Here is a 282,184-nt window from a genome sequence, read left to right on the forward strand (position 1 = left end):
ACCCCACAGATCCCATTCCCAGCCCCACAGACTGACCCACAGATCCCATTCCCACCCCACAGATCCCATTCCCAGCCCCACAGATTGACCCACAGATCCCATTCCCACCCCACAGATCCCATTCCCAGCCCCATAGACTGACCCACGGATCCCATTCCCACCCCACAGATCCCATTCCCAGCCCCATAGACTGACCCATAGATCCCAGCTCCATACATCCCATGCCCACCCCACAGATCCCATTCCCACCCCACAGATCCCATTTCCCTCGGGAAGGGAAAATCTTGGGAATTCTGGAGGGAAGAATCCAATGGATTCGGGGGGGCAGGAAGGGGAAATCCCAGGAATTCCAAGGGGATGCCTCCCGTGGATCAGGCGCTCAGGAAGGGGAAATCTCGGGAATTCCGGAGGGATAAATCCCATGGATTCGGGGGTCAGGAAGGGGAAATCCCAGGAATTTGGAGGGATAAATCCAATGGATTTGGGGCTCGGGAAGGGGAAATCCCGGGAATTCCGGAGGGATAAATCCCACGGATTCAGGGCTCAGGAAGGGGAAATCCTGGGAATTCCAGAGGGGTAAATCCCATGGATTCGGGGCTCAGGAAGGGGAAATCCCGGGAATTCCAGAGGGGTAAATCCCACGGATTCAGGGCTCAGGAAGGGGAAATCCCGGGAATTCCAGAGGGGTAAATCCCACGGATTCAGGGCTCAGGAAGGGGAAATCCCGGGAATTCCAGAGGGGTAAATCCCACGGATTCAGGGCTCAGGAAGGGGAAATCCCGGGAATTCCAGAGGGGTAAATCCCACGGATTCAGGGCTCAGGAAGGGGAAATCCCGGGAATTCCAGAGGGGTAAATCCCACGGATTCAGGGCTCAGGAAAGGGAAATCCCGGGAATTCCGGAGGGGCCGGGCCTTACCGCAGGTGCCGCGTGCGGACGTGGCGCTTGATGCCCACCACGGAGCGCAGCTCTTTGCCGCAGCCGGGCCACAGGCACTTGAACACCACCGAGTTCTGCGGGGGACGCCCGCGTCACCCTCGCCCGGCACCGCCGAGCCCTCCCGCGGCCTGCGCCCATTCCCTCATTCCCGCGGCCTGCGCCCATTCCCTCATTCCCGCGGCCTGCGCCCATTCCCTCATTCCCGCGGGCGTTCCCTCATTCCTTCCCGCGGGCGTTCGTTCATTCATTCCCTCATTCCCGCGGGCGTTCCCTCATTCCCGCTTTCGTTCATTCATTCCTTCCTTCCCGCTGGCCTTCACTCATTCATTCATTCCCGCGCTTCTTCATTCATTCCTTCCCGCGGGCGTTCCCTCATTCCCGCGCTTCTTCATTCATTCCTTCCCGCGGGCGTTCATTCATTCCCGCCTTCGTTCATTCATTCATTCCTGCATGCATTCCCGCATTCCCGCCTTCATCCATCCCTTCCCGCCTTCATCCCTTCCCACGTGTATTCATCCCTTCCCACGTTCGTTCCCTCATTCCCGCCTTCATTCCCTCATTCCCGCCCTCGTTCCCTCATTCCCGCCCTCGTTCCCTCATTCCCGCCCTCGTTCCCTCATTCCCGCCCTCGTTCCCTCATTCCCGCCCTCGTTCCCTCATTCCCGCCCTCGTTCCCTCATTCCCACGTCCATTCATTCCTTCCCGCATCCATTCCCTCATTCCCGCGTCCATTCCCTCATTCCCGTGCTCATTCATTCATTCCCGCCTTCATTCCCATATTCCTTCCTTCATTCCCACGTTCCTTCCTTCATTCCCGCGCTCATTCCCACGTCCCTTCATTCCCGCGTCCCTTCCCGTGTTCGTTCCTTCCCACGTTCCTTCCCTCATTCCCGTGTTCCTTCCTTCTCACGTTCCTTCATTCCTGCATTCCTTCCCTCATTCCCACGTTCCTTCCCGTGTTCCTTCATTCCCTCATTCCTTCCCACGTTCATTCCTCCCCACACTCATTCCTTCCTTCCTGCGCTCATTCCTTCCCACATTCCTTCCCGTGTTCCTTCATTCCCGTGTTCCTTCATTCCCGTGTTCCTTCATTCCCTCATTCCTTCCCGCGTTCATCCCTTCCCGCGTTCCTTCCCTCCCGCATTCCTTCCTTCCCGCGTTCATTCATTCCCTCATCCCTTCCCGCCTTCATTCCTTCCCTCATTCCCTCGTTCATTCCTGCATTCCTTCCTTCCCACGTTCCCTCCCGCGTTCATTCCTTCATTCCCACATTCATTCCCACGTTCATTCCCTCATTCCCGCGTTCCTTCCCTCTTTCCCACGTTCATTCCTTCCCGCGTTCATTCCCTCATTCCCGCCTTCATTCCCTCATTCCCGCCTTCATTCTTTCCCGTGTTCATTCCCGCCTTCATTCCCTCCTTCCCGCCTTCATTCCCTCCTTCCCGCATCCCCACCTTCCTCCTGCGCGGAGCCGGCTCGTCCCTCGGGAAGGGCTCGCAGTCGGTGTCGAAGCCGTCGTCGGCCGCGGGCGAGCTGCGGGCGGTGCCCGAGGGGCGCGGCGGGGACGGGGCGGCGCTGCCGGCGCTGCCGCGGCCGCTGCTGCTGCTGCCGCTGTCCGACACGTCCCCGCTCTCCTTCCACGCCTCGCACGCGGCCCGCGGCGCTGCGCCCGGGGGACACGGGGATGCCACCGTCACCTCGGGGACGGCCGGACAACGTCCCCAGGGTGCGGGGAATGGACACGGGGACATGGGGACACTGCCACCGTCACCTCGGGGATGGCCGGACAATGTCCCCAAGGGTGTGCGGAGGGGACACGGGGACATGGGGACACTGCCACCGTCACCTCGGGGACGGCCGGACAACGTCCCCAGGGTGCGGGGAATGGACACGGGGACATGGGGACACTGCCACCGTCACCTTGGGGATGATCCCGTCCCCAGGCTGGAAAAGCCACAGGGATCCTCCTAAAAGCCCGGCCAAGGCCCTTCCTTCCTTTCCCTAAATTCCTTCCCTTCCCTAAATTCCTTCCCTTCCCTAAATCCCTTCCCTTCCCTGAATCCCTTCCCTTCCCTGAATCCCTTCCCTAAATCTCTTCCCTAAATCTCTTCCCTAAATCTCTTCCCTAAATCCCTTCCCTAAATCCCTTCCCTTCTTCCTTTGCCTTCCTTTCTTCTTCCTTTTCCTGCCCTTTCTTCCCTTTTCCTCCCCTTCCCTCTTCTTTCCTCCCTTTTCCTCCCGTTTTCCTCATTTTTCCTGCTCTTCCCTCCCCTTCTCCTGCCTTTCCCTCCCCTCTCCTCCTTTTCCTCCCCTTTCCTCTCCTCTCCACCTCTTCCCTCCCCTTCCCTCCCTTTCCCCCTTTTCCTCCTCTTCTTCATCTTTCTTCCCTAAGTCCCTTCCCTAAATCCCTTCCCTTCGGATATAAAAAGCTCGGGATGAGCAGAGCAAAGCCAGAGGCTCCCTGGAAACACCCGGATCCCATCCCAGCTAAATTCCAGAATTCCAGCAGGAAAAACCCGCGGGGGGGGGGAAAATCTGGGAATCCTTGAGCTTTTCCCAAGGGATCGGGAATCAAATCCACCCTCCCCCCTCCTCGCTCCCGTTTCCCCCCCCGCCCCTTCTTTCCTCTGAAACCCAGGTTTGCTTGGAATTTTGGGGAATTCCAACAAATCCCAACCGTTATCCCGAGAATTCGATGCCACTCCCTGTCTACGCTGCTTTTCCGCCCGGTTATCCGCGGCTTATCCCGTTTGTGCCGTTCCCGGTGGCACGGGACGGAATTCCCACGGCTCCCGGGGTTATTTTTATCCATCCCGGGAACCTCTGACTCCTCGGGAATGAGGCTGCCGCTAAAAAAAGGAATGACCGGGAATTGCCCCCTGCCCTGGGATGGCCGTGGATGGTTGGATTTCGGGAATAATTCCTGCCTGGAAAGGGTGTTCCAGCCCTCCAAAGGCTCCCCAGGGAAAGGTTTGGAGGCCCCATTCCCAGAGGGATCGAAAATCCCTGTGGATGTGGCACTTGGGGACATGGATTTGGAATTCCCTGACAGGAGCCAGGTGGGATCGGGATTTCTCCCAGGAAAAGAGGGAATGGCCCCAAGTTGTTCCAGGAGAGGCTCAGGTTGGATTTTGGGAACAATTCCCGCCTGGAGAGGAGGGTCAGGCAGTGGAAGGGGGAGTCCCCATCCCCGGAGTGTCCAAGGAATTCCTGGATGTGGCACTCGGAGCTGGGGACAAGGTGGGGCTCGATGACCTCGGAGGGCTTTTCCAACCTCGGGAATTCCGGGATTCAGCCAGGAGCCCTTCCCGAGCTCCTCCAGCTCCTCAGGGACACAAATCTCACTCCTGCCATTCCCACTCCTGCCAATCCCACTCCTGCCATTCCCACTCCTGCCATTCCCACTCCTGCCATTCCCACTCCCGCCATTCCCACTCCTGCCATTCCCACTCCTGCCAATCCCACTCCCGCCATTCCCACTCCCGCCATTCCCACTCCCGCCATTCCCATTCCCGCCATTCCCTCTCCTTCCATTCCCTCTCCCGCCATTCCCTCTCCTTCCATTCCCTCTCCTTCCATTCCCTCTCCTTCCATTCCCACTCCTGCCATTCCCACACCGCTGTGATTGAGGCACCTGGAGTCAGCTTGGAGGTGACTCCGAGGTGGGTGGGATGCGGGAATGCCGGAGGGATCGGGATCGGGATCATTGGGAAGGGCTGGATCCATGGGATGAGGTGGGTGGGATGTGGGAATGCCGGAGGGATCGGGATCATCGGGAAGGGCTGGATCCATGGGATGTGGGAATGCCGGAGGGATCGGGATCATCGGGAAGGGCTGGATCCATGGGATGAGGGCGATGGTGTGAAGGTCCCCAAGGCCGAGTGCCGGCTCCTGGATTTGTGTCACCACGGAATGCTCCAGGATGGAAAACTGGGAAAGGTTTGGAGCTGGGAAAGGGGCTCAGCCTGGAGAAAAGGAGGCTCCAGAGGGAATTTTCCCCCTCTGGAATTCCCTGAGCAGCCAGGTGGGATCGGGATCTCTCCCGGGAAAAGAGGGAACAGCCCCAAGTTATTCCAGGGGAGGCTCAGGCTGGATTTTAAAAACAATTCCCACCTGGAAAGGATTTTTCCAGCCCTCCAAAGGCTGCCCGGGGAGGTTTGGAATCCCCATTCCCAGAGGGATCAAAGATCCCTGTGGAAGCGGCACTGGGACACCCAGAAACGCCGGGAATGCTCGGACTCGATCCCGGAGGCTTTTCCCACCCTCGGCCATTCCGGGACCGGACAATCCCGCTGCCGCTCCCTGACCCTCCCCACATTCCCTGCGCCAACGGGAGCGGCGCATTCCCGGCTCCCGGGAATCTGGGATTCCCTCGGAAGGACACTCACGGGGGAGGCCGCCGCCGTCGCCGCCGGGAGGGCTCCGCACCGCGGGGCTGCACGAGAGGCTCGTCAGCACCATGGCCGCCACCATCTCGTCCATCTCCACCGCCGCGTCGGCTTTCCTGCTCCGGCAGAGGGAGAAAACATCGGGAATTCCCATGGAAAAAGCGGAGGAACCACCCGGAGAACCCCCCGTGGATGTACGCCCCCCCCTCCAGGGTGGGAAGGGAAAAGGCATCCGAGATCCCCGCCATCCCGACAGGAAGCGCCCTGCGGATAATCCCCGGGAAAGGCGGGGATATCCCTGGAATCGCCGCCTGGAAAAGGCGCCAACCTCTTGGGAACGTCGATGCTGCTGGACACGGATCTCTGGAGCGCCTCGGCGGGGCCGGGATTCATGGAATCGGGCAGGGACGGAGGCTGGAGCGCGTCCGGCAGCCTCCAGCACGCCGGGAATCCCTGGCTCGGCTCATCCAGGGCGGTGAGGAGGACCTGGGAAGGGCAGGAGAAGTTTGGGATGAGGTTCTGGATCCCACGGGATCGGGATCCCTCATCCTCGTTTTCCTTCCTGTCCTGGAGGGTTTGGAGTTCGGATTCCTAAGGAGCGGCCAGGGTTCATCCCCCCCCCCCCAAAAAAAATCTGCTCTTCCCAGCCCCAGCAATCCCGAATTTCCCGAGCCTCCAAGAGTTGGGATTTCGGCTGGACTTTTCCCCGATGGATTTGGCTGCTCTGGGTTTGTTCCCAGGGATCGCCCACACCCAGCTCCTCCAGGCACCCTTCCTTTCGGGAATCTGCTCCTTCCCAGATTCCCAAATCCCTCCGGAATGGGCGCTTTTCCATCAGCACCACCCCGAGCCTATTCCCATTCATGGAAAAATATCCCCTGGATATTCGCAGCACCGGGAACGTCCCTCCGGGGAATTGCGGGATCTGGGATCCGGGGAATCGGCACAAGGATCAATCCTTCCCGAAAACCGGGATCGGGACTTTTCCACGGAGCACGAGGAGCTGGGATCTCCTCCGGCTGTGCTGGGAGGGGAGGACACCCCATCCCTGTTTCAGTGCCATTCCCAGCAGCTGGAAAAACGCTCCCGCGTGGAATGAAACAGCCCTCAGTGCCCGGTGGGCAACAAAAACCGGGAAGAGGCGGAAAAACGAGCAGGGAACGTTTCACACTTCATCTCCCCAGCTCTGCCCGGAAAAGGCTTCGCAGGGAAGCAGCCGGGATTTGGGAATGCTGTTCCCTGTCCCAGGGCTCTCCCGAGCCTCGGTCGGGATTCCGGGACACGGGAACGGCGAATCCAGAGGGGCTGGGGGAGCTCCCTCAGGGCACCACGGCCCCCAGATCCGCAGCTCCCGGGGCAGCTCCGTGCGGCTTCCCTCGGGATTCCAATGCGGGATACGGAGACACGGGAGGAGTCCGTGGCAGGGAATTCCATTGGGAATCTGGTGACGCTCCCAAACCATCGTCCTCAGCACGACGGAGGGAAACCTCGAGCCACCCACGTCGCGTCCGTGCTCTTTTTTCCGGAGAAGATCCCGCTTTTGGCCGGGATTCGGGATATTTCCAGAGGAAACGGACCTCTGCCTCAGTTCGGCGTGATCCAAACCCACGGGATCCCCAGGAATTCAGGAGAATCCCAGGAATTCCCCCACCCTTGGAGCACACCCCACCACCCAAGGAGGTACCTGCTGCCCACGGAGCTGCCGGAGGCCGGGATTCGGGAACGCGGGGGCTCGGCCGCTCTCCTCCAGAGCCCGGGAGCAGGATCCATCCTCGTGTGGGGCGGGCGCCCGGCCCAGCTCGGGAATCTGGGAAGCCGCCAGGATCCCGTCGGGAGCGGCGACGCGGGTGCCGAGCAGGGAGCGCTTCCCGAGGCGCCGCGACAGCACGGTGGCCATGGCGGAGACGCTGCGGAGACACCGGGATGGCACCGGGAGCTGGCACGGGGACGGCGGAGCCGCAGCTGCCGCCGCCACCCCGCAGCTCATCTTTGGGAACGGCTTCTGGAGCTCTCCGGGATAAATCGGGATGAGCCAGCCCAAAGGAAAAGCCGTCAGCGTCCGGAGCTCACGAGCCACCGGCGACATTCCCAAGGGCGCCACGGCCATTCCCAACTGTCCCACCCTGGTGCTGCTCAGCCTTGACCTCCAGACCTCGTTCCCGGGGCAGTCCTGGAATTCCCAGCCCTTCCTCAGCTGCATCCCAACGCTCCCATTTTCAGGAGCTCTCCGAATTCTGGGAGAGGTCTCTCCGAGCCCCCGCAGCCAACAAAACAGGAGCTTCCTCCCGATTCCTTTGGAAAGGAACGATTTGGAGCATTTTTATCCCAAAACTGGAACTATTTTTGCCCCTCCGGGCGTGTCGGGCGAGAAGGAATTCCCAAAGAAAGCCAGGGGAGCTGCCCGGAGTTCCTCGGAGCCGCATCCATCGCGCTCCCAAGGCCATCCAGGATTTACGAGCGGTTTTATGGATAACCGTCCTGCCCCGAATCCCGCCGGGCCCGGGTAGAACATTAACAGCTCGGAGGAGCCGCAAAGGACGGGGCAGGAGGAGGAGGAGGAGGAAGGGGACGGGGGCGCTCGGAGAGAGGCGGGACAGGGGACATCGGCACGGGGACATCGCCGCCGCCGCCCTCGGCTCCTTCCCTCTGGAGCGGGATCAAAGCGGAGCCGCTCTCCCGGCCGCTTCCCGCTCACCTCGCCAGGTGAGGAGTTCTCTGGGATGTTCCTGAGCCCGCTGGGGTTGTTTTTTCCAAGGGGGTTTTTCCTGTTTTCTGGAGATCCCCCAAGAAGGGCTTGGCGGGGACGGGGGGGGGTGGACACGGCGGTTCGCCTCAAAGCCCGCAACGAAGCCTCTCCAGCCCTGCTGACCGCGCTCCTTCCGGCCTTGGAGGATCCCAGGATTTGGGATCCGAACTGCGGGATCTCGGCAAGAGGGAAAACGGCGCCGAGGCTGCTCACGCCGCCTCCAAACCCCTCCTGGCCGGCGGCCAGCGGGGCAGCGCCGAAGCTGCTTCTCATTTCCTTCGGGGTTTCGTTTTCCCTTCCCTCGCCTTCCCCCTCCGGCCCGCGGAGGGAGCGGGAAGGGGCAGAGAGAGAGAGAGAGAGAGAGAACGGGAGAGGGGGAAGGAAAACCCTTCCCGAAGCCAATTTTTGGAACCGCATCTGCTTCCAGCAGACCTTTGAACGCCCGATCCCATTCCGGAGCCGAGGGGGACACGGCCGTGCCAAGAAATCCCTGTTCCCGCTCGTGTTCCCCCCCCCCAAAAAAAACCCCCCCAAAGCGAGGAGAGGAGCGGGAGCCCTCCCAGCTGTTCCCAATCACGCGCCGCAGGGGTCAGAGCCGGCGCGGATCCCAAATTATTCCTTGCTCCGATGCCGGGCGTGGATTTTTGGCCGGCGCTTTTCCAAGAACGTCAGCCCTCGAGCCCGGCCGCCGGCGGAGGTTTGGGAAAGAGCGCGCGGAAAACGAGGAATGGTTGGTTCAAGGGAGAAGCGGGGAATGGTTCCCGGTGCTCATCCCAGCTCCTGGGTGGTTTTTTTGGGAAGAAGGCAGCTCCTGCAGCAGTGGTGCTGGGCAAGCACACGCCGTTTTCCCTGGTTTTTTTAGGGAAAAATGCTGGAATAGTCCCTCGAATCCAGCCTCAGTCCCGCCACGGATCAAGGACCCGAACCACCACGGCCAGGCTGTGACAGAGCCCAAACTTTTCCTGTCTCCCAGCCCACGGTTTCCAGAAATCCTCTCTCTCCTTATCCCAAAAATACCCCGGATCCCTTTGCAAACCACGGGCACGAGGGGGTCTCCGCAGGCAGCGCTCCGCCGAGTTCGGGCCCTTTTTAATAAAGGCTCCGACCCCAAAGCTGAACCGAGCGAGACCCAAAGCCCACAAAACAGGCGCTTCCCAGAGTTTCCTCCTAATTCCGCCTGGATTGCGCCCCTGGATGTGTCACTGTGGGGAAAGGCTTCACCCGCGCCAACACCAGGCCGCTCCAAGCGGGGAATGATCCCAGAGGGAAACACTTTCGGAGGACGCGTTCCAGCCCCCCCCCCCCCCAAAAAAAATCCCGTTTGTGGGGCCGGCGAGGGCAGCCAGGAAGGAAAGGGAGGGAGTCGGGCGCTTTCTGGGAGCGGTGCCGGCAGCGGCACGGATCCACGGATCCATGGATTGTGCGTGTTCCCGGCCGCGGGGCACGTGGGGAACGCGGCAGCGCCGGAGGCACGGGAGGAGGAGGAGGAGAAGGAGGAGGAGGAGAAGGAGGAGGAGGAGGAGGAGGAGAAGGAGGAGTGTGCCCGGGCCTGCCGCGGAGGGCGGCACCGGGCAGGGCACGTGTGCGCGGGGCGGGGGACACGGAGGGAGGGAGGGAGGGAGGGAGGGAAGGAGGGAGGGGGACACAGGGACCGAGCGAACCGGGGGGCGGGACACGGAGCGGGATGGGGGGGCACGGGTGGGGTGGGTACGGACAGCGAGGGGGGGTGGGCATGGAGCGGGATTGGGGGGCACCGGCAGCCGGTGAGTGCGGGCACAGCCGGCGGGAGGGGGTGGCAGGGGCTGGGATTGCGGTGGGAATGCCGCGGGGAGCACGGACACCGGGCAGGCCCCACGGAGGACGCGGGGAAGGGGGCTGCGCGCCCCGGGAGCGGGCAGGGAGCGGCGGAAAGGCAGAGCCGGCTGCTGCCCAGCCCGGCGGGGTTCGGGGGTGTCCCGGCTGGGGTCCCGCTTACCTCCGGCACGGCTGCCGCCCGGCGCTGGCTGTTTTGGAACGCCCGTCCCCGTTCCCGGCTGGAGCCCCGCCGGGCCGGGCGGGGCGGGGCGGAGCCGCGGCCGGGCGGGAACCGCCGCTCCCGCGCGCGCGGCTTTTTTTTATTATTATTATTTCCCCCCCCCCCGATTTTTTGTTTTTGTTTCCCCCCCCCCCCTCCCCTCCCCTCTTCTCCCTTCCTTCTCAGCCGCCGGCTGTAGAGGGAGAGAGGGAGGGAAGGAAGGAGGATGAAGAGGAAAGGGAGGAAGCCGGGCGGGGGGGATGCCGCTACTCACAGCGCCCGGGGAGCCCCGCTCGGAGCCTCGCCTCGCCGCCGGCCGGGTTAAAGCTCCCGGGGCCGGGCTGGTGTAAACAACCTCCCCACATGCTCGGCCCCTTCCTGCGCATTGGCTCCGCCGATGCCTTTCCGTGCAACGCCCCCGCCGCCCGGCCCCGGCCGCGGCCCCGCCGCGCTCCGCCGGCCCGGCCCGGGGATGCCGGCGCTGCCCGCGGGGGAAGGGGAGCGGCCCAGGGGCTGCGGGCCCCTCGTTCTCCCCCTCGTTCTCCCCCTGCTTCTCCCCCTCGTTCTCCCCCTGCTTCTTTCCCCCTCTGCTTCTTTCCCTCGTTCTCCCCCTGCTTCTCCTCCTCGTTCTCCCCCTGCTTCTTTCCCCCTCTGCTTCTTTCCCTCGTTCTCCCCCTGCTTCTTTCCCCCCCTGCTTCTTTCCCCCTCTGCTTCTTTCCCCCCCTGCTTCTTTCGCTGCTTCCCCGCGGCTCTCCCGCCCAGCCGGCCCCGGGGATGAGGCTCCGCAGCCCGCGGGGCTCCGGGCTTTACCCGAGCGAGGGCTGGCGGCTCTCGGGTGTCTTTTTGTCGCTTTTTTGTCGCTTTTTTGTCGCTTTTTTGGCTGTTTTGCGCTTGTAAAGCGCGGGTTTGGCGCTATTTTAAGTTTGGTCCCTTGGGGCTTTTTGCCTCCGAAGGGCTGGGATTTCCCTCGCACCCCTTTCCCAAGGAATGGGGATTTTCCTTTACTCCCTTCCCGAGGGATTGGGATCCTCCTCACCCCTTTCCCAAGGAATGGGGCTCCTCCTCCACCCCTTTCCAGAGGGATTGGGATCCTCCTCACCCCTTTCCCAAGGAATGGGGCTCCTCTTCCACCCCTTTCCCAAGGGATTGGGATCCTCCTCACCCCTTTCCCAAGGAATGGGGCTCCTCCTCCACCCCTTTCCCAAGGGATTGGGATCCTCCTCACCCCTTTCCCAAGGAATGGGGCTCCTCCTCCACCCCTTTCCCAAGGGATTGGGATCCCCCTCGCCCCTTTCCCAAGGAATGGGGCTCCTCCTCCACCCCTTTCCCAAGGGATTGGGATCCCCCTCGCCCCTTTCCCAAGGAATGGGGCTCCTCCTCCACCCCTTTCCCAAGGGATTGGGATCCCCCTCACCCCTTTCCCAAGGAATGGGGCTCCTCCTCCACCCCTTTCCCAAGGGATTGGGATCCTCCTCACCCCTTTCCCAAGGAATGGGGCTCCTCCTCCACCCCTTCCCAAGGGATTGGGATCCCCCTCACCCCTTTCCCAAGGAATGGGGCTCCTCCTCCACCCCTTTCCCAAGGGATTGGGATCCTCCTCACCCCTTTCCCAAGGAATGGGGCTCCTCCTCCACCCCTTTCCCAAGGGATTGGGATCCCCCTCACCCCTTTCCCAAGGAATGGGGCTTCTCCTGCACCCCTTTCCCGAGGGATTGGGATCCCCCTCACCCCTTTCCCAAGGAATGGGGCTCCTCCTCCACACTTCCCAAGGGATTGGGATCCCCCTCACCCCTTTCCCAAGGAATGGGGCTTCTCCTGCACCCCTTTCCCGAGGGATTGGGATCCCCCTCACCCCTTTCCCAAGGAATGGGGCTCCTCCTCCACACTTCCCAAGGGATTGGGATCCCCCTCACCCCTTTCCCAAGGATTTGGGCTCCTCCCGCACCCCCTTTCCCCACCACCCCTCTCTCCTTATCTGTTTTTCAGTAAGTGAGGCTTAAATTAACGCCCCTTTTTGGGGTTTATTTCAGTTTGGGGCATTGTTTCCCCCCCCACCCCCCTTTGAAACCCTGGGCTTTTTGTCGCCATGACAAAAATCCCTAATTTTGGTGTTTGTCCCTTTATAGCGCGTTAAGGCAGAGCTGATGTACAAACACTGGGCCCATGCCAGCCTCTAAAAATGTTTATTTTTACCAGCAACGAATTTACACGGCCCCAGGTAGGATTTTATTCCCGCTGTCCGAGGTGAAACGCTGCGACAAGAAGGGGTTTTCACCCGGTCGTGGTAGAAAAGATGAAACCTGATGTGATTTCCCAACAAAATATCTGTGGTTTTGGGTTGGTTTTGTTTTTTTTTTTTTTTTTTAATTTGTAAAAAACAAATACCTTCTCCAAAGCAACCAAACAGGAGCCAAAATCTTCAGTTTCCAGAAACGCTCCTGAATTTCCTCCCAAGCTCCTCAGGCTTGGGTTTGTAAGTCAGCTCATTACGTGTTAAAATGAAAATTAAAATGAAAAGCGAGTTATTACATACGCAGAGGGCGGGTGCCTGTGAAATCCATCGCCTGGAGATCTCACCTTGGGAGGAGGCTTGTTCTGCTGGCACACCTGAGCAAGGACATTTCAGAACAGCTGCGACGGGCTCTGACACCCTCACATCCCATGGCCACCCCTCACCTTCCTCCATGATCTCCCCTCATGGCCACCCTTGTCTTCATCCATGATCTCCCCTCATGGCCACCCCTCATCTCCTCCATGATCTCCCCTCATGGCCACCCTCGTCTCCTCCACAATCTCCCCTCATGGCCGCCCTCATCTCCTCCATGATCTCCCTCATGGCCGCCCCTCATCTCCTCCATGATCTCCCCTCATGGCCGCCCCTCATCTCCTCCATGATCTCCCCTCATGGCCGCCCCTCATCTCCTCCATGATCTCCCCTCATGGCCGCCCCTCGTCTCCTCCATGATCTCCCCTCATGGCCGCCCCTCATCTCCTCCATGATCTCCCCTCATGGCCGCCCCTCATCTCCTCCATGATCTCCCCTCATGGCCGCCCTCGTCTTCCTCCATGATCTCCCCTCATGGCCGCCCCTTGTCTTCATCCATGATCTCCCCTCATGGCCGTCCCTCACCTTCCTCCATGATCTCCCCTCATGGCCGCCCCTCATCTCCTCCATGATCTCCCTCATGGCCGTCCCTCACCTTCCTCCATGATCTCCCCTCACGGCCACCCCTCGTCTTCCTCCATGATCTCCCCTCATGGCCACCCTTGTCTTCATCCATGATCTCCCCTCATGGCCGCCCCTCATCTCCTCCATGATCTCCCCTCATGGCCGCCCCTCATCTCCTCCATGATCTCCCTCATGGCCGCCCTCATCTCCTCCATGATCTCCCTCATGGCCGCCCCTCACCTTCCTCCATGATCTCCCCTCACGGCCGCCCCTCGTCTTCCTCCATGATCTCCCCTCACGGCCGCCCCTCGTCTTCCTCCATGATCTCCCCTCACGGCCGCCCCTCGTCTTCCTCCATGATCTCCCCTCATGGCCGCCCTCATCTCCTCCATGATCTCCCTCATGGCTGCCCTTTGTCTTCCTCCATGATCTCCCCTCATGGCCGCCCCTCGTCTTCCTCCATGATCTCCCCTCATGGCCGCCCCTCGTCTTCATCCATGATCTCCCCTCATGGCCGCCCTCATCTCCTCCATGATCTCCCTCATGGCTGCCCTTTGTCTTCCTCCATGATCTCCCCTCATGGCCGCCCCTCATCTCCTCCATGATCTCCCCTCATGGCCGCCCCTCATCTCCTCCATGATCTCCCCTCATGGCCGCCCCTCGTCTCCTCCATGATCTCCCCTCATGGCCGCCCCTCGTCTCCTCCATGATCTCCCCTCATGGCCACCCCTCATCTCCTCCATGATCTCCCCTCATGGCCGCCCTCGTCTTCCTCCATGATCTCCCCTCATGGCCGCCCCTCATCTCCTCCATGATCTCCCCTCATGGCCGCCCCTCATCTTCCTCCATGATCTCCCCTCGTGGCCACCTCTCACTTTCCTCCACGATCTCCCCTCATGGCTGCCCCTCACATGTGGCCACCGTTCCGCTGTCCTGATGGTCACTGACCTCTCATCCCTCGTGGCCACGCCTCATCTCCCTCCATGATTTTCTCCTCCACCTCTTCTCTCATGATGTCACCTCATGGCCACCTCTCATCTCCCCTGATGGTCACTGACCCCTCATCCCTCATGGCCACCCCTCATCATCGCCATGGTCTCCCCTCATGGCTGCCCCTCACAACCATGGACATCCCTCACATCCCCTCATGACTTCCCTTCAGGATCTGCTCCATGATCTCCCCTCATCTCCTCCATGATCTCCCCTCACGACTGCCTCTCACAACCATGGATGCTCCTCATGTCCACCATGATCTCCCCTCATGGACACCCCTCATCTACTCCATGATCTCCCCTCATCTCCTCCATGATTTTCTCTCGTGGACACCCCTGATCTCCCCCATGATCTCCCCTCGTGGACACCCCTGATCTCCTCCATGATCTCCCCTCACGGCTGCCTCTCACAACCATGGATGCTCCTCATGTCCACCATGATCTTCTCTCATGGACACCCCTGATCTCCCCCATGATCTCCCCTCACAAACACGGACACCCCCATGATCTTCCCCATGATCTCCCCTCACAAACATGGACACTCCTGATCTCCCCCACGATCCCCCCTCATCTCCTCCATGATCTCCCCTCACAAACATGGAAACCCTCATGATCTCCCCCTGATCTCCCCTCACAAACATGGAAATCCCCATGATCTCCCCCATGATCTCCCCCATGATCTCCCCTCACAAACACGGACACTCCTGATCTCCCCCATGATCTCCCCTCACAAACATGGAAACCCTCATGATCTCCCCCCTGATCTCCCCCCTGATCTCCCCCACGGACACCCCCTCATCTCCTCCATGATCTCCCCCCCTGATCTCCCCCCCATGATCTCCCCTCACAAACATGGAAACCCTCATGATCTCCCCCTGATCTCCCCTCACAAACATGGAAACCCCCATGATCTCCCCCCTGATCTCCCCCTGATCTCCCCCATGATCTCCCCTCACAAACACGGACACTCCTGATCATCCCCATGATCTCCCCTCATCCTCCCCCATGATGTCCCCTCACAAACACGGACACCCCCATGATCTCCCCCATGATCTCCCCTCACAAACCGGGGCACCCCCATGATCTCCCCCCCTGATCTCCCCCCTGATCTCCCCTCACAAACACGGAAACCCTCATGATCTCCCCCCCGATCACCCCCATGATCTCCCCTCATCCTCCCCCATGATGTCCCCTCACAAACACGGACACCCCCATGATCTCCCCCCTGATCTCCCCTCACAAACATGGAAACCCTCATGATCTCCCCCATGATCTCCCCCCTGATCTCCCCCATGATCTCTCCCCTGATCTCCCCCATGATCTCCCCCCTGATCTCCTCCCTGATCTCCCCCCTGATCTCCCCCATGATCTCCCCCCTGATCTCCCCATGATCTCCCCCATGATCTCTCCCCATGATCTCCCCCCTGATCTCCCCCATGATCTCCCCATGATCTCCCCCCTGATCTCTCCCCTGATCTCTCCCCTGATCTCCCCCATGATCTCTCCCCTGATCTCCTCTCCCTCTCCCTCTCCCTCTCCCTTCCCGCCCACTGACGTCCCTGACGTGCTCCCCCCCCCCCCTCCCCCTCCCCGCCCCCCGGCGCTGGCGGGAACGGCGCGTGCCCTCCCCGCCCCCCCCCGCGCTGGCTACGTGCAGTTCCCCACGAGGCGCCGCGCGCGCCCCCCGGCCGCGGGAACGGCTCGCGCCGCACGTTCGCGCCCCCGTCCGCCCGCCGGGGGAGGCGGGACGGCCCCGGCCAATGGCGGCCAACGGCGGCCAACGGCGGCCAACGGCGAGGGGAGCTGCGGGCAAAGTCCCGCCCCCGCGGGCGCCCATGGCGGCGGCGCGGCCGCGAGCGGCGGCAGAGGTGGGTCGCGGCTGCTGCCGCCTCACGGCGTCTTCGGTTCTTCAGCGCCCTCAGTCCTTCGCCGCCTTCAGTGCCCCTCAGCGCCCTCCTTTCTTCAGTGCCCTCGGCCCCTCAGCGCCCTCCTTTCTTCAGTGCCCTCGGCCCCTCAGCGCCCTCCTTTCCTCAGTGCCCTCGGTTCTTCAGTGCCCCCGGTTCTTCAGCGCCCTCGGCCCTTCAGTGCCCTCGGTTCTTCAGCGCCCTCTGCCCTCCAGCGCCCTCGGTCCCTCCGTGCCCTCCTTTCCTCAGTGCCCTCGGTCCCTCAGTGCCCTCAGCGCCCTCGGTCCCTCAGCGCCCTCTGTTCTTCAGTGCCCTCAGCCCCTCAGCTCCCTCGGCCCCTCAGTGCCCTCCTTTCCTCAGTGCCCTCGGTTCTTCAGTGCCCTCGGTTCTTCAGCTCCCTCTGCCCTTCAGTGCCCTCTGCCCTTCACTCGGCCCCTCAGCGCCCTCCTTTCCTCAGCGCCCTCCTTTCTTCAGTGCCCTCGGTTCCTCAGCGCCCTCGGCCCTTCAGCGCCCTCCTTTCCTCAGTGCCCTCGGTTCTTCAGTGCCCTTGGCCCTCAGCGCCCTCTGCTCTTCAGCGCCCTCCTTTCCTCAGCGCCCTCGGCCCCTCAGCGCCCTCCTTTCTTCAGTGCCCTCGGTCCCTCAGTGCCCTCCTTTCCTCAGTGCCCTCCTTTCCTCAGCGCCCTCCTTTCCTCAGTGCCCTCGGCCCCTCAGCACCCGCGGCGCTCTCAGTCCCTCCCCCTTCTCAGTCCTTGAGCCCCCTCAGCCTTTTCAGTCCTTGAGCCCCCTCAGCCCTCTCAGTCCTTGAGCCTCCTGAGCTCCCTCAGTCCCCTGAGCCCTTCAGCCCCCTCAGTCTTTCAGCACTTTCAGTCCCCTCAGCCCCTTCATCCTGCTCATCATCCTCAATCCCTCAGCCCCTCAGCCCCTTCATTCCCCTAATCTCCTCATCCCCCTCAGACCCTTCGTTTCCTTCATTCCCTTATTCCCCTTATCCCGCTCAGTGCCTTCATTTCCTTCATTCCCTTTTCCCCCTCATTCCCTCATTCCCTTTTCCCCCTCATTCCCTCCATTCCCCTCATCCCCCTCATTCCCTCCATTCCCTTTTCCCCCTCATTCCCTCCATTCCCTTTTCCCCCTCATTCCCTCCATTCCCCTCATTCCCTCCATTCCCTTTTCCCCCTCATTCCCTCCATTCCCTTTTCCTCCTCATTCCCTCCGTTCCCCTTTTCCCCCTCATTCCCTCCGTTCCCCTTTTCCCCCTCATTCCCTCCATTCCCTTTTCCCCCTCATTCCCTCCATTCCCTTTCCCCCCTCATTCCCTCCATTTCCCTTTTCCCCCTCATTCCCTCCATTCCCTTTCCCCCCTCATTCCCTCCATTCCCTTTTCCCCCTCATTCCCTCCATTCCCCTCATCCCCCTCATTCCCTCCATTCCCTTTTCCCCCTCATTCCCTCCATTCCCTTTTCCCCCTCATTCCCTCCATTCCCCTCATCCCCCTCATTCCCTCCATTCCCTTTTCCCCCTCATTCCCTCATTCCCTTTTCCCCCTCATTCCCTCCATTCCCCTCATTCCCTCCATTCCCTTTTCCCCCTCATTCCCTCCATTCCCTTTTCCCCCTCATTCCCTCCATTCCCTTTCCCCCTCATTCCCTCCATTCCCTTTCCCCCTCATTCCCTCATTCCCTTTTCCTCCTCATTCCCTCCATTCCCTTTTCCCCCTCATTCCCTCCATTCCCTTTTCCCCCTCATTCCCTCATTCCCTTTTCCTCCTCATTCCCTCATTCCCTTTTCCCCCTCATTCCCTCCATTCCCTTTTCCCCCTCATTCCCTCATTCCCTTCTCCCCCTCATTCCCTCCATTCCCTTTTCCCCCTCATTCCCTCCATTCCCTTTCCCCCCTCATTCCCTCCATTCCCTTTCCCCCTCATTCCCTCCATTCCCCTTTTCCCCCTCATTCCCTCCATTCCCTTTTCCCCCTCATTCCCTCCATTCCCCTTTTCCCCCTCATTCCCTCATTCCCTTTCCCCCCTCATCCCCTCATTCCCTTTTCCCCCTCATTCCCTCCATTCCCCTCATCCCCCTCATCCCCTCATTCCCCTTTTCCCCCTCATCCCCTCATTCCCCTTTTCCCCCTCATCCCCTCATTCCCTTTCCCCCTCATTCCCTCCATTCCCCTTTTCCCCCTCATTCCCTCCATTCCCTTTTCCCCCTCATTCCCCTTTCCCCCTCATTCCCTCATTCCCTTTTCCCCCTCATTCCCTCATTCCCTTTTCCCCCTCATTCCCTCCATTCCCTTTTCCCCCTCATTCCCTCCATTCCCTTTTCCCCCTCATTCCCTCATTCCCTTTTCCCCCTCATTCCCTCCATTCCCTTTCCCCCCTCATTCCCTCATTCCCTTTTCCCCCTCATTCCCTCATTCCCTTTTCCCCCTCATTCCCTCCATTCCCTTTTCCCCCTCATTCCCTCCATTCCCTTTCCCCCCTCATTCCCTCCATTCCCTTTCCCCCTCATTCCCTCCATTCCCTTTTCCCCCTCATTCCCTCCATTCCCTTTTCCCCCTCATTCCCTCCATTTCCCTTTTCCCCCTCATTCCCTCCATTCCCCTCATCCCCCTCATTCCCTCCATTCCCCTTTTCCCCCTCATCCCCTCATTCCCCTTTTCCCCCTCATTCCTTCCATTCCCTTTTCCCCCTCATTCCCTCATTCCCTCCATTCCCCTCATTCCCTCCATTCCCTTTTCCTCCTCATCCCCTCATTCCCTTTTCCCCCTCATCCCCTCCATTCCCCTCATCCCCTCATTCCCTTCTCCCCCTCATTCCCTCATTCCCTCATTCCCTGATTCCCTCATCCCCTCAGCCCCAGGGTCAGGGGCTCAGACCGGCGGCTCCAGCCCCGCTCGCCGTGTGAGTCCCGCGCTTGGTTTGGTTTGAAGGGAAAACTTCGCCTCAAGTTCGGGAGAAACGATCCCGAGTTTTCCTTTTGCCCCTTCCAGCGCCGGAAGCGAAGCTCCAGCCCGCCTGCATCACCCAGCCCGGCAGCACATCCAGAGGCATCTCCTCTCCTTGTGTGTTCCAAAATCCTGGAATTCCGAGCGGGATGGGACCCACCGGGATGATCCAATGCAGCTCCCGGCCCTGCGCAGCCACCGCAGCCATCCCACCCTGGGCATCCCTGGGAGCGCAGTCCTGGAGCTCCGGCACCCTTGGGAATGAAGGGAACGAGCACCCCCTGGGGGGAAGAACCTTTTCCCCAAATCCCTAAATTCCTAAAATCGCTCCAAGCACCTGCCCATCCTAAATCAGGGAATCCCAGAACTGAGGTGGGAAGGGACCTCAAATCCCATCCCGTTCCAAGGCTGGCACCTCCCGCTATCCCGCCTTTCCTTGGACATTCCCAGGGATGCAGGGGCAGCCAGGGCTCCTGTGGGAATTCTCCTCCAGGGAGGGATGGATCCCCAAGATCCAACCTGGATCTAAAGAATTTCATTATTTATTATTTCATTATTTAATGATTTGATTAATTATCATTTAATTATTTATTATTTAGTTATTTAGCATTTTCTTTTCATTATTTGATTATTTATGATTTGATTTTTATTATTTAATTACCTTAATTATTTATTATTTGATCATCTATTATTTAATTATTTAATTATTTATCACTTGATTTCATTATTTAATTATTCATTGTTTGATTTTTAATTATTTAATTATTTATCATTTGATTTCATTATGTAATTATTCGTTGTTTGATTTTTAATTATTTAATTATTCATTATTTGATTGTATTATTTAATTATTCATTATTTGATTTTAATTATTTAATTATTTATTATTTGATTTTTAATTATTTATTTACTATTTGATTATTTATTATTTAATTATTAATTAGTTAATTAATTAATATTTAATTTTTATTTATTTATTTATTTATTATTTATTATTTAGTTATTTACTATTTGATTATTTATTGTTTGATTTTTAATTATTTAATTAATTATTATTTAATTATTTACTATTTAATTATTTATTATCTGATGATTTATTATTTAATTATTTGATTATAATGTAATTATTTATTGTCTGATTATTTATTATTTGGTTTTTATCATTTAATTATTTACTATTTAATTATTTGTTATTTGTTTATTATTTGATTTTTATTATTTAATTATCTTAATTATTTATTATGTGATTATTTATTATGTAATTATTTACTATTTGATTTTTATTGTTTAATTATTTACTATTCAATTAATTATTTAATTATTTATTATTTTATTAATTACTATTTAATTATTTAATTATTTAATTATTTAATTATTTGATCATTTATTATTTATTTAATTATTATTTATTTAGTTATTAATTAATTATTATTGATTGTTTATTATTTTATTTTTAATTATTTAATTAATTATTATTTAATTATTCACTATTTAATTATTTATTATCTGATGATTTATTATTTAATTAATTGATTATAGTGTAATTATTTACTGTCTGATTATTCATTATTTGTTTTTTATCATTTAATTATTTACTATTTAATTATTTGCTATTTGTTTATTATTTGATTTTTATTATTTAATAATCTTAATTATTTATTATGTGATTATTTATTATGTAATTATTATGTAATTATTTATCATTTATTATTTATTTATTTATTATTTATTTAATTATTAATTAATTATTACTGATTGTTTATTATTTTATTTTTAATTATTTAATTATTATTTAATTGTTTACTCTTTAATTATTCATTCTCTGATTATTTATCATTTGATTTACATTATTTAATTATTCACGATGTAATTATTTGTTATTTAATTATTCATTAATTGATTCTTCTTGTTTAGTTATTTGCTATTTCATTCTTTATTATTTGGCCATTATTTAATTATTTATTATTTTATTCATTATTTAAGTCTTTGTTATTTATTATTTTATCTTTATTTCTTATTTTGTTTCGTTATTTGTTCTTTCAGCAGCTCTTTGAATTGGATTTTATTCGCGGATGGTTTCTATCATCAGTTATTATTCTGTTTCACATTTCCTGTATTCCTTTTATTCATGATTTGATCGTTTCACTTCATCATTTCTCATTTTATTCTGTTCTTATTCTATACATTCACTATATTTCATTTTATTCACTTTATAGAATTATTTATTATTTTATTCTATCCGTACGACATGTTATTATTTATTTAATCGTGTATTATTTTATTATTAATTAGCTATACTTTATTTTACTATTTGTTATTTTTCTATCTCTTTACCACATTTAAAAATGATTTTATTATTATTTTATTATTCATTTACTATATTTCATTTTATTAATTATTTTCTTTCGTTATTTATTATTTTATTACATCTTTGTTGTATTTCATTATTTATTCTTTAATATAATTATTAATTAGATATTTACTCTCTTGTATTAGTATTTGACGTCATTATTTATTATTTTATTATCGATTGACTGTATTTTGGTTTATTTTTCATTTTATTATTTATTTCATTTATTTTATTTTATTTCATTTTATTTAATCATTTATTTTATTTTATTATTTATTTTATTTTATATTTCATTTTATTTTATTTTTTTAATTTGTTTTATTTTATTATTTATTTTATTTCATTTATTATTTATTATTTATTTTATTTTACTTTATTATTTATTTTATTTAATTTTATTTAATTTTATTATTCATTTTATTATTTATTTTATTTTATTATTTATTATTATTTATTATTATTTATTTTATTTATTTTATTTTATTGTTTATTTTATTTTTTCTTTTCTTTTCTTTCTTTTCTTTTCTTTTCTTTTCTTTTCTTTTCTTTTCTATTCTATTCTTTTATTATTTGTTTTTTATGTATTATTTTATTATACATTTAATGCATTTTATTCATTATTTATTTTCTTCTCTTTACCATATTTCACTTTATTATCGATCTTTTGATATAATTTCTTAATAATTCATTAACTATTGATTCTATTTTAGCATTTATAATTTTATATCTCTATTTATTTTTTTATACCCATCCTACGTTTAATTCTGGATAATTTTTTTCTATCTTCACTGTGTTTCGTTCTCTATTATTTAAATAATTCATTATTTCACCTTCCCTACATTTCATTTCATTTCGTGTTTCATGGTTCCAGTTCCTGATTCCTTTGTCACCAGCAGGGAATCGATTTCACCCGTGGCTCTTTCCCAGCTCCGCTCCCGATTCCCTCCCATCATTCCTGCAGCTCTTGGATCATTTCCCATTCCCTCCCATCGTTCCTGCAGCTCTTGGATCATTTCCCATTCCCTCCCATCGTTCCTGCAGCTCTTGGATCATTTCCCATTCCCTCCCATCCCGGCTGCAGCTCTTGGATCATTTCCCATTCCCTCCCATCCCAGCTGCAGCTCTTGGATCATTTCCCATTCCCTCCCATCCCAGCTGCAGCTCTTGGATCATTTCCCATTCCCTCCCATCCCGGCTGCAGCTCTTGGATCATTTCCCATTCCCTCCCATTCCTGCTGCAGCTCTTGGATCATTTCCCATTCCCTCCCATCCCGGCTGCAGCTCTTGGATCATTTCCCATTCCCTCCCATCGTTCCTGCAGCTCTTGGATCATTTCCCATTCCCTCCCATTCCAGCTGCAGCTCTTGGATCATTTCCCATTCCCTCCCATCGTTCCTGCAGCTCTTGGATCATTTCCCATTCCCTCCCATCGTTCCTGCAGCTCTTGGATCATTTCCCATTCCCTCCCATCGTTCCTGCAGCTCTTGGATCATTTCCCATTCCCTCCCATCCCAGCTGCAGCTCTTGGATCATTTCCCATTCCCTCCCATCCCAGCTGCAGCTCTTGGATCATTTCCCATTCCCTCCCATCGTTCCTGCAGCTCTTGGATCATTTCCCATTCCCTCCCATCGTTCCTGCAGCTCTTGGATCATTTCCCATTCCCTCCCATCGCTGCTGCAGCTCTTGGATCATTTCCCATTCCCTCCCATCCCAGTTGCAGCTCTTGGATCATTTCCCATTCCCTCCCATCCCAGCTGCAGCTCTTGGATCATTTCCCATTCCCTCCCATCCCGGCTGCAGCTCTTGGATCATTTCCCATTCCCTCCCATCGTTCCTGCAGCTCTTGGATCATTTCCCATTCCCTCCCATCGTTCCTGCAGCTCTTGGATCATTTCCCATTCCCTCCCATTCCTGCTGCAGCTCTTGGATCATTTCCCATTCCCTCCCATTGTTCCTGCAGCTCTTGGATCATTTCCCATTCCCTCCCATCCCATCCCAGCTGCAGCTCTTGGATCATTTCCCATTCCCTCCCATCGTTCCTGCAGCTCTTGGATCATTTCCCATTCCCTCCCATCCCATCCCAGCTGCAGCTCTTGGATCATTTCCCATTCCCTCCCATCCCAGCTGCAGCTCTTGGATCATTTCCCATTCCCTCCCATCCCGGCTGCAGCTCTTGGATCATTTCCCATTCCCTCCCATCGTTCCTGCAGCTCTTGGATCATTTCCCATTCCCTCCCATCGTTCCTGCAGCTCTTGGATCATTTCCCATTCCCTCCCATCCCATCCCAGCTGCAGCTCTTGGATCATTTCCCATTCCCTCCCATCGTTCCTGCAGCTCTTGGATCATTTCCCATTCCCTCCCATCCCATCCCGGCTGCAGCTCTTGGATCATTTCCCATTCCCTCCCATCCCAGCTGCAGCTCTTGGATCATTTCCCATTCCCTCCCATCCCAGCTGCAGCTCTTGGATCATTTCCCATTCCCTCCCATCCCATCCCGGCTGCAGCTCTTGGATCATTTCCCATTCCCTCCCATCGCTGCTGCAGCTCTTGGATCATTTCCCATTCCCTCCCATCATTCCTGCAGCTCTTGGATCATTTCCCATTCCCTCCCATCCCAGCTGCAGCTCTTGGATCATTTCCCATTCCCTCCCATCCCAGCTGCAGCTCTTGGATCATTTCCCATTCCCTCCCATCCCAGCTGCAGCTCTTGGATCATTTCCCATTCCCTCCCATCCCGGCTGCAGCTCTTGGATCATTTCCCATTCCCTCCCATCGTTCCTGCAGCTCTTGGATCATTTCCCATTCCCTCCCATCGTTCCTGCAGCTCTTGGATCATTTCCCATTCCCTCCCATCCCATCCCAGCTGCAGCTCTTGGATCATTTCCCATTCCCTCCCATTCCAGCTGCAGCTCTTGGATCATTTCCCATTCCCTCCCATCCCGGCTGCAGCTCTTGGATCATTTCCCATTCCCTCCCATCGTTCCTGCAGCTCTTGGATCATTTCCCATTCCCTCCCATTCCTGCTGCAGCTCTTGGATCATTTCCCATTCCCTCCCATCCCAGCTGCAGCTCTTGGATCATTTCCCATTCCCTCCCATCGTTCCTGCAGCTCTTGGATCATTTCCCATTCCCTCCCATCCCGGCTGCAGCTCTTGGATCATTTCCCATTCCCTCCCATCGTTCCTGCAGCTCTTGGATCATTTCCCATTCCCTCCCATCGTTCCTGCAGCTCTTGGATCATTTCCCATTCCCTCCCATCGCTGCTGCAGCTCTTGGATCATTTCCCATTCCCTCCCATCCCGGCTGCAGCTCTTGGATCATTTCCCATTCCCTCCCATCCCATCCCGGCTGCAGCTCTTGGATCATTTCCCATTCCCTCCCATCCCATCCCGGCTGCAGCTCTTGGATCATTTCCCATTCCCTCCCATCGTTCCTGCAGCTCTTGGATCATTTCCCATTCCCTCCCATCCCACCTGCAGCTCTTGGATCATTTCCCATTCCCTCCCATCGTTCCTGCAGCTCTTGGATCATTTCCCATTCCCTCCCATCCCAGCTGCAGCTCTTGGATCATTTCCCATTCCCTCCCATCGTTCCTGCAGCTCTTGGATCATTTCCCATTCCCTCCCATCGTTCCTGCAGCTCTTGGATCATTTCCCATTCCCTCCCATTCCAGCTGCAGCTCTTGGATCATTTCCCATTCCCTCCCATCCCGGCTGCAGCTCTTGGATCATTTCCCATTCCCTCCCATCCCGGCTGCAGCTCTTGGATCATTTCCCATTCCCTCCCATCGCTGCTGCAGCTCTTGGATCATTTCCCATTCCCTCCCATCCCGGCTGCAGCTCTTGGATCATTTCCCATTCCCTCCCATCGCTGCTGCAGCTCTTGGATCATTTCCCATTCCCTCCCATCCCAGCTGCAGCTCTTGGATCATTTCCCATTCCCTCCCATCATTCCTGCAGCTCTTGGATCATTTCCCATTCCCTCCCATCCCAGCTGCAGCTCTTGGATCATTTCCCATTCCCTCCCATCCCGGCTGCAGCTCTTGGATCATTTCCCATTCCCTCCCATCGCTGCTGCAGCTCTTGGATCATTTCCCATTCCCTCCCATCGCTGCTGCAGCTCTTGGATCATTTCCCATTCCCTCCCATCGTTCCTGCAGCTCTTGGATCATTTCCCATTCCCTCCCATTCCAGCTGCAGCTCTTGGATCATTTCCCATTCCCTCCCATCGTTCCTGCAGCTCTTGGATCATTTCCCATTCCCTCCCATCCCAGCTGCAGCTCTTGGATCATTTCCCATTCCCTCCCATCCCAGCTGCAGCTCTTGGATCATTTCCCATTCCCTCCCATCCCATCGCTGCTGCAGCTCTTGGATCATTTCCCATTCCCTCCCATCGTTCCTGCAGCTCTTGGATCATTTCCCATTCCCTCCCATCGCTGCTGCAGCTCTTGGATCATTTCCCATTCCCTCCCATTCCAGCTGCAGCTCTTGGATCATTTCCCATTCCCTCCCATCCCGGCTGCAGCTCTTGGATCATTTCCCATTCCCTCCCATCCCAGCTGCAGCTCTTGGATCATTTCCCATTCCCTCCCATCATTCCTGCAGCTCTTGGATCATTTCCCATTCCCTCCCATCATTCCTGCAGCTCTTGGATCATTTCCCATTCCCTCCCATCCCAGCTGCAGCTCTTGGATCATTTCCCATTCCCTCCCATCCCAGCTGCAGCCCTTGGATCATTTCCCATTCCCTCCCATCCCAGCTGCAGCCCTTGGATCATTTCCCATTCCCTCCCATCCCAGCTGCAGCTCTTGGATCATTTCCCATTCCCTCCCATCGCTGCTGCAGCTCTTGGATCATTTCCCATTCCCTCCCATCGTTCCTGCAGCTCTTGGATCATTTCCCATTCCCTCCCATTCCAGCTGCAGCTCTTGGATCATTTCCCATTCCCTCCCATCCCGGCTGCAGCTCTTGGATCATTTCCCATTCCCTCCCATCCCGGCTGCAGCTCTTGGATCATTTCCCATTCCCTCCCATTCCTGCTGCAGCTCTTGGATCCTTTCCCATTCCATCCCCTCTGGAATTTTTCCCCTCTGACCGTTGCATTCCATCCGTCACTGTTGCACCTTTGCCTTGCATCAGTTCTTCCTTTCCATGATTTGTTATCATTTTATCTTCTCTACATTTATTTATTCTTTTATTCGATTGTTTACTCCTTTATTTGATAATTTATTCGTTTATTTGATTATTTATTCTTTTGTTTGAGTATTCTTTTATTTCATTATTTAGTTTTTATTTGTTTATTTATTCCTTTATTTGGTTATTCTTTTATTTATTTATTTTTTATTTGATTATTTATTCCTTTATTTGATTATTTATTCCTTTATTTGATTATTTATTCTTTTATTTGATTATTCTTTTATTTGATTATTCATTTATTTGATTATTTATTCTTTTATTTGATTATTTATTCTTTTATTTCATTAGTTTTTCCTTTATTTGAGTACTCTTTTATTTATTCTTTTATTTGATTATTTATTCTTTTATTTGATTTTTTATTCCTTTATTTGCGTATTCTTTTATTTATTTATTCCTTTGATTTTTTATTCTTTTATTTGAGTATTCTTTTATTTCATTATTTATTTTTTATTTGATTATTTATTCCTTTATTTGATTATTTATTCCTTTATTTGATTATTTATACTTTTATTTGATTATTCCTTTATTTGATTATTTATTCTTTTATTTGTTTATTTATTCTTTTATTTCATTAGTTATTCCTTTATTTGAGTATTCTTTTATTTATTTATTCCTTTGATTTTTTATTCTTTTATTTGAGTATTCTTTTATTTCATTATTTCTTATTTGATTATTTATTCCTTTATTTGGTTATTCTTTTATTTATTTATTCTTTTATTTGATTATTTCTTCCTTTATTTGATTATTCTTTTATTTGATTATTTATTCTTTTATTTGATTTTTTTATTCCTTTATTTGAGTATTCTTTTATTTATTTATTCCTTTATTTGATTTTTTATTCTTTTATTTGATTATTCTTTTATTTGATTATTTATTCTTTTATTTGATTTTTTATTCTTTTATTTCATTAGTTATTCCTTTATTTGAGTATTCTTTTATTTATTCATTCTTTTATTTGATTATTTATTCCTTTATTTGATTATTTATTCCTTTATTTGGTTATTCTTTTATTTATTTATTCCTTTATTTGATTATTTATTCCTTTATTTGGTTATTCTTTTATTTATTTATTCTTTTATTTGATTATTTATTCCTTTATTTGGTTATTCTTTTATTTATTTATTCTTTTATTTGATTATTTATTCCTTTATTTGGTTATTCTTTTATTTATTTATTCTTTTATTTGATTATTTATTCCTTTATTTGGTTATTCTTTTATTTATTTATTCCTTTATTTGATTATTCATTCTTTTATTTGATCATTTATTAATTTTTAACCAATTTTATGAATTTTCAATTATTTCAAATTAAAATCTAATCATTTTAAATTAATTTGCACTTATTTGTAATTATTCCTAATTCTTTTTCATTATTTGGAAGTAATTGTAGTTATTTGATTATTTCTCATTCTTTATTATTTAGTTTTATTAATTTTTATTTATTTTTATTACTCTTTTTTACTTTTAATAATTTAAATGAACGCCAATTAAATATATATAATTTTAAATGAATTTGTAATTAATTAATTTTAATTCGTGTCAATTAATCATAATTCATTTCAATTAATAGCAATTAATAATAATTAATTTCAATTAATTTTTAATGCTTTTGAGTCATTTCCAGAGGGAAAAACCAATCCCAGACTTTTCCAAATCCACAGGAAAATTGTCACTAATGAGCGATTGAATTAATTCCTGCAATTAACGAAGGCTAATTAAACCAATTAACTCAAAATAATTGCAAAAATTCCCGAATCCGCCACTTTTGGGGATGAAGGAAAAATTCCCAAAAAACCCCAAAACCGCCCCAAGCCCTTCCCAGAGATCCCAAATCCCTTCCCGGAGTTTTCCATGGAATTCCCCTGCTGGCCCCGGGAATTTCCCAGCGCCTCCCCTTCCTTCCCCAAATCCCGAAAATCCCCCCAAAAAATCCCAAAAAAATCCCGAAAATCCCTAAAAAAATCCCCCAAAAAATCCCTAAAATCCCTTCAAAAATCCCTAAAAAAATTCCGAAAATCCCTAAAAAAATCCCGAAAAAATCCCTAAAATCCCTTCAAAAATCCCTTAAAAAATCCCGAAAATCCCCCAAAAAATCCCTAAAATCCCTAGAAAAATCCCCAAAAAATCCCTAAAATCCCTTCAAAAATCCCCCCCAAAAAAATCCCAAAAATCCTGAAAAAATCCCGAAAAAATCCCTAAAATCCCTTCAAAAATCCCTTAAAAAATCCCGAAAATCCCCCAAAAAATCCCCAAAATCCCTAAAAAAATCCCCAAAAAAATCCCTAAAATCCCTTCAAAAATCCCTAAAAAAATCCCGAAAATCCCTAAAAAAATCCCCCAAAAATCCCTAAAATCCCTTCAAAAATCCCCCCCAAAAATCCCTAAAATCCCTGAAATCCCTAAAAAAATCCCCAAAAAATCCCTAAAATCCCTTCAAAAATCCCTAAAAAAATCCCGAAAATCCCTAAAAAAAACCCTAAAAGAAACCCATTAAAAATCCCTAAAAAAATCAAAAAAATCCCTTCAAAAATCCCCCCCCAAAATCCCGAAAATCCCTGAAATCCCTAAAAAAATTCCTAAAAAATCCCAAAAAAAATCCCTAAAAAATCCCTAAAATCCCTTCAAAAATCCCTTAAAAAATCCCGAAAATCCCTAAAAAAATCCCGAAAATCCCTAAAAAAATCCCCAAAAAATCCCTAAAATCCCTTCAAAAATCCCCCCCCCAAAAAATCCCAAAAATCCCGAAAAAATCCCGAAAAAAAATCCCCAAAAAAATCCCTAAAATCCCTTCAAAAATCCCTAAAAAAATCCCGAAAATCCCTAAAAAAATCCCCCCAAAATCCCTAAAATCCCTTCAAAAATCCCCCAAAAAATCCCGAAAATCCCTAAAAAAATCCCCCCAAAATCCCTAAAATCCCTTCAAAAATCCCTTAAAAAATCCCGAAAATCCCTAAAAAAATTCCCAAAAAATCCCTAAAATCCCTTCAAAAATCCCTTAAAAAATCCCGAAAATCCTTAAAAAAATCCCCAAAAAATCCCTAAAATCCCTTCAAAAATCCCCCAAAAAATCCCGAAAATCCCTTCAAAAATCCCCAAAAAAATCCCGAAAATCCCTAAAAAAATCCCGAAAATCCCTAAAAAAATCCCCCCAAAATCACTAAAATCCCTTCAAAAATCCCCCCCAAAAAATCCCTAAAATCCCTTCAAAAATCCCTAAAAAAAAATCCCGAAAATCCCTAAAAAAATCCCCAAAAAATCCCTAAAATCCCTTCAAAAATCCCTAAAAAAATCCCGAAAATCCCTAAAAAAATCCCCCAAAAATCCCTAAAATCCCTTCAAAAATCCCCCCCAAAAATCCCGAAAATCCCTAAAAAAATCCCAAAAAAATCCCTAAAATCCCTTCAAAAATCCCCCCCCAAAATCCCGAAAATCCCTGAAATCCCTAAAAAAATCCCTAAAAAATCCCTAAAATCCCTTCAAAAATCCCTAAAAAAATCCCGAAAATCCCTAAAAAAATCCCCAAAAAATCCCTAAAATCCCTTCAAAAATCCCCTCCAAAAATCCCTAAAATCCCTGAAATCCCTAAAAAAATCCCTAAAAAATCCCTAAAATCCCTTCAAAAATCCCTAAAAAAATCCCGAAAATCCCTAAAAAAAATCCCTAAAAAAACCCCATTAAAAATCCCTAAAAAAATCCCTAAAATCCCTTCAAAAATTCCCCCCCAAAAAATCCCAAAAATCCCGAAAAAATCCCGAAAAAAAATCCCCAAAAAAATCCCTAAAATCCCTTCCAAAATCCCTAAAAAAAATCCCGAAAATCCCTAAAAAAATCCCCAAAAAATCCCTAAAATCCCTTCAAAAATCCCCCCCCAAAAAATCCCAAAAATCCCGAAAAAATCCCGAAAAAATCCCTAAAATCCCTTCAAAAATCCCTTAAAAAATCCCGAAAATCCCCCAAAAAATCCCCAAAATCCCTAAAAAAATCCCCAAAAAAATCCCTAAAATCCCTTCAAAAATCCCTAAAAAAATCCCGAAAATCCCTAAAAAAATCCCCCAAAAATCCCTAAAATCCCTTCAAAAATCCCCCCCAAAAATCCCTAAAATCCCTGAAATCCCTAAAAAAATCCCCAAAAAATCCCTAAAATCCCTTCAAAAATCCCTAAAAAAATCCCGAAAATCCCTAAAAAAAACCCTAAAAGAAACCCATTAAAAATCCCTAAAAAAATCAAAAAAATCCCTTCAAAAATCCCCCCCCAAAATCCCGAAAATCCCTGAAATCCCTAAAAAAATTCCTAAAAAATCCCTAAAAAATCCCTAAAATCCCTTCAAAAATCCCTAAAAAAAAAATCCCTAAAAATCCCTTCAAAAATCCCAGAATTTTGGGGAATTTTGGGGAATTTTGGGGAATTTTTGGGGATTTGGGGGGATTTTGGGGGAATTTGGGGGAATTTTTTTGGAATTTCTGGGAATTTTGGGGGAATTTTGGAGAATTTGGGGGAATTTTGGGGGAATCTTGGGGAATTTTGGGGGATTTGGGGGATTTTTGGGGGAATTTTTGGGAATTTTGGGGGAATTTTGGGGAAATTTTTGGGAATTTTGGGGAATTCTGGGGGGATTTTGGGGGAATTTTTTTGGAATTTTTGGGAATTTTGGGGGATTTTGGGGAATTTGGGGGGAATCTTGGGGAATTTTTTTTTAATTTTGGTGAATTTTTTGGAATTTTTGGAGAATTTTGGGGAATTTTGGGAAATTTTGGGGGAATTTGGGGGAATTTTGGAAAATTTTGGGGGAATCTTGGGGAATTTTGGGGGATTTGGGGGAATTTTGGGGCGATTTTTGGGAATTTGGGGGAATTTTTTTGGAATTTTTGGGAATTTTGGGGGAATTTTGGAGAATTTTGGGAAAGTTTGGGGAATTTGGGGGAATTTTGGGGGAACTTTGGGGAATTTGGGGGATTTTTTTGGAATTTGGGGGAATTTTTTGGGAATTTTGGGGAAATTTGGAAAATTTTGGGGAATCTGGGGGAATTTGGGGGAATTTTGGGGATTTGTTTTTTTATTTTTGGGGAATTTGGGGGAATTTGGGGGAATTTTGGAGAATTTTGGGGAAGTTTGGGGGACGGTTGGGGGAAGTTTGGAACCCAAAATCCCCAAATCCCGAAGTCTTTGGGATTTCTGGGCTGGATTTTGGGGTCAATCCCGGATTTCTGGGCTGGATTTTTGGGATAATTCCGGGATTTCTGGGCTGGATTTTTGGGATAACCTGGAGCAGGATTTTGGGGATAATTCCAGGATCTTTTGTGCTGGATTTTGGGATAAATCCCAGATTTTGGGATAAATCCCGCATTTCTGGGCTGGATTTTGGGGATAACTCCGGGATTTCTGGGCTGGATTTTGGGATAACTTCAGGATTTTTGGGATAACCTGGAGCAGGGACACTCCAGGATTTTTGGGATAATTCCAGGATTTCTAGGCCGGATTTTGGGTTAACCTGGAGCAGGATTTTGGGATCAATCCCGGATTTCTGTGCCAGATTTTTGGGATAACTCCGGGATTTGTGGGCTGGATCTTTGGGATAATTCTGGGATTTCTGGGCTGGATTTTGGGATCAATCCCAGATTTGTGGGCTGGATTTTGGGATAATTCTGGGATTTCTGGGCTGGATTTTGGGATCAATCCCAGATTTGTGGGCTGGATTTTGGGATAATTCTGGGATTTCTGGGCTGGATTTTGGGATAATTCTGGGATTTCTGGGCTGGATTTTGGGGTCAATCCCGGATTTCTGTGCCAGATTTTTGGGATAACTCCGGGATTTGTGGGCTGGATTTTTGGGATAATTCTGGGATTTCTGGGCTGGATTTTGGGATCAATCCCAGATTTGTGGGCTGGATTTTGGGATAATTCTGGGATTTCTGGGCTGGATTTTGGGGTCAATCCCGGATTTCTGGGCTGGATTTTTGGGATAATTCCGGGATTTTTGTGCTGGATTTTGGGATAATTCTGGGATTTCTGGGCTGGATTTTTGGGATAACCTGGAGCAGGATTTTGGGGATAACTCCGGGATTTCTGGGCTGGATTTTGGGGATAACTCCGGGATTTTTGTGCCGGATTTGGGGATAATTCCAGGGTTCTCATTTTTCTGGGATTTCCGGAGCTGCTTCCTCATCCTCGGGAGTCTCCGGAGCCGCCGGAATCGCGGGAATTTTCCGTCCCAGGCGTAGACGGGGCTGGGGCTCAGATTCCCGGGATTTCGGATCCTGGGAATGGAGTTGGGATGGGGAGAGGGAATTCCTGCGGGGATTTTGGGAAAAATTGGGGATGGGGAGGAGGGAGAGGGTCGGGAACAGAACGGGATCCAGCACCCCCTGCTGGGCCCTACATGGGCACCCCAAGGGGAGCACCCCAAAATCTTCACCCCAAAACGGTCACCCCAGTGTGAGCACCCCAACATGAGCACCCCAAAATGAGCACCTCAATGTGGACACTGCAATGTGGACACCCCAAAATGGTGACCCCAAAATGGTCACCCCAACATCAGCACCCCAACACAGTGACCCCAACATGGTGACCCCAAAGGGAGCACCCCAACACTGTCACCCCAAAATGAGCACCCCAACCTCAGCACCTCAATGTGGGCACCCCAAAATGAGCACCCCAATGTCAGCACCCCAAAATATCAGCACCTCAATGTGAGCACCCCAAAAGGATCACCCCAGTGTGAGCACCCCAAAAGGAGCACCCCAACACAGTCACCCCAAAATGAGCACCCCAAAATGGACACCCCAGTGTGAGCACCCCAACATGGGCACCTCAGTGTGGGCACCCCAAAATGCTCACCCCAAAATGGTGACCCCAACATCAGCACCCCAACACTGTCCCCCCAAAATGAGCACCCCAACATGGGCACCCCAACCTGAGTGCCCCAATGTGAGCACCCCAAAGCAGTCACCCCAAAATGGACACCCCAAAACGGTCACCCCAAAATGAGCACCTCAGTGTGGGCACCCCAAAATGCTCACCCCAACATCAGCACCCCAACATCAGCACCCCAACATCAGCACCCCAACATGGTGACCCCAAAGGGAGCACCCCAACACTGTCACCCCAAAATGAGCACCCCAACCTGAGCACTTCAACATCAGCACCCCAAAATGAGCACCCCAATGTGGGGACCCCAACCTGAGTGCCCCAATGTGAGCACCCCAAAGCGGTCACCCCAAAATGTTCACCCCAAAACGGTCACCCCAAAATGAGCACCTCAGTGTGAGCACCCCAACATGGACACCCCAACATCAGCACCCCAAAATGGGCACCCCAACATGGTGACCCCAAAGGGAGCACCCCAACACTGTCACCCCAAAATGAGCACCCCAACCTGAGCACCTCAGTGTGGGCACCCCAAAATGTTCACCCCAACCTGAGCACTTCAACATCAGCACCCCAAAATGAGCACCTCAATGTGGGCACCCCAAAATGGTCACCCCAACATCAGCACCCCAACACAGTGACCCCAACATGGTGACCCCAGTGTGAGCACCTCAATGTGAGCACCCCAAAGCGGTCACCCCAAAATGTTCACCCCAAAATGGACACCCCAATATGAGCACCCCAACATGGGCACCCCAATGTGAGCACATCAGTGCGGGCACCCCAACACGGACACCCCAAAATGGTCACCCCAACATGGGCACTGCAATGTGGGCACCCCAAAGAGTTCACCCCAACATCGGCACCCCAGTGTGAGGACCCCAAAATGAACGCCCCAGTGTGAGCACCCCAAAGGGAGCACCCCAAAATGTTCACCCCAAAACGGTCACCCCAGTGTGAGCACCCCAACATGAGCACCCCAAAATGAGCACCTCAATGTGGACACTGCAATGTGGACACCCCAAAATGGTGACCCCAAAATGGTCACCCCAACATCAGCACCCCAACACAGTGACCCCAACATGGTGACCCCAAAGGGAGCACCCCAACACTGTCACCCCAAAATGAGCACCCCAACATGGGCACATCAATGTGGGCACCCCAAAATCAGCACCCCAATGTCAGCACCCCAAAATATCAGCACCTCAATGTGAGCACCCCAAAACGATCACCCCAGTGTGAGCACCCCAAAAGGAGCACCCCAACACAGTCACCCCAAAATGAGCACCCCAAAATGGTCACCCCAAAATGGACACCCCAGTGTGAGCACCCCAACATGGGCACCTCAGTGTGGGCACCCCAAAATGCTCACCCCAAAATGGTCACCCCAACATCAGCACCCCAACATGGGCACCCCAAAATGGACACCCCAAAATGGTCACCCCAACATCAGCACCCCAACACTGTCACCCCAAAATGAGCATCCCAACATGGGCACCCCAACCTGAGTGCCCCAATGTGAGCACCCCAAAGCGGTCACCCCAAAATGTTCACCCCAAAACGGTCACCCCAAAATGGACACCCCAGTGTGAGCACCCCAACATGGACACCCCAACATGGGCACTGCAATGTGGGCACCCCAAAGAGTTCACCCCAACATCGGCACCCCAATGTGGGCACCCCAAAATGAACGCCCCAGTGTGAGCACCCCAAAGCGGTCACCCCAAAATGTTCACCCCAAAACGGTCACCCCAAAATGGACACCCCAACATGGGCACCCCAAAATGGGCACCTCAATGTGGACACTGCAATGTGGGCACCCCAAAATGGTGACCCCAAAATGGTCACCCCAACATCAGCACCCCAACACAGTGACCCCAACATGGTGACCCCAAAGGGAGCACCCCAACACTGTCACCCCAAAATGAGCACCCCAACCTCAGCACCTCAATGTGGGCACCCCAAAATCAGCACCCCAATGTCAGCACCCCAAAACATCAGCACCTCAATGTGAGCACCCCAAAAGGAGCACCCCAAAATGAGCACCCCAAAAGGAGCACCCCAACACAGTCACCCCAAAATGAGCACCCCAAAATGGTCACCCCAAAATGGACACCCCAGTGTGAGCACCCCAACATGGGCACCTCAGTGTGGGCACCCCAAAATGCTCACCCCAAAATGTTCACCCCAATATGAGCACCCCAACATGGGCACCCCAACATGGGCACCCCAATGTGAGCACATCAGTGCGGGCACCCCAACACGGACACCCCAAAATGGTCACCCCAACATCGGCACTGCAATGTGGGCACCCCAAAGAGTTCACCCCAACATCGGCACCCCAATGTGGGCACCCCAAAATGAGAGCCCTAAAGCACTTCCCAATCTGAGCACCCCAATCCAGCGCCCCAAAAATGCCCCCGTCCCATCCTGACCCCAAACCAGCCCCAAACCACCCCAAACCCCGTCCCATCCTGACCCCAAACCAGCCCCAAAACAGCCCCAAACCCCATCCCATCCTGACCCCAAACCAGCCCCAAACCCCAACCACCCCAAACCCCATCCCACCCTGACCCCAAACCAGCCCCAAAACAGCCCCAAACCCCGTCCCATCCCATCCCAAACCAGCCCCACTGCCCCATCCCAACACAAGCACCCCATTTGGGGTCCGGCCCCATTTGGGGTTCAGGGGTCCAGCCCCATTTGGGGTTCAGTTCTGGCCCCATTTGGGATCCAGCCCCATTTGGGATCCAGCCCCATTTGGGGTTCAGCCCCATTTCGGGTCTGGCCCCATTTGGGGTTCAGGGATCCAGCCCCATTTGGGGTTCAGCCCCAGCCCCTTTTGGGGTCCAGTCCCATTTGGGGTCCGGCCCCAGCCCCATTTGGGATCCAGCCCCATTTGGGATCCAGCCCCATTTGGGGTCCGGCCCCATTTGGGGTTCAGTTCTGGCCCCATTTGGGATCCAGCCCCATTTGGGGTTCAGCCCCATTTGGGGTCTGGCCCCATTTGGGGTCCGGCCCCAGCCCCATTTGGGATCCAGCCCCATTTGGGATCCAGCCCCATTTGGGGTTCAGCCCCAGCCCCATTTGGGATCCAGCCCCATTTGGGATCCAGCCCCATTTGGGATCCAGCCCCATTTGGGGCCCAGCCCCATTCGGTGCCGCCCCCGGCCGTGCCCAGGCCCGGCTCAAAGTCCCGCAGGTTCCCCGATCCCGTTGCGGTTCCTGTCCCGGGAAATCATTAACCGGGATCGGGGCAGCGCCGGGACCTTCGGACCCCGCTGGGGGACAGCGGCGCGGCCCTTCCCGGGAATGGGATCGGCCCAGCGGGAACGGGATCGGCCCAGGGGGAATGGGATCGGCCCAGGGGGAATGGGATCGGCCCAGTGGGAATGGGATCAGCCCAGGGAGAACAGGATCGGCCCAGCGGGAACGGGATCGGCCCAGTGGGAATGGGATCGGCCCAGGGGGAATGGGATCGGCCCAGGGGGAATGGGATCATCCCAGTGGGAATGGGATCATCCCAGTGGGAATGGGATCGGCCCAGCGGGAACGGGATCGGCCCAGCGGGAACGGGATCGGCCCAGGGGGAATGGGATCGGCCCAGGGGGAATGGGATCATCCCAGTGGGAATGGGATCATCCCAGTGGGAATGGGATCGGCCCAGGGGGAACGGGATCGGCCCAGTGGGAATGGGATCGGCCCAGTGGGAATGGGATCGGCCCAGGGGGAATGGGATCGTCCTGCTGGGAATGGGATTGTCCCAGTGGGAATGGGATTGGCCCAGCGGGAATGGGATCGTCCTGCTGGGAATGGGATCGGCCCAGTGGGAATGGGATCGGCCCAGGGGGAATGGGATCGTCCCAGTGGGAATGGGATCGGCCCAGCGGGAACGGGATCGGCCCAGGGGGAATGGGATCGGCCCAGTGGGAATGGGATCGGCCCAGGGGGAACGGGATCGTCCTGCTAGGAATGGGATTGTCCTGCTGGGAATGGGATTGTCCTGCTGGGAATGGGATTGTCCTGCTGGGAATGGGATCGTCCCAGTGGGAATGGGATCGGCCCAGCGGGAATGGGATCGGCCCAGGGGGAACGGGATCGGCCCAGTGGGAATGGGATCGGCCCAGTGGGAATGGGATCGGCCCAGGGAGAACAGGATCGGCCCAGGGGGAACGGGATCGTCCCAGTGGGAATGGGATCGGCCCAGTGGGAACGGGATTGTCCTGCTAGGAATGGGATTGTCCTGCTGGGAATGGGATTGGCCCAGCGGGAATGGGATCGTCCTGCTGGGAATGGGATCGGCCCAGCAGGAATGGGATTGTCCCAGGGGGAATGGGATCGGCCCAGGGGGAATGGGATCGGCCCAGCGGGAATGGGATCGGCCCAGGGGGAATGGGATCGGCCCAGTGGGAATGGGATCGGCCCAGCGGGAATGGGATTGGCCCAGCGGGAATGGGATTGTCCCAGTGGGAATGGGATTGTCCCAGGGGGAATGGGATCGGCCCAGCGGGAATGGGATCGGCCCAGCGGGAATGGGATTGTCCCAGTGGGAATGGGATTGGCCCAGCTGGAATGGGATCGTCCCAGTGGGAATGGGATTGTCCTGCTGGGAATGGGATCCCCTCCCTGCTCCACGGCCCTTCCTGGGGTCCTTCCTGGGAATGGGATCGGCCCAGTGGGAACGGGATCCTTGTCCTGCTGGAAATGGGATCCTTGTCCTGCTGGGAATGGGATCCCATCCCAAGGTCCCTCCTGGCACCGGGACCCCGCCCCATCCCCATCCCCACCTCCGGAATTCCCACTCCGGCAGTGCCGGATCCCAGCGGAGACATCCTGACCTGCGGTGGGAACAGGAACAGGAACAGGAACGGGAAATGGGAAATGGGACTGGGAACGGGAACGGGAACGGGAATGGGAATGGGAAATGGGACTGGGAACGGGAACGGGAATGGGAATGGGAAATGGGACTGGGAACGGGAACGGGAATGGGAATGGGAACAGGGATGGGAATGGGAACGGGAATGGGAATGGGAACGGGGACAGGGATGGGAACGGGGATGGGAACGGGAATGGGAACGGGAACGGGGACAGGGATGGGAACGGGAACGGGAATGGGAAATGGGAATGGGAAGGGGAATGGGAACAGGGATGGGAACGGGAATGGGAATGGGAACGGCTCGGTGCCGCCCTGGGGACAGCCCTGCCCCATTCCCGGCATTCCCGAGTCCCCATTCCCAACATTCCCAATATTCCCATGCCCCATTCCCGACATTCCTATGTCCCATTCCCAGGAATTCCGGGATCACGGTGGCCCCAGCCTCTCTCTGTCCCCTCCAGGTCCCACATTCCCAGGAATTCCCAGGAATTCCGGGATCAGGGAGACCCCCCCAGGTGATCCCGGCCCCTCCCCCCGCTGGGATTTCCCCGGAGATCCAAGGAAAACTTTGGAAGCAGCCAAATTCCCCAGGATTCTCCCAAAAAACCGCCTGGGCCGCTGGGAAAGGGAGCGGAGTGGGAGCGCCAAGGTGGGAATGGGATGGGATTGGGATGGGATTGGGATGGGATTGGGATTGGGATTGGGGTGGGATTGGGATTGGGATGGGATTGGGATGGGATTGGGATTGGGATGGGATGGGATTGGGATGGGATTGGGATGGGATTGGGATGGGATTGGGATGGGATTGGGATTGGGATGGGATTGGGATGGGATTGGGATTGGGATGGGATGGGATTGGGATTGGGATGGGATTGGGATGGGATTGGGATGGGATTGGGATCGGGATTGGGATGGGATTGGGATGGGATTGGGATGGGATTGGGATCGGGATTGGGATGGGATTGGGATGGGATTGGGATGGGATTGGGATTGGATTGGGAGTGGGATTGGGATTGGATTGGGATTGGGATCGGGATTGGGATGGGATTGGGATGGGATTGGGATTGGGATGGGATTGGGATGGGATTGGGATGGGATTGGGATCGGGATTGGGATGGGATTGGGATGGGATTGGGATGGGATTGGGATCGGGATCGGGATTGGGATCGGGATCGGGATGGGATTGGGATTGGATTGGGATTGGGATCGGGATTGGGATGGGATTGGGATGGGATTGGGATCGGGATCGGGATGGGATTGGGATTGGATTGGGATTGGGATCGGGATCGGGATCGGGATTGGGATGGGATTGGGATGGGATTGGGATGGGATTGGGATTGGGATTGGGATGGGATTGGGATGGGATTGGGATCAGGATTGGGATTGGGATTGGGATCGGGATTGGGATGGGATTGGGATCAGGATTGGGATTGGGATTGTGACTGGGATTGCGATTGGAGGCCCCACCCCAAAAGCGTCAATCCCAAAATTCCAGCATTTTCTCCCACCCAAGCCCCTTTTCCCGACCTTCGGCCGCTCCTGGAGCCGATCCCGCAATTCCCAAGAGCCCGATCCCTGTGACTCGGCATTCCCGGCATTCCGGCAGCCACACCAGGATTTTTGGGAACCCCAGCACCCCAAATAAAGCCGGGATTCATTCCCGGTCGATTCTCCAGCTGGCTTTTCCCACCTTTTCCCAGTTTTCCCCAGTTTTTCCCACCTTTTCCCACTTTTTCCCAGTTTTTCCGGCTGGCTTTGGGAAGTGGCACCATTCCCGGGAGCCGCCGTGCCTCGGTTTCCCCCTTTGTGCTCGGCTTTCCCTGGAATTCCCGAATTCCCGGCAGGAATTCTGGCTCGCCAGAGCCGCCCCTAAAGGGGATCCTGAACCCCAAAATCGGCACCCAAAAAAGGGATCCTGAACCCCAAAAAGGGGGCCTGAATCCCAAAAAGGGATCCGGCATCCCAAAAAGGGGGCCTGAACCCCAAAAAGGGATCCTGAACCCCAAAATGGGATCCAGCACCCCAAAAAGGGATCCTGAGCCCCAAAAAGGGATCCGGCATCCCAAAAAGGGATCTGGCACCCCAAAATTGGATCTGGCACCCAAAAAAGGGATCCTGAACCCCAAAAAGGGATCCGGCATCCCAAAAAGGGATCTGGCACCCCAAAATTGGATCTGGCACCCCAAAAAGGGATCCTGAACCCCCAAAAGGGATCCGGCATCCCAAAAAAGGGGGCCTGAACCCCAAAAAGAGATCCTGAACCCCAAAAAGTGATCCAGCACCCCAAAAGTGATCCTGAGCCCCAAAAGTGATTCAGAACCCCAAAAATGGGATCCGGCACCCCCAAAGGGGATCCTGAACCCCAAAAAGGGATCCTGAACCCCCAAAGTGATTCATAACACCAAAAAGGGATCCTGAACCCCAAAAAGGGATCCTGAACCCCAAAAAGGGGATGCAGCACCCTAAAAAGGGATCTGGCACCTCAAAAAGGGATCCTGAACCCCCAAAGTGATTCAGAACACCAAAAAGGGAACTTGAACCCCCAAAAAGGGGACCCTGCCCCCCAAAATGGGATCCGGCACCCCAAAAAGGGATCCTGAGCCCCAAAAAGGGATCCTGAGCCCCAAAAAGGGGGCCTGAACCCCAAAATTGGATCCAGCACCCCAAAAGTGATCCTGAACCCCAAAAGTGATCCTGAACCCCAAAGGGGATCCTGAAGCCCAAAAGGGGATCCAGAACCCCCAAAAGGGGATCCTGAACCCCAAAAGGGGATCCTGAACCCCAAAAACGGATCTGCCACCCCAAAAAGGGGAACCTGAACCCCAAAATTGGCACCCCCAAAGGGATCCTGAAGCCCAAAGGGGATCCTGAACCCCCAAAAGGGATCCTGAACCATAAAAGGGATCCTGAACCCCAAAGGGGATCCTGAACCCCCAAAGGGGATCCCAAACCCCAAAAGGGGATCCTGAACCCCCAAAGGGATCCTGAACCCCCAAAGGGATCCCGAAGAGGCCCCGGTGCCCCCAGGTCCCCCCTGAACCCCAGAGCCCCCCGGGGCTGCTGCGCTCCCGGAACGGCGCCCCCGGCTCCGGCCCCGATCCCTGCCCCGGATCCAGCCTGGATCCATCCCGGATCCCTGCCCTGGATCCATCCCGGATCCATCCCAGATCTCTGCCCTGGATCCATCCCGGATCCATCCCAGATCTCTGCCCTGGATCCATCCTGGATCCATCCCAGATCCCTGCCCTGGATCCATCCCGGATCTCTGCCCTGGATCCATCCCGGATCTCTGCCCTGGATCCCTGCCCTGGATCCCGGCCCTGGATCCCTGCCCTGGATCCATCCCGGATCCCTGCCCTGGATCAATCCTGGATCCCTGCCCTCGATCCGTCCCGGATCTCTGCCCTGGATCCCTGCCCTGGATCCATCCCGGATCCCTGGCCTGGATCCATCCCGGATCTCTGCCCTGGATCCATCCCGGGTCAGTCCCGGATCCCTGCCCTGGATCAATCACGGATCCATCCCGGATCAATCCCAGGTCCCTGCCCTGGATCCCTGCCCTGGATCCCTGCCCTGGATCCCTGCTCTGGATCCCTCCTGGATCCATCCCAGATCCCTGCTCTGGATCCCTGCCCTGGATCAATCCCAGATCCCTGTCCTGGATCCCACCCCCTCGCCCATCCCGGATCCTGAGCCGTCCCTGATCCTTCTCCATCTTGGATCCTGATCCATCTGGATCTCTGTCCTGGATCCCTGTCCTGGATCCCAGATCCCCGTCCACCCCAGATCCCCGTCCATCCCTGATCCCAATCCATCCCGGATCCCGATCCATCCCGGATCCCGATCCATCCCAGATCCCCGTCCATCTTGGATCTCCCCCTGTCCGGGATTCTCTTCCATCCCCCATTCCCATCCCCCATTCCCATCCCGAATTCCCATCCCGAATTCCCATTCCCATTCCCATCCCCCATTCCCATTCCCATCCCCCATTCCCATCCCCCATTCTCATTCCCCATTCCCATCCCCCATTCCCATTCCCATCCCCCATTCCCATCCCCCATTCCCATCCCGAATTCCCATTCCCATTCCCATCCCCCATTCCCATTCCCATTCCCATCCCCCATTCCCATCCCGAATTCCCGTCTCTCCCGGATCTCTTCTGCTTCCTCCTCCATCCTTGATCCCGCTTGGTTCCGGATTCCCATTTATCCACGATTTCCATCTCTCCAGGGATTCTCCTCTATCCCGGATCCTTTCCCAGGGATTCCTGCTCTATCCCGGATCCCTCTCCAGGAATTCCTGCCGTGTTCTGGATCCTTTCCCAGGGATTCCCCTCTGTCCTGGATCCTGCTCCATCCCGGATCCTTCTCTGTCCTGGATTCCCTTCCCAAATCCCTTCCCTTCCCTGGATCCCTGAATCCCTGAATCCCTTCCTTAAATCCCTTCCCCAAATCCCATCCCTGACTCCCCGAATCCCTTCCCCAAATCCCAGCCCTGAATTCCTGAATTCCTTCCCTAAATCTTTTCCTTTTTCCAATCCCTTTCCAAATTCCTTCCCCAAATCCCTTCCTTTCCTTTCCCATCCCTAAATCCCATCCCTGACTCCCTGAATCCCATCTCTGAACCCCATCCCTAAGTCCCTGAATCCCTGAATCCCTTCCCCAAATCACATCCCTGAATCCCTTCCCTAAATCCCTGAATCCCTGAATCCCTTCCCTAAATCTTTTCCTTTTTCCAATCCCTTCCCAAATCCCTTCCTTTCCTTTCCCATCCCTAAATCCCATCCCTGACTCCCTGAATCCCTTCCCCAAATCCCATCCCTGACTCCCTGAGTCCCTGAATCCCATCCTGGAATCTTTTCCTTTTCCCAATCCCTTCCCAAATCCCAAATCCCTGAATCCCCGAATCCCTTCCCTGAATCCCATCCCTGACTCCCTGCCCTGAATCCCTTCCCTGAGTCCCTGAATCCCATCCCTGAATCTTCCTTTTCTTTTCCCAATCCCTTCCCAAATCCCCGAATCCCTTCCCTGAATCCCTGAATCCCTTCCCTAAATCCCATCCCTGAGTCCCTTCCCCAAATCCCATCCCTGACTCCCTGAATTCCTAAATCCCTTCCCTAAATATTTTCCTTTTCCTTTTTCCAATCCCTTCCCAAATCCCTTCCTTTCCTTTCCCATCCCTAAATCCCATCCCTGACTTCCTGAATCCCTTCCCCAAATCCCATCCCTGACTCCCTGAGTCCCTGAATCCCATCCTGGAATCTTTTCCTTTTCCCAATCCCTTCCCAAATCCCAAATCCCTGAATCCCTTCCCTAAATCCCATCCCTGACTCCCTGAATCCCTTCCCTGACTCCCTGAATCCCTTCCCTGAATCCCTGAATCCCTGAATCCCTTCACCAAATCCCATCCCTGAATCCCTTCCCTAAATCTTTTCCTTTTCTTTTTTCCAATCCCTTCCCAAATCCTTTCCTTTCCCTTCCCCAAATCCCATCCCTGAATCCCCGAATCCCTTCCCTGACTCCCTGAATCCCTTCCCTAAATCCCATCCCTGACTCCCTGCCCTGAATCCCTTCCCTGAGTCCCTGAATCCCATCCCTGAATCTTCCTTTTCCTTTTCCCAATCCCTTCCCAAATCCCAAATCCCCGAATCCCTTCCCTGAATCCCTGAATCCCTTCCCTAAATCCCATCCCTGAGTCCCTTCCCCAAATCCCATCCCTGAATCCCTGAATCCCTTCCCTGAATCCCTGAATCCCTGAATCCCTTCCCCAAATCCCATCCCTGACTCCCTGAATTCCTAAATCCCATCCCTAAATTTTTTCCTTTTCCTAATCCCTTCCCAAATCCCTTCCTTTCCTTTCCCTTCCCTAAATCCCATCCCTGACTCCCTGAATCCCTGAATCCCTTCCCCAAATCCCATCCCTGAATCCCTTCCCCAAATCCCATCCCTGAATCCCTTCCCCAAATCCCATCCCTGAATCCCTTCCTCAAATCCCATCCCTGAATCCCTTCCCCAAATCCCATCCCTGACTCCCTGAATCCCTTCCCTCAATCCCATCCCTGAACCTTTTCCTTCTCCTTTTCCTTCCCGAATCCCAAATCCCAAATCCCTGGGATTTTCCCAGCCCGTGCATCCATGGGGGATCTCTGCAGAGGGCAGCACGCTCCAGCCCTTCGGATCCCTCTTCCCTCCCAGCCAGGTTCCATGGAATCCTTGTTTTCCATGGAATATTCCCTCCCCAGGGAGCTCTCCCGGCTGGAAAACGCTTCGGGAAAAGGTCGGGATTGGGGAAAAAAAGGGAGGGTTTGGGGAAGGGAGAATTTTTCCCGTCGTTTTCCGTGTGCTGGGAATTGGGATTTGAGGAAAAGCTGGAATTCCATGGAATTCTGTCCTGGCTGGGCTGGAGGCTCCGAGCTCCCGCTTTGGATCATGGATCCAGGCTCTGGAGCACCCCGAGGCCAAAAATGTAGGAATTTTCTCTACAATTATGGAATTGAATCCCAGAATCCCGGAATGCTTTGGGTGGGATCCACGGAGCTTCAATCCCATCCCATTCCAAGCCCCCGATGATCCCGGGCTGCTCCAACGTTTCCTTGGATGCTCCCAGGGATTCCCTGGGAATTCCAGCCCAGCCGGGAATCCCTTCCCAAGATCCCAGCCCGAGCTGCCCTTTCCCAGGGAAATCCCTCCATTCCCGCCTCTCCCAGCCTGCCATTGGATCCAGCCCCATCCCGACTCCTCTGCGGGAAGGAATTCCGGCCTCCAGGCCCTTCCCTGGCAATCTCGGCACTCCAGGAAGGCTCTCCCTTCCCTTTCCCATGCCCGACTTCCAGAAAAACCCCTGGCCATGGATTCGGAGCCTCCTGGATCCCAGAATCCCGGAATGCTTTGGCTGGGATCCACGCAGCTTCAATCCCATCCCATTCCAAGGCCGGCACCTCCCCCGATGATCCCAGGCTGCTCCAGCCTTTCCTTGGGCACTGCCGAGGATTCCCTGGGAATTCCTTCCTGGGAATTCCAGCCCAGGTGTCTGGAAAAGCCAAAACCCGGGATCAGGCGACTCCAGAGGGCGAATTCCCAACGCTGCCTTGGCCTGGGCCTTTCAAATCCCACTTGTTTTTCCGGAACACCGGCGCTCTCCATCCCGCCGGGAATATCGAGGCAAACAACGCACCTGGAGCTGGGATTTGACTCCTCCATCCACGGAGTTGTTTTGCCGGAGGCGTTCGGGATTTCGCAGCTCCAAGGAGAGGAGGAATCGTGGAAGCAGCTCCAGCCTGGATGTGAGGAAGGAGCTGCCGGAGCGGATCCGAAGGGAAACGGGGAAAAAAAGGGAAGCGGCTCCAGGTGTGTTCGGCAGCGTCCTGCACGGGTGACACGGAGAAACGGCTTGAGATGGGATTTGGGGAAAAAATCCTGCCCTGGGATATGGGGAGGGGTGGGATGGAATTCCCAGAGAAGCTGCGGCTGCCCCGGGATCACTGGGAGTGTCCAAGGAAAGGTTGGAGCAGCCTGGGATAGGGAAAGGTGTCGGGGATGGAATGGGATGGGATTGAAGGTCCATTCCCACACCGGATCCATGAGGACACCGGGAGAAAGGAAGGATCCAGGGAATCCTCGGAGCCCCTTCCCGAGCCTGAAGGGGCTCCAGGAGAGCTGGGATTTGGGAAAGGGCTGGAGGGGCAGGAGGCAGGGAATGGCTTCCCGGTGGGAAAGGGGAGCTTGGGGTGGGATCTTGGGAAGGAATTCCTGGCTGGGCTGGAATTCCCAGGGAATGCCCGGATCCCTGGCAGTGCCCAAGGAAAGGCTGGAGCAGCCTGGGATCATCGGGGGAGGTGCCGGCCTTGGAATGGGATGGGATTGAAGCTGCGTGGATCCCAGCCAAAGCATTCCGGGATTCTGGGATCCAGGAGGCTCCGAATCCATGGCCAGGGGTTTTTCTGGAAGTCGGGCATGGGAAAGGGAAGGGAGAGCCTTCCTGGAGTGCCGAGATTGCCAGGGAAGGGCCTGGAGGCCGGAATTCCTTCCCGCAGAGGAGTCGGGATGGGGCTGGATCCAATGGCAGGCTGGGAGAGGCGGGAATGGAGGGATTTCCCTGGGAAAGGGCAGCTAGGGCTGGGATCTTGGGAAGGGATTCCCGGCTGGGCTGGAATTCCCAGAGAATTCCCAGATCCCTGGCAGTGCCCAGGGAAAGGCTGGGACAGGGGAAGGTGCCGGGCCTTGGAATGCGATGGGATTGGAGCTCTCATCCCACCCAAAGCATTCCCTAATCCCAGGAATCCAAGGGCCCTGCCTGAGGCAGCACCGGGAGCTCGGCCGGGATGGGGCCGGGCTGGGAGGGGCACCCGAGGGCTGAGGGGGCTGAGGGGGCACCGGGGGGGATCCGGGGCTGAGGGGGCACCGGGGGGGATCCGGGGCTGAGGGGGCTGAGGGGGCACCAGGGGGGATCCGGGGCTGAGGGGGCGGCGGTGGAACCGGGGGGATCCGGGGCTGAGGGCACCGCGAAGGTCCCGGGGCTGAGGGCTCGGCGAGGTCCCCGGCCGAGGGCACGGCGGTAGCACCGGGAAGGTCCCGGGGCTGAGGGCACGGCGGTGGCACCGGGAAGGTCCCGGGGCTGAGGGCACGGCGGTGGCACCGGGAAGGTCCCGGGGCTGAGGGCACGGCGGTGGCACCGGGAAGGTCCCGGGGCTGAGGGCACGGCGGTGGCACCGGGAAGGTCCCGGGCACGGACTCTGGGGCCCGGCGCGGCCGCAGCCCCTCAGCGCCGGCCGCCCTCAGCCGCCAACATGGCGCCGCCGCCTTCCCCTTCCCCTTCCCCCGTCCCCGTCCCCATCCCGGGCGCAGCAGCGCGGCCTCCCCGGGCCCCGCGGCTCGGCAGAAGATGGCGGCGAGCAGCGGCTGAGGCCGAGGCAAGCGGAGGAGGAGGAGGAGGAGGAGGAAGAAGAGCAGGAGGAGGAGGGCCCGCGCCGGAGCTCCGCCGCCACCGCCCCCCTCGTCCTCCATGCCCAGCTCCGCCCCGTCCCGCCGGGAGGGAGGATCGCGGCGAGCGAGCCGGAGCCCCGCAGCCGCGCCGCGCCGCCCAGGCAAGGGGCCCCGGCCGCCCCGGGAGCCCCGCAGCGGCACCGGGGCCCCCAGCAGCCTCCGCCGGCGCCACCGACACCGCGCTGCCCTCACCCGGGGGCTGCCCTGAGCCCCGCAGCCCCCCGGGGCCGCCGCCCGGCCCGGCCGCGGGAGTCGCTGTCGCGTTGCCCGCGGAGCTCGGCGGCCTCGGCCTGTCAGCGGCAGGTGAGTGCGGGGCCCCGCGGGTGGGCGAGCGGGCCCCGGCGGCTTCCCCTCAGCCGCCCGCTTCCTCCGGCAGCTGTCACGGGCGGCGAACGAGGGAAGCGGGCCCGGCTCCCCGGGCCGGGGCTGCCATGGCGGCCGCCGCCGCCTCCTCCTCCTCCCCCCCCTCCTCAGCCGCTGCTCCCTCCCCCCGGCCGCCCTCCGCCTTCGCTCCCCCCCTCAGGGACCCTGCGCCTCCCCGGCGCTGCCTCCCTCGGCCACCCCCGGGCGCTCGCATCGGCGCCGATGGAAAGTTGATGGCAGGAAAAAAAAAAAAAAAAAAAAAAAAAAAAGTCACAAGGCGCTTTGGCCTCGCTCACCTTCCCCCTCCCCCTTCCCCCATTCCTATCCTTAGGCTCGTTCCCAACCTCATTCCCAGGGATTTTTTTATTTATTTATTTTTTTTCCCCCCCCCCCGTTTCGAAGATGGCACCGCCGCCCCCGGGAATGGGGGGGTGGGGGGATGTTCCCTCGGGTGGGGTTGGAGGTGGCAGCTCTTTGTGTGCCGCTGACATTCCCGGCTCGGGGATGTCCCCAAATGCCACCCTGGGAGCAGCGGGAGGTGCCAGGCGAGGAGGATCCAACACTTCCAGGTGCCTCTGGATCCCTCTGGATCCCTCTGGATCCCTCAGGAGCGGCATTCCCGGGCCAGGTGCAGCAGCTCCCTCAGGGGGGCTCTTCCAGCTCCGTGCCCTACATTCCCAACATTTCTCCCTTTGCCACAGGATTTTTTTTTTGGGGGGAATAATCGCAGGCATTTGAAGGAAATTGGGGAAAATCGGGAAGTTGTCAGGGGCAGGGAATGGGATCCGTGCTGGAAAAGTCGGTTCTTTCCTGGGGTTTTTTTCTGGGTTGAATTCCAGGTGCGCCGTGAGGGGAAGGGGGGGGGGGGGCGTCGATTTTCTGCTTGGGGGGGGGGGGGGTTTGGGATTAATTAATGATTAATTAATGAATTCTTCATTAATTAATTGATTAATTGATTGGTTAATCAGTTGGTGGATTGATTATTTTATTGGATTGCCCGGAATGCTGTTGGGAAATCGGGGAGGGAGGGGTGGGGGAAAATAAAAGGAGAGCTCGGAATTGTCGCCGCTCGTGAGGGGTTCAAAGCAACCCCAAAATTCCAGGTTTTCCCCCCCAAAAAAAATTCCCGAGGAATTCCGAGAGTGACGCAGAGCTGAGCGGAGGAAAAGTGGGAATTGGGGTTGTGGCTTTTGCGGGGAAAAATGGGGGAAATCCGTGGATTTTCGGGGAAAAATGGGGGAAATCCGTGGATTTTCGGGGAAAAATGGGGGGAATTGAGGGATTTTCAGGGAAAAGCGGAGGAAATCCATGGAATTTCTGGGGAAAATGGGGGAAATCCGTGGATTTTCGGGGAAAATGGGGGAAATCCAGGGATTTTTTGGGGAAAATGGGGGAAATCCATGGATTTTCTGGGAGAAGCGGAGGAAATCCCGGGATTTTGAGGGGAAAACTCGGGAAATCCGTGGATTTTCAGGGAAGAATGGAGCAAATCCAGGGATTTTCCCGGAAAAGTGGAGGAAATCCGTGGATTTTGAGGAGAAAATGGATGAAATCCATGGATTTTCAGGGGAAAAGTGGAGGAAATCCAGGGATTTTGAGGGAAAAACGGAGCAAATCCGTGGATTTTTGTGGAAAAGCGGAGGAAATCCAAGGATTTTGAGGGAAAAATGGGGGAAATCCATGGATTTTGAGGGAAAAATGGGGGCAATCAGGGATTTTGAGGGGAAAACGGGGGAAATCCGTGAAATTTTGGGGAAAAATGGAGTGAATTCACGGATTCTTGGGAATAAATGGAGCAAATCCCGGGATTTTGAGGGAAAAATGGGGGAAATCTGTGGATTTTTGCGGAAAAATGGAGGAAATCCATGGATTTTGAGGGGAAAACGGGGGAAATTAATGGAATTTCAGGGAAAAGCCGAGGAAATCCAGGGAATTGAATGGAAAACAGAGCAAATCCGTGGAATTTCTGGGGAAAATGGGGGAAATCCAGGGATTTTCTGGGAAAAGTGGAGGAAATCCCGGGATTTTGAGGGGAAAACTCAGGAAATCTGTGGAATTTCAGGGAAAAATGGGGGAAATTCACAAATTTCAAGGAGAAACTGAGGAAATCCCGGGATTTTGAGGGACAAATGGAACAAATCCAGGGATTTTCCAGGAAAAGCGGAGGAAATCCGTGGAATTTCAGGGAAAACGGGAGGAAATTCACAGATTCTTGGGAAAAAAAGGAGCAAATCCAGGGATTTTCAGGGAAAAATGGGAGAAATCCGTGGATTTTCGCGGAAAAGTGGGGGAAATCCAGGGATTTTGAGGGGAAAAGGGAGCAAATCCGTGGATTTTTGTGGAAAAGCGGCGAAAATCGGTGGATTTTCAGGGAAACCCAGGAAATGCAGGGATTTTCCGGGAAAAATGGACAAAATCCAGGGTTTTTTGTGGAAAAATGGATGGAAATCCATGGAATTTCAGGGAAAAATGGAGGAAATTCATGGATTCTTGGGAATAAATGGAGCAAATCCCAGGATTTTGAGGGAAAAATGGGGCAGATCCAGGGATTTTCCAGGAAAAGCGGAGGAAATCCATGGATTTTGAGGGGAAAATGGGGGAAATCGAGGGATTTTCCAGGAAAAGCGGAGGAAATCCAAGGATTTTGAGGGGAAATTGGAGGAAATCTGTGGATTTTGGGGGAAAAATGGAGGAAATCCAAGGATTTTTGTGGGAAAACTGGGGAAATCCGTGGAATTTCAGGGAAAAACGGGAGAAATCCGTGGATTTTTGGGGAAAAGCACAGCAAATCCCGGGATTTTGAGGGAAAAACGGAGCAAATTCATGGAATTTCAGGGAAAACCAGAGGAAATCTTTGGGATTTTGAGGGAAAACAAAGGAAATCCTGAGATTTTCTGGGAAAATCAGCGCCCTGCTCCCAGAATTCCGCTGGGCTCCGCTGTTCCCGGTTTTCCCGGGAATTCCCGGAATTCCCAGGAACGGAGTTCCTGCAATTCCTCCCCACTTCCAGCCCTGATTCCTTCCTGAAATTCCCCAAATTCCCGAAATTTCCCAAATTCCCCAAATTCCCTGTTCCCAAAAGTCCCACAATTCCTGAAATTCCCCGTTCCCAAAATTCCCCAAATTCCCGATTCCCGAAATTCCCCAAACTCCCCATTCCTGAAATTCTCCAAATTCCCCAAATTCCCCAAATTCCTGAAATTCCCTGTTCCCAAAATTCCCCCAATTCCCTGTTCCCAAAATTCCCAAAATTCCCCATTCCTGAAATTCCCCAAATTCCTGAAATTCCCCAAATTCCCAGAATTCCCCATTCCTGAAATTCCCCAAAATCCCAAAATTCCCCATTCCGAAAATTCCTGAAATTCCTGAAATTCCCCATTCCCAAAATTCCCAAAATTTCCCATTTCTGAAATTCCCAAAATTCCTGAAATTCCCTGTTCCCAAAATTCCCAAAATTCCCCATTCCTGAAATTCCCCAAATTCCTGAAATCCCCCAAATCCCCCAAATCCCCAAAATTCCCAAAATTCCTGAAATTCCCCGTTCCCGAAATTCCCTGAATTCCCCATTCCTGGGGGTTTTTCCAGGAATTTTCCCCAGAATTTCCTGGAACTTCCCTGGGATTTCCTGGAGTTTTTCCCAGATTTCCTTGAGCATTCCTGAATTTCTTGGACATTTTCCTGGACTTTTCCTGGAATTCCTGGAGTTTTTCTGGGATTTCCTGGAGCGTTCCCAAATTTCTTGGAGCTTTTCCTGGTTTTCTTGGAGCTTTCCTGGATTTCCTGGAGCTTTCCTGGAGTTTTTCCTGGTTTTCTTGGAGCTTTTCCCGAATTTCCTGGAGCTTTCCTGAATTTCCTGGAATTTTCCTGGGATTTCCTGGAGTTTTTCCCAGATTTCCTGGAGCTTTCCCCAAATTTCTTGGAGCTTTTCCTGGACTTCCTGGACTTTTCCCGGAATTCCTGGAGCTTTTCCTGGAGCTTTCCTGGAGTTTCCTGGAGCTTTCCTGGAATTTCCGGGAATTTTTCCAAGATTTCCTGGAGCTTTTCCCAAATTTCCTGAAGCTTTTCCTGGAATTCCTGCAGCTTTTCCAGGATATCTTGGAGCTTTTCCTGGGATTTCCTGGAGCTTTTCCCAAATTTCCCGGAGCTTTCCTGGAATTTCCTGGAGTTTTTCCAGAATTTCCTGGAGCTTTCCCGGAATTTCTGGCAACTTTCCCCAGATTTCCTGGAGTTTTTCCCAAATTTCCTGAAGCTTTTCCTGGAATTTCCGGCGTTTTCCCCGGATTTCCTGGAGCTGATTTTCCAGGAAAGGATCCCAGGAATTCCAGAGAATCCCACAAATCCCAGCTTTTGCTCCGAGGATCCTGAATTTTCTGTCCAAGCCGATTCCGGGGATTATTCCGGGATTAATCTGGGAATTGGTTCTGGAATTAATCGGGAATTAGTCCGGGATTAAGCTGGGAATCGGTTCTGGAATTGATCCGGGATTAATCCGGGATTAATCAGGGAGCTGGCTCTGGAATGAATCCGGAATGAATCCGGGATTAATCTGGGAGCTGGTTCTGGAATTAATCAGGAATTAATCCGGGATTAATCTGGGAATTGGCTCTGGAATTAATCAGGAATTAATCCGGGATTTATCTGGGAATCGGCTCTGGAATTAATCAGGAATGAATCCGGGATTAATCTGGGAATTGGCTCTGGAATTAATCAGGAATTAATCCGGGATTAATCTGGGAATTGGTTCTGGAATTAATCCGGGATTAATCCGGGTTTAATCTGGGAATCGGCTCTGGAATCAATGAGGAATTAATCCGGGATTAATCTGGGAATTGGCTCTGGAATCAATCAGGAATTAATCCAGGATTAATCTGGGAATTGGCTCTGGAATCAATGAGGAATTAATCCGGGGTTAATCCGGGAATCAGCTCTGGAATTAATCAGGAATTAATCCGGGGTTAATCTGGGAATCGGCTCTGGAATTAATCAGGAATTAATTCGGGATTAATCTGGGAATTGGCTCTGGAATTAATCAGGAATTAATCCGGGACTAATCCGGGAATCGGCTCTGGAATTAATCAGGAATTAATTCGGGATTAATCTGGGAATTGGCTCTGGAATGAATCAGGAATTAATCCGGGATTAATCTGGGAGTTGGCTCTGGAATTGCTCCGGAATTAATCCGGGGTTAATCCGGGAATCAGCTCTGGAATTAATCAGGAATTAATCCGGGACTAATCCGGGAATCGGCTCTGGAATTAATCAGGAATTAATCCGGGATTAATCTGGGAATTAGTTCTGGAATCAATGAGGAATTAATCCGGGATTAATCTGGGAATCGGCTCTGGAATGAATCAGGAATTAATCCGGGATTATTCGGGAATTAACCTGGGAATTAATCAGGAATTAGTCCGGGATTAATCTGGGAATCAGCTCTGGAATTATCCAGGAATTAGTCCGGGATTATTCGGGAATTAAGCTGGGAATTAATGCGGGAATCAGCTCTGGAATTAACCGGGAGCTAAACCGGGAATTCTTCTGGGAATCGGCTCTGGAATTAATCCAGAATAAATCTGGGATCAATGCGGGAATTATTCTGGAATTAATTGGGGATTTGGCTCTGGAATTAATTGGGATTTATTCGGGAAGTGATCTGGAGTTAATCTGGATTTAATCCGGGATTAATCTGGGAATTGGCTCTGGAATGAATCGGGAATTAGTCTGTAATTATTTGGGAATTAAGGTGGGAATTAAGGTGGGAATCAGGTCTGGAATTAACCCGGATTTATTCAGGAAGTGATCTGGAATTAATCTGGAATTAATCTGGAATTAATCTCAGATTAATTCCGGATTAATTCCAGATTAATTCCAGATCACTTCCTGAATAAATCCCAATTAATTCCAGAGCCGATTCCTGAATTAATCCCAGATCAATTCTGGAATAATTGCCGGATTAATTCCAGATTACATCCAAATTTATTCCAGTATAATTCCCAGATTAATCCCGGATTCACCCCGGATTTATTCTGGAAGTGATCTGGAATTAATCTGGAATTAATCCGGGGTGAATCCGGGATTAATCTGGGAATTATACTGGAATAAATTTGGATATCAGCTCTGGAATTAATCCGGAATTAATCCGGAATTAATCCAAGAATCGACTCCAGAATTAATCTGGAATTAACCCCGAATTAATCTGGGAATTATTCCGGGAATTGGCTCCGGATTTAATCTGGAATTAATCCGGCAATTATTCCAGAATTGATCTGGGATTAATCCGGGATTAATTCGGGAATCGGCTCTGGAATTAATTGGGATTTATTTGGGAAGTGATCAGAGATTAATCTGGAATTAATCCGGAATTAATTCCGAATCCATCTGGAATTAATCCGGAATTAATCTGGGATTAACCCGGGATCAATCGGGAATTATTCTGGAATTAATTTGGGAATTGGCTCTGGAATTAATCCGGGATTAATCTGGGATTGATCCGGGAATTATTTCCGAACGAATCTGGAATGAACCCAGAATTAATCCGGGGATTATTCTGGAATTAATCCGGGATTAAACCGGAATTAATCGGGAATTTAGTGGGAATTAGACCGGAAATATTCTGGAATTATTCTGGAATTAATCTTGGAGTCAGATCTGGAATTAATCCCGAATTAATCGGGAATTAATCTGGGATTAATTGGGAATTACCCCAGGAATTGGCTCCGGAATTAATCTGGAATTAATCTGGGAATTGGGTCTGGAATTAATTGGGAATTAATTGGGAATTAATTGGGAATTATTCTGGAATTAACCTGGAATTGGCTCTGGAATTGTTCTGGAATTAACCCGAGAATCAGGTCTGGAATTAATTGGGAATTAATCAGGAATTAATTGGGAATGAATGCAGAATTAATCCAGAAATAATCGGGAATTAATTGGGAATTAATTGGGAATTAGTGCAGAACTAATTGGGAATTAATCTGGAATTAATCCTGAAATAATTGGGAATTAATCGGGAGTTAATGGAGAACTAATTGGGAGCTAATGTGGAATTAATTGGGAATTAATTGGAAATTAATCCTGAAATAATATGGAATTAATGTTGAATTAATGTGGAATTAATCAGGAATTAATCTGGAATTAATCCTGAAATAAGTGGGAATTAATTGGGAATTAATCCGGAATTAATCTGGAATTAATTGGGAATTAATCGGGAATTAATCTGGAATTAATCCTAAAATAATTGGGAATTAATTGGGAATTAATTGGGAATTAATCCCGAATTAATCAGGAATTAATTAGGAATTAATTGGGAATTAATCGGGAATTAATCCTAAAATAATTGGGAATTAATTGGGAATTAATTGGGAATTAATCCCGAATTAATCAGGAATTAATTAGGAATTAATTTGGAATTAATTAGGAATTAATCTGGAATTAATCCTAAAATAATTGGGAATTAATCTGGAATTAATCTGGAATTAATCCTGAAATAATTGGGAATTAATTGGGAATTAATCCAGAATTAATCCGGAATTTATCAGGCATTAATTAGAAATTAATTAGGAATTAATCAGGAATTAATCTGGAATTAATTGAGAATTAATCCGGAATTGATTGGGAATTAATTGGGAATTCATCGGGAATGAATCTGGAATTAATCCTGACCTCATTGGGAATTAATTAGGACTTCATTAGGAATTAATTAGGAACTAATGGGGCATTAATCGGGAATCTCCCGGAGATTTTCCCAGGCCTTTCCCAAAGTTTTTTCCTGACCCATTTTTTGGGATCTTTGTGGCTTTTTCGGGATTTTAATGGGATTTTTGGGATTTTTGTGGACTTTTGGGATCTTTATGGATCTTCCAGGACCTTTAGTGGTTATTTTGGGATCTTTGTGGCTTTTTTAGGATTTTAATGGGATTTTTGGGGATCTTTGTGGACTTTTGGGATCTTTATGCATCTTCCAGGACCTTTAGTGGATTTTTTGGGATCTTTGTGGATTTTTCGGGATTTTAATGGGATTTTTGGGATCTTTGTGGACATTTTGGGCTCTTTATGGATCTTTGAGGACCTTAGAGGATATTTTGGGATCTTTGTGGATTTTGGGGGGATTTTGGGGAGATTTTTGGGATCTTTGTGGACCTTTGGGCTCTTTATGGATCTTTCAGGACCTTAACGGATCTTTTGGGATCTTTGTGGGATTTTTTGGGCTCTTTATGGATCTTCCAGGACCTTTAGTGGCTATTTTGGGATCTTTGTGGCTTTTTCGGGATTTTAGTGGAATTTTTGGGATCTTGGTGGACATTTTGGGTTCTTTATGGATCTTCCAGGACCTTTAGTGGATATTTTGGGATCTTTGTGGCTTTTTTAGGATTTTAATGGAATTTTTGGGATTTTTGTGGCCATTTGGGGCTCTTTATGGATCTTTCAGGACCTTTAGTGGAGATTTTGGGATCTTTGTGATTTTTTGGGAATTTAATGGAATTTCTGGGATCTTTGTGGACATTTGGGATCTTTATGCATCTTCCAGGACCTTTAGTGGATATTTTGGGATCTTTGTGGCTTTTTCGGGATTTTTGGGAGATTTTTGGGATTTTTGTGGACATTTGGGGCTCTTTATGGATCTTTCAGGACCTTAACGGATCTTTTGGGATCTTTGTGGGATTTTTTGGGCTCTTTATGGATCTTCCAGGACCTTTAGTGGATATTTTGGGATCTTTGTGGCTTTTTTAGGATTTTAATGGAATTTTTGGGATTTTTGTGGCCATTTGGGGCTCTTTATGGATCTTCCAGGACCTTTAGCGGAGATTTTGGGATCTTTGTGGGATTTTTTGGGTTCTTTATGGATCTTCCAGGACCTTTAGTGGATATTTTGGGATCTTTGTGGATTTTTTGGGATTTTAATGGAATTTTTGGGATTTTCGTGGACATTTGGGGCTCTTTATGGATCTTTCAGGACCTTTAGTGGATATTTTGGGATCTTTGTGGGTTTTTAGGGATTTTAATGGGATTTTTGGGATCTTTGTGGACATTTGGGGCTCTTTATGGATCTTCCAGGACCTTTAGTGGATATTTTGGGATCTTTGTGATTTTTTGGGAATTTAATGGGATTTTTGGGATTTTTGTGGACGTTTGGGGCTCTTTATGGATCTTTGAGGACCTTAGAGGATATTTCAGGATCTTTGTGGATTTTGGGGGGATTTTTGGGAGATTTTTGGGATCTTTGTGGGTTTTTTGGGATCTTTGTGGATATTTGGGGATCTTTATGCATCTTCCAGGACCTTTAGTGGATATTTTGGGATCTTTGTGGGGTTTTAATGGGATTTTTATGGAATTTTTGGGATCTTGGTGGACATTTTGGGTTCTTTATGGATCTTTCAGGACCTTTAGTGGAGATTTTGGGATCTTTGTGGCTTTTTTAGGATTTTAATGGGATTTTTGGGGATCTTTGTGGACCTTTTGGGATCTTTATGCATCTTCCAGGACCTTTAGTGGATATTTTGGGATCTTTGTGGGTTTTTCGGGATTTTAATGGAATTTTTGGGGTCTTTGTGGACATTTTGGGATCTTTATGCATCTTCCAGGACCTTTAGCGGAGATTTTGGGATCTTTATGAATTTTTCAGGATTTTAATGGAATTTTTGGGATCTTTGTGGACATTTGGGGCTCTTTATGGATCTTTCAGGACCTTTAGCGGATCTTTTGGGATCTTTGTGGGATTTTTCGGGATTTTAATGGGATTTTTGGGATCTTTGTGGACATTTTGGGCTCTTTATGGATCTTTGAGGACCTTTAGTGGATATTTCAGGATCTTTGTGGCTTTTGGGGGGATTTTGGGGAGATTTTTGGGATCTTTGTGGGTTTTTTGGGATCTTTCAGGACGTTTGGGGTTCTTTATGCATCTTCCAGGACCTTTAGTGGATATTTTGGGATCTTTGTGGCGTTTTCCAGGATTTTTATGGAATTTTTGGGATCTTGGTGGACATTTGGGGTTCTTTATGGATCTTTCAGGACCTCAGGGGATCTTTTGAGATCTCTGTGGATTTTTGGGGGGATTTTGGGGGATTTTTTTGGATTTTACCGGATTTCTTGGGCTCTTTATGGATCTTTCAGGACCTCTGGGGATTTTTGGGGATAATTCTGGATCTTTTGGGTTCTTCGTGGAATTTTCTGGGATCTTTGGGGATTTTTTGGGGATCTTTGGGGATTTTTTGGGCTCTTTATGGATCTTTCAGGACCTCCGTGGATCTTTTGGGAGTGAATCCCGGGATTTTTATGGGAAAATTCAGGAAATCCCAGGAGTTTTGGGGGAAAATGGAGCAAATCTGTGGGATTTTAGGGAAAAAGGGAGAAAAATTCGTGGATTTTTGGGGAAAACAAAGGGAATTCCGGGATTTTCGGGGAAAAAGGGAGGAAATTGGTGGAATTTTGGGGAAAAAAAGGTGCAAATTCAGGGATTTTTGGGGGAAAAATGGATGAAATCCGTGGATTTTTGGGGAAAACCGGAGCCAATCCAGGGTTTTTTGTGGGAAGAATGGAGAAAATCTGTGGAATTTCAGGGAAAATGGAGGAAATTCCGGGATTTTGGGGGAAAACGGAGGAAATCCAGGGATTTTTGAGGGAAAAATGGCAAAAATCCGTGGAATTTCAGGGAGAAATGGAGGAAATCCGTGGATTTTTGGGGAAAAAGGAGGAAATTCATGGATATTTTGGGAAAAATGAGAAAAATGTGAGGATTTTTGGAGAAAAAGAGAGAAATTGGTGGATTTTCAGGGGAAAAAGGTGCAAATCCAGGGACTTTTGGGGGAAAAAGGAGGAAATCTGTGGAATTTCAGGGAAAATGGAGGAAATGCAGGGATTTTTGGGGAAAAAGGGAGAAAATTCGTGGATTTTGGGGGGAAAATGGTGCGAATCCAGGGATTTTTGGGGAAAAGGGAGGAAATCCAGGGATTTTCAGGGGAAAAGAGAGAAAATCTGTGGAATTTTGGGGAAAAAAAGGTGCAAATTCAGGGATTTTCAGGGGAAAAGGGAGGAAATCCGTGAATTTTGGGGCGAAAATGGAGAAAATCTGTGGAATTTCAGGGAAAAATGGAAGAAATCCAGAGAGAAACGGCGCAAATCCCGGGATTTTGGGGGGAAAAGGGAAGAAATCTGGAATTTCAGGGAGAAATGGAGGAAATCCGTGGATTTTTGTGGGAAAAGGGAGGAAATCCCAGGATTTTGTGGGAAAAAAGGAGGAAATCCAGGGATTTTCATAGAAAAATGGAGCAAATCCCTGGATTTTTGGGGAAAAATGGTGCAAATCCCGGGATTTTTGGGGAAAACCGGATCAAATCCATGGATTTTTGTGGGAAAATGGAGGAAATCTGGGGAATTTCAGGGAGAAATTGAACAAATCCGGGATTTTTTGGGGAAAAGGGAGGAAATCCCGGGATTTTTGGGAAAAACGGCGCAAATCCAGAGATTTTTGTGGAAAAATGGTAGAAATCTGTGGAATTTCAGGGAAAAACGGTGCAAATCCCAGGATTTTCGGGGAAAAATGGATCAAATCCCAGGATTTTTCGGGGAAAACTGAGGAAATTCATGGATTTTGTGGGAAAAATGGAAGAATCTGTGGAATTTCAGGGAAAAATGGATCCAATCCAGGGTTTTTTGGGGAAAATTGAGGAAATCCGTGGATTTTGTGGGAAAATGGAGGAAATCCATGGATTTTCGGGGGAAAAGAGAGAGAATTTGTGGAATTTTGGGGAAAAAAAGGTGCAAATTCAGGGATTTTTGTGGGAAAAATGGAAGAAATCCCGGGATTTCAGGGAGAAATGGATCAAATCCCGGGATTTTTAGGGAAAACTGGATCAAATCCATGGATTTTTGAGGGAAAATTGAGGAAATCCGTGGAATTTCAGGGAAAAATGGCACAAATCCCAGGATTTTTGTGGGAAAAGGGAGGAAATCCCGGGATTTTGTGGGAAAAACGGAAGAATCTGTGGAATTTAAGGGGAAAATGGATCCAATCCCGGGATTTTTGGGGAAAAATGGAGGAAATCCAGGGATTTTTGGGAAAAACGGCGCAAATGTAGAGATTTTTGGGGAAAAATGGAAGAAATCCGTGGATTTCAGGGAGAAATGGATCAAATCCCGGGATTTTTAGGGAAAACTGGATCAAATCCCTGGATTTTTGGGGAAAAATGGAGGAAATTCATGGATTTCCAGGGGAAAAGAGAGAAAATTTGTGGAATTTTGGGGAAAAAAGGTGCAAATTCAGGGATTTTTGGGGGAAAAATGGACGAAATCTGTGGAGTTTCAGGGAAAAAGGGATCCAATCCCAGGATTTTTGGGGGAAAACAGAGGAAATCCCGGGATTTTGTGGGAAAAACGGAAGAATCTGTGGAATTTCAGGGAAAAATGGAGCAAATCCTGGGATTATTATGGGAAAAATGGAGGAAATCCGTGGATTTTGGGGGGAAAATGGAGGAAATCCAGGGATTTTCGGGGGAAAAGAGAGAAAATCTGTGGAATTTTGGGGAAAAAAAGGTGCAAATTCAGGGATTTTTGTGGGAAAAACGGAGGAAATCCGTGGATTTTTAGGGTAAACCGGAGCGAATCCATGGATTTTTCTGGGAAAAAGGAGGAAATTTGTGGAATTTTGGGGAAAAACGGCGCAAATCCAGGGATTTCCGGGGAAAAATGGAAGAAATCTGTGGAGTTTCAGGGAAAAAGGGATCCAATCCCTGGATTTTTATGGGAAAATTGAGGAAATCCGTGGATTTTTGGGGAAAAATGGAGGAAATCCAGGGATTTATTGGGGAAAAGAGAGAAAATTTGTGGAATTTTGGTGAAAAAAAGGTGCAAATTCAGGGATTTTGGGGGAAAATGGAGGAAATCCGTGGATTTTTGTGGGAAAATGGTAGAAATCTGTGGAATTTCAGGGAAAAACAATGCAAATCCAGGGATTTCCGGGGAAAACTGGAAGAAATCTGTGGAATTTCAGGGAAAAAGGGATCCAATCCCGGGATTTTTGGGGGAAAACGGAGGAAATCCCAGGATTTTGTGGGAAAAACGGAAGAATCTGTGGAATTTCCGGGAGAAATGGAGCAAATCCTGGGATTATTATGGGAAAAATGGAGGAAATCCGTGGATTTTTGGGGGAAAATGGAGGAAATCCAGGGATTTATTGGGGAAAAGAGAGAAAATCTGTGGAATTTTGGGGAAAAAAAGGTGCAAATTCAGGGATTTTTGTGGGAAAAGGGAGGAAATCCATGGAATTTCAGGGAAAAATGGATCCAATCCCAGGATTTTCCGGGGAAAACAGAGGAAATCCCGGGATTTTTATGGGAAACCCCGGGGGAATCCCGGGATTTCTGGGCCATCCCAAGCTTCCGGAACAATTCCTGTGGGATTTGCCGCCGTAACCGCCGCCCTTCCCTCGGCAGGAGCCGGGCCCGGCTGCCGCCTTCCATTCCCATGGAATTCCCAAGCTCGGCATTCCCGGAGCTTTAGGAGCCGCCCTCTTCAACCTCGGCATTCCCGGAATTCCCGGAATTCCCGCCTTTCCCATGAGCCCTCGCTCCCCTCCGGAGAAGGCAGGTGAGCGCCGCCAACGTTCCCGGGATTTGGGGGGAAATTTGGGGATTTTTTGGGGAAAATTTTCGGGAGAATGGCGATTTTTGTTCGTGGTATTCGGGGAAATTCGGATGGAATTTGGGGTGAGCTGGGGGGAATTTGGGAATTTTTCATGGAATTTGGGATGTTCCCGCTGAAAAATCCGGATTTTCCTGGTGGGAAATTGGGATTTTCCTTGGGAATTTGGGATTTTCCTGGTGGAAATTCGGGATTTTCTTTGTGGGAAATTGGGATTTTTCCCGGTGGAATTTGGGAATTTTTCATGGAATTTGGGATGTTCCCTACGGAAAATTGGGAATTTTTCATGGAATTTGGGGTGTTCCACATGGAAAATGGGGATTTTCCTTGGGAATTTGGGATTTTCCTGGTGGAAATTCGGGATTTTCTTTGTGGGAAATTGGGATTTTTCCCGGTGGAATTTGGGAATTTTTCATGGAATTTGGGAGATTCCCTACGGAAAATTGGGAATTTTTCATGGAATTTGGGGTGTTCCACATGGAAAATTGGGATTTTCCTTGGGAATTTGGGGTTTTCCTTGGGAATTTGGGATTTTCCTGGTGGAAATTCGGGATTTTCTTTGTGGGAAATTGGGATTTTTCCCGGTGGAATTTGGGAATTTTTCATGGAATTTGAGATGTTCCTGTGGAAATCGGGAATTTTTTATGGAATTTGAGATGTTCCCGCTGAAAAATCCGGATTTTCCTGGTGGGAAATTGGGATTTTCCTTGGGAATTTGGGATTTTCCTGGTGGAAATTCAGGATTTTCTTTGTGGGAAATTGGGATTTTTCCCGGTGGAATTTGGGAATTTTTCATGGAATTTGGGAGATGCCCTACGGAAAATTGGGAATTTTTCATGGAATTTGGGGTGTTCCTGTGGAAATCGGGAATTTTTTATGGAATTTGGGATGTTTCGTGTGAGAATTTGGGATTTTCCTTGGGAATTTGGGATTTTCCTGGTGGAAATTCGGGATTTTCTTTGTGGGAAATTGGGATTTTTCCCGGTGGAATTTGGGAATTTTTCATGGAATTTGGGAGATTCCCTACGGAAAATTGGGAATTTTTCATGGAATTTGGGGTGTTCCTGTTCCACATGGAAAATTGGGATTTTCCTTGGGAATTCGGGATTTTCCTGGTGGAAATTCGGGAGATTCCCAGGAAAATTTTCGGAGAATTGCGTTTTTTTCATGGAATTTGGGATGTTCCTGGGAGAATTTGGGAATTTTTATGGAATTCAGGATATTTCTGGGGGAAATCGGGAATTTTCATGGAATTTGGGATTTTCTCGGTGGGAAATTGGGATTTTCCAAATGCTGCCAAAAAAAGCGAGATTTTCCCCAGATTTTTCCTGGGTTTTCTCCAGATTTTTCCCAAATTTTCCCCAGGTTTTTCCTGGATTTTTCCTGGCTTCTTCTGGGATTTTTCCCAGATTTTCCCAGATTTTTCCAGGATTCTTCCTGGATTTTTCAAGGATCTTCCCAGGTTTTTTCCGGATTTTTCCCAGATTTTTCCCTGATTCTTCCCCAATTTTTCCCAGATTTTTGCCAGGTTTTACATGGGTTTTTCCTGGATTTTTCCCACGTTTTCCCAGATTTTCTCGGGTTTTTCCTGGATTTTTCCCAGTTTTCCCCGGGTTTTTCCTGGGTTTTTCCCAGATTTTCCCCAAATTTTCCCCAGATTTTTCCTGGATTTTTCCTGGATTTTTCCTGGATTTTCCCCAGATTTTTCCCAGGTTTTTCCCGGGTTTTCCCAGGTTCTTCCCAGATTTTTCCCAGATTTTTTCGCAGATTTTCCCATGATTTTCCCAGGTTTTCCCCTGATTTTTCCCAGATTTTTCCCCAACTTTTCCCAGATTTTTCCCAGATTTCCCCCATTTTTTCCCCAGATTTTTCTGTATTTTTCCCAGATTTTTCCCTGGTTCTTTCCAAATTTTTCCCAGATTTTTCCTGGATTTTTCCCAGATTTTTCCCAGGTTTTTCCCAGACTTTCTCCCCAGGAACCCTTTTGGCCTGGGAGGGATTTTCCACTCTGGGCAAAACCCAGCCAGGAAATCTCCGGATCCGATGGATCCGATGGATCCAATGGATCTGGGCCGTTAGCAAAGCCCAAATCCCGGGAATTCCCATCTTTTTCCCATAAACTCAAGGTTTTCCCGAGTATTTGGAATCCCTTCTGGAATTGCTGGAATTGTTGGAATTGTTGGAATTGCTGGAATTGTTGGAATTGTTGGAATTGCTGGAATTGTTGGAATTGTTGGAATTGTTGGGATCCCGGAGCCGGCTCGAAGGCGGGAAGAGTTTGGGATAAATCCCCAAATGGGCAGGAGCTGATCCCAAACTTCTTCTGGATGGGATTTCTTGGGAATGGGATTGGGAATGGGATTGGGAGTGGGAATGGAATTGGAAATGGGAACGGAGCTGGGATTGGGATTGGAGCTGGGATTGGGAATGGGATTGGAGCTGGGAATAGTAGGAGTGGGAATGGGAATGGGAATCGTGGCTGGAATTGGGAATTCCAGCCAGGATTCGGAGTGGAACTGGGATTGGGAATTCCAGCTGGGATTTGGATTGGGATTGGGACTGGGATTGGGAATGGAGCCGGGATTGGGATTGGGAATGGAGCTGGGAATGGGATTGGGAATAGAGCTGGGAATGGGAATGGGAATGGGAATTTCAGATGGGATTGGGAATGGGATTGGGATTGGAGCTGGGAATGGGAATTCCTGCCAGGATTGGGAATGGAGCCGGGAATGGGAATGGAGCCGGGAATGGGAATGGAGCTGGGAATGGGAATTCCAGCCAGGATTGGGAATTGTGGCTGGGATTGGGAATTGCAGCCAGGATTGGAGCTGGGAATGGAGCCAGGAATGGGAATTCCAGCTGAGACTGGGATTGGGAATGGAGCTGGAGCCCGGTGGGAATTCCCAAACTGGGCTCCTTTCCCAATCCTGGCTGGAATTCCCATTCCCAGCCAGGATTCCCAATCCCATTCCCAGTTCCATTCCCAGCTGGAATTCCCATTCCCAGCTCCAATCCCAATCCCATTCCCAGCTCCATTCCCAGTCCCATTCCTGGCTCCATTCCCAATCTTGGCTGGAATTGGGAATGGAGCTGGAATTGGGAATGGAGCCGGGAATGGGAATTGCAGCTGAGACTGGGATTGGGAATGGAGCTGGAGCCTGGTGGGAATTCCCAAACTGGGCTCCTTTCCCAATCCTGGCTGGAATTCCCATTCCCAGCTCCAATCCCAATCCCATTCCCAATCCCAGCTCCTTTCCCAATCCTGGCTGGAATTCCCATTCCCAGCTCCAATCCTAATCCCATTCCCAGCTCCAATCCCAATCCCATTCCCAGCTCCATTCCCAGTCCCATTCCTGGCTCCATTCCCAATCCTGGCTGGAATTGGGAATGGAGCTGGAATTGGGAATGGAGCCGGGAATGGGAATGGAGCTGGGAATGGGAATGGAGCCAGGAATGGGAATGGGAATGGAGCTGGGAATGGGAATGGGAATGGAGCTGGGAATGGGAATTCCTGCCAGGATTGGGAATGGAGCTGGGATTGAGATTGGGAATGGGAATGGGAATTCCAGCTGGAATTGGGAATGGAGCCGGGAATGGGATTGGGATTGGAGCTGGGATTGGGATTGGGATTGGAGCCTGGATTGGGAATTCCCGCTGGGATTGGGAATGGGATTGGGATTGGAGCTGGGATTGGGATTGGGATTGGACCCGGGAATGGGAATTCCAGTCAGGATTGGGAATGGAGCTGGGAATGGGATTGGGAATGGAACCGGGAATGGGAATGGAGCTGGGAATGGGAATGGAGCTGGGAATGGGAATTCCCGCCAGGATTGGGAATGGAGCTGGGATTGGGATTGGAGCTGGGAATGGGAATGGGATTGGAGCTGGGATTAGGAATTTCTGCCGGGATTGGGATTGGAGCCGGGAATGGGAATTCCAGCCAGGATTGGAAATGGGAATAGAGCTGGGATTGGGAATGGAGCTGAGATTGGGATTGAGATTGGGATGGGGAATGGAATTGGAGCTGGGAATGGGATTGGGAATGGAGCCGGGATTGGGAATGGAGCTGGGAATGGGATTGGGAATGGAGCCGGGATTGGGAATGGAGCTGGGAATGGGAATGGATCTGGAATTGGGAATGGAGCCAGGAATGGGAATGGAGCTGGGATTGGGATTGGAGCCGGGAATGGGATTGGAGCCGGGAATGGGAATGGAGCCGGGACTGGGAATTCCCGCCGGGATTTGGATTGGAGCCGGGAATGGGATTGGAGCCGGGATTGGGAATGGAGCCAGGATTGGGATTGGAGCCGGGAATGGGATTGGAGCCGGGACTGGGAATTCCCACCGGGATTGGCACCAGCTCCGCCATCCCAAGCGGCTCCTTCATTCCCGAGCCTCCGGAGCCTCCCTGCCCCGGGCCCCTCATTCCCGGCGCTTTCCCGGCGCTTTCCCGGCGCTTTCCCGGCCCCCCGCAGGGAATTTCGCTCCACCCCCAGAAAATGTTGCCGGACCTGCTCCGCAAAGCCGGGAAGAGCAAATTCCGGAGCCTTCGGAATCCGGGAGGGATCAGCTCCACGCCCGGAATGCGCCCACGGAGAGCGAGAGGGACAAATCCCGGGATTTTCCCAAGGATTTCTCTCTCCCTCCCTCTCTCTCTCTCTCTCTCTCCAAGGTTTTTGGGGGAGATTCCGGGCCCGGAGCTTTGATCCCGGATTTCCGCTGTCGTTCCGAAGGCGGCTTCGGATGGGATTCCTGGGAATGTGGGAGCGGGGGTGGCGAGGAGCCGGGTCCAGATGCGGGAATTGGGGGAAATTCCTTCTCCCTGGGGATTTTGGACCCAGATCCGGATGCGGGAATTGTGGGAAGCTCCTTTTCCATGGGAGTTTTGGACCCGGAATTTTGGAGCCGGATCTGGATGTGGGAATTGTGGGAAGCTCCTTTTCCATGGGAATTTTGGACCTGGAATTTTGGAGCCGGATCTGGATGCGGGAATTGTGGGAAGCTCCTTTTCCATGGGAATTTTGGACCTGGAATTTTGGAGCCGGATCTGGATGTGGGAAAAGTGGGAAATTCCTTTTCCATGGGAATTTTGGACCTGGAATTTTGGAGCCGGATCTGGATGTGGGAAAAGTGGGAAAATGCCTTTTCCATGGGGATTTAGGACCCGGATCCAGACCCTGGAAAAGGAGGGAAGTTCCTTTTCCATGGGAATTTTCATCCAGGAAATTCTGGATCTCAATGCAGGAATTGTTGGGAAATTCCTTTTCCATGGGAGTTTTGGACCTGGAATTTTGGACCTGGATCTGGATGCGGGAAAAGTGGGAAAAATTCCTTTTCCATGGGAATTCTCCTCCTGCTCCAGGAAATCCTGGATCTGGATGTGGGAAAAGTGGGAAATTCCTTTTCCATGGGGATTTTGGACCCGGATCTGGATGTGGGAAAAGTGGGAAATTCCTTTTCCATGGGGATTTAGGACCCGGATCTGGACCCTGGAAAAGGAGGGAAGTTCTTTTTCCATGGGAATTTTCATCCAGGAAATTCTGGATCTGGATGCAGGAATTGTTGGGAAATTCCTTTTCCATGGGAATTTTGGACCCGGAATTTTGGACCTGGATCTGGATGTGGGAAAAGTGGGAAAAATTCCTTTTCCATGGGGATTTGGGACCCGGATCCAGACCCTGGAAAAGGAGGGAAGTTCCTTTTCCATGGGAATTTTCATCCAGGAAATCCTGGATCTCAATGCAGGAATTGTTGGGAAATTCCTTTTCCGTGGGGATTTTGGACCCGGATCTGGACCCTGGAAAAGGAGGGAAATTCTTTTTCCATTGGAATTTTCATCCAGGAAATCCTGGATCTGGATGCCGGAATTGTGGGAAATTTCTTTTCCATGGGGATTTTGGACCTGGAATTTTGGACCTGGATCTGGATGCAGGAAAAGTGGGAAAAATTCCTTTTCCATGGGAATTCTCCTCCTGCTCCAGGAAATCCTGGATCTGGATGCCAGAATTGTGGGAAAAATGTTTTTTCCATGGGATTTTGGACCCAGATCCAGATGCAGGAAAAGTGGGAGATTCCTTTTCCATGGGAGTTTTGGACCCGGAATTTTGGACTTGGATCTGGATGCAGGAAAAGTGGGAGATTCCTTTTCCGTGGGGATTTAGGACCCGGATCCGGATACAGGAACTGGCGGAGTTTCCTTTTCCGTGGGGATTTCCTCCTCCAGCTCCAGGATTTTCCTGTTCCTTCCCAAGATCCCAGCCCGTTCCCTTTTGGGAATGGCGCCAAAAGAACCCGGAATTCCGAGGAGTTTGGGGCTCTTTTGCTCCCGATCCCAACGGGAATGTCGGATTTTTGGGAAAGGCTGGAGCAGCCTGGGATCATCGGGGGAGGTGCCGGCCTTGGAATGGGATGGGATTGAAGCTGCGTGGATCCCAGCCAAAGCATTCCGGGATTCTGGGATCCAGGAGGCTCCGAATCCATGGCCAGGGGTTTTTCTGGAAGTCGGGCATGGGAAAGGGAAGGGAGAGCCTTCCTGGAGTGCCGAGATTGCCAGGGAAGGGCCTGGAGGCCGGAATTCCTTCCCGCAGAGGAGTCGGGATGGGGCTGGATCCAATGGCAGGCTGGGAGAGGCGGGAATGGAGGGATTTCCCTGGGAAAGGGCAGCTCGGGCTGGGATCTTGGGAAGGGATTCCCGGCTGCGCTGGAATTCCCAGGGAATCCCAGAGATCCCAAGGAAAGGCTGGATCCACCTGGGAACGCGGGATTGGAGCGGGATGGGATTTCAGCTCCGTGGATCGCACCCAAAGCATTCCCGAATTCCCTCCATCCCATCCCCAAAATCCCGGGCGTTTCCACCCCCATTCCCTTGGGAGCTCCTGGATCCTCGGGAATCTCCCATCTCCCGTCCCTCGGGATGGGAAGAACGAGGCAGGGAAGGGAAATCCCGGGATTTTTTCCGCTGTCTCATCCTGAAATCCCTCCCAGCGCTGATCCCGGGATTGAACCGGGATTGAACCGGGATTGAACCGGGATTTAACCGGGATTTAACCGGGATTGGGCGCTTGGAATGAGCCATCCCAGCCCTTCGTTCCTTGGGAATCCTCTCCTGGAGGAGCTGGGAATCTCCCACGTCCCGGAGATCCCGGCGGGAGCACGGAATGTTTGGGGGGAATTTTTTGGGAATTTTTGGGGAATTTTTTGGGAATTTTTTGGGAATTTTTTGGGATTTTTGGGGAATTTTTAGGAATTTTTGGGGGATTTTTTAGGAATTTTTGGGGCAATTTTTGGAAATTTGTGGGATTTTTTGGGGGAATTTTTTGGGAATTTTTTGGGAATTACGTAGGAATTTTTGGCGATTTTTTGGGAATTTTTTCGGCAATTTTTGGAAATTTTGGGGAATTTTTTGGGAATTTTTTTGGCAATTTTTGGGAATTTTTGGGGGGATTTTCGGGAATTTTTTTGGTTTTTTTTTAAAATTTTGGGGGAGTTTTTGGGATTTTTTTAGGAATTTTTTAGGAATTTTTGGGGCAATTTTTGGAAATTTTCGGGAATTTTGGGGGGTTTTTTTTAATTTTTGAGATTTTGGAATTTTTTGGGGCATTTTTTGGGAATTCTTTGGAAATTTTTTGGGCATTTTTTAGGGAGATTTGGGGGAATTTCTGGGGAAGTTTAGGGAATTTTTGGGGAGTTTTTGCGGAATTTTTTGGGGAGTTTTTTAGAAATTTTTGGGGAATTTTGGGGGAGTTTTGTAGGAATTCTTTTGAGAGTTTTTGGGGAGTTTTGGGCAATTTTGGGGGAATTTTTAGGGAATTTTGAGGGTGACTTTTGGGGGATTTTTTTCTAATTTTAGGGGATTTTTTTTGAATTTTTTTTGAATTTTTGGGGGAATTTTTGGTTTTTTGGTTTTTTTTAAATTTGGGGAATTTGGGGGGGAATTTTGTTTGATTTTCACGGAATTTGGAGGATTTTTTTGGTGATTTTTTTTGGATTTTGGGGGAAATTTTTTTTAAGTTTTGGGGGAAATTTGGGGGGATTTTTTTGGCATTTTTTAACAAACATTTTTGAAATTTCTTTTGTGTTTTCAGGGAATTTTGGGGGAATTTTGGGGGAATTTTTGGGCAATTTGGGGGAAATTTTCGGGGAATTTTTTGGGATTTTTTATGAGCTTTCGGGGGAATTTTTTGGGATTTTTTTTTTTTTAGTTTTAGGGGAATTGTAAGGGAATTTTAGGGGGGATTTTTGGGGCAATTTTGGGGGAAGTTTTTGGGATTTTTAATGAGTTTTTGAGGATTTTTTTTTTAAATTTTCTGGGAATTTTGGGGGGAAATTTCGGGGAATTTTTTGAGGATTTTTTTGGAATTTTCAGGGAATTTTTGGGGGGATTTTTTATGAGTTTTTGGGGGGAATTTTTGGGGAAAATTTTTTTTTTTTGAATTTTCAGGGAATGTGGGGGGAAATTTTGGGGAATTTTTGGAGGATTTTTTGGGGGGACTTTTGAGGGAATTTTTAATGAATTTTGTGGGAATTTGGGGAGAATTTTTTTAGTTGAATTTTCAGGGAATTCTGAGGGAAATTTTGGGCAATTTGGGGGGAATTTTGGGGGGAATTTCTTGGAATTTTGGCGGATTTTTTTTTTTTTTTTTTACATTTCGGGTGAATTTTTGGGGATTTTTCTTAAATTTTCCAGGAATTTGGAGGGGAATTTTTAAGGGGAATTTTTCCAGCATTTCCCTCCCAATCCGGGATAACTCCAATTCCCACCCACCCCTCCGATCTCCCGGAAAACCGGGAAGGGGCTGGATGGACGCCGGAATTTCGGGAATGTTCCCCTTTTCCCTGTGCTTCTTCCCATCCCCCACCCCCCTCTGGCATCTCCCCATTCCCTTCTCCCTCCGTTTGCCAAAATCCATGGAAAATCCCTTTGGATCCCCGAATTCCTTTGCTTTCAATCCCTTAAATTTCGGGCTCCGAGCATTTCCCGATCCTTGGGATCCTTCCCGAATCCCCAGGGTCGCTCCGTGGGGATCGGGCAGGAAAAGTTGGATCTGGGAGGAAAGGAAGTGGGAAAATCCAAGGATTGAGTGGGAAAATCCAAGGATTAGGAGGAAAATCCAAGGATTGAGTGGGAAAATTCAAGGATTTTGTGGGAAAATTCAAGGATTTAATGGGAAAATCCAAGGATTGAGCAGGAAAATCCAAGGATTTAGGGGGAAAATCCAAGGATTGAGCAGGAAAATCCAAGGATTTAGAGGAAAATCCAAGGATTTTGCGGGAAAATCCAAGGATTGAGTGGGAAAATCCAAGGAGGAAAATCCAAGGATTTAGAGGAAAATCCAAGGATTTCGTGGGAAAATCCAAGGATTGAGTGGGAAAATCCAAGGATTGAGCGGGAAAATTCAAGGATTTTGTGGGAAAATTCAAGGATTTAGAGGAAAATTCAAGGATTTAGAGGGAAAATCCAAGGATTAGGAGGAAAATCCAAGGATTAGGGGGAAAATCCAAGGATTTAGAGGAAAATCCAAGGATTGAGTGGGAAAATCCAAGGATTGAGCGGGAAAATCCAAGGATTTAGAGGAAAATCCAAGGATTTTGTGGGAAAATTCAAGGATTTAGAGGAAAATCCAAGGATTTAGAGGAAAATCCAAGGATTTCGAGGAAAATCCAAGGATTGAGTGGGAAAATCCAAGGATTTAGAGGAAAATCCAAGGATTGAGCGGGAAAATTCAAGGATTTCATGGGAAAATTCAAGGATTTAGAGGAAAATCCAAGGATTTAATGGGAAAATCCAAGGATTTAGAGGAAAATCCAAGGATTTCGTGGGAAAATCCAAGGATTGAGTGGGAAAATCCAAGGATTTCATGGGAAAATCCAAGGAGGAAAATCCAATGATTTAGAGGAAAATCCAAGGATTTTGTGGGAAAATCCAAGGATTAGGAGGAAAATCCAAGGATTTAGAGGAAAATCCAAGGATTTAGAGGAAAATCCAAGGATTGAGCGGGAAAATCCAAGGATTGAGTGGGAAAATCCAAGGAGGAAAATCCAAAGATTTCGTGGGAAAATCCAAGGTTTTAATGGGAAAATCCAAGGATTTAGAGGAAAATCCAAGGATTTTGCGGGAATGTCGGCGTCGCTGCGGGCTGGGTCTGTGGCGTGCAGGGATTCCCAGAATTCCAAGGAATTCTGCCCAAAGCGGTTGGGTTTGGAATTCTGGAGTGGATTTAATCAGGGTTTGAGGGGAGAGCGGGAATGGGAATCCTTGGGATAATGGGATTGGGAAATTCATGGAATGCTGGGAATGGGAATCCTTGGGATAATGGGATTGGGAATCCTTGGGATAATGGGAATGGGGAATGTGTGGGATAATGGGAATGGGGAATTCATGGAATGTTAGGAATGAGAAATCCGTGGGATAACGGGAATGGGAAATCTGTGGGATAATGGGAATGGGGAACTCTGGGAATGCTGGGAATGGGAATCCGTGGGATAACGGGAATGGGAAATCCTTGGGAATAATGGGAATGGGAAACTCTGGGAATGCTGGGAATGGGAAATCCTTGGAATGCTGGGAATGGGAAATCCGTGGGAATAATGGGAATGGGAAATCCTTGGGATAATGGGAGTGGGAAATCCTTGGGATAACGGGAATGGGAAACTCCAAGAATGCTGGGAATGGGAAATTCTTGGAATGCTGGGAATGGGAAATCCGTGGGAATAATGGGAATGGGAATCCTTGGGATAATGGGAATGGGAATCCTTGGGATAACGGGAATGGGAAATTCATGGAATGCTGGGAATGGGAATCCTTGGGATAACGGGAATGGGAAATCCATGGGAATGCTGGGAATGGGAAACTCCAGGAATGCTGGGAATGGGAATCCTTGGGATAATGGGAATGGGAAATCCTTGGGAATAATGGGAATGGGAATCCTTGGGATAATGGGAATGGGAAATTCATGGAATGCTGGGAATGGGAATCCTTGGGATAATGGGATTGGGAAATCCGTGGGATAATGGGAATGGGAAATCCTTGGGATAACGGGAATGGGAAACTCCAAGAATGCTGGGAATGGGAAATCCTTGGAATGCTGGGAATGGGAAATCCTTGGGAATAATGGGAATGGGAATCCTTGGGATAACGGGAATGGGGAATCTGTGGGATAATGGGAATGGGAATCCATGGAATAGTGGGAAGGGGAATCCATGGGACAATGGGAATGGGGAATCTGTGGGATAATGGGAATGGGGAATTCATGGAATGCTGGGAATGGGAAATTCATGGAATGTTAGGATTGGGAAATCCGTGGGATAATGGGAATGGGAAATCTGTGGGATAATGGGAATGGGAAACTCATGGAATGTTAGGAATGGGAAATCCATGGGATAATGGGAATGGGGAACTCCAGGAATGCTGGGAATGGGAAATCCGTGGGATAACGGGAATGGGAAATTCATGGAATAGCGGGAATGGGAAGTCCATGGAATGCTGGGAATGGGAATCCATGGGATAATGGGAATGGGAAATCCTTGGGATAACGGGAATGGGAAACTCCAAGAATGCTGGGAATGGGAAATCCTTGGAATGCTGGGAATGGGAAATCCGTGGGATAATGGGAATGGGAATCTATGGGATAACGGGAATGGGAAATTCATGGAATGCTGGGAATGGGAATCCGTGGGATAACGGGAATGGGAAATCTGTGGGATAATGGGAATGGGAATCCATGGGATAACGGGAATGGGAAACTCCAGGAATGCTGGGAATGGGAATCCTTGGGATAATGGGAATGGGAAATCCTTGGGAATAATGGGAATGGGAATCTATGGGATAACGGGAATGGGAAATTCATGGAATGCTGGGAATGGGAAATCCTTGGGATAATGGGAATGGGAAATCCATGGAATGCCGAAAATGGGAAATTCCAGGAAAGCCAGGAATAGCAAATCCATGGAATAACGGGAATGGCAAACCCTTGGCAACGCCGGGAGTCTGAAATCCCTGGGAATGCCGGGAATCCGCAACCCCTGGGATCCCCAAAGCCCCGGGAATCCCCTTTTCCCAAAGACTCACCCCCGACCATTCCCGGCGGGACAATTCCCGCTGCGGCTCCGCGTTTTCTTCTGGAAAAAGCCCCTCCTGAGCCTTTTCCCGGATTTTTCCAGGTGCTCCGTAGGATCCCACCATGAGCGGCCTCGGCGACAGCTCCACGGATCCGGCCAATCCCGAATCCCGGAAGCGCAAAGGATCCCCCTGCGACCCCGCCCAGAGGTACCCGAGCCCTTCCCAGATCCCTGGGAATTCCTGGATCTCTCGGAATTCCCGGATCTCTCAGAATTCCCAGATCTCTCGGCGCTTCCCGTTGTTTTCCGGGAATGGCGGATCCCCATGAAGGAGGATCCACTCCGAGTTTACCCGGGAATGCTGAGGCTCATCCCGAATTTCCTGCTGTGTTCCCAAAGGAAGCCGGGGCGAGGGCGGGGGGGGGGGGTTTGGAAATGTGGGAATTCCAATGGGAATTCCTAAGGGAGCGCCCGAAATCCTGGAATTCCTCCTCGGATCTCGAAGCGCTCCGGGAATCTTTTCCCGAGGTTTTTCCAGCGGGAGATTCCGGATCTCCCGTTCCGGAAGGGAAAATTGAGGAATCCGATCGGGAATTCCGGCATCGTTCCTGGCACCTCCAACCTGCTCCATGTGGGAGCTTTCCATGGATTTAGGGCCAAAATTCCGGGATGGAGCAGCTGGGATCAGATTCCCGAGGCGTTTCCAGGCTCCCCCGGGCGGGGGGTGGTTTTCCCATGGATTTTTTTTGGGAATGACAGAGCTTTTCCTCGGAATCCAAGCTTGGGCTTGGTTCCCTGATTCCCAGAGAATCCTGAGGGTTCCCAGCTGGATTTTGGGATGGGATTGAAGCTGCGTGGATCCCAGCCAAAGCATTCCGGGATTCTGGGATCCAGGAGGCTCCGAATCCATGGCCAGGGGTTTTTCTGGAAGTCGGGCATGGGAAAGGGAAGGGAGAGCCTTCCTGGAGTGCCGAGATTGCCAGGGAAGGGCCTGGAGGCCGGAATTCCTTCCCGCAGAGGAGTCGGGAGCTGCTGCAGCCCCGGCTCCGTCCCACAGCAATTCCCACCTGGAATTCCATGGATTTCAGGCTGGTCCAGCTGAGAGTTTTCCACGATTTTCCACGATTTTCCACGGTTTCCCATGGTTTTTCCTTTTTTTCCCATCTTTTTCCATGGTTTTCCATTTTTTCCGTGTTTTTTCCCCTGGCTTTTCCTCGTTTTTCCATGGTTTTTCCACGTTTTTTCCATGGGTTTTGCCACGGTTTTCCGTTTTCCCCATGTTTTTTCCCGTGGCTTTTCCACGTTTTCCCATGGTTTTCCACGTTTTTCTGTGTTTTTCCACGGTCTTCCACATTTTTCCATGGTTTTCCAGGGTTTCCCCACGGTTTTCCATGGTTTTTTCCACGGTTTTCCATTTTTTCCGTGTTTTTTTCCCGTGCCTTTTCCACGTTTTTCCACGTTTTTCCACGTTTTTCCACGTTGTTCCACGTTTTTCCACGTTTTTTCCACGTTGTTCCACGTTTTTCCATGTTTTTCCACATTTTTCTATGCTTTTCCCATATTTTTCCATGGGTTTTTCCATGGTTTTTCCATGTTTCTTTCCCATGGTTTTTTCCATGCCTTTCCTATCTTTTCCCATGGTTTTTTCCATTGTTCCCGTGGTTTTTCCATGCTTTTCCCATTTTTTCCCATGTTTTTTCAGTTTTGCTGTTTTCCCGTTTATTTTCTGTGGTTTTCCCTGTGTTTTCCACGGTTTTCCCGTAGTTTTACCATTTTTCCCACATTTTTTCATGCTTTTCCCACGTTTTTTCCATGTTTTTCCGTGTTCTTCTGTGTCTTTTCCATGGTTTTTCCATGGTTTTTTCCCATGGTTTTTCCACGTTTTTCCATGTCTTTTTCCCGTATTTTTTCCATGGTTTTCCGTGGTTTTTTCCATTTTTTCCATGTTTTTCTGTGTGTTTTCCATGGTTTTCCCACCTTTTTCCATGGTTTTTGCCATGGTTTTCCATTTTTTCCATGTTTTTTCCCATGGCTTTTCCACGTTTTTCCGTGTTTTTTCCGTGCTTTCCCCATGCTTTTCCATATTTTCCCATGTTTCTTTCCCATGGTTTTTCCATGCTTTTCCATGGTTTTCTTATCTTTTCCCGTAGTTTTTCCATGGTTTTTCCATGGTTTTTTCTTACTTTTTTCTTTTTTTTTGCCCATGGTTTTCCGTGTTCTTTCCATGGTTTTCTGTGTGTTTTTCCATGGTTTTTCCATGGTTTTCTGTGGTTTTTTCCATTTTTTTCCGTGTTTTTCTGTGTGTTTCCCATGGTTTTCTCATGGTTTTTTTCCCGTGGTTTTCCCATGGTTTTTTTCCCATGATTTCTCCTTGCCTGGAATTTCTCCCGTCTTTTTTTGCCTCAATAAAATGGGAAGAGGGCGAGAAATTCCTGACAACTGCTCCGGGAATCACCTGGGAAGGAGGGCGGGGATGGAGAGCGAATTTGGGAAGCAGAAAATCCTGGAATGCTTTGGGTGGGATCCACGCAGCTGAGAAAGCAGGAAAAAAGCAGGAAAAAGCAGGAAAAGGTCAGGAAAAAAGCAGAAAAAAATGAGGAAAAAATCAGGGAAAGAACCAAAAAAAGCAGAAAGAAAGCAGGAAAAAAACAGGAAAAAAGAAAAATAAAACTAGGAAAAAGATTGGGAAAAAATCAGGGGAAAAATTGGGGAAAAAGCAAAAAAAGGCAAAAAAAAAAAAGCGGGAAAAAAGCAGGAAAAAAACGGAAAAAAGCAGGAAAAGATCAGGAAAAAAGCAGGAAAAACCCAGGAAAAAACCAGGAAAAAATTAGGAAAATTCAGGAAAAAATCAGAAAACAATCAGGAAAGAATCGGGTAAAAATCAGGAAGAAAACCAAAAAAAAGCAGAAAAAAAACCCGGAAAAAAGCAGGAAAAAACAACAAAAATATTAGGAAAAATAGCAGGGAAAAAATCAGGAAAAAATCAGGGAAAAAGCAAAAAAAAAAAAAAAAGGGGGGGGGGGGAAAAACCCAGGAAAAAAGTGGGGAAAAAATCCGGGAAAAAGGAAAAAAAAGCAGGAAAAAAATCAGGAAAAAAAGCGGGGGAAAAGTCAGGAAAAAATCAGGAAAAAAGCAAAAAAAAAGCAGGAAAAACCAGGAAAAAAGTGGGGGAAAAATCGGGAAAAATCAGGAAAAAAATCAGGAAAAAATCAGGAAAAAACCAAAAAAACCCACAAAAATCATAAAAAAAAGCAGGAAAAGAGCAGAAAAAATTCAGGAAAAATCAGGAAAAAAGCACAAAAATCAGGGAAAAAAATCAGGAAAAAATCGGGAAAAAAGTGGGGGGAAATCGGGAAAAAATCAGAAAAAAACCCAAAAAAAGCAGAAAAAAATGCAGGAAAAAAGCAGGAAAAAATCAGAGAAAATCAGAGAAAAAGCAGAAAAAAATCGGGAAAAAATTGGGAAAAAATCGGTAAAAAATAAAACAAAATCAGAAAAAAGCAGGAAAAAAATCAGGAAAAAATCAGGAAAAAATCAGGAAAAAATCGGTAAAAAATCGGTAAAAAGTAAAGAGAAAATCAGGAAAAAATCAGGAAAAAAATCAGAAAAAAGCAGAAAAAGTCAGGAAAAATCCGAGAAAAATCAGAAAAAAATCAGGAAAAAATCAGGTATAAATTGGGAAAAATGCAGGAAAAAATAGGTAAAAAAATCAGGTGAAAATCAAAAAAAGCAGAAAAAAAGCAGAAAAAAATCCGGAAAAAATCAGGAAAAGATGAGGAAAAAATCGGTAAAAAATAAAAAAACATCGGGAAAAAAGCAGGAAAAAAATCAGGTAAAAATCAGGAAAAAATGAGGAAAAAATCGGTAAAAAATCGGTAAAAAAATAAAGAAAAAATCAGGAAAAAAATCAGGTAAAAATTGGGGGAAATGCAGGAAAAATCAGGTAAAAAATCAGGTGAAAATCAAAAAAAATCAGAAAAAAAATCAGGAAAAAATGAGGAAAAAATCAGTAAAAAATCGGTAAAAAATAAAAAAAAATCAGGAAAAAAGCTGGAAAAAAATCAGGAAAAAATCAGGAAAAAATGAGGAAAAAATCGGTAAAAAATCGGTAAAAAATAAAGAGAAAATCAGGAAAAAATCAGGAAAAAAATCAGAAAAAAGCAGAAAAAGTCAGGAAAAATCCGAGAAAAATCAGAAAAAAATCAGGAAAAAATCAGGTATAAATTGGGAAAAATGCAGGAAAAAATAGGTAAAAAAATCAGGTGAAAATCAAAAAAAGCAGAAAAAAAGCAGAAAAAAATCCGGAAAAAATCAGGAAAAGATGAGGAAAAAATCGGTAAAAAATAAAAAAACATCGGGAAAAAAGCAGGAAAAAAATCAGGTAAAAATCAGGAAAAAATGAGGAAAAAATCGGTAAAAAATCGGTAAAAAATAAAGAAAAAATCAGGAAAAAAATCAGGTAAAAATTGGGGAAAATGCAGGAAAAAATCGGTAAAAAATCAGGTGAAAATCAAAAAAAATCAGAAAAAAATCAGGAAAAAATGAGGAAAAAATCAGTAAAAAATCGGTAAAAAATAAAAAAAAATCAGGAAAAAAGCTGGAAAAAAATCAGAGAAAAGCAGAAAAAGTCAGCAAAAATCCAAGAAAAAACAGAAAAAAATCAGGAAAAAATCAGGTAAAAATTGGGAAACATGCAGGAAAAAATAGGTTAAAAATCAGGTGAAAATCAAAATAAATCAGGAAAAAAAGCAGGAAAACAATCAGGAAAAAATCAGGAAAAAATGAGGAAAAAAATCGGTAAAAAATAAAAAAACATCGGGAAAAAAGCAGGAAAAAAATCCGGAAAAAATCAGGAAAAAATGAGGAAAAAATCAGGTAAAAAATTGGTAAACAATAAAGAAAAAATCAGGAAAAAAATCAGGAAAAACCAGGAAAAAATCAGAAAAAAGCAGGAAAAAGTCAGGAAAAATCCGAGAAAAAGCAGAAAAAAATCAGGAAAAAATCGGGAAAAAATCAGGGAAAAAATCAGGTAAAAATTGGGAAAAATGCAGGAAAAAATCGGTAAAAAATCAGGAGAAAATAAAAAAAAAAATCAGAAAAAAATCCGGAAAAAATGAGGAAAAAGTGAAGAAAAAATCGGTAAAAAATAAAAAAAAATGAGGAAAAAATCAGGAAAAAAATCAGGAAAAAATTGGTAAAAAATGAGGAAAAAATCGGTTAAAAATCAGTAAAAAATCAGGAAAAAATCGGGAAAAAAATCAGGAAAAACCAGGAAAAAATCAGAAAAAAGCAGGAAAAAATCAGGAAAAATCCGAGAAAAAGCAGAAAAAAATCAGGTAAAAATCGGGAAAAAATCAGGTAAAAATCAGGTGAAAATCAAAAAAAATCAGGAAAAAATCAGAAAGCAGAAAAGAATCAGGAAAAAATGAGTAAAAAATCGGGAAAAAAATCAGGTAAAAATTGGGAAAGATGCAGGAAAAAATAGGTAAAAAATCAGGTGAAAATAAAAAAAAATCAGGAAAAAATCGGTAAAAAAAAAAAAAAATCTGGAGAAAAGCTGGAAAAAATCAGGAAAATATTGGTAGAAAATGAGGAAAAAATCGGTAAAAAATCGGTAAAAAATAAAGAAAAAATCAGGAAAAAAAATCAGGTGAAAAACCAGGAAAAAATCAGAAAAAAGCTGGAAAAAGTCAGGAAAAATCCGAGAAAAAGCAGAAAAAAATCAGGTAAAAATCGGGAAAAAATCAGGTAAAAAATCAGGAGAAAATCAAAAAATATCAGGAAAAAATCAGAAAGCAGAAAAAAAATCGGGAAAAAATCGGGGAAAAATCGGGAAAAAATCAGTAAAAAAGAAAGAAAAAGTCAGGAAAAAAGCAGGAAAAAGTCAGGAATATATCAGAAAAAAGCAGAAAAAATCAGGAAAAATCCGAGAAAAAGCAGAAAAAAATCAGGAAAAAATCGGGAAAAAATCAGGGAAAAAATCAGGTAAAAATTGGGAAAAATGCAGGAAAAAATCGGTAAAAAATCGGTAAAAAATCAGGAAAAAATCAGGAAAAACCAGGAAAAAATCAGAAAAAAGCAGGAAAAAGTCAGGAAAAATCCGAGAAAAAGCAGAAAATTCAGGTAAAAATCAGGGAAAAAATCAGGTAAAAAATCAGGTGAAAATCAAAAAAAATCAGGAAAAAATCAGGAAAAAATGAGGGAAAAGTGAAGAAAAAACCGGTAAAAAATCAGGGAAAAAATCAGGAAAAAAGCAGGAAAAAAATCGGGAAAAAATTGGGAAAAAATGAGGAAAAAATCGGTAAAAAATTGGTAAAAAATCAGGAAAAACCAGGAAAAAATCAGAAAAAAGCAGGAAAAAGTCAGGAAAAATCCGAGAAAAAGCAGAAAAAAATCAGGTAAAAATCGGGAAAAAATCAGGTAAAAAATCAGGTAAAAATCGGGAAAAAATCAGTAAAAAATCAGGAGAAAATAAAAAAAAAATCAGAAAAAAAATCAGGAAAAAATGAGGAAAAAGTGAAGAAAAAATCGGTAAAAAATAAAAAAAAAATCAGGAAAAAAGCAGGAAAAAAATCAGGAAAAAATTGGTAAAAAATGAGGAAAAAATCAGGTAAAAAATAAAGAAAATATCAAGAAAAAAATCAGGAAAAACCAGGAAAAAATCAGAAAAAAGCAGGAAAAAGTCAGGAAAAATCCGAGAAAAAGCAGAAAAAAATCAGGTAAAAATCAGGGAAAAAATCAGGTAAAAAATCAGGGAAAAAATCAGGGAAAAAATGAGGTAAAAATCGGGAAAAAATCAGGGAAAAAATGAGGTAAAAATTGGGAAAAATGCAGGAAAAAATCGGTAAAAAATCAGGAGAAAATAAAAAAAAAATCAGAAAAAAATCAGGAAAAAATGAGGGAAAAGTGAAGAAAAAACCGGTAAAAAATCAGTAAAAAATAAAGAAAAAATCAGGAAAAAACCAGAAAAAAAGCCCAAAACCCAGGAAAAAAAGCAGAAAAAAATCCGAGAAAAATCCGGAAAAAACCCACAAAAACCCCCCAAAAATCCGAAAAACCCGGAAAAAAAATCCCCAAAAAAATCCCAAAAACCCGTGATAAAGCCCCAAACCTCCCCCCTCGCAAACCCCATCGGAAAAAGCCGGGAATTGGCGGGAATTCCCGCTTTTCCGGCAGCAATGAGAAGCGGCGGCGCGAGCAGGAGAACAAATACCTGGAGGAGCTGGCGGAGCTGCTGTCGGCGAACATGGGCGACATCGACGGGCTGAGCGTGAAACCCGACAAGTGCCAGATCCTGCGGAAAACCGTGGAGCAGATCCAGCACATGAAGCGCCTGGAGCACGGTGAGCGGCGCGACGGCGGCGGGAAGGGCGGGAGAAGGTGCGGGAAGGGCGGGAGAAGGTGCGGGAAGGGCGGGAGAAGGTGCGGGAAGGGCGGGAGAAGGTGCGGGAAGGGCGGGAGAAGGTGCGGGAAGGGCGGGAAAAGGTGCGGGAAGGGCGGGAGAAGGTGCTGGAAGGATGGGAAAAGGTCCTGGAAGGATGGGAGAAGGTGCGGGAAGGGCGGGAGAAGGTGCTGGAAGGATGGGAAAAGGTCCTGGAATGTTGGGGAAAGGTCCTGGAGTGACAGGAAAAGGTTCTGGAGTGACAGGAAAAGGTTCTGGAGTGTTGGGAAAAGGTTCTGGAATGGCGGGAGAAGGTGCGGGAAGGGCGGGAGAAGGTGCGGGAAGGGCGGGAGAAGGTGCTGGAATGTTGGGAAAAGGTTCTGGAAGGGTGGGGAAAGGTTCTGGAATGGTGGGAGAAGGTGCTGGAAGGGCGGGAGAAGGTGCGGGAAGGGCGGGAAAAGGTGCGGGAAGGGCGGGAAAAGGTGCGGGAAGGGCGGGAAAAGGTGCTGGAAGGGCGGGAGAAGGTGCTGGAAGGGCGGGAAAAGGTCCTGGAATGTCGGGAAAAGGTTCTGGAATGTTGGGAAAAGGTTCTGGAAGGGCGGGAGAAGGTGCGGGAAGGGCGGGAGAAGGTGCTGGAAGGGCGGGAGAAGGTGCTGGAATGTCGGGGAAAGGTTCTGGAAGGGTGGGAGAAGGTTCTGGAATGTCGGGGAAAGGTTCTGGAAGGGTGGGAGAAGGTTCTGGAAGGGCGGGAGAAGGTTCTGGAAGGGTGGGAGAAGGTGCTGGAAGGATGGGAAAAGGTTCTGGAATGTTGGGGAAAGGTTCTGGAAGGGCGGGAGAAGGTGCGGGAAGGGCGGGAAAAGGTGCTGGAATGTCGGGGAAAGGTTCTGGAAGGGTGGGAGAAGGTTCTGGAATGTTGGGAAAAGGTGCTGGAATGTGGGAAAAGGTGCTGGAAGGGCGGGAGAAGGTGCGGGAATGGTGGGAGAAGGTTCTGGAGTGTTGGGGAAAGGTCCTGGAGTGACAGGAAAAGGTTCTGGAATGTTGGGAAAAGGTTCTGGAAGGATAGGAGAAGGTCCTGGAAGGGCGGGAGAAGGTGCTGGAATGTTGGGGAAAGGTCCTGGAGTGACGGGGAAAGGTTCTGGAATGTCGGGAAAAGGTTCTGGAAGGGCGGGAGAAGGTTCTGGAGTGTTGGGAAAAGGTTCTGGAAGGATGGGGAAAAGGTTCTGGAATGTTGGGAAAAGGTTCTGGAAGGGCGGGAAAAGGTCCTGGAAGGGCAGGAGAAGGTGCTGGAATGTCGGGAAAAGGTCCTGGAATGTTGGGGAAAGGTCCTGGAATGTGGGAAAAGGTTCTGGAATGTTGGGAAAAGGTTCTGGAAGGGCGGGAGAAGGTCCTGGAATGTTGGGAAAAGGTTCTGGAAGGGCAGGAGAAGGTTCTGGAATGTCGGGAAAAGGTCCTGGAATGTTGGGGAAAGGTTCTGGAATGTTGGGAAAAGGTTCTGGAATGTTGGGAAAAGGTTCTGGAAGGATGGGAGAAGGTTCTGGAATGTTGGGAAAAGGTCCTGGAATGGTGGGGAAAGGTTCTGGAAGGATGGGAGAAGGTTCTGGAGTGACGGGAAAAGGTTCTGGAATGTTGGGAAAAGGTTCTGGAATGTCGGGAAAAGGTTCTGGAAGGGCGGGAAAAGGTTCTGGAATGTGGGAAAAGGTCCTGGAATGTTGGGAAAAGGTCCTGGAATGTGGGAAAAGGTTCTGGAATGTCGGGAAAAGGTTCTGGAAGGATGGGAGAAGGTTCTGGAATGTTGGGAAAAGGTCCTGGAATGGTGGGGAAAGGTTCTGGAAGGATGGGAGAAGGTTCTGGAGTGACGGGAAAAGGTTCTGGAATGTTGGGAAAAGGTTCTGGAATGTTGGGAAAAGGTTCTGGAATGTTGGGAAAAGGTCCTGGAATGTGGGAAAAGGTTCTGGAATGTCGGGAAAAGGTTCTGGAATGTTGGAAAAAGGTTCTGGAGTGTTGGGAAAAGGTTCTGGAATGTTGGGAAAAGGTCCTGGAATGTTGGGAAAAGGTCCTGGAGTGACAGGAAAAGGTTCTGGAATGTTGGGAGAAGGTCCTGGAATGTGGGAGAAGGTTCTGGAAGGGCGGAAAAAGGTCCTGGAATGTTGGGGAAAGGTTCTGGAATGTTGGGGAAAGGTTCTGGAATGGTGGGAAAAGGTTCTGGAATGTTGGGAAAAGGTTCTGGAATGTGGGAAAAGGTTCTGGAATGTCGGGAAAAGGTCCTGGAGTGTTGGGAAAAGGTTCTGGAACGTTGGGGAAAGGTTCTGGAATGTTGGGAAAAGGTTCTGGAATGTCGGGAAAAGGTCCTGGAATGTTGGGAGAAGGTTCTGGAATGTTGGGAGAAGGTCCTGGAATGTTGGGAAAAGGTGCTGGAAGGGCGGGAGAAGGTTCTGGAGTGTTGGGGAAAGGTCCTGGAATGTCGGGAAAAGGACCTGGAAGGATGGGAAAAGGTTCTGGAGTGTTGGGAAAAGGTTCTGGAATGTGGGAGAAGGTCCTGGAGTGTTGGGAAAAGGTCCTGGAATGTCGGGAAAAGGTTCTGGAATGTGGGAAAAGGTTCTGGAATGTTGGGAAAAGGTTCTGGAATGTGGGAAAAGGTTCTGGAATGTCGGGAAAAGGTTCTGGAATGTCGGGAAAAGGTCCTGGAATGTTGGGAGAAGGTCCTGGAATGTTGGGAAAAGGTGCTGGAAGGGTGGGAGAAGGTTCTGGAAGGGCGGGAAAAGGTCCTGGAAGGGCGGGAAAAGGTGCTGGAATGTTGGGAGAAGGTCCTGGAATGTGGGAAAAGGTCCTGGAATGTTGGGAAAAGGTTCTGGAATGTCGGGAAAAGGTTCTGGAATGTCGGGAAAAGGTCCTGGAGTGACAGGAAAAGGTTCTGGAATGTTGGGAAAAGGTCCTGGAATGTGGGAAAAGGTTCTGGAATGTTGGGAAAAGGTTCTGGAATGTGGGAAAAGGTTCTGGAATGTGGGAAAAGGTTCTGGAATGTTGGGAAAAGGTCCTGGAATGTGGGAAAAGGTCCTGGAATGGTGGGAAAAGGTTCTGGAATGTTGGGAAAAGGTCCTGGAGTGACAGGAAAAGGTTCTGGAATGTCGGGAAAAGGTTCTGGAATGTTGGGAAAGGTTCTGGAATGTCGGGAAAAGGTTCTGGAATGTTGGGAAAAGGTTCTGGAATGTTGGGAAAAGGTTCTGGAAGGGCGGGGAAAGGTTCTGGAAGGATGGGAGAAGGTTCTGGAATGGTGGGAAAAGGTTCTGGAATGGTGGGAGAAGGTGCTGGAAGGGCGGGAAAAGGTGCGGGAAGGGCGGGAGAAGGTGCGGGAAGGGCGGGAGAAGGTGCGGGAAGGGCGGGAAAAGGTCCTGGAATGTCGGGAAAAGGTTCTGGAAGGATGGGGAAAAGGTTCTGGAATGTTGGGAAAAGGTTCTGGAAGGGCGGGAAAAGGTCCTGGAAGGGCGGGAGAAGGTGCTGGAATGTCGGGAAAAGGTCCTGGAATGTTGGGGAAAGGTCCTGGAATGTGGGAAAAGGTTCTGGAATGTTGGGAAAAGGTTCTGGAAGGGCGGGAGAAGGTCCTGGAATGTTGGGAAAAGGTTCTGGAAGGGCAGGAGAAGGTTCTGGAATGTCGGGAAAAGGTCCTGGAATGTTGGGGAAAGGTTCTGGAATGTTGGGAAAAGGTTCTGGAATGTTGGGAAAAGGTTCTGGAAGGATGGGAGAAGGTTCTGGAATGTTGGGAAAAGGTCCTGGAATGGTGGGGAAAGGTTCTGGAAGGATGGGAGAAGGTTCTGGAATGTGGGAAAAGGTTCTGGAGTGACGGGAAAAGGTTCTGGAATGTCGGGAAAAGGTTCTGGAATGTTGGGAAAAGGTCCTGGAATGTGGGAAAAGGTTCTGGAATGTCGGGAAAAGGTTCTGGAATGTTGGAAAAAGGTTCTGGAATGTTGGGAAAAGGTCCTGGAATGTTGGGAAAAGGTCCTGGAATGTTGGGAAAAGGTCCTGGAGTGACAGGAAAAGGTTCTGGAATGTTGGGAGAAGGTCCTGGAATGTGGGAAAAGGTTCTGGAATGTCGGGAAAAGGTTCTGGAATGGTGGGAAAAGGTCCTGGAATGTTGGGAAAAGGTTCTGGAATGTTGGGAAAAGGTTCTGGAATGTTGGGGAAAGGTTCTGGAATGGTGGGAAAAGGTTCTGGAATGTTGGGAAAAGGTTCTGGAATGTGGGAAAAGGTTCTGGAATGTCGGGAAAAGGTCCTGGAGTGTTGGGAAAAGGTCCTGGAATGTTGGGAAAAGGTGCTGGAAGGGCGGGAAAAGGTTCTGGAAGGGCGGGAGAAGGTCCTGGAGTGTTGGGGAAAGGTCCTGGAGTGACGGGAAAAGGTTCTGGAATGTGGGAAAAGGTTCTGGAATGTTGGGAAAAGGTTCTGGAATGTGGGAAAAGGTTCTGGAATGTCGGGAAAAGGTTCTGGAATGTGGGAAAAGGTCCTGGAGTGTTGGGAAAAGGTCCTGGAATGTCGGGAAAAGGTTCTGGAATGTGGGAAAAGGTTCTGGAATGTTGGGAAAAGGTTCTGGAATGTGGGAAAAGGTTCTGGAATGTCGGGAAAAGGTCCTGGAATGTTGGGAGAAGGTTCTGGAATGTTGGGAGAAGGTCCTGGAATGTTGGGAAAAGGTGCTGGAAGGGTGGGAGAAGGTTCTGGAAGGGCGGGAAAAGGTCCTGGAAGGGCGGGAAAAGGTGCTGGAATGTTGGGAGAAGGTCCTGGAATGTGGGAAAAGGTCCTGGAATGTTGGGAAAAGGTTCTGGAATGTCGGGAAAAGGTTCTGGAATGTCGGGAAAAGGTCCTGGAGTGACAGGAAAAGGTTCTGGAATGTTGGGAAAAGGTCCTGGAATGTGGGAAAAGGTTCTGGAATGTCGGGAAAAGGTTCTGGAATGGTGGGAAAAGGTCCTGGAATGTTGGGAAAAGGTTCTGGAATGTCGGGAAAAGGTTCTGGAATGTCGGGAAAAGGTCCTGGAATGTTGGGAAAAGGTCCTGGAATGTGGGAAAAGGTCCTGGAATGTGGGAAAAGGTCCTGGAATGGTGGGAAAAGGTTCTGGAATGTTGGGAAAAGGTCCTGGAGTGACAGGAAAAGGTTCTGGAATGTCGGGAAAAGGTTCTGGAAGGGTGGGAAAGGTCCTGGAATGTCGGGAAAAGGTTCTGGAATGTTGGGAAAAGGTTCTGGAATGTTGGGAAAAGGTTCTGGAAGGGCGGGAAAAGGTTCTGGAATGTTGGGAAAAGGTTCTGGAATGTCGGGAAAAGGTCCTGGAATGTTGGGAAAAGGTTCTGGAATGTCGGGAAAAGGTTCTGGAATGTTGGGAAAAGGTTCTGGAATGTCGGGAAAAGGTCCTGGAATGTTGGGAAAAGGTTCTGGAATGTCGGGAAAAGGTTCTGGAATGTTGGGAAAAGGTTCTGGAATGTCGGGAAAAGGTCCTGGAATGTTGGGAAAAGGTTCTGGAATGTTGGGAAAAGGTTCTGGAAGGGCGGGAAAAGGTCCTGGAATGTGGGAAAAGGTTCTGGAATGTGGGAAAAGGTTCTGGAATGTGGGAAAAGGTTCTGGAATGTCAAGGAAATGAACCAGGAGAAGCTTCCCGATGCCATTCCCGGCGCTTTTTTCCCTGGGATCCTTCGATCCCGGAAAGGATTCCCTGGGTTCCTGCTGAGCCTTTCCCAGGAAGGAAAAAAAGGCGGAAAAATCCCTAAAATATTCCCAGAGGGAGAGAATTCCCTGCTTTTTGATGGGATCGGGCGTCGGAATCCCGGATTCCCGCCCGTGTCCTTCCCCCTTTTCCCTCTTTCCCTCATTCCCGGTTTCCCGGTGAATAGCCGGGAAGTGCTGAGCTTGCAGTTTGGCGGCTGCCTGGAATTCCGGGCTCCCTGCGGAATTCCAGGATTTCACGGAGCGCTTTGGAATTCCCGTGTTTTCCATCTGGTTCAGACCATCCTTAAAAAATCCTCGAGATCCCAAAAAAACCGATCCCCCTTCATCCCAATAAAACTCCAACCATTCCAAGCGGGAAAAACAATCCCAAATTCCCCCTCCCCCCCCTCCAAAAATCCTGGTTGGAATTGAAAATCCGGGAATGGAGACGAGGAAAAAGCGGGACCGGAGGATTTGGGATCTCATCCCGCGGTTCCTTCCCGGTGTTCCTGGCAGATGGATCCCGCCCCTCCCCCTTCCCGGCTATTTCAGGAATGGAACTCTTGGAAAAGATTCCCGGAGCTGGAGCTTTTCCAAAGGGAGCCGCGTGCAGTCGGCAGCGGGAGCCGATTGCGGCTGCGGCAGAATCCCGGGATTGGGCTGCTCGTGGAGCGGGAATGGGAACGTCGGGAGAGGCCGGAGGAAGGGGAAATCTGGGAATTCGGGAATGCGTTGGCTGCGATCCACGGAGCTGAAATCCCATCCTGGTGCGATCCAGGTGGATCCCAAGCCTTTCCCTGGGATCTCTGGGATTCCCTGGGAATTCCAGCCCAGCCGGGAATTCCTTCCCAAGATCCCAGCCCGAGCTGCCCTTTTCCAGGGAAATCCCTCCATTCCCGCCTCTCCCAGCCTGCCATTGGATCCAGCCCCATCCCGACTCCTCTCTCAGGAATTTTGGGAATGAAGAGGTTCTCTGGGAATCTCGGACTTCAGGAAGGGTCTCCCTTCCCTTTTCCTCCCTTTTATATCCCCCAAATCCCATAAAAATCCCTCAGGATGCATTCGGAGCCTCCTCGATCCCAGAATTCCAGACTGGTTTGGGTGGGATCCACGGAGCTGCAATCCCATCCCATTCCAACCCCCCGATGATCCCAGGCTGCTCCAGCCTTTCCTTGGGCACTCCTGGGGATTCCCTGGGAATTCCAGCCCAGCTGGGAATCCCTTCCCAAGATCCCAGCCCGAGCTGCCCTTTCCCAGGGAAATCCCTCCATTCCCGCCTCTCCCAGCCTGCCATTGGATCCAGCCCCATCCCGACTCCTCTGCGGGAAGGAATTCCGGCCTCCAGGCCCTTCCCTGGCAATCTCGGCACTCCAGGAAGGCTCTCCCTTCCCTTTCCCATGCCCGACTTCCAGAAAAACCCCTGGCCATGGATTCGGAGCCTCCTGGATCCCAGAATCCCGGAATGCTTTGGCTGGGATCCACGCAGCTTCAATCCCATCCCATCCCAAGGCCGGCACCTCCCCCGATGATCCCAGGCTGCTCCAGCCTTTCCCTGGACACTCCCAGGGATCCTGAGGCAGCCAGAGCTTCCCTGGGAATTCTTTCCTCATTTCCATCCCTGCTGCTCCTTCCAGTCCCAATCCCGGCCGTTCCCATTCCTGCTCCAGGTATCCCATGGGATGGAACCGTCCCAGCTCCGGGATCACCAACTCCATCCCACCCATCCTGGGTGTTCCCGATCCCATTCCTGATCCCATTCCCCATTCCCAGCTCCCCGAGGATCCACGGGCAGGAGGTGATTCCGAAGGGTGCGGCTGATCCCGACGGCGATTCCCGGGGCCGATTCCGTACCCGTTATTCCCCATGGCTCCCTGCTGCCAGGATTTCATCTCCGGGGATTGGTATCCCGGTGCCGGCGGCGCCGGAGGCAGCATCGGGCTCGGAGCCGGCGGCAGCTGCGGGGACATCAGGGGGCTGCTGGGGCTGAGCGCCGGAGCGAAGGCGGGATCGCTCTGCTGCGCCATTCCTGGGGAAAATCCATGGAATTACAGCCGGCCGCCTTCCCCCGGGACAGCCCAAATTCCCGGTTTTCCCCCCCCCCAAGCGATCCAGGAATTTCAGCCGGGGCTTTGGAGCTTTTGGGTTGGGTGGGAAGGAGCTTCAAGCTCATCCCGGTCCAATCCTGACACTTCCTCCGTGCCAGGCTGCTCCAAACTTTCCATGGATGCTCCCAGGGATCCGGGGATTCTCTGGGAATTCCAGCCCAGCCGGGAATTCCTTCCCAAGATCCCAGCCCGAGCTCCCCTTTCCCACTGGGAAGCCATTCCCTGCCTCCTGCCCCTCCAGCCTTTATCCCAAATCCCAGCTCTCCTGGAGCCCCTTCAGGCTCGGGAAGCGGCTCCGAGGATTCCCGGGATCCTTCCCGGATCCAGCCGGACATTCCCGGCTCTCCAGGAGCTTTTCCTGTTTGATTCCGGAGGAATTTTCCCATGCGGATCCTGAGGAAATCCCGCTTCCCTTCCTTGGATGGAGCCACCGGGGAAAGGTCGTGGAGCTCTCCCGGATTTGGGAATCTCCAGGATGAGGAGGAGCCCGGCCGAGCTTTTCCAAGCAAAATCAGGAATCCTGGGATACGGAAGGAGCGGAATTCCCGGAAAAGCTCCAACAGTGCCCAGAAAACCGCTGGGATTGGGCCTTTCCTGGGAAACGATTCCCGGCTGGAATTCCAGGAATTGGGGCCAGCATTCCCAAAGGAGGAGCATCCCACATTCCTGGCCTTGGATGAACCCGTGAGCTCCCGAGAGGCTTTTCCATGAAACCCCCAAATTTCGGGAAGCGACGACTTTTCCTCGAGGAACGGGCGAGGAAATGCCCCGGAATCGGATCCGGTTTCATCCATAGAAAACGGGGAAAAAATCCCGGATTTTGGGAGTTCAGGGAATATCAGGAATAACGCCCGGATGTGGGGGTGTCCAAGGCAAGAATTCCCGGCTTTTCCCAAAATTCCCGGGAAAAAGCAGCAAGGGCTGGATTTTTAATGGGAGTGGGGCAAGGATGGTGCTGGAATTGCAGCCGGAATGTTTTCCAGGTTTTTTTTAGGGATGAGGGCATTTTTTAATCCGGCCCAAAGGAGTTTTTCCATGGAAATTCCCAGCTTTCGGCTCCCGCAAATCCACGGAGCCGCCGCGTTTTCCGGGGATTTTCCATTGGAATTTTTTCCCCGTCGTTTTTCCATTAAAAATTCCGGCTCCTGGAAGCTCTTTTGTCTGAGAATTCCCAAAAAAAAAGAAGATCCTTAATTCCAGCCCATTCCCACTTGGAATTCAACCTCCTCGGGGAAGGAATTTTCCCTCTGGAGAATTCCCAAGGGGGAATTTTTGGGAATTCTCGTCGTTCATTCGGGATTCGGGTGATTCCAGCTCATCCCAGACCGGATTTTCCAGGATTTTCCTTCCAAAAAAGAGCCCAAATCCTTGGATTTGGGTTGAGGGGTGGGCGGGAAATGGTTCGGGAAGAGATTTTGGGAAGAGGGGAAGGATCCGCGGGAATCCAGAGGAATCCTGGGAAGAGAAATTCCCGGTTTTGTGCCGGTTCCTTCTGCCGGATCCAGGATCCCGCTGGGATTCACCGGGAATTCCGGAGCACAATTCCCACCGGGAGCTCCACCCAGAGCCTGGAATTCCCAAAATTCCATGATTTTGGATTCTTCCGGTGTCTCCATGATGACGTCACGAGGTCACCGCGCGTTTCCGGCGGGAATAAACCTCGGGAAACCGCTCAGAATTCCATGGAAAGAGCTGGGATGTGAGGTGGGATCCCAGAAGATTCCCAGAGCCCGGAATTCCCAAAATTCCATGATTTTGGATTCTTCCGGCGTCTCCACGATGACGTCACGAGGTCACCGCGCATTTCCAGTGGGAATAAACCTCGGGAAACCGCTCAGAATTCCATGGAAAGAGCTGGGATGTGAGGTGGGATCCCAGAAGATTCCCAGAGCCCGGAATTCCCGAAATTCCATGATTTTGGATTCCCAAAATTCCAGCTCTTCCGGCGTCTCCACGATGACGTCACGAGGTCACCGCGCGTTTCTGGCGGGAATAAACCTCGGGAAATCGCTCAGAATTCCATGGAAAGGGCTGGGATGTGCGGTGGGATCCAAGAAGATTCCCAGAGCCCGGAATTCCCAAAATTCCATGATTTTGGATTCTTCCCACGACTCCACGATGACGTCACGAGGTCACCGCGCGTTCCCGGCGGGAATAAACCTCGGGAAACCCCTCAGAATTCCATGGAAAGAGCTGGGATGTGAGGTGGGATCCCAGAAGATTCCCAGAGCCCGGAATTCCCAAAATTCCATGATTTTGGATTCCCAAAATTCCAGCTCTTCCGGCGTCTCCACGATGACGTCACGAGGTCACCGCGCGTTTCTGGCGGGAATAAACCTCGGGAAACCGCTCAGAATTCCATGGAAAGGGCTGGGATGTGAGGTGGGATCCCAGAAGATTCCCGGAGCCCGGAATTCCCAAAATTCCATGATTTTGGATTCTTCCGGTGCCTCCACGATGACGTCACGAGGTCACCGCGCGTTCCCGGCGGGAATAAACCTCGGGAAACCGCTCAGAATTCTCTGGAAAGAGCTGGGATGTGAGGTGGGATCCCAGAAGATTCCCAGAGCCCGGAATTCCCAAAATTCCATGATTTTGGATTCTTCCCACGTCTCCACGATGACGTCACGAGGTCACCGCGCGTTCCCGGCGGGAATAAACCTCGGGAAACTGCTCAGAATTCCATGGAAAGAGCTGGGATGTGCGGTGGGATCCCAGAGGATTCCCAGAGCCCGGAATTCCCAAAATTCCATGATTTTGGATTCTTCCGGTGTCTCCATGATGCCATCCCAAAAATCCGAGCCGAGGCCGTTCCCTCTTTTCCTGCAGCCCCAAATCCCGGCTGGAATGCGGAACCTTCCCGGAGAGGCTTTTCCAGGAGAAATCCGGGCTTTCTCCCATCCCAAATTCCCGCCCCTCTTTGGGATCCGCCTCGGATTCCTTGGAAAAGCTGCGCCTGCCACAAATCCTAGCGGGAATTCTCGGGATTGGGATCCTCTCCTCCCATTCCCGGCCTCGCCAAATCCCGGGATTTTCCCGGCATCCCGGTTTTTCTCCCTCCGCTTTCCCGTTCTCCCTGAGTTCTTCCCGGCAGTTATTCCTTAGGAATTCCCGACGGAATTCCGGGGATATTCCGTCTCCTCTGGGAAATTTGGGATTTCGGATCCCTTTTTTTCCCAGATTCCCGCCCCGATTGGACGTTCCCCTCCTCGTTCATTCCTTTCCTTTGGAGTCGCTCCTAGAACATTCCACGTTTTCCTGGGAATTCGGGAGGCGAGGAAAATCCCGGAGAACGTTCCCGTCGTTGCTCTCTCCTGGTTTTTGGGGTTTTCCCGGGTTTTTTTAAAGTCATTCCCGGTTTTTTTCCCTGCACTGAAAGTTGGGATCGTAGCAAAAAAATTCGGGAATTCCGTGAAATAAAAGCTGGAATTTCCCCACCAGAGGAATTCTCTGGGAGATTCCGATTTTGGGGAATTTTCATGACTGCCTCCAATCCCTGGGATCCGACCGGATCCATTCCCGGGATGAATCCACCCAAACTCCTCCGGAGGAGCGGGAAAAGCAGGAATTAAACTCCAGGCAAACCAAATCCTGCCTGGATCCCGGATTTCCCACGGATCCGGGTTGTGTCGGTCCTTTTCCCGCTTCCCAAATCCAGGGAAAACCCCGGCAGCGGCTCTGTCGTGGCCGGATCGGGAACATCCCAAGGATCGATCATCGGGTTCCTCTCGGCGATCGATCGATCGATCCATCGGCAATGGTTCCGTCGGGGCTGAAAATTCCCGCTTTTCCCGGTTTTTCCAGAGAAAGCGGCGGACGACGACGTCCAGAAATCCGACATCTCCTCCAGCAGCCAGGGCGTCATCGAGAAGGAATCGCTGGGACCGCTCCTGCTGGAGGTGGGAATTCCACGGGAAACCGGGAATGCCGGAATTCCCGGGGTTTGGGGGGTTCCATCCATGAATCCCGGATTTTCGGCAGCCGGAGATGGAGGCGCGGGGCCGGGAGGGAGCGGGGTGGGATTTCCGGGAGGTTGGGATGGGGCCGGGGTCGGGAAAATGGGGAGGGGATGGGGACTGGGATTGGGATTGGGATTGGGGTGGGATTGGGATTGGGTTGGGATGGGATTGGGATTGGGATTGGGATTGGGATTGGGGTTGGGGTGGAATTGGGATTGGGATGGGATTGGGTTGGGATGGGATTGGGATTGGGATTGGGATTGGGATGGGATTGGGATGGGATTGGGATGGGATTGGGATTGGGATTGGGATTGGGGTGGAATTGGGATTGGGTTGGGATTGGGGCTGGGATTATGACTGGGTTTGGGATTGGGATTGGGTTGGGATTGGGATTGGGATTGGAATGGGATTGGGATTGGGATTGTGATTGGGATCGGGATTGGGATTGGGATCGGGATTGGGATTGGGATCGGGATTGGGATTGGGATGAGGATTGGGATTGGGGTTGGATTGGGGTGGGATTGGGATGGGATGAGGATTGGAATCAGGATTGGATTGGGATGGGATTGGGATTGGGGTTGGATTGGGGTGGGATTGGGATCGGGATTGGGATTGGGATTGGGATTGGGATGGGATTGGGGTGGGATTGGGGTGGGATTGGGAATTCCTCCCCAGACTGTGATTCCATGGGGTTTTGGGGTTGGGGTTGGGATTGGAACAAGGAATGGGATGGGAATTGGGTTGGGATTGGGATTGAGCAGTTCCTCAGTCAGTGATTTCCTGGGAATTTGGGATTGGGACTCAGATTGGGATTGGGGGATTCCCCGTCAGGTCGTGATTTCCCAGGGAATCGGGATTGGGATTTAAATGGGGATTGGGATCAGGACTGGGATTTAAATTGGGATTAGGATTGGGTTTGGGATTGGGATTTCAATTGGGATTAGGATTGGGATTTGGGTTAGGATCAGGATTAGGATCAGGATCCAAACCCACGATCCCACCTGGAATCCCGGAATTCCAGGACCCAAACCCACGATCCCACCTGGAATCCCGGAATTCCAGGACCCAAATCCAGGAATGGCCAAGTTGGATCTTTGATCCTGGCTGGAATCCCAGGATTCCATGGAATAACCAAGGTGGATCTTTGATCCCACCTGGAATCCTGGAATTCCAGGACCCAAACCCACCATCCCACCTGGAATCCCGGGATTCCATGGAATAAGCGAGGTGGATCCTTGATCCCACCTGGAATCCTGGAATTCCAGGACCCAAACCCACGATCCCACCTGGAATCCCGGAATTCCAGGACCCAAACCCACGATCCCACCTGGAATCCCGGAATTCCAGGCCCCAAACCCACCATCCCACCTGGAATCCTGGAATTCCAGGCCCCAAACCCACGATCCCACCTGGAATCCCGGAATTCCAGGACCCAAACCCACCATCCCACCTGGAATCCCGGAATTCCAGGCCCCAAACCCACCATCCCACCTGGAATCCCGGAATTCCAGGACCCAAACCCACCATCCCACCTGGAATCCCGGAATTCCAGGCCCCAAACCCACCATCCCACCTGGAATCCCAGGATTCCAGGACCCAAATCCAGGAATGGCCAAGTTGGATCTTTGATCCTGGCTGGAATCCCAGGATTCCATGGAATAAGCGAGGTGGATCCTTGATCCCACCTGGAATCGCAGAATTCCAGGCCCCAAACCCACGATCCCACCTGGAATCCCAGGATTCCATGGAATAACCAAGGTGGATCCTTGATCCTGGCTGGAATCCCGGAATTCCAGGACCCAAACCCATGATCCCACCTGGAATCCCAGGATTCCATGGAATAACCAAGGTGGTTCCTTGATCCCACCTGGAATCCTGGAATTCCAGGACTCAAACCCACCATCCCACCTGGAATCCCGGAATTCCAGGCCCCAAACCCACGATCCCACCTGGAATCCTGGAATTCCAGGACCCAAACCCACGATCCCACCTGGAATCCCGGAATTCCAGGACCCAAATCCAGGAATGGCCAAGTTGGATCTTTGATCCTGGCTGGAATCCCAGGATTCCATGGAATAACCAAGGTGGATCTTTGATCCCACCTGGAATCCTGGAATTCCAGGCCCCAAACCCACGATCCCACCTGGAATCCCGGAATTCCAGGACCCAAACCCACGATCCCACCTGGAATCGCAGAATTCCGGGCTCCAAACCCACGATCCCACCTGGAATCCGGGAATTCCAGGCCCCAAACCCACGATCCCACCTGGAATCGCAGAATTCCAGGATCCAAACCCACCATCCCACCTGGAATCCCGGAATTCCAGGCCCCAAACCCACGATCCCACCTGGAATCCCGGAATTCCAGGCCCCAAACCCACGATCCCACCTGGAATCCTGGAATTCCAGGCCCCAAACCCACGATCCCACCTGGAATCCCGGAATTCCAGGACCCAAACCCACCATCCCACCTGGAATCCCGGAATTCCAGGATCCAAACCCACGATCCCACCTGGAATCCCGGGATTCCAGGACCCAAATCCAGGAATGGCCAAGTTGGATCTTTGATCCTGGCTGGAATCCCAGGATTCCATGGAATAAGCGAGGTGGATCCTTAATCCCACCTGGAATCCCGGAATTCCAGGACCCAAACCCACGATCCCACCTGGAATCCCGGAATTCCAGGCCCCAAACCCACGATCCCACCTGGAATCCCGGAATTCCAGGACCCAAACCCACGATCCCACCTGGAATCCCAGAATTCCAGGACCCAAACCCACGATCCCACCTGGAATCCCGGAATTCCAGGACCCAAACCCACGATCCCACCTGGAATCGCAGAATTCCATGGAATAACCAAGGTGGATCCTTGATCCCACCTGGAATCCCGGGATTCCAGGACCCAAATCCAGGAATGGCCAAGTTGGATCTTTGATCCTGGCTGGAATCCCAGGATTCCATGGAATAAGTGAGGTGGATCCTTGATCCCACCTGGAATCCTGGAATTCCAGGCCCCAAACCCATGATCCCACCTGGAATCCCGGAATTCCAGGACCCAAACCCACGATCCCACCTGGAATCCTGGAATTCCAGGACCCAAATCCAGGAATGGCCAAGTTGGATCTTTGATCCTGGCTGGAATCCCAGGATTCCATGGAATAAGCGAGGTGGATCCTTGATCCTGGCTGGAATTCTGAGATTCCATGGAATAACCAAGGTGGATCTTAGATCCCACCTGGAATCCCGGCATTCCAGGCCCCAAACCCACAATCCCACCTGGAATCCCGGGATTCCAGGACCCAAATCCAGGAATAACCAAGGTGGATCCTTGATCTTGGCTGGAATCCCAGGATTCCATGGAATAACCAAGGTGGATCTTGGATCCCACCTGGAATCCTGGGATTCAAGGAATAACCAAGGTGGATCTTTGATCCTGGCTGGAATCGTGGGATTCCAGGACCCAAACCCACGATCCCACCTGGAATCCCAGGATTCCATGGAATAACCAAGGTGGTTCCTTGATCCCACCTGGAATCCCGGGATTCCAGGATCCAAACCCACGATCCCACCTGGAATCCCGGAATTCCAGGACCCAAACCCACGATCCCACCTGGAATCCCGGGATTCCAGGACCCAAACCCACGATCCCACCTGGAATCGCAGAATTCCAGGCCCCAAACCCACCATCCCATCTGGAATCCCGGCCCAGAGCCGGAATCCAGCCGATCTTTCCCGGACGCTCCTCGGCGCTCTGCGCTCCCTCCGCGCTTCCTCCGGCCTTTCGGCGGGATCTGCCGGGATCTGCCGGGATCTGCCGGGATCGTCCCGGGATCGTGCCGGGATCTCCGGGATGAGGCTCTGGAAGGGGCGGCGTTGCCGTTGCAGGCCCTGGACGGCTTCTTCTTCGTGGTGAACCGGGAAGGGCGGATCGTGTTCGTGTCGGAGAACGTGACGGGATACCTGGGATACGGGCAGGAGGAGCTGATGAACAGCAGCGTCTACAGCATCCTGCACGTGGGAGACCACGCCGAGTTCGTCAAGAACCTGCTCCCCAAATCCCTGGGTGCGGGAAGGAGTGGGAACGGGAACGGGAACGGGGATGGGGATGGGAACGGGGATGGGGATGGGGATGGGGATGGGGATGGGGATGGGGGTGGGAATGGGAACGGGAACAGGGATGGGGATGGGGATGGGAGGGGGATGGGGATGGGAATGGGGATGGGAATGGGAATGGGGATGGGGATGGGGATGGGAGGGGGGTGGGAACGGGAATGGGGATGAGAGGGGGAATGGGAATGGGGATGGGATGGGAGGGGGAACAGGAATGGGAATGGGAATGAGAACAGGAATGGGAATGGGATGGGAATGGAAGGGGAATGGGAATGGGATGGGAAAGGAAGGGGAATGGGAATGGGAATGGGGATGGGAATGGGAATGGGGATGGGAAGGGGATGGGATGGGGATGGAGATTGGATAGGAATGGGAATGGGAATAGGAAAGGGAGTGGGAATGGGGATGGGGATGGGAAAAAGAATGGGAATGGGAGGGGGAATGGGAACAGGAACGGGAATGGGATGGGAAAGGAAGGGGAGTGGGAATGGGAATGGGAATGGGAAGGGGAATGGGAATGGGAACAGGAACTGGGAATGGGAACAGAAATGGGGATGGGAAGGGGATGGAGATTGGATGGGGATGGGAATGGTAATAGGGAAGGGAATGGGAATGGGGATGGGGATGGGAAAGAGAATGGGAATGGGAGGGGGAACGGGAACAGGAACTGGGAATGGGAATGGGAACAGGAATGGGAATGGGATGGGAAAGGAAGGGGAATGGGAATGGGGATGGGGATGGGAGTGGGAATGGGGATGGGAATGGGAACGGGAACAGGAACTGGGAATGGGAACAGAAATGGGGATGGGAAGGGGATGGGATGGGAATGGGATGGGGATGGAGATTGGATGGGAATGGGAATGGGAATAGGAAAGGGGAATGGGAATGGGAATGGAGATGGGAATGGGGATGGGAAAGAGAATGGGAATGGGAAGGGGAATGAGAATGGGAATGGAAATGGGAACAGGAATGAGAATGGGAATGGGAATGGGAATGGGGATGGGAACAGGAACTGGGAATGGGATGGAAAAGGAAGGGGAATGGGAATGGGAATGGGGATGGGAGTGGGAATGTTGAGTGGGAATGCGAATGGGAATGGGAACGGGAACAGGAACTGGGAATGGGAACAGAAATGGGGATGGGAAGGGGATGGGATGGGAATGGAGATTGGATGGGAATGGGAATGGGAATAGGAAAGGGAATGGGAATGGGGATGGGGATGGGAAAGAGAATGGGAATGGGAGGGGGAATGGGAACAGGAACTGGGAATGGGAATGGGAACAGGAATGGGAATGGGATGGGAAAGGAAGGGGAATGGGAATGGGGATGGGGATGGGAAGGGGAATGGGAATGGGAACAGGAACTGGGAATGGGAACAGAAATGGGGATGGGAAGGGGATGGGATGGGGATGGAGATTGGATGGGAATGGGAATGGGAATAGGAAAGGGAATGGGGATGGGGATGGGGATGGGGATGGGAAAAAGAATGGGAATGGGAGGGGGAATGGGAACAGGAACTGGGAATGGGAATGGGAACAGGAACGGGAATGGGATGGGAAAGGAAGGGGAATGGGAGGGGGAACGGGAGCTGGAATGGGGATGGGAGTGGGAATGGAGATGGGAAGGGGAATGGGAACGGGATGGGGATGGGAATAGGAATGGGAACGGGATGGGGATGGGAATGGGAATGGGAGGGGGAATGGGGATGGGAGTGGGAATGGAGATGGGAAAGGGAATGGGATTGGGAATGGGAACAGTAATGGGGATGGGAATAGGAATGGGAACGGGATGGGAATGGAATGGGAAAGGAAATGGGAGTGGCAGGGGGAAGGGAGATGGGAAAGGGAATGGGAATGGGAACAGGAACTGGGAATGGGAACAGAAATGGGGATGGGAAGGGGATGGGAAAGGGATGGGAATTCCGGCTGGATTTTTATCCCTTAAACCCCCGGGATTTTTGGGAATTCCAGCTGGATTTTTATCCCTTCAATCCCAGGGATGTTTGGGAATTCCAGCTGGATTTTTATCCCTTAAATCCCAGGGATTTTTGGGAATTCCGGCTGGATTTTTATCCCTTCAATCCCAGGGATGTTTGGGAATTCCGGCTGGATTTTTACCCCTTCAATCCCAGGGATCTTTGGGAATTCCAGCTCAGTTCTGCTCCTTAAATCCCAGGGATCTTTGGGAATTCCAGCTGGATTTTTACCTCTTAAACCCCAGGGATCTTTGGGAATTCCAGCTGGATTTTTATCCCTTCAATCCCAGGGATCTTTGGGAATTCCAGCTGGATTTTTACCCCTTCAATCCCAGGGATCTTTGGGAATTCCGGCTGGATTTTTACCCCTTCAATCCCAGGGATCTTTGGGAATTCCAGCTGGATTTTTACTCTTTCAATACCAGGGATTTTTGGGAATTCCAGCTCAGTTCTGCTCCTTAAATCCCAGGGATCTTTGGGAATTCCAGCTGGATTTCTGCTTCCTAAACCCCAGGGATTTTTGGGAATTCCGGCTGGATTTCTCCTTCCTAAACCCCAGGGATCTTTGGGAATTCCAGCTGGATTTTTACTCCTTCAATCCCAGGGATCTTTGGGAATTCCAGCTGGATTTTTACCCCTTCAATCCCAGGGATCTTTGGGAATTCCAGCTGGATTTTTACCCCTTCAACCCCAGGGATTTTTGGGAATTCCGGCTGGATTTTTACCCCTTAAACCCCAGGGATTTTTGGGAATTCCGACTGGATTTTTACCCCTTCAATCCCAGGGATGTTTGGGAATTCCAGCTGGATTTTTACTCCTTAAACCCCAGGGATGTTTGGGAATTCCAGCTGGATTTTTACCCCTTAAATCCCAGGGATCTTTGGGAATTCCAGCTGGATTTTTACTCTTTCAATACCAGGGATTTTTGGGAATTCCAGCTCAGTTCTGCTCCTTAAATCCCAGGGATCTTTGGGAATTCCAGCTGGATTTTTACCCCTTAAACCCCAGGGATCTTTGGGAATTCCAGCTGGATTTTTACCCCTTCAATCCCAGGGATCTTTGGGAATTCCAGTGGCTCCTTCGCAGCAATTCCTTCAAGCCCGGGCATCTCTGGCAACGGGGATTCCTGCCGCGGCAGCTCCGTAAATGCCGCTTTTTCCCGGATTTCTCTTCCCAGTGAACGGCGTTCCGTGGCCGCAGGAGGCCTCCCGCCGGAGCAGCCACACGTTCAGCTGCCGGATGCTGATCCGGCCCCCGGACGAGGCGGGCTCGGAAAACCAGGAAGCGCGGCAGCGCTACGAGGTGATGCAGTGCTTCACCGTGTCCCAGCCCAAGTCCTTCAAGGAGGAGGGAGAAGGTGCGGAAAACATTCCCAGGGATCTCTGGGATTCCCGGGGGGGGGGGGATTGGGATTGGGATTGGGATGGCAGTGCGGGGTGGGTGGGATGGGGTGGGGTCCATGGGGTGGGATGGGATCCATGGGATGGGGTGGGATGGAATGGGATCAATAGGATGGGATGGGATGGGATGGGATCGATAGGATGGGATGGGATGGGATCCATGGGATGGGATCCATGGGATGGGATGGGATCCATGGGATGGGATGGGATGGGATCCATGGGATGGGATCCATGGGATGGGATGGGATCCATGGGGTGGGATGGGATCCATGGGGTGGGATGGGATCCATAGGATGGGATGGGATCCATGGGGTGGGATGGGATCCATGGGATGGGATGGGATCCATAGGATGGGATGGGATGGGATGGGATGGGATGGGATGGGATGGGATCCATAGGATGGGATGGGATCCATGGGATGGGATGGGATCCATAGGATGGATGGGATGGGATCCATGGGGTGGGATGGGGTGGGGTCCATGGGGTGGGATGGGATCCATGGGATGGGGTGGGATCCATGGGATGGGATCCATGGGGTGGGATGGGATCCATGGGATGGGATCCATGGGATGGGATGGGATCCATAGGATGGGATCCATGGGATGGGATGGGATCCATAGGATGGGATGGGATCCATGGGATGGGATGGGATCCATGGGGTGGGATGGGATCCATGGGATGGGATGGGATCCATAGGATGGGATGGGATCCATGGGGTGGGATGGGATCCATGGGGTGGGATGGGATGGGATGGGATGGGATGGGATCCATGGGGTGGGATGGGATCCATGGGGTGGGATGGGATCCATGGGATGGGATCCATGGGATGGGATGGGATCCATGGGATGGGATGGGATCCATGGGATGGGATCCATGGGATGGGATCCATGGGATGGGATGGGATCCATGGGATGGGATGGGATCCATGGGATGGGATGGGATCCATGGGATGGGATGGGATCCATAGGATGGATGGGATCCATGGGATGGGATGGGATCCATAGGATGGGATGGGATCCATGGGATGGGATGGGATCCATGGGATGGGATGGGATCCATGGGGTGGGATGGGATCCATGGGATGGGATCCATGGGATGGGATGGGATCCATGGGATGGGATGGGATCCATAGGATGGGATCCATGGGATGGGATGGGATCCATAGGATGGGATGGGATCCATGGGATGGGATGGGATCCATGGGATGGGATGGGATCCATAGGATGGGATCCATGGGATGGGATGGGATGGGATGGGATGGGATGGGATGGGATCCATAGGATGGGATGGGATCCATGGGATGGGATGGGATCCATAGGATGGATGGGATGGGATCCATGGGGTGGGATGGGGTGGGGTCCATGGGGTGGGATGGGATCCATGGGATGGGGTGGGATCCATGGGATGGGATCCATGGGGTGGGATGGGATCCATGGGATGGGATCCATGGGATGGGATGGGATCCATAGGATGGGATCCATGGGATGGGATGGGATCCATAGGATGGGATGGGATCCATGGGATGGGATGGGATCCATGGGGTGGGATGGGATCCATGGGATGGGATGGGATCCATAGGATGGGATGGGATCCATGGGGTGGGATGGGATCCATGGGGTGGGATGGGATGGGATGGGATGGGATGGGATCCATGGGGTGGGATGGGATCCATGGGGTGGGATGGGATCCATGGGATGGGATCCATGGGATGGGATGGGATCCATGGGATGGGATGGGATCCATGGGATGGGATCCATGGGATGGGATCCATGGGATGGGATGGGATCCATGGGATGGGATGGGATCCATGGGATGGGATGGGATCCATGGGATGGGATGGGATCCATAGGATGGATGGGATCCATGGGATGGGATGGGATCCATAGGATGGGATGGGATCCATGGGATGGGATGGGATCCATGGGATGGGATGGGATCCATGGGGTGGGATGGGATCCATGGGATGGGATCCATGGGATGGGATGGGATCCATGGGATGGGATGGGATCCATAGGATGGGATCCATGGGATGGGATGGGATCCATAGGATGGGATGGGATCCATGGGATGGGATGGGATCCATGGGATGGGATGGGATCCATAGGATGGGATCCATGGGATGGGATGGGATGGGATGGGATGGGATGGGATGGGATCCATAGGATGGGATCCATGGGATGGGATGGGATCCATGGGGTGGGATGGGATCCATAGGATGGGATGGGATCCATGGGGTGGGATGGGATCCATGGGATGGGATGGGATCCATAGGATGGGATGGGATGGGATGGGATGGGATGGGATGGGATCCATAGGATGGGATCCATGGGATGGGATGGGATCCATGGGGTGGGATGGGATCCATAGGATGGGATGGGATCCATGGGATGGGGTGGGATCCATGGGATGGGATCCATGGGATGGGATGGGATCCATAGGATGGGATCCATGGGATGGGATGGGATCCATAGGATGGGATGGGATGGGATCCATGGGATGGGATGGGATCCATGGGGTGGGATGGGATCCATGGGATGGGATGGGATCCATAGGATGGGATGGGATGGGATGGGATGGGATCCATGGGATGGGATCCATGGGGTGGGATGGGATCCATGGGATGGGATGGGATCCATGGGATGGGATGGGATCCATGGGGTGGGATGGGATCCATAGGATGGGATGGGATCCATGGGATGGGATGGGATCCATGGGGTGGGATGGGATCCATGGGGTGGGATGGGATCCATAGGATGGGATCCATGGGATGGGATGGGATCCATAGGATGGGATGGGATCCATGGGATGGGATGGGATCCATGGGGTGGGATGGGATCCATGGGATGGGATGGGATCCATGGGATGGGATGGGATCCATAGGATGGGATCCATGGGATGGGATGGGATCCATAGGATGGGATGGGATCCATGGGATGGGATGGGATCCATGGGGTGGGATGGGATCCATGGGGTGGGATGGGATCCATGGGATGGGATGGGATCCACAGGATGGGATGGGATCCATGGGATGGGATGGGATCCATGGGGTGGGATGGGATCCATAGGATGGGATGGGATCCATGGGATGGGATGGGATCCATGGGGTGGGATGGGATCCATGGGATGGGATGGGATCCATAGGATGGGATCCATGGGATGGGATGGGATCCATAGGATGGGATGGGATCCATGGGATGGGATGGGATCCATGGGGTGGGATGGGATCCATGGGGTGGGATGGGATCCATGGGATGGGATGGGATCCACAGGATGGGATGGGATCCATGGGGTGGGATGGGATCCATGGGATGGGATGGGAGTGGAGGATTGGGATTGGGATCGGGATTGGGATTGGGATGGAAATGCAGCAGTGTTGGGTTGGGATTGGGATGGAGGAGGATTGGGATGGGGTGGCAGGGCAGGAATGAGATGGGATGGAGCAGGATTGGGATTGGGATTAGGACTGGGGTTGGGATTGGGATTGGAGGAGGATTGGGATGGGATCCATGGGATGGGAATGGGTGAGTTACAGAAATGGGATGGGATGGGATTGGGGTGGGATTAGGATTGGGATTGGGATTTGGGATTGGGATTTGGGATGGGATTGGGATTGGAGTGGGATAGGATGGGATGGAGCAGGATTTGGATGGATAGGATTGGTTTGGGACTGGGACTGGGATGGCAGTGCAGGGTTAGGATGGGATTGGGATTGGGATTGTATTGGGACTGGATTGGGATCGGGATGGGAGAGTGGAATTGGATCAGGTTTGGGATCGGGATGGGATGGATCAGAATTGGGATTGGGATTGGGATGGATCAAAATTGGGATTGGGATTGAATTGGATTGAGACTGGGATGGGAGTGCAGGACCGGGATTGGGATGGGATTCAGGACTGGGATCGGGATGGGATTCTGGACTGGGATTGGGATGGGATTCAGGACTGGGATGGGATTCAGGACTGGGATCGGGATGGGATTCTGGACTGGGATTGGGATGGGATTCAGGATTGGGATGGGATTCTGGACTGGGATCGGGATGGAATTCTGGACTGGGATCGGGATGGGATTCCAGACTGGGATGGGATTCTGGACTGGGATTGGGATGGGATTCCAGACTGGGATGGGATTCTGGACTGGGATTGGGATGGGATTCAGGACTGGGATCGGGATTCCAGACCGGGATCGGGATGGGATTCTGGACTGGGATTGGGATGGGAGTGCAGGACTGGGATTGGGATGGGATTCTGGACTGGGATTGGGATGGAATTCTGGAATGGGATGGGATTCCGGACTGGGATTGGGATGGGATTCTGGACTGGGATTGGGATGGGAGTGCAGGACTGGGATTGGGATGGGATTCTGGACTGGGATTGGGATGGGATTCCGGACTGGGATTGGGATGGGATTCTGGACTGGGATGGGATTCAGGACTGGGATCGGGATGGGATTCTGGACTGGGATGGGATTCAGGACTGGGATCGGGATGGAATTCCAGACCGGGATTGGGATGGGATTCCAGTCTGGGATTGGGATGGGAGTGCAGGACTGGGATTGGGATGGGATTCTGGACTGGGATTGGGATGGGATTCTGGACTGGGATTGGGATGGGATTCCGGACTGGGATTGGGATGGGACTCCGGACAGGCCTGGATCCCTCGCTGCTTTCCCACTCCCAGTCTCATTCCCTGTCCCATCCGTCCTTTCCCATCCCATTCCCGGGATGGATCCTGCAATTCCCACCGGAGATCCTGACCGGAAGGGACAATTCCCGGTGTTTCCTGACCAAATCCCAACAATCCCTGCTTTTAGCCTGGAATTCTCTTGTCCCAACCCCGCCAGATCCTGGAAATCTCCACAACTAATTCCTCCAAGCTTTTCCCGACCAACTTTCAGGAATTCCGATCCCACTTTCTCTGTAGGGATGGAGAATTCCCACAGGGAAACACTTCAGGGCAGGGAATCATCCCGAGAGCGAGATCGGAATTAAAACCCGGAATTCCGAGTGGTGCTTGGGAACGCTTTTGGCATTCCCGGTGTTTTTCCCACTGTTTTTCCCAGATTTCCAGTCGTGTCTGATCTGCATCGCCCGGAGGTTGCCCCGCCCGGCCGCCCAAGCCCCGGCCGAGTCCTTCGTCACCAAGCAGGACACCACAGGTGAATTCCCAGGAATCCTGGGAATCCTGGCTCCGGCAACGCTGCCGGAAGGAAAGGGCAGGATCCCAAAGCTCTTCCCGCATGGAAAAGCTCGGGGCTGCGTGGTCGGAAACGTCAGGGGGACCCAAATCCCTGCAGGCACTTCCGGGCATTTTGGGGGTGTTGAGGTTGAAAAGGTGGGAATTGTGGGATTCCGGAATGCTTTGGGTGGGATCCATGGAGCGTCAATGCCATTCCAACCCCACGATGATCCCAGGCTGCTCCAGCCTTTCCTTGGGCACTGCCGGGGATTCCCTGGGAATTCCAGCGCAGCCGGGAATCCCTTCCCAAGATCCCAGCCCGAGCTGCCCTTTCCCAGGGAAATCCCTCCATTCCCGCCTCTCCCAGCCTGCCATTGGATCCAGCCCCATCCCGACTCCTCTGCGGGAAGGAATTCCGGCCTCCAGGCCCTTCCCTGGCAATCTCGGCACTCCAGGAAGGCTCTCCCTTCCCTTTCCCATGCCCGACTTCCAGAAAAACCCCTGGCCATGGATTCGGAGCCTCCTGGATCCCAGAATCCCGGAATGCTTTGGCTGGGATCCACGCAGCTTCAATCCCATCCCATTCCAAGGCCGGCACCTCCCCCGATGATCCCAGGCTGCTCCAACCTTCCCTCGGACACTCCGATTTTCCAGCGCCCTCTTCCTCCCGCTCCTTTTCCCAGGAAAAATCATCTCCATCGACACCAGCTCGCTGCGCGCCGCCGGCAGGACGGGCTGGGAGGATCTGGTCCGGAAATGCATCTACGCCTTCTTCCAGCCCCAGGGCCGGGAGCCCTCCTACGCCAAGCAGCTCTTCCAAGAAGGTACCGGGAGCCGCTTCCCGCCGGGAATGTTCTCCTGGGAAGAACGGGAGCGCCGCATTCGGGGTTTTCCAGGGCGGGTTGGGAAGCGGCGGAGAAACGGCGGCAATTCCGGCCCTGGGGCTGTGGGGTCAGTGTGGGGTTTTTTGGGAGGGGGTTATGCCAGGGGGGTTTTCCATGGGTTCTCTCGGGGGTTTTGGGGTTGGGTTGGGATTTTGTTGGGATTTTGCTGGGGTTTTCCTGGGATTTAGGGGTTTTTTCTCTCAGGGATGGCCCTGACCCCACCCTCAGCCCTTCACCTGCTTCACGCTGAGCGACGGCTCCGTGCTGATCCTCCCTGTGCCCTGTTGGTGTTTTTGGGATTGAGTTGGCATTGAATTGGGGTTTTTGGGATTCGACTGAGATCAGATTGGTATTTCCTTGGGATTTTGTCAGGATTTTCCTGGGATTTAGGTGTTTTTCCCCTCAGTGATGGCCCTGACCCCACCCTCAGCCCTTCACCTGCTTCACGCTGAGCGACGGCTCCGTGCTGATCCTCCCTGTGCCCTGTTGGGGTTTTTGGGATTGAGTTGGCATTGAATTGGGGTTTTTGGGATTCAGTTGAGATCAGATTGGTATTTCCTTGGGATTTTCCCAGGATTTTCCCAAGATTTAGGTGTTTTTCCCCTCAGTGATGACCCTGACCCCACCCTCAGCCCTTCACCTGCTTCACGCTGAGCGATGGCTCCGTGCTGATCCTCCCTGTGCCCTGTTGGGGTTTTTAGGATTTAATTAGCATTAGATTGGGATTTTTGGGATTAGATTGGGATTGGATTGGGATTTTGTCAGGATTTTCCTGGGATTTAGGTGTTTTTCCCCTCAGTGATGGCCCTGACCCCACCCTCAGCCCTTCACCTGCTTCACGCTGAGCGACGGCTCCGTGCTGATCCTCCCTGTGCCCTGTTGGGGTTTTTAGGATTTAATTAGCATTAGATTAGGATTTTTTGGATTAGATTGGGATTGGATTGGGATTTTGTCAGGATTTTCCCAAGATTTAGGTGTTTTTCCCCTCAGTGATGACCCTGACCCCACCCTCAGCCCTTCACCTGCTTCACGCTGAGCGACGGCTCCGTGCTGATCCTCCCTGTGCCCTGTTGTGGTTTTTAGGATTTAATTAGCATTAGATTGGGATTTTTGGGATTAGATTGGGATTGGATTGGGATTTTGTCAGGATTTTCCTGGGATTTAGGTGTTTTTCCCCTCAGTGATGACCCTGACCCCACCCTCAGCCCTTCACCTGCTTCACGCTGAGCGACGGCTCCGTGCTGATCTTCCCTGTGCCCTGTTGTGGTTTTTAGGATTTAATTAACATTAGATTGGGATTTTTGGAATTAGATTGGTATTTCCTTGGGATTTTCCCAGGATTTTCCCAAGATTTAGGTGTTTTTCCCCTCAGTGATGACCCTGACACCACCCTCAGCCCTTCACCTGCTTCACGCTGAGCGACGGCTCCGTGCTGATCCTCCCTGTGCCCTGTTGGGGTTTTTAGGATTTAATTAGCATTAGATTGGGATTTTTAGAATTAGATTGGGATTGGATTGGGATTTTGTCAGGATTTTGCCAGGATTTAGGTGTTTTTTCCCTCAGTGATGGCCCTGACCCCACCCTCAGCCCTTCACCTGCTTCACGCTGAGCGACGGCTCCGTGCTGATCCTCCCTGTGCCCTGTTGTGGTTTTTAGGATTTAATTAACATTAGATTGGGATTTTTGGAATTAGATTGGTATTTCCTTGGGATTTTGTTGGGATTTTCCTGGGATTTAGGTGTTTTTCCCCTCAGTGATGACCCTGACCCCACCCTCAGCCCTTCACCTGCTTCACGCTGAGCGACGGCTCCGTGCTGATCCTCCCTGTGCCCTGTTGTGGTTTTTAGGATTTAATTAACATTAGATTGGGATTTTTGGAATTAGATTGGGATTGGATTGGGATTTTGTCAGGATTTTCCTGGGATTTAGGTGTTTTTCCCCTCAGTGATGACCCTGACCCCACACTCAGCCCTTCACCTGCTTCACGCTGAGCGACGGCTCCGTGCTGATCCTCCCTGTGCCCTGTTGGGGTTTTTGGGATTGAGTTGGCATTGAATTGGGGTTTTAGGATTCAGTTGAGATCAGATTGGTATTTCCTTGGGATTTTGTCAGGATTTTCCCAAGATTTAGGTGTTTTTCCCCTCAGTGATGGCCCTGACCCCACCCTCAGCCCTTCACCTGCTTCACGCTGAGCGACGGCTCCGTGCTGATCCTCCCTGTGCCCTGTTGGGGTTTTTGGGATTGAGTTGGCATTGAATTGGGGTTTTTGGGATTCGACTGAGATCAGATTGGTATTTCCTTGTGATTTTCCCAGGATTTTCCTGGGATTTAGGTGTTTTTTCCCTCAGTGATGGCCCTGACCCCACCCTCAGCCCTTTGCCCACCTCACGCTGGGCGACGGCTCCGTGCTGATCCTCCCTGTGCCCTGTTGGGGTTTTTAGGATTTAATTAGCATTAGATTGGGATTTTTGGGATTAGATTGGGATTGGATTGGGATTTTGTCAGGATTTTCCTGGGATTTAGGTGTTTTTTCCCTCAGGGATGGCCCTGACACCACCCTCAGCCCTTCACCTGCTTCACGCTGAGCGACGGCTCCGTGCTGATCCTCCCTGTGCCCTGTTGGGGTTTTTGGGATTGAGTTGGCATTGAATTGGGGTTTTTGGGATTCAGTTGAGATCAGATTGGTATTTCCTTGGGATTTTGTCAGGATTTTCCCAGGATTTAGGTGTTTTTCCCCTCAGGGATGGCCCTGACCCCACCCTCAGCCCTTCACCTGCTTCACGCTGAGCGACGGCTCCGTGCTGATCCTCCCTGTGCCCTGTTGTGGTTTTTGGGATTTAATTAGCATTAGATTGGGATTTTTGGGATTAGATAGGGATTGGATTGGGATTTGGTCAGGATTTTCCTGGGATTTAGGTGTTTTTCCCCTCAGTGATGGCCCTGACCCCACCCTCAGCCCTTCACCTGCTTCACGCTGAGCGACGGCTCCGTGCTGATCCTCCCTGTGCCCTGTTGGGGTTTTTAGGATTTAATTAACATTAGATTGGGATTTTTGGGATTAGATTGGTATTTCCTTGGGATTTTGTTGGGATTTTCCTGGGATTTAGGTGTTTTTCCCCTCAGTGATGACCCTGACCCCACCCTCAGCCCTTCACCTGCTTCACGCTGAGCGACGGCTCCGTGCTGATCCTCCCTGTGCCCTGTTGGGGTTTTTGGGATTGAGTTGGCATTGAATTGGGGTTTTTGGGATTCGACTGAGATCAGATTGGTATTTCCTTGGGATTTTCCCAGGATTTTCCCAAGATTTAGGTGTTTTTCCCCCTCAGTGATGACCCTGACACCACCCTCAGCCCTTTGCCCACCTCACGCTGGGCAACGGCTCCGTGCTGATCCTCCCTGTGCCCTGTTGGGGTTTTTAGGATTTAATTAGCATTAGATTGGGATTTTTGGGATTAGATTGGGATTGGATTGGGATTTTGTCAGGATTTTCCCAAGATTTAGGTGTTTTTCCCCTCAGTGATGGCCCTGACCCCACCCTCAGCCCTTCACCTGCTTCACGCTGAGCGACGGCTCCGTGCTGATCCTCCCTGTGCCCCATTGGGGTTTTTAGGATTTAATTAGCATTAGATTGGGATTTTTGGAATTAGATTGGGATTGGATTGGGATTTTGTTGGGATTTTGCTGGGGTTTAGGTGTTTTTCCCCTCAGTGATGACCCTGACCCCACCCTCAGCCCTTCACCTGCTTCACGCTGAGCGACGGCTCCGTGCTGATCCTCCCTGTGCCCCATTGGGGTTTTTAGGATTTAATTAGCATTAGATTGGGATTTTTGGAATTAGATTGGGATTGGATTGGGATTTTGTTGGGATTTTGCTGGGGTTTAGGTGTTTTTCCCCTCAGTGATGACCCTGACCCCACCCTCAGCCCTTCACCTGCTTCACGCTGAGCGACGGCTCCGTGCTGATCCTCCCTGTGCCCCATTGGGGTTTTTGGGACTTAATTAGCATTAGATTGGCATTTTTTGGATTAGATTGGGGTTGGATTGGGATTTTGTCAGGAATTTCCCAGGATTTAGGTGTTTTTTCCCTCAGTGATGACCCTGACCCCACCCTCAGCCCTTTGCCCACCTCACGCTGAGCGACGGCTCCGTGCTGATCCTCCCTGTGCCCTGTTGGGGTTTTTAGGATTGAATTAGCATTAGATTGGGATTTTTGGGATTAGATTGGGATTGGATTGGGATTTTGTCAGGATTTTCCTGGGGTTTAGGTGTTTTTCCCCTCAGTGATGACCCTGACCCCACCCTCAGCCCTTCACCTGCTTCACGCTGAGCGATGGCTCCGTGCTGATCCTCCCTGTGCCCTGTTGGTGTTTTTGGGATTGAGTTGGCATTGAATTGGGGTTTTTGGGATTCGACTGGGATCAGATTGGTATTTCCTTGGGATTTTCCCAGGATTTTCCCAAGATTTAGGTGTTTTTCCCCTCAGTGATGACCCTGACCCCACCCTCAGCCCTTTGCCCACCTCACGCTGGGCAATGGCTCCGTGCTGATCCTCCCTGTGCCCTGTTGGGGTTTTTAGGATTTAATAGCATTAGATTGGGATTTTTTGGATTAGATTGGGATTGGATTGGGATTTTGTTGGGATTTTCCCAGGATTTAAGTGTTTTTCCCCTCAGTGATGGCCCTGACCCCACCCTCAGCCCTTCACCTGCTTCACGCTGAGCGACGGCTCCGTGCTGATCCTCCCTGTGCCCTGTTGGGGTTTTTAGGATTTAATTAGCATTAGATTGGGATTTTTTGGATTAGATTGGGGTTGGATTGGGATTTTGTTGGGATTTTGCTGGGGTTTTCCCAGGATTTAGGTGTTTTTCCCCTCAGTGATGGCCCTGACCCCACCCTCAGCCCTTCACCTGCTTCACGCTGAGCGACGGCTCCGTGCTGATCCTCCCTGTGCCCTGTTGGGGTTTTTAGGATTTAATTAGCATTAGATTGGGATTTTTGGGATTAGATTGGGATTGGATTGGGATTTTGCTGGGGTTTTCCCAGGATTTAGGTGTTTTTTCCCTCAGTGATGACCCTGACCCCACCCTCAGCCCTTCACCTGCTTCACGCTGAGCGACGGCTCCGTGCTGATCCTCCCTGTGCCCTGTTGGGGTTTTTAGGATTTAATTAGCATTATATTGGGATTTTTGGGATTAGATTGGGATTGGATTGGGATTTTGTCAGGATTTTCCCGGGATTTAGGTGTTTTTTCCCTCAGTGATGACCCTGACCCCACCCTCAGCCCTTCACCTGCTTCACGCTGAGCGATGGCTCCGTGCTGATCCTCCCTGTGCCCTGTTGGGGTTTTTAGGATTTAATTAGCATTAGATTGGGATTTTTGGAATTAGATTGGGATTGGATTGGGATTTTGCTGGGGTTTTCCTGGGATTTAGGTGTTTTTTCCCTCAGTGATGGCCCTGACCCCACCCTCAGCCCTTCACCTGCTTCACGCTGAGCGACGGCTCCGTGCTGATCCTCCCTGTGCCCTGTTGTGGTTTTTAGGATTTAATTAACATTAGATTGGGATTTTTGGAATTAGATTGGGATTGGATTGGGATTTTGTCAGGATTTTCCCAGGATTTAGGTGTTTTTCCCCTCAGTGATGACCCTGACCCCACCCTCAGCCCTTTGCCCACCTCACGCTGGGCAACGGCTCCGTGCTGATCCTCTCTGTGCCCTGTTGTGGTTTTTGGGATTGAGTTGGCATTGAATTGGGGTTTTTAGGATTCAGTTGAGATCAGATTGGTATTTCCTTGGGATTTTCCCAGGATTTTCCTGGGATTTAGGTGTTTTTCCCCTCAGTGATGGCCCTGACCCCACCCTCAGCCCTTCACCTGCTTCACGCTGAGCGACGGCTCCGTGCTGATCCTCCCTGTGCCCTGTTGGGGTTTTTGGGATTGAGTTAGCATTGAATTGGGGTTTTTGGGATTCAACTGAGATCAGATTGGTATTTCCTTGGGATTTTCCCAGGATTTTCCCAGGATTTAGGTGTTTTTCCCCTCAGTGATGACCCTGACCCCACCCTCAGCCCTTCACCTGCTTCACGCTGAGCGACGGCTCCGTGCTGATCCTCTCTGTGCCCTGTTGGGGTTTTTAGAATTTAATTAGCATTAGATTGGGATTTTTGGGATTAGATTGGGATTGGATTGGGATTTTGTTGGGATTTCCTGGGATTTAGGTGTTTTTCCCCTCAGTGATGGCCCTGACCCCACCCTCAGCCCTTCACCTGCTTCACGCTGAGCGATGGCTCCGTGCTGATCCTCCCTGTGCCCCGTTGGGGTTTTTAGAATTTAATAGCATTAGATTGGGATTTTTGGAATTAGATTGGGATTGGATTGGGATTTTGTCAGGATTTTCCTGGGATTTAGGTGTTTTTCCCCTCAGTGATGGCCCTGACACCACCCTCAGCCCTTCACCTGCTTCACGCTGAGCAACGGCTCCGTGCTGATCCTCCCTGTGCCCTGTTGGGGTTTTTAGGATTTAATTAGCATTAGATTGGGATTTTTGGGATTAGATTGGGATTGGATTGGGATTTTGTCAGGATTTTCCTGGGATTTAGGTGTTTTTCCCCTCAGTGATGGCCCTGACCCCACCCTCAGCCCTTCACCTGCTTCACGCTGAGCGACGGCTCCGTGCTGATCCTTCCTGTGCCCTGTTGTGGTTTTTAGGATTTAATTAGCATTAGATTGGGATTTTTGGAATTAGATTGGGATTGGATTGGGATTTTGTCAGGATTTTCCTGGGATTTAGGTGTTTTTTCCCTCAGTGATGGCCCTGACACCACCCTCAGCCCTTTGCCCACCTCACGCTGGGCGACGGCTCTGTGCTGATCCTCCCTGTGCCCTGTTGGGGTTTTTAGGATTTAATTAGCATTAGATTGGGATTTTTGGGATTAGATTGGGATTGGATTGGGATTTTGTCAGGATTTTCCTGGGATTTAGGTGTTTTTCCCCTCAGTGATGGCCCTGACCCCACCCTCAGCCCTTCACCTGCTTCACGCTGAGCGACGGCTCCGTGCTGATCCTCCCTGTGCCCTGTTGGGGTTTTTAGGATTTAATTAGCATTAGATTGGGATTTTTGGGATTAGATTGGGATTGGATTGGGATTTTGTTGGGATTTTGCTGGGGTTTAGGTGTTTTTCCCCTCAGTGATGACCCTGACCCCACCCTCAGCCCTTCACCTGCTTCACGCTGAGCGACGGCTCCGTGCTGATCCTCCCTGTGCCCTGTTGGGGTTTTTAGGATTTAATTAGCATTAGATTGGGATTTTTGGGATTAGATTGGGATTGGATTGGGATTTTGTCAGGATTTTCCTCTGATTTAGGTGTTTTTCCCCTCAGTGATGACCCTGACCCCACCCTCAGCCCTTTGCCCACCTCACGCTGAGCGACGGCTCCGTGCTGATCCTCCCTGTGCCCTGTTGGGGTTTTTGGGATTGAGTTGTCATTGAATTGGGGTTTTTGGGATTCAGTTGAGATCAGATTGGTATTTCCTTGGGATTTTGTCAGGATTTTCCCAGGATTTAGGTGTTTTTCCCCTCAGTGATGGCCCTGACCCCACCCTCAGCCCTTCACCTGCTTCACGCTGAGCGACGGCTCCGTGCTGATCCTCCCTGTGCCCCGTTGGGGTTTTTAGAATTTAATAGCATTAGATTGGGATTTTTGGAATTAGATTGGGATTGGATTGGGATTTTGTCAGGATTTTCCTGGGATTTAGGTGTTTTTCCCCTCAGTGATGGCCCTGACACCACCCTCAGCCCTTCACCTGCTTCACGCTGAGCAACGGCTCCGTGCTGATCCTCCCTGTGCCCTGTTGGGGTTTTTAGGATTTAATTAGCATTAGATTGGGATTTTTGGGATTAGATTGGGATTGGATTGGGATTTTGTCAGGATTTTCCTGGGATTTAGGTGTTTTTCCCCTCAGTGATGGCCCTGACCCCACCCTCAGCCCTTCACCTGCTTCACGCTGAGCGACGGCTCCGTGCTGATCCTCCCTGTGCCCTGTTGGGGTTTTTAGGATTTAATTAACATTAGATTGGGATTTTTGGGATTAGATTGGGATTGGATTGGGATTTTGTTGGGATTTTGCTGGGGTTTAGGTGTTTTTCCCCTCAGTGATGACCCTGACCCCACCCTCAGCCCTTCACCTGCTTCACGCTGAGCGACGGCTCCGTGCTGATCCTCCCTGTGCCCTGTTGGGGTTTTTAGGATTTAATTAGCATTAGATTGGGATTTTTGGGATTAGATTGGGATTGGATTGGGATTTTGTCAGGATTTTCCTCTGATTTAGGTGTTTTTCCCCTCAGTGATGACCCCGACCCCACCCTCAGCCCTTTGCCCACCTCACGCTGAGCGACGGCTCCGTGCTGATCCTCCCTGTGCCCTGTTGGGGTTTTTGGGATTGAGTTGTCATTGAATTGGGGTTTTTGGGATTCAGTTGAGATCAGATTGGTATTTCCTTGGGATTTTGTCAGGATTTTCCCAGGATTTAGGTGTTTTTCCCCTCAGTGATGGCCCTGACCCCACCCTCAGCCCTTCACCTGCTTCACGCTGAGCGACGGCTCCGTGCTGATCCTCCCTGTGCCCTGTTGGGGTTTTTAGAATTTAATTAGCATTAGATTGGGGTTTTTTGGATTAGATTGGGATTGGATTGGGATTTTGTCAGGATTTTCCTGGGATTTAGGTGTTTTTCCCTCAGTGATGACCCTGACCCCACCCTCAGCCCTTTGCCCACCTCACGCTGAGCGACTGCTCCGTGCTGATCCTCCCTGTGCCTTGTTGGGGTTTTTAGAATTTAATAGCATTAGATTGGGATTTTTGGGATTAGATTGGGATTGGATTGGGATTTTGTTGGGATTTTGCTGGGGTTTTCCTGGGATTTAGGTGTTTTTCCCCTCAGTGATGGCCCTGACCCCACCCTCAGCCCTTCACCTGCTTCACGCTGAGCGACGGCTCCGTGCTGATCCTCCCTGTGCCCTGTTGTGGTTTTTAGGATTTAATTAGCATTAGATTGGGATTTTTGGGATTAGATTGGGGTTGGATTGGGATTTTGTTGGGATTTTGCTGGGGTTTTCCCAGGATTTAGGTGTTTTTCCCCTCAGTGATGGCCCTGACCCCACCCTCAGCCCTTCACCTGCTTCACGCTGAGCGACGGCTCCGTGCTGATCCTCCCTGTGCCCTGTTGGGGTTTTTAGGATTTAATTAGCATTAGATTGGGATTTTTGGGATTAGATTGGGGTTGGATTGGGATTTTGTCAGGATTTTCCCAAGATTTAGGTGTTTTTCCCCTCAGTGATGGCCCTGACCCCACCCTCAGCCCTTTGCCCACCTCACGCTGAGCAACGGCTCCGTGCTGATCCTCCCTGTGCCCTGTTGGGGTTTTTAGGATTTAATTAGCATTAGATTGGGATTTTTGGGATTAGATTGGGATTGGATTGGGATTTTGTCAGGATTTTGCCAGGATTTAGGTGTTTTTCCCCTCAGTGATGACCCTGACCCCACCCTCAGCCCTTCACCTGCTTCACGCTGAGCGACGGCTCCGTGCTGATCCTCCCTGTGCCCTGTTGGGGTTTTTAGGATTTAATTAGCATTAGATTGGGATTTTTGGAATTAGATAGGGATTGGATTGGGATTTTGTCAGGATTTTCCTGGGATTTAGGTGTTTTTTCCCTCAGTGATGGCCCTGACACCACCCTCAGCCCTTCACCTGCTTCACGCTGAGCGATGGCTCCGTGCTGATCCTCCCTGTGCCCTGTTGGGGTTTTTAGGATTTAATTAGCATTAGATTGGGATTTTTGGGATTAGATTGGGATTGGATTGGGATTTTGTCAGGATTTTCCCAGGATTTAGGTGTTTTTCCCCTCAGTGATGACCCTGACCCCACCCTCAGCCCTTCACCTGCTTCACGCTGAGCGACGGCTCCGTGCTGATCCTCCCTGTGCCCTGTTGGGGTTTTTGGGATTGAGTTGGCATTGAATTGGGGTTTTTGGGATTCGACTGAGATCAGGTTGGTATTTCCTTGGGATTTTGTCAGGATTTTCCTGGGATTTAGGTGTTTTTCCCCTCAGTGATGACCCTGACCCCACCCTCAGCCCTTTGCCCACCTCACGCTGAGCGACGGCTCCGTGCTGATCCTCCCTGTGCCCCGTTGGGGTTTTTGGGATCAGATTGGGATTTTCTCTGGATTTTCCCAGGATTCAGTGACTTTTTCCCCTCAGTGATGACCCGGGGCACGGCCTTCAGCCCCTCATACCGCTTCACGCTGAGCGATGGCTCCGTGCTGAGCGCCCACACCAAGTGCAAGCTCTGCTACCCCTCGAGCCCCGAGGTGCAGCCCTTCATCATGGGCATCCACGTCATCGACAGGTGAGCAATTCCGGCATCGCGGGCACGCAATCCTGGAATTCCGGCCGGGAACACCACCAGCAGTCCCCCCCCATGGGCAGCAGGGATGAAACTCCCGGCGCTGATTCCCCCCTGGGCTTTTCCCACCTTGTGCTTCCCTTCTCTTCTCCTGCTCTGAGCTTCTCTCGGAGTTCTGGGAGTTTTGGGAATGTTGTCATTCCCTGAGGAAGCTTTTCCAGGGTTTTTCAGCCTCTGGATGAGGAGCTTTTCCCTAAAATCCAGCCTCAGCCTCTTGCAGCCATTCCCAGGCTCATCGTGCTGGGTCGGGATCGGGATCTTCCCCTCCCAAGGACCTCTGTCCGTATTCCCGGGAAAAATGACCCTCTGGAGCCACCTGGTGCTGCTTTGGAGCCGGAATTCCCCTGGATCCCACATGGATCAAGGCTCAAAGCAGCTCCCGGTCATTCCCGCTTTTCCAAGAGGCTCCGGGAATTCCGGTGGAGGTTTCCAGATGTGCTTCCCAGGATATCCCTGGGGAATATTTGGGAAGGGAGAGAGGCTCCGCCAGACCGGGATGCACGAGGGATGGCTGGGAAGGGGTTGGAGCAGTCGGAATTCCCAACAAAACGCCTTTTTTTGGGATCCCCTCTCCGGGGGAATGCCGAGCTCCGCACGGAGCCGCTGCAGCGCCACCGAAAACGGGGGCAAAACCGACTTTTCCTTCTTTTTCCCCCCCCCTCCCCCACCCTTCCCGCAGGGATCACGGAATTCTCTCCCCCCAGGACAACCCCACGGCCGCCATGGCCCTTCCCAGGGTCAGCCCGTCGCTGAATCCCAGCGTTTCTCCAGGCCAGGGAATGGCGCTGCCTCCTTCCCTCCCTCCTTCCAACGGCTCCGTGATGGCCACGCCCCATCCCGGCAATTCCAGCACCAGCCAGCCCAGTTTCGGATGCTCTCCCGGGAATCAGCTGGGATCCAACGTTGCCTTAAGCCAGGGCCAAGCCCCCGGCGCTTCCCACCCTTTATCCCTCAACAACTCGCCCATGAACAGTCCCGGAATTCCGGCGCCGCAATTCCTGTCCCCCCGGCACCGCGGCAGCCCGGGATTGCTTCCCAGATCCCGAGCTGCCGGCAATCCCTTCTCGCCATCCGTGCCCTCCATGCACTCCCCGGTGGGCATGGCCGGCGGCGGGAATTCCCGGCCTTTTCCCAACGCTCCTCCCATGAACTCGGTGCAGGCGCTGCCGGAGGCTGCCGGCACTCCGGTGGGATATTCCACGCCCCCTCTGCCGCCGCCGGTGCTGAGGCAGCTGAGCTCGCAGAGCTCTCCCGGCCGCCTCGCCATGAAATCCGAATCCAAGGACAGCAAGGAGATCGCCTCCATCCTCAGCGAGATGATCCAGGCGGACGCCGGCGGCGGCGGCACTGCCGACGGGAAAACGCCGGAGCCGGGAATTCTGCACGGATCCGACGGCGACAACAAATGTCCCCAAGGCACCAGCCACAAGCTGGTGCAGCTGCTGGCCAGCACGGCCGAGCAGCAGCTCCGCCACGCCGACGCCGACACCAGCTCCAAGGATTCCTTGGCGTGCGCCGGCACCGGAGCCGGGAATTCCTCGGGAAGCTCCTGCCCGTCGTCGCACAGCTCGCTGACGGAGCGGCACAAGATCCTGCACCGGCTCCTGCAGGAGGGCAGCCCCTCGGACATCACCACGCTGGCCATGGAGCACGAGAAGAAGGAGAATTCCGCCGGCAATTCCGGAGCGGCGGCGCCGGGGCAGCATCCGGGGACGCCGGACGGGATGAAGCTGGAAGCGGAGAAGAAGAAGGAGGCCAAGGATCACCAGCTGCTCCGGTATCTCCTGGATAAGGACGAGAAGGAGCTGGGAGCGGCGCCGGCGCTCAGCCTGGAGGACGTCAAGGTGAAGGTGGAGAAGACGGAGCCCATGGAGCCGTGTCCGGCCGCTCCGGCACCGCTGGCCAAGGCTGCGGCCGCAGACGAGGTCAAGCTGGAGACGCAGGGCCAGGTGGGTGTGGGGTGGTCACCACGGAGGGGAGGGGTGGGAGAAGGGTGGGAGAGGCCGGTGGCGGCTGTGGGCTCTGGTGTCACCTTCTCCAGGCCTGGTGTCACCTTCTCCAGGTTTGGTGTCACCTTCTCCAGGTCTGGTGTCACCTTCTCCAGGCCTGGTGTCACCTTCTCCAGGTTTGGTGTCACCTTCTCCAGGTTTGGTGTCACCTTCTCCAGGTTTGGTGTCACCTTCTCCAGGTTTGGTGTCACCTCCTGCAGGCCTGGTGTCACCTTCTCCAGGTTTGGTGTCACCTTCTCCAGGTTTGGTGTCACCTTCTCCAGGCCTGGTGTCACCTTCTCCAGGTTTGGTGTCACCTTCTCCAGGTTTGGTGTCACCTTCTCCAGGCCTGGTGTCACCTTCTCCAGGCCTGGTGTCACCTTCTCCAGGTCTGGTGTCACCTTCTCCAGGCCTGGTGTCACCTTCTCCAGGTTTGGTGTCACCTTCTCCAGGTTTGGTGTCACCTTCTCCAGGCCTGGTGTCACCTTCTCCAGGCCTGGTGTCACCTTCTCCAGGTCTGGTGTCACCTTCTCCAGGCCTGGTGTCACCTTCTCCAGGTTTGGTGTCACCTTCTCCAGGTCTGGTGTCACCTCCATTGCCGGTGTCACCTCCCAGTTTGGTGTCACCTCCCAGTCCGGTGCCACCTCCCAGTCTGGTGTCACCGCCCAGTCTGGTGTCACCTCCTCCAGCACTGATTCCACCACCGGTTCCATCTCCTCCAGTGCTGCTCCCACCTTCTCCATCCCTATTTCCACCTTCTCCATCTCTGCTCCCACCTTCTCCATCCCTGCTCCCACCTTCTCCATCTCTGCTCCCACCTTCTCCATCCCTGATCCCACCTTTTCCATCCCTATTTCCACCTTCTCCATCCCTGATTCCCCTCTCCATCCCTGTTTCCACCTTTCCCATCCCTGATTCCTTCTCCATTCCCAGTCCCACCTTTTCCATCCCCAATCCCACCTTCTCCATCCCTGCTCCCACCTTCTCCATCCCTGCTCCCACCTTCTCCATCTCTGCTCCCACCTTCTCCATCCGTGATTCCTTCTCCATCCCCGATCCCACCTTCTCCATCCCCAATTCCTTTTCCATCCCTGATCCCATCTTTTCCATCCCTGATCCATCTTTTCCATCCCCGATTCCTTCTCCATCCCCAATCCCTTCTCCATCCCCAATTCCTTCTCCATCCCTGTTTCCACCTTTCCCATCCCTGATTCCTTCTCCATCCCCAATCCCACCTTTTCCATCCCCAATCCCACCTTTTCCATCCCTGATCCCACATTTTCCATCCCTGATTCCTTTTCCATCCCTGATCCCACCTTCTCCATCCCCAATTCCTTCTCCATCCCTGTTTCCACCTTTCCCATCCCTGATTCCTTCTCCATCCCCGATCCCACCTTCTCCATCCCCAATCCCACCTTCTCCATCTCTGCTCCCACCTTCTCCATCCGTGATTCCTTCTCCATCCCCGATCCCACCTTCTCCATCCCCAATTCCTTTTCCATCCCTGATCCCATCTTTTCCATCCCTGATTCCTTCTCCATCCCTATTTCCACCTTCTCCATCCCCAATCCCTTCTCCATCCCGATTCCTTCTCCATCCCCGATCCCACGTTTTCCATCCCTGATTCCTTTTCCATCCCTGATCCCACCTTCTCCATCCTTATTTCCACCTTCTCCATCCCTGATTCCCTTCTCCATCCCCAATTCCTTCTCCATCCCTGTTTCCACCTTTCCCATCCCTGATTCCTTCTCCATCCCCAATCCCACCTTTTCCATCCCCAATCCCACCTTCTCCATCCCTGATCCCACATTTTCCATCCCTGATTCCTTTTCCATCCCTGATCCCACCTTCTCCATCCCCAGTCCCACCTTCTCCATCCCTGATTCCTTTTCCATCCCCGATCCCACCTTTTCCATCTCTGATCCCACCTTCTCCATCCCCAATCCCACTTTTTCCACCTCCTCCATCCCCTTTTGTCCGAACCCTTCCCATTCTGGCATCTCCATGGAAATGCTGCGAAGGGAAGGGAGGAATTCCCAAGCTGGAGAAAACCGGGAATGCTGCAGGGGGCTGGGCCAGGAGACCAAATTTCCATGGAAAAATTCCTAATTCCACATCCCGAGCTCGTGTCCCGACTGGAATTTCCATCCATGGCTGAGATGAGCAATTATCCCGGATTTCACTTATCCACGGAATGCTGTTAGCGGGAATAATCCGGTGGCAGAAGATTTGGGTTAGGAATATTCCTGAGGTTCCTAATATTCTCCGGATGGAGATTCCTGATTTTCCAGGCAGGGACACATTCCCCCGATGATCCCGGGCTGCTCCAGCCTTTCCTTGGATGCTCCCAGGGATTCCCTGGGAATTCCAGCGCAGCCGGGAATCCCTTCCCAAGATCCCAGCCCGAGCTGCCCTTTCCCAGGGAAATCCCTCCATTCCCGCCTCTCCCAGCCTGCCATTGGATCCAGCCCCATCCCGACTCCTCTCTCAGGAATTTTGGGAATGAGGGGGTTCTCTGGGAATCTCAGACTTCAGGAAGGGTCTCCCTTCCCTTTTCCTCCCTTTTATATCCTCCAAATCCCATAAAAATCCCTCGGGATGCATTCGGAGCCTCCTCGATCCCAGAATTCCAGACTGGTTTGGGTGGGATCCACGGAGCTGCAATCCCATCCCATTCCAAGCCCCCGATGATCCCAGGCTGCTCCAGCCTTTCCCTGGACACTGCCAGGGATCCGGGCATTCCCTGGGAATTCCAGCGCAGCCGGGAATCCCTTCCCAAGATCCCAGCCCGAGCTGCCCTTTCCCAGGGAAATCCCTCCATTCCCGCCTCTCCCAGCCTGCCATTGGATCCAGCCCCATCCCGACTCCTCTGCGGGAAGGAATTCCGGCCTCCAGGCCCTTCCCTGGCAATCTCGGCACTCCAGGAAGGCTCTCCCTTCCCTTTCCCATGCCCGACTTCCAGAAAAACCCCTGGCCATGGATTCGGAGCCTCCTGGATCCCAGAATCCCGGCATGCTTTGGCTGGGATCCACGCAGCTTCAATCCCATCCCATCCCAAGGCCGGCACCTCCCCCGATGATCCCAGGCTGCTCCAGCCTTTCCTTGGGCACTGCCAGGGATCCGGGCATTCCCTGGGAATTCCAGCCCAGCCGCAAATTCCTTCCCACATCCCACAATTCCTCCTTCATCCCCGCCTTTCCCATTCCTGCTTCCCTATCCCTGTGCCACCCCCTAGAATTCCAGGAATCCCAGGAACTGCTGAGCCGCGCCGGGAGCTGATTCCAGGATTTTTTTTCCCATCTTTTCCCGCAGTTCGCCGCCGAGCTGGAGCAGCTGGATCAGCTCCTGCCTTCCTTGGAAAAGGCGGCGCCGCTGCCCGGAATGTGCGGCCCGGAGAGGAGCGATTCCGGAGGGTCCGGAGTGAAGCCGGAGCTGCTGCAGCCCAGCACCGCTGCCAGAGCCCCCACGGGGCTGCCCCGTACGTGGAGAGCCGGGAATGGGAATGGGAACGGGATAAAATCCTCATCCCGGTCCAATCCCAGCCCTGTCCCCCAGGCCAGGGTGATCCAAGCGTTCCTTGGATATTCCCAGGGATGCAGGAGTCGGGATGGAGCGGAGGTTGCAGGGAGAGACAAACGGCGGCGGATGGATGTTGGCCGGGAGTTCTGGCACAAGGAATTGGGAATCCTGGAATGCTTTGGTGGGAAGGGGTTTATGGATGAGCCCTGGGAATGTTCCACAAGCCCAGAGCGCTCCGATCTTCCCGGGGGAAAAATTCCAGGCATGGGGCAGCCACAGCTTCTCTGGGAATTCCAGCCCAGCCGGGAATTCCTTCCCAAGATCCCAGCCCGAGCTCCCCTTTCCCACTGGGAAGCCATTCCCTGCCTCCTGCCCCTCCAGCCCTTTCCCAAATCCCAGCTCCCCTGGAGCCCCTTCAGGCTCGGGAAGCGGCTCCGAGGATTCCCGGGATCCTTCCCAGATCCAGCCGGACATTCCCGGCTCTCCCAGCCTGGCATTGGATGCAGCCCCATCCCGACTCCTCTCTGAGGAATTTTGGGAATAAGGGGGTTCTCTGGGAATCTCAGGACTTCAGGATGGGTCTCCCTTCCCTTTTCCTCCCTTTTATATCCCCCAAATCCCATAAAAATCCCTCGGGATGCATTCGGAGTATCCTTGATCCCAGAATTCCAGACTGGTTTGGGTGGGATCCACGGAGCTTCAATCCCATCCCATTCCAAGCCCCCGATGATCCCAGGCTGCTCCAGCCTTTCCTTGGACGCTCCCAGGGATTCCCTGGGAATTCCAGCCCAGCCGGGAATCCCTTCCCAAGATCCCAGCCCGAGCTGCCCTTTCCCAGGGAAATCCCTCCATTCCCGCCTCTCCCAGCCTGCCATTGGATCCAGCCCCATCCCGACTCCTCTGCGGGAAGGAATTCCGGCCTCCAGGCCCTTCCCTGGCAATCTCGGCACTCCAGGAAGGCTCTCCCTTCCCTTTCCCATGCCCGACTTCCAGAAAAACCCCTGGCCATGGATTCGGAGCCTCCTGGATCCCAGAATCCCGGAATGCTTTGGCTGGGATCCACGCAGCTTCAATCCCATCCCATTCCAAGGCCGGCACCTCCCCCGATGATCCCAGGCTGCTCCAGCCTTTCCTCGGACACTCCCAGGAATTCTCTGGCAATTCCAGCCCAGCCGCGAATTCCTTCCCAGGAATTCCAAGCCAATTCCCTTGGGAGCCGCGGGAATCCCGTTCAGGGAGAGGTGGGAATGTTTGGAATGGGGTCGGAATATCCCAAACATCCAAGGCTGCCAGGAAAAGCCACCAGGAGCCATCGGGATTCCCTCTGGTGCATCCCGCAGCCATTCCCATGGAATTCCCAGCGATTCATTCCCAAGGGCTCGGCTGCCTCTGCCTGGATCCGGAGGAGCTTTAACCCCTTCCCAACCCAAACGGCTCCGGAATTCCAGGATTCCCTCCCTTTAGGAGCATCCAACCCCTCCCTTTCGCTGGCTACGATTCCCAAATCCACGGGATTCTCGGGAATTTTCGTGTCCCGATTATTTGGAGCTCCCGATTTTCCGCTCCTGGATCCTTTTCCCTTTCCCTTTTTTCCATTTTCCTTTTCCTTTTCCCCTTTCCCTTTTCCCTAAATCCCTTCCCTTCCCCCTTTTCCCATTTTCCCCCTTTTTTCCCCCATTTTCTCCCCTTTTCCTCCTTTTTTCCCCTTCCCCACCTCATTTCCCCCTTTTCCCCCTTTTCCCTTTTTTCTCCCCATTTTCCCCTTTCCCACTTCTTTCCCCCTTTTATCCTTTCCCCTTTTTCCCCTCCTTTCTCCTCAATTTTCCCCTTTTTTCCCTCTTTCTCCGCATTTTCCCCCCTTTTTCCCTTTTTCCTGCTTTTCTCCCCCTTTTTCCCTTCCCCCCTCTTTTTTCCCCCTTTCCCCCCACTTTCTCCCCTTTTCCCCCCTTTTTGTTTTTTCCCCCTTTTTCCCCCTTCTGCCTTTTTTTCCTTTTCCCGATTTTCCCCCTTTTTTCCCTTTCCCCCCCCCTTTTTCCCCCTTTTTTCCCTTTTTTCCCATATTTCTCCCATTTTTCCCTTTTCTTTCCCCTTTTCCCCGTCTTTCCCCCCCTTTTCTCTTTCCCCCCGTTTTCTCCCTATTTCCCTTTTCCCATTTTTCCCCTTCCCCCCCCTTTTTCCCCTTTTCTCTTTTTCCCCCTTTTCCCCTTTTTCCCCCTTTTCCCCTTCTTTCCTTTTTCCCTTTTTCCCTTTTTTCCCCTTTTCCCCTTTTTTCCTTTTTCCTTTTTCCCCCTTTTCCCCCTTTTTTCCCATTTTCCACCCTTTTCCCGTTTTTTCCTTTTCCTCTTTTTTCTCCCCTTTTCCCCCTTATTTCCCCCTTTTCCCCCCTTTTCCCCCTTTCCCACTTTTTCCCATTTCCCCCCCTTTTCCCCCTTTTTTTTCCCTTTTCTCCTTTCCCCCTTTTTCACTTTTTTCCCCTTTTCCCCTTCTTTCCTTTTGCCTTTTCCCCCTTTTCCCCTTTTTTCCTTTTTCATTTTTTCCCCCTTGCCCCCTTTCCCCCTTTTTTCCCCTTCCCCCCCCTTTTCCCCTTTTTTCCTATTTTTCCCTTGTCCCCTTTTCTTCCCCTTTTCCCATTTCCCCTTTTTTCCCCCCTTTTTCCCCCTATCCCACTTTTTCCCAATTTTTCCCTTTTTCCCCATTTTTTTCCTTTTTCCCATTTTTCCCTTTTTCACTTTTTTCCCCCTTTTCCCCTTTCCATTTCCCCTTTCTTCCCATTTTTCCCATTTTTTCCCCTTTCCATTTCCCCTTTCTTCCCATTTTTCCCATTTTCCCCCCTTTCTCCGATTTCCCCCCATTTTTCTCCCATTTTCCCCCTTTCGCCCCCTTTTTCCCCTTTCCCACCCCATTCCCCTCTTTTCACATTTTTTCCCTCTTTTCCCCTATTTCCCCTCCATTACCCTCCTCAATCCCTCAGGAAGTGACTCCCGTTCCCGCTCTCTTTTCCCGCTTTTTCCCCCCATTTCCCTCCTCAATCCCTCAGGAAGTGACTCCCGTTCCCGCTCTCTTTTCCCGCTTTTTCCCCCCATTTCCCTCCTCAATCCCTCAGGAAGTGACTCCCGTTCCCGCTCTCTTTTCCCGCTTTTTCCCCCCATTTCCCTCCTCAATCCCTCAGGAAGTGACTCCCGTTCCCGCTCTCTTTTCCCGCCCTTTCCCCCCATTTCCCTCCTCAATCCCTCAGGAAGTGACTCCCGTTCCCGCTCTCTTTTCCCGCCCTTTCCCCCATTTCCCTCCTCAATCCCTCAGGAAGTGACTCCCGTTCCCGCTCTCTTTTCCCGCCCTTTCCCCCATTTCCTCTCCTCAATCCCTCAGGAAGTGACTCCCGTTCCCGCTCTCTTTTCCCGCCCTTTCCCCCATTTCCCTCCTCAATCCCTCAGGAAGTGACTCCCGTTCCCGCTCTCTTTTCCCGCTTTTTCCCCCCATTTCCCTCCTCAATCCCTCAGGAAGTGACTCCCGTTCCCGCTCTCTTTTCCCGCTTTTTCCCCCCATTTCCCTCCTCAATCCCTCAGGAAGTGACTCCCGTTCCCGCTCTCTTTTCCCGCCCTTTCCCCCATTTCCCTCCTCAATCCCTCAGGAAGTGACTCCCGTTCCCGCTCTCTTTTCCCGCCCTTTCCCCCCATTTCCCTCCTCAATCCCTCAGGAAGTGACTCCCGTTCCCGCTCTCTTTTCCCGCCCTTTCCCCCATTTCCCTCCTCAATCCCTCAGGAAGTGACTCCCGTTCCCGCTCTCTTTTCCCGCCTTTATCCCCCCATTTCCCTCCTCAATCCCTCAGGAAGTGACTCCCGTTCCCGCTCTCTTTTCCCGCCCTTTCCCCCATTTCCCTCCTCAATCCCTCAGGAAGTGACTCCCGTTCCCGCTCTCTTTTCCCGCTTTTTCCCCCCATTTCCCTCCTCAATCCCTCAGGAAGTGACTCCCGTTCCCGCTCTCTTTTCCCGCCCTTTCCCCCATTTCCTCTCCTCAATCCCTCAGGAAGTGACTCCCGTTCCCGCTCTCTTTTCCCGCCCTTTCCCCCATTTCCCTCCTCAATCCCTCAGGAAGTGACTCCCGTTCCCGCTCTCTTTTCCCTCCCTTTCCCCCCATTTCCCTCCTCAATCCCTCAGGAAGTGACTCCCGTTCCCGCTCTCTTTTCCCTCCCTTTCCCCCATTTCCCTCCTCAATCCCTCAGGAAGTGACTCCCGTTCCCGCTCTCTTTTCCCGCCCTTTCCCCCCATTTCCCTCCTCAATCCCTCAGGAAGTGACTCCCGTTCCCGCTCTCTTTTCCCGCCCTTTCCCCCCATTTCCTCTCCTCAATCCCTCAGGAAGTGACTCCCGTTCCCGCTCTCTTTTCCCGCTTTTTCCCCCCATTTCCCTCCTCAATCCCTCAGGAAGTGACTCCCGTTCCCGCTCTCTTTTCCCGCTTTTTCCCCCCATTTCCCTCCTCAATCCCTCAGGAAGTGACTCCCGTTCCCGCTCTCTTTTCCCGCCTTTTTCCCCCCATTTCCCTCCTCAATCCCTCAGGAAGTGACTCCCGTTCCCGCTCTCTTTTCCCGCCTTTATCCCCCCATTTCCCTCCTCAATCCCTCAGGAAGTGACTCCCGTTCCCGCTCTCTTTTCCCGCCTTTTTCCCCCCATTTCCTCTCCTCAATCCCTCAGGAAGTGACTCCCGTTCCCGCTCTCTTTTCCCGCCTTTATCCCCCCATTTCCCTCCTCAATCCCTCAGGAAGTGACTCCCGTTCCCGCTCTCTTTTCCCGCTTTTTCCCCCCATTTCCCTCCTCAATCCCTCAGGAAGTGACTCCCGTTCCCGCTCTCTTTTCCCGCCCTTTCCCCCATTTCCCTCCTCAATCCCTCAGGAAGTGACTCCCGTTCCCGCTCTCTTTTCCCGCCCTTTCTCCCCATTTCCCTCCTCAATCCCTCAGGAAGTGACTCCCGTTCCCGCTCTCTTTTCCCGCCCTTTCCCCCATTTCCCTCCTCAATCCCTCAGGAAGTGACTCCCGTTCCCGCTCTCTTTTCCCACCTTTATCCCCATTTCCCTCCTCAATCCCTCAGGAAGTGACTCCCGTTCCCTCTCTCTTTTCCCGCCTTTATCCCCCCATTTATCTCCTCAATCCCTCAGGAAGTGACTCCCGTTCCCGCTCTCTTTTCCCGCCCTTTCCCCCCATTTCCCTCCTCAATCCCTCAGGAAGTGACTCCCGTTCCCGCTCTCTTTTCCCGCCCTTTCCCCCATTTCCCTCCTCAATCCCTCAGGAAGTGACTCCCGTTCCCGCTCTCTTTTCCCGCCCTTTCCCCCCATTTCCCTCCTCAATCCCTCAGGAAGTGACTCCCGTTCCCGCTCTCTTTTCCCGCCCTTTCCCCCCATTTCCCTCCTCAATCCCTCAGGAAGTGACTCCCATTCCCGCTCTCTTTTCCCTCCCTTTCCCCCATTTCCCTCCTCAATCCCTCAGGAAGTGACTCCCGTTCCCGCTCTCTTTTCCTGCCCTTTCCCCCCATTTCCCTCCTCAATCCCTCAGGAAGTGACTCCCGTTCCCGCTCTCTTTTCCCTCCCTTTCCCCCCATTTCCCTCCTCAATCCCTCAGGAAGTGACTCCCGTTCCCGCTCTCTTTTCCCGCTTTTTCCCCCCATTTCCCTCCTCAATCCCTCAGGAAGTGACTCCCGTTCCCGCTCTCTTTTCCCGCTTTTTCCCCCCATTTCCCTCCTCAATCCCTCAGGAAGTGACTCCCGTTCCCGCTCTCTTTTCCCGCCCTTTCCCCCATTTCCCTCCTCAATCCCTCAGGAAGTGACTCCCGTTCCCGCTCTCTTTTCCCGCTTTTTCCCCCCATTTCCCTCCTCAATCCCTCAGGAAGTGACTCCCGTTCCCGCTCTCTTTTCCCGCTTTTTCCCCCCATTTCCCTCCTCAATCCCTCAGGAAGTGACTCCCGTTCCCGCTCTCTTTTCCCGCCCTTTTCCCCCATTTCCCTCCTCAATCCCTCAGGAAGTGACTCCCGTTCCCGCTCTCTTTTCCCGCCCTTTCCCCCCATTTCCCTCCTCAATCCCTCAGGAAGTGACTCCCGTTCCCGCTCTCTTTTCCCGCTTTTTCCCCCCATTTCCCTCCTCAATCCCTCAGGAAGTGACTCCCGTTCCCGCTCTCTTTTCCCGCTTTTTCCCCGCATTTCCCTCCTCAATCCCTCAGGAAGTGACTCCCGTTCCCGCTCTCTTTTCCCGCCCTTTCCCCCATTTCCCTCCTCAATCCCTCAGGAAGTGACTCCCGTTCCCGCTCTCTTTTCCCGCCCTTTCCCCCATTTCCCTCCTCAATCCCTCAGGAAGTGACTCCCGTTCCCGCTCTCTTTTCCCGCTTTATCCCCCCATTTCCCTCCTCAATCCCTCAGGAAGTGACTCCCGTTCCCGCTCTCTTTTCCCGCTTTTTCCCCCCATTTCCCTCCTCAATCCCTCAGGAAGTGACTCCCGTTCCCGCTCTCTTTTCCCGCCCTTTCCCCCCCATTTCCTCTCCTCAATCCCTCAGGAAGTGACTCCCGTTCCCGCTCTCTTTTCCCGCCCTTTCCCCCATTTCCCTCCTCAATCCCTCAGGAAGTGACTCCCGTTCCCGCTCTCTTTTCCCGCCTTTTCCCCCCATTTCTCTCCTCAATCCCTCAGGAAGTGACTCCCGTTCCCGCTCTCTTTTCCCTCCCTTTCCCCCATTTCCCTCCTCAATCCCTCAGGAAGTGACTCCCGTTCCCGCTCTCTTTTCCCACTTTTTCCCCCCATTTCCCTCCTCAATCCCTCAGGAAGTGACTCCCGTTCCCGCTCTCTTTTCCCGCCTTTTCCCCCCATTTCTCTCCTCAATCCCTCAGGAAGTGACTCCCGTTCCCGCTCTCTTTTCCCTCCCTTTCCCCCATTTCCCTCCTCAATCCCTCAGGAAGTGACTCCCGTTCCCGCTCTCTTTTCCCGCCCTTTCCCCCATTTCCCTCCTCAATCCCTCAGGAAGTGACTCCCGTTCCCGCTCTCTTTTCCCGCCCTTTCCCCCATTTCCCTCCTCAATCCCTCAGGAAGTGACTCCCGTTCCCGCTCTCTTTTCCCGCTTTTTCCCCCCATTTCCCTCCTCAATCCCTCAGGAAGTGACTCCCGTTCCCGCTCTCTTTTCCCGCTTTTCCCCCCATTTCCCTCCTCAATCCCTCAGGAAGTGACTCCCGTTCCCGCTCTCTTTTCCCGCTTTTTCCCCCCATTTCCCTCCTCAATCCCTCAGGAAGTGACTCCCGTTCCCGCTCTCTTTTCCCGCTTTTCCCCCCATTTCCCTCCTCAATCCCTCAGGAAGTGACTCCTGTTCCCGCTCTCTTTTCCCTCCCTTTCCCCCCATTTCCCTCCTCAATCCCTCAGGAAGTGACTCCCGTTCCCGCTCTCTTTTCCCGCTTTTTCCCCCCATTTCCCTCCTCAATCCCTCAGGAAGTGACTCCCGTTCCCGCTCTCTTTTCCCGCCCTTTCCCCCCATTTCCCTCCTCAATCCCTCAGGAAGTGACTCCCGTTCCCGCTCTCTTTTCCCGCCCTTTCCCCCCATTTCCCTCCTCAATCCCTCAGGAAGTGACTCCCGTTCCCGCTCTCTTTTCCCGCCCTTTCCCCCATTTCCCTCCTCAATCCCTCAGGAAGTGACTCCCGTTCCCGCTCTCTTTTTCCGCTTTTTCCCCCCATTTCCCTCCTCAATCCCTCAGGAAGTGACTCCCGTTCCCGCTCTCTTTTCCCGCTTTTTCCCCCCATTTCCCTCCTCAATCCCTCAGGAAGTGACTCCCGTTCCCGCTCTCTTTTCCCGCTTTTTCCCCCCATTTCCCTCCTCAATCCCTCAGGAAGTGACTCCCGTTCCCGCTCTCTTTTCCCGCTTTTTCCCCCCATTTCCCTCCTCAATCCCTCAGGAAGTGACTCCCGTTCCCGCTCTCTTTTCCCGCCTTTTTCCCCCCATTTCCTCTCCTCAATCCCTCAGGAAGTGACTCCCGTTCCCGCTCTCTTTTCCCGCCTTTATCCCCCCATTTCCCTCCTCAATCCCTCAGGAAGTGACTCCCGTTCCCGCTCTCTTTTCCCGCTTTTTCCCCCCATTTCCCTCCTCAATCCCTCAGGAAGTGACTCCCGTTCCCGCTCTCTTTTCCCGCCCTTTCTCCCCATTTCCCTCCTCAATCCCTCAGGAAGTGACTCCCGTTCCCGCTCTCTTTTCCCGCTTTTTCCCCCCATTTCCCTCCTCAATCCCTCAGGAAGTGACTCCCGTTCCCGCTCTCTTTTCCCGCCCTTTCCCCCCATTTCCCTCCTCAATCCCTCAGGAAGTGACTCCCGTTCCCGCTCTCTTTTCCCGCTTTTTCCCCCCATTTCCCTCCTCAATCCCTCAGGAAGTGACTCCCGTTCCCGCTCTCTTTTCCCGCCTTTATCCCCCCATTTCCCTCCTCAATCCCTCAGGAAGTGACTCCCGTTCCCGCTCTCTTTTCCCGCCCTTTCCCCCATTTCCCTCCTCAATCCCTCAGGAAGTGACTCCCGTTCCCGCTCTCTTTTCCCGCTTTTCCCCCATTTCCCTCCTCAATCCCTCAGGAAGTGACTCCCGTTCCCGCTCTCTTTTCCCTCCCTTTCCCCCATTTCCCTCCTCAATCCCTCAGGAAGTGACTCCCGTTCCCGCTCTCTTTTCCCGCTTTTTCCCCCCATTTCCCTCCTCAATCCCTCAGGAAGTGACTCCCGTTCCCGCTCTCTTTTCCCGCCCTTTCCCCCATTTCCCTCCTCAATCCCTCAGGAAGTGACTCCCGTTCCCGCTCTCTTTTCCCGCCTTTATCCCTCCATTTCCCTCCTCAATCCCTCAGGAAGTGACTCCCGTTCCCGCTCTCTTTTCCCGCTTTTCCCCCCATTTCCCTCCTCAATCCCTCAGGAAGTGACTCCCGTTCCCGCTCTCTTTTCCCGCTTTTTCCCCCATTTCCCTCCTCAATCCCTCAGGAAGTGACTCCCGTTCCCGCTCTCTTTTCCCGCTTTTTCCCCCCATTTCCCTCCTCAATCCCTCCGGAAGTGACTCCCGTTCCCGCTCTCTTTTCCCTCCCTTTCCCCCATTTCCCTCCTCAATCCCTCAGGAAGTGACTCCCGTTCCCGCTCTCTTTTCCCGCTTTTCCCCCCATTTCCCTCCTCAATCCCTCAGGAAGTGACTCCCGTTCCCGCTCTCTTTTCCCGCCCTTTCCCCCCATTTCCCTCCTCAGTCCCTCAGGAAGTGACTCCCGTTCCCGCTCTCTTTTCCCGCTTTTTCCCCCCATTTCCCTCCTCAATCCCTCAGGAAGTGACTCCCGTTCCCGCTCTCTTTTCCCGCCCTTTCCCCCCATTTCCCTCCTCAGTCCCTCAGGAAGTGACTCCCGTTCCCGCTCTCTTTTCCCGCTTTTTCCCCCCATTTCCCTCCTCAATCCCTCAGGAAGTGACTCCCGTTCCCGCTCTCTTTTCCCGCCCTTTCCCCCCCCATTTCCCTCCTCAATCCCTCAGGAAGTGACTCCCGTTCCCGCTCTCTTTTCCCGCCCTTTCCCCCCATTTCCCTCCTCAATCCCTCAGGAAGTGACTCCCGTTCCCGCTCTCTTTTCCCGCCCTTTCCCCCCATTTCCCTCCTCAATCCCTCAGGAAGTGACTCCCGTTCCCGCTCTCTTTTCCCGCCCTTTCCCCCATTTCCCTCCTCAATCCCTCAGGAAGTGACTCCCGTTCCCGCTCTCTTTTCCCGCCTTTATCCCCCCATTTCCCTCCTCAATCCCTCAGGAAGTGACTCCCGTTCCCGCTCTCTTTTCCCGCCCTTTCCCCCATTTCCCTCCTCAATCCCTCAGGAAGTGACTCCCGTTCCCGCTCTCTTTTCCCGCTTTTTCCCCCCATTTCCCTCCTCAATCCCTCAGGAAGTGACTCCCGTTCCCGCTCTCTTTTCCCGCCCTTTCCCCCATTTCCTCTCCTCAATCCCTCAGGAAGTGACTCCCGTTCCCGCTCTCTTTTCCCGCCCTTTCCCCCATTTCCCTCCTCAATCCCTCAGGAAGTGACTCCCGTTCCCGCTCTCTTTTCCCGCTTTTTCCCCCCATTTCCCTCCTCAATCCCTCAGGAAGTGACTCCCGTTCCCGCTCTCTTTTCCCGCCCTTTCCCCCATTTCTCTCCTCAATCCCTCAGGAAGTGACTCCCGTTCCCGCTCTCTTTTCCCGCTTTTTCCCCCCATTTCCCTCCTCAATCCCTCAGGAAGTGACTCCCGTTCCCGCTCTCTTTTCCCGCCCTTTCCCCCCATTTCCCTCCTCAATCCCTCAGGAAGTGACTCCCGTTCCCGCTCTCTTTTCCCGCCTTTATCCCTCCATTTCCCTCCTCAATCCCTCAGGAAGTGACTCCCGTTCCCGCTCTCTTTTCCCGCTTTTTCCCCCCATTTCCCTCCTCAATCCCTCAGGAAGTGACTCCCGTTCCCGCTCTCTTTTCCCTCCCTTTCCCCCATTTCCCTCCTCAATCCCTCAGGAAGTGACTCCCGTTCCCGCTCTCTTTTCCCGCTTTTTCCCCCCATTTCCCTCCTCAATCCCTCAGGAAGTGACTCCCGTTCCCGCTCTCTTTTCCCGCCTTTATCCCCCCATTTCCCTCCTCAATCCCTCAGGAAGTGACTCCCGTTCCCGCTCTCTTTTCCCACCCTTTCCCCCCCATTTCCCTCCTCAATCCCTCAGGAAGTGACTCCCGTTCCCGCTCTCTTTTCCCGCCCTTTCCCCCATTTCCCTCCTCAATCCCTCAGGAAGTGACTCCCGTTCCCGCTCTCTTTTCCCGCTTTTTCCCCCCATTTCCCTCCTCAATCCCTCAGGAAGTGACTCCCGTTCCCGCTCTCTTTTCCCGCCCTTTCCCCCATTTCCCTCCTCAATCCCTCAGGAAGTGACTCCCGTTCCCGCTCTCTTTTCCCGCCCTTTCCCCCATTTCCCTCCTCAATCCCTCAGGAAGTGACTCCCGTTCCCGCTCTCTTTTCCCGCTTTTTCCCCCCATTTCCCTCCTCAATCCCTCAGGAAGTGACTCCCGTTCCCGCTCTCTTTTCCCTCCCTTTTCCCCCATTTCCCTCCTCAATCCCTCAGGAAGTGACTCCCGTTCCCGCTCTCTTTTCCCGCTTTTTCCCCCCATTTCCCTCCTCAATCCCTCAGGAAGTGACTCCCGTTCCCGCTCTCTTTTCCCGCCCTTTCCCCCCATTTCCCTCCTCAATCCCTCAGGAAGTGACTCCCGTTCCCGCTCTCTTTTCCCTCCCTTTTCCCCCATTTCCCTCCTCAATCCCTCAGGAAGTGACTCCCGTTCCCGCTCTCTTTTTCCGCCTTTTTCCCCCCATTTCCCTCCTCAATCCCTCAGGAAGTGACTCCCGTTCCCGCTCTCTTTTCCCTCCCTTTCCCCCCATTTCCCTCCTCAATCCCTCAGGAAGTGACTCCCGTTCCCGCTCTCTTTTCCCGCCCTTTCCCCCATTTCCCTCCTCAATCCCTCAGGAAGTGACTCCCGTTCCCGCTCTCTTTTCCCTCCCTTTTCCCCCATTTCCCTCCTCAATCCCTCAGGAAGTGACTCCCGTTCCCGCTCTCTTTTCCCGCTTTTTCCCCCCATTACCCTCCTCAATCCCTCAGGAAGTGACTCCCGTTCCCGCTCTCTTTTCCCGCCCTTTCCCCCCATTTCCCTCCTCAATCCCTCAGGAAGTGACTCCCGTTCCCGCTCTCTTTTCCCGCTTTTTCCCCCCATTCCCCTCCTCAATCCCTCAGGAAGTGACTCCCGTTCCCGCTCTCTTTTCCCGCCCTTTCCCCCATTTCCCTCCTCAATCCCTCAGGAAGTGACTCCCGTTCCCGCTCTCTTTTCCCGCTTTTTCCCCCCATTTCCCTCCTCAATCCCTCAGGAAGTGACTCCCGTTCCCGCTCTCTTTTCCCGCCCTTTCCCCCATTTCCCTCCTCAATCCCTCAGGAAGTGACTCCCGTTCCCGCTCTCTTTTCCCGCCCTTTCCCCCCATTTCCCTCCTCAATCCCTCAGGAAGTGACTCCCGTTCCCGCTCTCTTTTCCCGCCCTTTCCCCCCATTTCCTCAATCCCTCAGGAAGTGTCTCCCGTTCCCGCTCTCTTTTCCTGCCCTTTCCCCCATTTCCCTCCTCAATCCCTCAGGAAGTGACTCCCGTTCCCGCTCTCTTTTCCCGCCCTTTCCTCCATTTCCCTCCTCAATCCCTCAGGAAGTGACTCCCGTTCCCGCTCTCTTTTCCCGCCCTTTCCCCCATTTCCCTCCTCAATCCCTCAGGAAGTGACTCCCGTTCCCGCTCTCTTTTCCCGCTTTTTCCCCCCATTTCTCTCCTCAATCCCTCAGGAAGTGACTCCCGTTCCCGCTCTCTTTTCCCGCTTTTTCCCCCCATTTCCCTCCTCAATCCCTCAGGAAGTGACTCCCGTTCCCGCTCTCTTTTCCCGCTTTTTCCCCCCATTTCCCTCCTCAATCCCTCAGGAAGTGACTCCCGTTCCCGCTCTCTTTTCCCGCTTTTTCCCCCCATTTCCCTCCTCAATCCCTCAGGAAGTGACTCCCGTTCCCGCTCTCTTTTCCCGCCTTTATCCCCCCATTTCCCTCCTCAATCCCTCAGGAAGTGACTCCCGTTCCCGCTCTCTTTTCCCGCCTTTATCCCCCCATTTCCCTCCTCAATCCCTCAGGAAGTGACTCCCGTTCCCGCTCTCTTTTCCCGCCCTTTCCCCCATTTCCCTCCTCAATCCCTCAGGAAGTGACTCCCGTTCCCGCTCTCTTTTCCCGCCCTTTCCCCCATTTCCCTCCTCAATCCCTCAGGAAGTGACTCCCGTTCCCGCTCTCTTTTCCCGCCCTTTCCCCCATTTCCCTCCTCAATCCCTCAGGAAGTGACTCCCGTTCCCGCTCTCTTTTCCCGCCCTTTCCCCCCATTTCCCTCCTCAATCCCTCAGGAAGTGACTCCCGTTCCCGCTCTCTTTTCCCGCTTTTTCCCCCCATTTCCCTCCTCAATCCCTCAGGAAGTGACTCCCGTTCCCGCTCTCTTTTCCCGCTTTTTCCCCCATTTCCCTCCTCAATCCCTCAGGAAGTGACTCCCGTTCCCGCTCTCTTTTCCCGCTTTTTCCCCCCATTTCCCTCCTCAATCCCTCAGGAAGTGACTCCCGTTCCCGCTCTCTTTTCCCGCCCTTTCCCCCCATTTCCCCTCCTCAATCCCTCAGGAAGTGACTCCCGTTCCCGCTCTCTTTTCCCGCTTTTTCCCCCCATTTCCCTCCTCAATCCCTCAGGAAGTGACTCCCGTTCCCGCTCTCTTTTCCCACCCTTTCCCCCCCATTTCCCTCCTCAATCCCTCAGGAAGTGACTCCCGTTCCCGCTCTCTTTTCCCGCCCTTTCCCCCATTTCCTCTCCTCAATCCCTCAGGAAGTGACTCCCGTTCCCGCTCTCTTTTCCCGCTTTTTCCCCCCATTTCCCTCCTCAATCCCTCAGGAAGTGACTCCCGTTCCCGCTCTCTTTTCCCACCCTTTCCCCCCATTTCCCTCCTCAATCCCTCAGGAAGTGACTCTCGTTCCCGCTCTCTTTTCCCGCTTTTTCCCCCCATTTCCCTCCTCAATCCCTCAGGAAGTGACTCCCGTTCCCGCTCTCTTTTCCTGCCCTTTCCCCCATTTCCCTCCTCAATCCCTCAGGAAGTGACTCCCGTTCCCGCTCTCTTTTCCCGCCCTTTCCCCCATTTCCCTCCTCAATCCCTCAGGAAGTGACTCCCGTTCCCGCTCTCTTTTCCCGCCCTTTCCCAGCTCTCGGCGCCGCTCCGGCCGTTCCTTCCCGCGCTCCCTTCGATTTCTGCGACGCCGCCGCGGATCCTCCGCAGCTCCGGCCGCCTCCGTGTCCCGGGAATGCCGGCAGCTCCCGCGGCCCGGCCCCGCCGGGAAGAGGCTCCGCCAGCGCTCCCAGCGCCTTCCCGCCGGATGCAGGTCGGCTCCTTCCCTCTCCCCTTCCGCCTCTTCCCAAGCTTTGCCCTGGGAATTCCGTGGGGAGAGCCCAGGAGGCCGAGCGGGGCGGCTCTGGGGCCTTGGAATTCCCAGCTGGGATCGTTGTGTTATGGAAAAGGAGCTTGGAATTTCTGGGATGCTGGAGAAAATTCCCGAAATTCTGGGATTTAAGGCGTTTTTAATTCCGGAAGATTTGTCCTAAACATTGCCATAAAAAAGGAGCCGGGGATTTCTGGGATCCCAGAGAAAATTCCCGAAATTCCGGCATTTATGGGATTTTTAATTCCTGCAGATTTTCCCTGAACATTCCCAGATTTCAGGAGATGGGAATTTCTGGGATCCTGGAGATAATTCCCTAAATTCTGTGATTTGTGGGATTTCTAATTCCTGAAGATTTTCCCAAATAAATCCCTGAACATTCCCATAAAAAAGGAGCCGGGAATTTCTGGGATCCCAGAGAAAATTCCCAAAATTCCGGCATTTATGGGATTTTTATTTCCTGCAGATTTTCCCTGAATATTCCCAAACTTGAGCCAGGAATTTCTGAGGATTCCAGAGAAAATTCCCAAAATTCTGGGATTTTAGGGATTTTTTAATTCTTAATAAATTTCCCAAATAAATCCCTGAACATTCCCAGATTTCAGGAGCCGGGAATTTCTGGGATCCCAGAGAAAATTCCCAAAATTCTGGGATTTGTGGGGTTTTTAATTCCTGAAGATTTTCCCTGAAGATTCCCAAATTTCAGGAGTCGGGGATTTTTGGGATCGCGGAGAAAATTCCTTAAATTCCGGCATTTATGGGATTTTTAATTCCTGAAGATTTTCCCTGAACATTCCCAAACTGGAGCCTGGAATTTCTGAGGATCCCAGAGAAAATTCCCAAAATTCTGGGATTTAAGGGATTTTTAATTCCTGAAGATTTTCCCTGAACATTCCCAAACTTGAGCCAGGAATTTCTGAGGATTCCAGAGAAAATTCCCAAAATTCTGGGATTTAAGGGATTTTTAATTCCTGAAGATTTTCCCTGAACATTCCCAAACTGGAGCCTGGAATTTTTGGGATCCCGGAGAAAATTCCCTAAATTCCAGGATTTATGGGATTTCCAATTCCTCAAGATTTCCCTCGAACATTCCCAAATTTCAGGAGCCGGGAATTTCTGGGATCCCGGAGAAAATTCTCTTTAAATCCTGGAATTTTGGGAATTTTCTCCGAGATCCCAGAAATTCTGGGCTCAAGTTTGGGAATGTTCAGGGAAAATCTTGAGGAATTAAAAATCCCTTAAATCCCGGAATTTCGGGAATTTTTTCTGGGATCCCAAAAATTCCCGGCTCCTGAAATTTGGGGATGTTCAGGGATTTATTTGGGAAATTTATTAGGAATTAAAACCCCTTAAATCTGGGAATTTTAGGAATTTTCTCCGGGGTCCCTGAGGTCCCTTCCCAGCCAATCCAGTCGGGAATTCCCAGATTTCCTTGGATTCTCCGGGATGGAATCTGCCTCTTCCCAAGGCTTCTTTTTTGGGAAGAAATTCCAAGAATTCCAAGAATACTTGGAAAACTTTGGGATCAACCCCGCAGGATGCAGATCCAGGGAATTCCTTGGGATCACCGGGAACGAGATTTCCATGGAAAAACGGGATTTCCTGGGAAAAGAAATCCAGGGATTTCAGGATGTGCCGGCTTGGGATTCCCAGCCAGGAATTCCAGGATTCGGGCTGGAATTCCAGGATTCAGGCTGGAATTCCAATGAAAACCTCAGCTAGACCCCATTCCCACCTGGAATTCTTGGAATTCTCGCTTCAGCTCTGCCGGAAAATTCCCAGATTTCCCCCTGGCAATTCCATCCTTGGCAATCCCCCCCCCCCTATTCCAAGCGGGAATTTTTTCCGCCGGGATTTTGGGGCTTTTCCCGAGTTCCCTTTTCCCTTTTCCCGATTTTTTGGGTCTCTTGTGTCCCTGCAGGAATGCCGGAGCTGGAGCTGGGCGTTCCCGACGCCGCCCTGGGAATGCCGGGAATGGCAGAGCCGATCCCGTGGCCGCTTCCCAAGCCGGACGAGTGAGTCATTCCCAAGTTTTCTTTTCCGGGATATTTCGCATCCAGCCGGAATTTCCCGGTTTTTTTTCTTCTCCTCTCTCCTCGTTTGGAATTCCGGGAATGCCCCCTGGGGGTTTTTTCCCTTTGGAATTCTGCCGCTGGCGTTCCCGGTGTTCCCGTCCTTGGGGTGGGGGTGGGATCGGGGTGGTTCTGGGAATGGCTGGATGCAACGGGAAAAGCCTCGGGAATTCTGGGAAGATCCGCTGGGGAAAACCTCGGGAATTCCGTTGGATCCAGTGGGAAAAACCGCTGGAATTGGGGTGAGATGCAGCGGGGAAATCCTCTGGAATTCTGGGAAGATCCAGCGGGAAAAGCCTCTGGAATTCTGGGAAGATCCATGGGAAAAGCCTCTGGAATTCCATTGGATCCAGTGGGAAAAGCCTCTGGAATTCTGGGCAGATCCAGGATTCTGGGAAAGGGGATCCAGCCGGGAAAAATCTCTGGAATTCCATCGGATGCAGCGGGAAAAGCCTCTGGAATTCTGAGAAGATCTACTGGGAAAAAGCTCTGGAATTCTGGGAAGATCCAGCGGGAAAAGCCTCTGGAATTCCGGGAAGATCCAGGATTCTGGGAAAGGGGATCCTGCTGGGAAAAATCTCTGGAATTCCATCGGATGCAGCAGGAAAAACCTCTGGAATTGTGATTGGATCCAGTGGGAAAAACCTCTGGAATGCTGGGAAGATCAACTGGGAAAAACCTCTGGAATTCCGTCAAATCCAGCGGAAAAAACCTCTGGAATTGTGGGAAGATCCAGCAGGAAAAGCCTCTGGAATCCTGGGCAGATCCAGGATTCTGGGAATGGGGATCCAGCTGGGAAAAGCCTCTGGAATTCTGGGAAGATCAACTGGGAAAAACCTCTGGAATTCTGGGAAGATCCAGCAGGAAATGCTCTGGAATTCCAGGAAGATCCAGCGAGAAAAACCTCTGGAATTCCGGGAAGATCCAGGATTCTGGGAAAGGGGATCCTGCTGGGAAAAATCTCTGGAATTCCATCGGATGCAGCAGGAAAAGCCTCTGGAATTGTGATTGGATCCAGTGGGAAAAACCTCTGGAATGCTGGGAAGATCAACTGGGAAAAACCTCTGGAATTCCGTCAAATCCAGCGGGAAAAACCTCTGGAATTGTGGGAAGATCCAGTGGGAAAAGCCTCTGGGATTCCAGGCAGATCCAGGATTCTGGGAAAGGGGATCCAGCTGGGAAAGACCTCTGGAATTCTGGGAAGATCCAGCGGGGAAATCTTCCGGAATTCTGGGAAGATCAACTGGGAAAAACCTCTGGAATTCTGGGCAGATCCAGGATTCCGGGAAAGGGGATCCAGTGGGAAAAACCTCTGGAATTCCATCAGATCCAGCGGGAAAAGCCTCTGGAATTCTGGGAAGATCCAGTGGAAAAACCTGTGGAATGCTGAGAAGATCCAGTGGGAAAAACCTCTGGAATTTTGGGAAGATCAACTGGGAAAAACCTCTGGAATTCTGGGCAGATCCAGGATTCCGGGAAAGGGGATCCAGTGGGAAAAACCTCTGGAATTCCATCAGATCCAGCGGGAAAAGCCTCTGGAATTCTGGGAAGATCCAGTGGAAAAACCTGTGGAATGCTGAGAAGATCCAGTGGGAAAAACCTCTGGAATTTTGGGAAGATCCAGGATTCTGGGAATGGGGATCCAGCTGGGAAAAACCTCTGGAATTCTGGTTGGATCCAGCTGGGGAAATCCTCTGGAATTCTGGGAAGATCAACTGGGAAAAACCTCTGGAATTCCATCAGATCCAGCGGGAAATGCTCTGGAATTCTGGGAAGATCCAGTGGGAAAAGCCTCTGGAATTCTGGGCAGATCCAGGATTCTGGGAAAGGGGATCCAGCTGGGAAAAACCTCTGGAATTCCATCAGATCCAGCGGGAAAAACCTCTGGAATTCCGTCGAATTCAGTGGGAAAAGCCTCTGGAATTCTGGGAAGATCCAGCTGGGAAAAACCTCTGGAATTCCGGGAAGATCCAGGATTCTGGGAAAGGGGATCCAGTGGGAAAAATCTCTGGAATTCTGTCAGATCCAGTGGGAAAAGCCTCTGGAATTGTGGGAAGATCCAGGATTCTGGGAAAGGGGATCCAGCTGGGAAAAACCTCTGGAATTCTGGTTGGATCCAGCTGGGGAAATCCTCTGGAATTCTGGGAAGATCAACTGGGAAAAACCTCTGGAATTCCAGGCAGATCCAGGATTCCAGGAAAGGGGATCCAGCTGGGAAAAGCCTCTGGAATTCCATCGGATGCAGCAGGAAAAGCCTCTGGAATTGTGATTGGATCCAGTGGGAAAAACCTCTGGAATGCTGGGAAGATCAACTGGGAAAAACCTCTGGAATTCCGTCAAATCCAGCGGGAAAAACCTCTGGAATTGTGGGAAGATCCAGTGGGAAAAGCCTCTGGAATCCTGGGCAGATCCAGGATTCTGGGAAAGGGGATCCAGCTGGGAAAGACCTCTGGAATTCTGGGAAGATCCAGCAGGGAAATCTTCCGGAATTCTGGGAAGATCAACTGGGAAAAACCTCTGGAATTCCAGGCAGATCCAGGATTCTGGGAAAGGGGATCCAGCTGGGAAAAACCTCTGGAATTCCATCGGATCCAGCGGGAAAAACCTCTGGAATTCCGTCGAATTCAGTGGGAAAAGCCTCTGGAATTCTGGGAAGATCCAGCTGGGAAAAACCTCTGGAATTCCGGGAAGATCCAGGATTCTGGGAAAGGGGATCCAGTGGGAAAAATCTCTGGAATTCTGTCAGATCCAGTGGGAAAAACCTGTGGAATGCTGAGAAGATCCAGTGGGAAAAGCCTCTGGAATTCCATCAGATCCAGCGGGAAAAGCCTCTGGAATTCCAGGGAGATCCAGGATTCTGGGAAAAACCTCTGGAATTCCATCGGATCCACCGGGAAAAACCTCTGGAATTCCATGGGAGCCGCCCCCATTCCCGATCCTCCGGAATTGCGGCGCTCGGAGGAGCCGGGAGAGCCTCGGGAGCGGCTCCCGCGGGAACGGGAGCAAAACTCGGGGATCAAAGGAGCGGAATTCCGGGAACGGGGAAGCTGCGAGGGGAGCTGGCTCCTGGCGGGAGAAATCCCGGGAATCCAGAGCCGATCCCGATCCCTGGGCCAAGAATTCTGAGGGGATTTGATCCCGATCCCTGCGTCCAAAATTCCAACCGGGAGCTGATCCCGATCCCATTCCCACATTCCAACGGGGGCTGATCCCGATCCCATTCCCACATTCCCACATTCCAACGGGAGCTGATCCCGATCCCGATCCCATTCCCGCATTCCAACTGGAGCCCGATCCCGATGCCATTCCCACATTCCAATGGGAGCTGATCCCGATCCCGATCCCACATTCCAGTGGGATCTGAGCCTGATCCCATTCCCACATTCCCACATTCCAACGGGAGCTGATCCCGATCCCGATCCCACATTCCCACATTCCAGTGGGATCCAATCCCGATCCCGATCCCATTCCCGCATTCCAACTGGAGCCCGAGCCCGATCCCATTCCCACATTCCAATGGGAGCTGATCCCGATCCCATTCCCACATTCCAGTGGGATCTGAGCCCGATCCCATTCCCACATTCCCACATTCCAACTGGGAGCTGATCCCGATCCCATTCCCACATTCCAACTGGGAGCTGATCCTGATCCCATTCCCACATTCCAACTGGGAGCTGATCCCGATCCCATTCCCACATTCCAACGGGAGCTGATCCCGATCCCGATCCCGTTCCCACATTCCAACGGGAGCTGATCCCGATCCCGATCCCGTTCCCACATTCCAACTGGGAGCTGATCCCGATCCCGTTCCCACATTCCAACGGGAGCTGATCCCGATCCCGATCCCGTTCCCACATTCCAACGGGAGCTGATCCCGATCCCGATCCCATTCCCACATTCCAACTGGGAGCTGATCCCGATCCCATTCCCACATTCCAACGGGAGCTGATCCCGATCCCGATCCCGTTCCCACATTCCAACGGGAGCTGATCCCGATCCCGATCCCACATTCCCACATTCCAGTGGGATCCGATCCCGATCCCGATCCCATTCCCACATTCCCCCGGGATCCGATCCCGATCCCAATCCCGCATTCCCCCGGGATCCGATCCCGATGCCATTCCCGCATTCCCCCGGGATCCGATCCCGATCCCATTCCCACATTTCCCCGGGATCCGATCCCGATGCCATTCCCGCATTTCCCCGGGATCCGATCCCGATGCCATTCCCGCATTCCCCCGGGATCCGATCCCGATCCCATTCCCACATTCCCCCGGGATCCGATCCCGATCCCAATCCCGCATTCCCCCGGGATCCGATCCCGATGCCATTCCCGCATTCCCCCGGGATCCGATCCCGATGCCATTCCCGCATTCCCCCGGGATCCGATCCCGATCCCACATTCCCGCATTCCCCCGGGATCCGATCCCGATCCCAATCCCGCGTTCCCCCGGGATCCGATCCCGATCCCAATCCCGCATTCCCCCGGGATCCGATCCCGATCCCATTCCCGCATTCCCCCGGCATTCCCGTCCCGCTCCCATTCCCGGCTCTCCCGGCTTCTCCTCCCGGGGCCGCCTCGCTCCGGCCCCGCCCGCTCCGAGCCCGAGGGCGCCGAGCCCGGAACGCGGGGCCGGGGCCGCCCCCGAGCGAGGGGAGCGAGGGGAGCGAGGGGAGCGAGGGGACGGGAGCTTCAGCCGGGGGCAGCTCCGGGGGATCGGGGGAAGCTCCGGGGGCTCCGGGGAAGCTCCGGGGGAAGCTCCGGGGGACCGGGGGAAGCTCCGGGGGAAGCTCCGGGGGATCGGGGGAAGCTCCGGGGAAGCTCCGAGGGATCGGGGGAAGCTCCGGGGGATCGGGGGAAGCTCCGGGGAAGCTCCGGGGGATCGGGGGAAGCTCCGGGGGATCGGGGGAAGCTCCGGGGAAGCTCCGAGGGATCGGGGGAAGCTCCGGGGGATCGGGGGAAGCTCCGGGGAAAGCTCTGGGGAAGCTCCGGGGGATCGGGGGAATCTCCGAGGAAGCTCCGGGGGCAGCTCCGGGGAAGCTCCGGGGGATCGGGGGAAGCTCCGGGGGCTCTGGGGGATCGGGGGAAGCTCCGGGGGCTGCGGGGAAAGCTCCGGGGGCAGCTCCGGGGAAGCTCCGGGGGATCGGGGGAAGCTCCGGGGGATCGGGGGAAGCTCCGGGGAAGCTCCGAGGGATCGGGGGAAGCTCCGGGGGATCGGGGGAAGCTCCGGGGGAAGCTCCGGGGAAAGCTCTGGGGAAGCTCCGGGGGATCGGGGGAATCTCCGAGGAAGCTCCGGGGGCAGCTCCGGGGAAGCTCCGGGGGATCGGGGGAAGCTCCGGGGGCTCTGGGGGATCGGGGGAAGCTCCGGGGGCTGCGGGGAAAGCTCCGGGGGCAGCTCCGGGGAAGCTCCGGGGGATCGGGGGAAGCTCCGGGGGATCGGGGGAAGCTCCGGGGGAAGCTCCGGGGAAAGCTCTGGGGAAGCTCCGGGGGATCGGGGGAATCTCCGAGGAAGCTCCGGGGGCAGCTCCGGGGAAGCTCCGGGGGATCGGGGGAAGCTCCGGGGGCTCTGGGGGATCGGGGGAAGCTCCGGGGGCTGCGGGGAAAGCTCCGGGGGCAGCTCCGGGGAAGCTCCGGGGGATCGGGGGAAGCTCCGGGGGCTCCGGGAAAGCTCCGGGGGAAGCTCCGGGGGAAGCTCCGGGGAAAGCTCCGGGGGATCGGGGGAAGCTCCGGGGAAGCTCCGGGGGATCGGGGGAAGCTCCGGGGAAAGCTCCGGGGGATCGGGGGAAGCTCCGGGGAAGCTCCGGGGGATCGGGGGAAGCTCCGGGGAAAGCTCCGGGGGATCGGGGGAAGCTCCGGGGAAGCTCCGGGGGATCGGGGGAAGCTCCGGGGAAGCTCCGGGGGATCGGGGGAAGCTCCGGGGAATCGGGAGAAGCTCCGGGGGATCGGGGGAAGCTCCGGGGAATCGGGAGAAGCTCCGGGGGATCGGGGGAATCGGGGGAAGCTCCGGGGGAAGCTCCGGGGGATCGGGGGAAGCTCCGGGGAAGTTCCGGGGGATCGGGGGAAGCTCCGGGGGCTGCGGGGGCAGCTCCGGGGAAGCTCCGGGGAAAGCTCCGCGGGCTCGGGGGAAGCTCCGGGGGCTCCGGGAAAGCTCCGGGGAAGCTCCGGGGGATCGGGGGAAGCTCCGGGGGCTCCGGGGCTCGGGTGGGAGTGCGCCGGGAGCGCTTCAGCCCGAGGGGCTCCGGGAGAGCTCCGGATGCTCCGGGAGGCTCCGGGGGCTCGGGGGATCACAGGGAGTGCGCCGGGAGCGCTTCAGCTCCGGAGGGCTCGGGGAGCTCCGGGGGATCACAGGGAATGCTCCGGGAGCTCCGGGGGGATCACAGGGAATGCTCCGGCAGCGGGATCCACTCGCGGGGCTCCGGGGGATCACAGGGAATGCTCCGGCAGCGGGATCCACCCGCGGGGCTCCGGGGGGATCACAGGGAATGTTCCGGGAGCTCCGGGGGATCACAGGGAATGCTCCGGCAGCGGGATCCACCCGCGGGGCTCCGGGGGGATCACAGGGAATGTTCCGGGAGCTCCGGGGGGATCACAGGGAATGCTCCGGCAGCGGGATCCACCCGCGGGGCTCCGGGGGGATCACAGGGAATGTTCCGGGAGCGGGATCCACCCGCGGAGCTCCGGGGGCTCTGGGCGGGATCGCCCCGGGAGCCCCGCGCGGTTTTCCCGCTGTTCCTCGCCCGCTGGGAAAAGCTTCTGCTGGGTTTTGTTTTCCCTCGTTCCTTTTTCCCTTCCCCTCTCCGGGCGCTCCGAGCCCCCGCGGGGCTCTTCCCGCTCTTCCCTCGGCCGGAATTCCTGGTGTTTTGAAGGGTTTTATCCGGTTTTTCCCGGTTTTTCTTGGCTCCGTCTCCCGAACCGACGCGATCCCGTTTTCCCGCTGAATCCCATCCCGTCCTCAGCGCGTTCCCAAGGAATTCCTCGCCGCTCTCAGGTTCCCTTTTCCCCTCCGGCGGTTCCCGCTGGAAATTCCCGGGATTTTCACGTCGCTTCCTAAAATTCCACTGGGATCTGCTCCCTGTTCCCAAGCCATTCCAGCTGAGAATTCCCGGGATTTTTGGGCCACTTCCTGAAATTCCCAAACCTGTTCCTTGGGATCCTCTCCCTCTTCCCAAACCATTCCAGCTGGGAATTCCCAGCATTTCCAGCTGGGAATTCCCAGCGTTTCCACCCCAAACCCTTCCTCCCACACCCAATCCGGCATCGCCGCTCCCGATCTTTTTGGGGTTTTTTTTCTGCCATTCCTGGCTGGGAATTCCTGCATTTCTGGGTGGGAATTCCTGCATTTCCAGCTGGGAATTCCCAGAGTTTCCACCCCAAACCCTTCCTCCCACACCTGATCCGGCATCGCCGCTCCCGATCTTTTTGGGGTTTTTTTTCTGCCATTCCCAGATTTCCAGGTGGGAATTCCCAGAGTTCCCATCCCAAACCATTCCCAGGATCCTCTCCCTCTTCCCAAGCCATTCCAGCTGGGAATTCCCAGATTTCCAGGTGGGAATTCCCAACGTTTCCACCCCAAACCCTTCCTCCCACACCCGATCCGGCATCGCCACTCCCGAACTTTTTTGGGGTTTTTTTTCTGCCATTCCCAGATGTCCAGGTGGGAATTCCCAGAGTTTCCATCCCAAACCCTTCCGTGGATCCTCTCCCCCTTCCCAAGCCATTCCAGCTGGGAATTCCTGGATTTCCGGGTGGGAATTCCCAGCGTTTCCACCCCAAACCCTTCCTCCCACACCCGATCCGGCATCGCCACTCCCGAACTTTTTTGGGGTTTTTTTTCTGCCATTCCCAGATGTCCAGGTGGGAATTCCCAGAGTTTCCATCCCAAACCCTTCCGTGGATCCTCTCCCCCTTCCCAAGCCATTCCAGCTGGGAATTCCTGGATTTCCGGGTGGGAATTCCCAGCGTTTCCACCCCAAACCCTTCCTCCCACACCCGATCCGGCATCGCCGCTCCCGAACGTTTTTGGGGTTTTTTTTCTGCCATTCCCAGATTTCCAGGTGGGAATTCCCAGAGTTTCCATCCCAAACCATTGCCAGGATCCTCTCCCTCTTCCCAAGCCATTCCAGCTGGGAATTCCTGCATTTCCGGGTGGGAATTCCCAGCGTTTCCACCCCAAACCCTTCCTCCCACACCCAATCCGCCATCACCCCTCCCGATCTTTACGGGATTTTTTTTCCCCCCTTCCCGCCGCGCTCTTCCCGAGGGTTTTTCCGGGCGGGAATTGCAGCTTTTCCCGTTGCCCGCAGGCCGTGCCTGGGCTCGCAGCTGGACGAGCTGCTGTGCCCGCCCACGACGGCCGAGGGCCGGCAGGACGAGAAGGCGCTGCTGGAGCAGCTGGTCAGCTTCCTGAGCCGGCAGGACGAGAGCGAGCTGGCCGAGCTGGACCGAGCGCTCGGCATCGACAAACTCGTCCAGGTGCCCACAGGGAGCGGGAACGGGAACGGGAATGGGGATGGGAGTGGGAATGGGGATGGGAGTGGGATGGGGATGGGGATGGGGATGGGGATGGGGGAATGGGAATGGGGGAATGGGGATGGGGGAATGGGGATGGGGGAATGGGGATGGGGATGGGGATGGGGATGGGGGAATGGGGATGGGAGTGGGGATGGGGGAATGGGGATGGGGGAATGGGGATGGGGGAATGGGGATGGGGGAATGGGGATGGGGATGGGAGTGGGAATGGGATGGGGATGGGAATGGGGATGGGGATGGGGATGGGGGAATGGGGATGGGGATGGGAGTGGGAATGGGATGGGGATGGGAATGGGGATGGGGATGGGGATGGGGGAATGGGGGAGTGGGGGAATGGGGATGGAAATGGGAATGGGAGTGGGGATGGGGATGGGGAAATGGGAATGGGGGAATGGGGGAATGGGGGATGGGAATGGGAATGGGAATGGGGAAATGGGGAAATGGGGATGGGGAAATGGGGATGGAGGAATGGGAATGGGAGAATGGGAATGGGAATGGGAATGGGAGTGGGAATGGGGATGGGGAAATGGGGATGGGGGAATGGGGGAATGGGGGAATGGGGGATGGGAATGGGAATGGGAATGGAGGAATGGGGTAACGGAATCTGGGAATGGGAATGGGAAATGGGAATGGGAATGGGAATGGGAATGGGAATATGGGTGGGGAAATGGGGATGGGGGAATGGGGGAATGGGAATGGGAGAATGGGAATGGGAATGAGAGAATGGGAATGGGAATGGGAATGGGGGAATGGGGGAATGGGGATGGGGTCTGGGAATGGGGCAGTGGGATCCGGGAATGGGGTCTGGGGATGAGGGAATGGGGGAATGTGGGAATGGGGTCTGGGAATGGGATGTGGGAATGGTGTCTGGGGATGGGGTCTGGCAATGATCCAAGAATGGGGGAATGAGAGAATGGGATCTGGGAATGGGGTCTGGGGATGGGGTCTGGGAATGGGGGAATGCGGGACTGGGGGTCTGGGGATGGGGGAATGGGAATGGGGGAATGCGGGACTGGGGGAATGGGGGAATGGGGGAATGGGGATGGGGAATGGGAATGGGGAAATGGGAATGGGAATGGGAATGGGGGAATGGGGTCTGGGAATGGGGGAATGCGGGACTGGGGGAATGGGAATGGGATCTGGGGATGGGGGAATGCAGGAATGGGGTCTGGGAATGGGATGTGGGAATGGGATCTGGGAATGGGGTCTGGCAATGATCCAAGAATGGGGGAATGAGAGAATGGGATCTGGGAATGGGATCCGGGGAATGGGGTCTGGGAATGGGGGAATGCGGGAATGGGGATGGAGGAATGGGAATGGGGGTCTGGGAATGGGGTCCGGGAATGGGGTCCGGGAAATGGATCCTTGGAAGGGATCCCGGGAAGGGCCGGGAATGGGGGAATGCGGGAATGGGGTCTGGGAATAGGGTCTGGGAATGGGGTCCGGGAATGGGATCTGGGGATGGGGTCTGGGGATGGGGTCTGGGGATGGGGGAATGGGGGAATGCGGGAATGGGAATGGGATCTGGGAATGGGGGGACGTGGGAATGGGGGAATGGGAATGGGGGGATGTGGGAATGGGGGAGTGTGGGAATGGGGTCTGGGAATGGGAGAATGCGGGAATGGGGGAATGGGAATGGGAATGGGGGAATGGGAATGGGAATGGGGGAATGGGGTCTGGGAATGGGGGAATGGGGGAGGGATAAGGGGGGAAAAAAGGGGGGGAAATGGGAGCAGAATTGGGGAAGTGAGGGGGGAAATAACGGGGGAAGAGGGGGGAAATAATGGGAAGAAAATGGAGAAAAAATGAGGAGAAAAGGGGGGAAAATGGGGAAATAATGGGAAGAAAATGGGGGAAAAAAATTGGGAAAATAAGGGGGGAAATGGGGAGAAAGGGGAAAAAATGGGGGGAAATAATGGGAAGAAAATGGAGAAAAAATGGGGAAAAAAGGGGGGAAAAGAGGGAAAAATTGGGAAAATGAGGGAAATAACAGGGAAAAAAATAGGGAAAATGGGGAGAAAAAGGAGGAAAAAGCAGGAAAAAAGGGGGGAAATGGGGAAAATAAGGGGGGAGATAAGGGGGGAGAAAGGAGGCAAAAAGGGGAAATAAGGGGGGAGAAATGGGGAAAATAAGAGGAAAAATGGGGGAAATAATGGGAAGGAAATGGAGAAAAAATGGGGAAAATAAGGGGGGAAATTGGGGAAATAAGGGGGGAAATAATGGGGAAAAAATAGGGGGAAAGTAGGAAAAAAATGGGGGAAAAGGGAAGAAAAAGGGGGGAAATGGGGGAAATAAGGGGGGAAATAACGGGGCAAAATAAGGCAAAACAAAAGGGAAATGGGAAAAATAAGGGGGGAAATGGGGCAAAAATAGGCAAAAAAAATAGGGAAAAATGGGGGAAAGAGGGGGGAAATAATGGGAAGAAAATGGAGAAAAAATGGGGAACAAAGGAGGGAAAAGTGGGAAAAATAGGGGAAAACACAGGAAAAATGGGGGAAAAGGGGGGAAAAGGGGAAAAAGGAGGGAGATAATGGGGAGAAAATGGGAAATAAGGGGGGAAATAACTGGGAAAAAAGGGGGGAAATGGGGAAAAATAAGTGAAAAAAAGAGGGGAAAATGGGGAAAAGGGGAGGGGAAAAGGAGGAAAAAGGGGGAAAAAACAGGGAAAAAAGGGGGAAGTGGGGGGGAAATGAGGGGGGAAAAAAGGGGGGAAATGGGGAAAATAAGGGGAAAATGGGGGAAATGATGGGAAGCAAAAGGATAAAAAATGGGGAAAATAAGGGGGAAATAATGAGAGAAAAGGGAGGGAAATTGGGAAAATAAGGGGGGAAATAACGGGGGAAGAAGGTGGGAAATGGGGGGGAAATGGGGGAAATGGGGGGAAAAAAGGGGAAATAATGGGAAGAAAATGGAGAAAAAATGGGGAAAAGGGGGGAAAATTGGGAAAATAAGGGGGGAAATAACGGGGGAAAAAATAGGGGGAAGTGGGGGGGAAATGAGGGGGAAAAGGAGGAAAAAGGGGGGAAATGGGGAAAATAAGAGGGAAAATGGGGGAATAATGGGAAGAGAAAGGATGAAAAAGGGGGAAAATGGAAATAATGGGGAAAAAATGGGGAAATAATGGGAAGAAAATGGAGAAAAAATGGGGGAAAAAGGGGGGAAAGGGGGAGAAAATGGGGGAAAATGGGGAAAAATGGGAAGAAAATGGAGAAAAAATGGGGGAAAAAAAGGGGAAATAATGGGAAGAAAATGGAGAAAAAATGGGGGAAAATGGGGGAAATAATGGGAAGAAAATGGAGAAAAAATGGGGGAAAAAAAGGGGAAATAATGGGAAGAAAATGGAGAAAAAATGGGGGAAAATGGGGGAAATAATGGGAAGAAAATGGAGAAAAAATGGGGGAAAAAGGGGGAAATAATGGGAAGAAAATGGAGAAAAAATGGGGGAAAATGGGGGAAATAATGGGAAGAAAATGGAGAAAAAATGGGGGAAAATGGGGAAATAATGGGAAGAAAATGGAGAAAAAATGGGGGAAAATGGGGAAATAATGGGAAGAAAATGGAGAAAAAATGGGGAAAAATGGGGAAATAATGGGAAGAAAATGGAGAAAAAATGGGGGAAAAATGGGGAAATAATGGGAAGAAAATGGAGAAAAAATGGGGAAATAATGGGAAGAAAATGGAGAAAAAATGGAGGAAAAAGGGGGAAATAATGGGAAGAAAATGGAGAAAAAATGGGGAAAAATGGGGAAATAATGGGAAGAAAATGGAGAAAAAATGGGGGAAAAAGGGGGGAAAGGGGGAGAAAATGGGGGGGAAATGGGGAAAATAAGGGGGGAAAGGGGGAAATAATGGGGGAAAAATACGGGAAAAAGTAGGAAAAATGGGGGGAAAAGGGAGGAAAAAGGAGGGAAAAGGAGGGAAAACTGGGAAAATGAGGGGGGAAAAGGGAAAAAAGGGGGAAGGGGGGGGAAATGAGGGGGAAAAGGAGGAAAAAGGGGGAAATGGGGAAAATAAGGGGAGAAATGGGGGAATGGGGGGGGAAGGGGCAGAAAAGGGATGGAAATGGGGAAAAAAGGGGGGAAATTGGGAAAAAAGGGAGGAAATGGAAAATTGGGAAAATGGGGGGGGAAAGGTGGGAAAATAACGGGGAAAATCAGGGGGGAAATGGGAGAAGTGCGGGGAAAAATGGGAGAAAAGGGGGAGAAAAGGAGGGAAAAGGGGGGGAAACTGGGGAAAAATTGGGAAAATAAGTGGGGAAAACGGGGAACAAAGGGGGGGAAGGGAAAAAAAGGAGGGAAAATGGGGGGAAATGAGGAAATAATGGGAAGGAAAGGGGAAAAAAAGGGGGGAAATGGGAAAAATAAGGGGGGAAATAATGGGGAAAAAAGGGGGGAAGGGGAAAATAATGGGAAAAGAAGGGGGAAAGAAGGGTAAAAATTGGGGGAAAAGGGGGAAAAATCGGGAAAAGGGGGGGGAAGCGGGGACAAGGGAAAAAAGTGGGAAAACTGGGAAAAAACAGGGAAAAAAGGGAGGAAAAGCGGGGAAAATAAGGGGAGGAGAAGGGAGAAAACGGGGAATAAATGGAAGAAAAAGGGAAAAATGGGGAAAAAGGGGAGAAAAGGGGGAATAAGGGGGGAAATGGGGAAAAAAGGGGGGGAAAGAGGAAGAAATCGGGAAAAAATGGGGAAAAACCTGCGAAAAGAAGAGGGAAATAGGAAAAAAAAGGGGAAAAAAAGGGGGAAAGGCCAAGAAAAGGAGGAAAATGGGAAAAAATGGGGGGAAAAAAGGAGAAAAAATGGGGAAAAATATGAAAAGAAACCCCAGGGAAAAAAAGGTGAAAATTTGGGGGGGAAAGGGTGGAAAAAAACAGGGGGAAAAGGGAGAAAATGGGGCAAAAAATGGGGGAAAAGGGCGGGAAAATAAGGGGGAAAGACGGGGGGGGGGGAATAGGAAAAGAAACGGGGAAAAAAGGAGGGAAAAAGGGAAAAAATGGGGGGAAAGGTGGGGAAAAAGGGGAAAAGGGAGGGAAATGGGAAAAATAAGGGGGAGAATGGGAAAAATAAGGGGGGGAGGAAGGGGAAAATGGGGGAAAAGGGGAGAAATGGGAAGAAATAGGGGGAAAAATGGGGGGAAAAGGGAAGGAAAGGGGAAAAATGGGGGGAAAAGGGAAGGAATGGGGAAAATAACGGGAAAATGAGGGAAAATCAGGGGCTCCGAAGGGATTTTGGGATCCAAAGGGATTTTGGGATCAGGATCTGAAGGGTTTTTGGGATCTAAAGAGGTTTTGGGATCCAAAGAGGTTTTGGGATGAGGCTCCAAAGGGATTTTGGGATTGAGCTCCAAAGGGATTTTGGGATTTCAAAGAGATTCTGGGATGGGACTCCAAAGGGATTTTGGGATCCAAAGAGGTTTCGGGATCAAACTCCGAATGGATTTTGGAGCCCAAAGGGATTTTGGGATCAGGCTCTGAAGGGATTTGGGGATTGAGCTCCAAAGGGATTTTGGGATCCAAAGAGATTTTGGGATCAGGCTCCAAAGAGATTTTGGGATCGGGCTGTGAAGGGATTTTGGGATTGGCCTCCAAAGGGATTTTGGGATCAAACTCCAGAGGGATTTTGGAATGAGGCTCCAAAGGGATTTTGGGATCAGGGTCCAAATGGATTTCGGAACCCAAAGGGATTTTGGGATGAGGTTCCAAAGGGATTTTGGGATGGGGCTCTACAGGGATTTTGGGATGAGGCTCCAAAGGGATTTTGGGATCAAACTCCGAATGGATTTCGGAACCCAAAGGGATTTTGGGCTCCAAAGGGGTTTTGGGATCAAACTCCAAATGGATTTCGGAACCCAAAGGGATTTTTGGGATTGGCTTCCAAAGGGGTTTTGGGATGGGGCTCCACATGGATTTTGGAACCCAAAGGGATTTTGGGATCCAAGGAGATTTTGGGATCAGGGTCTGAAGGGATTTTGGGATCAGACTCCAAAGGGACTTTGGGATCCGAAGAGATTTTGGGATCCAAAGAGGTTTTGGGATTGGGCTCTGAAGGGATTTTGGGATCCAAAGGGATTTTGGGATCCAAAGAGATTTTGGGATCCAAAGGGATTTTGGGATCCAAAGGGATTTTGGGTTCAGGCTCTGAAGGGATTTTGGGATGGGATTTCAAAGAGATTTTGGGATCCAAAGGGATTTTGGGATCCAAAGAGATTTTGGGATCGGACTCTGAAGGGATTTTGGGATGGGATTTCAAAGAGATTTTGGGATCCAAAGGGATTTTGGGATCCAAAGAGATTTTGGGATCGGACTCTGAAGGGATTTTGGGATGGGATTTCAAAGAGGTTTTGGGATCAAACTCCAAAGGGATTTTGGGATCCAAAGGGATTTTGGGATCGGGCTCTGAAGGGATTTTTGGGATTGGCTTCCAAAGGGATTTTGGGATGGGGCTCCACATGGATTTTGGAGCCCAAAGGGATTTTGGGATCAGACTCCAAAGGGATTTTGGAACCCAAAGGGATTTTGGGATGAGGCTCCAAAGGGATTTTGGGACTCGGGCTCCGAATGGATTTTGGGATCCAAAGGGATTTTGGGATCAGACTCCAAAGGGATTTTGGAACCCAAAGGGATTTTGGGATGAGGCTCCAAAGGGATTTTGGGATCAAACTCCGAATGGATTTCGGAACCCAAAGGGATTTTGGGCTCCAAAGGGATTTTGGGATCAAACTCCAAATGGATTTCGGAACCCAAAGGGATTTTGGGATGAGGCTCCAAAGGGGTTTTGGGATGGGGCTCCACATGGATTTTGGAACCCAAAGGGATTTTGGGATCAAACTCCACATGGATTTTGGAACCCAAAGGGATTTTGGGATCCAAGGAGATTTTGGGATCAGGGTCTGAAGGGATTTTGGGATCAGACTCCAAAGGGACTTTGGGATCCGAAGAGATTTTGGGATCCAAAGGGATTTTGGGATTGGGCTCTGAAGGGATTTTGGGATCCAAAGGGATTTTGGGATCGGGCTCCAAAGGGATTTTGGGATCCAAAGGGATTTTGGGATCCAAAGGGATTTGGGGTTCAGGCTCTGAAGGGATTTTGGGATGGGATTTCAAAGAGGTTTTGGGATCAAACTCCAAAGGGATTTTGGGATCCAAAGGGATTTTGGGATCCAAAGGGATTTTTGGGATCAAACTCCAAAGGGATTTTGGGATCCAAAGAGATTTTGGGATCAGGCTCTGAAGGGATTTTGGGATTAGCATCCAAAGGGATTTTGGGATCAAACTCCAGAGGGATTTTGGAATGAGGCTCCAAAGGGATTTTGGGATCAGGGTCCAAATGGATTTCAGAACCCAAAGGGATTTTGGGATCAAACTCCACATGGATTTTGGAACCCAAAGGGATTTTGGGATCCAAGCAGATTTTGGGATCAGGGTCTGAAGGGATTTTGGGATCCAAAGGGATTTTGGGATCCAAAGAGATTTTGGGATCCAAAGGGATTTTGGGATCCAAAGAGATTTTGGGATCGGACTCTGAAGGGATTTTGGGATGGGATTTCAAAGAGGTTTTGGGATCAAACTCCAAAGGGATTTTGGGATCCAAAGGGATTTTGGGATCGGGCTCTGAAGGGATTTTTGGGATTGGCCTCCAAAGGGATTTTGGGATGGGGCTCCACATGGATTTTGGAGCCCAAAGGGATTTTGGGATCAGACTCCAAAGGGATTTTGGAACCCAAAGGGATTTTGGGATGAGGCTCCAAAGGGATTTTGGGACTCGGGCTCCGAATGGATTTTGGGATCCAAAGGGATTTTGGGATCAGACTCCAAAGGGATTTTGGAACCCAAAGGGATTTTGGGATGGGGCTCTACAGGGATTTTGGGATCAAACTCCGAATGGATTTCGGAACCCAAAGGGATTTTGGGATTGGGCTCCAAAGAGATTTTGGGATGGGGCTCCACATGGATTTTGGAACTCAAATGGATTTTGGGATGAGGCTCCAAAGGGATTTTGGGATCAAACTCCAAAGGGATTTTGGAATGAGGCTCCAAAGGGATTTTTGGGATCCAAAGAGGTTTTGGGATCAAACTCCAAAGGGATTTTGGGATGAGGCTCCAAAGGGATTTTGGGATCAAACTCCAAAGGGATTTTGGGATCAGCCTCCAAAGGGATTTTGGGATGAGGCTCCAAAGGGATTTTGGGATCAGCCTCCAAAGGGATTTTGGAATGAGGCTCCAAAGGGATTTTGGGATCAAACTCCGAATGGATTTGGGAACCCAAAGGGATTTTGGGATGGGATCTCATTCCCAAGCTCTTTCCCCCGGCAGGGCGGCGGCCTGGAAGCGCTGACGGAACGATTCCAACCCCACCAATCCACGCCGCCCCCGCTGCTCCTGGAGCAAAAACCGGGAATGTTCCCGCAGCCCTTCCCTCCCTCCTCCTCCTCCTCTTCCTCCTCTTCCTCCTCCTCCTCCTCCTCCTCCTCGGCCTCTCCCAGCGCCAACATTCCGGGCGCTTTCCCGGGAATGCTGCGGCAGAAGCCGTCCTTCGGCGCCGTCCCCGTGGCCGTCCCTCCGCCGCCTCCGCGCGCGGCGTTCCCGAATTCCATGGGAATCCCGCCCCGGCAGCCGCTGAGCCGCCCCCCGAGCGCTCCCAACCAGCTCCGGCTGCAGCTGCAGCAGCGGCTGCAGGGCCAGCAGCAGGTAATTCCCGACTTCCCGTCCCAAATTCCACCCGGGAATTGCCGGGAGGGAATTCTCAGGGAATTCCGGGTGTCCCAATTCCAGCTGCTCCAGCAGAACCGCCAGGCTCTCCTGAGCCAGTTCGCCGCCAGCGCTCCGGTGGGAATCTCCATGAGGGCGGGAATGCAGCAGCAGCTGGCGCCGCAGGTAAAGCGGGATTTGGGATGGGATTCCGGCCGGGAAAATTTGGGATGGAGCGTCCCAGTATGGCCTGGCTGGATCTGTAACGGGAGGGATTTCCCAGCGTTTTTTCCTGGATTTTTAGGGTGGATTTTCCATGATTTTTCATGATTTTCCGGCTCTTTTTCCTCCTTAACAGGAGGGAATTCCCAGGGTTTTTTCCCGTTTTTTTGGGGTGGTTTTTCCATGATTTTCCAGCTCTTTTTCCTCCTTAATGGGAGGGAATTCTTGGGTTTTTTTCCCGTTTTTTGGGGGTGATTTTTCCATGATTTTCCAGCTCTTTTTCGTCTTTAACAGGAGGGAATTCCCAGGGTTTTTTCCTGGATTTTTAGGGTGGATTTTTCATGATTTTCCGGCTCTTTTTCCTCTTTAACGGGAGGGAATTCTTGGGTTTTTTTCCCGTTTTTTTGGGGTGATTTTTCCATGATTTTCCAGCTCTTTTTCGTCTTTAACAGGAGGGAATTCCCAGGGTTTTTTCCCGTTTTTTTGGGGTGGTTTTTCCATGATTTTCCAGCTCTTTTTCGTCTTTAACAGGAGGGAATTCCCGTGTTTTTTTCTGGGTTTTTTGGGGTGGTTTTTCCATGATTTTCCTCCTCATTAAAGCGGGATTTGGGATGGGATTCCGGCCGGGAAAATTTGGGATGGAGCGTCCCAGTACGGCCTGGCTGGATCTGTAACGGGAGGGAATTCCTGGGTTTTTTTCCCGTTTTTTTGGGGTGGATTTTCCATGATTTTCCAGCTCTTTTTCCTCCTTAATGGGAGGGAATTCCCGGCATTTTTTCCTGGATTTTTAGGGTGGATTTTCCATGATTTTTCATGATTTTCCGGCTCTTTTTCCTCCTTAACGGGAGGGAATTCCCAGGGTTTTTTCCCGGTTTTTTGGGGTGGTTTTTCCATGATTTTCCAGCTCTTTTTCCTCCATAACAGGAGGGAATTCCCGTGTTTTTTCTGGGTTTTTTGGGGTGGTTTTTCCATGATTTTCCTCCTCATTAAAGCGGGATTTGGGATGGGATTCCGGCCGGGAAAATTTGGGATGGAGCGTCCCAGTATGGCCTGGCTGGATCTGTAACGGGAGGGAATTCCCGGCGTTTTTTCCTGGATTTTTAGGGTGGATTTTCCATGATTTTTCATGATTTTCCGGCTCTTTTTCCTCCTTAATGGGAGGGAATTCTTGGGTTTTTTTCCCGTTTTTTTGGGGTGATTTTTCCATGATTTTCCAGCTCTTTTTCGTCTTTAACAGGAGGGAATTCCCAGGGTTTTTTCCCGGTTTTTTGGGATGGGTTTTCCATGATTTTCCAGCTCTTCTTCCTCCTTAACAGGAGAGAATTCCCAGGTTTTTTTCCTGGTTTTTTTAGGGCGGTTTTTCCATGATTTTCCAGCTCTTTTTCCTCCTTCCTGGCAGGGAATTCTCAGGTTTTTTCCTGTTTTTTTTGGGGTGGGTTTTCCATGATTTTCCAGCTCCTCCTCCTCCTGCTTAAGGCACAAATCCTTCGTTAGTTTTTAGGGAATATTCAGGAATTTATTTGGGAAAATCATTCGGAAATTGAAATCCTTCCAACACCAGAATTTAAGGAATTTTCTCCACCATCCCAGGAAATTCCCGGCTCCTCAAGTTCATTCCTGGCTCCTAAAAAAATAAAAGGGGGGGGGATGAATTTTCCGCTGGGAATGAGGAGAAGTGGGAATTCCAAAGGAACTCCGGGGATTTTATTCCACGTCTTGGAGAGGCCTCGGCCTTTTGGGGGCTTTTCCCAACATTTTCGAGCAGGAGGGGCGGAATTCCAGGATTTGGGATCATCCCAGGGAGGGAACAGGGGGATCCCATGGAGGAGAGAGCTGGAAAAACTCCTGGGATGGGATTTGTTCCCAAAATTTTGGAGCAGGAGGAGCAGAATTCCGGGAATTTGGGATCATCCCAGGGAGGGCACCAAGGGATCCCGTGGGAAAACTCCTGGGATGGGATTTTGTTCCCAAAATTTTGGAGCAGGAGGAGCAGAATTCCGGGAATTTGAGCTCGGGATCGTCCCAGGGAGGAGATGAGGGGATTCCATGGAGAAAAAGGGTGGAGAAACTCCTGGGATGGGATTTTTTTCCAAGAAAGAGCGGAATTCTGGGATTTGGGATCATCCCAGGGAGGGAAAGGGGGGATCCCACGGAGGAGAGAGCTGGAAAAACTCTTGGGATGGGATTTTATTCCCAACATTTTGGAGCAGGAGGAGCTGAATTCCGGGAATTTGAGCTCGGGATCGTCCCAGGGAGGGCACCAAGGGATCCCATGGGAAAACAAAGTGGGAAAACTCCTGGGATGGGATTTTGTTCCCAAAATTTTGGAGCAGGAGGAGCAGAATTCCGGGAATTTGGGATCATCCCAGGGAGGGAACAGGGGGATCCCATGGAGGAGAGAGCTGGAAAAACTCCTGGGATGGGATTTTATTCCCAAAATTTTGGAGCAGGAGGAGCAGAATTCCGGGGATTTGGGATCATCCCAGGAAGGGCACCAAGTGATCCTATGGAAAAAAAAAGTGGGAAAACTCCTGGGATGGGATTTGTTCCCAAAATTTTGGAGCAGGAGGAGCAGAATTCCGGGAATTTGGGATCATCCCAGGGAGGGAACAGGGGGATCCCGTGGAGGAGAGAGCTGGAAAAAATCCTGGGATGGGATTTTGTTCCCAAAATTTTGGAGCTGGAGGAGCAGAATTCCGGGATTTTGAGCTCGGGATCGTCCCAGGGAGGGAACAGGGGGATCCCACAGAGAACAGAGCTGGAAAAACTCCTGGGATGGGATTTTGTTCCCAAAATTTTGGAGCTGGAGGAGCTGAATTCCAGGAATTTGAGCTCGGGATCATCCCAGGGAGGAGACGAGGGGATTCCATGGAGAAAAAGGGTGGAAAAACTCCTGGGATGGGATTTTTTTCCAAGAAAGAGCGGAATTCCGGGAATTTGACCTCGGGATCGTCCCAGGGAGGGAAACGGGGATCCCACAGAGAACAGAGCTGGAAAAACTCCTGGGATGGGATTTGTTCCCAAAATTTTGGAGCAGGAGGAGCAGAATTCCGGGAATTTGAGCTCGGGATCGTCCCAGGGAGGGCACCAAGGGATCCCATGGGAAAACAAAGTGGGAAAACTCCTGGGATGGGATTTTGTTCCCAAAATTTTGGAGCAGGAGGAGCAGAATTCCAGGAATTTGAGCTCGGGATCATCCCAGGGAGGAGACGAGGGGATTCCATGGAGAAAAAGGGTGGAGAAACTCCTGGGATGGGATTTTTTTCCAAGAAAGAGCGGAATTCTGGGATTTGGGATCATCCCAGGGAGGGAACAGGGGGATCCCGTGGAGGAGAGAGCTGGAAAAACTCCTGGGATGGGATTTTTTTCCAAGAAAGAGCGGAATTCTGGGATTTGGGATCATCCCAGGGAGGGAACGGGGGGATCCCATGGAGGAGAGAGCTGGAAAAACTCCTGGGATGGGATTTGTTCCCAAAATTTTGGAGCAGGAGGAGCAGAATTCCGGGATTTGGGATCATCCCAGGGAGGGAACAGGGGGATCCCATGGAGGAGAGAGCTGGAAAAACTCCTGGGATGGGATTTGTTCCCAAAATTTTGGAGAAGGAGGAGCTGAATTCCGGGAATTTGAGCTCGGGATCATCCCAGGGAGGAGACGAGGGGATTCCATGGAGAAAAAGGGTGGAAAAACTCCTGGGATGGGATTTTTTTCCAAGAAAGAGCGGAATTCCGGGAATTTGGGATCATCCCAGGGAGGGAACAGGGGGATCCCGTGGAGGAGAGAGCTGGAAAAACTCCTGGGATGGGAATTTATTCCCAAAATTTTGGAGCTGGAGGAGCAGAATTCCGGGATTTTGAGCTCGGGATCATCCCAGGGAGGGCACCAAGGGATCCCATGGGAAAACAAAGTGGGAAAACTCCTGGGATGGGATTTTGTTCCCAAAATTTTGGAGCAGGAGGAGCAGAATTCCAGGATTTGGGATCATCCCAGGGAGGGAACAGGGGGATCCTGTGGAGGAGAGAGCTGGAAAAACTCCTGGGATGGGATTTTATTCCCAAAATTTTGGAGCTGGAGGAGCAGAATTCCAGGATTTGGGATCATCCCAGGGAGGGAACAGGGGGATCCCACAGAGAACAGAGCTGGAAAAACTCCTGGGATGGGATTTGTTCCCAAAATTTTGGAGCAGGAGGAGCAGAATTCCGGGAATTTGGGATCATCCCGGGAAGGGCACCAAGTGACCCTATGGAACAAAAAGTGGGAAAACTCCTGGGATGGGATTTTTTTCCAAGAAAGAGCGGAATTCTGGGATTTGGGATCATCCCAGGGAGGGAACAGGGGGATCCCATGGAGGAGAGAGCTGGAAAAACTCCTGGGATGGGATTTTGTTCCCAAAATTTTGGAGCAGGAGGAGCAGAATTCCGGGAATTTGGGATCATCCCAGGAAGGGCACCAAGTGATCCTATGGAACAAAAAGTGGGAAAACTCCTGGGATGGGATTTATTCCCAACATTTCCGAGCAGGAAATTCCGGGATTCCGGGAGCTTCTCAAAACTCCCATAAATCCCCAACTCCCCACCCGCTCCTCCACCCATCCCGACAATTCCCACCTCCCATCCTGGGCAGGGTGGGTGGGGATGGGCAGGGGTCTCGTCGGGAAGGAGCCCTGGGATAATCCGGGAATTCTCGGCGTCCGCAGCCCCCCCTGAACGCGCAGATGTTGGCGCAGCGGCAGCGGGAGCTCTACAGCCAACAGCACCGGCAGCGGCAGCTGATGCAGCAGCGCGCGCTCCTCATGCGCCAGCAGAATTTCGGGAATAACCTCCCACCCTCCGGAGCCGCCGCGCTCCCGGTGCCCCTTGGAGCCGCCCCTCGCTTGCCCCAAGGCCAACAATTCCCGTATCCCCCCGGTTACGGTACGAACGGAGGGAATTCCGCCGGCTCCGGCGGCCCTTTCGGCAACGCCGAGGCGGCGCTGGGCAACCGCGGATCCCTTGGGAATCGCGGGATGATGGGAGCGCAGTTCGGAGGAGGGATCAACGCGCCGATGCAGCAGAACATCTTCCAGTATTCGGGATCGGGTACGGGGGGGAAGAGCTGCTGGGAGGTGGGATGGGGTGGGGAATGCTGAGGGTTGGGAGAGGGGAGGGAGGAGTGGGGATGGTGGGATGGAAGAGGAGCTCGGGCTGGGATGTTGGGAAGGAATTCGCGGCTGCGCTGGAATTCCCAGGGAATGCCCGGATCCCTGGCAGTGCCCAAGGAAAGGCTGGAGCAGCCTGGGATCATCGGGGGAGGTGCCGGCCTTGGAATGGGATGGGATTGAAGCTGCGTGGATCCCAGCCAAAGCATTCCGGGATTCTGGGATCCAGGAGGCTCCGAATCCATGGCCAGGGGTTTTTCTGGAAGTCGGGCATGGGAAAGGGAAGGGAGAGCCTTCCTGGAGTGCCGAGATTGCCAGGGAAGGGCCTGGAGGCCGGAATTCCTTCCCGCAGAGGAGTCGGGATGGGGCTGGATCCAATGGCAGGCTGGGAGAGGCGGGAATGGAGGGATTTCCCTGGGAAAGGGCAGCTCGGGCTGGGATCTTGGGAAGGAATTCCCGGCTGCGCTGGAATTCCCAGAGAATCCCCGGCAGTGCCCAAGGAAAGGCTGGAGCAGCCTGGGATCATCGGGGGGTTGGAATGGGATGGGATTGAAGCTCTGTGGATCCCACCCAAAGCATTCCGGGATTCTGGGATTCCATGGAGCTGCTGGGATGGCTCCAGGCTGGAGATCCCAGCACACAAATCCCGCGGGATGCAGCTCCAAGGGATTCAAGGATCCAGGGAATCCTCGGAGCCGCTTCCCGAGCCTGAAGGGGCTCCAGGAGAGCTGGGATTTGGGAAAGGGCTGGAGGGGCAGGAGGCAGGGAATGGCTTCCCAGTGGGAAAGGGGAGCTCAGGGTGGGATGTTGGGAAGGAATTCGCGGCTGGGCTGGAATTCCCAGGGAATGCCCGGATCCCTGGCAGTGCCCAAGGAAAGGCTGGAGCAGCCTGGGATCATCGGGGGAGGTGCCGGCCTTGGAATGGGATGGGATTGAAGCTGCGTGGATCCCAGCCAAAGCATTCCGGGATTCTGGGATCCAGGAGGCTCCGAATCCATGGCCAGGGGTTTTTCTGGAAGTCGGGCATGGGAAAGGGAAGGGAGAGCCTTCCTGGAGTGCCGAGATTGCCAGGGAAGGGCCTGGAGGCCGGAATTCCTTCCCGCAGAGGAGTCGGGATGGGGCTGGATCCAATGGCAGGCTGGGAGAGGCGGGAATGGAGGGATTTCCCTGGGAAAGGGCAGCTCGGGCTGGGATCTTGGGAAGGAATTCCCGGCTGCGCTGGAATTCCCAGAGAATCCCCGGCAGTGCCCAAGGAAAGGCTGGAGCAGCCTGGGATCATCGGGGGGTTGGAATGGGATGGGATTGAAGCTCTGTGGATCCCACCCAAAGCATTCCGGGATTCTGGGATTCCATGGAGCTGCTGGGATGGCTCCAGGCTGGAGATCCCAGCACACAAATCCCGCGGGATGCAGCTCCAAGGGATTCAAGGATCCAGGGAATCCTCGGAGCCGCTTCCCGAGCCTGAAGGGGCTCCAGGAGAGCTGGGATTTGGGAAAGGGCTGGAGGGGCAGGAGGCAGGGAATGGCTTCCCAGTGGGAAAGGGGAGCTCAGGGTGGGATCTTGGGAAGGAATTCCCGGCTGGGCTGGAATTCCCAGAGAATCCCCGGATCCCTGGGAGCATCCATGGAAAGTTTGGAGCAGCCTGGCATGGAGGAAGTGTCGGGATTGGACCGGGATGAGCTTGAAGCTCCTTCCCACCCAACCCAAAAGCTCCAAAGCCCCGGCTGAAATTCCTGGATCGCTTGGGGGGGGGGAAAACCGGGAATTTGGGCTGTCCCGGGGGAAGGCGGCCGGCTGTAATTCCATGGATTTTCCCCAGGAATGGCGCAGCAGAGCGATCCCGCCTTCGCTCCGGCGCTCAGCCCCAGCAGCCCCCTGATGTCCCCGCAGCTGCCGCCGGCTCCGAGCCCGATGCTGCCTCCGGCGCCGCCGGCACCGGGATACCAATCCCCGGAGATGAAATCCTGGCAGCAGGGAGCCATGGGGAATAACGGGTACGGAATCGGCCCCGGGAATCGCCGTCGGGATCAGCCGCACCCTTCGGAATCACCTCCTGCCCGTGGATCCTCGGGGAGCTGGGAATGGGGAATGGGATCAGGAATGGGATCGGGAACACCCAGGATGGGTGGGATGGAGTTGGTGATCCCGGAGCTGGGACGGTTCCATCCCATGGGATACCTGGAGCAGGAATGGGAACGGCCGGGATTGGGACTGGAAGGAGCAGCAGGGATGGAAATGAGGAAAGAATTCCCAGGGAAGCTCTGGCTGCCTCAGGATCCCTGGGAGTGTCCAGGGAAAGGCTGGAGCAGCCTGGGATCATCGGGGGAGGTGCCGGCCTTGGAATGGGATGGGATTGAAGCTGCGTGGATCCCAGCCAAAGCATTCCGGGATTCTGGGATCCAGGAGGCTCCGAATCCATGGCCAGGGGTTTTTCTGGAAGTCGGGCATGGGAAAGGGAAGGGAGAGCCTTCCTGGAGTGCCGAGATTGCCAGGGAAGGGCCTGGAGGCCGGAATTCCTTCCCGCAGAGGAGTCGGGATGGGGCTGGATCCAATGGCAGGCTGGGAGAGGCGGGAATGGAGGGATTTCCCTGGGAAAGGGCAGCTCGGGCTGGGATCTTGGGAAGGAATTCCCGGCTGGGCTGGAATTCCCAGGGAATCCCCGGGAGCATCCAAGGAAAGGCTGGAGCAGCCTGGGATCATCGGGGGGTTGGAATGGGATGGGATTGCAGCTCCGTGGATCCCACCCAAACCAGTCTGGAATTCTGGGATTGAGGAGGCTCCGAATGCATCCCGAGGGATTTTTATGGGATTTGGGGGATATAAAAGGGAGGAAAAGGGAAGGGAGACCCATCCTGAAGTCCGAGATTCCCAGAGAACCCCCTTATTCCCAAAATTCCTTCCCGCAGAGGAGTCGGGATGGGGCTGGATCCAATGGCAGGCTGGGAGAGGCGGGAATGGAGGGATTTCCCTGGGAAAGGGCAGCTCGGGCTGGGATCTTGGGAAGGAATTCCCGGCTGGGCTGGAATTCCCAGGGAATCCCCGGATCCCCTGCAGTGCCCAAGGAAAGCCTGGAGCACCCCTGGGATCATCGTGGATGATGCCCAGATCGGAAGGTGCTGGAATTTCACCTCCTTGCCACAGCACCGTTTTGGCATTTGGGAATGGTGTGACCTCCTCCCTGCTCCTCAGCCATTCCCGACATCCCGCTGAGGCCGTTCCCTGTTTTCCAGCGTGTTCAGCCAGGCGGGAGCGGCTCCGGCGGCGCCGGCTCCGCAGGGAATGTACAACAACATGAGCATCACCGTGTCCATGGCCGGCGGCGGCTCCGGCGTGCAGAGCATCAACCCCATGGGCGGGACCATGGCCATGAATTCCATGATGTCCGGCATGAATTCCATGTGCTCGGAGCAGGTCAGTCCCGGCCCGGCGCCGCCGGCGGAATGGCCGCGGATCCCAAGGGATCCCGAGGGCGGTGTCGGGAATGGGATGGAAGCGTTGGAGCCGGGGTGGTCTTGGGGGTGAAGGGAGAGGCCGAGAAGTTCCAGGCGCTGGGAATGGGGTTGTGGATAAGTGAGGAGATGGGAATGGGGATGGGATTGGGAATGGGAATGGGAATGGGGCTTTGGAGAAGTGGGGAGGTGGGAATGGGGATGGGATTGGGAATGGGATTGGGAATGGGAATGGGAATGGGGCTGTGGATCCTTGGGAGCTGGGAATAGGGAATGGGATTGGGAACGGGATTGGGAATGGGGCTGTGGATAAGTGGGGAGGTGGGAATGGGGATGGGAATGGGAATGGGATTGGGAATGGGATTGGGAGTGGGATTGGGAATGGGATTGGGAATGGGATTGGGAGTGGGATTGGGAATGGAGCTGTGGATCTCTGGGAGCTGGGAATGGGGAATGGGATCAGGAATGGGGCTGTGGATCCCTGGGATCTGGGAATAGGGAATGGGATTGGGAATGGGGCTGTGGATTCGTGGGGAGGTGGGAATGGGGAATGGGATCGGGAATGGGATCAGGAATGGAGCCATGGATCGCTGGGAGCTGGGAATAGGGAATGGGACTGGGAATGGGAATGGGATTGGGAATGGGACCGGGAATGGGGCTGTGGATCCCTGGGATCTGGGAATAGGGAATGGGATTGGGAATGGGGCTGTGGATTCGTGGGGAAGTGGGAATGGGGAATGGGATTGGGAATGGGATCAGGAATGGAGCCATGGATCGCTGGGAGCTGGGAATAGGGAATGGGACTGGGAATGGGAATGGGATTGGGAATGGGACCGGGAATGGGAATGGGATTGGGAATGGGACCGGGAATGGGGCTGTGGATCCCTGGGAGCTGGGAATAGGGAATGGGATCGAGAATGGGATTGGGAATGGAGCCATGGATCTCTGGGAGCTGGGAATAGGGAATGGGATCGGGAATGGGATCGGGAATGGGAGTGGGAATGGGATTGGGAATGGGATTGGGAATGGGGCTGTGGATTCCTGGGAGCTGGGAATAGGGAATGGGATCGGGAATGAGGCTGTGGATTCTTGGGAGCTGGGTATAGGTAATGGGATCGGGAATGAGGCCATGGATCCCTGGGGATCTGGGAATAGGGAACGGGATCGGGATCGGGATTGGGAATGGAGCCATGGATTTCTCGGAGCTGGGAATAGGGAATGGGACCAGGAATGGGATTGGGAATGGGATCGGGAATGGGGCTGTGGATCCCTGGGAGCTGGGAATAGGGAATGGGATCGAGAATGGGATTGGGAATGGAGCCATGGATCCCTGGGAGCTGGGAATAGGGAATGGGATCGGGAATGGGGCTGTGGATCTCTGGGAGCTGGGAATAGGGAATGGGATCGGGAATGGGATCGGGAATGGGGCTGTGGATCTCTGGGAGCTGGGAATAGGGAATGGGATCGGGAATGGGATCGGGAATGGGGCTGTGGATCTCTGGGAGCTGGGAATAGGGAATGGGAGCTGGGAATGGGATCGGGAATGGGATTGGGAATGGGAGCTGGGAATGGGATCAGGAATGGGATCGGGAATGGGGCTGTGGATCTCTGGGAGCTGGGAATAGGGAATGGGATCGGGAATGGGATCGGGAATGGGGCTGTGGATCTCTGGGAGCTGGGAATAGGGAATGGGAGCTGGGAATGGGATCGGGAATGGGATTGGGAATGGGAGCTGGGAATGGGATCAGGAATGGGATCGGGAATGGGGCTGTGGATCTCTGGGAGCTGGGAATAGAGAATGGGAGCTGGGAATGGGATCGGGAATGGGATCGGGAACGGGATCGGGAACAGCTGGCTATAGGATGGCAACAAGAGCGAAGGACGTGGGGAAAAACGGCAGAGCCGATCCCAAACCCCCACCGGGATCCCCCACCCACCGATCCACAGGGATCTCCTCCCAAAATCCCCCCGAACTCCGCTCCGGAGGGCTCCGGGCGCCTTTCCGAGGTGCCGGAATGGCGGCTGAGCGCGGCTGTTGCTCCCGGCAGGTCCCGGATGCGGCGCTGCGACCGCCAGGGCTCTACTGCAACCAGCTGGGCTCCAGCGAGCTCCTGAAGGCCGAGGCGGACGGGGCCCAGGTCAGTAGCTGCTCCTCAAACATCCGGGGAGCTCCAGAGGTTGGGATGGTCCCAAAAAAACTCGGATCTTCTCGGCGGGATTGGCCCGGAGGTCATGGAAGGTTGGGTTGGCTTGGATTGGGTTGGGTTGGGTTGGATCCAAAGCTCAGCTCGTTCTGTGCCGGGGGCTTCATCCAGAAGGTCACGGTTGGCTTGGAGGCACCACGGTGGCACCAGAGTTGGGTGACACCCGTTGGGGGACACCTTTTAGGGTTGAAGCCACCAGGGTCCCACCAGCGTTGGGTGACACCCATTGGGTGACAGCTCTTGGGTGTGAAGCCACCATGGTGCCACCAGCATTGGGTGACACCCATTGGGTGACACCTCTTGGGCGTGAAGCCACCATTGTGCCACCAGCGTTGGGTGACACCCATTGGGTGACACCTCTTGGGTGTGAAGCCACCATGGTGCCACCAGCGTTGGGTGACACCCATTGGGTGACACCTCTTGGGGTTGAAGCCACCACGGTCCCACCAGCATTGAGTGACACCCATTGGGTTGAAGCCACCATGATCCCACCAATGCTGAGTGACACCCAAGGGTGTTGAAGCCACCATGGTCACGTTGGCGTTGGGTGTCAGCCAAGCTTTGAGGTTGAAGCCACCATGGTGCCACCAGTGTTGGGTGACACCCATTGGGTGTGAAGCCACCATGGTGCCACCAACGTTGGGTGACACCCATTGGGTGTGAAGCCACCATGGTGCCACCAACGTTGGGTGACACCCATTGGGTGTGAAGCCACCATGGTGCCACCAACGTTGGGTGACACCCATTGGGTGTGAAGCCACCATGGTGCCACCAGCGTTGGGTGACACCCATTGGGTGACACCTCTTGGGGTTGAAGCCACCATGGTCCCACCAGTGTTGGGTGACACCCATTGGGTGACACCCCTTGGGGCTGGAGCCACCAGCGTTGGGTGACAACCAACCCTTGGTGTGGAAGCCACCACGGTCCCAGCAGCGTTGGGGGATGACCACCACCACGGTCACACTGGTGTTGGGTGACACCTATTGGGTGACACCTCTGGGGGTTGAAGCCACCGGCATTGGGTGATGCCCCTTAGGGTTGAAGCCACCATGGTCCCACCAGCGTTGGGTGACACCTGTTGGGTGACACCCCTTGGGGTTGGAGGCATCAATGCTGGGTGACACCCATTGGGTGAGGCCTCTTGGGGTTGAAGCCACCATGGTCCTACTGGTGTTGGGGGACACCCACTGGGTGACACCTCCTGGGGATGAAGCCACCACTGTGCCACTAAAGTTGGGTGACACCCATCGGGATGAAGTCGCCATGGTCTCACCAACATTGGGTGACACCCATTGGGTGACACCTCTGGTGATTGAGGCCACCACGGTCCCACCAGTGTTGGCTGACAGTACTGAAGCCACCATGGTCCCACCAGCATTGCGTGACACCCATTGGGTGATACCCTTGGGGTTGAAGCCACCACGGTCCCACCAGCGTGGGTGACACCCATTGGGTGACACCCTTAGGTGATGAAGCCACCATGACCCCACCAGCACTGGGTGACACTCACTGGGTGATACCCTTGGGGTTGAAATCACCATGATCCCACCGGTGTTGGGTGACACCCATTGGGTGGCACCCTAGGCTTGATGCCACCATGGTCCCACAGCGTTGGTGACACCCATTGGGTGACACCCTTGGGGTTGAAGCCGCCATGGTCCCACCAGCGTTGAGTGACACCCCTTGGATTGAAGTCACCATGATCCCACCGACGTTGGGTGACACCCATTGGGTGACACCCTTAGGTTGAAGCCACCATGGTCCCACCAGCACTGGGTGAAACCCTTAGGTCGAGGCCACCACAGTCCCGCCAGTGTTGGGTGACACCCATTGGGTGACACCCTTGGGTTGAAGCCACCATGGTCCCACCAGCATTGGGTGACACCCTCGGGGTTGAAGTCACCACAGTCCCACCGGTGTTGTGTGACACCCCTTGGGTGACACCCTGAGGTTGAAGCCACCATCGTCCTTCCCGCGTTGGGTGACGCCCTTGGCTTGAAGCCACCACAGTCCCACCGGTGTTGGGTGACACCCTTAGGTTGAAGCCACCATGATCCCACCAGCACTGGGTGACACCCATTGGGTGACACCCTTAGGTTGAAGCCACCATCGTCCTTCCCGCGTTGGGTGACACTCTTGGCTTGAAGCCACCACAGTCCCACCGGTGTTGGGTGACACCCCTTGGGTGACACCCTTAGGTTGAAGCCATCATGATCCCACCAGTGTTGGTGACACCCATTGGGTGACACTGTTGGCCTGATGCCACCACGGTCCCACCAGCATTGATGACCCCCTTACATTGATGACACCATGATCCCACCAGCGTTGGGTGACACCCTTGATGCCACCATGATCCCACCAACACTGGGTGACACCCATTGGGTGACACCCTTGGGGTTGAAGCCACCATGATCCCACCAGCGTTGGTGACACCCATTGGGTGACACCCTTGGCTTGATGCCACCACGGTCCCACCAGCATTGATGACACCCTTAGGTTGATGCCACCATGATCCCACCAGTGTTGGGTGACACCCCTTGAGTGACACCCTTGGCTTGATGCCACCTTTGTCTCGCCAGCACTGGGTGACACCCTTAGGTTGAAGCCACCACAGTCCCACTGGTGTTGGGTGACACCCCTTGGGTGACACCCTTAGGTTGAAGCCATCATGATCCCACCAGCACTGGGTGACACCTGTTGGGGTTAAAGCCACGATGGTCCCACCAGCGTTGGTGACACCCATTGGGTGACACCCTTGGGGTTGAAACCACCATGGTCCCACTGGTGTTGGGTGACACCCTTAGGTTGAAGCCACCATGATCCCACCACCATTGGGTGACACCCTTAGGTTGAAGCCACCACAATCCCACCACCATTGATGACACCCATTGGGTGACACCCTTGGGGTTGAACCCACCACAATCCCACCACCATTGATGACACCCATTGGGTGACACCCTTGGGTTGAAACCACCATGGTCCCACCACCATTGGGTGACACCCTCGGGGTTGAAGTCACCACAGTCCCACCAGTGTTGGGTGACACACACCGGGTGACACCCTTGGCTTGATGCCACCATGATCCCACCAGCGTTGATGACACCCTTAGGTTGAACCGACCACAATCCCAGCACCATTGATGACACCCATTGGGTGACACCCTTGGGGTTGAAGCCACCATGATCCCACCAGCACTGGGTGACACCCCTTGGGTGACACCCTGAGGTTGAAGCCACCATCGTCCTTCCCGCGTTGGGTGACGCCCTTGGCTTGAAGCCACCACAGTCCCACCGGTGTTGGGTGACACCCCTTGGGTGACACCCTTGGCTTGAAGCCATCATGGTCCCACCAGCATTGATGACACCCTTAGGTTGAAGCCACCTTGATCCCACCAGCACTGGGTGACACCCATTGGGTGACACCCTTAGGTTGAAGCCACCATGGTCCCACCAGCATTGGGTGACACCCTCGGGGTTGAAGTCACCACAGTCCCACCAGTGTTGGGTGACACCCATTGGGTGCCACTCTTGGTTTGATGCCACCACGGTCCCACCAACATTGATGACACCCTTAGGTTGAAGCCACCATGATCCCACCACCATTGGTGACACCCATTGGGTGCCACCCTCAGGTTGAACCCACCACGGTCCCACCAGCACTGGGTGACACCCATTGGGTTGAAGTCACCACAGTCCCACTGGTGTTGGGTGACACCTCTTGGGTGACACCCTTGGCTTGATGCCACCATGATCCCACCAGCACTGGGTGACACCCACTGGGTGACACCCTTGGGGTTGAAACCACCACAGTCCCACCGGTGTTGGGTGACACCCTTAGGTTGAAGCCACCATGGTCCCACCAACATTGATGACACCCTTAGGCTGAAGTCACCACAGTCCCACCGGTGTTGGGTGACATCCTTGGGTGACACCCTTCGGTTGAAGCCACCATGGTCCCACCAGCGTTGGGTGACACCCTTAGGTTAAAAGTCACCATGGTCCCACCAGCGTTGGGTGACACCCTTAGGCTGAAGCCACCATGATCCCACCACTGTCAATGACACCCATCGGGTGCCACCCTTGGCTTGAAGCCACCAAGGTCCCACCACCATTGATGACACCCTCAGGTTGAAGCCACCACGGTCCCACCACCACTGATGACACCCACTGGGTGCCACCCTCAGGTTGAACCCACCACCATCTCCCCACCTTTCCCGACTCCCGCTGCCCCTCCCCCGTCTCTGCCCCCGGCACTCCGCTCCCTCCGCCGGGAGCGCGCCCGTGTTCCACCACGGAGCTCCATCACGGCTCCACGGAGCTCCACCGCGGTTCCACAGAGCTCCGTCATGGTTCCATGGAGCTCCACTGCGGTTCCACGGAGCTCCATCATGGCTCCACGGAGCTCCACCACGGCTCCATGGAGCTCCACCGCGGTTCCACAGAGCTCCGTCGTGGTTCCACGGAGCTCCACCGCGGTTCCACGGAGCTCCATCATGGCTCCACAGAGCTCCACTGCGGTTCTACGGAGCTCCATCATGGCTCCACGGAGCTCCACTGCAGTTCCATGGAGCTCCACCCGCAGCTCCACGGAGCTCCACCGCAGCTCCACATAGCTCCACCCGCAGCTCCACGGAGCTCCACCACAGCCCCACATAGCTTCACCCGCAGCTCCACGGAGCTCCACCCGTGGTTCCACGGAGCTCCACCGCAGCTCCACATAGCTCCACCCGCAGCTCCACGGAGCTCCACCCGCAGCTCCACGGAGCTCCACCACAGCCCCACAGAGCTCCACCGCGGTTCCACAGAGCTCCACCGTGGTTCCACATAGCTCCACCCGCAGCTCCACGGAGCTCCACCCGCAGCTCCACATAGCTCCACCTGCAGCTCCACGGAGCTCCACCCGTGGTTCCACGGAGCTCCACCGCAGCTCCACATAGCTCCACCTGCAGCTCCACGGAGCTCCACCCGCGGTTCCACGGAGCTCCACCACAGCCCCACAGAGCTCCACCGCGGTTCCACAGAGCTCCACCACAGCCCCACAGAGCTCCACCGCGGTTCCACAGAGCTCCACCGTGGTTCCACATAGCTCCACCCGCAGCTCCACGGAGCTCCACCACAGCCCCACAGAGCTCCACCACAGCCCCACAAAGCTCCACCCGCAGCTCCACGGAGCTCCACCGCAGCTCCACCGCGGCACCATCCCCGCTCCTCCCCCTCTCTGCACCCCCCACCCAAACCCACCCCAGCTCCGATCCGGAGCCCTTTTTGCCGCCGTCCTCCCGCATTTTTTTGCGGCCCGGATCAGCGCCGCCGGAGCCGACTGAGCTGCAGCGCTTTTCTTTTCGTAGGACGCGAAGACCGAAGAGTTCTTCTCTGGGGTGGCTCCAGACTAGAGGAAGTTCTCTAGTGAGTTTCCCACTTCACGTAGTTCCCAGCTCCCGCTTCCGCCCCTTCCCCGGATCCGCTAAATCCCGCTTTTTTTTCTTTTTTTTCTCTCTCTCTCTCTGGTTTTTTGTTTTTGTTTTTTTTTTTTTTTTGGTCCTTTTCTCTCGTTTTTCCCCCCACCTCCGTTTTCTCCTCCTTTCCCGCTTTTCCCCCCTCCTCCCCGGCAGGTGCAGCAGGTGCAGGTGTTCGCCGACGTGCAGTGTACGGTGAACCTGGTGGGAGATCCCTACCTCAACGCGCCGCCGCCTCCTTTGGGGAATCCCAAAAACTCCGCTCCGCCTCCACCGGCGCCACCGGCTCAAGGGAAGAGCCTCCTGCAGCAGCTGCTGACGGAATGAAGCGCGGCTTTTTCGGCAACGGGCGAGCTCGGGAATTCCCAAAAAAAAAAAAAAAACCAACAAAAAACCACCCAAAAACATCCGACCCCACCGCCACGACGACCACCCCCCAACCCGACGACGGCGACGGGAAAAAAAAAAAACGGGAAAAAAAACAACAAAAAAAAAACACTCGGGAAGATGGACACGAGAAAAAAAAAAGAGAGAAAATTATTATATAGGATCTATTTTTGTGGGATTTTTGATATCGAGCCCCTCCCCCGCCGCCCCTCGGAGCGAGAAGGAATTCCGGGAATTCGGGGATTTTGGGGGGGGGGGGGGATTTTTTTGGGGGGGGAATTTGGGGGAGGGGAGGGGGGGGTGGGGTTTGTGCCAAGGGTTTGGTTCGGATCGGGGCCTTTTTTGCCTCTTTCCTGCCTGGTTTTTTTCCCGTTTTCCTCCTTTTTGAGCTTTTTCTTCCGAATTTGGCCTTTTTCCTCCTTTTTTGACCTTTTTCCTCCTTTTTTTTCCCCCCTTTATTCCCCTTTTTCCCCCTTTATTCTCCTTTTCCCCCCTTTTTCCCCCATTTCCCCCCCTTTTTTCCTCCTTTTCCCCCCTTTTTTCCTTTTTCCCCCCTTTTTTCCTCCTTTTCTGTCCTTTTTCCTCCTTTTTCGACCTTTTTCCTCCTTTTTTTCCCCTTTATTCTTTTTTTCCCCCCCTTTTCCCCCCTTTTTTCCTCCTTTTTTGTCCTTTTTCCTCCTTTTTTGACCTTTTTCCTCCTTTTTTTCCCCTTTATTCTTTTTTCACCCCCTTTTCCCATTTTCCCCCCTTTTTTCCTCCTTTTTTGTCCTTTTTCCTTTTTTGACCTTTTTCCTCCTTTTTTTTTCCCTTTATTCCCCTTTTTCCCCCCTTTTCCCCCCATTTTCCCCCTTTTTTCCTCCTTTTTTGTCCTTTTTCCTCCTTTTTCCTCCTTTTTTGACCTTTTTCCTCCTTTTTTTCCCCTTTATTCTTTTTTCCCCCCCTTTTCCCATTTTCCCCCCTTTTTTCCTCCTTTTTTGTCCTTTTTCCTCCTTTTTTGTCCTTTTTCCTCCTTTTTTGACCTTTTTCCTCCTTTTTTTTCCCCTTTATTCCCCTTTTTCCCCCCTTTTCCCCCCATTTTCCCCCTTTTTTCCTCCTTTTTTGTCCTTTTTTCTTTTCTGTCATTTTTCCTCCTTTTTTGTCCTTTTTCCTCCTTTTTTTCCCCTTTATTCTTTCCCCCCCCCTTTTCCCCCCATTTCCCCCCCTTTTTTCCTTTTCCCCCCCTTTTTCCTCCTTTTTTGTCCTTTTTCCTCCTTTTTTGACCTTTTTCCTCCTTTTTTTTCCCCCTTTATTCCCCTTTTTCCCCCCTTTTCCCCCCATTTTCCCCCTTTTTTCCTCCTTTTTTGTCCTTTTTCCTCCTTTTTCGACCTTTTTCCTCCTTTTTTTCCCCTTTATTCTTTCCCCCCCCCCTTTTCCCCCCATTTCCCCCCCTTTTTTCCTTTTCCCCCCCTTTTTCCTCCTTTTCTGTCATTTTTCCTCCTTTTTTGTCCTTTTTCCTCCTTTTTTTCCCCTTTATTCTTTTTTCCCCCCCCTTTTCCCCCCATTTCCCCCCCTTTTTTCCTTTTCCCCCCCTTTTTCCTCCTTTTCTGTCATTTTTCCTCCTTTTTTGTCCTTTTTCCTCCTTTTTTGACCTTTTTCCTTTTTTTTCCCCTTTATTCTCCTTCCCCCCCCCTTTTCCCCCATTTCTCCCCTTTTTCCCCCATTTTCCCCCCTTTTTCCTCCTTTTTTGACCTTTTTCCTTTTTTCCCTCCTTTATTCTCCTTTCCCCCCCTTTTCCCCCATTTCCCTCTTTTTTCCTTTTTCCTCCTTTTTTTTGTCCCTTTTTCCTCCTTTTCTGTCCTTTTTTCCCCCCTTTTCCCCCTTTTTTACTCCTTTTTCCCCCCTTTTCCCCTCATTTTCCCTTTTCCTCCTTTTTTCCCTTTTTCATTTTTTCCTCCCTTTTCCTCATTTTTTCCTCCTTTTTGTCCTTTTCCTCCTTTTTTCCCCCTTTTTTCCTCTTTTTTTCCCCTTTTCATTCTATTTTTGTTTTTCCTTCTTTTTCCCCTTTTTCTGTTTTTCTTCCCCTTTTCTCCTCTTTTCCCCCTTTTTCCCCCTTTTTCCTATTTTTTCCAATTTTCACCCCTTTCCCCCCCCTTTTCCTCCTTTTTTCCCCCTTTCCTCCTCTTTTTCCTCCTTTCTCCCCCCTTTTTCCCCCTTTTCATCATTTTTCTCCTTTTCCTCCCCTTTTTCCTTTTTCTCCCCTTTTCTTCCTCTTTTCCCCTTTTCATTCTATTTTCCTTTTCCCTTTTCCCCCCTTTTCCTCTTTTTCCCCCTTTTTTCCCCTTTCCCTCATTTTCCCCCTTTTTCCTTTTTTACATTTTCCCCCCTTTTCTCTCCTTTTTTCCCCTTTTCCTCATTTTCCCCCTTTTCCTCCTCTTCTTCCTCCTTTTCTCCCCTTTTCCCCCTTTTCCTTTTTCCTCCTTTTTTCCCCTTTTTTCCCCTTTTCCTCTTTTTCCTCCTTTCCTCCTCTTTTCCCCCTTTAACGCATTTCCCCCTCTTTTTTCTAATTTTCTCCCTTTCCTCCCCTTTTTCCTCCTTTTTTCCCCTTTTCCTCCTCCTTTTCCTCCTCCTTTTCCTCCTTTTTCCCTCCTTTTCCCTCCCTTTTTCCTCCTTTCCCCCCTTTTCCTCCTTTTCCTCCCCTTTTCTTCCTCTTTTCATCCTATTTTCCTTTTCCCTCCTTTTCCCCCTTTTCCTCTTTTTTCCCCCTTTTTTCCTCTTTTCCTCTTTTTGTCCAATTTCTCCCCCTTTTTTTCCCTCCCTCCCCACATCTCCTCCACTCCCCTCCGGCTGCTCCATCCCAACCCTCGGGTCCATCCCTGGGTTTTTTTTCCCCCCCATTCCCGGCTCCTGAGAATTCCCGGGAAAGCAGCAGCAAGAGGAGGAGGAAGCTCAGTCTCAGCTGGATCTGACGCGGGCCACGGAAAATCGGGAATGATCAACGCCGGAATTCTGCCGGAAAAGCCGGAGGGGGTTGGGTTTTTTTGGGGTATTTTTTGGGGGTTTTTTTCCCCCCATCCGTACTCCCCAAAATTCCCAATTTTTTCCTTCCTTTCCCCCCCGTTTTTCCCTCCCCTTTCCCTTCGGCTCGTGCGTACAATCAGCTTTTTCTAGCGGGAAAAAGAAAAAAAAAAATCGTGGAATTTGTCGGGGTTCGCGTTCGGTTTTCCAAGAAAAACAACCAAAAAAAAAAAACCCAAAAAAAAAACCCACAACAAAAAAAAAGAGGGACTTTCAAAAAAAAAAACCCACCCAAAAAACACCAAAAAAAGGAGAAAAAACCCAACTTTCTTTTTTTCTTTGGAGCAACCGTTTTTCCATGGTTTCTGCTGGATTTTTCCTCTCCCCCCCTCCGGAATTCCGAGGGATGAGGGAGGGGAAAAGCTTCGTGTACAGGGCAAGGAAAGAGGGAGGGAAAAGAAAACAACAAAAACAATCGGGGAGGGGAGGGAGGCGCCAAAAAACCGGGAAAAATCCGCAATAATTTTTAAGGAATGCTGGGAAGGGGGGGGAGGGGCGGGGTGGGGGAGGGGCGGAGCTCTTGTAGATACCAATTTTTTTTTTTCCGGAAGGGAAAAGGAAAAACGACAGAAAATTTCCGAAAAAAAAAAAAAAAAAAAAGCCAAAAAAAAAAAAAAAAACCCAAAACCGGGCCAAAAAAAAAAAAAAAAAAAGATGGAACACTTCTGGAAAAGTTTTTTTTTTTTTTTTTTTTTTTGGGAGGTGGGGGGAGGGGAAAGGGTGGGGGAGGGGAAGAGAAAATCCCACCGGGATAAAAAAAAAAAAATCGGGAGCAGCCGGATCCTGGTTTGGTGTTTGGGGTTTGTTTTTTTTTCCCCTCCCCCCCTCTCCCGATTCCTCCCCTCCCCCCGCTTGGAATTGCGTCTAACGGCTGGAGTAGGTCGGGCTATTTAAAAGGAAGCGTTAATTAATAATAATTAATAATTAATAAATAAAGAAGAAGAAGAAGAAAAAGGGAAATGACGGAATTTTGTGGCGGGGGGGGAAAAAAAAAAAGAGGGGTTTTGGGGGGGTTTTCCCGTGGAAATTCCCGAGGAGTTTTTTTGGTCCTTTTTTCCTTTTTTTTGGTCCTTTTTTTTGGTCCTTTTTTCCTTTTTTTTGTCATTTTTTTTGTCCTTTTTTTTGTCCTTTTTTTTGCTGGAGGATTCCCAGGGGGAGCTTGGAGGGAATTGGGGGAGGGGTGGGGGGGGGAGGCCCGGAAATTCCTGGGGATGGAGGAGGCAGAGGGGGAATGGGATGGGAAAAGGGCTGGGAAATTCCCGGGGAATTTAAGGGGAATTGCCGGAAAAGTAAAGGAAAATCCCTGGAAAATTCAAGGGAAAATCGAGGGAAATTTCCAGAAAATTCCTGGAAAATTCAAGGGAAATTCCTGGAAAAGTAAAGGAAGATTCCCAGAAAATTCCAGGAAAATTCAAAGGAAATTCAAGAAAATTCCAGGAGAATTCAAGGGAAATTCCTGGAAAATTCAGGATAAATTCCTGGAAAATTGCCAGAAAATTCAAGTGAAATTCCCAGAAAATTCAAGAGAAATGCCTGGAAAATTCCCAGAAAATTCAAGTGAAGTTCCTGGAAAATTCAAGGGAAATTCCTGGAGAATTCGTGGAAAAATCCAGGAAAATTCCTGGAAAATTCCAGGGAAATTCAAGGGAAATTCCTGGAAAATTCATGAGAAATTCAAAGGAAATTTCCAGAAAATTCCAGGAAATTGCAAGGGAAATTCCCGGAAAAGTAAAGGAAAATTCCTGGACAACTCCAGGAAAAATCCAGGAAAATTCAAGGGAAATTCACGGAAAATTCAAAAGAAATTCCTGGAAAATTCAAGGGAAAATTCTTGAAAATTCCTGGGAAATTCAAGGGAAATTCCTGGAAAATTCCTGAAAAAATCCTGGAAAATTCAAGGAAAATTCAGGAGAAATTCAAAGGAAATTGCCAGAAAATTTCTGGAAAATTCAAGGGAAATTCCAGGAAAAGTAAAGGAAAATTTCTGGAAAATTCCCAGAAAATTTCAGGAAAATTCCCAGAAAATTCAAGGGAAATTCCTGGAAAATTCCTGGAAAATTCAAGAGAAATTCCTGGGAAATTCAAGGGAAATTCCTGGAAAGTTCAAGAGAAATTTCTGGAAAATTCCAGGAAAATTAAAGGGAAATTCCTGGAAAATTAGAAGAAAATTCCTGCAAAATTCCAGGAAAATTCCAAGAAAATTTCAGGGAAATTCAAGGAAAATTCAAGGGAAATTCCTGGAGAATTCCTGCAAAAATCAAGGGAAATTCCTGTGAAATTCAAGGGAAATTCCTGGAAAGTTCAAGGAAAATTCCTGGAAAATTCCAGGAGAATTCCTGGAAAATTCCAGGAGAATTCCTGGAAAATTCAAGGGAAATTCCTGGAAAGTTCAAGGGAAATTCAAGGGAAATTCAAGGGAAATTCCTGGAAAATTCAAGAGAAATTCAAGGGGAGTTCTGGAAAATTCCTGAAAAATTTAAGGAAAATTTCTTGGGAAATTCAAAGGAAATTCCTGGGAAATTCAGGAGAAATTCAGGAGAAATTCCTGGGAAATTAGAAGAGAATTCCTGAAAGATTCCCAGGAAAATGCCGAGAAAGTTCACAGGAAATTCCAGGAGAAATTCAAGAGAAATTCCTGGAAAATTCAAGTGAAATTCCTGAAAAATTCTGGAGAAATTCAAGGGAAAATCCTGGAAAATTCAAGGGAAATTCCTGGAGAATTTCTGGGAAATTCAAGGGAAATTCCCAGAAAATTCAACGAAAATTCAAGGAAAATTCCCAGAAAATTCCAGGAAAAATCCCAGAGAATTCAAGGGAAATTCCTGGAAAATTCAAGGGAAATTCCCAGAAAGTTCAAGAGAAATTCAAGGGAAAATCCTGGAAAAATCCAGGAAAATTCAAGGGAAAATTCACAGGAAAATTCACAGGAAATTCCAGGAAAATTCAAGAGAAAATCCTGGAAAATTCAAGCGAAATTCCTGGAAAATTCCGAAGAAATTCAAGGGAAAATCCCGGAAAACTCCAGGAAAACTCACAGGAAATTCCAGGAGAAAATTCAAGAGAAATTCCTGAAAAAATCCTGGAAAATTCAAGGGAAAATTCACAGGAAAATTCACAGGAAATTCCAGGAAAATTCAAGAGAAAATCCTGGAAAATTCAAGCGAAATTCCTGGAAAATTCCGAAGAAATTCAAGAGAAAATCCCGGAAAACTCCAGGAAAACTCACAGGAAATTCCAGGAGAAAATTCAAGAGAAAATCCTGGAAAACTCAAGAGAAATTCCTGAAAAAATCCTGCAACAACTTGAGGCCATTCCCTCTCCTCCTATCCCTGGCAGCACAACCCGACCCCCTCTTCCTGTGAAGACACAAAAACCCCCCCCGAGCCTCCTTTTTTCCCCACCCCGCCCTTTTCCCAGCTCCCTCAACTCCAAGATATTCCCACAAATCCCGATTTCCCCTCCCGCCTCTCCACAAATCCCGATTTCCCCTCCCGCCTCTCCACCCGCCCAACATGGCGCCCGCCCTCCCCTCAGCGCGCCGCTCCCATCATGCCCCGCGCACCTCCAGCACCACGGTCCTCATGGCGCCGCCCCGCTCCAGGTACGCGGCGGTCTCGGCACGCTCCCGGTACGCGTGAACGGCGGCCAGCGCCGCGTGGCAACCATGGGCCACCACCGCGCCCAGCGGCCACGACCGCGGAGGCCTCGCCAGGTCGCCGCGGAGCATCACGTACTGCACCGGCGCCGCCGCTGCCGGAGCCGCCATGCTGCCGTACGGAGCCGCGGGGGCTGCTGGGAGATGGCCGGGCGCAGCGGCAGACAGGGCGCCGCCATGTTGGTGTACGGCACGTCCGCCGGCGTGATGACGCACTTCCGGCGGCGCTGAGGCGCGCGGTTTGAGGTGGGCGCGGGGATTTCAGGGAGGGTTCGGGGTTTTGGGGGGGATTTTTGGGGGTTTTGGGGGGATTTTTGGGGTTTTTGGGGGGGATTTTTGGAGGTTTTGGGGTTTTGGGGAGGGTTCGGGGGTCGCTGGAGCTCCGTTTGGGGCCGTCAAGGTCTGGTGGGGGCTCCTGAGTCCCTCGGAACCTTGGGCCGGTGGCGCTGGGGGAGAAGCGCGGGCGCGGCCCGGGCCCCTCACGGGGCTGTGGGAATTCCCTTGGGATCTTCCCTGATATTCCTGTGGGATCATCCCTGATATTCCTGTGGGATCATCCCTGTCCTTCCTTGGGATCATCCCTGTCCTTTATTGGGATCATCCCTGTCCTTCCTTTGGGATCATCCCTGTCCTTCCTTGGGATCATCCCTGTCCTTCCCTTGGGATCATCCCTGTCCTTTATTGGGATCATCCCTGTCCTTCCCTTGGGATCATCCCTGTCCTTCCCTGTGGGATCATCCCTGTCCTTCCTTGGGATCATCCCTGTCCTTCCCTGTGGGATCATCCCTGTCCTTCCTTTGGGATCATCCCTGTCCTTCCTTTGGGATCATCCCTGTCCTTCCCTGTGGGATCATCCCTGTCCTTCCCTTGGGATCATCCCTGTCCTTCCTTTGGGATCATCCCTGTCCTTCCCTTGGGATCATCCCTGTCCTTCCCTTGGGATCATCCTTGTCCTTCCCTTGGGATCATCCCTGTCCTTCCCTTGGGATCATCCCTGTCCTTCCCTGTGGGATCATCCCTGTCCTTCCCTGTGGGATCATCCCTGTCCTTCCTTTGGGATCATCCCTGTCCTTCCTTGGGATCATCCCTGTCCTTCCCTGTGGGATCATCCCTGTCCTTCCTGTGGGATCATCCCTGTCCTTCCTTTGGGATCATCCCTGTCCCTCCCTCTCCCCTCACTTCTCATCCCCCCCTCAATTCCCAAAATTCCCTCCCATTCCCAAATTCCCGGCCCCTTTTTCCCCATGTCCCAAACCCCACCATCCCCCCCATTTATGGGAATTCCACAGGATTTCTTCCATCTCTTTCCAGCCCCGGATCCTTCAGGATTCTCCCGCTCCGGGATCGCTCCCGGTGTTCCCAACATTCCCAAGGGATGGATCCCGGCAAAGAAAAGCGGGAATCTCCCTCCTCTCTTGGAGAGCGGGAAAAGAACGGGAAGGAGGATGGGAAAAGGGAATTCCCACTGGGTGAGTCCTTGGGAATGCAGCCTCCATTCCCAAGAATTCCCAAAAATCCCTCAACCCTTCGGAAAAATGATCCCAAATGGGGTTGATTGGGGGGTTTTTTTTGCCCCGTGGATTTCCCTTTCGTTTCGCCATTCCCCCTTGGAATTTTGGGAGCTTCTCCCATTTTTCCAGGAGTGTTGGCCCACCTGGAAATGCTGGAATTCCGGGCGCACCGGGAAGCGGTGGAGCAGGAGGAGAAGGAAAGGCGGGAAGAGAAATCGGCTTTCCTAAACTCCAAAATCCGGGAATTGCGGCTCCAGCGGGATCAGCTCCGGGAAAAACTGGAGCTGCTGGAAAACTCGGTGAGGGAGGAATTCCAGGAGGAGTTTTCCAAGGAAATCTTGGCTGCTCCATCCTTGGAAATTCCCACTCTGGGATGAGCTTGGAGCTTTTTTTCCAGGGATTTTTTGGGTGACCTCTCCTCTCTCCCGGCTTTTGGAGCAGCTTGGAAAAGAGGGAATTCCCTCGGATCCGGCTCTTCCCAACCCTCGGGAGGTGCTGGAGTGGAAAATCAGGAATCTCCGGGAGCTGCTCCAGGTTTTCCAGCTCACAGGTAACTGGGATCTGCTGGATTTCGGGAATGGAGGCTGGAATTCCCGAGGGATGGGAGCCTTTGGGGTGGGAGATGCTGGAAAAGCGGGAATTCCCGGCTTGGGATTTATGGGCTGAGCTGAGGCTCTGGAAAAGTCACCCGGGGAAGGAATTCTTGGGAATCGAGCGGATTCCTCGGGAATGAGGAGGGGAAGTTGGGAATGAAGCGCTTTTCCTTGGGAATTGGGCAGAAAACTTGGGAATGAGGCAGTTTTCCTTGGGAATGAAGGAGTTTCCTTGGGAATGGGGCGATTTCCTTGGGAATGAGGTGGTTTCTTTGGGAATTGGAGCGTTTTCCTTGGGAATTGGGTGGTTTCCTTGGGAATTGGGAAGTTTCCTTGGGAATGAGGCAGTTTTCCTTGGGAATGAGGTGATTTCCTTGGGAATGAGGCGATTTCCTTGGGAACTGGGAAGTTTCCTTGGGAATTGGAGCGTTTTCCTTGGGAATGAAGGAGTTTCCTTGGGAATTAAAGAGTTTCCTTGGGAATTGGGAAGTTTCCTTGGGAATGAGGTGATTTCCTTGGGAATGAGGCGGTTCCTTTGGGAATGAGGTGGTTCCTTTGGGAATGAGGAGATGGTTTCGTTGGGAATTAAGGCTCTTTTCTTGGGAATTGCATGGATTCCTTGGGAATGAGGCGGTTAATTTGGGAATGAGGCACTTTCCTTGGGAATTGGAGAGCTTCCCTTGGGAATGAGGCACTTTCCTTGGGAATTAACCAGTTTTCCTTGGGAATGAGGCAGTTTCTTTGGGAATGGGGTGGTTAATTTGGGAATGAGGCACTTTCCATGGGAATGAGGCAGTTTTCCTTGGGAATTAACCAGTTTTCTTGGGAATGAGGCACTTTCCTCGAGAATTAGGTGGTTTCCTTGGGAATTAAAGAGTTTCCTTGGGAATTAAAGAGTTTCCTTGGGAATGAGGCAGTTTTCTTTGGGAATGGGGTGGGGAACTTGGGAATGGGGTGGTTAATTTGGGAATGAGGCGCTTTCCTTGGGAATTGTGGAGTTTCCCTTGGGAATGGGGTGGGGAACTTGGGAATTGCATGGATTCCTTGGGAATGAAGGAGTTTCCTTGGGAATTAAAGAGGAGTTTCCTTGGGAATGAGGCGATTTCCTTGGGAATGAGGTGGTTTCTTTGGGAATTGGAGCATTTTCCTTGGGAATTGGGTGGTTTCCTTGGGAATTGGGAAGTTTCCTTGGGAATGAGGCAGTTTTCCTTGGGAATGAGGCGATTTCCTTGGGAATGAGGCGATTTCCTTGGGAACTGGGAAGTTTCCTTGGGAATTGGAGCGTTTTCCTTGGGAATGAAGGAGTTTCCTTGGGAATTAAAGAGTTTCCTTGGGAATTGGGAAGTTTCCTTGGGAATGAGGTGATTTCCTTGGGAATGAGGCGGTTTCTTTGGGAATGAGGCGGTTTCTTTGGGAATGAGGAGATGGTTTCGTTGGGAATTAAGGCTCTTTCCTTGGGAATTGCATGGATTCCTTGGGAATGAGGCGGTTAATTTGGGAATGAGGCACTTTCCTTGGGAATGAGGCACTTTCCTTGGGAATGAACCAGTTTTCCTTGGGAATGAGGCAGTTTCTTTGGGAATGGGGTGGTTAATTTGGGAATGAGGCACTTTCCATGGGAATGAGGCAGTTTTCCTTGGGAATTAACCAGTTTTCTTGGGAATGAGGCACTTTCCTCGAGAATTAGGGGGTTTCCTTGGGAATTAAAGAGTTTCCTTGGGAATTAAAGAGTTTCCTTGGGAATTAAAGAGTTTCCTTGGGAATGGGGTGGGGAACTTGGGAATGGGGTGGTTAATTTGGGAATGAGGCGCTTTCCTTGGGAATGAGGCAGTTTTCCTTGGGAATGAACCAGTTTTCTTGGGAATGAGGCACTTTCCTCGAGAATTAGGGGGTTTCCTTGGGAATTAAAGAGTTTCCTTGGGAATTAAAGAGTTTCCTTGGGAATGAGGCAGTTTTCCTTGGGAATGGGGTGGGGAACTTGGGAATGGGGTGGTTAATTTGGGAATGAGGCGCTTTCCTTGGGAATTGTGGAGTTTCCCTTGGGAATGGGGTGGGGAACTTGGGAATTGCATGGATTCCTTGGGAATGAAGGAGTTTCCTTGGGAATTAAAGAGGAGTTTCCTTGGGAATGAGGCGATTTCCTTGGGAATGAGGTGGTTTCTTTGGGAATTGGAGCGTTTTCCTTGGGAATTGGGTGGTTTCCTTGGGAATTAGGAAGTTTCTTTGGGAATGAGGCAGTTTTCCTTGGGAATGAGGTGATTTCCTTGGGAATGAGGCGATTTCCTTGGGAACTGGGAAGTTTCCTTGGGAATTGGAGCGTTTTCCTTGGGAATGAAGGAGTTTCCTTGGGAATTGGGAAGTTTCCTTGGGAATGAGGTGATTTCCTTGGGAATGAGGCGGTTTCTTTGGGAATGGGGTGGTTCCTTTGGGAATGAGGAGATGGTTTCGTTGGGAATTAAGGCTCTTTCCTTGGGAATTGCATGGATTCCTTGGGAATGAGGCGGTTAATTTGGGAATGAGGCACTTTCCTTGGGAATGAGGCACTTTCCTTGGGAATGAACCAGTTTTCCTTGGGAATGAGGCAGTTTCTTTGGGAATGGGGTGGTTAATTTGGGAATGAGGCACTTTCCATGGGAATGAGGCAGTTTTCCTTGGGAATTAACCAGTTTTCTTGGGAATGAGGCACTTTCCTCGAGAATTAGGTGGTTTCCTTGGGAATTAAAGAGTTTCCTTGGGAATGGGGTGGGGAACTTGGGAATGGGGTGGGGAACTTGGGAATGGGGTGGTTAATTTGGGAATGAGGCACTTTCCTTGGGAATTGTGGAGTTTCCCTTGGGAATGGGGTGGGGAACTTGGGAATTGCGTGGATTCCTTGGGAATGGGGCGGTTTCCTTGGGAATGAGGTGATTTCCTTGGGAACTGGGAAGTTTCCTTGGGAATTGGAGCGTTTTCCTTGGGAATGAAGGAGTTTTCTTGGGAATTAAAGAGCTTCCTTGGGAATTGGGAAGTTTCCTTGGGAATGAGGTGATTTCCTTGGGAATGAGGCGGTTTCTTTGGGAATGGGGTGGGGAACTTGGGAATGAGGAGATGGTTTCGTTGGGAATTAAGGCTCTTTCCTTGGGAATTGCATGGATTCCTTGGGAATGAGGCGGTTAATTTGGAAATGAGGCACTTTCCTTGGGAATGAGGCAGTTTTCCTTGGGAATTAACCAGTTTTCTTGGGAATGAGGCACTTTCCTCGAGAATTAGGTGGTTTCCTTGGGAATTAAAGAGTTTCCTTGGGAATTAAAGAGTTTCCTTGGGAATTAAAGAGTTTCCTTGGGAATGAGGCAGTTTTCCTTGGGAATGGGGTGGGGAACTTGGGAATGAGGTGGTTAATTTGGGAATGAGGCACTTTCCTTGGGAATTGGAGAGCTTCCCTTGGGAATGGGGTGGGGAACTTGGGAATTGCGTGGATTCCTTGGGAATGAAGGAGTTTCCTTGGGAATTAAAGAGGAGTTTCCTTGGGAATGAAGGAGTTTCCTTGGGAATGAGCTGATTTCCTTGGGAATGAGGTGGTTTCCTTGGGAATGAAAGAGTTTCCTTGGGAATGAAGTGGTTTCTTTGGGAATGAGGCGATTTCCTTGGGAATGAGGCAGGTTCTGTGGGAATTAGGTGGAGAATTTGGGAATGAGGCGCTTTCCTTGGGAACGAAAGCGTTTCTTTGGGAATGACGTGGATAACTTGGGAACGAAACACTTCTCCTTGGGAATTCCCCAGTTTTCCTTGGGAATTCCTCATTTTTCCTGGGAACGAGCCACATCTCCCTCAAACCCCTGGAATTTTCCCCCTCTGCTGCTCCCTCGGAGCATTCCCGGAGAATTCCCTGGCCCATTCCCTATCCCGGAATTCCCAGGGATCAGCGGGAAGCTCTCCAAGCACGGCATCTCCTTCTCCTTCCACACGGCCTTCGAGGGCTCCTTCCTGGATCGCTTCCACCTGGAGCTGCTCGTGCGGCCGGAATCCCGGGAATTCCACATCCAGCGCCATTCCATCCCCCCCTTCATCCCTCTGGAGCAGCTGGCCCGGAAATTCCTGCCCTCGGATCTCCGGGGATTCCTGGATGTCCTTTTCCAGCACCTCAACGCCTTCGTGGGGAGGAGGCACCAGCTGGAGCAATTCCAGGTGGGGAAGGGTTGGGAATTCCCCAGGGAATGTTGGCCGGGATCCTCGATCCGGGTGGGAATTGGGGTTTTCCAGGTGGAGGTTGGGGTGGGGAAGGGGAAGATCCAGAGAAATCTGTGGTGGCTTTTCCAGAGGGGAAGGAGAGCGGGAGAGGGATTTGGGAAGAGGGGAAACAGGGAACGGCCGGATCCCAGTGGGAATGAGGGGGATCTCGGGAAGGAATTCGCGGCTGGGCTGGAATTGCCAGGGAATGCCCGGATCCCTGGCAGTGCCCAGGGAAAGGCTGGAGCAGCCTGGGATCATCGGGGGAGGTGCCGGCCTTGGAATGGGATGGGATTGAAGCTGCGTGGATCCCAGCCAAAGCATTCCGGGATTCTGGGATCCAGGAGGCTCCGAATCCATGGCCAGGGGTTTTTCTGGAAGTCGGGCATGGGAAAGGGAAGGGAGAGCCTTCCTGGAGTGCTGAGATTGCCAGGGAAGGGCCTGGAGGCCGGAATTCCTTCCCGCAGAGGAGTCGGGATGGGGCTGGATCCAATGGCAGGCTGGGAGAGGCGGGAATGGAGGGATTTCCCTGGGAAAGGGCAGCTCGGGCTGGGATCTTGGGAAGGGATTCCCGGCTGCGCTGGAATTCCCAGGGAATGCCCGGGAGCATCCAAGGAAAGGCTGGAGAAGCCTGGGATCATCGGGGGCTTGGAATGGGATGGGATTGAAGCTCCGTGGATCCCACCCAAACCAGTCTGGAATTCTGGGATCGAGGAGGCTCCGAATGCATCCCAAGGGATTTTTATGGGATTTGGGGGATATAAAAGGGAGGAAAAGGGAAGGGAGACCCTTCCTGAAGTCTGAGATTCCCAGAGAACCCCCTTATTCCCAAAATTCCTGAGAGAGGAGTCGGGATGGGGCTGGATCCAATGGCAGGCTGGGAGAGGCGGGAATGGAGGGATTTCCCTGGGAAAGGGCAGCTCGGGCTGGGATCTTGGGAAGGGATTCCCGGCTGAGCTGGAATTCCCAGGGAATCCCTGGCAGCATCCAGGGAAAGGCTGGAGCATCCCGGGATCACCGTGGGGTCGGGATGGGATTGAAGGTCCCGTCCCGCCCAATCCAGGCTGGAATTCCGGGATCCCAGGATCCCACCGCTCTCCTGCTGTGCAGCTCCTCCTCTCCCCGCTCCATCCCAAATCCCACCGCAATTCCCGGCATCCCAAAATCCTCCATCCCGATCCCTCCTGAGACATCTCCGGCCGACGTTCCCGGGAATCCCAGGGCTCTCCTGAATCCAGGGATTCGGGGCTGGCCTGGGATGGGATCCCTGGATCGGAGCAGGATCGAGGTTTGGTGGATTTGGGGATTCCCTGGAATTCAGGAGCCTCCGGATTTCCTTGTCCTGCTGATTGTAGCCGGGCAAATCCCAGATTTTGGGGCTTGGAAGTGCTTTGGGAATCCCAAAGATCGGGAAAAGGAGGGGCCTTTCCTGCAGGAGCTCAGGGATGGAATTATCCCGGGAATTTTCCCCTCGGAGCCGCTTCCCGAGGCTGGAGGGAATCCGGGATTTGGGATAAAGGGATGGGAAACAGGGAATGGCTCCAGTGGGAAAGGGGAGCTTGGGGTGGGATCTTGGGAAGGAATTCCTGGCCGGGCTGGAATTCCCAGGGAATGCCCGGATCCCTGGCAGTGCCCAAGGAAAGGCTGGAGCAGCCTGGGAATGCGGGATTGGCACAGGATGGGATTGAAGCTCCGTGGATCCCATCCCGGAATTCCAGGATTCCGGGATCCCAGCGCTCTCCTCTTCCCGCTCCCTCCCAAATCCCACCACAATTCCCGGCATCCCAAAATCCTCAATCCCGATCCTCGCTGAGAAATCTCTGGCCGACATTCCCGGGAATCCCAGGGAATTCCTGAATCCGGGCATTTGGATGTTCCCAGCCTGGCATGGGATCCCTGGATTTGGGGATTCCCTGGAATTCCGGAACCTCTGGATTTCCCTTTTCCCGCTGATCGTAGCCGGGCAAATCCCGGATTTTTGACCTCGGAAGCGTCAGGATCGGGAATCCCAAAGATTGGGAAGAGCCGGCACCTTCCCAAGCTGGAATTTTCCCAGGAATTCTCCCCTTCCCAAACTGGAATTCCAAACCCTCCCATTCCCATCCAAACCTTTCCCGGCGGGAATTCTTCCCTTTATTCCCTGGAATTTCCCCCCTCCGCCAGGAGCAGTTTTCCGACTGGATCCAAGGAATTCCCCATCGGAATTCCCTGTGCAACCTCCTGAGCTTCCAGTACGGAATTCCCGGGAAAAGCGACGGCGCCTCCTTCCGGGCGCGGCTCCTCTACGCCGATCCCTGCCGGAGCCTCCCTTCGGAAGTCGCCGTCTCCGGCTCCGGTGAGCGGCGATTCCGAGGAATTCTCGGGATTTGGGATCGTTGGCCGCCATTCCCGACCTGGGGGGGGGGTTGGGAATTTGGGAATTGGCGCCGGGAATGGGGGTGGGGGGAGGGGAGCGGCTGTGGAGGGTCCTGGGGTGGGGGGGGGGATTCCAGCACGGAATGGGAATTCCGGGGGATTTTCCGATGGGATCGGTTCAGGGGAAGGGAATTGTCCAAGGGAATTTTCCAAGGGAATTTTCCAATGGAATTTTCCAAAGGAATTCCCTCACGGAAAAGGATTTCCCAATGGAATTCTCTGATGGAGTTTTCCAATGGAAAGAGTTTTCCGATGGAATTTTCCCATGGAATTCCCTCACTGAAGGGATTTTCCGACGGAATTTTCCTCAAGGAAGGAGTTTTCCAATGGAATTTTCTGCTGGAATTCCTGCACGGGAAAGGAATTCCGATGGAATTTCCCAACGGAATTTTCCAGCGGGATTCCCTTACGACAAGGGAATTCCAGTGGAATTTGCCGGTGGAAGGAATTTCCCAATGGAATTTCCCGATGGAATTCTCTGATGGAACTTTCCTCACAGAAAGGGAATTTTCCAAGGGAATTTTCCAAAGGAATTCCCTCACGGAAAAGGATTTTCCAAAGGAATCTTCCAGTGGAAGTCTCTGATGGAAGGAATTTCCCGAGGGAGTTCTCCAATGGAATTTTCCGACGGAATTCCCTCACGGAAAGGATTTTCCAATGGAATTGTCCGATGGAATTTTCTGATGGGATTCCTTCACGGGAAGCGTTTTCCCATGGAATTTCCTGCTGGAATTCCCGCATGGAAAAGGAATTTCCAGTGGAATTTTCCAAGGGAATTCCCTCATGGGAAGCCTTTCCCGATGGAATTTCCCGATGGAATTTCCTGATGGAATTTCCCTCCCAGAAAGGGAATCCCAACGGAATTTTCCAGTGGGATTTTCCCCACGGGATTCCCTCACAGAAGGAATTTCCCTGTGGAATTTTCCAATGGAATTTCCCAATGGAAAGAGTTTTCCAATCCCAAATTGGAATTGCTGGAATTCCAATTTCCAAATTCCAAATGCGGGAAGTCCAGCAGGAAATTCCATTGGAATTCCTTTTCCATGCGGAAATTCCATTGGAAAACTCTTTCCATTGGAAATTTCCATCAGAGAATTCCATCGGAAAATTCGTTCGGAAAATCCTTTCCCGTGTGGGAATTCCAGCAGGGAATTCCATCAGAAAACGCTTCCCGGGAGGGAAGGAACTCCTTTGGAAAATTCCATTGGAAAATTCCCTTTCCATGAGGGAATTCCTTTGGAAAATCCCACCGGGAAATTCCATCGGAAAATTCCATCGGAAAATCCTTTTCCATTGGGAAATTCCATTGGAATTCCTTTTCCATGTGGGAATTCCAGCAGGAAAATTCCATCGGAAAACTCTTCCCATGAGGGAAATCCCATCAGAAAATTCCATCGGAAAATCCTTTTTCGTGTGGGAAAATTCCATTGGAAAATTCCCTTGGAAAATCCTTCTCCATGTGGGAATTCCTTTGGAAAATCCCATCGGAAAATTCCATTGGGAAACTCCTTCCGTGAGGTGAGGGAATTCCCGTCGGGAAAATTCCGTGAGAAAATTCTGCTGGAATTTCCTTCCTCTGAGGGAATCCCGCTGGAAAATTCCATCGGGAAATTCCATCGGAAAATCCTTTCTCGTGGGGGAAAATTCCATCGGAAAATTCCATCGGAAAACTCTCCCGTTGGAAAATTCCATCGGGAAACGCTTCCCGGGAGGGAATTCCTTTGGAAAATTCCACCGGGAAACTCTTTCTGCCGGGAAAATTCCATCCGAGAATTCCATCAGGAAATCCCATCGGAAAAATTCCATCGGGGAATTCCTTCGGAAATTCCTTTTTCCTGTGGGAATTCCATCGGGAAATTCCCTTGGAAATTCCCTTGGAAATTCCTTTTCCGCGTGGGAATTCCAGCCGGAAATTCCATCGGAAAACGCTTCCCGGGAGGGAATTCCTTTGGAAAATTCCATCGGGAAACACTTCCTGTGAGGGAATTCCAGCGGAAAATTCCATCGGGAAACACTTCCTGGGAGGGAATTCCTTCGGAAAATTCCATCGGGAAACTCTTTCTGCCGGGAAAATTCCATCCGAGAATTCCATCAGGAAATCCCATCGGAAAAATTCCATCGGGGAATTCCTTCGGAAATTCCTTTTTCCTGTGGGAATTCCAGCAGGAAATTCCATCGGAAAACACTTCCTGTGAGGGAATTCCTTTGGAAAATTCCATCGGGAAACCCTTCCCGTGAGGGAATTCCTTTGGAAAATTCCATCGGGAAACGCTTCCCGGGAGGGAATTCCTTTGGAAAATTCCATCGGAAAATTCCATCGGAAAACTGTTTCCCTTGAGGAAGATTCCTCTGGAAATTCCTATTCCGCGAGGGAATTCCTTGGGAAAATTCTGTCGGAAAATTCCATTGGGAAACTCCTTCCGTGAGGGAATTCCCGTCGGGAAAATTCCGTGAGAAAATTCTGCTGGCATTTCCTTCCTCTGAGGGAATCCCGCTGGAAAATTCCATCGGGAAATTCCATCGGAAAATCCTTTTTCGTGGGGGAAAATTCCATCGGAAAATTCCACCGGAAAACACTTCCCGCGAGGGAATTCCTTTGGAAAATTCCATCGGGAAACACTTCCCGGGAGGGAATTCCTTTGGAAAATTCCATCAGAAAACGCTTCCTGTGAGGGAATTCCAGCGGAAAATTCCATCGGGAAACACTTCCCGGGAGGGAATTCCTTTGGAAAATTCCATCGGGAAACGCTTCCCGCGAGGGAATTCCTTTGGAAAATTCCACCGGGAAACTCTTTCTGCCGGGAAAATTCCATCCGAGAATTCCATCAGGAAATCCCATCGGGAAAATTCCATCGGGGAATTCCCTTGGAAATTCCTTTTCCGCGTGGGAATTCCAGCAGGAAATTCCATCAGAAAACGCTTCCCGGGAGGGAATTCCTTTGGAAAATTCCATTGGAAAACACTTCCCGTGAGGGAATTCCTTTGGAAAATTCCATCGGAAAACGCTTCCCGGGAGGGAATTCCTTTGGAAAATTCCATTGGAAAACACTTCCTGTGAGGGAATTCCTTCGGAAAATTCCATCGGGAAACGCGTCCCGGGAGGGAATTCCTTTGGAAAATTCCATCGGGAAACACTTCCTGTTTTCCATGGGGGAAAATTCCATTGGAAAATTCCCTTGGAAAATCCTTTTTCCTGAGGGAATTCCTCTGGAAAATTCCATCGGAAAATTCCATCGGAAAACTGTTTCCTTGAGGAAGATTCCTCTGGAAATTCCTATTCCGTGAGGGAATTCCCGTCGGGAAAATTCCGTGAGAAAATTCTGCTGGCATTTCCTTCCTCTGAGGGAATCCCGCTGGAAAATTCCATCGGGAAATTCCATCGGAAAATCCTTTTTCGTGGGGGAAAATTCCATCGGAAAATTCCATCGGGAAACACTTCCCGCGAGGGAATTCCAGCGGAAAATTCCATGGGAAACACTTCCCGTGAGGGAATTCCAGCGGAAAATTCCATCAGAAAACACTTCCTGTGAGGGAATTCCTTTGGAAAATTCCATCGGGAAACACTTCCCGGGAGGGAATTCCTTTGGAAAATTCCACCGGGAAACTCTTTCTGCCGGGAAAATTCCATCCGAGAATTCCATCAGGAAATCCCATCGGGAAAATTCCATCGGGGAATTCCTTCGGAAATTCCTTTTCCGCGTGGGAATTCCAGCAGGAAATTCCATCAGAAAACGCTTCCCGGGAGGGAATTCCTTTGGAAAATTCCATCGGGAAACACTTCCTGTGAGGGAATTCCTTTGGAAAATTCCATCGGGAAACGCTTCCCGGGAGGGAATTCCTTTGGAAAATTCCATCGGGAAACACTTCCCGGGAGGGAATTCCTTTGGAAAATTCCATTGGAAACGCTTCCCGGGAGGGAATTCCTTTGGAAAATTCCATCGGGAAACACTTCCCGCGAGGGAATTCCAGCGGAAAATTCCATCGGGAAACGCTTCCCGTGAGGGAATTCCAGCGGAAAATTCCATCAGAAAACGCTTCCCGCGAGGGAATTCCTTTGGAAAATTCCATCGGAGAATTCCGCCGGGAAATTCCATCGGAAAACTCCCTCGGAAAATCCCTTTCCCGCCTGATTCCCGCTTTTCCAGCGGCGGCTGCGGCCTCGGCTCACGCGGAGCTGCTGCGGCGCCTGGCGCTGCCCCGAGCATTCCGAGCCCTCGGATCCGTGGATTGGAGCTGCTGAGCGGCCGCCGGAATTCCCGGAGAGGCGGAAAAGCCGGGAATGCCGAGGGGGAGGGCGGGAAACGCGGAGCTCGGGGACTTCTTGGGGAATAAAATCGGAAAACGTCGGGATTTGGGAGGGGGGTTTTGGGGGGGGGGGGGTTGGAGTCTGGGAATTGGGGCTGGAATTGGGGGGGGAATTGGGGATTTGGGGGGTTTTGGGAATAAAATCTGGGAATTGGGTTAAAAAATTGGGGATTTGGGGGTTTTTGGGGGTAAAATCCTTGGGATCTTTTGAAATCCTGGGAAAATCTGGGAATTGGGGGAGAAATTTGGGATTTGGGAACTTTTTGGGGGTAAAATCTGGGAATTGGGGCTGGAATTGGGGGAGAAATTCAGGATTTGGGGATTTTCCGGATAAAATCTGGGAATTGGGGGAAGACTTTGGGATTTGGGATTTTTTTGGAATTAAATCCCTTGGAATCTTCTGAAATCCAGGGAAAATCTGGGAATTGGGGGAGAAATTTGGGATTTGGGACATTTTTGGGGGTAAAATCTGGGAATTTGGGCTGGAATTGGGGGGGGAATTTGGGATTTGGGGATTTTCCGGACAAAATCTGGGAATTGGGGGAAAACTTTGGGATTTGGGAACTTTTTGGGGGTAAAATCTGGGAATTGGGTTAAAAAATTGGGTATTTGGGGTTTTATTGGGATAAAATCCTTGGGAATCTTCTGAAATCCGGGGAAAATCTGGGAATTGGGGGAGAAATTTGGGATTTGGGAACTTTTTGGGGGTAAAATCTGGGAATTTGGGCTGGAATTGGGGGAGAAATTTGGGATTTGGGGATTTTTTTGGGATAAGATCCTTTGAAATCTTCTGAAATCCTGGGAAAATCTGGGAATTGGGGGAAAACTTCAGGATTTGGTACTTTTTTGGGATAGAATCCTTTGGGGTCTTCCCAAATCCTGGGAAATTCTGGGAATTGGATGAAAACTTTGGGATTTGGGACTTTTTTGGGATGAAATCCTTGGGATCTTCCAAAATCCTGGGAAAATCTGGCAATTGGGACCGGAATTGGGGGAGAAAATCGGGATTTGGGGATTTTTTTGGGATAAAATCTGGGAATTTTGGGGTTAAAAAATTGGGGATTTGGGACTTTTATTGTGCTAAAACCCTCGGGATCTTCCCAAACCCCGAGAAATTCTGGGAATTGGGTGAAAACTTCAGGATTTGGGGATTTTTGGGGGATAAAACCCTCAGGATCCTCCCAAATCCCGGGAAAATCTGGGAATTGGGGCCGGAATTGGGGGAACCTTTGGGGTTCGGGACCCTCGGGAGGAGGCTCCGGAGCCGCGGGAACGGGGCGGGGACTGGGCTCGGCATTGATCGGTGATTATCGGTTATTGATTGGTTGTTGGTAATTAGCGACTGCGAGGTGCTGCTGATCGGTTATTGGTTATTGATTATCGGTTATCGATTATCGGTTATTGATTATCGGTTATCAGTTATTGGTTGTTGATTCTCAGTTCTTGGTTCTCAGTTCCTGATTATCAGTTCTTGGTTATTGGTTACTAATAATTGGTTACCAGTTATTGATTATCAGTTATTGATTCTTAGCCATTGGTTATCAGATATTGATTATCAGGTATTGATGATCAGTTCCCAGGGAATGCCCGGATCCCTGGCAGTGCCCAAGGAAAGGCTGGAGCAGCCTGGGATCATCGGGGGAGGTGCCGGCCTTGGAATGGGATGGGATTGAAGCTGCGTGGATCCCAGCCAAAGCATTCCGGGATTCTGGGATCCAGGAGGCTCCGAATCCATGGCCAGGGGTTTTTCTGGAAGTCGGGCATGGGAAAGGGAAGGGAGAGCCTTCCTGGAGTGCCGAGATTGCCAGGGAAGGGCCTGGAGGCCGGAATTCCTTCCCGCAGAGGAGTCGGGATGGGGCTGGATCCAATGGCAGGCTGGGAGAGGCGGGAATGGAGGGATTTCCCTGGGAAAGGGCAGCTCGGGCTGGGATCTTGGGAAGGAATTCCCGGCTGGGCTGGAATTCCCAGGGAATGCCCGGATCCCTGGCAGTGTCCAAGGAAAGGCTGGAGCAGCCTGGGATCATCGGGGGCTTGGAATGGGATGGGATTGCAGCTCCGTGGATCCCACCCAAACCAGTCTGGAATTCTGGGATCAAGGATACTCAGAATGCATCCTGAGGGATTTTTATGGGATTTGGGGGATATAAAAGGGAGGAAAAGGGAAGGGAGACCCTTCCTGAAGTCCGAGATTCCCAGAGAACCCCCTTATTCCCAAAATTCCTGAGAGAGGAGTCGGGATGGGGCTGGATCCAATGGCAGGCTGGGAGAGGCGGGAATGGAGGGATTTCCCTGGGAAAGGGCAGCTCGGGCTGGGATCTTGGGAAGGGATTCCCGGCTGGGCTGGAATTCCCAGAGAATCCCTGGGAGCATCCAGGGAAAGGCTGGAGCAGCCTGGGATCACCGTGGGGTCGGGATGGGATGGGATTGAAGCTCCGTGGATCCCACCCAAAGATTCCGGGATCCCTCCAAACCCGAGGCCCCCTCGGAGAAGCGCTGGAGCCGCTCCCGTTATCCCTGGACCAGAGCAGGCCGGCAAATGGGAATCAGGCTTTGGAATTCCACTCCTTCTATTCAAAGCGATCCCGACTCCGGGAATGCCCCCGGCTGCCCTCATTCCATGGGCGCCGTTCCCGACGCCGCCGATCCCGAATGGAAATCCATCGGTTCTCCGATGGAATTCCCGGGTCTGGAACGCACAATTCCCGTCCCTTCTTCCCCAAATCCAAGGCGGATCCGAGCTCTCCCAGCTCCTCCCTGCCGTGCTTCGGGAGGAATCCGGGGGCAATTCCCAGCAAATCCCGGATTTGCTCCCGCTCCCGGAAGAGACGCGGAGTCTTCCCAACCATCCCTGAGTTTGGATCTCCTGGAATTGCTGCCGCCACTCCAAGTCCCGCTGTCCCGCGGCGCTTCCTCCCGGAAAACCCCGGGAAAAGCCGGCGGCGCCGCCCCCGGAGCCGGATCCGCGTTTCCCTCTTGCCCACGGAATCCAATCCCCCCGAAACCTCCGGGAAGGGTCCGTGCCAAGGCCTTGGCTTCCGGATCCCGCATTCCCGAGGGGTTTTCCGTGGTGCCGGCGGATCCTCAGGAATTCTCCAGCACCTGGTGGGGCAAGGGAACGGCGGCGGCTCCGAGGAACGATCCCGGTTTTTCCCGGCCCTTCAGGAAGAAGGTGAGGAGCTCCCCTTTGCCCTTGACGTAGACGGCGCCGCGCCGGACGAAGCGGAATCCGTATTCCTTCAGGATCAGGTGCGTCTCCTCCACCACCTGCGGGAAAAGCGGAGACGCCGGGATACCGGGAATCTTTCCTGGGATGGGAGCGGGGAAAAACCCCGCTGGGAACAACGGCCGGATCCCAGCGCAGGCGAGGGGGGGCTGAGTTTAGGAAGGGATTTTTCCCTGGCACGAGCTGGGCTGGAATTCCCAGGGAATGCCCGGATCCCTGGCAGTGCCCAAGGAAAGGCTGGAGCAGCCTGGGATCATCGGGGGAGGTGCCGGCCTTGGAATGGGATGGGATTGAAGCTGCGTGGATCCCAGCCAAAGCATTCCGGGATTCTGGGATCCAGGAGGCTCCGAATCCATGGCCAGGGGTTTTTCTGGAAGTCGGGCATGGGAAAGGGAAGGGAGAGCCTTCCTGGAGTGCCGAGATTGCCAGGGAAGGGCCTGGAGGCCGGAATTCCTTCCCGCAGAGGAGTCGGGATGGGGCTGGATCCAATGGCAGGCTGGGAGAGGCGGGAATGGAGGGATTTCCCTGGGAAAGGGCAGCTCGGGCTGGGATCTTGGGAAGGGATTCCCGGCTGCGCTGGAATTCCCAGAGAATTCCCAGATCCCTGGCAGTGTCCAGGGAAAGCTCGGACCACCCTGGGATAGGGGACGGAGTCCGAGCTGGAACGAACCCAACCCATCCCACCATTCCACGCCTTTCCCACCTCGGAGCAGCTCCTCATCCATCCCCAGCCTTTCCCTGGCATTCCCAAGCCCGGCTTTCCCCTTCCCACCCCCGAGCCTGGGCCGTTCCGAGCGCTCCACGCCCCCGGATCGCCGCTCCCGCCGTGATCCCACCTGGATGTTCCCCATGACTCCGGTGGATTCCATCCTGCTGGCCACGTTGACCGTGTTGCCCCAGATGTCGTAGTGGGGCTTGCGGGCGCCGATGACCCCGGCCAGCACCGCGCCCTTGTTCATCCCTGCGCGGAGCACGCGCCGATGGCACCGGGGCACGCGGAGGTATCCCGGAATTCCCGGCATTCCCGGCATTCCCGGACTTGCCTATGCGGAGCATGAAGTTGTTGAAGGACTGGTAGTTGATGTTCATCAGCGTCACCTTCATGGCCAAGGCGAAGTCGGCCAGGTCGGCCAAGTGCTGCCAGCGCTCCTTCTCCGACAGCTCCTTCTGCGCGGAAATGCCGGGAATCAGCCCTTTCCTGCCTTTTCCCGGCGTTGCCGGGCCGGGGGAGATGGGGAATGGGACGCGGGGATGGGGACGGGGAGATGGGACACTGGGATGGGACACTGGGATGGGACACTGGGATGGGACACTGGGATGGGACATGGAGATGGGACACTGGGATGGGGACAGGGAGATGGGACACTGGGATAGGGACACTGGGATGGGACACTGGGATGGGACATGGGGATGGGGACATGGAGATGGGACACTGGGATGGGACACGGGGATGGGGACACTGGGATGGGGACAGGGAGATGGGACATGGAGATGGGACATGGGGATGGGGACAGGGAGATGGGACATGGAGATGGGACATGGGGATGGGGACAGGGAGATGGGAAATGGGGATGGGGACAGGGAGATGGGACATGGAGATGGGACACTGGGATGGGGACACTGGGATGGGACAGGGAGATGGGACATGGAGATGGGACACTGGGATGGGGACACTGGGATGGGACAGGGAGATGGGACATGGAGATGGGACACTGGGATGGGACATGGGGATGGGGAGATGGAGATGGGACACGGGGATGGGGACAGGGAGATGGGACACAGGGATGGGATCCAGGGATGAGGACGGGGATGGGACATGGGGATGGGACGCAGGGATGGGACATGGGGATGGGAAATGGAGATGGGACACGGGGATGGGGACAGGGAGATGGGAAATGGGGATGGGACAGGGAGATGGGACAGGGAGATGGGACACGGGGATGGGGACACTGGGATGGGGACACGGGGATGGGGACACGGGGATGGGACAGGGAGATGGGACATGGAGATGGGACATGGAGATGGGACAGGGATGGGACACTGGGATGGGACACGGGGATGGGACACTGGGATGGGGACATGGAGATGGGACATGGGGATGGGGACATGGAGATGGGACACGGGGATGGGACACTGGGATGGGGACATGGAGATGGGACACGGGGATGGGACATGGAGATGGGACATGGGGATGGGGACAGGGAGATGGGAAATGGGGATGGGACATGGAGATGGGACACTGGGATGGGACACTGGGATGGGACATGGGGATGGGGACAGGGAGATGGGAAATGGGGATGGGACACTGGGATGGGACAGGGAGATGGGACACAGGGATGGGATCCAGGGATGAGGATGGGGATGGGACATGGGGATGGGACGCAGGGATGGGACACTGGGATGGGACATGGGGATGGGGACAGGGAGATGGGACACGGGGATGGGAAATGGAGATGGGAAATGGGGATAGGGACAGGGAGATGGGATACGGGGATGGGACACTGGGATGGGATCCAGGGATGAGGATGGGGATGGGACATGGGGATGGGACACGGGGATGGGACACTGGGATGGGACATGGAGATGGGGACATGGAGATGGGCCATGAGGATGGGATCCAGGGATGAGGACAGGGAGATGGGACACTGGGATGGGACACAGGGATGGGGAGAAGCAGGAAGGGACCGAGCCCCGAATCCCCAGCAGCTTCCCACAGCCGGATCCTGCCCTGACCTTGGCACCGAATCCGTTGGCGCCGGCGTCGGGCGTCACTCCGGAGGCGGCCATGTAGGTACTGCCGATGGTCTTGATCTTGGTGATGCAGCGGAACTGGGGCTCATCCAGGAGCTGGGCACGGACACGAAACGTGGGATGGCGGCGCATCCCGGCGGGAGCGGGACGGGAAGGTCGGCGGGAATGGCAGGGAATGGCCGCGGTGGATCCCGTCCCGGCTCACCGCGTCGAAGTCGGAGATGATCTCGTTGAGGAAGCGCAGGCACTCGATGCCGCCGTTGTTGATGCTCTCCTCCGTGTAGAAGTCGGCGAAGTTGGGAAGGGAGGCGAACATGACGCCGATCTCCTCGTAGGTTTGGCTGTAGAGCTCCTGGGAAAGGCGCCGGGAATGTGGCCGGGAGCCGGGAACGTGCCCACGGAAGCGCGCCGGGAACGTCCCCGAGAGCCGGGAACGCGCCCACGGAGCGCGCCGGCGCCTCCGGCAAATCCCGACCCGTCCGCGGCTCCTCCCCAAAGGCGCTCGTCCGGAATTTATGGCGAAACCGTTGGATCCGGAGGTGGGAAGAGCCCGGGAATGTGGGAATACCGACCTCATCCCGCTTTTTGGAGCCCAGGAAGTGGCGGGCCACGTGCTCCGGGAGCATGTTGGCCACCAGGGCCTCGTTCCAGCGGCGCATCTCGGACACGCGCTCCTTCTGGTCGTGGACGTCGATCTTCCACAGGAAAAGGGTCCTGGCCAGCTTTTCCACCTGGGAATTCATGGTGGGAATGTGGCTGCGTTCCCAGTTCCAGCCACGCTGGGATCGCGGGGACAGCCTGGGAGAAGGGTTTGGGATGAGGTGAAGCCGTAATTCGGGATGAGAACGGCTCCGAGGTGGGAGCGGGAGCCTCACGGCCACGTTGGGAATGGAACGGGATGGGGATGTTCCCAGATTTGGGGTGGGGGGGGGCTGGAAAAAACCTTGGGGGGTTTCCTTGGAGAGGAGATGGAGATGCTGGGGATGGGCCTGGGATAAATCCCGGGATCGTGGAGCTTCCAAGGAATCAGGGAAGGGAAGGGATTTAGGGAAGGGAAGGGATTTAGGGAAGGGAAAAGGGAGAAAGGGGGAGGAATGGGGAGAAAAAGGGAAGAAAAAGGAGGAAGGGGAGAGGAAAAAGGAGAAGAAAGGAGGAAAAGAGGAAAACGGAGGAAACAAGGTAATAGGAGGAAAAGGAAGGAAAGGGGAAGAAAAAGGAGGAAAAGGGAAGGGAAGGAAAAAGGAGGAAAAAGGAAGGGGAAGAAGAAGGAAAAGGGAAGGACAAGAAAAAGGAGGAAAAGGGAGGAAAGGAGAAGAAAAAGGAAAAGGGAAGGTAAAAGAAGGAAAAGGGAAGGGAAGGGCAGGAGAAAGGAGGAAAAAGGAAGGGAAGGGCAGGAAAAAGAAAAAGGGAAGGACAGGAAAAAGGAGGAAAAGGGAAGGGGAAAGGAGGAAAAGGGAAGGGGAAAGGAGGAAAAGGGAAGGGGAAGAAAAAGGAAGAAAAGGGAAGGAAAAAGAAGGAAAGGGAAGGGCAGGAAAAAGGAAGAAAAGGGAAAGGAAGGGGAAGAAAAAGAAGGAAAGGGGAAGAAAAAGGGAAGGGAAGGGAAGGGCAGGGCAGGAAAAAGAAGGAAAAGGGAAGGAAAAAGGAGGAAAAGGGAAGGAAAAAGGAGGAAAAGGGAAGGAAAAGGGCAGGAAAAAGGAGGAAAAGGGCAGGAAAAAGGAGGAAAAGGGAAGGGGAAGAAAAAGAAGGAAAGGGGAAGGAAAAAGAAAAGGGAAGGGCAGGAAAAGGGAAGGAAAAAGAAGGAAAAGGGAAAGGCAGGAAAAAGGAGGAAAAGGGAGGAAAGGGGAAGAAAAAGGAAAGGGGAAGGGAAGGGCAGGAAAAAGAAGGAAAAGGGAAGGAAAAAGAAGGAAAGGGAAGGGCAGGAAAAAAGAAGAAAAGGGAAGGGCAGGAAAAAGGAAGAAAAGGGAAGGGGAAGAAAAAGGAGAAAAAGGGAGGGGAAGGGCAGGAAAAAGGAGGAAAAGGGCAGGAAAAAGGAGGAAAAGGGGAGGAAAAAGAAGGAAAAGGGAAGGGAAAAGGAGGAAAAGGGCAGGAAAAGGGCAGGGAAAAGGAGGAAAAGGGAAGGGAAAAGGAGGAAAAGGGAAGGGAAAAGGAGGAAAAGGGAAGGGAAAAGGGCAGGAAAAAGGAGGAAAAGGGAAGGGAAAAGGAGGAAAAGGGAAGGGAAAAGGGCAGGAAAAGGGAAGGGAAAAGGGCAGGAAAAAGGAGGAAAAGGGCAGGAAAAAGGAGGAAAAGGGAAGGGGAAGAAAAAGAAGGAAAGGGGAAGGAAAAAGAAAAGGGAAGGGCAGGAAAAGGGAAGGAAAAAGAAGGAAAAGGGAAAGGCAGGAAAAAGGAGGAAAAGGGAGGAAAGGGGAAGAAAAAGGAAAGGGGAAGGGAAGGGCAGGAAAAAGAAGGAAAAGGAAAGGAAAAAGAAGGAAAAGGAAAGGAAAAAGAAGGAAAGGGAAGGGCAGGAAAAAAGAAGGAAAAGGAAAGGAAAAAGAAGGAAAGGGAAGGGCAGGAAAAAAGAAGGAAAAGGAAAGGAAAAAGAAGGAAAGGGAAGGGCAGGAAAAAGGAAGAAAAGGGAAGGGGAAGAAAAAGGAGAAAAAGGGAGGGGAAGGGCAGGAAAAAGGAGGAAAAGGGAAGGAAAAAGAAGGAAAAGGGGAGGAAAAAGGAGGAAAAGGGCAGGGAAAAGGAGGAAAAGGGAAGGGAAAAGGAGGAAAAGGGCAGGAAAAAGGAGGAAAAGGGCAGGAAAAAGGAGGGGCAGGGCAGGGGCGCCGGCAGCCACTCACGTGCCGGGAGAAGTAGTAGAAGCTGAGCATCACCACGACGATCATGGCGGTCATGGAATACTTGGAGGGCACCAGCACGGACCTGCCGGCAGCGACGGCACAGCCGGACGGGCTCCAGCCCCGGCCCCGGCCCCGGCCCCTCCCGGCCCCTCCCGGCCCCGGCCCCCCTTACGAGCTGTGCTGGCCCCGCCGCCGGTCGTACTGGTCGAAGATGGGCTCCCAGGCGGAGAAGTTGACGGCGCCGGTGGCGGCGGTGATGAGCACCATGAGGGTCAGCTTGACCATGTGGCTCACCTGGACCAGCATCACGGTGGCCACCAGGGCCAGCAGGGCGATGTAGCTGTAGTACTTGGGCTGCTCCGCACAGCCGCCGCCCCGCGGCGGCCCCGACGTCCCGTTGGTGGCCAGCCCGCGGTCGCGTCGGCAGCCGAGCTGGGGGCGGGAGGGTGGGGTCAGCACGGGGACGCGGTGGCCACCAGGGCGATGGAGATGGGATATCTGGGCTGCTCCTCGCAGCCGCCACCTCGAGGTGGCCCCGGTGTCCCGTTGGCCACCTGGGCATGGTCCCCGTGGTAGCTGAGCTGGGCACATGGCGACACGGGAACACAGTGGCCACCATGGCCACCAGGGCGATGGAGATGTGATATCTGGGCTGCTCCTCGCAGCCACCACCTCGAGGTGGCCCCGGTGTCCCACTGGCCACCTGGGCATGGTCCCCGTGGTAGCTGAGCTGGGCACATGGTGGCCACCATGGCCACCAGAGCAATGGAGCTGTCATATCTGGGCTGCTCCTCGCAGCCACCACCCCACGGTGGCCTCGATGTCCCGTTGGCCACCGCGCCACCATGGTCCCCATGGCAGCTGAGCTGGGCACATGGTGGCCACCATGAGCGCCATGGCCACCAGGGCTATGGAGCTGCAGTATTTGGCTGCTCCTCGTAGCCACCACCCCACGGTGGCCCCGATGTCCCATTGGTCACTACCCCGCAGTTCCCGTGGCAGCCAAGCTGGGGCATGGTGGCCACTGTGACCACTATGGCCACCAGGGTGATGGAGCTGTAATACCTGGGCTGCTCCTCACAGCCACCACCCCACAGTGGCCCCGATGTCCTGGTGGCCACCACCCCGCAGTCCCCATGATGGCCAAGCTGGGGACATGGGGACACAGTGGCCACCATGGCCACCAGGGCTATGGAGCTGTAATACCTGGGCTGCCCCTCACAGCCACCACCCCATGGTGGCCCCAATGTCCCGTTGGCCACCGCACCTGGGCATGGTCCCCACGGCAGCTGAGCTGGGCACATGGTGGCCACCATGGCCACCAGAGCAATGGAGCTGTCATATCTGGGCTGCTCCTCGTAGCCACCACCCCACGGTGGCCCCGATGTCCCGTTGGCCACCGCGCCCCCGTGGTCCCCACGGCAGCCATGCTGGGGACACGAGGCCGGGGCGAGCGCGGGGACAGGGCGGCCACCCGCGGGCCAGCGCGGGGCTCACCATGTCCACGATGTCGGCCGCGGTGACGATGGCGATGGCGGCCATGGCCCAGGTGTTGCGCGCCCAGCGCGTGCGGTCGATCCAGGTGGAGAAGGCCACCAGTTTTTTGGGGAAGACCTGCAGGGACAGGGCAAGGGAGGGGTCAGCGGGCAGGACACGGCAACCTGACATCCCCAACGGGCCACCGGCACATCCCGTCTCACCCGCGGGAAGATAGCGGCCAAGGAGCAGAGGGTGAGGACGAGCAGCAGCACCTCCCCCACCACGAAGGTCACGTAGTTGGTCACCAACCTGCCCAAAAGCCCCGCCAAGGTCGCCGGTGAGGCTTCGGCGCCGAGCGCGGCGCGGTGCCACCCGTGCCCAGGCGTGCCCACCCTACCAGGGGTCGATGACGGCCTCCACCAGGGCGGTGAAGAAGAGGACGACACAGGAGCAGCTGAAGGCGGCGCCGCTCTGCTTCTCCTTCTCCACGGAGTAGCGCGTCTCCATGTCGGGGTCGATGAAGCGCATGGAGAGCCGGAAGGTGCTCTTGCCCTTGAGCCTGCCGGACGCGGCGCCCGTCAGCGCCGGCGAAGCGCCGGCGAAGCGCCGGGGAAGCGCCGGGAGCACTCACGCCTGGATGGACTCGCGTTCCAGCAGCGCCTCGTTGAGCAGCTGGTTGAGCTCCTGCTCGTTCTGCGCCGCGCCCGCCACGCGCTCCGCCAGGTCCCGCAGCCGCAGCCGCCGCCGCGGGTTGGGGAAGGACGGATTCACCGCCTGCGGTGCCGAAGGGTCGCCGTGGGGGCGCCGGTGGCGGCTCTGCATGGGGCAGGGGTTCGGGGAACGGGCTGTACCTCTCCGTCCTCGTCGCCGAGCTCCAGGGAATTCCTCCTCCTGCCCGCCTCGGGATCCTCGGGATCCTCCGGGCTCAGGCTGAGGCTCCCGTTGCGCTCCGTGCCGGTGACCGGCGGTGGGGACACGCCGTGGGACGAGGTCAGCGACAGCTTCTGCGGGGGGACACGGGCACGGTGGGTGTCCCCAGGGCCACCGGTGCCACTCACCACGGTGTGGGACGAGGTCAGTGACGTGGTCACCCAGGTGTCCCCAGTGCCACTCACCACAGTGTGGGACAAGGTCAGTGACATGGTCACCCAGGTGTCCCCAGTGTCCCCAGTGTCCCCAGTGCCACTCACCACGGTGTGGGACAAGGTCAGTGACATGGTCACCCAGGTGTCCCCAGTGTCCCCAGTGTCCCCAGTGCCACTCACCACGGTGTGGGACAAGGTCAGTGACGTGGTCACCCAGGTGTCCCCAGTGTCCCCAGTGCCACTCACCACGGTGTGGGACAAGGTCAGTGACATGGTCACCCAGGTGTCCCCAGTGTCCCCAGTGCTCCCAGTGCCACTCACCATGGTGTGGGACAAGGTCAGTGACGTGGTCACCCAGGTGTCCCCAGTGTCCCCAGTGTCCCCAGTGCCACTCACCACGGTGTGGGACAAGGTCAGTGACGTGGTCACCCAGGTGTCCCCAGTGTCCCCAGTGCCACTCACCACGGTGTGGGACAAGGTCAGTGACGTGGTCACCCGGGTGTCCCCAGTGTCCCCAGTGCCACTCACCACGGTGTGCGACAAGGTCAGTGACATGGTCACCCAGGTGTCCCCAGTGTCCCCAGTGTCCCCAGTGCCACTCACCACGGTGTGGGACAAGGTCAGTGACGTTGTCACCCAGGTGTCCCCAGTGTCCCCAGTGCTCCCAGTGCCACTCACCATGGTGTGGGACAAGGTCAGTGACGTGGTCACCCAGGTGTCCCCAGTGTCCCCAGTGCCACTCACCACGGTGTGGGACAAGGTCAGTGACGTGGTCACCCAAGTGTCCCCAGTGTCCCCAGTGTCCCCAGTGCCACTCACCACGGTGTGGGACAAGTCAGTGACGTGGTCACCCAGGTGTCCCCAGTGTCCCCAGTGCCACTCACCACGGTGTGGGACAAGGTCAGTGACATGGTCACCCAGGTGTCCCCAGTGTCCCCAGTGTCCCCAGTGCCACTCACCACGGTGTGGGACAAGGTCAGTGACATGGTCACCCAGGTGTCCCCAGTGTCCCCAGTGTCCCCAGTGCCACTCACCACGGTGTGGGACAAGGTCAGTGACGTGGTCACCCAGGTGTCCCCAGTGTCCCCAGTGCCACTCACCACGGTGTGGGACAAGGTCAGTGACATGGTCACCCAGGTGTCCCCAGTATCCCCAGTGCCACTCACCACGGTGTGGGACAAGGTCAGTGACGTTGTCACCCAGGTGTCCCCAGTGTCCCCAGTGCTCCCAGTGCCACTCACCATGGTGTGGGACAAGGTCAGTGACGTGGTCACCCAGGTGTCCCCAGTGTCCCCAGTGTCCCCAGTGCCACGCACCACAGTGTGGGACAAGGTCAGTGACGTGGTCACCCAGGTGTCCCCAGTGTCCCCAGTGTCCCCAGTGCCACTCACCACGGTGTGGGACAAGGTCAGTGACGTGGTCACCCAGGTGTCCCCAGTGTCCCCAGTGTCCCCAGTGCCACTCACCACGGTGTGGGACAAGGTCAGTGACATGGTCACCCAGGTGTCCCCAGTGTCCCCAGTGTCCCCAGTGCCACTCACCACGGTGTGGGACAAGGTCAGTGATGTGGTCACCCAGGTGTCCCCAGTGTCCCCAGTGTCCCCAGTGCCACTCACCATGGTGTGGGACAAGGTCAGTGACGTTGTCACCCAGGTGTCCCCAGTGTCCCCAGTGCTCCCAGTGCCACTCACCATGGTGTGGGACAAGGTCAGTGACGTGGTCACCCAGGTGTCCCCAGTGTCCCCAGTGCCACTCACCACGGTGTGGGACAAGGTCAGTGACGTGGTCACCCAAGTGTCCCCAGTGTCCCCAGTGTCCCCAGTGCCACTCACCACGGTGTGGGACAAGTCAGTGACGTGGTCACCCAGGTGTCCCCAGTGTCCCCAGTGCCACTCACCACGGTGTGGGACAAGGTCAGTGACATGGTCACCCAGGTGTCCCCAGTGTCCCCAGTGTCCCCAGTGCCACTCACCACGGTGTGGGACAAGGTCAGTGACGTGGTCACCCACGTGTCCCCAGTGCTCCCAGTGCTCCCAGTGCTCCCAGTGCCACTCACCACGGTGTGGGACAAGGTCAGTGACGTGGTCACCCAGGTGTCCCCAGTGTCCCCAGTGTCCCCAGGGCCACTCACCACGGTGTGGGACAAGGTCAGTGACGTGGTCACCCAGGTGTCCCCAGTGTCCCCAGTGTCCCCAGTGTCCCCAGTGCCACTCACCACGGTGTGGGATGAGGTCAGTGACATGGTCACCCAGGTGTCCCCAGTGTCCCCAGTGCCACTCACCATGGTGTGGGACAAGGTCAGTGACATGGTCACCCAAGTGTCCCCAGTGTCCCCAGTGCCACTCACCATGGTGTGGGACAAGGTCAGTGACATGGTCACCCAGGTGTCCCCAGTGTCCCCAGTGCCACTCACCATGGTGTGGGACAAGGTCAGTGACATGGTCACCCAGGTGTCCCCAGTGCTCCCAGTGCCACTCACCACGCCATGGGACAAGGTCAGTGACGTGGTCACCCGGGTGTCCCCAGTGTCCCCAGTGTCCCCAGTGCCACTCACCACGGTGTGGGACAAGGTCAGTGACGTGGTCACCCAGGTGTCCCCAGTGTCCCCAGTGTCCCCAGTGCCACTCACCACGGTGTGGGACAAGGTCAGTGACGTGGTCACCCAGGTGTCCCCAGTGTCCCCAGTGTCCCCAGTGCCACTCACCACGGTGTGGGACAAGGTCAGTGACGTGGTCACCCAGGTGTCCCCAGTGCTCCCAGTGCCACTCACCACGGTGTGGGACAAGGTCAGTGACGTGGTCACCCGGGTGTCCCCAGTGTCCCCAGTGTCCCCAGTGCCACTCACCACGGTGTGGGACAAGGTCAGTGACGTGGTCACCCAGGTGTCCCCAGTGTCCCCAGTGTCCCCAGTGCCACTCACCACGGTGTGGGACAAGGTCAGTGACGTGGTCACCCAGGTGTCCCCAGTGTCCCCAGTGTCCCCAGTGCCACTCACCACGGTGTGGGACAAGGTCAGTGACGTGGTCACCCAGGTGTCCCCAGTGCTCCCAGTGCCACTCACCACGGTGTGGGACAAGGTCAGTGACGTGGTCACCCGGGTGTCCCCAGTGTCCCCAGTGTCCCCAGTGCCACTCACCACGGTGTGGGACAAGGTCAGTGACGTGGTCACCCAGGTGTCCCCAGTGTCCCCAGTGTCCCCAGTGCCACTCACCATGGTGTGGGACAAGGTCAGTGACGTGGTCACCCAGGTGTCCCCAGTGTCCCCAGTGCCACTCACCACGGTGTGGGACAAGGTCAGTGATGTGGTCACCCAGGTGTCCCCAGTGTCCCCAGTGTCCCCAGTGCCACTCACCACGGTGTGGGACAAGGTCAGTGACATGGTCACCCAGGTGTCCCCAGTGTCCCCAGTGCCACTCACCACGGTGTGGGACAAGGTCAGTGACATGGTCACCCACGTGTCCCCAGTGCTCCCAGTGCTCCCAGTGCCACTCACCACGGTGTGGGACAAGGTCAGTGATGTGGTCACCCAGGTGTCCCCAGTGTCCCCAGTGCCACTCACCACGGTGTGGGACAAGGTCAGTGACGTGGTCACCCAGGTGTCCCCAGTGCTCCCAGTGCTCCCAGTGCCACTCACCACGGTGTGGGACAAGGTCAGTGACGTGGTCACCCAGGTGTCCCCAGTGTCCCCAGTGCCACTCACCACGGTGTGGGACAAGGTCAGTGACATGGTCACCCAGGTGTCCCCAGTGTCCCCAGTGTCCCCAGTGCCACTCACCACGGTGTGGGACAAGGTCAGTGATGTGGTCACCCAGGTGTCCCCAGTGTCCCCAGTGTCCCCAGTGCCACTCACCACGGTGTGGGACAAGGTCAGTGACGTGGTCACCCGGGTGTCCCCAGTGTCCCCAGTGTCCCCAGTGCCACTCACCACGGTGTGGGACAAGGTCAGTGATGTGGTCACCCAGGTGTCCCCAGTGTCCCCAGTGTCCCCAGTGCCACTCACCACGGTGTGGGACAAGTCAGTGACGTGGTCACCCAGGTGTCCCCAGTGTCCCCAGTGCCACTCACCACGGTGTGGGACAAGGTCAGTGACATGGTCACCCAGGTGTCCCCAGTGTCCCCAGTGTCCCCAGTGCCACTCACCACGGTGTGGGACAAGGTCAGTGACATGGTCACCCAGGTGTCCCCAGTGTCCCCAGTGTCCCCAGTGCCACTCACCACGGTGTGGGACAAGGTCAGTGACGTGGTCACCCAGGTGTCCCCAGTGTCCCCAGTGCCACTCACCACGGTGTGGGACAAGGTCAGTGACATGGTCACCCAGGTGTCCCCAGTGTCCCCAGTGTCCCCAGTGCCACTCACCACGGTGTGGGACAAGGTCAGTGACATGGTCACCCAGGTGTCCCCAGTATCCCCAGTGCCACTCACCACGGTGTGGGACAAGGTCAGTGACGTTGTCACCCAGGTGTCCCCAGTGTCCCCAGTGCTCCCAGTGCCACTCACCATGGTGTGGGACAAGGTCAGTGACGTGGTCACCCAGGTGTCCCCAGTGTCCCCAGTGTCCCCAGTGCCACGCACCACAGTGTGGGACAAGGTCAGTGACGTGGTCACCCAGGTGTCCCCAGTGTCCCCAGTGTCCCCAGTGCCACTCACCACGGTGTGGGACAAGGTCAGTGACGTGGTCACCCAGGTGTCCCCAGTGTCCCCAGTGTCCCCAGTGCCACTCACCATGGTGTGGGACAAGGTCAGTGACGTTGTCACCCAGGTGTCCCCAGTGTCCCCAGTGCTCCCAGTGCCACTCACCATGGTGTGGGACAAGGTCAGTGACGTGGTCACCCAGGTGTCCCCAGTGTCCCCAGTGCCACTCACCACGGTGTGGGACAAGGTCAGTGACGTGGTCACCCAAGTGTCCCCAGTGTCCCCAGTGTCCCCAGTGCCACTCACCACGGTGTGGGACAAGTCAGTGACGTGGTCACCCAGGTGTCCCCAGTGTCCCCAGTGCCACTCACCACGGTGTGGGACAAGGTCAGTGACATGGTCACCCAGGTGTCCCCAGTGTCCCCAGTGTCCCCAGTGCCACTCACCACGGTGTGGGACAAGGTCAGTGACGTGGTCACCCACGTGTCCCCAGTGCTCCCAGTGCTCCCAGTGCTCCCAGTGCCACTCACCACGGTGTGGGACAAGGTCAGTGACGTGGTCACCCAGGTGTCCCCAGTGTCCCCAGTGTCCCCAGTGCCACTCACCACGGTGTGGGACAAGGTCAGTGACGTGGTCACCCAGGTGTCCCCAGTGTCCCCAGTGTCCCCAGTGTCCCCAGTGCCACTCACCACGGTGTGGGATGAGGTCAGTGACATGGTCACCCAGGTGTCCCCAGTGTCCCCAGTGCCACTCACCATGGTGTGGGACAAGGTCAGTGACATGGTCACCCAAGTGTCCCCAGTGTCCCCAGTGCCACTCACCATGGTGTGGGACAAGGTCAGTGACATGGTCACCCAGGTGTCCCCAGTGTCCCCAGTGCCACTCACCACAGTGTGGGACAAGGTCAGTGACATGGTCACCCAGGTGTCCCCAGTGCTCCCAGTGCCACTCACCACGCCATGGGACAAGGTCAGTGACGTGGTCACCCGGGTGTCCCCAGTGTCCCCAGTGTCCCCAGTGCCACTCACCACGGTGTGGGACAAGGTCAGTGACGTGGTCACCCAGGTGTCCCCAGTATCCCCAGTGTCCCCAGTGCCACTCACCACGGTGTGGGACAAGGTCAGTGACATGGTCACCCAGGTGTCCCCAGTGTCCCCAGTGCCACTCACCACGGTGTGGGACAAGGTCAGTGACGTGGTCACCCAGGTGTCCCCAGTGTCCCCAGTGTCCCCAGTGCCACTCACCACGGTGTGGGACAAGGTCAGTGACGTGGTCACCCAGGTGTCCCCAGTGCTCCCAGTGCCACTCACCACGGTGTGGGACAAGGTCAGTGACGTGGTCACCCGGGTGTCCCCAGTGTCCCCAGTGTCCCCAGTGCCACTCACCACGGTGTGGGACAAGGTCAGTGACGTGGTCACCCAGGTGTCCCCAGTGTCCCCAGTGTCCCCAGTGCCACTCACCATGGTGTGGGACAAGGTCAGTGACGTGGTCACCCAGGTGTCCCCAGTGTCCCCAGTGCCACTCACCACGGTGTGGGACAAGGTCAGTGACATGGTCACCCAGGTGTCCCCAGTGTCCCCAGTGTCCCCAGTGCCACTCACCACGGTGTGGGACAAGGTCAGTGACATGGTCACCTGGGTGTCCCCAGTGTCCCCAGTGTCCCCAGTGCCACTCACCACGGTGTGGGACAAGGTCAGTGACGTGGTCACCCAGGTGTCCCCAGTGTCCCCAGTGTCCCCAGTGCCACTCACCACGGTGTGGGACAAGGTCAGTGACGTGGTCACCCAGGTGTCCCCAGTGTCCCCAGTGTCCCCAGTGCCACTCACCACAGTGTGGGACAAGGTCAGTGACGTGGTCACCCAGGTGTCCCCAGTGTCCCCAGGGCCACTCACCACGGTGTGGGACAAGGTCAGTGACATGGTCACCCAGGTGTCCCCAGTGTCCCCAGTGCCACTCACCACAGTGTGGGACAAGGTCAGTGACGTGGTCACCCAGGTGTCCCCAGTGTCCCCAGTGCCACTCACCACGGTGTGGGACAAGGTCAGTGACATGGTCACCCAGGTGTCCCCAGTGTCCCCAGTGCCACTCACCACGGTGTGGGACAAGGTCAGTGACATGGTCACCCAGGTGTCCCCAGTGTCCCCAGTGCCACTCACCACGGTGTGGGACAAGGTCAGTGACGTGGTCACCCAGGTGTCCCCAGTGTCCCCAGTGCCACTCACCACAGTGTGGGACAAGGTCAGTGACGTGGTCACCCAGGTGTCCCCAGTGTCCCCAGTGCCACTCACCACGGTGTGGGACAAGGTCAGTGACGTGGTCACCCGGGTGTCCCCAGTGTCCCCAGTGTCCCCAGTGCCACTCACCACGGTGTGGGACAAGGTCAGTGACGTGGTCACCCAGGTGTCCCCAGTGTCCCCAGTGTCCCCAGTGCCACTCACCACGGTGTGGGACAAGGTCAGTGACGTGGTCACCCAGGTGTCCCCAGTGTCCCCAGTGTCCCCAGTGCCACTCACCACGGTGTGGGACAAGGTCAGTGACGTGGTCACCCAGGTGTCCCCAGTGTCCCCAGTGCCACTCACCACAGTGTGGGACAAGGTCAGTGACGTGGTCACCCAGGTGTCCCCAGTGTCCCCAGTGCCACTCACCACGGTGTGGGACAAGGTCAGTGACGTGGTCACCCGGGTGTCCCCAGTGTCCCCAGTGTCCCCAGTGCCACTCACCACGGTGTGGGACAAGGTCAGTGACGTGGTCACCCAGGTGTCCCCAGTGTCCCCAGTGTCCCCAGTGCCACTCACCACGGTGTGGGACAAGGTCAGTGACGTGGTCACCCAGGTGTCCCCAGTGTCCCCAGTGTCCCCAGTGCCACTCACCACGGTGTGGGACAAGGTCAGTGACGTGGTCACCCAGGTGTCCCCAGTGTCCCCAGTGCTCCCAGTGCCACTCACCACGGTGTGGGACAAGGTCAGTGACGTGGTCACCCAGGTGTCCCCAGTGTCCCCAGTGTCCCCAGTGCCACTCACCACGGTGTGGGACAAGGTCAGTGACGTGGTCACCCAGGTGTCCCCAGTGTCCCCAGTGTCCCCAGTGCCACTCACCACGGTGTGGGACAAGGTCAGTGACATGGTCACCCGGGTGTCCCCAGTGTCCCCAGTGCCACTCACCACGGTGTGGGACAAGGTCAGTGACATGGTCACCCGGGTGTCCCCAGTGTCCCCAGTGCCACTCACCACGGTGTGGGACGAGGTCAGTGACATGGTCACCCAGGTGTCCCCAGTGTCCCCAGGGCCACCGGTGCCACTCACCACGGTGTGGGACAAGGTCAGTGACATGGTCACCCAGGTGTCCCCAGTGTCCCCAGTGCCACTCACCACAGTGTGGGACAAGGTCAGTGACGTGGTCACCCAGGTGTCCCCAGTGTCCCCAGTGCCACTCACCACGGTGTGGGACAAGGTCAGTGACGTGGTCACCCAGGTGTCCCCAGTGTCCCCAGTGCCACTCACCACGGTGTGGGACAAGGTCAGTGACGTGGTCACCCAGGTGTCCCCAGTGTCCCCAGTGTCCCCAGTGCCACTCACCACGGTGTGGGACAAGGTCAGTGACGTGGTCACCCAGGTGTCCCCAGTGTCCCCAGTGTCCCCAGTGCCACTCACCACGGTGTGGGACAAGGTCAGTGACATGGTCACCCGGGTGTCCCCAGTGTCCCCAGTGCCACTCACCACGGTGTGGGACAAGGTCAGTGACATGGTCACCCGGGTGTCCCCAGTGTCCCCAGTGCCACTCACCACGGTGTGGGACGAGGTCAGTGACATGGTCACCCAGGTGTCCCCAGTGTCCCCAGGGCCACCGGTGCCACTCACCACGGTGTGGGACAAGGTCAGTGACATGGTCACCCAGGTGTCCCCAGTGTCCCCAGTGCCACTCACCACAGTGTGGGACAAGGTCAGTGACGTGGTCACCCAGGTGTCCCCAGTGTCCCCAGTGCCACTCACCACGGTGTGGGACAAGGTCAGTGACGTGGTCACCCAGGTGTCCCCAGTGTCCCCAGTGCCACTCACCACGGTGTGGGACAAGGTCAGTGACGTGGTCACCCAGGTGTCCCCAGTGTCCCCAGTGTCCCCAGTGCCACTCACCACGCCGTTGATGCCGTTGCGCAGGGGCTGCTTGGGGACCACCACGAGGTAGGTGACGATGCCCTTCTCCCGCAGGTACTCACAGCGGGAGCCGCCCTCGCCCGGCTCCAGCTCGAACTCGCCCTTCAGGCAGTCCCTGGTGCTCTGCGAGATGTGCACCCGCCTGCCGGTGCCACCGGCGTCACCTCGGCCGCCGGCACCACCTCGGCCGCCGGCACCACCCCGTCCCGGCCCCGCCGCGGAGGCTCACCCGGGAATGCCGCCCGCTTCCATTTTGTTGGCCACGGTGACGTCGGTGGACCAGACGTCGTACTGCCAGCGCTTCTGGCCCAGCACGCCGCCCAGCACGGTGCCGCTGTGCACGCCCACGCGCATGTCCACCGCCGTGCGCGTCTGCTCCCGCACCGAGCTGCGGCGGGACACGGAACATCCGCGGGGAACGCCGGGGAACCCGCGGGGAATCGGCGGGGAATGTGGGGAATCCGCGGGGAATTGGCGGGGAATGTGGGGAATCGGCGGGGAATCGGCGGGGAATGTGGGGAATCCATGGGGAATTGGCGGGGAATGTGGGGAATCCGCGGGGAATCCACGGGGAATGTGGGGAATCCACGGGGAATCGGCGGGGAATGTGGGGAATCCATGGGGAATCGGCGGGGAATGTGGGGAATCGGCGGGGAATCCACGGGGAATCCACAGGGAATGTGGGGAGTCCTCAAGGAATGTGGGGAATCGGCGGGGAATGAAGGGAGTCCACGGGGAATCTGCAGGGAATGCGGGGAATCCACAGGGAATGTGGGGAATCCATGGGGACTCCTCAGGGAATGCGGGGAATCGGCGGGGAATGTGGGGAATCCATGGGGAATCCTCAGGGAATGCGGGGAATCGGCGGGGAATGTGGGGAATCTGCAGGGAATCCACAGGGAATGCGGGGAATGCGCGGGGAATGTGGGGAATCGGCGGGGAATGTGGGGAATCCACAGGGAGTCCATGGGGAATCAGCGGGGAATGTGGGGAATCCATGGGGAATTCTCAGGGAATGCAGGGAATCCACGGGGAATCAGTGGGGAATGTGGGGAATCCATGGGGAGTCCTCAGGGAATGCGGGGAATGCGCAGGGAATGTGGGAAATCCACGGGGAATGTGGGGAATCTGCAGGGAATCCACAGGGAATGCGGGGGATGCACGGGGAATGTGGGGAATCCGCAGGGAATGCGGGGAATCCGCAGGGAATCCACAGGGAATGCGGGGAATGCGCGGGGAATCCTCAGGGAACACGGCCCTTCTCCGGCCTCAGCCCAGCCCCGACTGTCCCCGATCGCTCTCCGTGTTTTAATTCAGCCCCAGCACCGTTTCTCATCCCCCGCTCCCATCCCCGCTCCCGCTCCCATTCCCATTCCTGCTCCCATCGTCATTCCCATTTGTTCCCATCCCCATCCCCCACTCCCATCCCACCCCCATTCCCACTCCCATCCCCGTTTCCATTCCCACCCCTACTCCCATCCCCACTCCCATCTCCATTCCCATTTCCATTCCCACCCCTACTCCCATTCCCACTCCCATTCTCATCCCATTCCAATCCCCCACTCCCATTCCCAACCCCATTCCCACTCCCATCCCATTCCCATTCCCACTCCCATTTCCATTCCCATTCCCACCCCCATTCCCACCCCCCACTCCCATTCCCATCCCCATTCCCATTCCCACTCCCATTCCCACTCCCCTTCCCACTCCCACCCCCATTCCCACCCCCACCCCCACTCCCACCCCCATCCCCACTCCCATTCCCACTCCCATTCCCATTCCCACTCCCAATTCCCATTCCCGTTCCCGCCCTGCCTTACGAGATGGCCTCCACCATGGCCAGCCCCATGCGGATGGAGCACACGGCGTGGTCCTCCCGGAATTCCGGCAGCCCGCAGATGCAGTAGTAGCAGTCTCCCAGGATCTTGATCCGCAGCTGGTGGTGTTTCTGGGAATAACGGCGGCATCCCGGTGATCCCGCGGCTCCCGCTCCACCCCCATCCCATTCCCAGCCTGCGGAATCTCCGACGTCCGGCAGGAACGCAAACCCTCGGATTTTCCATCCCCTCCCCGCCTCTCCTGACCCCTTTCCCAGCAATCAGGGCAGGGCGCCTCCAGCATCCCACACACTTCAACCTCCTCATCCCCACCCCGGGACGGCGGATTTTTGTGGAATTCCGGGAATTCCGGGAAGCACTCACGGCCGCCAGTTTGTCGAAGCGCGCGAAGAGCTCGTTGAGGAGCTTCACCAGCTCCTGGGCGCTGCAGGACGAGGAGAGCTGCGTGAATCCCACGATATCCGCGAACAGGATGCTGCGGGAACAACACCCGGCGCCTCAATCCCAACTTTCCCATCCCCACTTTCCCAAAAAAAACCCAAAAACCCTCGGATAAGACGAAAACGACGCTCTACAAACTCGGCTCGGAGCAACGCTCCAAGTGGACGTTTCCCGTTGGCTTGGCCGTCAACGATTCCTCTTTTATTTCCCAGCCAGGACGGCAAAGCCGGGAGTTTTGGGAATCTTTCCCGGTTTTCTGGGAATGGCCCCACCTGACGTTCTCGTGCCGGTACATGTACATGGTGTTGAACTGCTGCAGCTCCTTCTGGCTCGGGTCCTTCTTCATGTCCTTCAGCATCTCGTCGGCCACGTGCTTGGGAAGGATGGAGAGCATCAGGCGCTCCTGCGGGAATTCCGGGAACGGTTGGAATGTGGCACGGAGCCAAGGGGCTGCTCTGTGTCCGGGGAAAGGTTGGATGAGGCTTGGAGAACCCCGGGATCGTGCGAGGTGTCGGGGTTGGAACGGGATGGGATTTGAGGTCCCTTCCCACCAAAACCATTCCGGGATCCTCGGGAGCTGCTGGGATGGCTCCAGGCTGGGGTTCCCAGCAGGCAAATCCCGTGGGATGCAGCTCCAAGGAAAACCCTGAGCTCCAGGGAATCCTCGGAGCCGCTTCCCAAGCCTAAAGGGGCTCCAGGAGAGCTGGGATTTGGGATGAAGGATGGAGGGGCAGGAGGCAGGGAGTGGCTTCCCAGTGGGAAAGGGGAGCTCAGGATGGGATGTTGGGAAGGAATTCGCGGCTGGGCTGGAATTCCCAGGGAATGCCCAGATCCCTGGCAGTGCCCAAGGAAAGGCTGGAGCAGCCTGGGATCATCGGGGGAGGTGCCGGCCTTGGAATGGGATGGGATTGAAGCTGCGTGGATCCCAGCCAAAGCATTCCGGGATCCCATGATTCGAATAATTCCGGGACACGGCACTGGGAGCGACCTCGGGATCTGCACCGGGGTCCCTCAGGATCCCTGAGAGCTGCTCCAGGGAATGGACCGGGATTAAAACATTCCAGGGAGGATCCATCGAGCGAAAAGCACTGTGGGTATCCTGAATCCCATCCCACATCCCAAATTCCAAATCCCACATCCACATGTGAGATTCAGCCAAGAGGATCAACCCCTCTCGGAGACACCGCGCCTGGGGCTGCCCCTGTGGAGCCGGAGCAGGGATGGATCCACCCGGAGCAGGGATGGAGCAGGGATGGATCCACCCGGAGCAGGGATGGATGTGCCTGGATCAGGGATAGAGCTGGGATGGATCCACCCGGAGCAGGGATGGAGCAGGGATGGATCCACCCGGAGCAGGGATGGAGCAGGGATGGATCCACCCGGAGCAGGGATGGAGCAGGGATGGATGTGCCCAGAGCAGGGATAGAGCTGGGATGGATCCACCCGGAGCAGGGATGGAGCAGGGATGGATCCACCCGGAGCAGGGATGGAGCAGGGATGGATGTGCCTCGAGCAGGGATGGAGCAGGGATGGATCCACCTGGAGCAGGGATGGATCCACCCGGAGCAGGGATGGATCCACCCGGAGCAGGGATGGAGCAGGGATGGATCCACCCGGAGCAGGGATGGAGCAGGGATGGAGCAGGGGTGGATGTGCCAGGAGCAGGGATGGAGCAGGGATGGATCCACCCGGAGCAGGGATGGAGCAGGGATGGAGCAGGGGTGGATGTGCCGGGAGCAGGGATGGAGCAGGGATGGAGCAGGGATGGATCTGTCCAGATCAGAGATGGAGCAGGGGTGGATGTGCTAGGAGCAGGGATGGATCCACCCGGAGCAGGGATGGAGCAGGGATGGAGCAGGGATGGATCCACCCGGAGCAGGGATGGAGCAGGGATGGATCCACCCAGAGCAGGGATGGAGCAGGGATGGATCCACCCGGAGCAGGGATGGAGCAGGGATGGAGCAGGGATGGATCCACCCGGAGCAGGGATGGAGCAGGGATGAATCCACCCGGAGCAGGGATGGAGCAGGGATGGAGCAGGGATGGATCCACCCAGAGCAGGGATGGAGCAGGGATGGAGCAGGGATGAATCCACCCGGAGCAGGGATGGAGCAGGGATGGATCCACCCAGAGCAGGGATGGAGCAGGGATGGATCCACCCAGAGCAGGGATGGAGCAGGGATGGATCCACCTGGAGCAGGGATGGAGCAGGGATGAATCCACCCGGAGCAGGGATGGAGCAGGGATGGATCCACCCAGAGCAGGGATGGAGCAGGGATGGAGCAGGGATGGATCCACCCGGAGCAGGGATGGAGCAGGGATGGATGTGTCGGGAGCAGGGATGGATCCGCCCAGCTCCGCGTGGAAATTTCCATTAAATACCAGGCACTCGGATGAGGAGGCGGACCTTCCCCCCGGGAATGTGGGGTTTTCCCCCGGGAATGCGGGAGCGCAGCAGCGCCGTTGCCGCAGGAACGGCTCCGCATCCCTGTCCCCATTCCCAGGAGAAGCTTCCCGGCCCTTCCCAGCTCCGCAGTCCCGGTCCCACGGGTATCCCGGCGGGAAGCGCGGCGGATCCCGCTCCGGCACCGCTCCCTGCCCCGATCCCCCCTCCCGCGGCCCCGGGCCGGGCTCAGCCCTGGTGCCGCAGTCCCTTCCCGCGGGAATGGCCCCACGGGAGCATCCCATGGGAATGGCTCCGGGCACCAACAGCCAACGCACGGGAGCATCCCATGGGAATGGCCATGGACACCAACAGCCAACCCACGGGAGCATCCCATGGGAATGGCCATGGACATCAACAACCAACCCACGGGAGCATCCCATGGGAATGGCCATGGGCACCAACAGCCAACCCACGGGAGCATCCCATGGGAATGGCTCCGGGCACCAACAGCCAACGCACGGGAGCATCCCATGGGAATGGCCATGGACACCAACAGCCAACCCACGGGAGCATCCCATGGGAATGGCCATGGACACCAACAACCAACCCACGGGAGCATCCCATGGGAATGGCCATGGGCACCAACAGCCAACCCACGGGAGCATCCCATGGGAATGGCCATGGACACCAACAGCCAACCCACGGGAGCATCCCATGGGAATGGCCATGGACACCAACAGCCAACCCACGGGAGCATCCCATGGGAATGGCTCTGGGCACCAACAGCCAACCCACGGGAGCATCCCATGGGAATGGCCCCGGGCACCAACAGCCAACCCACGGGAGCATCCCATGGGAATGGCCATGGACACCAACAGCCAACCCACGGGAGCATCCCATGGGAATGGCCATGGACACCAACAGCCAACCCACGGGAGCATCCCATGGGAATGGCCATGGACACCAACAGCCAACCCACGGGAGCATCCCATGGGAATGGCCATGGACACCAACAGCCAACCCACGGGAGCATCCCATGGGAATGGCTCTGGGCACCAACAGCCAACCCACGGGAGCATCCCATGGGAATGGCCCCGGGCACCAACAGCCAACCCACGGGAGCATCCCATGGGAATGGCCATGGACACCAACAGCCAACCCACGGGAGCATCCCATGGGAATGGCCATGGACACCAACAGCCAACCCACGGGAGCATCCCATGGGAATGGCCTTGAGCACCAACAGCCAACCCACGGGAGCATCCCATGGGAATGGCCTTGAGCACCAACAGCCAACGCACGGGAGCATCCCATGGGAATGGCCATGGACACCAACAGCCAACCCACGGGAGCATCCCATGGGAATGGCCATGGACACCAACAGCCAACCCACGGGAGCATCCCATGGGAATGGCCCCGGGCACCAACAGCCAACCCACGGGAGCATCCCATGGGAATGGCCATGGGCACCAACAGCCAACCCACGGGAGCATCCCATGGGAATGGCCATGGGCACCAACAGCCAACCCACGGGAGCATCCCATGGGAATGGCCATGGACACCAACAGCCAACCCACGGGAGCATCCCATGGGAATGGCCATGGGCACCAACAGCCAACCCACGGGAGCATCCCATGGGAATGGCCATGGACACCCACAGCCAACCCACGGGAGCATCCCATGGGAATGGCCATGGACACCAACAGCCAACCCACGGGAGCATCCCATGGGAATGGCCATGGACACCAACAGCCAACCCACGAGAGCATCCCATGGGAATGGCTCCGGCAGCTGAGCCTGGGGCCAGGGATGGGAACGGGCACAGGGAGCAGCTGAGTGACCACGGATGGGCACAGGGAGTGGCTGAGTGACCATTCCAGGGCACAGGGAGTGGCTGAGTGACCATTCCAGGGGACAGGGACCCGCTGAGTGACCATTCCTGGGGACAGGGACCCACTGAGTGACCATTCCAGGGCACAGGGACCCACTGAGTGACCATTCCAGGGGACAGGGACCCACTGAGTGACCATTCCTGGGGACAGGGACCCACTGAGTGACCATTCCAGGGCACAGTGACCCACTGAGTGACCATTCCAGGGGACAGGGACCCACTGAGTGACCATTCCAGGGGACAGGGGCCCACTGAGTGACCATTCCAGGGAACAGGGACCCACTGAGTGACCATTCCAGGGGACAGGAACCCACTGAGTGACCATTCCTGGGGACAGGAACCCACTGAGTGACCATTCCTGGGGACAGGGACCCACTGAGTGACCATTCCAGGGCACAGGGACCCGCTGAGTGACCATTCCAGTGAACAGGGACCCACTGAGTGACCATTCCAGGGGATAGGGACCCACTGAGTGACCATTCCAGTGAACAGGGACCCACTGAGTGACCATTCCAGGGGACAGGGACCCACTGAGTGACCATTCCTGGGGACAGGGACCCACTGAGTGACCATTCCAGGGGACAGGGACCCACTGAGTGACCATTCCAGGGAACAGGGACCCACTGAGTGACCATTCCTGGGGCCAGGGACCCACTGAGTGACCATTCCAGGGCACAGGGACCCACTGAGTGACCATTCCTGGGGACAGGGACCCACTGAGTGACCATTCCTGGGGCCAGGGACCCACTGAGTGACCATTCCTGGGGACAGGGACCCACTGAGTGACCATTCCTGGGGACAGGAACCCACTGAGTGACCATTCCTGGGGACAGGCACCCACTGAGTGACCATTCCAGGGGACAGGAACCCACTGAGTGACCATTCCTGGGGACAGGGACCCACTGAGTGACCATTCCAGGGGACAGGGACCCACTGAGTGACCATTCCAGGGGACAGGGGCCTGCTGAGTGACCATTCCCAGGGACTGGGAGCAGCTGAGTGACCATTCCAGGGCACAGGGACCCCCTGAGTGACCATTCCCAGGGCCTGTGACCCACTGAGTGACCATTCCAGGGAACAGGGACCCACTGAGTGACCATTCCAGGGCACAGTGACCCACTGAGTGACCATTCCAGGGAACAGGGACCCACTGAGTGACCATTCCCAGGGCCTGTGACCCCTTGGAAGTGCCCACAGCAGGATACTCCGGGAATACCTGGGCAACCCCAATCCTGGCCAACCAGAAATCCCATTCCCACCTGGCACCCTGCTCCCACCTCCCCCCACGATCCCAAAATTCCGCCAGGTATCCCAGCCCCATTCCCACCCCCATTCCCGGCCCCATTCCTGGCCCCATTCCCAGTCCTGTTCCCGGCCCCCTTCCCAGCCTCCTTCACGGCCCCGTTCCCGTCCTTGTTCCCATCCCAGTTCCCAGCCCCGTTCCCAGCCCTATTCCTGTCCCCTTCCCGGCCCCATCCCCATTCCCATTCCCGGCCCCAGTCCCGGCCCCATTCCCGTCCCCATTCCCTGTCCCCGTTCCCTGTTCCATTCCCTGTCCCGCTCCCATCCCCACTCCCGGCCCCATTCCTGGCCCTGTTCCCTTCCCCATTCCCTGTCCCATTCCCATTCCCGTTCCCAGCCCTGTTCCCAGCTCCATTCCCGTTCCTGGCCCCATTCCCAGCCTTATTCCCAGCTCTATTCCCGGCCCCATTCCCATCCCCGTTCCCACCCCCATTCCCGGCCCCATTTCCTCCCCATTCCCATTCCCCAGCCCCATTCCCACCCCCATTCCCACCCCCCATTCCCGGCCCCATTCCCACCCCCATTCCCACCCCCATTCCCACCCCCCATTCCCGGCCCCATTCCCACCCCCATTCCCACCCCCCATTCCCATTCCCACCCCCATTCCCACCCCCCACCCCCATTCCCACCCCCATTCCCACCCCCATTCCCATTCCCACCCCCATTCCCACCCCCATTCCCTTTCCCATTCCCACCCCATTCCCTCCCCGTTCCCACCTGCTGCTGGCTCTGCTCCTCCAGGTTGAGTTTGACCTCCAGGGATTGCCGCGCTTCCAGGAAGGCCTTGCGGTGCTTCCGGTCGGCCATGCAGTAGGACATGGAGCCCACGGTGATGGCGCACACGTAGATGGCCACGTTGGACACCAGCTTCGGGGAGAAAGAGCGGCAATTTGGGATCACGGCATATTCGGGAACAAAGAGGAGGAATTTCGGGATGAGCGGGGCCGGGAACGGCGCTGTGCGGCCCCGGTTTTTGTTTAAATCACGGGGAACAACCTCAGATCCCGCTCCGGGGTAAATATTGGGAATTTGGGGGGGGGGGGGAAAGTGGCTCCGCGGGGTGGGAACGGCGCCTGGAGCATCCCAGGGGATTCGCGGTGTTCGAAGTCGCGGGGATGTTTTGGAAAAAGGCGGCAGCTGGGCAGGGAGCCGGGGGATCCTGTGGGGATCCCGGGGGGATCCCGGGGGGATCCCGGGGGAAGGGGAGCGGCTCCGAGCGGATCACGCGGCGCCGTTCCCTGGGAATTGCGGCCCCGCCGTGGGAATTGCAGCCCTCGGAAAAACACGGCCGAGCTCCGAGGGTTGTCGGCGCTCCGGGCTCTCGGCATCCCTCGGAACGGCCGAAGGCTCGGGAGTCTCCCTGTCCCATCCCACCGGGAACATCCAGAGCCACGGGATGGATCCCATCCCACAGGCTGGATCCTGAGCCCATGGGCTGGATCCTGGCTGATCCCATGGGATAGAGCCAGATCCGTGGGATGGATCCCATCCTCCAGGCTGGATCCTGAGCCCACGTCCTGGATCCTGGCTGATCCCATGGGATAGAGCCAGATCCATGGGATGGATCCCATCCTCCAGGCTGGATCCTGAGCCCATGGGCTGGATCCTGGCTGATCCCATGGGATAGAGCCACATCCATGGGATGGATCCCATCCTCCAGGCTGGATCCTGAGCCCACGTCCTGGATCCTGGCTGATCCCATGGGATAGAGCCAGATCCATGGGATGGATCCCATCCTCCAGGCTGGATCCTGAGCCCATGGGCTGGATCCTGGCTGATCCCATGGGATAGAGCCAGATCCACAGGATGGATCCCATCCTCCAGGCTGGATCCTGAGCCCATGGGCTGGATCCTGGCTGATCCCATGGGATAGAGCCAGATCCACAGGATGGATCCCATCCTCCAGGCTGGATCCTGAGCCCATGGGCTGGATCCTGGCTGATCCCATGGGATAGAGCCAGATCCACAGGATGGATCCCATCCTCCAGGCTGGATCCTGAGCCCATGGGCTGGATCCTGGCTGATCCCATGGGATAGAGCCAGATCCACGGGATGGATCCCATCCCACAGGCTGGATCCTGAGCCCATGGGCTGGATCCTGGCTGATCCCATGGGATAGAGCCAGAGCCACGGGATGGATCCCATCCTCCAGGCTGGATCCTGAGCCCATGGGCTGGATCCTGGCTGATCCCATGGGATAAACCCACATCCATGGGTCCAGGCTGGATCCTGACCCCACATCCTGGATCCCGTTCCCACGGGCTGTGCCAGATCTGGGATTGATCCCGTGGCGGCACGGAAATGGGGATTTGGGATAAGGGGATGGGGACAGGGAGGAAGGGACAGATCCCAAAATCCCCAAGGCCGGATCCTGCCCCAGGCGCCGCCGGCACAGCCGGGGATTCCCGGGAATTGCCCAGATCCATCTGGAGGTGGGAACGGAGGAGAACCCCCCCCACGGAGCTGGGCTATTTTTGTCCTGGCTCCGGCGTCGCCATGACAACGGGACACTCTTCCAGGCACGGATGGCCACGGAAAGCTCGGAACACCGGGAATGCCGAAAATCCCGGGAATCCGCTCGCTCGGAAGCACCACATCCCATCCCAGCTGCTCTTCCAGCTGCTTTTCCATGAGCACCCTGCTGCCCTTCCGTGATTCTCATCCCAACAACCTCTCCTGCTGTGTCCCGAGCTCCAAAACACTTCCCAGATCCCAAATTCTGTGGGAAAAGCTCCGATCCCAGATCCCAAATGCTGTGGGAAAAGCTCTGGCACGGAGGAGATCCTGGATCCCAAATTCTGTGGGAAAAGCTCCAATCCCAGATCCCAAATGCTGTGGGAAAAGCTCCGATCCCAGATCCCAAATTCTGCGGGAAAAGCTCCGATTCCAGATCCCAAATTCTGTGGGAAAAGCTCCGATCCCAGATCCCAAATTCTGCAGGAAAAGCTCCAATCCCAGATCCCAAATGCTGTGGGAAAAGCTCTGATCCCAGATCCCAAATTCTGCAGGAAAAGCTCCGATCCCAGATCCCAAATTCTGCAGGAAAAGCTCCGATCCCAGATCCCAAATGCTGTGGGAACAGCTCAGATCCCGGATCCCAAATTCTGTGGGAAAAGCTCCGATCCCAGATCCCAAATTCTGTGGGAAAAGCTCCGATCCCAGATCCCAAATTCTGCAGGAAAAGCTCCGATCCCAGATCCCAAATGCTGTGGGAAAAGCTCTGGCACGGAGGAGATCCCAGATCCCAGATCCCAAATGCTGTGGGAAAAGCTCCGGCACGGAAGAGATCCTGGATCCCAAATTCTGCAGGAAAAGCTCCGATCCCAGATCCCAAATTCTGCAGGAAAAGCTCCGATCCCAGATCCCAAATTCTGTGGGAAAAGCTCTGATCCCAGATCCCAAATTCTGCAGGAAAAGCTTTGGCATGGAGGAGATCCCAAATCCCAAATGCTGTGGGAAAAGCTCCAATCCTGGATCCCAAATGCTGTGGGAAAAGCTTTGGCATGGAGGAGATCCCAGATTCCAAGTCCCAAATGCTGTGGGAAAAGCTCCGATCCCAGATCCCAAATGCTGTGGGAAAAGCTCCGATCCCGGATCCCAAATTCTGTGGGAAAAGCTCCGATCCCAGATCCCAAATTCTGCAGGAAAAGCTCAGATCCCGGATCCCAAATTCTGCAGGAAAAGCTCCGATCCCAGATCCCAAATTCTGCAGGAAAAGCTCCGATCCCAGATCCCAAATTCTGTGGGAAAAGCTCTGATCCCAGATCCCAAATTCTGTGGGAAAAGCTCCGATCCCAGATCCCAAATTCTGTGGGAAAAGCTCTGGCACGGAGGAGATCCTGGATCCCAAATTCTGTGGGAACAGCTCCAATCCTGGATCCCAAATGCTGTGGGAAAAGCTTTGGCATGGAGGAGATCCCAGATTCCAAGTCCCAAATGCTGTGGGAAAAGCTCCGATCCCAGATCCCAAATTCTGCGGGAAAAGCTCCGATCCCAGATCCCAAATGCAGCAGGTAAAGCTCCAATCCCAGATCCCAGATTCTGTGGGAAAATCTCCGGGACGGAGGAGATCCCGGATCCCAAATTCTGTGGGAAAAGCTCTGATCCCAGACCCCACATTCTGCAGGAAAAGCTCTGGTCCTGGATCCCAAATGCTGTGGGAACAGCTCCAATCCTGGATCCCAAATTCTGTGGGAAAAGCTCCGATCCCAGATCCCAAATGCTGTGGGAAAAGCTCCGGCACGGAGGAGATCCCAGATCCCAAGTCCCAAATGCAGCAGGTAAAGCTCCAATCCCAGATCCCAGATTCTGTGGGAAAATCTCCGGGATGGAGGAGATCCCAGATCCCAAATTCTGTGGGAAAAGCTCTGATCCCAGACCCCACATTCTGCAGGAAAAGCTCTGGTCCTGGATCCCAAATTCTGTGGGAAAAGCTCCGATCCCAGATCCCAAATTCTGTGGGAAAAGCTCTGATCCCAGATCCCAGATTCTGTGGGAAAATCTCCAGCACGGAGGAGATCCCAGATCCCACATGCCGCGAGAAAAGCTCCCAGCCCGAATCCCGATCCTTTGGGATCCTCCGGAATTCCAGCACCTCTCCGTGGCCCCGCTCCATCCTCCGGCTCATCCTAAAAATAGCCGTGCCCTCGGGAATGGCCGAGCCCGGGCTGTTTATTCCTGGACACGCCGTTCCCGCTTTTCCAGCGGTTGCCAAGGTTTTCCCGGCTCCGGAGGCTCCGTTCCTGGGCAATGATTAACTCGGAGAGGCCTGGCCGGGTGTTCCCTCCCTTCCCAAATCCCAAGGTTTTCCTCCTTGGATCCCACAAACCCCAAAGTCCACATCTCAAAAAAGAGGGGAAATTGGGATTTCCGGGCTTTTCTTGGGCTCCGTTTTCCAAACTCTCGGCGTGACCCCCCACATTCCCAAACTAGCCCAAAAGAGGGAAGAAATTCCCACCTTTTCCCTCTTCTTTAGGCCGGGAGCAGCTGGAGCTTTCCCAGGAGCTGATCCAGGGATTCCCGAATTCCCACAGAGCCCTTACGGAGCAAACCCGATGCCTCCCGTGGGATTTTCCTGACAGTTTTCCATCTCCAGTTTCCCCCCACCCCCCATCCTGGTCTTGGAAAAGCTCAGGAACCTCGGTGGGAGGGAAAGGGATTGGGCCAAGCCACGGAATTCCCAGATTTTGGGAATAAACCCAATCCCAGGGGGTGTTTCCTGGGAAATACGAAGGATCTGGAATGCCAGGGATCGTCCCCGCTCCCAATCCTGGGGCTCGTCCCGAAAGCCGCGTCTGGGACTGGGGACGAAATTCCATCCCTGGAAAAACATCCCTGGAAAATGGGAATCCCCCAAGAATCTGGGAATAAACCCGGATTTCTCCTCCTGGGAAATCTCCCAGGAACGCCGGGTTGCTGCCACGTTCTGGCAATTCCGGGCCATTTTTTTGGGAATTTTGGCCATTCCAAGGGATATCGGCACAAGCGGGGCCGGATGGGTGGGAATGGGGAGAAATCAGGGAATTGTGCCTCGGTTTTCCCACATTCCAGCCCCATTCCAGGCTCTCCAGGCGGTTCCTTGGGATGGATCCGGGGGTGCTCTCCCAGCACTCCCGGCATTCCCACCTCGGGATATTGGGATCGGAATTGATCCTCAAGGTCCCCTTCCAACCCAGCCCATGAATTTTGGGAGTCAAGGTCCCCTTCCAAAGCGTTCCGTGAATTTCAGGAATGTCCCTGCTCCCAGGAAAACACCGGGATCAACTCCCAGGATCGGGATCACGCCCGGCTGTAGGGTGAGAGTGCAGGGATGGGAAAAGAACTCCTGGATAACCCCTGGATAACCCCTGGATAACCCCTGGATAACTCCTGGATAACCCCTGGATAACCCCTGGATAACCCCTGGATAACTCCTGGATAACTCCTGGATAACCCCTGGATAACCCCTGGATAACCCCTGGATAACCCCTGGATAACTCCTGGATAACCCCTGGATAACTCCTGGATAACTCCTGGATAACCCCTGGATAACCCCTGGATAACCCCTGGATAACCCCTGGATAACTCCTGGATAACCCCTGGATAACTCCTGGATAACCCCTGGATAACTCCTGGATAACCCCTGGATAACCCCTGGATAACCCCTGGATAACCCCTGGATAACTCCTGGATAACCCCTGGATAACTCCTGGATAATCCCTGGATAACCCCTGGATAACTCCTGGATAACTCCTGGATAACCCCTGGATAACCCCTGGATAACCTCTGGATAACTCCTGGATAACTCCTGGATAACCCCTGGATAACTCCTGGATAACTCCTGGATAACTCCTGGATAACCCCTGGATAACTCCTGGATAATTCCTGGATAACCCCTGGATAACTCCTGGATAACTCCTGGATAACCTCTGGATAACCCCTGGATAACTGTTGGATAACTCCTGGATAACTCCTGGATAACCCCTGGATAACCCCTGGATAACTCCTGGATAACCCCTGGATAACTCCTGGATAACCCCTGGATAACCCCTGGATAACCCCTGGATAACCCCTGGATAACCTCTGGATAACCCCTGGATAACTCCTGGATAACCCCTGGATAACCCCTGGATAACCTCTGGATAACCCCTGGATAACTCCTGGATAACCCCTGGATAACTCCTGGATAACCCCTGGATAACTCCTGGATAACTCCTGGATAACCCCTGGATAACCTCTGGATAACTCCTGGATAACTCCTGGATAACCCCTGGATAACCTCTGGATAACCCCTGGATAACCCCTGGATAACCCCTGGATAACTCCTGGATAACCCCTGGATAATTCCTGGATAACCCCTGGATAACCCCTGGATAACCCCTGGATAACTCCTGGATAACTCCTGGATAACCCCTGGTTAACTCCTGGATAACTCCTGGATAACCCCTGGATAACCCCTGGATAACTCCTGGATAACCCCTGGATAACCCCTGGATAACCCCTGGATAACCCCTGGATAACTCCCGGATAACCCCTGGATAACTCCCGGATAACCCCTGGATAACTCCTGGATAATTCCTGGATAACCCCTGGATAACCCCTGGATAACTCCTGGATAACCCCTGGATAATTCCTGGATAACTCCTGGATAACCCCTGGATAACCCCTGGATAACTCCTGGATAACCCCTGGATAACTCCTGGATAACCCCTGGATAACTCCTGGATAACTCCTGGATAACTCCTGGATAACTCCTGGATAACCCCTGGATAACTCCTGGATAACTCCTGGATAACTCCTGGATAACCCCTGGATAACCCCTGGATAACTCCTGGATAACCCCTGGATAACCCCTGGATAACTCCTGGATAACTCCTGGATAACCCCTGGATAACTCCTGGATAACTCCTGGATAACCCCTGGATAACTCCTGGATAACTCCTGGATAACCCCTGGATAACCCCTGGATAACCCCTGGATAACCCCTGGAAGCCCCAAACGCGGCCTCTCCCAGTCCATTCCCAGTCCATTCCCAGTCCCATTCCCTTCCCACTCCCTTCCCTGACCATTCCCAGTCCATTCCCAGTCCATTCCCATTCCCTTCCCTCACCATTCCCAGTATCTTTTCAATCCATTCCCAATCTCTTCCCTGACCATTCCCAGTCCCTTCCCAGTCCAGTTCCTTCCCTTCCCATTCCAGTCCCTTCCCACTCCCTTCCCTGACCATTCCCTGTCCATTCCCAGTCCCTTTCCAGTCCCTTTCCAGTCCATTCCCAGTCCATTCCCCGGCCATTCCCTTCCCATTCCCTTCCCTTCCCTGACCATTCCCAGTCCCTTCCCAGTCCCTTCCCCGTCCCTTCCCAGTCCCTTCCCATTCCAGTTCCTTCCCTTCCCATTCCAGTCCCTTCCCACTCCCATCCCTATCCATTCCCAGTCCCTTTCCAGTCCCTTTCCAGTCCATTCCCAGTCCCTTTCCAGTCCCTTCCGCGTCCCTTCCCATTCCAGTCCATTCCCAGTCCCTTCCCTTGCCATTCCTAGTCCATTCCCAGTCCCTTTCCAGTCCATTCCCAGTCCCTTTCCAGTCCCTTCCCCGTCCCTTCCCATTCCAGTCCATTCCCAGTCCATTCCCAGTCCATTTCCAGTCCATTCCCAGTCCCTTCCCATTCCAGTCCATTCCCTTCCCATTCCAGTCCCTTCCCTGTCCATTCCCCGGCCATTCCCATTCCCTTCCCATTCCCGTCCCTTCCCTTGCCATTCCCAGTCCATTCCCAGTCCCTTTCCAGTCCATTCCCAGTCCCTTCCCTTGCCATTCCCAGTCCCTTCCCAGTCCCTTCCCAGTCCCTTTCCAGTCCCTTCCCATTCCCAGTCCCTTCCCAGTCCCTTCCCATTCCCTTCCCATTCCCGTCCCTTCCCTTGCCATTCCCAGTCCATTCCCAGTCCCTTTCCAGTCCCTTCCCCGTCCCTTCCCCGGCCATTCCCATTCCAGTCCATTCCCAGTCCAGTCCATTCCCAGTCCCTTCCCTTGCCATTCCCAGTCCCTTCCCAGTCCCTTCCCATTCCCTTCCCATTCCCAGTCCCTTCCCAGTCCATTCCCAGTCCCTTCCCGTACCTGCCTGGCCAGCGCTCCCCGATCCACGTTATCCTGGCGCCTCTGGAGCGCGGCGATTCCCAGCACGAGCGCGTGCACGCCGCAGGACGCGGCCGTGAGCAGCAGGATCCGCGCCAGGCGCAGCGGCAGCGTCAGGAAGAAGGAGAAGGCGAAGAACGCCTGCCATCCCACCGTATCCACGGCCTCTGGAAAAGCCCGGAATTCCAGCCCCAGGTACGCCCACACCTGCGCCAGCACCAGCACCCACAGCGCGCACGGCAGGAATTTCTGGGAAAGGCGCTCCGGGAGCAGCCGGGATTTCAGGAGCAGGAAGAGGGAGCCGTGAGCCACCAGCCCGGCCAGCGCCGCCAGCGCCGGGAAAAGCTTTTCCATGCGGGAGAAGCCGGCGCACATTCCCAGGATGTAGCAGTCGAAGAGGGCGGCGAAGACCACGAGCACCAGCAGCGTCTCGTGGCGCTGGCGGCGGAAATAGGTCTGGTAGAGCTTTTCCAAGGATTCGGGAGCGAAGGAAAAGCGCCGGGAATGCGGCAGGCACGGGCAGGGCCCCCCCCAGCGCGGCGCCGGCGCTTCCTGGGAGCGGCGGATGCCGGCGCCTCCGGGATCCGATGGAAAACTCAGGGAATAATCGGCGGAATATTCGGCCGAGAATTCCGGCTCGGAGAAGGCGCGGTTCCGGGCCATGCTGCCGGGATTCTTTAATTCCCGGTTTTCCCGGCCGCGGGAATGTTTGGGATGCTCAGCGCAGCGTCACTCGCGCGGCATCGCGATCCTACCGGGCCTTGCCGCTTCGCCTCGATCCCGGGAAAACGGGGAAGCTCGGGAATTCCAGGGGGGAGGCCGGGATTCCTTCCCGGCTCCGCTTCCCGGCTCCGCTTCCCGGTGCTTTCCCAGCTTTCCCAGCACCGCCACAGAGATGTCGCGATGCCTCCTCCCCGCTCCTCCTTCCCGAGCTTTTCCCGGCGCTCCTTCCCGAGATGCCTCGTTCCCGCCGGGATGGGTGGGATACCGGGATGGATACCGGGATGGATACCGGGATGGATACCGGGATGGATACCGGGATTCGGGGATACGATCCCGGTGCCCGCCCTTATCCCGCTCCCCGCATCCTCTTCCCGCTGGAGCTTCCCGGCGCCTCGGCGGCAGCGGGGCCATGGAAAAGCTCGGGATGGAGGCAGGGAAGCGGGAAGGGCTTTTCCCGGGATCCCCGCCTCCCGTAACCCTCTCGCTGCCGGGCGTGGCGGGAGGGAACAAAAAACTGGGAAGCGGCGGCCGCTTCCCGAAGGAATTCGGCCGTGGATGCGCTGCTGCTGCAGCCGCTCCATCCTCACGCTCCTCCTCATCCCTCGGGAATGCGGGCGGGGAGCAGCGGAACCCCGGAATTCCTGGAGCTCACCCCGGTCCGACCCCGACACTTCCCCCGATGATCCCGGGATGCTCCAGCCTTTCCTTGGGCACTGCCAGGGATTCCCTGGGAATTCCAGCCCAGCCGGGAATCCCTTCCCAAGATCCCAGCCCGAGCTGCCCTTTCCCAGGGAAATCCCTCCATTCCCGCCTCTCCCAGCCTGCCATTGGATCCAGCCCCATCCCGACTCCTCTGCGGGAAGGAATTCCGGCCTCCAGGCCCTTCCCTGGCAATCTCGGCACTCCAGGAAGGCTCTCCCTTCCCTTTCCCATGCCCGACTTCCAGAAAAACCCCTGGCCATGGATTCGGAGCCTCCTGGATCCCAGAATCCCGGAATGCTTTGGCTGGGATCCACGCAGCTTCAATCCCATCCCATTCCAAGGCCGGCACCTCCCCCGATGATCCCAGGCTGCTCCAGCCTTTCCTTGGGCACTGCCAGGGATTCCCTGGGAATTCCAGCCCAGCCGCGAATTCCTTCCCAAGATCCCACCCGAGCCAGCCCCGAGGAACCGCCAGATCCCGGGATTTGCTGCACCTCATTCCCGGGCATCCTCATCCCAACAGCTCCGGCCGCTTTTCCAGGGAATTCCTGGCTCCGGAGCGGGAATGAACCAAAATTCCTGATCCCAGGGAAGGATTTTTCCCTGGATTTTGCCTGGACACGTCACCGGGATCCCGGAGCGGGAGCAGGGCCGGGAATGCTCCGGGAAAATCCCGGAATGTTGGGAAGCAGGAGGGCGCATCCAGAGGTTTTCCCATCCCGGATTCCTTCGGAGGCGCTCCCGGTGTTGATTCCCGGCTCTGGGATCCGGATCCCGGCGCGGCAAAAGTCGCTCTTCCCACATCAAAAAAAAGTGGGATTCAGGCCAGGGCTGGAGCCGGGATGCGGAATTCGGGATTCCCGGATTCCCGCCTGGCTCCAGCTCATCCCTGTGGGAATCGCTGGGACCCCAATCCCAAGAAATCCCGAGCTCCAGCCTTCCCTCGGCTCCAGCTCCAGCTGGAAAAGGGAATCCACGCGAGGCCACGACTCCCGCAATTCCCGGTTTTCCAAGTGGGATTTCGCGTGCAAAAACGACGGAATTCGGGAATTCCACTGGGATTGCGGGAAACGTGGGATCGGCTCCAAACCACCCCCCCCCCCCCCCCAGATCCATGGAAAAGCGGGAAAAGCATCCCAAGCGCTCCTCCAGCGGGAAAACAGCGGGAATTTTGTCTGGATGCCGGGATCGGGCAAAAAAAAAAAAACCCAAAACCTGGGATCCATTCCCGGTCCGGAATTCTGGGATCGCTCCCCTTCCTGCGTGGGGGGGGGGGAAACCCGGGAAAACCGGCTTTGGAGGCAGAATTTCGGGAATTTCCTCCGCTGGGAAAGCGGCGAGGATTCCAGGGAATTCTGGGATGGGGGAAAGGGGATCCGGAGCCAATTCCAAGGGGGTTTTCCAGAGGGAAAATCGGAGGGGATTTCAGGATGAGCAACGTTTCCCTCGGATGCTGCCACAGCGGAGAGGAGGGAAAAGCGATTCCCGGCTGGAATTTTATCCCAGGAACCCCCAGGAAGAGCCGAAGGAGCCCGGATTTCCCGGGATTTCCGATGCCCGAACGCCGCCGGAAAAGGGAAAAGCGGGAATTTGGGATTCGTTTGTATTTTGAGGGGAAGGGAAAAATCCATGGAAAAGCTGCCCGGAAGTAGGAAAATCCCGGATATTGCACTGGCCTCAATTCCATAAATAAATATCCATAAATATCCGTAAAGATCCATAAATATCCATAAATATCCGTAAAGATCCATAAATATCCACCAAGATCCTCGGTGCCGGAGCTTTTCCCGGGATTCCGGAGCTTTTCCCGGAGCTCCGGAGCGTCCAAGTCCATTCCAGCGGCTCCGGGATGCGCCGGGAATTCCCTGCTGGGAATCCCGCACTTCCCCCAGCTTCCAGCCGCAATTCCAGAAGCGCCAACGACCCCCGGGAAATGCGGGAATGACCCCCGGGAAACTGGGAATAATCTCTGGGAAACTGAGAGCAACCCCTGGAAAACTGGGAATAACCCCCAGCAATCTGGGAATAACCCCCGGAAAACCAGGAGCAAACCCCTGGAAATGCGGGAATAACCCCCAAAAACTGGGAACGACCCCCAAAAACCTGGGAATAACCCCAGAAAAGCGGGAAAAACCCCCAGAAATGCGGGAATAACCCCCAGAAACCAGGAACAACCCCCAAAAAACCGGGAATGACCCCCGGAAGTGTGGGAAAAACCTCCAGAAATGTGGGAATAACCCCAGAAAACCGGGAATAACCCCCCAAAAACTGGAAACAACCCTCAGAAATGTGGGAATAACCCCCAGAAAACCGGGAACGACCCCCAGAAATGCGGGAACAACCCCCAAAAAACTGGGAACAACCCCCAGAAATGCGGGACCGACCCCCAAAAAACTGGGAATAACCCCAGAAAACCGGGAACAACCCCCAGAAATGCGGGAACAACCCCCAGAAATGTGGAAATAACCCCCAGAAATGCGGGAACAACCCCCAAAAAACTGGGAACAACCCCCAGAAAACCGGGAAAAACTCCCAGAAATGTGGGAACAACCCCCAGAAATGTGGAAATAACCCCCAGAAATGTGGGAACAACCCCCAAAAAACTGGGAACAACCCCCAGAAATGCGGGAACAACCCCCAGAAATGCGGGAACAACCCCCAGAAATGCGGGAACAACCCCCAAAAAACTGGGAATAACCCCCAGAAAACCGGGAAAAACTCCCAGAAATGCGGGAACAACCCCCCAGAAAAACCCCAGGAACGACCCCCGCCACGCGGGAGCGCCGCCGCCGCCGCTCCTCCCTCCCACCCTCCCCACGCGATGATTCCCGAGGATTCCCGAGGATTCCCGAGGATTCCCGGCTCCGGTGCGGCGGGACGGATCCCGGTGTGGGGGGGGGGGTGGGAGCGGGGCCGATTCCCGCCGGGAATTCGCTACTTGATGTTCTTGAGGAGCGCGGCGCGCGCCCCGCCCAGGGCCTTGAAGGCGTCCTCGCTGCCCGGAGCCGCGCACTTGTCCGGGTGCAGCAGCACCGCCAGGCGCCGGTACGCGCGCGTCACCTCCTCCCTAAGGAATAAAAACCGGGAATAACAACCGGGAATGGCGACCGGGAACAGCGGTACGCGCGCGGCACCTCCTCCCTGGGGACGGAGAAAAACCGGGAATGACAACCGGGAATGGCGATCGGGAACGGGAACCGGGAACGGCGGTACGCGCGCGGCACCTCCTCCCTAGGGAATAAAGACCGGGAATAACAACCGGGAATGGCAACCGGGAACGGCGGCAGGCGCGCGTCACCTCCTCCCTGGGGACGGAGAAAAACCGGGAATAAAAACCGGGAATAAAAACCGGGAACGGCAACCGGGAATAACAACCGGGAACGGTGGCAGGCGCGCGGCACCTCCTCCCTGGGGACGGAGAAAAACCGGGAATGACAACCAGGAATAAAAACCGGGAACGGCAACCGGGAACGGCGGTACGCGCGCGGCACCTCCTCCCTGGGGAATAAAAACCGGGAATGACAACCGGGAATAACAACCGGGAACGGCAACCGGGAACGGCAACCGGGAACAGCGGTACGTGCGCGTCACCTCCTCCCTAGGGAATAAAAACCGGGAATAACAACCGGGAACGGCAACCGGGAACGGCGACCGGGAACGGCAACCGGGAACGGCGGTACGCGCGCGGCACCTCCTCCCTGGGGAATAAAAACCGGGAATAACAACCGGGAATAAAAACCGGGAACGGCAACCGGGAACGGCAACCGGGAATGGCGGTACGCGCGCGGCACCTCCTCCCTAAGGAATAAAAACTGGGAATGACAACCGGGAACGGCAACCGGGAACGGCAACCAGGAATGGCGGCAGGCGTACATCACCTCCTCCCTGGGGAACGGAGAAAAACCGGGAATAACGGGAATAACGGGAATGACAACCGGGAATAACAACCGGGAATGGTGGCAGGCACGCATCACCTCCTCCCTGCGGAACGGAGAAAAACCGGGAATAAAAACCGGGAATGACAGGAATGTGGGACACCGGGAACGGCGGCAGGCGCGCGTCACCTCCTCCCTAGGGAATAAAAACGGGGAATAACGGGGATAGAAACTGGGAATAACGGGAATGGGAGTGAAAAACCGGGAATAACGGGAATGTGGGACACCGGGAATGGCAGTAGGCACGCGTCACCTCCTTCCTAGGGAGAAAAACCGGGAATAACGGGGATAGAAACCGGGAATAACGGGAATAACGGGAATGGCGGTACACACGTGTCACCTCTCCCTGAGGGAATAAAAACCGGGAATAACGGGAATACGGGACACCGGGAATGGCGGTAGGCACGGATCACCTCCTCCCTAGGGATAAGAACCGGGAACAGAAGTGAAAAACTCGGAATAACGGGGATAAAAACCGGGAATAACGGGAATGTGGGACACCGGGAACGGCGGTACACCCGCGCCACCTCTTCCCTAGGGATAACAAGGAGCATTCCGGGAGCGCCGCCGTTCCCAATCCCGCATTTCCCGCCCCGCTCCCGACCATTCCCACGGGAATTCCGGCTCTTCCCGCACCTGCTGGCTCCGGGTTTGACCCCCAGCGTGTCCCAGCTGTCCTTGCTGTTCCGGATCCTTCGGATCGCATCCGCCTGCTCCCGCGTGAAGCCGATGCCGGAGGCGCCCGGGGGCCGCTTCCCGCCGTTGTCACACAGATCCACGATGGCCGAGTAGAAAGTCTGGGAATTGCGGGGCCGGGAATGAGCCCCCGGAGGCGGCGGGAAAGGCCCGGGGACGGCGGATTGGGGAGGAGATGGGATTGGTGGGATTATTGGTGGGATTGGTGGGATTTGGGAACGGCCGGAGCGGGATGTGTGAGGGATCCGATGAGGATCCGGCTCCCGGCGCTTCCCCTGGATAATCCCGGAGTTGATTCTCATTGGATGATCCCGACAATCCCGGAGCCAATTCCCAGCTCCTTCCCAGGACATTCCCGACAATTCCGGAGCCAGCTCCCAGAATGATCCCAGATCCAACTCCCAGAGAACATTCCCGACAATCCCGGATCCAGCTCCCAGGATGATCCCAGATCCAGCTCCCAGGATGATCCCGGATCCAACTCCCAGAGAACATTCCCAACAATCCCGGAGCCAGCTCCCAGCTCCTTCCCAGGACATTCCTGACAATCCCGGATCCAGCTCCCAGGATGATCCCAGTGATCCCGGATCCAACTCCCAGAGAACATTCCCGACAATCCTGGATCCAGCTCCCAGGATGATCCCAGTGATCCCGGATCCAACTCCCAGAGAACATTCCCGACAATCCCGGATCCAGCTCCCAGGATGATCCCGGATCCAACTCCCAGAGAACATTCCCGACCATCCTGGAGCCAGCTCCCAGCTCCTTCCCAGGACATTCCTGACGATCCCAGAGCCAGCTCCCAGGATGATCCCAGTGATCCCGGATCCAACTCCCAGAGAACATTCCCGACAATCCCGGATCCAGCTCCCAGGATGATCCCAGGATGATCCCGGATCCAACTCCCAGAGAACATTCCCAACAATCCCGGATCCAGCTCCCAGCTCCTTCCCAGGACATTCCTGACGATCCCAGAGCCAGCTCCCAGGATGATCCCAGTGATCCCAGATCCATCTCCCAGAGAACATTCCCGACAATCCCGGATCCAGCTCCCAGGATGATCCCAGGATGATCCCGGATCCAACTCCCAGAGAACATTCCCGACAATCCCGGAGCCAATTCCCAGCTCCTTCCCAGGACATTCCTGACGATCCCGGATCCAGCTCCCAGGATGATCCCAGTGATCCCGGATCCAACTCCCAGAGAACATTCCCGACCATCCCGGATCCAGCTCCCAGGATGATCCCGGATCCAGCTCCCAGGACATTCCCGACAATCCCGGATCCAACTCCCAGAGAACATTCCCGACAATCCCGGATCCAGCTCCCAGGATGATCCCAGATTCAACTCCCAGAGAACATTCCCTACAATCCTGGAGCCAATTCCCAGCCCTTTCCCAGGACACTCCCGGATCCAACTCCCAAGTCTTTACTGGGATAATCCCAACAATCCCAGATCCGGCTCCCAGCCCCTTCCCAAAACGATCCCAACAATCCTGGAGTCGATTCCCACCGGAAAATGGCAGCAATTCCAGATCGATTTCCCAGGCCCGGGCAGGACATTCCCAACCATCCCGGATCCCATTCCCGGCCCTTTCCCAGGATAATCCCGGAGCCACCTCCCACAGAACGATCCCAACCATCCTGGATCCCATTCCCGGCCCTTTCCCAGGATAATCCCAGATCCACCTCCCACAGAACAATCCCAACCATCCCAGATCCAATTCCCGGCCCTTTCCCAGGATAATCCCGGATCCACCTCCCACAGAACAATCCCAACCATCCCGGATCCAATTCCCGGCCCTTTCCCAGGATAATCCCGGAGCCACCTCCCACAGAACGATCCCAACCATCCTGGATCCCATTCCCGGCCCTTTCCCAGGATAATCCCGGATCCACCTCCCACAGAACAATCCCAACCATCCCGGATCCCATTCCCACGGGGCGATCCCGACCATCCCGGATCCCATTCCCACAGGGTGATCCCGACCATCCCGGATCCCATTCCCACGGGGCGATCCCGACCATCCCGGATCCCATTCCCACGGGGTGATCCCGACCATCCCGGATCCCGCTCCCTCGCTCCCATCCGCGCCGTAATCCCACGTTCCCGCCCGAATCCCGGGGAATTCCCGCTGCTCCGCTCTCCCGGCCCTCTCCGGGCTCCCATTCCCGGCCGGCGCTCCGGAATTCCCACCTGGAACATCTCCTGGATGCCCTCCCCGCTCTGGGCCGAGGTCTCCCAGTAGAGGAAGCCGCGGCTCTCGGCCCAGAGCCGCCCCTCGCTCTCGTCCACCACCCGCAGCTTCCCGGCGTCGATCTGAGCCCCGGAAAGCTCGGAGACAGATCCCACACCCGGAGATCCCACACCCAGATCCCACACGGAGATCCCACACCCAGATCCCACACCCAGATCCCACCCGGAGATCCCACACCCAGATCCCACACCCAGATCCCACACCCAGATCCCACCCGGAGATCCCACCCGGAGATCCCACACGGAGATCCCACCCGGAGATCCCACACCCAGATCCCACACCCAGATCCCACACCCAGATCCCACACCCAGATCCCACACCCAGATCCCACCCGGAGATCCCACCCGGAGATCCCACACCCAGATCCCACACCCAGATCCCACCCGGAGATCCCACACGGAGATCCCACACCCAGATCCCACACGGAGATCCCACACGGAGATCCCACACCCAGATCCCACAGCCAGATCCCACCCGGAGATCCTGGAGAACCCGGAGCCAATTCCCACATGGAGATCCCAGAGATCCCGGAAATCCCGGAGATCCCACCCGGAGATCCCACACCAAGATCCCGGAGCCAATTCCCACACCGAGATCCCACACGGACATCCCAGAGATCCCGGAGAACCCAGAGCCAATTCCCACCCCGAGATCCCAGAGATCCCAGAGATCCTGGAGATCCCAGAGCCAATTCCCACCCCGAGATCCCAGAGCCAATTCCCACAGGGAGATTCCAACAATCCTGCAGATCCCAGAGATCCCAGAGCCAATTCCCACAGGGAGATCCCACACGGAGATCCCAGAGCCAGTTCCCACATGGACATCCCAGAGATCCCGGAGATCCCGGAGCCAATTCCCACCCGGAGATCCCACAGCGAGATCCCGGAGAACCCGGAGAACCCGGAGCCAATTCCCACACCGAGATCCCACCCAGAGATCCCACCCGGAGATCCCGGAGAACCCGGAGCCAATTCCCACATGGAGATCCCAGAGAACTCGGAGAACCCGGAGCCAATTCCCACACCAAGATCCCACATGGAGATCCCACATGGACATCCCAGAGATCCCGGAGAACCCAGAGCCAGTTCCCACCCAAAGATCCCAGAGATCCTGGAGATCCCAGAGATCCCAGAGCCAATTCCCACAGGGAGATCCCAGAGATCCCAGAGATCCCAGAGATCCCAGAGCCAATTCCCACAGGGAGATCCCAGAGATCCCGGAAATCCCGGAGCCAATTCCCACAGGGAGACCCCAATGATCCCAGAGCCAATTCCCAGTCCAATCCCAACAATCCCGGATCCAATTCCCAGTCCAATCCCAAAAACCCCAGACCCAATTCCCCTTTCCCAGGATAATCCCAGATCCAATTCCCAGGACAATCCCAGCATTCCCGGGTCCAACTCCCAGCCCCTTCCCAGGACAATCCCTGATCCAATTCCCAGGACAATCCCAGCATTCCCGGATCCAATTCCCAGTCCAATCCCAACAATCCCAGATCCAATTCCCAGTCCAATACCGACACCCCTGGATCCAACTCCCAGTCCAATCCCAACATTCCTGGATCCAATTCCCAGGACAATCAATCCCAACAATCCCAGATCCAATTCCCAGTCCAATCCCAACAACCCCAGACCCAACTCCCCTTTCCCAGCACAATCCCGGATCCAACTCCCGGCCCCTTCCCAGGATAATCCCAGATCCAATTCCCAGTCCAATCCCAACAATCCCAGATCCAATTCCCAGTCCAATCCCGACACCCCTGGATCCAACTCCCAGTCCAATCCCAACATTCCTGGATCCAGTTCCCAGCCCCTTCCCAGCACAATCCCGGATCCAACTCCCGGCCCCTTCCCAGGATAATCCCAGATCCAATTCCCAGGACAATCCCAGCATTCCCAGATCCAATTCCCAGTCCAATCCCAACAACCCCGGATCCAATTCCCAGTCCAATCCCAACAATCCCAGATCCAATTCCCAGTCCAATCCCAACATTCCTGGATCCAGTTCCCAGCCCCTTCCCAGGATAATCCCAGATCCAATTCCCAGTCCAATCCCAACAACCCCGGACCCAACTCCCCTTTCCCAGGACAATCCCGGATCCAACTCCCGGCCCCTTCCCAGGATAATCCCGGATCCAATTCCCAGGACAATCCCAGCATTCCCGGATCCAATTCCCAGTCCAATCCCAACAACCCCGGATCCAACTCCCAGTCCAATCCCAACATTCCTGGATCCAATTCCCAGCCCCTTCCCAGGATAATCCCAGATCCAATTCCCAGTCCAATCCCAACAATCCCAGATCCAATTCCCAGTCCAATCCCGACACCCCTGGATCCAACTCCCAGTCCAATCCCAACATTCCTGGATCCAGTTCCCAGCCCCTTCCCAGGACAATCCCAGATCCAATTCCCAGTCCAATCCCAACAATCCCAGATCCAATTCCCAGTCCAATCCCGACAACCCTGGATCCAACTCCCAGTCCAATCCCAACATTCCTGGATCCAATTCCCAGGACAATCAATCCCAACAATCCCAGATCCAATTCCCAGTCCAATCCCAACAACCCCGGACCCAACTCCCCTTTCCCAGGACAATCCCGGATCCAACTCCCGGCCCCTTCCCAGGATAATCCCGGATACAATTCCCAGGACAATCCCAGCATTCCCGGATCCAATTCCCAGTCCAATCCCAACAATCCCAGATCCAATTCCCAGTCCAATCCCGACACCCCTGGATCCAACTCCCAGTCCAATCCCAACATTCCTGGATCCAGTTCCCAGCCCCTTCCCAGGACAATCCCTGATCCAATTCCCAGTCCAATCCCAACAACCCCAGACCCAACTCCCCTTTCCCAGCACAATCCCGGATCCAACTCCCGGCCCCTTCCCAGGATAATCCCGGATCCAATTCCCAGGACAATCCCAGCATTCCCGGATCCAATTCCCAGGACAATCCCAACAATCCCAGATCCAATTCCCAGGACAATCCCAGCATTCCCAGATCCAATTCCCAGTCCAATCCCAACAATGCCAGATCCAATTCCCAGTCCAATCCCGACAACCCTGGATCCAACTCCCAGTCCAATCCCAACATTCCTGGATCCAGTTCCCAGCCCCTTCCCAGGACAATCCCGGATCCAATTCCCAGTCCAATCCCAACAACCCCGGACCCAACTCCCCTTTCCCAGCACAATCCCGGATCCAACTCCCGGCCCCTTCCCAGGATAATCCCAGATCCAATTCCCAGGACAATCCCAACAATCCCAGATCCAATTCCCAGTCCAATCCCGACACCCCTGGATCCAACTCCCAGTCCAATCCCAACATTCCTGGATCCAGTTCCCAGCCCCTTCCCAGGACAATCCCTGATCCAATTCCCAGTCCAATCCCAACAACCCCGGACCCAACTCCCCTTTCCCAGCACAATCCCGGATCCAACTCCCAGCCCCTTCCCAGGATAATCCCAGATCCAACCCCCGGCCCCTTCCCAGGATAATCCCAGATCCAATTCCCAGTCCAATCCCAACAATCCCAGATCCAGTTCCCAGTCCAATCCCGACACCCCTGGATCCAACTCCCAGTCCAATCCCAGCATTCCCAGATCCAATTCCCAGTCCAATCCCAACAATCCCAGATCCAATTCCCAGTCCAATCCCGACACCCCTGGATCCAACTCCCAGTCCATTCCCAACATTCCTGGATCTAATTCCCAGGACAATCAATCCCAACAATCCCAGAGCAAATTCCCAGTCCAATCCCAACATTCCCGGATCCAACTCCCGGCCCATTCCCGTTCCCATTCCCGTTCCCGTTCCCGTTCCCGCCCCGCTGACCGTCCCCACCTTGTTGGCGCAGACGACGAAGACGACGTTCTCCATGTTCCCGTGGGGGCCCAGCTCCTGCTTCATCTCGGCCAGCCAGGAATCCAGGGAATCGAAGGATTCCTTGGATCCCACGTCGTACACCAGGATCACGCCCTGCGTGTCCTTGTAGAACTCGTTCCGCACCTTTCGGGAAGAACCCCGGGGTGGGCGGGGGGGGAGGAAGAAGAAGGCGCGGAAAAGTTGGGATTTGCGGGATCGCCCGGGCGGGGATGTCGGGTGAAAAGCCAAGAATTCCCCCCCCCCCCCAAAATTCCCCAAAAAATTCCCAAAAAACCCCCCCCAAACCTCGGAATTGCTGTGACTGGGGGGGGGGATGGAATTCCCGTGGGAAAGGGGTGGGATTTTGGGCAGGGATTCCCAGAGGAGCTGCGGCTGCTCTGGGATCCCTGGGAGCATCCATGGAAAAGCCGGAGTCAGCTGGGGAAATCCTCCGGGATTTTGGGAATTCTGCCGCTCCCGGGGGGATCGGGAGGTACCTCGTAGAAGAAGGGATGGCCGGCCATGTCGAAGATGTTCACCTTGATCTCCCGATCCCGGATCTGCACCCTGGAAAAGCCGTCGGGAGATCGCGGAATTCCGGGATCGCTGAGCTTGGAAAAACCCTTGGAGATCGCGGAGCGCCCGCATCCCCAGCCCTGATCCAGCCAATCCCGGCGCCCATCCACGACGCCAGGAGCCGCATCCACGTGGGTTTTAAATCCCTGCCTTCCTTCGGAAAACCCTTTCCGGGCGGGAATTATTCCCAAAAAATCCAAGCAAAGCTCCTCTGGAAAAACTCGAGGCCGTTCCCTCTCATCCCATTCCCCATTCCCGGGGAGAAATCCCGATCCCCTCCGGCTCCAACCTTTCAGGAGTCCCCGGCGGCTCCAGGGGTTGCTCCCGCTCTCCCATTCCCGCTCCCATTCCCGTTCCCGTTCCCATTCCCGGCTCTCACTTGGTGACTCCGTAGTCGATCCCGATGGTCGCCAGGTACTTGGACACGAACCTCTTCTCGCAGTAGCGCTTGATGATGCAGCTCTGGCCGGGAATAAGGCGGGAATTCCAGCGGGAATCCCTCCATAGCCGCATTTCCCGGTAATTCCCAAGAATTCCAGGAGTTGGGAATAGCGGCTCTGCCCCGCCACAGCGCCGGGACCCGCCCACTTCCCGCCAGCCAATCAGAACCGCGCGTTCACTGGAGGACACGCCCAATCACCTGTCAATCATCTCAGCACCACGCCCGCCAGGGAGCGACAACAAGGAACCGCCGGCCTCTGATTGGCTACAGTGCACAGCCAACGCACCAATCAGAGCACAGCGCCCGCCCTGCTGCGCTCCTGATTGGACGGCTCACTTGCCCCTCACCTACGCCAGCCAATGACAGCGCCTCACCTTGCCCACCTCGGCGTCGCCCATGGAGATCACTTTAACCCGCAGCGCCTTGCGCGGCTCCTTCCGCTTCGCCGCGTTCGCCTCCATGGCGGCGCCGCGGCGCTGCGGGCCGGGCCCGGTGCCGGTGCCGGTGCTGGGCCCGGTGCCGGTGCCGCTTGCGGCGGAGGGAGCCCGAAAGGGAGCGGGCAATGGCGGCAGAGCGGCGCTTCCGCCTCAGCCCGGGTGCCCCGCGCGAGTTCTCGCGAGATCTGCCGCAACCCCTCCCCACCACCTCCGCGGGAAATCTCGCGAGATTTGGGCGGCGGGACGGGTCCGCCAGGGGGCGCGGGTCCCGGACCCCAAACCGCCCCAAAACCCCACAAATTTGGGGTCCCGGACCCCAAACCGCCCCAAAACCCCACAAATTTGAGGTTCCGGACCCCAAAACCCCACAAATTTGGGGTTCCGGACCCCAAACCGCCCCAAAACCCCACAAATTTGGGGGGTCCCGGACCCCAAACCGCCCCAAAACCCCACAAATTTGGGGTTCCAGCCCCACTCCCGGCTCGGTGTCGTTGTCACCTGCTCGGGTTCCCTGTTCCTGTTCCCTGTTCGCATTCCCTGTTCCCCCTGTCCCTTATCCCTTCTTTTTATCCCTTTTCCCTGTCCCTTATCCCTTCTTTTTATCCCTTTTCCCTGTCCCTTATCCCTTCTTTTTATCCCTTTTCCCTGTCCCTTATCCCTTCTTTTTATCCCTTTTCCCTGTCCCTTATCCCTTCTTTTATCCCTGTCCCTCATCCCATCCCTTCTCCCCGTCCCTGCCCCTTCTCCCTGTCCCTTATCTCTTCTCCCCATCCCTTATCTCTTCTCCCCATCCCTTATCTCTCCTCCCTTTCCTCCTGTCCCTTATCTCTTCTCCCTGTCCGCTCTCCTCTGGGAGCCCCGGACCCTCCTTTGGTAGCCCCGGACCCTCCTTTGGTAGCCCCGGCTCTGCTTTGGTAGCCCCGGACCCTCCTTTGGTAGCCCCGGACCCTCCTTTGGTAGCCCCGGCTCTGCTTTGGGAGCCCCGGACGGCGGCACCAGAGACACAACAATCCCGGGAAAACAGAATCCATGGATCCGTGGCCCTGCTCCAAACCCCGTCCAGTCCGGCCTTGGGCACTGCCAGGGATCTGGGAATTCTCTGGGAATTCCAGCCCAGCCGGGAATCCCTTCCCAAGATCCCAGCCCGAGCTGCCCTTTCCCAGGGAAATCCCTCCATTCCCGCCTCTCCCAGCCTGCCATTGGATCCAGCCCCATCCCGACTCCTCTGCGGGAAGGAATTCCGGCCTCCAGGCCCTTCCCTGGCAATCTCGGCACTCCAGGAAGGCTCTCCCTTCCCTTTCCCATGCCCGACTTCCAGAAAAACCCCTGGCCATGGATTCGGAGCCTCCTGGATCCCAGAATCCCGGAATGCTTTGGCTGGGATCCACGCAGCTTCAATCCCATCCCATTCCAAGGCCGGCACCTCCCCCGATGATCCCAGGCTGCTCCAGCCTTTCCTTGGGCACTGCCAGGGATCCGGGCATTCCCTGGCAATTCCAGCCCAGCCGCGAATTCCTTCCCAACATCCCATTTTTCCCTCTTTCATTCCCACCATTCCCTGGATCCCATTGGATTTCCCGGCCTTTCCTTCCCAGCCTCCTCCGGACCGGGATTGAAGCTTCCACATGGAGCTGATCCCTGCTGGAGCATTTTCCCGGGGAAAACCAGGCCTGGAAAATCTGGGATCCTTCGGAGATGTCCCAGCCGGCGGGAAGAGCTCCGGGAATGCCGGAGTAGCTGGGATAACAGCGGGATGAGCTGGGATTTCGGGAAGGAATTCCCGGGCTGGAATTCCCAGAGAAGCTGTGGCCGCCCCTGGATCCCCGGGAGTTTTCCAGGGAAAGGCTGGAGCATCCCGGGATCACGGAATGTGCCGGGATGGGATGGGATCGAAGGTCCTTTCCCACCCCAAATTCCAGGATTCCAGCGCCGTTCCCGATCCTGATCCTGGGGAGGGGGAATCGGGATCCCCGCGCCGGAGGGGCCGCGGAATGAGAGGAATCCACGGAATCCATGGGATGCGGGAAGCGCCGATCCCTCGGGAATTCCCCCGCTGGATGCAGCTCCGTTTCCATGGAAACGGCCGCGGGAAGAGTCGGGAAGCCGGGAAAGGACGGACGCGGCTGCTCCCGGCGCGGGAAATTCCCGGGATTTGGAGCTTTCCCGCCTTTCCCAAAGGGATTCTTCCCTCGGGAAGGATTTCGGGATCAACCCAAGCCTCGGGCTGTTCCCAGAATCCCAAAAGATCCCCAGCGGGATTCGGGATTCTCCTCCTCGGAGGCTCCGGATTCCCAAGGAAAACGCATTCCCGAGGCCGGGAATTCCCGGGGAATTTCGGGAGCCCCATTCCCGCTTCCAAGGCCTCGCGGAAGCCTCAAATCCTTCGGGATCGGGGCTCTTCCCGCGGCTGCTCCTGGGAATTCCCTGGCGCCGATGAATTCCTGGAATGTTTTAATTAAGGCCCAGTTTTTCCCGCCGGGAGCATCCTAATTAATTCCCTAATTAACGAGCCGGGCCGGCGGCTCTTCCAGGCGGGAAGAGAGGCAGGAAAAAAAATCGGGAATGGGGGAGGATTTTTCTGGAATTCGGGGCCAATTCCAGCCTTGTCCTGGCCCCCAGGGCGGCGTCCGGGATTCTGGGAATTCTGGGATCAGCTCCGGGCTCCTCATTCCATGGATTTGGAGGGGCTGGGGCGGGTCCAGGGAAGGGACGGGAGCTGGGAATGGCTGAGGGAATAAGGGAGGATCCAAAGGGAGCTCCTCCCCCTCTGGAATTCCCGGGAATCTTGGAGCCAGCTGGGATCGGGATTTGGCCCAGGTTTTCCTGGAAATTCGGGAATAATTCCCACCTGGAAAGGCTTTTCCAGCCCCGGGCAGGGGAGGAGTCGCCGTTCCCAGAGGGATTTGAATCCCTGTGGATCAGGGATGGGATTGGGAATGTTAGGAACGCTCGGATCCACGGGCTCCCAGGGCTTTTCCAGCTGGAGCGATCCCAGGATTTGCCATTCCCGAGGTTTGGGGGAGCCAGGATTGGCAATGGCGGCGATCCCGGCCTCAGTTTGCCTTTGGAATTCCGGTGCTCCTGCTCCTCATCCAGAGGGGACCCCGGAGCTGGGAGAGCCGGGAATGTCTGGCTGGATCAGGGAAGGATCCAGGGAATCCTCAGAGCCACTTCCCGAGCCTGAAGGGGCTCCAGGAGAGCTGGGATTTGGGAAAGGGCTGGAGGGGCAGGAGGCAGGGAATGGCTTCCCGGTGGGAAAGGGGAGCTTGGGGTGGGATCTTGGGAAGGAATTCCTGGCTGGGCTGGAATTCCCAGGGAATGCCCGGATCCCTGGCAGTGCCCAAGGAAAGGCTGGAGCAGCCTGGGATCATCGGGGGAGGTGCCGGCCTTGGAATGGGATGGGATTGAAGCTGCGTGGATCCCAGCCAAAGCATTCCGGGATTCTGGGATCCAGGAGGCTCCGAATCCATGGCCAGGGGTTTTTCTGGAAGTCGGGCATGGGAAAGGGAAGGGAGAGCCTTCCTGGAGTGCCGAGATTGCCAGGGAAGGGCCTGGAGGCCGGAATTCCTTCCCGCAGAGGAGTCGGGATGGGGCTGGATCCAATGGCAGGCTGGGAGAGGCGGGAATGGAGGGATTTCCCTGGGAAAGGGCAGCTCGGGCTGGGATCTTGGGAAGGGATTCCCGGCTGCGCTGGAATTCCCAGGGAATCCCCGGGAGCATCCAAGGAAAGGCTGGAGCAGCCTGGGATCATCGGGGGAGGTGCCGGGGTGGGAATGGGATGGGATTGAAGTTCCGTGGATCCCACCCAAAGCATTCCGGGATCCCATGAATCCCTCACCCTGCAGTGGCCCCGTTCCCGGTTTCCTATTCCCCATTCCTAGATCCCATTCCCAATCCCATTCCCGGTTTCCTGGCGCGGGAGGAGCCTTGGGCAGAGTCGCCCCCGGAGCCATTCCCGGTTCCCAATCCCAGGATTTCCCATTCCCCATTCCCTGTATCCCGGTTCCCAATCCCATTCCCAATCCCCGTTCCCTCTTTCCCATTCCCAGTTCCCAGTTCCCCATTCCCAGTTCCCTATTTCCCATTCTCTAAATCCCATTCCCAGTTCCCAGTTCCCCATTCCCAGTTCCCTATTTCCCATTCTCTAAATCCCATTCCCAGTTCCCAGTTCCCCATTCCCAGTTCCCTATTTCCCATTCTCTAAATCCCATTCCCAGTTCCCCATTCCCGCTTTCCCGGTGCAGGAGGAGCCTCGGGCGGAGCCGCTCCCAGAGCCGCCCCCGGGGCCATTCCCTGTTCCCATTCCCGGTTTCCTATTCCCCTTTCCCCAGTTCCCATTCCCAGTTCCCATTCCCAGTTCCCATTCCCTATACCCCGGCCCCATTCCCAATCGCATTCCCAGTTCCCAGTTTCCCATTCTCTATACCCCAATCCCCATTCCTGGTTCCCATTCCCTGTATCCCAGTTGCCATTCCCTATATCCCATTCGCCATTCCCTTTTCCCTATATCCCGGTTCCCATTCCCTATAACCCTATATCCCAATCGCTTTTCCCTGTATCCCAGTTCCCATTCCCTATATCCCAATCCCATTCCCGGTTCCCAGTTTCCCATTCCCTGTATCCCAATCCCATTCCCGGTTCCCATTCCCAATTCCTTTTTCCCTATATCCCTGTTCCCATTCCCTATATCCCAATCCCACTCCCGGTTCCCATTTCCTATATCCCTATATCCTTATATCTCTATATCCCAATCCCTATATCCCTATATCCTAATCCCATTCCCAGTTTCCGTTCCCATTCCCTATATCCCTATCCCATTCCCTTTTCCCCATATCCCATTCCCTTTTCCCCATATCCCATTCCCCCCCATTCCCTATATCCCCATATCCCCATATCCCATTCCCCATTCCATATATCCCAATCCCATTCCCTATATCCCCATATCCCCATATCCCTGGATCCCATTCCCTATATCCCCATATCCCAGCTCCCATTCCCCATATCCCCATATCCCCATATCCCATTCCCCATATCTCAGTTCCCATTCCCTATATCCCCATATCCCATTCCCCATATCCCAGTTCCCATTCCCTATATCCCCATATCCCATTCCCCATATCCCAGTTCCCATTCCCTATATCCCCATATCCCCATATCCCAGTTCCCATTCCCTATATCCCCATATCCCATTCCCTATATCCCCATATCTCCAGCTCCCATTCCCCATATCCCAGCTCCCATTCCCTATATCCCCATATCCCCATATCCCCATATCCCCATATCCCAGTTCCCATTCCCTATATCCCCATATCCCTATATCCCCATATCCCATTCCCTATATCCCCATATCCCCATATCCCCATATCCCCATATCCCCATATCCCATTCCCCATATCCCCATATCCCCGTTCCCATTCCCTATATCCCCATATCCCCATATCCCATTCCCCATATCCCCATATCCCCGTTCCCATTCCCTATATCCCCATATCCCCATATCCCAGTTCCCATATCCCCATATCCCCATATCCCCATATCCCAGTTCCCATTCCCTATATCCCCATATCCCCATATCCCATTCCCTATATCCCTATATCCCTATATCCCTATATCCCCATATCCCCATATCCCCATATCCCCATATCCCATTCCCCATATCCCCATATTCCAGTTCCCATTCCCTATATCCCCATATCCCGGGATCCCATTCCCTATATCCCTATATCCCCATATCCCAGTTCCCATTCCCTATATCCCCATATCCCATTCCCTATATCCCCATATCCCCATATCCCCATATCCCCATATCCCAGTTCCCATTCCCTATATCCCCATATCCCCATATCCCCATATCCCAGTTCCCATTCCCTATATCCCCATATCCCCATATCCCATTCCCTATATCCCCATATCCCCATATCCGAGTTCCCATTCCCTATATCCCCATATCCCCATATCCCATTCCCTATATCCCCATATCCCCAGCTCCCATTCCCTATATCCCCATATCCCCATATCCCCATATCCCCATATCCCCATATCCCCATATCCCCATATCCCAGTTCCCATTCCCTATATCCCCATATCCCCATATCCCCATATCCCAGCTCCCATTCCCTATATCCCCATATCCCAGTTCCCATATCCCCATATCCCCATATCCCAGTTCCCATTCCCTATATCCCCATATCCCCATATCCCATTCCCCATATCCCCGTTCCCATTCCCTATATCCCTATATCCCCATATCCCAGTTCCCATATCCCCATATCCCCATATCCCCATATCCCAGTTCCCATTCCCTATATCCCCATATCCCCATATCCCATTCCCTATATCCCTATATCCCCATATCCCATTCCCTATATCCCTATATCCCTATATCCCTATATCCCCATATCCCCATATCCCCATATCCCCATATCCCCATATCCCCATATCCCATTCCCCATATCCCCATATTCCAGTTCCCATTCCCTATATCCCCATATCCCGGGATCCCATTCCCTATATCCCTATATCCCCATATCCCAGTTCCCATTCCCTATATCCCCATATCCCATTCCCTATATCCCCATATCCCCATATCCCCATATCCCCATATCCCAGTTCCCATTCCCTATATCCCCATATCCCCATATCCGAGTTCCCATTCCCTATATCCCCATATCCCCATATCCCATTCCCTATATCCCCATATCCCATTCCCTATATCCCCATATCCCCAGCTCCCATTCCCTATATCCCCATATCCCCATATCCCCATATCCCCATATCCCCATATCCCCATATCCCAGTTCCCATTCCCTATATCCCCATATCCCCATATCCCCATATCCCAGTTCCCATTCCCTATATCCCCATATCCCCATATCCCAGTTCCCATTCCCTATATCCCCATATCCCATTCCCTATATCCCCATATCCCCATATCCCAGCTCCCATTCCCTATATCCCCATATCCCGGGATCCCATTCCCTATATCCCCATATCCCCATATCCCCATATCCCAGTTCCCATTCCCTATATCCCCATATCCCGGGATCCCATTCCCGCTTTCCCGGCGCGGGAGGAGCCTCGGGCGGAGCCGCCCCCGGGGCCGCCCCCTCGGGCTCGGCTCGGCTCGGCTCGGCTCGGCTCGGGCTCGGCTCGGGCTCGGCTCGGAATCCTCTCGGGGCTCCTCTCGGGGCTCGGCTCGGGGCTCGGGCTCGGCTCGGCTCGGCTCGGGCTCCTCTCGGGGCTCGGCTCGGGCTCGGCTCGGCTCGGCTCGGCTCGGCTCGGCTCGGGCTCGGCCGCGGTAGCGGAGCGGCAGCGGCGGGAGCGGCCATGTACGGTCAGTGCCGGGAACAGCACCGGGAACAGCGCCGGGATCGGGATCATTGGGATCATCGGGATCATTGGGATCATCGGGATCATTGGGATCATCGGGAACATCGGGATCATTGGGATCATCGGGATCGCCAATGCGCTCCCGCCTCCCCTCCCGGCCCCCCGCGCCTTCCGCTGTCCCCGCCCCGGGACGGGCTGAGCATCCCCGGCCTGGGGGGCGGGGGGACCCCAAATTTGTGGGGTTTTGGGGCGGTTTGGGGTCCGGAACCCCAAATTTGTGGGGTTTTGGGGCGGTTTGGGGTCCGGACCCCCAAATTTGTGAGGTTTTGGGGCGGTTTGGGGTCCGGGACACCCCAAATTTGTGGGGTTTTGGGGCGGTTTGGGGTCTGGAACCCACCAAATTTGTGAGGTTTTGGGGCGGTTTGGGGTCCGGGACCCCAAATTTGTGGGGTTTTGGGGCGGTTTGGGGTCCGGGACACCCCAAATTTGTGGGGTTTTGGGGCGGTTTGGGGTCCGGGACACCCCAAATTTGTGGGGTTTTGGGGCGGTTTGGGGTCCGGAACCCCAAATTTGTGGGGTTTTGGGGCGGTTTGGGGTCCGGGACACCCCAAATTTGTGGGGTTTTGGGGCGGTTTGGGGTCCGGGACCCCAAATTCGTGGGGTTTTGGGGCGGTTTGGGGTCCGGAACCCCAAATTTGTGGGGTTTTGGGGCGGTTTGGGGTCCGGAACCCCAAATTTGTGGGGGTTTGGGGTCCGAGACCCCAAATTTGTGGGGTTTTGGGGCGGTTTGGGGTCCGGGACCCCCCAAATTTGTGGGGTTTTGGGGCGGTTTGGGGTCCGGGACCCCCCAAATTTGTGGGGTTTTGGGGCGGTTTTGGGTCCGGGACCCCCCAAATTTGTGGGGTTTTGGGGCGGTTTGGGGTCCGGGACACCCCAAATTTGTGGGGTTTAGGGGCGGTTTGGGGTCCGAGACCCCAAATTTGTGGGGTTTTGGGGCGGTTTGGGGTCCGGGACACCCCAAATTTGTGGGGTTTTGGGGCGGTTTGGGGTCCGGGACACCCCAAATTTGTGGGGTTTTGGGGCGGTTTGGGGTCCGGGACACCCCAAATTTGTGGGGTTTTGGGGCGGTTTTGGGTCCGGGACCCCCCAAATTTGTGGGGTTTTGGGGCGGTTTGGGGTCCGGGACCCCAAATTTGTGGGGTTTTGGGGCGGTTTGGGGTCCGGGACACCCCAAATTTGTGGGGTTTTGGGGCGGTTTGGGGTCCGGGACACCCCAAATTTGTGGGGTTTTGGGGCGGTTTGGGGTCCGGGACACCCCAAATTTGTGGGGTTTTGGGGCGGTTTGGGGTCCGGAACCCCCAAATTTGTGGGGTTTTGGGGCGATTTGGGGTCCGGGACCCCCCAAATTTGTGGGGTTTTGGGGCGATTTGGGGTCCGGGACCCCAAATTTGTGGGGTTTTGGGGCGGTTTGGGGTCCGGGACCCCCCAAATTTGTGGGGTTTTGGGGCGGTTTTGGGTCCGGGACCCCCCAAATTTGTGGGGTTTTGGGGCGGTTTGGGGTCCGGGACCCCCCAAATTTGTGGGGTTTTGGGGCGGTTTGGGGTCCGGGACACCCCAAATTTGTGGGGTTTAGGGGCGGTTTGGGGTCCGAGACCCCAAATTTGTGGGGTTTTGGGGCGGTTTGGGGTCCGGAACCCCAAATTTGTGGGATTTTGGGGCGGTTTGGGGTCCGGAACCCCAAATTTGTGGGGTTTTGGGGCGGTTTGGGGTCCGAGACCCCAAATTTGTGGGGTTTTGGGGCGGTTTGGGGTCCGGGACCCCAAATTTGTGGGGTTTTGGGGCGGTTTGGGGTCCGGGAGTTTTTTTGGGATCGGCTCCTCTTTGGGATTTCTGGAATTTTGGGGCTTTTTTGTGGGATTTTGGGTTTTTTTGGGTGGGATTTTGGTGGGGTTTTTTTTTTAATGGGATTTTGGGGCATTTTTTTGGTGAGATTTGGGGTTTCTTTGGGGTTTTTTTGTGGGTCGGGAACATCCCCAGGGAAAATCCCTCAAGATTTGGGGTTATTTTGCAGGATTTTGGGAGGTTTGGGGTTTTTGTGAGATTTGGGGTTTTTAAAATTGGATTTTGGGGGTTTTTGCGGAGATTTTAGTGGTTTTTTGTGGGATTTTGGGGGTTATTTTGTGGGATTTTGGGGTGGTTTGGAAAGCGGGAACAGCCCCGGAGAAAATCCCCCGGGATTTGGGGTTTTGGGGGAGATTTTGGAGTTTTTTGTGGGATTTTGGGGTTTTTGGGTTTTTTTGTGGGATTTTGGGGGTTCTTTGGGTGGGATTTGGTTGTTTTTTTTTTTTTTTTGTGGGTCAGGAACATCCCCAGGGAAAACCCCTCAAGATTTGGGGTTATTTTGTGGGATTTTGGGGTTATTTGGGGAATGGGAACATCCCCCGGGAAAATCCGCAGGGATTTTGGGGTTTTGGGGGGGTTTTGTAGGATTTTGGGAGGGTTTCGGGGTTTTTGTGGGATTTTGGGATTTTTGTTGTGGAATTTTGGGGTTATTCGATGAGATTTTGGGGATTTTGTGGGATGTTGTGGTTGTTTTATGGGACTTGGAGGTTTTTTTGATGGGATTTGGGGTCATTTAATGGGATTTGGGGTTGTTTGTGGGAATTTGGGGGTTTTGTGGCCCTTTGGGGTTATTCTGTGGGATTTTGGGTTTGTTTCGGTGGGATTGGGGTTTCTGCGGTAGAATTCGGGGTTATTTGATGGGATTTTTGTGGGATTTCGGTGTTTTCAGGGAATTGGAGTTTTTTAATGGGATTTCGGATTTTTTTTTCCAAATGTTTTGGGTTTTTTTCGGGAATTCTTCCCCCCCCCCCCCCCCCCCCCCGGGAATTTTGGGGTTGTTTCGTTTGGTTTGGGGCTTTTTTGGTGGTGGTTTTTTTTTTTTTCCCCTGGAATTTTGGGGTTATTCCCTGCGATTTTGCTCCTTTCCTGTAGGATTTGGGGGTTTTGTTTTTGTGGGATTTGGGGACGGGTTTTTGGTGGGATTTTGGGATTATTGGGAGCGCCGGGAATTTCCCTGGGGCAAATCCCGGGATGGGGCTGGAGAAATCCCGGGATGGGGCTGGAATTCCGGGATGGGGAAATGCGGGGATGGGGCTGGAATTCCAGGATGGGGATGGAGAAATCCCGGGATGAGGATGGGGCTGGAATTCCGGGATGGGGCTGGAGAAATCCCGGGATGGGGATGGAGAAATCCCAGGATGGGGCTGGGGAAATCCTGGGATGGGGCTGGAATTCCGGGATGGGGAAATGCGGGGATGGGGCTGGAATTCCAGGATAGGGATGGAGAAATCCCGGGATGAGGATGGGGCTGGAATTCCGGGATGGGGATGGAGAAATGCCCGGGATGGGGATGGGGAAATCCTGGGATGGGGCTGGAATTCCAGGATGGGGCTGGAGAAATCCGGGATGAGGATGGGGCTGGAATTCCGGGATGGGGATAGGGAGAGGGAAAATCCCGGGCTGGGGCTGGAGAAATCCCGGGATGAGGATGGGGAAATCCCGGGATAGGGGAAATCCCGGGATGGGGAAATCCAGGGATGGGGCTGGGGCAGGAATTCCGGGACAGGGCTGGAATCCCGGGATGAGGCTGGGGAGGAATCCCGGGATGAGGATGGAGCAATCCCAGGATGGGGACGGATAAATCCCGGGATGGGGCTGGAATCCCGGGATGGGGCTGGGGCTGGAATCCCGGGATGGGGATGGAGAAATCCCGGGATGGGGCTGGAATTCCGGGCTGGGGAAATCCTGGGATGGGGCTGGAATTCCAGGATAGGGATGGGGAAATCCCGGGATGAGGATGGGGCTGGAATTCCGGGATAGGGATGGAGAAATCCCAGGATGGGGCTGGAGAAATCCTGGGATGGGGCTGGAATTCCAGGATGGGGCTGGAGAAATCCCGGGCTGGGGCTGGAGAAATCCCGAGATGGGGCTGGGGCAGGAATTCCGGGATGGGGCTGGAATCCCGGGATGAGGCTGGGGAGGAATCCCGGGATGAGGATGGAGCAATCCCAGGATGGGGACGGATAAATCCCGGGATGGGGCTGGAGAAATCCCGGGATGGGGCTGGGGCTGGAATCCCGGGATGGGGCTGGGGAAATCCTGGGATGGGGATGGAATTCCGGGATGGGGAAATGCCGGGATGGGGCTGGAATTCCAGGATAGGGATGGAGAAATCCCCGGGATGAGGATGGGGCTGGAATTCCGGGATAGGGATGGAGAAATCCCAGGATGGGGCTGGAGAAATCCCGGGATGGGGCTGGAGAAATCCCGGGATGGGGCTGGGGAAATCCTGGGATGGGGCTGGAATTCCGGGATGGGGAAATGCCGGGATGGGGAGGAATTCCAGGATAGGGCTGGAGAAATCCCGGGATGAGGATGGGGCTGGAATTCCGGGATGGGGCTGGAGAAATCCCGGGATGGGGCTGGGGAAATCCTGGGATGGGGCTGGAATTCCGGGATGGGGAAATCCTGGGATGGGGCTGGAATTCCAGGATGGGGCTGGAGAAATCCCGGGATGGAGCTGAGGAAATCCTGGGATAGGGATGGGGAGGAATCCCGGGATGGGGCTGGAATCCCGGGATGGCGATGGAGAAATGCCGGGATGGGGATGGAATTTCGGGATGGGGAAATCCCGGGATGGGGAGGAATTCCAGGATAGGGCTGGAGAAATGCCCGGGATGAGGATGGGGCTGGAATTCCGGGATGGGGCTGGAGAAATTCCGGGATGGGGCTGGGGCTGGAATCCCGGGATGGGGATGGAGAAATCCCGGGATGGGGCTGGAATTCCGGGATGGGGAAATGCCGGGATGGGGCTGGAATTCCGGGATAGGGCTGGAGAAATCCGGGATGAAGATGGGGCTGGAATTCCGGGATAGGGATGGAGAAATCCTGGGATGGAGCTGGGGAAATCCTGGGATGGGGCTGGGGAAATCCTGGGATGGGGAAATCCTGGGATGGGGCTGGAATTCCAGGATGGGGCTGGAGAAATGCCCGGGATGAGGATGGGGCTGGAATTCCGGGATGGGGATAGGGAGAGGGAAAATCCCGGGCTGGGGCTGGAGAAATCCCGGGATGAGGATGGGGAAATCCCGGGATAGGGGAAATCCTGGGATGGGGAAATCCAGGGATGGGGCTGGGGCAGGAATTCCGGGACAGGGCTGGAATCCCGGGATGAGGCTGGGGAGGAATCCCGGGATGAGGACGGATAAATCCCGGGATGGGGCTGGAGAAATCCCGGGATGGGGCTGGGGCTGGAATCCCGGGATAGGGATGGAGAAATCCCGGGATGGGGCTGGAATTCCGGGATGGGGCTGGAATTCCGGGATGGAGAAATCCCGGGATGAGGATGGGGCTGGAATTCCGGGATGGGGATGGAGAAATCCCAGGATGGGGATGGAGAAATGCCCGGGATGGGGCTGGGGAAATCCCGGGATGGGGCTGGAATTCCGGGATGGGGAAATGCGGGGATGGGGCTGGAATTCCAGGATAGGGATGGAGAAATCCCCGGGAATGAGGATGGGGCTGGAATTCCGGGATGGGGATAGGGAGAGGGAAAATCCCGGGCTGGGGCTGGAGAAATCCCGGGATGGGGCTGGAGAAATCCCGGGATGGAGCTGAGGAAATCCTGGGATAGGGATGGGGAGGAATCCCGGGATGGGGCTGGAATCCCGGGATGGCGATGGAGAAATGCCGGGATGGGGCTGGGGAAATCCTGGGATGGGGATGGAATTCCGGGATGGGGAAATGCCGGGATGGGGCTGGAATTCCAGGATGGGGCTGGAGAAATCCGGGATGAGGATGGGGCTGGAATTCCGGGATAGGGATGGAGAAATCCCGGGATGGCGATGGAGAAATCCGGGATGAGGATGGGGCTGGAATTCCGGGATGGGGCTGGAGAAATGCCCGGGATGAGGATGGGGCTGGAATTCCGGGATGGGGATAGGGAGAGGGAAAATCCCGGGCTGGGGCTGGGGAAATCCTGGGATGGGGCTGGAATTCCGGGATGGGGAAATCCTGGGATGGGGCTGGAATTCCGGGCTGGGGCTGGAATTCCGGGAAGGCCGGCAGGAGCCGCTCCCTCTGGAGCAGCAGCTGGCGCCCGCCCCTCCCCCCGCCCCTCTTTTCCCGGGATTAAGGAGATTTCGGGAATCCAATCCCTCGCTGACCCCCAGCGCCCTCCCCGCCCCCCGGAGAGCGGCGGGGCCGGCGATCCCGAATTCCCCAAAATTCCCCAAAATTCCCCCAAATTCCCCAATCCATCCCAAACCCCGTCCGAGCAGGTTGGGGGATTCCGGAGCCGGGAATTCCCGGGATTCCAGGTGGGGAAAATCCCGGGATTTTTTTTTTTTGGGAGGGAGGGGGGGGGGATTTGGGGGATTCAGGGAGCGGAGCGAGGGGGGGGGGAGGGGAAAGGGGATTTTCCATGGATTTTCCGCGGGTTTTCCCTGGGTTTTCCATGGATTTGGGAAGCTGCGCTGGGATGGGCATCCCGCTTTTTCCCTTTCCCGGCCTCCTCTCGTGGCTCTTCCCGGTTTTCCGGCTCCCGCTGCTTTTCCAGCGGCAGGAGGGCGGCGGGGGATGGATTCTTCCCTCTTTTCCCGGGATTTGGGAATTCCTGGAGGCCCGGGAATGCCGCGCCCCCATCCCGGCGTTATCCCGTGGTGGGACACCCCAATTCCCAACTTTTTCCCCCCCGAATTCCCAACTTTTCCCCCTCAATTCCCAACTTTCCCCCCCCAATTCCCAACTTTCCCCCCTCAATTCCCAACTTTTCCCTCCCCGAAATTCCCAACTTTTCCCTCCCCAATTCCCAACTTTTCCCCCAAAATTCCCAACTTTTCCCTCCCCGAATTCCCAACATTTTCCCCCAAATTCCCAACTTTCCCCCCGAATTCCCAACTTTCCCCCCGAATTCCCAACTTTCCCCCCTCAATTCCCAACTTTTCCCTCCCCGAATTCCCAACTTTTCCCCTCAATTCCCAACTTTTCCCCTCAATTCCCAACTTTTCCCTCCCTGAATTCCCAACTTTTCCCCCCAATTCCCAACTTTCCCCCCGAATTCCCAACTTTTCCCTCCCCAATTCCCAACTTTTCCCCCAAAATTCCCAACTTTTCCCTCCCCGAATTCCCAACATTTTCCCCCAAATTCCCAACATTTTCCCCCAAATTCCCAACTTTCCCCCCTCAATTCCCAACTTTTCCCTCCCCAATTCCCAACTTTCCCCCCGAATTCCCAACTTTTCCCCTCAATTCCCAACTTTTCCCCCAATTCCCAACTTTTCCCTCCCTGAATTCCCAACTTTTCCCTCCCCGAAATTCCCAACTTTTCCCCCCCCAATTCCCAACTTTCCCCCCGAATTCCCAACTTTTCCCCTCAATTCCCAACTTTTCCCCCCCCAATTCCCAACTTTTCCCCCCCCAATTCCCAACTTTCCCCCCGAATTCCCAACTTTTCCCTCCCCAATTCCCAACATTTTCCCCCAAAATTCCCAACATTTTCCCCCAAATTCCCAACTTTTCCCCCCCCAATTCCCAACTTTCCCCCCAAATTCCCAACTTTTCCCTCCCCAATTCCCAACTTTTCCCCCCCAGTTCCCAACTTTTCCCCTCAATTCCCAACTTTTCCCCCAAAATTCCCAACTTTTCCCCCCAATTCCCAACATTTTCCCCCCCAATTCCCAACTTTCCCCCCCAATTCCCAACATTTTCCCCCAAATTCCCAACTTTTCCCTCCCTGAATTCCCAACTTTCCCCCCCAATTCCCAACTTTTCCCTCCCTCAATTCCCAACTTTTCCCTCCCTCAATTCCCAACTTTTCCCTCCCCGAAATTCCCAACTTTCCCCACCCCAATTCCCAACTTTCCCCACAAATTCCCAACATTTTCCCCCAAAATTCCCAACATTTTCCCCCAAATTCCCAACTTTTCCCTCCCTCAATTCCCAACTTTCCCCCCCAATTCCCAACTTTTCCCTCCCCGAAATTCCCAACTTTTCCCTCCCCGAAATTCCCAACTTTCCCCACCCCAATTCCCAACTTTCCCCACAAATTCCCAACATTTTCCCCCAAAATTCCCAACATTTTCCCCCAAATTCCCAACTTTTCCCCCTCAATTCCCAACTTTCCCCCCCAATTCCCAACTTTTCCCCCCCAATTCCCAACATTTTCCCCAAATTCCCAACTTTTCCCTCCCCAATTCCCAACTTTTCCCCCCGAATTCCCAACTTTTCCCCCAATTCCCAACTTCCCCCCCCGCCGCCAGCTCCGGGAATTTTGCCCCGTTTTTTTTTTCCCTTTTTTTGGGAATTCCCAAGGAATTCTTTGCCCCCAATCCAAGGATTTGGCGGCTCTCAGGAACCCCCTTTTCCCGGGAATTCCGTCCCCTCTGGAATCCCATGGAAAAACGCCCCCAAAGCCCTTGGATCCATGGGCACATCCCAGCTTTTCCCAGGAATTCCCATCCCAGCCTGGATTTTCCAGGTTTTTCCCGGGAATTTCCATCCCAAACTTGGCTTTTCCCGGTTTTTCCCGGGAATTCCCATCCCAAACTCGGCTTTTCCTGGGAATTCCCATCCCAAACTTGGCTTTTCCAGCTTTTCCCGGGAATTCCCATCCCAGCCTGGATTTCCCAGGTTTTTCCCGGGAATTCCAATCCCAAACTTGGCTTTTCCCGGGAATTCCAATCCCAAACTTGGGTTTTCCAGCTTTTCCCGGGAATTTCAATCCCAGTCTGGATTTTCCAGGTTTTTCCCAGGAATTCCAATCCCAAACTTGGCTTTTCCCGGGAATTCCCATCCCAGTCTGGATTTTCCCGGTTTTTCCCGGGAATTCCCATCCCAAACTCGGCTTTTCCCGGGAATTCCGGCCGTGGGTTGGCTGTGGGTTTTCCCGGCACTCCGTGCCTGGATTTTGGGATCAGCTCCGGGTTGGTTTTCCAGGATTTTTTGGGGGTTTTCCTTAAAAATTCCCGCGATTCCGTGGATCCAGCGGATCCCAAAGGCGCCGGCACTTCCCGGGATTCCAGGATTCCCAGAATTCCCGGCTTTTTCCCTCGCGGGGGATTTTAATGGGAATTTTTATGGGAATTTTTATGGGATTTTAATGGGATTTTATGGGAATTTTATTGGGAATTTTTCTGGGATTTTTAGGGAAATTTTCATGGGATTTTAATGGAATTTTATGGGATTTTAGGGGAAATTTTCATGGGATTTTTGGGAATTTTACTGGGATTTTCATGGAATTTTTATGGGAGTTTAATGGGAATTTGAATGGGAATTTGTATGGGATTTTTTGGGAATTTTAATGGGAATTTTAGGGATTTTTTATGGGAATTTTATGGGATTTTTAGGGAAATTTTCATGGGATTTTTCAGGGAATTTTAATGGGATTTTTATGGGAGTTTAATGGAATTTCAATGGAATTTTTTCATGGGATTTTTAGGGAGTTTTAATGGGATTTTAATGGAATTTTATGGGATTTTTAGGGAGCTTTAAAGGGAATTTTAATGGGAATTTTAATGGGATTTTAATGGGAATTTTTATGGGAATTTCATGGAATTTTATGGGATTTTTTTAGGAAATTTTCACGGGATTTTAGGGAATTTTCATGGGATTTTCATGGAATTGTTATGGGAGTTTAATGGAATTTTAATGGGAATTTTTATGGGATTTTTTGGGAATTTTAATGGGATTTTATGGGAAATCTTCATGGGATTTTTCATGGGATTTTTAGGGATTTTAATGGAATTTTTTCATGGGATTTTTAGGGAATTTTAATGGGATTTTAATGGAATTTTATGGGATTTTTAGGGAAATTTTCATGGGATTTTTAAGGGAATTTTAATGAGATTTTAATGGGATTTTTATGGGATTTCTAGGGAATTTTAATGGGAATTTTTATGGGATCTTAATGGAATTTTATGGGACTTTTAGGGAAATTTTCATGGGATTCTAATGGAATTTTTAGGGAATTTTCATGGGATTTTAGGGAATTTTAAAATGGGATTTTCATGGGAATTTTTAATGGGATTTTCATGGGATTTTAATGGGATTTTTAGGGAATTTTATTGGGACTTTTTAGGGAATTTTAGTGGGATTTTAATGCAATTTTATGGGGTTTTAAGGGGAACTTTCATGGGAATTTTAGGGAATTTTAATGGAATTTTAAGGGAGTTCTAATGAGATTTTAAGGGAATTTTAATGGGATTGTAAAGGGATTTGTAGGGAATTTTAATGGAATTTTTAATGGGATTTTAAGGGAATTTTTATGGGGAATTTTTATGGGATTTTAATGCAATTTTATGGGGTTTTAAGGGAAATTTTCATGGAATTTTTAGGGAATTTAAATGGAACTTTTAGGGAGGTTTTTATGAGGTGTTTAGGGAATTTTAATGGGATTTGGAGGGATTTTTTAAGGGAATTTTAATGGAATTTTTGGGGAGTTTTTATAAGATTTTAATGTAACCTTACGGGAATTCAATGGGATTTTTAGGGAATTTTAATGGGATTTAAATGCAGTTTTAGGAGATTTTCGTGGGATTTTTAGGGAATTCTTAGGGAATTTTAATGGAATTTTTATGGGATTTTAATGGAATTTTTATGGGATTTTAATGGAATTTTATGGGATTTTTAGGGAATCTTAATGGGATTTTTAGGGAGTTCTAATGGGAATTTTTATGGGATTTAAATGGAATTTTATGGGATTTTAATGGGATTTAATGGGATTTTAGTGGAATTCTAATGGGATTTTAATGGAATTTTATGGTATTTTCATGGGATTTTTAAGGGAATTTTAATGAGATTTTTAGGGAATTTTTATGGGAGTTTAATGGAATTTTAATGGGAATTTTTATGGGATTTTTTGGGGATTTTCATGGAATTTTAGGGATTTTCAGGGGATCTTCATGGGATTTTCGGGAATTTTCATGGGATTTTCCCGGGAATTTTCATGGAATTTTCCCCGCCCTTCAATGGGAGGTAAAACCCGGAGCCCTTTAGTGCCCCCCGTCCCTCTTTTTCCCCCTTTTCCTCCTTTTCTCCTCTTTTCTCCTCTTTTCTCCTCTTTTCTCCTCTTTCTCCTCTTTTCTCCTCTTTTCTCCTCTTTTCTCCTCTTTTCTCCTCTTTTCTCCTCCTTTTCTCCTCCTTTTCCCCTCTTTTCTCCTCTTTTCTCCTCTTTTCTCCTCTTTTTTTCCTCCTTTTTTCTTCCTTTTCCCCCTTTTCCCCCTTTTTCCCCCTTTTTCCCCCTTTTTCCCCCCTTTTCCCCCTTTTTCCCCCTTTTTCCCCCTTTTTCCCCCTTTTTCCCCCCTTTTCTCCTCTTTTCTCCTCTTTTCTCCTCTTTTCTTCCTCCTTTTTTCTTCCTTTCCCCCCTTTTCCCCCCTTTTCCCCCCTTTTCCCTCTTTTTTCCCCTTTTTCCCCCCTTTTCCCCCCTTTTTCCCCCTTTTTTCCCCCCTTCCCCCTCCCCCCTTTTCCCCCCATTTCCCCCTTTTTCCCCCTTTTTCCCCCTTTTTCCCCCTTTTCCCCCTTTTCCCCCCTGTTTTCCTCTTTTTTCCTCTTTTTTCCTCTTTTTTCCTCTTTTTTCCTCTTTTTTCCTCTTTTTTCCTCTTTTTCCCTCCTTTTCCCCTCCTTTTCCCCTCCTTTTCCCCTCCTTTTTTCCTCCTTTTTTCCTCCTTTTTTCCTCCTTTTTTCCTCCTTTTTTCCTCCTTTTTTCCTCCTTTTTTCCTCCTTTTTTCCTCCTTTTTTCCTCCTTTTTTCCTCCTTTTTTCCTCCTTTTCCTCCCCTTTCCCCCTTTCCCCCTTTCCCCCTTTTTCCCCCTGTTTTCCCCCTGTTTTCCCCCTGTTTTCCCTCTTTTTTCCTCTTTTTTCCTCTTTTTTCCTCTTTTTTCCTCTTTTTTCCTCTTTTTTCCTCTTTTTTCCTCTTTTCCCCCCCTTTCCCCCCTGTTTTCCTCTGTTTTCCCTCTTTTTTCCTCTTTTTTCCTCTTTTTTCCTCTTTTTTCCTCTTTTTTCCTCTTTTTTCCTCTTTTTTCCTCCTTTTTCCCTCCTTTTTCCCTCCTTTTCCCCTCCTTTTCCCCTCCTTTTCCCCTCCTTTTCCCCTCCTTTTCCCCTCCTTTTCCCCTCCTTTTCCCCCCTTTTTCCCCCCTTTTTCCCCCCTTTTTTCCCCCCTTTTTCCCACTTTCCCCCTTTTTCCCCCCTTTTCCCCCCTTTTCCCCCCTTTTTTTCCCCCCGTTTTTCCCCTTTTCCCCCCCTTTCCCCCCTTTCCCCCTTTCCCCCTTTTCCCCCCTGTTTTCCTCTTTTTTCCTCTTTTTCCTCTTTTCCCCTCCTTTTTCCCCTCCTTTTTCCCCTCCTTTTTCCCCCCTTTTTCCCCCCTTTTTCCCCCCTTTTTCCCCCCTTTTTCCCCCCTTTTTCCCCCCTTTTTCCCCCCTTTTTCCCCCCATTTTCCCCCATTTTCCCCCATTTTCCCCCCTTTCCCCCCCTTTTTTTCCCCTCCTTTTCCCCCTTTCCCGAGGCCGCCCTTTTCCCCGGGATTACGGAATGACCTCCCCGAGCCGGGCGGATTAGGGCGGGATTCTCCCGGATTTCTTTGGGATTTATTCCCGGTCACCCGGAGCGCCCTCGTGGAGCAAATCCCGAGCTTGGGCCGCCGCATCCGGAAGCTTTTCCTGCTCATTCCCCGGGAAACGGGACAGGGAACCAAAAAAAACCCCAAAAATCTGGGAATTAGGGAAGGATTTCCCAGGGATTTCGACGGTTTTTTTTGGGATTTCTGGGAGTTGAGCCGTGCCCGGATCCCCAAAAAATCCCAATTGCAGCCGGGATCTGGGAATGAGGCGGGATCCAGGTGGGATCCGGATGTGGGATGGGGATGAAACCTTGGGAAAAGGTCTGGAATGCCGGGAAAAGGGGGAAAGGGAGGGATTGGGGTGGGATTTGGGGGAAGGAATTCCCGGCTGGGCTGGATGGGGTTGGGATGGATTTTTAGGGAATTTTCATGGGGTTTTAGGGAATTTTGGATTTGGGATGGGGTTGGGATGGATTTGGGATGGGTTTGGGATGGATTTGGTTGGATTTGGGATGGGGTTGGGGTGGGGTTGGGATGGGGTTGGGGTGGAATTTTATGGGATTTTTAACGGAATTTTCATGGGATTTTTTTTTGTGTTTTAGTGGAATTTTTAGGGAGTTTTTATGAGATTTTGATGGAATTTTATGGGATTTTTAGGGAATTTTCATGGGATTTTAGGGAATTTTGGATTTGGGATGGGGTTGGGATGGGGTTGGGATGGGGTTGGGGTGGATTTGGGATGGATTTGGGATGGATTTGGGATGGATTTGGGATGGGGTGGGGTTGGGATTTGGGATGGGGTTGGGGTGGATTTGGGATGGATTTGGGATGGAATTTTATGGGATTTTTTAGGGACTTTTCATGGGATTTTTTGGGTGTTTTAGTGGAATTTTTAGGGAGTTTTTATGAGCTTTTAATGGAATTTTATGGGATTTTTAGGGAATTTTCATGGGATTTTAGGGAATTTTGGATTTGGGGTGGGTTTGGGATGGATTTGGGATGGATTTGGGATGGATTGGGGTGGTTTTGGGATGGGGTTGGGGTGGGGTTGGGATGGGGTTGGGGTGGAATTGTATGGGATTTTTTAGGGAATTTTCATGGGGTTTTTTGGGTGTTTTAGTGGAATTTTTAGGGAGTTTTTATGAGATTTTTAATGGAATTTTATGGGATTTTTAGGGAATTTTCATGGGATTTTAGGGAATTTCGGATTTGGGATGGGGTTGGGATGGATTTGGGATGGGATTTGGGATGGAATTGGGATGGGGTTGGGATGGAATTGTATGGGATTTTTTACGGAATTTTCATGGGATTTTTTTTTGTGTTTTAGTGGAATTTTTAGGGAGTTTTAATGAGTTTTTGATGGAATTTTATGGGATTTTTAGGGAATTTTCATGGGATTTCAGGGAATTATGGATTTGGGATGGGGTTGGGATGGATTTGGGATGGATTTGGGATGGGATGGGGTTGGGATTTGGGATGGGGTTGGGATGGACTTGGGATGGGGTTGGGATGGAATTTTATGGGATTTTTTAGGGAATTTTCATGGGATTTTTTTTGTGTTTTAGTGGAATTTTTAGGGAGTTTTTACGAGTTTTTAATGGAATTTTATGGGATTTTTAGGGAATTTTCATGGGATTTTAGGGAATTTTGGATTTGGGATGGGGTTGGGATGGGGTTGGGATGGGGTTGGGGTGGATTTGGGATGGATTTGGGATGGATTTGGGATGGATTTGGGATGGGGTGGGGTTGGGATTTGGGATGGGGTTGGGGTGGATTTGGGATGGATTTGGGATGGAATTTTATGGGATTTTTTAGGGACTTTTCATGGGATTTTTTGGGTGTTTTAGTGGAATTTTTAGGGAGTTTTTATGAGCTTTTAATGGAATTTTATGGGATTTTTAGGGAATTTTCATGGGATTTTAGGGAATTTTGGATTTGGGGTGGGTTTGGGATGGATTTGGGATGGATTTGGGATGGATTGGGGTGGTTTTGGGATGGGGTTGGGGTGGGGTTGGGATGGGGTTGGGGTGGAATTGTATGGGATTTTTTAGGGAATTTTCATGGGGTTTTTTGGGTGTTTTAGTGGAATTTTTAGGGAGTTTTTATGAGATTTTTAATGGAATTTTATGGGATTTTTAGGGAATTTTCATGGGATTTTAGGGAATTTCGGATTTGGGATGGGGTTGGGATGGATTTGGGATGGGATGGGGTTGGGATTTGGGATGGGGTTGGGATGGATTTGGGATGGATTTGGGATGGGGTTGGGATGGAATTGTATGGGATTTTTTACGGAATTTTCATGGGATTTTTTTTTGTGTTTTAGTGGAATTTTTAGGGAGTTTTAATGAGATTTCGATGGAATTTTATGGGATTTTTAGGGAATTTTCATGGGATTTTAGGGAATTTTGGATTTGGAATGGGATTGGAATGGATTTGGGATGAGATTTGGGATGGGGTTGGGATGATTTGGGATGGGTTGGGATGGAATTTTATGGGATTTTTTTTTGTGTTTTAGTGGAATTTTTAGGGAGTTTTTATGAGATTTTGATGGAATTTTATGGGATTTTTAGGGAATTTTCATGGGATTTTAGGGAATTTTGGATTTGGGATGGATTTGGGATGGGGTTGGGGTGGTTTTGGGATGGAATTGTATGGGATTTTTTAGGGAATTTTCATGGGATTTTTTGGGTGTTTTAGTGGAATTTTTAGGGAGTTTTTATGAGATTTTGATGGAATTTTATGGGATTTTTTAGGGAATTTTCATGGGATTTTAGGGAATTTTGGATTTGGGATGGGGTTGGGATGGGGTTGGGATGGATTTGGGATGGATTTGGGATGGATTTGGGATGGATTTGGGATGGGGTGGGGTTGGGATTTGGGATGGGGTTGGGGTGGATTTGGGATGGATTTGGGATGGAATTTTATGGGATTTTTTAGGGAATTTTCATGGGATTTTTTGGGTGTTTTAGTGGAATTTTTACGGAGTTTTTATGAGATTTTTAATGGAATTTTATGGGATTTTTAGGGAATTTTCATGGGATTTTAGGGAAATTTGGATTTGGGATGGGGTTGGGATGGATTTGGGATGGATTTGGGATGGATTTGGGATGGATTTGGGATTGATTTGGGATGGGGTTGGGATGGGGTTGGGATGGATTTGGGATGGTTTTGGGATGGGGTTGGGATGGGGTTGGGATGGATTTGGGACAGATTTGGGACGGATTTGGGATGAGATTTGGGATTTCCTCTCCCTTCCCACCCAAAGCATTCCCAGCCTCCCTGAAATGCCGGGAATGGGCCGGAGCCGCCGCTTTTGCCTCGCTCCGTTCCCAACAGAAATTCCCGAGGGATCAGGAGGAGGAGGAGGAGGAGGAGGCGGAGGCAGAATCCCGCCTCATCCCGGGATTCCGCCGCATCCCGCGATTCTGCTCCGCCATCGCCTCCCCTCCCCCATCCACCATTCCCAAAATAAAATTAAAAAAAAAAAAAAAAAAAAAAGCCGCGCCATGCTCTGCATTCCCAACCTTGGGAAAAAACCTTTCCCCTCCCCCCGCAATTCCCGGCGCGCGCCGCCATTCCCATTCCAGCCGCATTCCCGCTTTTCCAGCCGTGACTCAGCAGCGGCTCCCGCATTTTGCCCGCATCCCTTTGGAGCGATGCGGCCGCCGGGAGCCGCCGGGAAAAGCGGGAATCTCCATCCCGATCCCCATCCCCATCCCGATCCCGATCCCGATCCCGATCCCCATCCCCATCCCGATCCCGATCGCGATCCCGCGGGATCATGGCCCTGAGCCCCTGGATCGCATTCCCGGCATTCCCGGCATTCCCGCTCTGCTCCTGGGAAATGCTGCCCGTGCCTGGAGCAGGTACGGCCCGAACCTCGGGAATTTTCCCGCTGGATCGGGATTGGGAAGGGGAGGGGGAGGGGATTTTTCCAGGATTTCCCCCCCCCGTGATTTTTCCAGGTTTTTTTTTTTTTTTTTCCAGGATTTTTTTTTTTTTTTTTTTCCAGCCGCGTTTGGGGCCGTGCCGGGATTGGGAATGGAGGAGGGGGAGGATTCCGAGGGAATGCGGGGTTGGGAAGGGGCAATTTCTGGGAATTCTGGCGGGAATTGGCGCGGCTCCATCCTTCGGGAATTGTTGGCGAAGCGGCTCCAGGCTCGGGAGCGGCGCTTCCCTTGGAAAACTGGGAATAAAACACGAGCGGGGGAAAAAACGGGAAAATGTCCCTGTTTTCCTTCAGGTCGGTTTAGCCCGGCTTTTATGGAATTAGCCCGGTTTTTAAGGCTTTATCCCGGTTTTTATGGAATTATCCCGGTTTTTATGGAATTAGCCCGGTTTTTAAGGCTTTATCCCGGTTTTTTCCAAGATTTCTCCCGGTTTTTAAGGCTTTATTCCGGTTTTTTCCAAGATTTATCCGGTTTTTATGGAACTATCCCGGTTTTTATGGAATTATCCCGGTTTTATGGAATTAGCCCAGTTTTTAAGGCTTTATTCCGGTTTTTTCCAAGATTTCTCCCGGTTTTTATGGAACTATCCCGGTTTTTATGGAATTATCCCGGTTTTTAAGGCTTTATCCCGGTTTTTAAGGCTTTATCCCGGTTTTTATGGAATTATCCCGGTTTTATGGAATTATCCCGGTTTTTAAGGCTTTGTCCCAGTTTTTTCCAAGATTTCTCCCGGTTTTTAAGGCTTTATCCCGGTTTTTATGGAATTATCCCGGTTTTTATGGAATTATCCCGGTTTTTAAGGCTTTATCCCGGTTTTTATGGAATTAGCCCGGTTTTTATGGAATTATCCCAGTTTTTAAGGCTTTATCCCGTTTTTTTCCAAGATTTCTCCTGGTTTTTAAGGCTTTATCCCGTTTTTTTCCAAGATTTCTCCCGGTTTTTAAGGCTTTATCCCGTTTTTTTCCAAGATTTATCCCGGTTTTTATGGAATTAGCCCGGTTTTATGGAATTAGCCCGGTTTTTAAGGCTTTATCCCGTTTTTTTCCAAGATTTATCCCGGTTTTTATGGAATTATCCCGGTTTTTATGGAATTATCCCAGTTTTTAAGGCTTTATCCCGGTTTTTCCCAAGTTTTCTCCTGGTTTTTAAGGCTTTATCCCGGTTTTCCCAAAGATTTATCCCGGTTTTTATGGAATTATCCCGGTTTTTAAGGCTTTATCCCGTTTTTTTCAGGATTTCTCCCGGTTTTTAAGGCTTTATCCCGGTTTTCCCAAAGATTTATCCCGGGTTTTATGGAATTAGCCCGGTTTTTAAGGCTTTATCCCGTTTTTTTCCAAGATTTTTCCCGGTTTTTATGGAATTAGCCCGGTTTTTATGGCTTTATCCCGGTTTTTAAGGCTTTATCCCAGTTTTTAAGGCTTTATCCCGGTTTTTTCCAAGATTTCTCCCGGTTTTTAAGGCTTTATCCCAGTTTTTAAGGCTTTATCCCGTTTTTTTCCAAGATTTATCCCGGTTTTTATGGAATTATCCCGGTTTTATGGAATTATCCCATTTTTTAAGGCTTTATCCCGTTTTTTTCAGGATTTATCCCGGTTTTTAAGGCTTTATCCCGGTTTTTTCCAAGATTTATCCGGTTTTTATGGAATTATCCCGGTTTTTATGGAATTAGCCCGGTTTTTATGGAATTATCCCAGTTTTTAAGGCTTTATCCCGGTTTTTTCCAAGATTTATCCCGTTTTTTCAGGATTTATCCCGGTTTTTAAGTCTTTATCCCCTTTTTTTTCAGGATTTCTCCCATTTTTTCAAGGATTCATCCCAGGTGTTTTAGGGCCCATCCCAGTTTTTCAGGATTTCTCGTGGATTTTAGGGATTTCTCGTGGTTTTTCGGGATCTCTCCCAGTTTTTCAGGATTTTTCCTGGTTTTTCAGGATCTATCCCGGTTTTTAGGCATTTATCCCAGTTTTTCGGGATTTATCCCGGTTTTTATGGAATTATCCCAGTTTTTAAGGTTTTGGCCCGGTTTATGAGGGTTCATCCCATTTTTTTCAGGATTTATCCCATTTTTTGAAGGATTTATCCCAGTTTTTTATGGGTCTGTCCCGGTTTTTCAGGATCTATCCCAGTTTTTTTGGGACTTATCCCAGTTTTTGGGATTTATGCTGGATTTTTAAGGATTTATCCCATTTTTTGAAGGTTTTATCCCATTGTTTAAGGCTTTATCCCGCTTTTTCAGGATTTTTCCTGGGTATTTTGGGATCTATCCCAGTTTTTTCGGGCTCTATCCCGGTTTTTCAGGCTCTATCCCGGTTTTTTCAGGCTCTATCCCAGTTTTTCAGGCTCTATCCCGGTTTTTCAGGTTCCATCCCGGTTTTTTCAGGCTCCATCCCGGTTTTTCGGGCTCCATCCCAGTTTTTTCGGGCTCTATCCCAGTTTTTTCAGGCTCTATCCCGGTTTTTCAGGCTCTATCCCGGTTTTTTCAGGCTCCATCCCAGTTTTTCGGGCTCTATCCCGGTTTTTCAGGCTCTATCCCGGTTTTTTCAGGCTCCATCCCAGTTTTTCAGGCTCTATCCCGGTTTTTCGGGCTCTATCCCAGTTTTTTCAGGCTCTATCCCGGTTTTTCAGGCTCTCTCCCATTTTTTTCAGGCTCCATCCCGGTTTTTCAGGCTCTATCCCAGTTTTTCGGGCTCCATCCCAGTTTTTTCAGGCTCTATCCCGGTTTTTCAGGCTCCATCCCAGTTTTTTGGGCTCTATCCCAGTTTTTCAGGCTCTATCCCAGTTTTTTCAGGCTCCATCCCGGTTTTTTCAGGCTCTCTCCCATTTTTTTCAGGATCCATCGCTGGTTTCAGGGTTTTCGGGATCCGTCCCGGGTTTTTAAGGAATTCCGAGCTCCCGGGGCGGGAAGTTTTCCTTGGGAAGGGAGCTGAGCCCGGAACCATCCGGGAATCGTGGCCGGGAGAATTCCCTGGATTTGCCTGGGATGAGCCTTGGGATGAGCCACATTCCCGGTTTATTCCCGGTTTATTCCCGGCTTTATTCCCGCTTTATTCCCGCTTTATTCCCGGTTTATTCCCGGCTTTATTCCCGGCTTTATTCCCGGTTTATTCCCAGTTTATTCCCGGCTTTATTCCCGGCTTTATTCCCAGCTTTATTCCCGGCTTTATTCCCAGCTTTATTCCCGCTTTATTCCCGCTTTATTCCCGCTTTATTCCCGGCTTTATTCCCGCTTTATTCCCGGTTTATTCCCGGCTTTATTCCCGCTTTATTCCCGCTTTATTCCCGGCTTTATTCCCGGCTTTATTCCCGGTTTATTCCCGGCTTTATTCCCGCTTTATTCCCGGCTTTATTCCCGGTTTATTCCCGGTTTATTCCCAGGTTTATTCCCGCTTTATTCCCGGCTTTATTCCCGGCTTTATTCCCAGCTTTATTCCCGGTTTATTCCCGGTTTATTCCCGCTTTATTCCCGCTTTATTCCCGGTTTATTCCCGGCTTTATTCCCGGTTTATTCCCGCTTTATTCCCGGCTTTATTCCCGGCTTTATTCCCGCTTTATTCCCGGTTTATTCCCGGCTTTATTCCCGGCTTTATTCCCGGTTTATTCCCAGCTTTATTCCCGCTTTATTCCCGGCTTTATTCCCGCTTTATTCCCGGTTTATTCCCGGCTTTATTCCCGGCTTTATTCCCGGTTTTATTCCCGCTTTATTCCCGGCTTTATTCCCGGTTTATTCCCGGTTTATTCCCGGTTTATTCCCGGCTTTATTCCCGCTTTATTCCCGGCTTTATTCCCGGCTTTATTCCCGGTTTATTCCCGCTTTATTCCCGCTTTATTCCCGGCTTTATTCCCGGCTTTATTCCCGCTTTATTCCCGCTTTATTCCCGGTTTATTCCCGGCTTTATTCCCGGCTTTATTCCCGCTTTATTCCCGGCTTTATTCCCGGTTTATTCCCGGTTTATTCCCGGGGGGAGTTGATTTTCGGGAATGTGCTGAGACCCCAGCGGGGATAATTCCCGGTTTTCCAGGGGGGGAGGGATTTTGGGAGAGGATCCCGGAGTTTTGGGGAAATGTGGGAATTTTGGGGAGAAAGAAAAATATCCCGGGAAATGTGGGAATTTTGGGGAAAGGGAGAAAAAAAATCTGGAAAAAAAAATCCCGGGAAAAGTGGGAATTTCAGGGAGAAAAAAAATCCTGGAAAATGTGGGAATTTGGGGGAAAGAGAAAAAAAAAATCCTGGAAAAAAAAATCCCAGGAAATGTGGGAATTTTGGAGAATGGGGAAAAAAATCCTGAAAAAAGTGGGAATTTCAGGGAGAAAAAAATTCCCGGGAAAAGTGGGAATTTGGGGGAAAGGGAAAAAAAATCCTGGAAAAAAAAATCCCGGGAAAAGTGGGAATTTTGGGGAACGAAAAAAAGAAAAATCCTGGAAAAAGTGGGAATTTTGGGGAGAAAAAAAAATCCTGGGAAATGTGGGAATTTCAGGGAATGAGAAAAAAAATATCCCGGAAAATGTGGGAATTTCGCGGAATAAGAAAAAAAATCCTGGAAAAAAAAAAAAAAGCCAGAAAATGTGGGAATTCTGGGGAATTTTGGGGAAAAAAAAAACCCTGGAAAAAGTGGGAATTTCAGGGAGAAAAAAAATCCTGGAAAATGTGGAAATTTGGGGGAAAGGGAAAAAAAAATCCTGGAAAAAAAAATCCCGGGGAAAGTGGGAATTTCAGGGAATGGGAAAAAAACTCCTGGAAAATAAAATCCCAGAAAATGTGGGAATTTCGGGGAATGGAAAAAAAAATCCCAGGAAAAGTGGGAATTTCGGGGAAAGGGAAAAAAATATCCCGGAAAACAAAATCCCAGAAAATGTGGGAATTTCGGGGAAATGGGAAAAAAATACCCCGGAAAATGTGGGAATTTCGCGGAATGGGAAAAAAAATCCTGAAAAAAAAAAAAAGCCAGAAAATGTGGGAATTTTGGAGAATGGGGAAAAAAAACCCTGGAAAAAGTGGGAATTTCAGGGAGAAAAAAATCCTGGAAAATGTGGGAATTTGGGGGAAAGGGAAAAAAAAATCCTGGAAAAAAAATCCCGGGAAAAATGGGAATTTTGGGGAACGAAAAAAAGAAAAATCCTGGAAAAAGTGGGAATTTTGGGGAGAAAAAAAAATCCTGGAAAATGTGGGAATTTCAGGGAATGAGAAGAAAAAATCCTGGAAAAAAAAATCCTGGAAAAAAAAAAAAAAGCCAGAAAATGTAGGAATTCTGGGGAATTTTGGGGAAAAAAACCCTGGAAAAAGTGGGAATTTCAGGGAGAAAAAAAATCCTGGAAAATGTGGGAATTTGGGGGAAAGGGAAAAAAAAATCCTGGAAAAAAAAAATCCCGGGAAAAGTGGGAATTTTGGGGAACGAAAAAAAGAAAAATCCTGGAAAAAGTGGGAATTTTGGGGAGAAAAAAAAATCCTGGGAAATGTGGGAATTTCAGGGAATGAGAAGAAAAAATCCTGGAAAAAAAAATCCTGGAAAAAAAAAAAAAGCCAGAAAATGTAGGAATTCTGGGGAATTTTGGGGAAAAAAACCCTGGAAAAAGTGGGAATTTCAGGGAGAAAAAAAATCCTGGAAAATGTGGGAATTTGGGGGAAAGGGAAAAAAAAATCCTGGAAAAAAAAATCCCGGGAAAAGTGGGAATTTCGGGGAAAGGGAAAAAAAATATCCCGGAAAAAAAAAAAAAAAAAAGCCAGAAAATGTAGGAATTCTGGGGAATTTTGAGGGGAAAAAAAAAAACCCTGGAAAAAGTGGGAATTCCAGCAAATGTGGGAATTCCGGCTCTTCCTGGCACGAGACCACCCCTGACCTCCTGAATTCGCTTCCCATGGAATCGGCGCCGGGAAATTCCGGGATTTGCCGCCTCCGAGGCCTCTCCCGCCCTTTCCCGCCAGCTGGGAATGGTTTCCCGCCAGATGGGAATGGTTTCCCGCCAGCTGGGAACGTTTTCCCGCCGGGAATGGTTTCCCGCCAGCCGGGAATGGTTTCCCGCCAGATGGGAACGTTTTCCCGCCGGGAATGGTTTCCCGCCAGCTGGGAATGGTTTCCCGCCAGCTGGGAACATTTTCCCGCCGGGAATGGTTTCCCGCCAGATGGGAACGTTTTCCCGCCGGGAATGGTTTCCCGCCAGCCGGGAATGGTTTCCCGCCAGATGGGAACGTTTTCCCGCCGGGAATGGTTTCCCGCCAGCCGGGAATGGTTTCCCGCCAGATGGGAACATTTTCCCGCCGGGAATGGTTTCCCGCCAGATGGGAACGTTTTCCCGCCGGGAATGGTTTCCCGCCAGCCGGGAATGGTTTCCCGCCAGCTGGGAATGGTTTCCCGCCAGCCGGGAACATTTTCCCGCCGGGAATGGTTTCCCGCCAGCTGGGAATGGTTTCCCGCCAGCTGGGAACGTTTTCCCGCCGGGAATGGTTTCCCGCCAGATGGGAATGGTTTCCCGCCAGCCGGGAACGTTTTCCCGCCGGGAATGCGGCTGCCGAGCATTCCCGATCCCGCTTTTCCAGGAGTTTGCGGCTGCTGCGGAGCGCTCCGGCCCCGCTACAAGCGCCTGGTGGACAACATCTTCCCGGAGGATCCCGAGGTAATTCCAGAGGTTTTCCAGGAATTCTGGGAGCCTCCCGGCATCTGGGAAGCGCTCCCAGGTCGGAATTCCCGCGGGAAAAGGGCGGATTTCCCATGGGAATGGGGGGAATGGGATTTGGGGAGATCCCAAAGGTTCCGGGAGGGAATTTGGGGGGGGGGAGGGAAGAGGGGAGCGGGAGCTGATCCGGCTTTTTCTGGGATTTGGGGTTTGGGGGCGGGAATTTGGGGGTTGGGGTTTGGGATTTGGGGTCTGGAATTTGGGATTTGGGGTCTGGAATTTGGGATTTGGGATCCGGAATTTGGGGTTTGAGGTTTGGAATTTGGGATTTGGGGTTTGGGATTTGGGATTTGGGGTTTGGGATTTGGGGTCTGGAATTTGGGGTTTGGGATTTGAGATTTGGGGTCCGGAATTTGGGATTTGGGATTTGGGATTTGGGGTCTGGAATTTGGGGTTTGGGATTTGGGGTTTGGGGTCTGGAATTTGGGGTTTGGGGTCCGGAATTTGGGATTTGGGGTCCGGAATTTGGGATTTGGGATCCGGAATTTGGGGTTTGGGATTTGGGATTTGGGGTCTGGAGTTTGGGGTTTGGGGTCCAGAATTTGGGATTTGGGGTTTGGAATTTGGGGTTTGGGGCTTGGGATTTGGGGTCTGGAATTTGGGGTTTGGGGTCTGGAATTTGGGGTCTGGAATTTGGGATTTGGGGTTTGGGATTTGGGGTCCGGAATTTGGGATTTGGGATCCGGAATTTGGGGTTTGGGATTTGGGATTTGGGGTCTGGAGTTTGGGGTTTGGGGTCCAGAATTTGGGGTTTGGGATTTGGGGTCTGGAATTTGGGGTTTGGGGTCTGGAATTTGGGGTTTGGGATTTGGGATTTGGGATTTGGGGTCCGGAATTCGGAATTTGGGATTCGGGGTCTGGGATTTGGGGTTGGGAATTTGGAATTTGGGATTTGGGATTTGGGGTCCGGAATTTGGGATTTGAGATCTGGGATTTGGGTGGATGCGAGGATGAGGGATTGGATCTGATCCTGCTTTTCCTGGGATTTGGGATCTGAAGTTTGGGATTTGGGGTCTGGATGGGAGGATGAGGGATTCATTCCAATCCTGCTTTTCCCGGGATTTGGGATTTGGGTGGGTGCGTGGGGGATGGGATCCCATCCATATTTTTTCAGGATTTGGGATGTGAGGTTTGGGATTTGGGATTTTCCGAGGGCGGGGCTCTCTTGGGATCTCCAGGTTTTCCAGCCCCAAAATTCCCAGTGCTTCCAGGGAATCTGGGAATTCCCCTCTGGATCAGCCACGGGGAATTCCCCGCCGGGCCTGGAGCATCCCAAATCCAACCTTTTCCCGGCTGGAACGGGAAACCAGCGGGAGACGGAGCTGGGTTTGGAGATTCCACCGGGATCATTCCCGGCTGGGATTCCATGGGATGGGAATGACTGGGATCGTTCCTGGCTGGGAATAACCGGGATCATTCCATGGGATGGGAATGACTGGGATCGTTCCCGGCTGGGAATAACCGGGATCATTCCATGGGATGGGAATGACTGGGATCATTCCCAGCTGGGAATAACCAGGATCATTCCATGGGATGGGAATGACTGGGATCGTTCCCAGCTGGGAATAACCGGGATCATTCCATGGGATGGGAATGACTGGGATCGTTCCCAGCTGGGAATAACCAGGATCATTCCATGGGATGGGAATGACTGGGATCGTTCCCAGCTGGGATTCCATGGGCCGGGAATAACTGGGATCATTCCATGGGATGGGAATGACTGGGATCATTCCATGGGCCAGGAATAACCGGGATCATTCCATGGGATGGGAATGACTGGGATCGTTCCCAGCTGGGAATAACGGGGATCATTCCATGGGATGGGAATGACTGGGATCGTTCCCAGCTGGGATTCCATGGGCCGGGAATAACTGGGATCATTCCATGGGCTGGGAATAACCGGGATCATTCCATGGGCCGGGAATAACGGGGATCATTCCATGGGATGGGAATGACTGGGATCGTTCCCAGCTGGGAATAACCGGGATCATTCCATGGGCCGGGAATAACTGGGATCATTCCATGGGCTGGGAATAACCGGGATCATTCCATGGGATGGGAATGACTGGGATCATTCCATGGGCCAGGAGTAACCAGGATCGTTCCCAGCTGGGAATGACCGGGATCATTCCATGGGATGGGAGTAACCGGGATCATTCCATGGGCCGGGAATAACCGGGATCATTCCATGGGATGGAAATAACCGGGATCATTCCATGGGCCGGGAATAACCGGGGTCATTTCTGGGCGGGATTCCATGGGAATACCCGGCATTGCTCCGGCCTGGGAACAAACCCAATCCCGGTGCTGCTGGCACTCTCCGGGCTGGCTCCGAGCTTTTCCCGGGAATCCTTTCCCGGTGCTGTTTTCCAGGATGGGCTGGTGAAGACCAACATGGAGAAGCTGACCTTCTACGCGCTCTCGGCTCCGGAAAAGCTGGATCGGATCGGAGCCTACCTGTCCGAGCGGCTGATCCGGGACGTCAGCCGGCACCGCTACGGGTCAGCGGGAACGGCGGCGCCGGGAATGCCGGCGGCACGGAATTCCAGCGGCACGGAATTCCGGCATGGGCTGCCTGGGAAAAGGCCTCCCGTCCCAATCCCATCTCGATCCCATCCCAATCCTGTCCCAGTCCCACCCCAGTCCCAATCCCACCCCAATCCCACCCCAATCCCATCCCATCCAATCCCATCCCCATCCCACCCCATCCCATCCCCATCCCACCCCATCCCATCCCCATCCCACAGATCCCATCCCATTATCCCATGAATCCCATCCCATCCCATCCCAATCCCATCCCATCCCAATCCCATCCCAGTCCCTTCCCAGTCCCTTCCCAGTCCCATCCCAATCCCATCCCATTCCAACCCCCCGATGATCCCAGGCTGCTCCAGCCTTTCCTTGGGCACCGCCAGGGATCCGGGCATTCCCTGGGAATTCCAGCGCAGCCGGGAATTCCTTCCCAACATCCCAGCCCGAGCTGCCCTTTCCCAGGGAAATCCCTCCATTCCCGCCTCTCCCAGCCTGCCATTGGATCCAGCCCCATCCCGACTCCTCTGCGGGAAGGAATTCCGGCCTCCAGGCCCTTCCCTGGCAATCTCGGCACTCCAGGAAGGCTCTCCCTTCCCTTTCCCATGCCCGACTTCCAGAAAAACCCCTGGCCATGGATTCGGAGCCTCCTGGATCCCAGAATCCCGGAATGCTTTGGCTGGGATCCACGCAGCTTCAATCCCATCCCATTCCAAGGCCGGCACCTCCCCCGATGATCCCAGGCTGCTCCAGCCTTTCCTTGGGCACTGCCAGGGATCCGGGCATTCCCTGGCAATTCCAGCCCAGCCCCTCCCCCCAGGGTATCCATAGGGATGGATTTGTTCCCTCTGGATCAGCATCCGGAGCCTTCGGCACCTTCCCGGCCTTTCAAGCCCTCAGTGGCTCTTCCCGGGATTTCCTTGGATCCCTGGCAGCTCCCGAGGCTCTCTGGGATTCCGTGGGCGGCCACGGCGGCGCCGCTTCCGCTCTTGGAATGGCTGAACCTGGAAAAGGCCTCGGAGATCCTCAATCCCAACTTTCATCCCGGTGCTTCCGAGGGCCCCCCCTACCCACCCCCCCCAATCCATTCCAGAGGTTTTGGGAACAATTCCAGGGACAGGAATTCCGGGGATGGGATCTCCAGCACTTCCCAGCTTTCCCAGAGCCGGATGGAGGCCGGGAATGTTTGGGAAGCAGCTTTTTTGGGATCGCCATTCCCATGGGATAACAGGAGCAGGGATGAGGGGTCGGGATTCCCCGGGATTCCCCGGGATAGGGATTGGAGCCCCTTCCCTTGGTTTTCCATCCCTTCCGGCCAAACTTTCCCAGAAAATCCCTTCCCGCCCTCCCTAAAAACTCCGGGAGAGCTCCGGAGGCTCCATCCCTTTGGAGCAGCCTCCGGATCGATCCCGGCTCCGGAACGAAGGAAAATCCCACGGGAAGCTGCCAAAAAAGCGGGAAAAGAGCTGGAAAAGCCTCAAAGGCTCATCCCTGTCACCGGGAATGACGGGAAGATCCAAGCTCTGCCTGACATTCCTTGGATCCCAGGGACAAAAAAGCTTCCGGAGCTTTCCTGACAAGCCCCCGGATCCGGGAATCAATTCCCGACGGAATTGGGTCGGAGACGCGGCCGATTTTCCCAGGTCAGCTCCCGGAATGAGGCCGGAGCCGCTTTGGGAAGCGGGAGCAGCATCCCGGAGTTGGGAATGCCGGGATGGGGCTGACCTGGATTTTGGGAATGTCGGGAGTTGTTTCTCCTTCCCTTTTCCATCCCGGTTATCCCAAAGATCCTGGACAATCCGGTTATCCCCAAGAACCTGGGAATCCAGGAATGTCGGGCTCGGAATGTTGTTCCCAGCCTTTTTCCAGGAGCTGGAAGCAGCTCCAGAGCTTTTTCCCTGCTCTTATCCCACCTGGAGCCTCCGGATCCAGCAATATCCGGGAATTTTGTTGTCCCAGCCTCTGGAATTGGCTGGGGCTGCGATCCCAGAGAAATTCCTCAATTCCCAGAGCTGGAATTCCCAAGTTTTGGGGCCTCTGGAGAAGGGATCGATCTTCCCACGCTTTATCCGCCAGGACCTGGAATTGCAGGGACTTTTCCCTGGAAAAGGCCGGCCCAGGGAGATTCCGGCTGTGGAAATGGAGCTGGAAAAGGAGGAATTGGGCCGGAGATCCCAAAATTTGGGATTGGCCGCTCCGGCTTCGGCAATCTGGGAGCTGCTGTGGGATTGAGATTCCAGAGGGAGGGAGGAGCTGTTTTATTCCCGGGATTTGGCTGCCCCTGGATCCAGGGAAGGGTTGGGAAGGGCTTGGAGCAGCCTGGGATAGGGGAAGGTGTCCCATGGAATGGGCTGGGATTTCATCCCTTTGGAATTCCGGGACTCAGTGGATCCCGCAGGAGGAACCAGAGCCGGGACACTCCGTGCAATCCCAGGTTTGGGGGTTTTTTGGGAATTTCGGGCGTTTCCAGCTGGAATAAATCAAATCCCTGCCAGGAGCTGTCGGAGCCTTGGAATTCCCTGTCCATGGGCTCGGTTGGGAAGGATCCCGCAGGGAAGTGCCCCGGAAGAGCCCCGGAGGCTCCGGTTGGCCGGGATGAGCATTCCTGGCGCCCTCGGCATTCCTGGGGCTCCAAACCTTCCTGGAATCCATTCCCTGAATCCATTCCCTTCCCGAAATCCATTCCTGAAATCCATTCCTGAATCCAAAACCTTCCCAAAATCCATTCCTGAATCCAAAGCCTTCCTGAAATCCATTCCCTGAATCCATTCCTGAATCCAAAACCTTCCTGGAATGCATTCCCTGAATCCATTCCCTTCCCGAAATCCATTCCTGAAATCCATTCCCTGAATCCATTCCTGAAATCCATTCCCGGAATCCATTCCTGAATCCCAAACCTTCCCCGAATCCATTCCTGAAATCCATTCCCCGAATCCATTCCTGAAATCCATTCCCTGAATCCATTCCCTTCCTGAAATCCATTCCCGGAATCCATTCCCTGAATCCAAAACCCTCCCAAAATCCATTCCCGAAATTCATTCCTGAATCCAATCCCTTCCCGGAATCCATTCCTGAAATCCATTCCCTGAATCCAAAACCTTCCCAAAATCCCCAAAATCCAATCCTGAATCCAAAACCTTCCTGGAATGCATTCCCTGAATCCATTCCCTTCCCGAAATCCATTCCCTGAATCCATTCCCTTCCTGAAATCCATTCCCGGAATCCATTCCTGAATCCAAAACCCTCCCAAAATCCATTCCCGAAATTCATTCCTGAATCCAATCCCTTCCCAAAATCCATTCCTGAATCCAATCCCTTCCCGGAATCCATTCCTGAAATCCATTCCCTGAATCCAAAACCTTCCCAAAATCCCCGAAATCCATTCCTGAATCCAAAACCTTCCCGAAATCCATTCCCTGAATCCATTCCCTTCCTGAAATCCATTCCCGGAATCCATTCCTGAATCCATTCCCTGAATCCAATCCCTTCCTGAAATCCATTCCTGAATCCAAAACCTTCCCAAAATCCATTCCTGAATCCATTCCCGTTCCGAAATCCATTCCTGAAATCCCTTCCTGAAATCCAAACCCTTCCTGAAATCCGTTCCCTGAACCCATTCCCTTTCCGAAATCCATTCCTGAAATCCATTCCCAAAATCCATTCCCTGAATCCAAAACCTTCCCCAAATCCCCGAAATCCATTCCTGAATCCAAAACCTTCCCAGAATCCCTGGAATCCATTCCTGAATTCCATTCCTGAAATCCAAAACCTTCCCGGAATCCATTCCTGAAATCCATTCCCTGAATCCAAAACCTTCCCCAAATCCCCGAAATCCATTCCTGAATCCAAAACCTTCCTGGAATGCATTCACTGAATCCATTCCCTTCCCGAAATCCATTCCCTGAATCCATTCCCTTCCCGGAATCCATTCCCGGAATCCATTCCTGAATCCAAAACCTTCCCCGAATCCGTTCCTGAAATCCATTCCTGAATCCAATCCCTTCCCGGAATCCATTCCTGAAATCCATTCCCTGAATCCAAAACCTTCCCAAAATCCCTGAAATCCATTCCTGAATCCAAAACCTTCCTGGAATGCATTCCCTGAATCCATTCCCTTCCCGAAATCCATTCCCTGAATCCAATCCCTTCCTGAAATCCATTCCCGGAATCCATTCCCTGAATCCAAAACCCTCCCAAAATCCATTCCCGAAATTCATTCCTGAATCCAATCCCTTCCCAAAATCCATTCCTGAAATCCATTCCCTGAATCCAAAACCTTCCCAAAATCCCCGAAATCCATTCCTGAATCCAAAACCTTCCCGAAATCCATTCCCTGAATCCATTCCCTTCCTGAAATCCATTCCTGGAATCCATTCCTGAATCCATTCCCTGAATCCAATCCCTTCCTGAAATCCATTCCTGAATCCAAAACCTTCCCAAAATCCATTCCTGAATCCATTCCCGTTCCGAAATCCATTCCTGAAATCCCTTCCTGAAATCCAAACCCTTCCTGAAATCCGTTCCCTGAATCCATTCCCTTTCCGAAATCCATTCCTGAAATCCATTCCCAAAATCCATTCCCTGAATCCAAAACCTTCCCCAAATCCCCGAAATCCATTCCTGAATTCAAAACCTTCCCAGAATCCCTGGAATCCATTCCTGAAATCCATTCCTGAATCCAAAACCTTCCCAGAATCCATTCCTGAAATCCATTCCCTGAATCCAAAACCTTCCCAAAATCCCCGAAATCCATTCCTGAATCCAAAACCTTCCCGGAATCCCTTCCCGAAATCCATTCCTGAAATCCATTCCCTGAATCCAAAACCTTCCCAAAATCCATTCCTGAAATCCATTCCCTGAATCCAATCCCTTCCCGAAATCCGATCCCTTCCCTTCCCCCCCTTCCAAGCCCTGAAATCCCGGAATGAGGAGCCATTCCTGGGGCTCCAGACCCTTCCCAAATCCCAGATTCCCAAAATCCAAACCCTTCCTGAAATCCATTCCCAAGATCCGGTCCGTGAATTCCTTCCCTTCCCAAATCCAAACCCTTCCCTAAATCCATTCTCTTCCTCTCCCAAATTCCCAGATTCCCAAATTCCCGGATTCCCTTCCCAAATCCATTCCCTTCCCTAAATCCATTGCCTTCCTCTCCCAAATTCCCAAATTCCTGGATTCCCTTCCCCAAATCCCTTCCTTTCCCTAAATCCGTTCCCTTCCTCTCCCAAATTCCCTTCCCCAAATCCCTTCCCAGATTCCCAAATTCCCGGATTCCCTTCCCAAATCCCTTCCCTAAATCCCTTCCCAGATTCCCAAATTCCCGGATTCCCTTCCCAAATCCCTTCCCTTCCCTAAATCCCTTCCCAGATTCCCAAATTCCCTTCCCTAATCCATTCCCTTCCCTAAATCCATTCCATTCCTTTCCCAAATTCCCAAATTCCCGGATTCCCTTCCCAAATCATTCCCTTCCCTAAACCCCTCCCCTAACTCCATTCCCTTCCTCTCCCAAATTCCCAGATACCCAAATTCCCGGATTCCCTTCCCAAATCCATTCCTTTCCCTAAATCCCTTCCCAGATTCCCAGATTCCCTTCCCTAAATCCATTCCCTTCCTCTCCCAGATTCCCAGATTCCCAAATTCCTGGATTCCCTTCCCTAACCCATTCCCTTCCCTAAATCCGTTCCCTTCTTTTCCCAAATTCCCAGATTCCCAAATTCCCAGATTCCCTTCCCCAAATCATTCCCTTCCCTAAACCCCTCCCCTAACTCCATTCCCTTCCTCTCCCAAACTCCCAAATTCCCAGATTCCCAAATTCCCAGATTCTCTTCCCTGATCCATTCCCTTCCCTAAATCCCTTCCCTAAATCCATTCCATTCCTTTCCCAAATTCCCACATTCCCAGATTCCCTTCCCTAAATCCCAAACCCTCCCCTAAATCCATTCCCTTCCTCTCCCAAATTCCCAAATCCCTGGACACCCACATTCCCGCCCCTTCCCTAAATCCCAAACCCTCCCCTAAATCCATTCCCTTCCTCTCCCAAATTCCCAAATCCCCGGACACCCAAATTCCCTCCCCTTCCCTAAATCCCTTCCCTCCCCTAAATCCATTCCCTTCCTCTCCCAAATTCCCAAATCCCTGGACATCCACATTCCCACGCCTTCCCTAAATCCCAAACCCTCCCCTAAATCCATTCCCTTCCTCTCCCACATTCCCAAATCCCCGGACACCCACATTCCCGCCCCTTCCCTAAATCCCAAACCCTCCCCTAAATCCATTCCCTTCCAAATTCCCAAATCCCCGGACACCCACATTCCCACGCCTTCCCTAAATCCCAAACCCTCCCCTAAATCCATTCCCTTCCAAATTCCCAAATCCCCGGACACCCAAATTCCCTCCCCTTCCCTAAATCCCAGACCCTCCCCTAAATCCCTTCCCTCCCTTTCCCCGGTATCCCTTCATTTCCCCAAACCCCCAAATCCCCTCTGCCTTTGGGGGCCGGGCTGCTCGGGGCCGGATTCCCGGGCCCGCGGCCGGAATTCCCGGCGTTCCCGGCGTTCCAGGTACGTCTGCATCGCCATGGAGGCGCTGGACCAGCTGCTCATGGCGTGCCACTGCCAGAGCATCAACCTGTTCGTGGAGAGCTTCCTCAAGATGGTGGCCAAGCTCCTGGAGTCGGAGAAGCCCAACCTGCAGATCCTGGGCACCAACTCCGTGAGTGGTGGCCACCGGAATTCTCCCGCCAGGGATCTCTCCCGGCTGGGAAAAGCGGCTTCGTCCGTGGAGGGAAAGGGTGGGAAAAGTGGGGAGGGGAAATGGGGGGGGGGGAAGGGAGGGGGAAAAGGGTGGGGAAAAGAGGGGGGAAAAGGGTGGGGAAAGAGGGGGGAAAAGGGTGGGGAAAGGGTGGGGAAAGGGGGGGGAAAGGGTGGGGAAAGAGGGGGAAAAGGGTGGGAAAAGAGGGGGGGG

General features: G+C 53.3%; 6 protein-coding genes across 15 annotated transcripts in view; 3 read left to right on the forward strand and 3 right to left on the reverse strand.

Moving 5' to 3' along the window:
- ZNF395 (zinc finger protein 395) overlaps positions 1–10,429 on the reverse strand; it is a 16,137-nt gene extending 5,708 nt beyond the window's left edge. Inside the window, exons 1-5 of one of the 4 annotated variants that reach the window (XM_082302811.1) lie at positions 8,023–8,629; positions 7,012–7,619; positions 5,656–5,813; positions 5,328–5,443; positions 2,394–2,602 (exon numbers count right to left, since the gene is read on the reverse strand). In XM_082302811.1, the coding sequence (XP_082158937.1) occupies positions 2,394–2,602; positions 5,328–5,443; positions 5,656–5,813; positions 7,012–7,527 (999 nt within the window). In that variant the 5' untranslated portion in view covers positions 7,528–7,619; positions 8,023–8,629. Of the gene's footprint in view, positions 1–918; positions 1,014–2,393; positions 2,603–5,327; positions 5,444–5,655; positions 5,814–7,011; positions 7,620–8,022; positions 8,630–10,048; positions 10,117–10,361 lie in introns of those variants that run through there. The other 3 variants (XM_082302814.1, XM_082302813.1, XM_082302812.1) reach the window with 3 other exon arrangements.
- Positions 10,430–47,417: 36,988 nt separating this feature from the next.
- On the forward strand, positions 47,418–172,329 carry NCOA1 (nuclear receptor coactivator 1). Of its 4 annotated transcripts, XM_082277213.1 has the most exons (23): positions 47,418–47,666; positions 61,151–61,304; positions 73,518–73,623; positions 80,592–80,758; positions 92,389–92,483; positions 96,429–96,606; positions 99,806–99,985; positions 105,087–105,182; positions 105,886–106,026; positions 116,341–116,488; positions 117,225–118,494; positions 121,846–122,011; positions 135,795–135,971; positions 137,950–138,043; positions 146,405–146,573; positions 154,939–155,313; positions 155,398–155,499; positions 160,230–160,611; positions 162,490–162,664; positions 163,901–164,081; positions 166,168–166,257; positions 171,672–171,729; positions 171,936–172,074. In XM_082277213.1, exons 3-22 carry the CDS (start codon positions 73,538–73,540, stop codon positions 171,714–171,716), a joined length of 4,317 nt encoding a protein of 1,438 aa, XP_082133339.1. In that variant the 5' UTR covers positions 47,418–47,666; positions 61,151–61,304; positions 73,518–73,537; the 3' UTR covers positions 171,717–171,729; positions 171,936–172,074. The 4 variants fall into 4 exon arrangements, with proteins under 4 accessions (XP_082133339.1, XP_082133336.1, XP_082133338.1 ...); XM_082277210.1 differs by lacking the exon at positions 171,672–171,729 and having other exon boundaries at positions 171,936–172,329; XM_082277212.1 differs by lacking the exon at positions 171,672–171,729 and having other exon boundaries at positions 155,410–155,499; positions 171,936–172,329.
- Positions 172,330–180,250: 7,921 nt separating this feature from the next.
- Positions 180,251–191,840, forward strand: CENPO (centromere protein O; the record flags this gene model as incomplete). The annotated part of the gene is made up of 6 exons (XM_082276794.1): positions 180,251–180,344; positions 180,516–180,685; positions 180,828–180,936; positions 184,875–185,143; positions 187,349–187,520; positions 191,746–191,840. 6 exons carry the CDS (start codon positions 180,251–180,253, stop codon positions 191,838–191,840), a joined length of 909 nt encoding a protein of 302 aa, XP_082132920.1.
- Positions 191,841–194,512: 2,672 nt separating this feature from the next.
- ADCY3 (adenylate cyclase 3) lies at positions 194,513–229,214 on the reverse strand. Of its 2 annotated transcripts, XM_082276627.1 has the most exons (20): positions 228,491–229,214; positions 220,621–220,770; positions 214,597–214,727; positions 214,247–214,358; positions 213,866–213,993; positions 212,275–212,433; positions 212,025–212,187; positions 203,029–203,181; positions 202,809–202,951; positions 202,575–202,736; positions 202,399–202,486; positions 202,196–202,312; positions 200,871–201,130; positions 200,699–200,780; positions 198,452–198,610; positions 198,085–198,231; positions 197,862–197,975; positions 196,172–196,295; positions 195,965–196,089; positions 194,513–195,169 (listed from the first exon to the last, which is right to left on the reverse strand). In XM_082276627.1, the coding sequence occupies exons 1-20, from the start codon at positions 229,169–229,171 to the stop codon at positions 194,987–194,989; spliced, it is 3,381 nt and encodes a 1,126-aa protein (XP_082132753.1). In that variant the 5' UTR covers positions 229,172–229,214; the 3' UTR covers positions 194,513–194,986. The 2 variants fall into 2 exon arrangements, with proteins under 2 accessions (XP_082132753.1, XP_082132754.1); XM_082276628.1 differs by lacking the exons at positions 194,513–195,169; positions 195,965–196,089; positions 200,699–200,780 and having other exon boundaries at positions 196,197–196,295; positions 198,452–198,601.
- A 3,575-nt stretch (positions 229,215–232,789) lies between these two features.
- On the reverse strand, positions 232,790–242,291 carry DNAJC27 (DnaJ heat shock protein family (Hsp40) member C27). 3 transcript variants are annotated; one of them, XM_082276631.1, is made up of 7 exons: positions 242,076–242,291; positions 241,639–241,721; positions 241,181–241,250; positions 240,663–240,827; positions 236,761–236,883; positions 234,505–234,665; positions 232,790–233,000 (listed from the first exon to the last, which is right to left on the reverse strand). In XM_082276631.1, exons 1-7 carry the CDS (start codon positions 242,160–242,162, stop codon positions 232,868–232,870), a joined length of 822 nt encoding a protein of 273 aa, XP_082132757.1. In that variant the 5' UTR covers positions 242,163–242,291; the 3' UTR covers positions 232,790–232,867. The 3 variants fall into 3 exon arrangements, with proteins under 3 accessions (XP_082132757.1, XP_082132755.1, XP_082132756.1); XM_082276630.1 differs by having other exon boundaries at positions 232,898–234,665; XM_082276629.1 differs by lacking the exons at positions 236,761–236,883; positions 240,663–240,827; positions 241,181–241,250; positions 241,639–241,721; positions 242,076–242,291 and having other exon boundaries at positions 234,505–236,000.
- Positions 242,292–275,074: 32,783 nt separating this feature from the next.
- The window catches only part of EFR3B (EFR3 homolog B), a gene marked incomplete at its 3' end in the record, with an annotated part of 52,206 nt that continues 45,096 nt past the window's right edge, over positions 275,075–282,184 (forward strand). Inside the window, exons 1-2 of the mRNA XM_082277059.1 lie at positions 275,075–275,196; positions 281,782–281,932. Of these exons, the coding sequence (XP_082133185.1) occupies positions 275,090–275,196; positions 281,782–281,932 (258 nt within the window). The 5' untranslated portion in view covers positions 275,075–275,089. The remainder of the gene's footprint in view (positions 275,197–281,781; positions 281,933–282,184) is intronic.

Source organism: Coloeus monedula, assembly GCF_965178545.1.
Source record: "Coloeus monedula genome assembly, chromosome: 2".
NCBI classification, from domain to species: domain Eukaryota; kingdom Metazoa; phylum Chordata; class Aves; order Passeriformes; family Corvidae; genus Coloeus; species Coloeus monedula.

What these genes read in the sequence shown, in the direction of transcription:
- DNAJC27 (XM_082276629.1), bottom strand. Translation starts at nt 235,784, where the DNA reads ATGGTCGGGAATGTTCTCTGGGAGTTGGATCCGGGATCACTGGGATCA. An exon ending in GTCAAACCCGGAGCCAGCAG is followed by an intron (nt 233,001 to 234,504) that starts GTGCGGGAAGAG and finishes TTTATTCCTTAG; the next exon opens with GGAGGAGGTGACGCGCGCGT.
- NCOA1 (XM_082277210.1), top strand. Translation starts at nt 73,538, where the DNA reads ATGAGCGGCCTCGGCGACAGCTCCACGGATCCGGCCAATCCCGAATCC. An exon ending in TGGGACCGCTCCTGCTGGAG is followed by an intron (nt 92,484 to 96,428) that starts GTGGGAATTCCA and finishes TTGCCGTTGCAG; the next exon opens with GCCCTGGACGGCTTCTTCTT. An exon ending in CTTCAAGGAGGAGGGAGAAG is followed by an intron (nt 99,986 to 105,086) that starts GTGCGGAAAACA and finishes TGTTTTTCCCAG; the next exon opens with ATTTCCAGTCGTGTCTGATC.
- ADCY3 (XM_082276627.1), bottom strand. Translation starts at nt 229,171, where the DNA reads ATGGCCCGGAACCGCGCCTTCTCCGAGCCGGAATTCTCGGCCGAATAT. An exon ending in GCTTCGACAAACTGGCGGCC is followed by an intron (nt 213,994 to 214,246) that starts GTGAGTGCTTCC and finishes CGTTATTCCCAG; the next exon opens with AAACACCACCAGCTGCGGAT. An exon ending in CGGCGGGGCCAGCACAGCTC is followed by an intron (nt 200,781 to 200,870) that starts GTAAGGGGGGCC and finishes CGCTGCCGGCAG; the next exon opens with GTCCGTGCTGGTGCCCTCCA.